General features: G+C 40.1%; 14 protein-coding genes and 2 long non-coding RNA genes across 28 annotated transcripts; 9 read left to right on the forward strand and 7 right to left on the reverse strand.

Moving 5' to 3' along the window:
• The first annotated feature begins 4,684 nt into the window (after positions 1 to 4,684).
• LOC117542381 (sterile alpha motif domain-containing protein 9) lies at positions 4,685 to 15,537 on the forward strand. Of its 5 annotated transcripts, XM_034210014.1 has the most exons (5): positions 4,685 to 4,726; positions 4,829 to 4,885; positions 9,814 to 10,548; positions 10,659 to 10,935; positions 11,877 to 12,147. In XM_034210014.1, the coding sequence occupies exons 3-4, from the start codon at positions 9,824 to 9,826 to the stop codon at positions 10,699 to 10,701; spliced, it is 768 nt and encodes a 255-aa protein (XP_034065905.1). In that variant the 5' UTR covers positions 4,685 to 4,726; positions 4,829 to 4,885; positions 9,814 to 9,823; the 3' UTR covers positions 10,702 to 10,935; positions 11,877 to 12,147. The 5 variants fall into 5 exon arrangements, with proteins under 5 accessions (XP_034065905.1, XP_034065904.1, XP_034065906.1 ...); XM_034210013.1 differs by having other exon boundaries at positions 4,711 to 4,885; XM_034210015.1 differs by lacking the exons at positions 4,685 to 4,726; positions 4,829 to 4,885 and having other exon boundaries at positions 9,726 to 10,548.
• A 596-nt stretch (positions 15,538 to 16,133) lies between these two features.
• Positions 16,134 to 19,811, forward strand: LOC117542383 (sterile alpha motif domain-containing protein 9-like). Its single transcript, XM_034210016.1, has one exon. The coding sequence runs from the start codon at positions 16,269 to 16,271 to the stop codon at positions 18,486 to 18,488; it is 2,220 nt and encodes a 739-aa protein (XP_034065907.1). The 5' UTR covers positions 16,134 to 16,268; the 3' UTR covers positions 18,489 to 19,811.
• Positions 19,812 to 41,156: 21,345 nt separating this feature from the next.
• Positions 41,157 to 97,492, forward strand: atp11b (ATPase phospholipid transporting 11B (putative)). The gene is given in 33 exon segments (XM_034209984.1): positions 41,157 to 41,527; positions 49,888 to 49,896; positions 49,898 to 50,005; positions 51,332 to 51,421; positions 53,146 to 53,226; positions 53,566 to 53,673; positions 54,162 to 54,290; positions 56,716 to 56,819; positions 57,677 to 57,724; positions 58,083 to 58,147; positions 59,069 to 59,150; positions 59,231 to 59,381; positions 60,951 to 61,148; positions 61,404 to 61,562; positions 62,228 to 62,406; positions 64,567 to 64,635; positions 64,766 to 64,839; positions 65,137 to 65,240; positions 65,881 to 66,062; positions 68,093 to 68,296; positions 68,887 to 69,040; positions 69,125 to 69,139; positions 69,141 to 69,200; positions 69,202 to 69,229; positions 69,663 to 69,808; positions 70,027 to 70,086; positions 70,647 to 70,774; positions 75,137 to 75,275; positions 78,446 to 78,511; positions 78,995 to 79,098; positions 79,252 to 79,417; positions 88,421 to 88,578; positions 93,772 to 97,492. Coding segments are annotated over 33 exon segments (3,477 nt in total). The 5' UTR covers positions 41,157 to 41,500; the 3' UTR covers positions 93,854 to 97,492.
• A 2,318-nt stretch (positions 97,493 to 99,810) lies between these two features.
• mccc1 (methylcrotonoyl-CoA carboxylase 1 (alpha)) lies at positions 99,811 to 108,811 on the reverse strand. 3 transcript variants are annotated; one of them, XM_034210002.1, is made up of 20 exons: positions 108,716 to 108,811; positions 108,501 to 108,611; positions 107,886 to 107,929; positions 107,058 to 107,197; positions 106,849 to 106,944; positions 106,581 to 106,702; positions 106,119 to 106,266; positions 105,919 to 106,040; positions 105,688 to 105,799; positions 105,073 to 105,154; positions 104,862 to 104,989; positions 104,559 to 104,742; positions 104,208 to 104,317; positions 103,295 to 103,511; positions 103,121 to 103,207; positions 102,674 to 102,723; positions 102,041 to 102,178; positions 101,470 to 101,577; positions 100,949 to 101,020; positions 99,811 to 100,844 (listed from the first exon to the last, which is right to left on the reverse strand). In XM_034210002.1, the coding sequence occupies exons 2-20, from the start codon at positions 108,554 to 108,556 to the stop codon at positions 100,713 to 100,715; spliced, it is 2,148 nt and encodes a 715-aa protein (XP_034065893.1). In that variant the 5' UTR covers positions 108,557 to 108,611; positions 108,716 to 108,811; the 3' UTR covers positions 99,811 to 100,712. The 3 variants fall into 3 exon arrangements, with proteins under 3 accessions (XP_034065893.1, XP_034065894.1, XP_034065892.1); XM_034210003.1 differs by having other exon boundaries at positions 108,698 to 108,716; XM_034210001.1 differs by having other exon boundaries at positions 108,501 to 108,776.
• Positions 108,812 to 109,027: 216 nt separating this feature from the next.
• LOC117542380 (lysosome-associated membrane glycoprotein 3) lies at positions 109,028 to 117,886 on the reverse strand. Its single transcript, XM_034210010.1, has 7 exons — positions 116,426 to 117,886; positions 114,203 to 114,301; positions 112,786 to 112,859; positions 112,324 to 112,449; positions 111,814 to 111,886; positions 110,344 to 110,514; positions 109,028 to 109,636 (listed from the first exon to the last, which is right to left on the reverse strand). The coding sequence occupies exons 1-7, from the start codon at positions 116,481 to 116,483 to the stop codon at positions 109,497 to 109,499; spliced, it is 741 nt and encodes a 246-aa protein (XP_034065901.1). The 5' UTR covers positions 116,484 to 117,886; the 3' UTR covers positions 109,028 to 109,496.
• Positions 117,887 to 118,195: 309 nt separating this feature from the next.
• kng1 (kininogen 1) lies at positions 118,196 to 124,032 on the forward strand. 2 transcript variants are annotated; one of them, XM_034210008.1, is made up of 9 exons: positions 118,196 to 118,385; positions 118,595 to 118,687; positions 118,949 to 119,092; positions 119,804 to 119,920; positions 120,660 to 120,735; positions 121,750 to 121,919; positions 122,015 to 122,125; positions 122,570 to 122,665; positions 123,079 to 124,032. In XM_034210008.1, the coding sequence occupies exons 2-9, from the start codon at positions 118,622 to 118,624 to the stop codon at positions 123,412 to 123,414; spliced, it is 1,116 nt and encodes a 371-aa protein (XP_034065899.1). In that variant the 5' UTR covers positions 118,196 to 118,385; positions 118,595 to 118,621; the 3' UTR covers positions 123,415 to 124,032. The 2 variants fall into 2 exon arrangements, with proteins under 2 accessions (XP_034065899.1, XP_034065900.1); XM_034210009.1 differs by having other exon boundaries at positions 118,220 to 118,385; positions 118,592 to 118,687.
• Positions 124,033 to 124,139: 107 nt separating this feature from the next.
• Positions 124,140 to 161,915, reverse strand: LOC117542378 (phosphatidylinositol 4,5-bisphosphate 3-kinase catalytic subunit alpha isoform-like). Of its 3 annotated transcripts, XM_034210005.1 has the most exons (26): positions 161,512 to 161,914; positions 161,024 to 161,092; positions 155,254 to 155,358; positions 154,830 to 154,998; positions 154,385 to 154,511; positions 154,011 to 154,220; positions 153,576 to 153,670; positions 153,301 to 153,456; positions 152,513 to 152,758; positions 151,460 to 151,545; positions 150,773 to 150,878; positions 145,063 to 145,215; positions 144,804 to 144,938; positions 134,757 to 134,881; positions 134,148 to 134,229; positions 133,723 to 133,887; positions 133,409 to 133,512; positions 133,120 to 133,291; positions 132,933 to 133,039; positions 132,721 to 132,842; positions 132,543 to 132,621; positions 132,229 to 132,399; positions 131,879 to 131,996; positions 130,091 to 130,242; positions 128,908 to 129,070; positions 124,140 to 128,796 (listed from the first exon to the last, which is right to left on the reverse strand). In XM_034210005.1, the coding sequence occupies exons 3-26, from the start codon at positions 155,307 to 155,309 to the stop codon at positions 128,689 to 128,691; spliced, it is 3,207 nt and encodes a 1,068-aa protein (XP_034065896.1). In that variant the 5' UTR covers positions 155,310 to 155,358; positions 161,024 to 161,092; positions 161,512 to 161,914; the 3' UTR covers positions 124,140 to 128,688. The 3 variants fall into 3 exon arrangements, with proteins under 3 accessions (XP_034065896.1, XP_034065898.1, XP_034065897.1); XM_034210007.1 differs by lacking the exon at positions 152,513 to 152,758 and having other exon boundaries at positions 161,512 to 161,915; XM_034210006.1 differs by lacking the exons at positions 161,024 to 161,092; positions 161,512 to 161,914 and adding an exon at positions 160,033 to 160,199.
• Positions 161,916 to 175,310: 13,395 nt separating this feature from the next.
• Positions 175,311 to 190,233, forward strand: zmat3 (zinc finger, matrin-type 3). Of its 2 annotated transcripts, none has more exons than XM_034209982.1 (6): positions 175,311 to 175,462; positions 179,574 to 180,289; positions 180,377 to 180,517; positions 180,988 to 181,154; positions 181,429 to 181,532; positions 184,159 to 190,233. In XM_034209982.1, the coding sequence occupies exons 1-6, from the start codon at positions 175,339 to 175,341 to the stop codon at positions 184,365 to 184,367; spliced, it is 1,461 nt and encodes a 486-aa protein (XP_034065873.1). In that variant the 5' UTR covers positions 175,311 to 175,338; the 3' UTR covers positions 184,368 to 190,233. The 2 variants fall into 2 exon arrangements, with proteins under 2 accessions (XP_034065873.1, XP_034065874.1); XM_034209983.1 differs by having other exon boundaries at positions 180,994 to 181,154.
• A 2,207-nt stretch (positions 190,234 to 192,440) lies between these two features.
• LOC117542372 (E3 ubiquitin-protein ligase RNF14-like) lies at positions 192,441 to 200,125 on the reverse strand. 2 transcript variants are annotated; one of them, XM_034209996.1, is made up of 8 exons: positions 199,710 to 200,125; positions 198,755 to 198,885; positions 197,776 to 198,618; positions 197,123 to 197,201; positions 196,494 to 196,697; positions 195,340 to 195,512; positions 194,987 to 195,162; positions 192,441 to 194,612 (listed from the first exon to the last, which is right to left on the reverse strand). In XM_034209996.1, the coding sequence occupies exons 1-7, from the start codon at positions 199,861 to 199,863 to the stop codon at positions 195,025 to 195,027; spliced, it is 1,722 nt and encodes a 573-aa protein (XP_034065887.1). In that variant the 5' UTR covers positions 199,864 to 200,125; the 3' UTR covers positions 192,441 to 194,612; positions 194,987 to 195,024. The 2 variants fall into 2 exon arrangements, with proteins under 2 accessions (XP_034065887.1, XP_034065886.1); XM_034209995.1 differs by having other exon boundaries at positions 192,441 to 195,162.
• LOC117542373 (E3 ubiquitin/ISG15 ligase TRIM25-like) lies at positions 199,812 to 203,949 on the forward strand. 2 transcript variants are annotated; one of them, XR_004568425.1, is made up of 3 exons: positions 199,812 to 200,165; positions 202,051 to 203,657; positions 203,694 to 203,949. XR_004568425.1 is itself a non-coding variant. In XM_034209998.1 (2 exons), the coding sequence occupies exon 2, from the start codon at positions 202,187 to 202,189 to the stop codon at positions 203,570 to 203,572; it is 1,386 nt and encodes a 461-aa protein (XP_034065889.1). In that variant the 5' UTR covers positions 199,812 to 200,165; positions 202,051 to 202,186; the 3' UTR covers positions 203,573 to 203,949. The 2 variants fall into 2 exon arrangements, 1 of the variants encoding a protein (XP_034065889.1); XM_034209998.1 differs by having other exon boundaries at positions 202,051 to 203,949.
• A 15-nt stretch (positions 203,950 to 203,964) lies between these two features.
• ankmy1 (ankyrin repeat and MYND domain containing 1) lies at positions 203,965 to 217,282 on the reverse strand. Its single transcript, XM_034209994.1, has 20 exons — positions 216,945 to 217,282; positions 215,779 to 215,925; positions 215,489 to 215,683; positions 215,178 to 215,219; positions 214,861 to 215,099; positions 214,176 to 214,392; positions 213,346 to 213,507; positions 213,169 to 213,242; positions 212,488 to 213,007; positions 212,230 to 212,408; positions 211,980 to 212,151; positions 210,204 to 210,344; positions 209,990 to 210,097; positions 209,270 to 209,377; positions 207,484 to 207,606; positions 206,841 to 206,942; positions 206,119 to 206,269; positions 205,939 to 206,038; positions 205,049 to 205,203; positions 203,965 to 204,824 (listed from the first exon to the last, which is right to left on the reverse strand). Exons 1-20 carry the CDS (start codon positions 217,161 to 217,163, stop codon positions 204,622 to 204,624), a joined length of 3,357 nt encoding a protein of 1,118 aa, XP_034065885.1. The 5' UTR covers positions 217,164 to 217,282; the 3' UTR covers positions 203,965 to 204,621.
• A 2,013-nt stretch (positions 217,283 to 219,295) lies between these two features.
• stxbp3 (syntaxin binding protein 3) lies at positions 219,296 to 235,616 on the reverse strand. The gene is made up of 19 exons (XM_034209991.1): positions 235,379 to 235,616; positions 233,900 to 233,949; positions 233,239 to 233,320; positions 233,042 to 233,118; positions 232,866 to 232,938; positions 232,655 to 232,755; positions 232,180 to 232,325; positions 231,684 to 231,777; positions 231,259 to 231,383; positions 228,750 to 228,848; positions 228,609 to 228,666; positions 228,450 to 228,515; positions 228,211 to 228,291; positions 227,677 to 227,812; positions 226,403 to 226,509; positions 226,135 to 226,233; positions 220,869 to 220,954; positions 220,228 to 220,376; positions 219,296 to 219,923 (listed from the first exon to the last, which is right to left on the reverse strand). Exons 1-19 carry the CDS (start codon positions 235,422 to 235,424, stop codon positions 219,808 to 219,810), a joined length of 1,791 nt encoding a protein of 596 aa, XP_034065882.1. The 5' UTR covers positions 235,425 to 235,616; the 3' UTR covers positions 219,296 to 219,807.
• On the forward strand, positions 235,558 to 237,055 carry gemin6 (gem (nuclear organelle) associated protein 6). The gene has a single exon (XM_034209992.1). The coding sequence runs from the start codon at positions 235,622 to 235,624 to the stop codon at positions 236,162 to 236,164; it is 543 nt and encodes a 180-aa protein (XP_034065883.1). The 5' UTR covers positions 235,558 to 235,621; the 3' UTR covers positions 236,165 to 237,055.
• A 21,700-nt stretch (positions 237,056 to 258,755) lies between these two features.
• Positions 258,756 to 259,417, forward strand: LOC117542375. Its single transcript, XR_004568427.1, has 3 exons — positions 258,756 to 258,875; positions 259,040 to 259,052; positions 259,206 to 259,417. It is a non-coding gene; the product is annotated as an uncharacterized LOC117542375 (long non-coding RNA).
• Positions 259,418 to 260,340: 923 nt separating this feature from the next.
• Positions 260,341 to 268,794, forward strand: LOC117542370 (fibronectin type III domain-containing protein 7-like). Its single transcript, XM_034209993.1, has 12 exons — positions 260,341 to 260,395; positions 260,956 to 261,216; positions 262,220 to 262,483; positions 263,257 to 263,520; positions 264,163 to 264,417; positions 264,490 to 264,747; positions 265,010 to 265,264; positions 265,597 to 265,851; positions 266,493 to 266,753; positions 266,990 to 267,019; positions 267,157 to 267,193; positions 268,298 to 268,794. The coding sequence occupies exons 1-11, from the start codon at positions 260,341 to 260,343 to the stop codon at positions 267,186 to 267,188; spliced, it is 2,190 nt and encodes a 729-aa protein (XP_034065884.1). The 3' UTR covers positions 267,189 to 267,193; positions 268,298 to 268,794.
• A 2,104-nt stretch (positions 268,795 to 270,898) lies between these two features.
• On the reverse strand, positions 270,899 to 271,894 carry LOC117542363. The gene is made up of 4 exons (XR_004568419.1): positions 271,821 to 271,894; positions 271,545 to 271,589; positions 271,368 to 271,429; positions 270,899 to 271,251 (listed from the first exon to the last, which is right to left on the reverse strand). It is a non-coding gene; the product is annotated as an uncharacterized LOC117542363 (long non-coding RNA).
• Positions 271,895 to 288,358: the final 16,464 nt, after the last annotated feature.

Genomic DNA, 288,358 nt, shown 5'->3' on the forward strand with positions numbered 1-288,358 from the left:
AAATCCTGTTGGAATAATATCAAGGCAGCAGGAGGAGGATTTCAGAAGTTGTATATTGCCCTCTAGGTTTTTATCATTAATCTGATGGAATTGTATCATGGTGTTTGAATTGATGTGAAGTGGACACAGAGACAACACATTTGCTGTTCCTGATGCAGAGGCACTGACTGCTTGTCTGATTTTCTGAATTTTTTCAGTGAAAAAGGAGGCAAAATCATTGCACGCCCTGGTGGATAGAAATTCAGAGGCTACTGACACTGGGGGGTTAGTTAGTCTGTCGACGGTAGCAAACAAGGCACGTGCGTTGTTTTTGTTTTTGGTAATGATGTCAGAGAAGAATGATTGTCGTGCGTTTTTCAATTCCAAATTATAAAGGCCAAGTCTCTCTTTATAGATTTCAAAGTGAACTTGGAGATTTGTTTTTCGCCACCTGCGTTCAGCTTTTCGACATTCTCTTTTTTCTGTTTTCACGCTCATGGCCTTTCTCCATGGAGATATTTTCTTGCCAGACACTTCCTTTACCTTAGTTGGAGCAATGGCATCTATAACATTTTTAATTTTTGAATTAAAATGATCTACTAGCTCATTTACTGAGATGTTAGCAGGGGCAAGTGTGGAAGAAAAATTGAGTAAGCATTTCCCTAGTATTTTCAGTTAAATATCGCTTTGTGGTTACCTCTTTTTGAACATTTTTGTGAACAAAAATAGAGCTCTCAAAGAAAACACAGGAATGGTCAGAGAGTGCAACATCAGTCACCACAACCTTAGAGATATTCAGACCCTTTGAGATAATTAAGTCCAGAGTGTGCCCCTTATTGTGCGTGGGCTCCGTCACATGCTGAGTCAGTCAATAGCTATCAAGAACACAAAACAGTTATTTTGCCCCTCTGTCCTGGGGGTTGTCAACATGGATGTTAAAATCACCAACAATGACTAGACGGTCAAAGTCAATACACACTATAGACAGCAGTTCAGTAAAGTCATCAAAAAAGCTTGCACAGTATTTGGGTGGTCTATAGATATTTAGGAACAGAGCTCGAGAGGAGCATTTTCAGCTGAAACCCTCCGTCTATTTACGAAGATGAACTGTCCCAGTGATAAGTTAATGTCCAGGAGCCGCTGCTCGAAGTTTTCAGAGAATAAGAATAGGAAAATCAGCATAAAAAGTAAGCAGAGGCAGGAGCAAGCAGAAAAGCGTCTGCACTGTAAGAAAGGTGGTGACAGAATACACACTTCTACTTGTATAAAACTGACCTTTGTACGATTAATACTCCATAAAATACTGCAGATCCTTTATCTTACCTCTTTCTAATCTACACACATACAAGTATTTAACTGACGTTATACAACAGTGTTGTTGATACAGAGTTGGAGTTTATTCACACGTCAGTGGGTAATGTTTTCAAGAAACATTGAACAGTGCTGCCACATATGACACAGGAGAAAAAGAAAATACTCTGAACCCTTTCTTTGCCATTATATAAAAATAGTGTTGCTACAAAAGTATAAATTAGGCTTACTAATAAGACAACTCAGATCTGAAGCTACACAGGAATCTGCTGCCAAAGTGCAATAAAAAAGACAAAATTAATAGAATCAAACCCTTTTTTGTAGCATTTTAGTAGAGTATAAAAAGAAATGCCTTTAAAATAGGATGCAAGCAACACTAGTTTCTTAACCTGAATTGATAATAGACTTTAATCATGTAAACAGAACAGATCTTAATGTTTGCATTCTTATACCATTTTGTACTAGAATTATCATGAATAAGTTCAAACAAACTAAAACTTACAGCTGATTAATAACGGTATCTAACTTGAGTTTTTATTATATCAAAAACCTGTTGAAATGCAGCGTTTGTGCACTGTTTTGAAATGCCGCTCCTAAATTACCCTTATTCGATAAAGCCACGCTCGCATTGCAGATGAGACAGATGGACTTTGAATTGGAATAGATACAAAAATAATCATCCTCCCACTCGGAGTGAGAATTATATATTTTGGGCTTTTTTTGCTTCTGCCGTAATTACGGTCTTGTGTGTGTGCAGACTGTCACTCCTGTTGACACGGACAACGTCAGCGAATTAGTATGGGCTCAGAACAGTCACATAATACACACATGCACACAGAAGGATTCACACTTGTATTTCATGATCCGCAAAAGGATTCACACTTGTATTTACGGATCCACACTTGTGTTTTTCAATGCACACACAAATGTGTTCCGTTTTCATATACATATACAAAAAGGTTTTACATATGTATTTTTGATCCTCACATATTTGTTTTCCGTTTAAAACCGCTGCACCTGCAAACACAAAACGCTTTCTGTGCACGGATCGCTGTGTGGGTTTTTTGAGACTCCCCTGACGGTCAGCCGATTCCTACTTGTAATTTTTTCTATCTATAGCCAATCAGATGTCTCCTCCATTCTAAGCCAATCACATGAGCGCGCCCCCACGAGGGTATGATTTCTAGCGTTCATGACGTAGCACTTAATGTACGCATTTTACAGTTACGGCCCCTACACACGGCGGCGTGCGTTTGACGCTAGGCGTAACCTTGGCGCACTGCCACTCCAACATCCAATCCCAGAGCTTGAAGATTAATCACGAGGACTGTAGTCCTAAATGATAGCTGGGGATTATGGGTAGTGTAGTGTCTTTGGTCATCCTAAACTCCTAGAGGCCTACGTCTGTTTCCGGTTATTTTTATTTTGAAATTCAGTTCCTGACGGACGCCAAAAAAGCCAGAGATTATGGAATTAAACCAATAAATAAAAGCAAGGATAATTGTGTGTTATTGGTGAGTAAATAACAGTGTGTTATTTTGAAAAGAATAACAAATTAGAAGGAAAAAAAGATTTAAAAAATACAGATTTCATTATTCTGAGGCTCTGAGCCCCATTTATTTTCCTCACAGACAGCAACAAAAGTCCGAAATTATACGATTTAAAATAAAAGCAATAATTGTGGCTTGATATTGAGTAAGAACATGTTTTTATGAACCACACAGCTTCCGGTCTTCCACGACCCGACCGGAGAAAAAGACGTGCTGCAGGCACGAAACACATTACCATACATTGCTTTTAAAATCGTGCTGTGCAACACGAAAAAAAGAAGGGGAAATCGTGTTGGTGAACACGAATCAATAGATAAAAAATCGTGTTGGTGAACACGAAATGCCATGAGAATGGGTTGTAATAATACACAATTTAAGCCCGGGGGAGAAATGCTAACGCTACATTAGCATCTGCGATCTTTTCTACTTCGCGCTTGTTGGGTTCAGAATAAGTTTAACTATTTATTGTAAAGAGAGCAAAATATATATATATTACTTGGCCAAGGACTCATCACGTCTTTGGGAATCACAGGCAGCAAAGCTGTAATCTGTAACTACCAAATCCGCCAAGAGCCTCGAACCTTGTGCGTGCATACATTCTTATTACACAGGGCGTTGCCCGTACATTTATGATTGGTCAAGACTAGCTGAAGAGATACCATGGTTTAGATTTGGTTCTCTTTGGTTGGTGCGCAGACTCAGATAGAGTCTCTTGGCAACACGATCCTCCAATCAGCATTCGGCCGGCCTGTGGAAGTCCCTCCTTACTCTGGCACCATCATACTAATTTGTTTTCTCTAACGATTCTTCAGAATAGTGGGAAACCATAATGTTGCTTCCTAGCTTTGCGGGGGAGCGCGGCTCCCATACAAAGTGAAGGCCGGTGCGATGTGCTGTTCTGACTACCTCTTTGTGTTCTCTCAGTCTCTGCACTCGACCTTGTTACTTTCAATATTGCAAGCTAAACTTTCTTCTGACTATTCCCCTCGTTGGTATCTAACCCATCAGAACCTGAGAGAGAGAGAGAGAGAGAGAGAGAGAGAGAGAGAGAGAGAGAGAGAGAGAGAGAGAGAGACCAGTAGGGACCGTGTTGTTAGCATCTGGTTAGTTTTTGAGAAACCGGCTCGAGATACACTTTTTGTTTTATTCCATGGAATGCTCTTAACATCCCGATAGCAATGAATATTTAAGTGCTTTGACAAAAAAATCTATTTATACACTGGGTTCATAATTCATACATGGAACTACAGTTGGGGGTATTGTTCCCACACGGACATGTTATGTGTTTACTATATATGTTGTGTGCCCTCCTGACTTCTCTCTCTTCTTCCCGGACTGCAACCGGACAACATGTCCTTTTCTACTCTCTAATAAAGTACCCTTTTGCACCTTCCTTGCACCACCTCTGACTCCCTATCTCTCGGCACTACACCAGCTAAAATAACTGGATGGCCTACCTGCCTGTCAGCCTTCCATCTGTGCACAAACTTATCTCGTGCCCTCATTGGTCATGTGCGCGTTTGTGTGTGTTGGAGGAGGGGCTCTGTAAGGAAGTGGCTGATTTACCTACCTACCTGACTACAAATAACTGCTTTGAAGTCATTCCTGATGCTTACCAGACACTTCAGCTTGTATTGTTTTATTTATTTTATGAGTTTGATTTCATCAGTATTTGTGGCAGTCATGTTTTCAGTTTTAACGGAGTAATGCTGTCTATGCCTGATGAATCTTTCTATTCTATAAAATAAAGGACATTAAAAGAAGGCATAGGCAAGTTTGTTCTTGTCTGAACTTGACACCTGCTTTTACAGGAAGTGATGTGACTTGGAAGGGCTGAACATTCAGGAAAAGGAGTTGTCGATTACTCAGGTGAAGACACGCAAGAGGTAGGACTTTTAGTGCGCAGTGCAGTATTAATTTCACTGGTATTTCCAGGAAACAGAAGTGCTGTTACATTTCTGTTCAGAATTACGTAAAATATCTTCCAGGAAAGAAGGCCAGCAGCCAACATCTGGTCAGATGAGCCGTTACAAGGACCTCAAAAGGTGAGAAAAATCACTGGCTGCACAAAATGAAAGTTTTGCGAGAGGGCTTTTTGTTACACGACAAATATACACGATAAGTTCTTCTGAATCAACAATGTTGTATTATAATTAAAAGTTTCAGCTAATGTTGTAAGCATTTATATATAATATCAGCAATGCCTGCTTGAATATGAGTTCTCTGTCAAAAGCTTTTGGAAGTTACTGAATGTATCAGTCAGAAAAAAAGTAACAGAGGGGAACACGACAGAACAGAGGGTGTGACAGTAAACATGTACATGGCTGTTATGCGTTGTTTGAACCACACCCTGTCATAAGGAATGGTTGTTGGCCAACAATAACGGCACTTTCACACTGCTGTACTTTTCCCACAAAGGTTCATGTGAACTTAGTTCATGTGAACTCTTTTATCGCGTTCACACCAAAAAGAGCCGGTACTAAAATTAGTTCATGTGAACCTTTTTACCCCCTCGAAAGTCCCTGCTAGAGAGCAGGGACTTTCGAACGGCTCTTTTGTGAGAAAAGAGCTATATTTCTGATTGGCTGGGCGGATTGCAAACCACGCCCCGTAAAACTCCCAAAAAGTTTTGTGAAGCCGCCATTTTATTATCCTCGCATTAGCATTATTAGCATTAGCCCAGCGCAGAAACGCAGAGAGACTAACTTATGGCAACACAAAATAAAACATGGGAGCGGTAGAGATGAGGTGTCGGCGTTCTGGCGATTTACTCGGAAGGCTTCAGTAGAAGCTGCTGGGACTCCCAGCAGCTTCTACTGAAGCCAGTCCCCAACTCCGGGGACTTCCGGCCGGAGACTTTGGGCGGCAGTATACGCCGGGAAGTGGTTTGCGGCCTGCCAGTAAACCCAAAGCAGAAGAAGAACAAGTGACGTCAGCGGCTTCATTTGCTAATCCACCCCCAGGGACTTTTTCCAGTGTGAACGCAATCTGTACTTAGTTCATGCGAACTAAATAGTTCACATGAACCTTTGTGGGAAAAGTACCGCAGTGTGAAAGCGCATTATGGAACTTTCTGGCACAACTTAACCTACTTCCCAGGTGCATGGAGAAGGTAAATAAATATAAAGAGGTCCAACTCCAGCAATGTAGTGTAAATAACATATTTATTGGAGGAACAAGGTGTCCTTATGAGCACTAAACAAACATTAAAATAGTTGTGTAAAAATCAGAAACATTTTCTTAAAATGTTTGTGGTTATTAAGCACAGACTGCAGAAAGGCATAAAATAATGTTGGCGTCTTCTGTTAGAAGAGTATACAAAGCTAACTTTGAAAGGTATAAGAATTTAACAAACACACACTAAAAAACGTGATGGTACATGAAAATGGTGTACAGATTTCTTTTTGAAAAACTCACAAAAATTGGCATAAAGTTTTTAAAAAAAACTATAATCACATCAAATAATGGTTGAAAAGAACAAGGGCTTAATGTAGCCTTATTACATTTATTGAAATGAAAATACCCTCGCATTGTACTAGGACAAACTTTAAAAGAATCCCCACAATAAACAGGGCAAAAATGGAAGAAACCTCTGGGAGAGCAACACAGGAGGATCCCTCTCCCAGGACGGACAGACGTACAGGTGTTGTGTGTAGACATCTAGAAAGATAATACATTTACAACTTAGACAGTCCAAATGTTAGAAACGATAATACGTCTATACATATGTAGCCCAGTTATTCCCTAGTTTAATCAGGGAAGGGCCCTGAGTTTGTTAACTCAATAAATCTAATTTACAATGAAGAATACATAAGGTAATGTTGTCTTATTTCTCTTAAATTATCCTGTTTATATTTTACCAATGTACCCTTTGTGTTATCTTGAGTCCCTTTAAGCACCTTTAAGTACTGTAACTTCGCTAGTATTAGATTATGTCTCTATTATTACTCTACTATAACATATACACACTGAACAATTTAGCTGAGTGACATATAAAAGAAATGTATATTTAAATGTGTTGAAAATATATATAGTTTAAATACTTCTATTGATATAAATCACCAAATATAACACTGGAATCAGTTTTAGAAATAGAGATCTCAATTATTTTACTGTATACTTGTGAACAAACAGGAAATACACAGTCAGAATGTACCTTCAATAATGTCTGATTAATAATCCCTTTAACTGGAAATTATTAATCATATCAAAATATTATAAGGTCACCTTTGAATACAATTTCACAGGGCTGTGCAATTAATCGTATTTTAATCGCGATTACGATTATGGCTTGCGACGATTATGAAAACAGCATAATTGACAAAATACGATTATTTTGCTGGGTGCGCTTTCGCCCCTCCCTAAAAGCCCACTCGGCCACGTGGGAGTTACATGTGTTGTGAGTGTTCAGCGCAAGCGAAGATGTCAGAACAAGAGCAGCAACTAGTTAAAAAGAAGGGTCGCGGGGAGATTCCCAGTCGATCGCGAGATGTGTCTAAAAATAGAACAACAATATTCTGTTTTATCGTTAATGTCCTGTAACATAATGTTCCCGTGCCAGAATAGTGCACTTGAACGCATCAAAGCTTTGTGATTGGCCGGCCTCACCCCATGTGTCCGGGCGTGGCTGGTGAGCAGTGCACTAGTTCGCTGACGTTGTCCGTGTCAACAGCATGGATGGTCAACAGGAGTGACAGTCCGCACACACACAAGACCGCAATTATGGCAGAAGCAAAAAAGCCCAAAATATATAATTTTCACTCCAAGTGGGAGGATCATTATTTTTGTATCTATTCCAATTCAAAGTCCATCTGTCTCATCTGCAATGCGAGCGTGGCTTTATCGAAGAAGGGTAATTTAGGAGCGGCATTTCAAAACAGTGCACAAACGCTACGAGACGGAATTCCCTTCTAATTCTGCCCTACGCTCCAAAAGGGGAGGGGCCTGAGAGGACAGCTAAATGCACAGCAGTCCATTTTCACCAGGCCCAACAACAAGAGCAAGGCTGCTACCAGAGCATCTTATCGTGTCAGTCACGTTCTTGCGAAACACATGAAGTCTTTCGAAGACGGCGAAGTTATGAAAGAAGCTTTCCTGGAGGCTGCGACGCGCTTTTGTGGGACAGTAAAAATAACAGCAGCATTTCAACAGGTTTTTGATATAATAAAAACTCAATTTAGATACCGTTATTAATCTGCTGTAAGTTTTAGTTTGTTTGAATTTATTCATGATAATTATTGTACAAAATTGTATAAGAATGCAAACATTAAGATCTGTTCTGTTTAAATTGATTATAGTCTATCAGTTCAGAAACTAGTGTTGCTTGCATCCTATTTTAAAGGCATTTATTTGTATACTCTAATAAAATGCAACAAAAAATGGGTTTGATTCTATTAATGTTGTCTTTTTTATTGCACTGTTGCTGCAGCAGATTACTGTGTAGCTTCAGATCTGAGTTGTCTTATTAGTAAGCCTAATTTATACTTTTGTAGCAACACTATTTTTATATAATGGCAAAGAAAGGGTTCTTCAGAGTCTTTTCTTTTTTTCCTGTGTCATATGTGGCAGCACTGCCACAAGTTCCTCTTCAGAGAGGGTCTTCAGTACAGGTGGCAATATTGTCACCTGCCTGCGCTCATCTCTGAAACCAGACCATGTAAACAGGCTGGTATTTCTTGCAAAAAATCTTTAAGAGATGACACGAGCAGCCCTACCAACATTTGCCATGGTGGCCTAAACATTTTTATTTGGTCTTAAATTGTAGTTCAACATTTATTTCCTGTTACTTCTGGACCATGACGGTTGACCAGCCTTCAACGTTTAACTGAGTGGAATATGTTGAATATGTTTTACCAAAATGTTGGCTATATGTTAAGGAGTTTTCAGTAGGTTGTGACAGTGCACTGCAACATATTTGATTTCATTTATTTTGGTCTAATTTATTTTTATTTATCATATTAATATATGTTTAGTATGGTTTTGGAAGTGCGCTCCAACACATTTATTGATCTTGTTTATTGGTAAAATATTATTTGTTTTAAAGTTCAATAAATGGTCAATGAATAATCGTCAAAATAATCGTGATATCAATTATTGACCAAATAATCGTGATTATGATTTTTGCCATAATCGCACAGCCCTAATTTCACACTTAACTCAGTGGGCCCACACTGACTCAGCACACACACACACACACAAGCCGGCAAATAAAATGAAATAAAACCCCTCACGTTGCAGGCCTGATGTGATGCTTGAGAGCGTTGAAAGTCAAAACTATTTGTCTTCTTCACTCAAATGAGCAATAAAACCAGAGCGATACCTTACATCTTCAACTCCAAACTGCAACTGTACCGATCCCTCAGTCTCAGATGGCGATCAACGGTGGCGGGAAGGTGTCCAGCGACGGCGTGTTCTCTCGTATTGTCCAAAACAAAACTTACCTTCTTATATATCGACTTTTTCCACTTCGATCAACTTTGTTTGCTCCGGCTTCAATTTGCAGCACTCTTGTTCGTTCTCTCTATGTCTGGTCAGACATCAATCTGTTCCACGTAGCGCGCCCCCTAGAGGCCTGGAGCACTTCCGGAATGTTTTTTTTTAAAATGTGTTTTGGGATTTGTATGTGCTTTGGACTTTGCATATCGTTTTGGTATTTGCAGCGTTTTTTTGTTGCGTTTGTTTTCGCGGTTTGTGTGTTGTATTTAGTTTGCATCATTTCTGTAAATGCAGCATTTTTTGGTTGTATTTGTTTTCAGGGTTTGTTTGTTTTTCATTTCAGGATTTGCAGCTGTTTCCTGCTAATGTAACAGTCACGGCCACCGTAGTAAAGCACTTTGAATCGCCACGTGCTGAAAAGTGCTATATAAATAAAATTGCCTTGCCTTAAATATGCATCTTTGTTATGTTGTTATAGCATTACTTTCTCTTAGGTATCTCTTCGTTAATTATTTGAATCTTTTACTACCATTTTTAGTTGAACCAAAATGACAACAAGGCCCTCACCACGACTCCTTGAAAAATGGACAGAGCAAGATGTCCACCTGTGGCTGATGACAGAGGTCAAAGTTCATGAGACTCTTGCAGACAAATTCTTTGAAGAGGAGGTCTCGGGATCACATTTGGATGTCTTTGGAAAGACAGACATATTGGACTTGGGAATAAAACATGGTCCTGCTGTCAAGATCACATCTTATCTAGAAAGTCTCAAGGAAGGATCACAACATAAGTCACAGTTCCCAGCGTATGTGGAAAATTGGACTAAGCAGCAAGTGACCCAGTGGTTACTACAGCATGTGAAGGTATATGACAAATATGCAGCACAGCTTCGAGAGGAAGATGTGACTGGAGATTGCCTGGTTTGCTTCAAGAAGCAGGATTTTCTGGACTTGAAAGTTAAAAGTGGTCCTGCTGTAAAGATTCTGGCAGAACTACACAAGTTGAACAACAAACCAGAACCGCAACTGCAACCTATCTCTGACATCACAGATATTACAGAAAAGCCAAACCCCACTCAACCTGAACTGAGTCTACCTCAGGCCATAACAACCAATCAACCAGAATCACAAAACAAAATTGAATCAGAAACCGACAATGTGGCTGAAGATACATCTGAAAATATTCAGCAATTCAATAAAGCTTCAGAGAAGGACGGAATTCAGCAGACAAACCAAAAAGACTTGGGGGGGAAAGGAGAAAAGAAATTATTGGGGTAAAGTGTTTTGCAGTTTTATAAGTCACAGTATATTAAATGTTTTCACTAATATAGGCTCTAATTACATTTCTAAATGTACACTTAATATCTACTTTTTCTTCCTGCAGACCACAGTCCAAGAAGAAAAACAAAACATCACTTTGGAAATAAAGAAAATTCTCGACAACCTTTCCAAAGATGGCCTGAAAGAATTTAATTTCTACGAATTCACTAAATCCACAAATCAATCAATTCCTAGAGGGAAACTAGAGGGAAAGGACACTAAGGATACTGCCAAGATAATGACTGACCACTATGGAACCTATGAGGCTGTACAAGTCACAAGAGACATTCTACTCAACATCAATCAGCGCCCACTTGCTTGTGATCTGGAGAAGAAAACTGGTAAGACAACCAATGTAAAAAAGGTTTTCAAATAGTGAAGTAGCTTGACCTTTAGATAACTTCTTGGAGGTAGTTTCTTGCTGATTTGCATTATTTTGTAATGATTTAAATCCTATTTAATACTACCTAGCACATACTGACTCACACATTACTACTTTCTACAAATCCCAAAAACAGTGAACCAATATTGAGTTACCTTTGTATTAAAAGCCTGATATACTGGTTGTGTCAGGGTTTGGCAGGAAGTTGGATCCAAGGGCAGTCAAAAAGGAAATGGCAGACAGATTTAACGAAAAGCAATCTTTCTTTGACGAAAAAGCTGATAAACAAATGTACAAACCATGGAGCACGACAATTACCCACTCTCTTGCACTTGGTGACATGCTCCTTCATTAAAATGTCATCATATTTCCAGCTGGAAAGGACAGAGGTCCTGCACTAGTAGATAGTACCAGGATCTGACCCCGTTACACAGAAAAGCAATGTCATTTATACAGATGAGACACAGGAAGGAAGGCAATCCACATTACAGTCCTAAGTTGGGTGGGGGGGCAGACAGAAGGGGAAGCGCAGCATGTTAATTACAAGCCCCAACATCCATGATAATTGCCTGACAATGGTCAGGGCGACACCCTTCTGTCTGACAACATTTTGTAGCCAGGAAACCTACATACATATTGAATCACTGTAAATTCCCATCATCATTTTCCAGTGACTACATTTTTTAAATCACTGACGCTTTCTATAAAATTCAACTAGTTACTGCATGAGTAAATTGTTTTAGGATTTACATTTTTTGAGAAAAAGCCAAGAGTATTCAGAGGCGGACTGACACATTGTTTGCTTTTTTTTATAGGATTTGATAACAATGAAAATGCTTAGTTTTGTAGGCGTGTTTTGTTTCTATATTGAATAACAGATGTATTATACTGTTCATACAGGTCAACTGAATCAGCAGAGTCATCTTTCAAAATCCCTTTTGAAGAAAGAAGCTAACCAGGGGGAGAAACTGAAGAATTTGTTAACTTGTGGTGGTAACTCACTAGACCAATATGACAGATTTGTTGTTGTTGTGAACAAGAGCAGTCCAGAACAAGTGCAGTATCTCCAGTTTCTGACTAAGTTGAAACTATTTTGTGTGCTAGACTTTGACCCCAACTCTGTTGCTCCTGGGGGACTCTGTCATTCCTACAGAGAGTCAAGGTTAGCCAATCTGCATACTCCATCACAATATCAAGGAAAGACTGACTCAGTGATAAAGGACCTTAACCTCTGCAAGCAGACAAGCTGGATCTTCTGCAATGGCAGACATGACCTTGACAGCAACTTGAACAAGGAGTTAGACTATAAGAACTGGCTGAGGAAATCTTGCAGAGACGTAGAACAGTTAGTATCATTCATCTGCAACCACGAAGTTTTTCACCATGGAAGAAGTCTCATCATATTTCTCCTACTTTCACCTGTGGTCACTGAGAAAGACCCAATCGTTGACATCTACAAATCATTCATAAAACACATCAAGGAGGAAAGCATCATCAATATTTGTGAATCTCAGAGCACATACCAGAAATGGAGGGAGCTGATACAGGAAAAGTGTGATTTCGACATTGAAGGTCTATCAATAAATGAACTAACCTTAAGTGAAATCAATGGTACTATAATGGCACTTGGGCCATTCAATCAGTCATCTGGAAGGTTACTTCCCTCTTCTGGTTCCAGTGCCATTGCCTTGAAACAGAAGGATGAAGATTTCATTACTGCTCTGGATATTTTGTGTCTGAATCAGTGTGAAAATATCTATGATGAAAACAGTGAAGAGTTCCAAGATTTTAGAAAGAAAGTTGAGGAGGAATTCTTCAGAGGAGGCAAAGTAAAATGGTGGAACTTTTACTTCTGTGACAAAAACAAAGATAAGCCATTTATCAAGCGGAACAAGTATGCCAATGTGAAGAAGATGATCAGGTCTAAATTGAAAGATTCAAAGGACATGTGTGTTCTGCTCAATCTGTTTCACCAACCGGGCTGTGGAGGTACCACCTTAGCAATGCATGTGATGTGGGATCTCCGTCATGAGTTAAGATGCGCAGTGCTAAATGACAACACAGTACCAAAGACAGAAGTAGCCACTCAAGTCAAAAGACTCATGAAACTTGAAAGTGAGAAACCATCTCCAGTATTGCTGTTAGTTGATGATTCAACAAGAACCGAAAATCTTAACGACCTTGTGAGCTGCATACGTAAAGAAGTTAGTTTGAACATTAATTTGGATGATGAACCAAATTGTAAAGTCATTATCCTTAACTGTGTTCGTTCCCATAGCCCAAAAGAGCAATTCAGAAAGCACAAACCAACCGAAAGTCAACATATAACGTCTTCATTGACACAAGAAGAACAGAAGGACTTTGAAAAGAAACTCAAAGAGCTCAAAGAAACTCATGAAAAACCAGAAAGCTTTTACAGCTTTATGATCATGAAAAGTAATTTTGATAAGAAATATATGGATGACATTGCTCATAACACACTGGAGAACTTTGATTTCAGCCAAAAGGAGGCCCGAATGTTTGCCTTCTTAGCATTACTGAATAACTATGTTGCAGAATCAGAAATATCGCTCGCTTTTGCTGAAGATTTCTTGGGGATGAAAATGATACATTGGAGAGAGGACAGTGTACTGGACAGAATGAAGCCATATTCCAACTTTCTCATTGTACACAAGGTTGAAGACTGGGGAGGATATAAAGCAATCCGAATCCTTCATCCGGCCATTGCATCTGCCTGTCTGGAAGAGTTAGAGAGAAGCTTCTCTTTAAAAGTGAGCGATATCACTATGGAGGTGCTTCACTGTGATCTCTTCTTCAGAGTTGGAGTTGCCAAACACAGATTCTCAATTAAACAAATGGTGATTGAAAGGCAGCGCAGCAAAGATGAGAGAGGACTATTTTCATCTCTCATAGACAAAGTCCACATTCAGCAAGGAAGGCAAACTGTCCAAGAAATATTTGTGAAAGCATCATCCAGGTTTGAAAAAAGTGCATCTATTCCTCAGGCCTTGGCAAGATATTTGTACATCAACGAATGTGACTTCCCAGAGGCTCTGAAATGGGCAGAAAAGGCCAAGAACATCAAAGAAAACCCATACACATTCGACACAATTGGGCAGGTTCACAAAAACAAATTAAAATCTAACAACAACAGAGAAAAGCAGGAAACATCACACAATCCAGAAGACTTAAACACAAACCTAAAAATAGCACAGAATGCCATCAGAGCGTTTAAAAGCGCTCAAGAGCTGGCAAACACAGATGATGACCCTGAAGATAAAGCTGCTGCTGATGAGTCGGGTGACTTTCCCAGAAAGTCATATAATGTTTACGGCTATGTGGGTGTGCTGGAAATTGCCTTCATAGTCTTTGAGATATTGTGCAGATTGCCGTTCTTTAAGGAAAAAGATCCAATGAAGAAGAAGTACTTCCAGAGTTACCTGCAAAAAGTAATCCCAATCACCAGCGTGCATAAGGATGACAATGACATCAACAACAGATATGTGGAGATCATCAAAGAACATGAGCAGTTTCTCCTTGGTTTGAAAACTGAAGTTAAAGAAACATTTGATCTTCTTGACTGTTACTACACATATATTAAAGCAAACAACTCCGAATTTGATTCGAAGAATCGTTGGACCGTCAGTGTTTTTTTTAAAGACTTTGTAAATCTTTTTTGCACTGCAACCGATGAAATGCGCAAAGAACGGCCAAGCAATTCTCATCTCAATTTGAAAATAGATATTGAAGAACGAAGATTGATTCTTGAAGCGAAACATGCAGATACATTCACAGGGATTCTTCAGCATTTGGACAAGCCTGCCGAAGAGATTGAGGAGATCACAGAATGCTATGCATTCTTGCAACAAAAACAGCAGTTTTTCAATAAAAAACAACAGACAAAGGAAACTATCAATTACATTATGTCGAAGATAGTTCTTTACCTTTTGAAACCAAAATCTAAGCATGTAAAGAGACTCAACCACCTCTCTGATCTGCTTTTGAAAACTCTGACGGATGTAGGACTTGGGTATCCCTTCCCAGACCCATACTATCTGGCTTTGCTGCTGTTCTGGCCAAGTCATACTCAGGAAAACCAAGAAATCGTGACATATGTGAAAGCAATTCGAAGATCATCCTGCAAGAGGTTCTCATTGCTTCGAATTAGGAGCACAGTTGCCCACCTCTTCTTAGGTAAAGAAGAGGGACTCAGTAGGCTTGTTTCCAAACCTCAACTAGATGAGAATTTTAAAGACATGCGATGTGACACCTTGGCACAACTTTGGCGAAATGGAAACATATTTAAAACACAGGCGATTATCAAACGTCTTCATCGAGTCGTTGGAACCATTGAGCAAGGAGAGGTGTTCGCCAATTACAGAAAACTGAAAATCCCTGTGCGTCCAGCTCTCATTGCTGGTACAAGAAGTGGTTGCAGCACAGAAAAGGTTTCTTTCTACCTTGGCTTTGCTATTGATGGACCCCTTGCTTATGACATTCAGTATGAAAACTAGGGTAAGGGACTGTAAATAACAAAGTGCAAATTGCACAAGTGCAGCAAAAGTGCCAAGACAATTTTTAGGTTTGAAATATAGGCGTGACAGCCAGTGAATCACTGTGATGGATTCCAAACACACCTCTTAAAAGCACATGAGCAAATTATAAACAAGACAGATTGAAAGTACACGTGCCAATCCTGTAGCTCATGCATGTTTTCTTTTGTATTCACTTTGTGACATTTAAGCTTTTAAAAACATTTGTTGTCTATTTTATGATGAGTTTTTATTATTTTGTTTTGGCTTGTTTCAGGTGTGGCAAACTGGCTCATTTTCATTCCTACTCTCTCTTAAGCGTATTTAATCTTGTACAAACAAGTGCAACACAAGCACTGATGCATACATTTTACAGCATGAAAAATACGTGTGACAGACAGTCATTCACTTTGCTGGAATTTTAAATACACCCCGTAAAGAAAACTGGTGCAACCGGTGAGACAGTTTGCAATGTAAAGAAGCAATCCTGTTGCTCTAATAGCTTATGCATATCTTTTTTTATTACCTCTTATTTTATCTTCATTTTATGTCATTTCATATTTTAAAGTGTTATCTTTGCTCTTACTAGTTATCATTACATGTGGCAGAGACAGATTTCACAGTCAAAAGGCTTTTTATGTCACATTAAGATAATATCATTACATTTTTTTAAACATTTGTTATGTAATTTATAATGAGTTTTTTTATATCTTTTAAGTCTGTTAAAGTTGTGGCAAAGTGTCTGTTGAAATGCAGTTAAATGCCTGGCCCTGCAGCTCTAGCCACAGTGCCCTTTCCCACCTATCTTGTTCAGACTGTTCAGTTTGATCAGAACCATTACAGGTGTGAAACCCACAAACAGTTGTGTAGTGGATTTGTAGTTTGTCACAATGTTTTTAAAACATTATTTTGTTTCCATAGGCAATTTTTTTCATTTTCTTTTGTAATTTGTTCTTTGAATTATTTCTGTTGTGTATTGGGTTTTGTTGTGTTTACTTTCTTAGCATTACTGAATACCTATGTTGCAGAATCCGAAATATCTCTCTCTCTTGCTGAAGAATTTTTGGGAATGAAAATGATACATTGGAGAGAGGACAGTGTACTGGACAGAATGAAGCCATATTCCAACTTTCTCATTGTACACAAGGTTGAAGACTGGGGAGGATATAAAGAAATCCGAATCCTTCATCCGGCCATTGCATCTGCCTGTCTGGAAGAGTTAGAGAGAAGCTTCTCTTTAAAAGTGAGCGATATCACTATGGAGGTTCTTCACTGTGATCTCTTCTTCAGTGTTGGAGTTGCCAAACACAGATTGTCAATTCAACAAATGGTGATTGAAAGGCAGCGCAGCAAAGATGAGAGAGGACTATTTTCATCTCTCATAGACAAAGTCCACAGTCAGCAAGGAAGGCAAACTGTCCAAGAAATATTTGTGAAAGCATCATCCAGGTTTGAAAAAAGTGCATCTATTCCTCAGGCCCTGGCAAGATATTTGTACATCAACGAATGTGACTTCCCAGAGGCTCTGAAATGGGCAGAAAAGGCCAAGAACATCAAAGAAAACCCATACACATTCGACACAATTGGGCAGGTTCACAAAAAACAATTAAAATCTAACAACAGAGAAAAGCAGGAAACATCACGCAATCCAGAAGACTTAAACACAAACATAAAAATAGCGCAGAATGCCATCAGAGCATTTCAAAGCGCTCAAAAGCTGGTATTCACAGAGGATGACCCTGAGGATAAAGCTGCTGCTGATGAGTCGGGTGACTTTCCCAGAAAGTCATATAATGTTAACGGCTGTGTGGGTGTGCTGGAAATTGCCTTCATAGTCTTTGAGATATTGTGCAGATTGCCGTTCTTTAAGGAAAAAGATCCAATGAAGAAGAAGTACTTCCAGAGTTACCTGCAAAAAGTAATCCCAATCACCAGCGTGCATAAGGATGACAATGACATCAACAACAGATATGTGGAGATCATCAAAGAACATGAGCAGTTTCTCCTTGGTTTGAAAACTGAAGTTAAAGAAACATTTGATCTTCTTGACTGTTACTTCACATATATTAAAGCAAACAACTCCGAATTTGATTCAAAGAATCGTTGGACCGTCAGTGGTTTTTTTAAAGACTTTGTAAATCTTTTTTGCACTGCAACCGATGAAATGCGCAAAGAACGGCCAAGCAATCCTAATCTCAATTTGAAAATAGATATTGAAGAACGAAGATTGATTCTTGAAGTGAAACATGCAGATACATTCACAGGGATTCTTCAGCATTTGGACAAGCCTGCCGAAGAGATTGAGGAGATCACAGAATGCTATGCATTCTTGCAACAAAAACAGCAGTTTTTCAATAAAAAACAGACAAAGGAAACTATCAATTACATTATGTCGAAGATAGTTCTTTACCTTTTGAAACCAAAATCTAAGCATGTAAAGAGACTCAACTACCTCTCTGATCTGCTTTTGAAAACTCTGACGGATGTAGGACTTGGGTATCCCTTCCCAGACCCATACTATCTGGCTTTGCTGCTGTTCTGGCCAAGTCATACTCAGGAAAACCAAGAAATCGTGACATATGTGAAAGCAATTCGAAGATCATCCTACAAGAGGTTCTCAATGCTTCGAAATAGGAGCACAGTTGCCCACCTCTACTTAGGGAAAGAAGAGGGACTCAATAGGCTTGTTTCCAAACCTCAACTAGATGAGAATTTTAAAGACATGCGACGTGACACCTTGGCACAACTTTGGCGAAATGGAAACATATTTAAAACACAGGCGATTATCAAACGTCTTCATCGAGTCGTTGGAACCATTGAGCAAGGAGAGGTGTTCGCCAATTACAGAAAACTGAAAATCCCTGTGCGTCCAGCTCTCATTGCTGGTACAAGAAGTGGTTGCAGCACAGAAAAGGTTTCTTTCTACCTTGGCTTTGCTATTGATGGACCCCTTGCTTATGACATTCAGTATGAAAACTAGGGTAAGGGACTGTAAATAACAAAGTGCAAATTGCACAAGTGCAGCAAAAGTGCCAAGACAATTTTTAGGTTTGAAATATAGGCGTGACAGCCAGTGAATCACTGTGATGGATTCCAAACACACCTCTTAAAAGCACATGAGCAAATTATAAATAAGACAGATTGAAGGTACACTTGCCAATCCTGTAGCTCGTGCATGTTTTCTTTTGTATTCACTTTATGACATTTAAGCTTTTAAAAACATTTGTTGTCTATTTTATGATGAGTTTTTATTATTTAGTTTTTGTTGTTGCTTGTTTCAGGTGTGGCAAACTGGCTCATTTTCATTCCTACTCTCTCTTAAGCGTATTTAATCTTGTACAAACAAGTGCAACACAAGCACTGATGCATACATTTTACAGCATGAAAAATACGTGTGACAGACAGTCATTCACTTTGCGAGACAGTTTGCAATGTAAAGAAGCAATCCTGTTGCTCTAATAGCTTATGCATTTACTACTTTTTTTATTACCTCTTTTATTTTATATTTTAAAGTGTTATCTTTGCTCTTACTAGTTATCATTACATGTGGCAGAGACAGATTTCACAGTCAAAAGGCTTTTTATGTCACATTAAGATAATATCATTACCTTTTTTTAAACATTTGTTATGTAATTTAATTATCTTTTAAGTCTGTTAAAGTTGTGGCAAAGTGTCTGTTGAAATGCAGAGTTAAATGCCTGGCCCTGCAGCTCTAGCTACAGTGCTTCTTGTTCAGACTGTTCAATTTGATCAGAACCATTACAGGTGTGAAACCCACAAACAGTTGTGTAGTGGATTTTTAGTTTGTCACAATGTTGTTAAAACATTATTTTGTTTCCATAGGCAATTTTTTTCATTTTCTTTTGTAATTTATACTTTGAATTATTTCTGTTGTGTATTGTGTTTGTTGTACTTTATTTTACATTTGTGTTGCCTCTTAGATTTGTAGTGATTGGTAGGTCTACCTATTTGCTTGAACAGAGTTAATATGTAATTGTTTTAATGTATATTTGTAGTGAGGCACAATCTGAAATGTTGTCATTGAATTTACTTTCTTTTGTATCCAGTCACATTTTGGAGGACATCTTTCTTTATGAAGGCTTAAAGTATCAATGATTTATATTGGTGCCACTCAATTGGTCAATTGGTTTGTGATTATAAAAATGATTCTGAATGTAATATACTGTAATGTCAGTAAGAACACATGAGTAGTTGAGAAAAATGATAAAAACGTTGTATTTGACGTGTTTGTGAATATTTACATTGTGCCATTAGTCAGAGCCACCCTAGTCAAAAAACTGGACATGCCACTGAAATGTATACAATCATATCTTGTGTATCTGTTTAATTGTTTTTTGTAGAATTAAATAATTGTAACCCTGACTTAATTGTAACCCTGTCAACAGTGTATTACTGTGGGCTGTGATCAAGTTCTAAAATATACTTTACAGATCTAAGGCCATTAATAATTCATTTCAATGTATAACCTCTATATTTATTCTTGCAGTCTTTGGAAAGTAATCAGTTGAGAGCGCGTACAGCGGTCTGCTTGTGCACGGAGCAGGAGTTTGTGAGAGGGCTTAGAGTCAATTTCTCTTCAAAATACAATTGATGTGCTTGCAAAATATATTTTTCTGTGCTCAAACTTTTTCAATTGCGCGCTCAATAACATTTTCGGCTTCTCATTTGCATCACGTGTATGCAGATCTGGAAAATGAGATGCAAGATGATATTAAATCAGACAATAATAAACAGTTACACCATCGTGAAACAAATACCGAACTAAGTAGAAGAAGATCCCTGGACAAATCACAGACTCAGCCATGGGTTATATTGAGTCTGTGACCGAACTGAGTCTCACTGGAATATAAACGTTCTGCTCTTTGTTTAGGTTATTTATATATATATATATATATTAGGGCTGTCAAGCGTCTTTACGGTAATCGCCGAGAAGCGGCGCTGACGGTAGTTCAAACCGGAGAGACGTGATGTGAGAATTACATATTTATTGTTTACACGTCATATGAATGAAATGATTGCCATGATAGTACAACAGGAGAATGTAATGGTGTTTGGCGATTAGGCCCCCGGTTTGCAGGATAATCATTCAGGAGGGAAAGCACCGCTCCGATGAAATCCCCAAAACCAGTGAAGTATGAATACTGAGATGAACTGAGTTGCTTACCTTGTGGGGTGACTGGTGATCTGGGGAGGAGAGATAATAGATTAACACGTATATGAGCGACACTGTGCCGGAATCACTGCCGGAGCTTACTGGTCATGCTGAGACTCTGACTGCCGAAATCAGTGCCGGTCTTATCTGAAAACGACCTGCGGGTCGCATGCCTGGCCAGCAGGGCTTGACTACGCCGAGGAGCGAGCGGTTTCGTTTTGTAACGGTGGGCCAACGTCCACGACACCGAAGTGTACGGTAGCCTTCCGCTACGACACCGAAGTGTACGGTGGCCTTCCGCCACGCCTGACTTCGCAGGCTATATATATATATATATATATATATATATATATTTCTCTTTATTCTTTTTCCTTTGTTTTGTAACTAACACCGAAGTGTACGGTGGCCTTCCGCCACGCCTGACTTCGCAGGTTATATATATATATATATATATATCTTTTCTTTACTCTTTCCTTTGTTTTGTAACTGACACCGAAGTGTACGGTAGCCTTCCGCTACGACACCGAAGTGTACGGTGGCCTTCCGCCACGCCTGACTTCGCAGGCTATATATATATATATATATATTTTTTTTTTTTCTTTATTTCTTTTTCCTTTGTTTTGTAACTGACACCGAAGTGTACGGTGGCCTTCCGCCACGCCTGACTTCGCAGGTTATATATATATATATATATATATATATATATGTATCTTTTTTCTTTACTCTTTGTTTTGTAACTGACACCGAAGTGTACGGTAGCCTTCCGCTACGACACCGAAGTGTACGGTGGCCTTCCGCCACGCCTGACTTCGCAGGCTATATATATATATATATATATTTTTTTCTTTACTCTTCATTTCTTTTCCTTTGTTTTGTAACTGGCACCGAAGTGTACGGTGGCCTTCCGCCACGCCTGACTTCGCAGGCTATATATATATATATATATATATATATATATATATATATCTTTACTCTTTCTTTATTTCCTTTGTTTTGTAACTGACACCGGAGTGTACGGTGGCCCGAGTCCACGCGGACTGCAGGAAATACATTTTACACTGATGCGTTTGAGCAAGGCCTGGGAATGAAATACCTGTGTGCCGGAGATGAAGCCCGTTACATGTAGTTGCGGCGTGAGACGAGACATTATTCCCTGTGGGCGGGGCCCGCGGAATTAGGACAGGAATGCAGTTTTGAATATCGGGAACCTTAGTGAGACATGTATACTTGTGAATGTGTTTGAGCCACCACCAGTTATATGTATAACTACCATAGTTAGGGTCTGAGAGATCTTTGGGAAGCCCGTACGGCGCTGATGTCCGGACGAAATGAAGGTTGTGAAGGCGGAGGAGGACCACCGTCCTAGTTGTTGTAGGGATGAGGTAGAGAGACCTTGATTAGCAGCAGAGGTGGCTGCACCTATCCTGAAGGAATGCCCGGGTATGATATGGGTGATAGGCTGGATTTAGTGAGAACTTGCTTGGGTAGAAATTGACGGGGCCATGACCCTGCGAACCGCTCTCCCTGGAAGAAACCCCCCAAAACCCATGGATGGGCGGCATCCGTGAAGACCTCATTGAGTCGGAGGAACGCACGAGGCCATCGTAAAATAAAGTAATTCCGTTCCAGTGGGCGAGCAGGAGGGACCAGAACCGAAGGTCTGAACGGCAGCCTTCGTCTAAGAAAACGCAGTCATGGAGGTTGTCGACCGCTGATGCTGCGTCCAGGAGGCGGGAGATGAACGAGCGCCCCTGGGGGATGACGTGCTTGGCGAAGTTGAGGTGTCCGAGAAGGGAGAGCAACTGTTGTTTTGTGATAACTTGTTGCTCGCAGTATGACTTGGTGATGTCCTGGATGCGCTGCGATTTGTCGGAGGGGAGAGACGCCTTCATGTCTATGGAGTCGAGGCTGATGCCTAAGAACTCTAAGCGTGTGACGGGACCTAACGTTTTCTCTTTGGAGAGAGGGACACCTCACTCCTGAAGCAGTGTTTAAGCTTGGCCAGTGAGATCCCTGAGCTGTCCTGTGGCGGGTTTATGGGGAGGAAGTCGTCCGGTAGGTGAAGGACGGAGGGGATTCTGACGATGTTCAGCAGGATCCAATAGAGCGCTTCCGAGAAGGAATTGAAGATGCAGGGGCTGCTTCTGCACCCGAAGGTCGTGCGAACGCGAAGATAGAGTTTGGACTCCCACTTAATACCGAACAAGTTCCACTGAGACGGATGAATGGGGATGATTTGAAGGCATCGGTAATGTCCGCTTTGGAGAGCCGAGCTCCGTGCCCTGTGAACTTGATCATCTTTATTGCATTATCCACTGAGGCATGGTGAAGGGAGAACTGATCTGGAGGGATGATGCTATTGACGCTGCAGAATGGGCCGGAGCAGGGAGCGGACAGATCGAAAATCAGCCTTTTATTTACGTGTGGCTATTCCGATGGGATTTGAACGGAACACTGAGAAGGGGGAGGAGCTAAAAGGACCGATTATATATCCTTTGAGAAGTTCTTTGTCGATGAGCTGGGAAACTATGTTGGGTTCTTTAGCGGCTGACTGTAAGTTTCTTGCTACGAAAGTCACTGTGGGAGATGGGAGGACCCCTACCCTGAAGCCTTGGGAGAGCCCTGACGGGAGATAGTCAACGAACACGGAATCTGTAGATAGCGCAGCTGCTAGCTGAGGGATGTTAATGGGAGTGGAGGGGTGATATTCCAGAATGTTTTTTTTTTTTTTTTTTTTAAAGTTTCTGGCGCAGAGCCACTGTGACGGCCCGTCCACACGGTGGCGTGCGTTACAGCTTCCGACGCTTCTGCCCATTCACTTTGAATGGGGTGACGTCACTTTTAGTAGAACTGTATTTTGGGAAGCGACGTGGAGCGTTTGCTGGCGTTGCTCGCTTCAAAAAGTTAAGCAATGTTCAACTTTTGGCGCCTCGGCAGAAGCGTCAGCCAATGAAATCCCGTTTATGCAAATCTGCCGGTACAAGCGCTAGCCAATCAGACCGCGTGTATGTTGGGAGAGACTACGCAGGTAATTCCTCATATTCCAAAAATGTGAGGGAAAATTCATTATAGCGGTAGTGAATCACCCGGTGCTGTATGATCAGTCTCTGTTCATCTACCGGGATACAAACCAGAGGAGCGAGGCATGGAGGAAGGAGGCAGAGACAGTGGGTGAAACTGGTAGGTTTTCGCCTGTTGGGGATTTTTTTCTTTTTTTTTCTTTCCAGTTTACTTAGTTTTAACATTGCTATTGCTTTGTGTGTCGGGGGCAAGAGATTCATGTGATTGGTTGTTGCTGCTGTGCGGACCAGTAGCGTAGGCAGAAATTTACTTTAGGGTGGGCCTGTAAAAATATAGGGTGGGCCAGATTTTCTTCTGCGCATCGGAAACTAACCACGATCCCGCCGGTACCGGTGGCAGATTACTTTTAGAATACTTCCTTTCCTCTTCTTTTTCTTCTTTCCTCCTCTTTTTATCTTTTCTCCTTTTCTTTCTATCTTTTCCTCTTCTTTTTCTTTCTTCTTTCTCTTTAGAATACTTTCTTTTCCATAACAGATGGGTATGTTTTGGTGAACGGGAGACACGTATTTTACTGTTTTAATGGCTTATGAAGAGCACGAACACAACATTTTAGTGTCATTCTGGACAGCTCTCTCATCTGCACCGCACATAAAAAGAAAAACTCACCCAGACTGCATTCTTTGTACTGTCTTAAAACCTTTCCTTGGAAAAGTTTATGCATTGTAAGGTGTCCTTGGGTGCTTTGAAAGGCGCCCCTAAATAGAATACATTATCATTATTATTTATTATCTGCAACGATGTAATCACTTTTAAAACTTTTCCCAGTTACTTGTCCCATGCATTCGGCAGCAGCAGGCCATTCAGTTAGATTTGATCCCGTTATGAATGTCATCATTCCGACAATAAATAAATGCTACATAAACGTTATCTTCCACGTTTTATCTAAACATCTCCGTTTCTACCTTCCAATATGTTTTGAAAGAGAACTCTCTCTCTCTCTCTCTCATCTGCGTGCGGGGCGGGGCCTCACGGACACGCTGCATCTCTTGCTCGCAGATACGCTGCAGCGCTGTGCACACGGTTCTGCCGGTAATGAATATTACATTGTGAGGAAACTTTCCACCAATAATTCCAATAAGTATTCACTTCAGGTTTACGAGAGTAACTGCACTCAGTTTAATCGTTTTTCAAATGTAACACCGCTGAATATACTGATTTTTTTTTTTTTTTTCTTTCTTTATTTTTCTTCTGATTACGTAACACCGTTACATGTATTCCGTTACAACCCAACCCTGTGTAAGGGTCGAGTGCAAACGTTTTCGTTAAAACTAGTACCTGAGTGCAACGGAAGTTGAAGCTCCTGTGGCGTAGTCTTCCAGAGCCTGGAGGCGAGCATCGATAGCTATCATGGAGCTAGCCAGGGATTGCAGGGAGCCGGCCGCGCTACTCTCCATAGGGGTGTGTGACGCTACCGGACTGGCGAGCCTGAGAAGGGGTGGATTTTTTGGAGGGGGACGGGATCCTGGAGGGCTCGACTTCCTGCCCTTTTTTTTTACCTCCGCGGCTGCGGCCTCGTCCTGCTCTCAGGGAAGCTGGCTGGAGCTGCTGCCCCGGACTGGGGAGCTACGCTGGAGACCTGGTCCGAGAGCTATCGCAGCTGAGAGAGAGTGAGGCCTGGGGCTGTGGGAAAGCCCTGCTGCAGGAGCCCGGCGATGAGGAAGTCTTCCTCTGTTGATAAGCCGCTGTGGGGAGCCGAACCGGGATCGGAGACTTCCAGAGAAGGTTCGTGTTCCGAATTGTCCGAGTTGGACATCTTGAGCTAGTTGTTTCTTACGGTTTTTCTCACGAGAAGCAGTATTGTATTGCAACTACCATTGCGTGTGATCATCTGCAATGACAACTGACAGGGAGGAAGAGCAGGTATTTAAGGCATTTAGCATGTGCAGCGATTGGCTGCTGAGGCGTGACGCCCTCATATTTAATGAGGGGGGAAGGGAGCCATAGAGTGACGTGTGAGTGACTCGAGTTAGGTCTTCCTTATTGAACTTGCGCTAAAGCTTTCATTACACGAGCTGATGTTATATTTGATCAATCAATCAATGATATTTGATGAGGAATAAAATGATGTTTAGCCATAAGTTCTTAATACAATTGGTACTGTTGGACTCAGTACTTGTTAGACTACTACCACAAATACAATGAAGTACTTTTACTGTGTACTATTTGAGTAATACCCTGTCAAACTCCCCTCCAGAGTACAATAATGTATGTTTTCTGCCATCTTTGATGAGAGATACAATCATTTGTTGCCATAAGTTCTCAGTGAAAGTGGTACTGCTGGACAGAGTACTACTTGGACTACTGCCACAAGTACAATCAAGTACTTTTATCGTGTACTTTTTGAGTAATACCCTGTCAAACTCCCCTCCAGAGTACAATAATGTATGTTTTATGCCATCTTTGATGAGAGATAAAATGATTTTTTGCCATAAGTTCTCAGTGAAAGTGGTACTGCTGGACAGAGTACTACTTGGACTACTGCCACAAGTACAATCAAGTACTTGTATCGTGTACTTTTTGAGTAATACCCTGTCAAACTCCCCTCCAGAGTACAATAATGTATGTTTTATGCCATCTTTGATGAGAGATCAAATGATTTTTTGCCATAAGTTCTCAGTGAAAGTGAGGGTATAGACAGGGTATTACTCAAAAAGTACACGATAGAAGTACTTGATTGTACTTGTGGCAGTAGTCCAAGTAGTACTCTGTCAAGCAGTACCAGTCTCACTGAGAACTTGCAAGAAATAATTGTATCTCTCATCAAAAACGGCAGAAAACATACATTATTGTACTTTGGAGGGGAGTTTGACAGGGTATTACTCAAAAAGTACACGATAAAAGTACTTGATTGTACTTTTGGTAGTACTCCAAGTAGTACTGAGTCCAACAGTGCCACTCTCACTGAGAACTTATGGCAAAAAATAATTGTATCTCTCATCAAAGATGGCAGAAAACATACATTGTACTCTGGAGGGGAGTTTGACAGGGTATTACTCAAAAAGTACACAGTAAAAGTACTTGATTGTACTTTTGGTAGTAGTCTAACAAGTAGGCTACTGAGTCCAACAGTATCACTTTTATTAAGAATGTATGGCTAAAAATCATTTTATCTCATCAAATATAGCAGAAGTGGCATGATTTTGTTCTCATGAGGGGAATTTGAGAGTATTACCCAGAAAAAAGACAGTAAAAGTACTTCATTTTATTGTTGGTAGCAGTCAAACAGAAACAGAAGCAGAAAAAACACGCATTGCATTAGCCTTAGTGCCGCTTCTCAGCGATTACCGTAAAGGTAAAATGAAGAACTGCTCATTTGACCAAGCAAATTTGAGAGACGGCTGAGTTGACCGCAGCAAATCACTCTCCTTTTAAACTGTATTCTTGTTTATTAATAACAACTTTTTTTTACGGTCATTTAGTATTTCATACCTGTTTACTTTATTCTCTTGTTTTTTGATAACTATAATGATCATATAAAGATGTGCCTTTACCTCACTGGTTGTAGAAAAAGCTTCTTATATTCGTTAGCATAGCTAGCTAACCAGATGCTAATAACAACAAAGTTATTGACTGTATGATCAGTATGACAGATGAACAGATCGCCACTGGGCTTTCAGCTAAAGACACAGCCACGCAAAAACTGTGGCATGTGTACGGCTCCAATTTGTGAAGTGCCGGAGCCGCGTTCTAGTGCTCTCCGGCAGAACTACACTCCTGTCAGACGAGACATATACCACGTAATGACACGTTAGGCTCGTGTTGTGTTCAAGGACCATGACCGTTGCCAGGAAAAACAGGCACTCGCTTGTTTAATTATTTTGCGGTCTAGATTTCTTTTTTTTAATTTTTTTTTAATTACCTCGAGGGCCATACCAAATGGTCTCGCGGGCCGTATACGGCCCGGGGGCCGGAGGTTCCCCACCCCTGGATTAAATGAAGGTTTTTTTTTCCGACAGCACAACATGTACACAAAATGTCACATCTTTTAGTTGCCTTGTAACCCTGTAATTCTATGAGATTACTTCTAGGTTATCAGGGAAGGATGTTCCCAGTCCCTGCAAAAGTTTATAGATGTGAGGTTTTTATTTTAACACCAACAACTAAACATGCACTTCCTTGCCAACCTATCACATCAAAGCCAGGCATACTGTATCCAATCCAGCTGTGAGGTGAGAGCAGGGCCGCCCCTCCCTACAGGCCAATCACGCAGGCTGCATGGGGCCCCGCCTTGCGCAGGGGGCCCCGCCCAGAGGGCCTCAGCTGATGTGCGCAGTTCTCCGCTCAGTTCTCCGCGCACCCCCCGCGAGAGTGAGAGTGCGGCGCACGCCGCTGTGTGGACGGGCCGTGAGAGGTGACAAGAGGAGCACGTTTGTAACCCGACACCGTTGCAATGAATCGACATCTGACCAATCACGGCTTTGATACGGCCACTAGTGCAGGTAAAGAGATGTCGGTGAAAAGACAGTTTCAGTCCGGCGCAAAAAACAAAACATGAAGAAACTAGAGCATCACTCGAAGGTGGGTTATTGTATGAGTCAAATGTACAACTTACGAATGTTGTATAAGTCAAATTGCCAATTGCCATATTAAAACATCAGCTGCAATTCACGACATGAAGAAGGCAGTCTCTGCATAGCATATAGGCTAATGGAGATGCAGTTATTTCCAGCATTCTTTATTTACCATTCATTCAAGTATGTGATGCCTTTTATCTGCTAATATACAGGAGGAAGAGAGATACACTGTCTGTCTAGTTGGCTTACATAACAGTTAAAGTTTACAGCCTAAAAAACATGGAGCATTTTTTCCCCTTTTATTCATTTTTATGTCAATTTGCACATTTCATGGTGATGCTCAGCCTCTCCCCTTAACTCCTAACAGTCATCATCATGTCAACCACAACACAGAGAAATACTGATAGAAATGTGTGTGTAGTTGTTGATACATTGCTGACAGAGGGAACTAGAATACAGATTTAAGAAATATCATTTTTTGAGCATGTCATAAGCATGTTTTGTCTTGATTATATTACAACTATATTATAATAAAACAATATAGTATTTTTATTATTGAATTGATTATGATTATTATTATCAGTAGAAGTAGTTTATTTGCATTAATTATGTTGTTATCTTTTTGAGGCTAGTATTTGGCAGGAAATGCAAAATTCACCTGTAAACCCATACTGAACGACATACATTTACCATTTACCTCACTGTATAAAAAAGTAACCGTTGATAATAATAATAAACAGGAATTATATTTGCAAAGTAGCCTACTTTGTTTCCAAAAAAAAAAAGTTCACTCCTGTCGGTTGGGGGGGGGGGGGGCCTCATCTCACAATGTCGCTTGGGGTCCCAAGTTGGCCAGGGGCGGCCCTGGGTGAGAGCTCCCAGATGTTGCTGCTGCAGTGCTGTTATGTAAATGAGTGAAACTCAGAGATTACCCTGACAGTCACATGGGCAGGGCTGTTGGGAGCATGGCTCACACTCAAATGCAGACAGATAGCGGATTACCCACAGGATTTGCAGAGTAAAGCTGTATTTTTAAAATGAGTTGGGACATTTCTGCTTTGACTGGATATAGTTGGAAAAAAAACACAAAATAGGCTTTGGCTATTGTATGTGAAAGATGAGTGGGATTTGTTGTGAGTTTTCATAGTATGTTTAATACTTAAAAACGAAAGTTAGTTATAATCAAATATAATCAATTATATTCTTGTATAACCCACAATGAAAATGCTTCATATTTTAGGTTTTCTATAGTTACAGTATAAACAAAACAAAGTGGTGTTTAGGTTGAGTTTTCTTCCTCTCCTCTGGCAGCAGTCCACAGGGAGGGGGGGGGGGCTTCACACTAAGGGGAGAAACATTAGAGGCCAAAGAGAGTTCATGTCCTTTTTACCTCATATGAAAGGGTGTCTTATCCCATAACAGCTGTGGAACATGTTGAGGCATGTTCAGCCTTGTACATTATAGGACATGCGCAGTTCTTCACAAATTACGTGTAGAGGAGGAGTTTGTTTTTTTGGGTTTAGGATCCAGTTTTTTTAGCATAAAGAGACTGGTTTTTTGAGAGAGCGCGAGAGAGGGGGGTTGACCCCTGGTAGACTCTCTCCCGGTAGGCTGTGTGCTTCAGAGCTGGGTTAATAGCTCTCGGTAAGGTCCTGCCAGACGGGGTAAATATCTCTCGAATTTATTGGTTGTTGGCTGAGTGGAATGATTTGATGAGAGATGAGTGTATGAACATTATAAATACCGCGACCTGTGGGGAAATCTTGTCCCCCGAATTTTGCGGACAGGTATGGGTTTTTGAGTGTTAATCCGCCATCTGTGTCGGAAAAAGTGTATGAACATTATAAATACCGCGACCTGTGGGGAAATCTTGTCCCCCGAATTTTTGCGGACAGGTATGGGTTTTTGAGTGTTAATCCGCCGTCTGTGTCGGAAAAAACGGTATGAAACTGATGTGAATTAATTGGTGAATGGAAAGTTGAATGCGCTTTTTATTGTCACCGGTCTTTTTACGAGGAAATACCTCTAAATTCTATCGGGAGAATTTTAAAATGTCACAACTGAAATGGGCAGTTGAAATTAAAACATTTTGGTAATAAATGTAAGACTGTGAATTAAAGTTTCATTTGAACATGATCATAGCACGGTTTTTTTTTGTTAGTATGATTATAATGTTGTGAGAAAGAAGGTAAAAACCCTGTACCAGTTTGGACCTATTTTTCTTCAAATAAACTGAATCCCACCTGTTGGATTGGGATCCTTTAAAAGACACCTGTGCCCTCCTCTCCTGCGTCAAAGGTAAGATTGCACCCTGCCACACACACTTAGGTAGGAGCACACTCCATTTACTGATATCAAAATCCTTCGGGATCGCTTAAACAGATTAAAAAAGAGTTGTCTGAATTGAAACAGCAGTTAATTGAACCTGGTTCTTCGGGGGGGTTAGGAAGAGGTGAGATCTTGCTGACGTTGGTGGATCTGAGCTAAGCAGCAAACTTACATAGACTCAATAACTTCGGAAAGGTCAATTAGGAGGTCAGAGTAATTTACCGGAATAAATTATCAGGACCACCAAAACTCTAAACATGGCGCCCAACGTGGGGCTCTGTGAAAAATAATACTTTTACAGAGTCAAAATACAAGAACCAAAACGACCTAGTGAAAAAAGTCGAGGAATACAAATCAGCGAAATACAGGCTGAAAGTCTTGTTAAAATACCTACCCCAAATCCTAGAATATATATAATTAAACCTGAAAGTGTAGTAATTTAAGTTAATACTATTGCACCGGACTGAGGGTTATATTATATCGGATATAGCTGTCTGATTAAAGAAGCTAAAGAAGGTTCATTTTCCCCTAGTCAAATTGAGAAGCCTGTGGTCCCTTTAACACAGGTTTAGGTGGCTAAAGTGAAGTCAGCCGTAGGAGCACTGCTCAGTACTTGTCCAATTACTTTGAAACTTATAGGTAGGACTTGACCAAGAGCTGCGGTTTGAACTTTTGCGTTAAAACATAACGTGGGGAAGAGTTAATGGGAGATTTAATAAAGATAAACATAGGTCAAGGTACCTATGCTGTTTAAAAAATGTGAAGCTCGGTAAATACAACTCTTAGCTGAGGTACCCGCATGTACTAACTGAATCCAGAAAGAGAACTTAGAACCAAGTGACGGTATAGTCGGACTGATCACCCGGCGAGAGTAAAGCCTAGGAACTTGCATGTGTATAAAAGAGTGAACTTGAACCCTTTAATACATTTTTGTGTTGTTTTTTAAACAAACAAACAAAAATAAATGGCGGACGAGGTTAGAACGCAGTTTTTAATGACTCGGAGCCAACCACACAGGGGGGATACACAGAAGCAAAATCCGGAGCTTCTGCCCGCCCTGGTCAGCTTAGCCCAGACCCACGGGCGTACCGCGACCAAAATACTTTCCTGTCAGACTACCGTTTGACAGAGAGCAACAAGCAGGTGGTATAATGTTTGAGACCCTATCTCCACCATACAGGGATAAAAGCTCAAAAAATGCCATTTAGGAGTATCCCATCTACTACTCCTCGAAAAAAAAAACACATTGTTAGACATGATATTCAGGAAAAAGGAATGTTGGAAATAAATAATGTCAAATATTGAAAATCTTAAACTGGATCAACAAACCATGTTAGTGAACCCTGCTAATAGGAAGCTAAAACATGCCGGAGAAATAGCAGTAGCTCTGGCAAAGAGAATAGGTCCTAGCATGCAAGCACAGTGTGATAATATGATAAGGACTATTAAACTGTCAGAAGGCAATGTGGTGATCAGATGACCCACAAATACCGGTTGTTTTGAATGTACTTTTAAGAAAAAACCTATGTGGGAACTAACAGCAGATATCAAGTACCAAAAATATCTTCAAAACTAATATGAGAAAGTTTTTGCGAAGCTAAAGCTCAAATACTTTACCAAAATCAACTAAACTATTTACTTTTGACCCCTTTTTGGGAATGGGATTTTCCGTTACACAACAGAAGACTCAATTCAAGCCTTAAAGAACGCTTTAAGGACAAGTCAATGAGAGTTAAATGTGGTGCTATTTTTCTCATGAAGGAGAATGCACTTTTGGAAAAAAGGATTCCTCTTTTCTCTGCTCCCGAGGTGCTGCAGAAAACACGCAGCACACAGGGTCAAAGACAGGCGTGACCTCTGGAGGGGAAGAAAATTTGAGCAGACCACGAAAGACCATTAAAAGTTGTATAGCCCCAGCACAAGGGAAATAGTGTTCCTCTCACCAATGAATAAATCAACTCTTAACCAAGTCGGATCTAAAATAGACATAGCTCCAGTTGTTAAGAAAAGAGGGAGATTCAAAAAATTATCTTAACACCAGAACAATAATATCAAATATCAAAAACCAAAATAGTATGTTGAGACCCATTCTCAGAAACTAACAATGTGGAGATAAGGAACCAGGGTGATAGAAAATCTGTGTTATTCATGTCCATGACTTGATCAGGAACAGAGGAAAAATTATCACCTGAAGAGAAGCATCTTGCACTTGCATTAAAAATGTATCCAGCTCTGAGGGAAATGTCTCAAGGTACCAAAATGTGCATATACACTCTTTATTTTTCAATATCTGAAGCTACTAAACAAACTGTTCAGGGAGCAAAAACAATGATGAGTAGATGAAGAAAATGGAAGATGATAATGTCTGATCCAGATGTGGGGTGCAGAGGACCTCAGGAAGTAAGCCATAAAGGGAAACATTGAAACCCTTACAGAAAACCGCTACTCCACAGATAACACTGTTTACAGATGGGAGTTTGCGAAAAGGTGACCAAGCAGCCACTTGGGCCTTTATAATGAAAACTAAATCAGGTGAAGTACTTTGCAAGCAAAAGGGTGCAATACCAGGTACAGCCTGCTGAGGAAAAGGCCATTTGTTGAGGGACTTCCTTTTGCTAAAAAAGGAAAAATAGCACACATCCGTATTGTTACTGATAGTGATTATTATTAAAAAGCGTGTAAAGAAGAGCTTAATAATTGGGAACAAAGGCAGTTCAGAAATGTGAAAGGTGAAACGCTGACACCCCATCTATTGAGGGTCTTATTGCAGAGTTAAAAGCAGGCATGTAGAATGGAATCATGTCCGTAGCCATACAGATAAGATATAATTTAACTATCAGGGTAATAGAGAAGTTTTACCTTGCTTAAAGCACGGGACAAGTTAACCACCTGACTGCCATATTCCCTAGAATATGGAAAAAGGGTGGAAGCATTCACGTACCACCTGAAGAAGCTCCTTAGGTTGTGCGTGAATTACACAGCAGTTTAGGCCATGTGGGCCTATTTCAGATGAGGAAATGTTGTCTCCACAATGAAATCCTCTTACCAAAACTGCGATTGCACCTACAACACACATGGTCAACATGTCTTCAATGTGTAGAGGTGGATGGGTTTAAGAAAGTTCATCCTGAGCATCTTAAAATAATAGAGGAAGAACCACTAACCATTTTTAGTGCTGACATAGCAGGTCTTTTTCTGACCCACACTCCCAGTGGGAATAAGTATTTCCTTGTGACCTTTGAAAAATGGAGGGAGTCATAAACATGTTTATCCTCTGACCAGAGCAACTGGAACACAGTGTCTGCTAAAAATGGTGGAACATATAAGTATTTTTCCTAAAAACTGAGAAAATAGGAATGGATAATGTCACTCACTTTAAAAATGAGAAAGTTTTGTCACCCTTGCAGGATAAAGGGAATCACACCTATCTGGTCTTTACCATAGAAGTATCAGGCGTTAGAGCAGCCAAAGAGTGGAGTATAAAAAACTGTAAAATAAATTGGGACATTCCAATCAATTTGACAAGGCTGAATATATTCCTATAAGTATGGAAAAGCTACCTATAGGGCAAAGGTCAGGTCATATCAAACTATCACACCTTTTCCGTTTAAATTCAGAAATCGTGTATGGGTGACCAGAAAGGGGCAAAGTCCAGAGAAGGGTTAGCTTAAAACTAAATCAGAAGGTTTGGATACAGTGAAGTCAATTTCTGGGAAAGTAGTTTCACTCCAGAGGAGAGGACCGGTTCACCCAAGCCAACTGAGTTTAGAATCCAGATAGGAATATGACTGCGGCCTACCCATCCACTATTGATGCTATCAGTCTCACATCACATGACATGTTTTGCACACACACGTGGCAGTTAATGTGTTTTCTTCCACAGGAGAGGATGGTTTTTTGTGGGATCTTCCCGCAATAAGTTAGAATTTGTCTTGGTAAATTCTGTGCCAAGGGATATTTTATAGAGCAAAAGAGGGAATTTAAATCTGAGTAACAAGCAATAGCTCCAATGCAAAGGATTTAGCAGTAGAACTGTTAGAATCTATAGTGAATTATGCAGAAAGATGGCAAGACGAAACTCTGTCTATTAAGCATATGGATCATTAGAGCTTGGATGGAGAATACCTCAGTATCAAAGAGGAAATGGAAAATAACCTTTATATTATTTTTCTCATTGTTTTTTTTTAACTTTACACTATTAGTTTTCTTTTCAGTTATTTTTAATTGATATACGCTTACACCCTAAAAAGAGTATTCATTTAAATTTGATTTTTTGAGCACATCTCTCCTTCTTTTTTTGCTGGTTCTCACACAGCATGAAGGTGTAGGGCTGTCAGGTCGTTAAACTGATAAGAGTAAATTATGGCCCAGTGCTTTCTGCCATTAGAGGCCAACTGAGTAAGAGGAGAAACAATCACCTTGCTGTATATAGAAATTACAGAGCAATATGGAATACACGACCCTCTTGAGAAAACCCTTGGGGAAGTTTTTATTTTAACTGAAACAACTTTTTATGGATCAGAGAAATGATTTAAACTTGATTTTAGCTATATTGTTGAGATTAATACCTCAGCAATCTACCAAGAGGATTTGAACCTGCCTAGCGGGGAAACTTCAGTCACAGTGCCTCAAGTGAAGCCAAGTAGGCTACTGGACCCAGGAAACCTGTGCAGAAGGACCGGAAGGGGCAAGCGGTGAAAAGGAGGAGACTCGTAAGAGAAAAAAGTGATCTGATTCAGAGGTCTCCCCGGGTGCCCAAGCCAAAAAGATGTCCTTGCTGTCAATAGACATTCCAGAGGAACATTGAGTACCAGACCCCTTGGAAGGATTCCTGGGGGAAATTGTTTCAATTGAAACAATTATTAATGGATCAGCGGCTGAGTCACCTATGACCCCGCCAGAGAAGGAGGATGATTCTTCCAGCTCTGTGGGACAGGCTGCATCTCTACCCGCTGAGCCACTCAGATCGCAGTGGATTTCCCAGGAAAGGATGACGACTACCTGATAACTGCATGGTCAGATATCAGACGCCAGGTAGCAGCAACCCTACCTACCCCCTGCCACTGGTCCACTTCACCATCTCCAACCCGGCGACTTCGTGCTGGTCAAGGACTTCCGGAGAAAGAGCTGGAAATCCAACAGTTGGCAAGGTCCCTACCAGGTGCTCCTCATCACCCAGACAGCGGTCAAGGTCACCGAGAGAGCCACGTGGGTCCACGCCAGCCACTGCAAGGTCGTAGTCACAGGCCAGGAGAGACGGTAGAAACAGACGACAACAAGTGATGTGTCCTAGTCACCAACGAAAGACGACAACAAGTACCACCAGCACCACACTGGCACCACATACACCTAATCTCACACTGCACACACAGGATGTCATGAGCGAGTGCCAGCTAAGCTGTTTCATATGCCTCTGGTTCCTCGTTTGTGCTATCATTGTGTGGGGACTCATTGACCTTGTCACAAAGTCATGAGCGATTATTTACGAGGTCTAAAAAATCCATAACAACTGTCGACCGAGTTATCTGGTTTTCGTTTGGAGATGTCGTCCAGCGAAAAACTGCAACCCCTCCATGGTCAGGGTCAAGGATTTACATCAGATAGCAACATGGATTTAGGAGTCTACAACAGATGGGCCCCTCGCCCAAGGACATTCCTGTACGGTACTATGTTTTCGGTGTTTTTTCACACCAGGTTCATCAAAAGGTCGTCCTGATTACACATACTGAAGAACTTTTCATGATATTGATGCGTGGAGTTTTACGGATGTAATATGTATGTGTTTTTACGATTTTATCTGTTGCCAGTTTGATAAACTTTGCGTTTGAAAAGAGGGTGTTGAGATCTTCATATGAAGTGAATACTTAAAACGAAAGTTAATTGAGATCATGGTATGAAGTGAATACTTAAAAAACGAAAGTTAATTATAAATCATACATGATCAATCATATTCTTGTATAAACCCATAATGAGAATGCTTCTTGACAGTTTTTGAATATGTATCTATGCTTACAATTTTTTCTGTTGCTATTTTGATAACTTTGCGTTTTGAAAAGAGGGTGTTGTGAGTTTTCATAGTATGTTTAATACTTAAAAACGAAAGTTAGTTATAATCAAATATAATCAATTATATTCTTGTATAACCCACAATGAAAATGCTTCATATTTTAGGTTTTCTATAGTTACAGTATAAACAAAACAAAGTGGTGTTTAGGTTGAGTTTTCTTCCTCTCCTCTGGCAGCAGTCCACAGGGAGGGGGGGGGGCTTCACACTAAGGGGAGAAACATTAGAGGCCAAAGAGAGTTCATGTCCTTTTTACCTCATATGAAAGGGTGTCTTATCCCATAACAGCTGTGGAACATGTTGAGGCATGTTCAGCCTTGTACATTATAGGACATGCGCAGTTCTTCACAAATTACGTGTAGAGGAGGAGTTTGTTTTTTTGGGTTTAGGATCCAGTTTTTTTAGCATAAAGAGACTGGTTTTTTGAGAGAGCGCGAGAGAGGGGGGTTGACCCCTGGTAGACTCTCTCCCGGTAGGCTGTGTGCTTCAGAGCTGGGTTAATAGCTCTCGGTAAGGTCCTGCCAGACGGGGTAAATATCTCTCGAATTTATTGGTTGTTGGCTGAGTGGAATGATTTGATGAGAGATGAGTGTATGAACATTATAAATACCGCGACCTGTGGGGAAATCTTGTCCCCCGAATTTTTGCGGACAGGTATGGGTTTTTGAGTGTTAATCCGCCGTCTGTGTCGGAAAAAACGGTATGAAACTGATGTGAATTAATTGGTGAATGGAAAGTTGAATGCGCTTTTTATTGTCACCGGTCTTTTTACGAGGAAATACCTCTAAATTCTATCGGGAGAATTTTAAAATGTCACAACTGAAATGGGCAGTTGAAATTAAAACATTTTGGTAATAAATGTAAGACTGTGAATTAAAGTTTAATTTGAACATGATCACAGCACGGTTTTTTTTTGTTAGTATGATTATAATGTTGTGAGAAAGAAGGTAAAAACCCTGTACCAGTTTGGACCTATTTTTCTTCAAATAAACTGAATCCCACCTGTTGGATTGGGATCCTTTAAAAGACACCTGTGCCCTCCTCTCCTTCGTCAAAGGTAAGATTGCACCCTGCCACACACACTTAGGTAGGAGCACACTCCATTTACTGATATCAAAATCCTTCGGGATCGCTTAAACAGATTAAAAAAGAGTTGTCTGAATTGAAACAGCAGTTAATTGAACCTGGTTCTTCGGGGGGGTTAGGAAGAGGTGAGATCTTGCTGACGTTGGTGGATCTGAGCCAAGCAGCAAACTTACATAGACTCAATAACTTCGGAAAGGTCAATTAGGAGGTCAGAGTAATTTACCGGAATAAATTATCAGGACCACCAAAACTCTAAACAGATTGCAACACAAGATGTTGCAAACACTGTGTGCAGAGTCAGTGCCTTACTGCGCTGACTCATAGAGTAACCTAAAGCATTTCAATCCTGGAAATAAATGTGTGTTGGTGGTGTTTGGCTTAGTTTCACTGTTTTTGCCTGTTTAAAAAATGCTTTAATAATGGGGTTGGGGTTCAAGTGGGGTTGAGTTGAGTCACTCAAGCATCGAGGCTGAGGTTCTTAATGTTTGTTTTAATATATACATTATGTATGTCTCTTGGAGCGTTTTGACATAGCATATTTTATACACTTGTAGAAATGTGTTGTGTTAAATAACAACACAAGATAAATCTATTACAAAGATAGGAGATACATTGCAACTGATATCAATTAATTTATTTGCAAAATGTACCTAAACATAATCAAAGGCGACTCGAAAGTGAAAAGGTCTGTACATTACACACACAACACACAGAAACACATATCAAGAGTAGTTTGAACTGACATGTTTCTGTTGTTGAGATGTTTAAGATAATATACAATTTGTTTAATTAGAACGCTATTTAAAAATTCTAATATTATTTATTGAACTATAGATTTATACCATAATAATTTAAAGTAATGCATTTGAAAACACACCCCACTTGGCACTGACCCAACTTTGAGATTCACTGCCTTATTGGGCAAATGAGAGGTTTGGAAATTATTCAAATACATTTGTGTGTTACTTTACTTTTTCATTCAGGAGGCTCGATAAAGAGAAAAAAACACTACTACTGGGCAGCTGCAGATATTCTGCACCAAATATAGCTGCTGAAACACACTGATTACGCACGATCATTACCATTTGCTTTTCTTGCTATTGATCACTGCAGAATCCCTTCAGTGTTTTCAATCATATACAACATAATCAATCAATTTAGAAAGCATGCAGTCTTGTCAAACCTTGCATGTTATTGAGACATGCTGACGTCATCCTCCCTTGCATGGAATTATTTATTATACATTATTGACTGATTTGGAGGAACTGCAGCTACGCCTTGGAGAAGGGAGGGGACATGAATGGATTCATCACTGGAGAGAGCCAGTTACACAAGGATGACCTCACTTTATGTGAGATGCTTTACAATAGAAATTCTGGGAAAACATGCTGAAAGTTTAAGTTTAAGGAGAAGAGTATACACATGCTTTATCCAGATAAAAAGTCATTTTTTGTAGTACCATTTTATTTTTTGTTCTACGTTTTTATAATGTTTCATCCTGAAAAGGAGCCACACAATCAATCAGAGAAAATGAGCAAGGGAATTCATGTGAAAGGAAAAGTTTGGTTGGGGCTTGCTGCAGGAGATGAAAAACGAATTCCCTCTGGCTTAAGATATCCAAAGCACATTTAGAGAGAGCAAATCCACTTTAAGTCTTCGCTCTATTGGCTTTATGTCAAATAATATTCAACAACTTGAAAAAGTGCTTAGTATACAATCTAGATATGACTCAGGGCCTTGCATTATCACTATTCGATGTATGCATTATGATGTTTCCATTGCAGTAAACACTGCAATTCATTAGTGACACTGCAATACAGTATATATATATATATATATATATATATGTATATGATGAATCTTCAGGGCATTTCAGAACAGTATGAAGGAGACAAACGTTCACTTAACATTTATACTCATGTCTGATGAGAATTTCTCATCTTCAGATGTTGTAATTACATGGCCAAACTACTTGCTTGGAGACCCACGGACAAAAAAAATGTACAGGGCTTCATTTGCGATTAGATATATCATCAATATCAGATTATATAATGACGTTTATATAACTAGATTTGTTTTGCCCCTATGCAAGACATGGCCTCGATATACCTTTATCTCAGTGCAGAAATGTCATAAGAAAAGCACAGATGTCAATAATTGACATTGACATGAGATTTCAACATGGCACATTATTATCGCACCTAATTAAGTCATTTGAGATTTATAAGTACATATTTTTATATTACAAAACAAAATTGCAATTAAATGACCCAAACTGACTTATGGGCATTTGCCTGCCTATTTAGTTATCCAGCCTAATCTTAACCTATAGATAATATATCATGTCTATGGGTCATTCTACAGAAAATGTGGAATCTGGGTGATACAAATCTGCTGAAATATATTCCTTCTAAAAACATCTAAAACCTGTTAAATAGGAATAACTAACTCTTAACTTGATGAATCCACAACAAGTAGAGCTTAAAGTATATATATATTTTTAAATTATTTGTATACTTTATACAAAGCTTATTTGTATAGGAATGTCACTGGTGTTACGTGTTACCAGGAAGAAGAGTAACACCAGTGACGGTAACACCAGTGACAATTTGGAGAAAACACTACCATTTTAACAAAATTGCTGCCATGTGTCAGATCAAATGTGGCTTCAGTCAATATCAAAATCGTTTAACTCTTCAATACAATACATTTTCCCATTCAAATGTTCACCCCTAGGGCTATGCAATGAGTAACACTAATGACAGACTTGAAAGACGCATACATTTGAAGATAAAATGACACCTTTAACAAACAAAGTAAGAAGTATCTGACTTTCCTTATGTCTTTGTCCACTGCACTGCCTCAAATGATCTCTTGTTACAGGAGGCACTTCAGAGACAGTACATTATTTTAAAAATAAAAGCGTTTTGTGTAGCAGTAACACCAATGACGTAATTTTGGGTGACTGACATTTATTTGATATTATTAATATTAATAATACTTTTTTTTTACCATTTCAGTGTTATATTTAATGTAATGTTATGTAAATATAAATTAGATTTATTTATTGAACTATAGGCTCCACTTCCATGTATGATCAAAGTGACAAGGCAGTTCCTGGAACTTGGCATTTTAAATAAATTGCAATTTACGTATAAAACCATTTTTTATTTAGTAGGTCACCATTGCAAAGACAATCTCTATTTATTTAACATATATAATGAATGTGAGTATTGGTCAACGTCATGTATTTTGGTGTCTGCAAAAGTAAGTGACAGCACTTCCACCTTTTCTGTAGAATGACCCCTATATGTTTAATTAAATTATACTTGTAGTTTTACATGAAGTATTTTCTCTCTGTCTTTCCTCTCATCCATCACCTGTGAGTGCAGACAGGCAGGGGGCGTAGAGAGGCCGCTAGAGAGCAGCCAGAGTCTGCAATGAGCTGAGAGCTGGCAGGGGGAACTGGTCGTGGCAGAGCAGAGATGTAGTGCAGCTCTCTTGGACTCCGTGGCCAGCCGTCTATCACTCTCACCGGGGAACATTTGTCCGACATTACCGCGGAATAGGAATGACCGGATTATCTTTTTTGCACACCTATACTGCATGAATGTGTCGCGTAATGCGGCCGAGGAGAGCTGACTTTGGGGGGAAATATTTATGTTTCGGGACGGTTTTGTTGGAGTAGCTAGTTGCTAGCGCTGGGCTAGCGACTGTGCTGTCTACTTCCTAACGTATTTGTTAAGATGCTTCGGTGGATACGACAACAGCTGGTAAACCTGCTCTCCTACTTTTCTTTTTAAGCTAGCCCTCATTAGCCCACAGCAGTGCTCGTCTAATGCAATTCGTAGCTCACGGAAACATGTATAAACTTTATTTGGGTAACATTTAGCAAGCTAACCTAGCGATATAGCTGTTGCCGATGTGTCCAAAACAATGTTGTGTTGGTCTCGCTGTGATGACAGCCAGGTGTAGGTAATGTTAGCTACATTCCTAGTTAGCTACGGTTAATTAGCTGACATTGTGTTACTAAACTAATGTTCATCTTAAAACGTAAACAACAAATCCACTGGGATACGCTTAAAGTGCACTTTGAGTTCATTTGAAGTTTGTTACCATTTTTAACACAGACTTATTTTAATAATAAACACAAGAGTTAAAGCTAGCTAAGTGGCTAACGATGTCAAACTTGGCAAGTTTAACGGCTAACTAACCGTCAAGTGGGTTACACTTAAATATTAACGTTTACTCACCATGAATACACTTATAATGGCTTATTATTTCTAAATAGAGCTAATAAAATAACGTTTAACAGCTGTTCACATATTAGTTTCAACTCACAGGCAAAAACAAATTAAGTTAGCGTTTCTTATATTAACTTTAACGACATCTTTGGATCGGCGGTGTGTTCTAATTAACTTCATAGTGTACATCTGTATGGACTGGAAAACATGAACAGTAACTTAACGATCTCGGGAGTATCATTTGTTTTAGAGAGCATCCTGTATTTGCTGTCATCACCTGTTGTTTGCCTACAAACATGGCTGTGTGGTGACGCCACGCCTCGATAGGCAAAGGTACAGGTAGTGCCGATAAACGTCCGAAATGATCCATGAGAGCCCTGCCTGATCAGGTTTAAAACAATACGAGCAGCACAGAGTGATTTACATGTCAATAGTAGACCGGTTTAATTTCGCTGGAGGAATGAATAATGAGTGTTTTAATCATGCTGCAATGACACCATGAACTTTATATTGTTTTAGTATGTTTGTCAGAGTAAACTTAGGATAAGAACCTGCCTTGACCTTAATGAAAGTCGTGTGACTGTTTGTTTGGGTGTGTGAGCATGTGAGCGGGCATGCCCATGTGAATGAATGAAATGGGATTAGTCATACATTGGTCCAACTGTTGATGTCCCCACAGCCAGTGAGTTTAATCAATGTTATAGTGTGTCTGAGCTCCCATCCCTTAGTCCCTGAGTTCACCCTGTACTTACATTGGGTTAGAGTGGCGCTTGCTTGGCTGCAAGTTGGTACATCTTTTCTTTCCACTAATAGAGGTTCATTTTTGTCTTTTTCGAAGAGCACCTCAGAGAGTTAAACTCCATACAAATAGTAGCCTCCTCCTAATTTGTGATAACTCTGTTCATTTGACCCATCCCATCCCACATAATTGACCTGCCTATTTAATTAAAAGTGTAATTAAAATGCAACTGACCTAATGAAAAAGTTTGTCAGGGGGCATTTGTCTGACCTTTATATCAGTTGGAAGGTACTGTAGGGTTAGCCATTCCCTTATATGCTCCTTATCAGTGCCTTGCTGGTGACATGAAGCAGAAAAGAGGAATAGAAGGGGGGCGAGTCCTAATGGGCAGTATGACAGGCTTTTAATATCCCTCTTCTCCCACCAGCAGTGCTGACATCATGCTAGTAATGCATTCATATCATATAAGACTAACTCAAATTACAGTGCAAGCCACTGTGGCAACTTAGAAGACCTTTTGACATCCTGTTCTGCAAGTATCACATATTGTTTTGACATGTTGTTCTATTCACTATTTCCTATAGGGGGTCACTATATATTATTCCTGTCCGTTGCCCAACGCAGACACAACGTTCTTTTCCTAACTTTCTTACTTTAGATTTCCCAAAGGCATACTCTAATGTAAAGCTTGTCTTTGGCATGGCTTGCGAGTGATAAGGGATTTTGGATATTGCTTCAATGCACCAAGAGAGGAGGGCTTTCAACATAGCTTGGTAATGCAGACTAATGTTTTCATGATGTTATTTTAGAGAAACAAAAGGAAACCAGCGGTTATAAAATGCTCACTGATATATCAGGTTTCAGTGTCTGCAAGTTGATATGAGTCAAATGAAAATAAACCTTATTAATGTCAGTTGGTATTTGTAACATACCATTATATACTATCATAGTATTTTATATTAAAATGTAAAAACTAATCTTCCCGGGGGGGGCATACCCCCGGACCCCCCTAGAGGATGTGATGTCCAACCACCAATTATAAAATGTTCATACAATACTGAATACATTTGAAGCCTTTAATGATGTATGTGTCTTTCTTGTGCTGGCAGACACATAGAAACACAATGGCGGGGTGCTCTTCGCACGCGCACACACACTTAAAATGTCCACACGCTCCGCGCTCACATGTTGGTGCCTTAGCACCGCTGCTATGACTCCATCCTAGGGGAAACACTGCTATGCATTTTAGCCCTTTGAGCTAACAGATTATCCAACACACTTACAGTCGTGCTCAGGATCACATTTGGACATGTTCCAGCAACCCTAATAATCTAGAATATGAAGTAGAACACATTTGAATATTTACTGGCCCATGCCACCTTTTGATACAATTATTTAGTTCCATATCATCTGTAGAGGCTATCCATGTCGTGCCACATGTTGTTCGATATCTTTCTGTCATGCCTGTGGTCGTGTTGTTTGCTCTTGTCATAAGTAATATGGTCAAAAGCAGCACCTCACCGCATCTGACTGCAAACATCCCTCTGTAGCTCTCGCTCTTCCTCTTTGTGCTGCGGCTCTTTATGCTACTTCCTCTCTCCCTCTTTACATCTCTGATTAGGCTTTTGATTAAAGGCCTCTTAATCTATGATACGGCTCAATGCTCTGCAGTGATTCTGAAGTATTAGGCTTTGCGATGCAAGAATTCCCAAAAGGCTTTTTGCAAGGTGTAATTACCCGTCTGCCTTCAAATGGATGGGGGCACGAGAGTCAGGGATACAATAAAAAGTCTGCTTTCTGATTTTAAGAGGGTTTACTAGAAAGCCACATTGAAATGATTGCTGTATTGTCAGTATTATTTATTCTTATATATATTGTCATTGCAATAAAAATGACAAAGAGGCCTGTTATTTTGTGTAAGTTTCTAGCAAAGTTGGAAAAGGTCTCATACCTTTTTTATTTAACTTCTTACTGATAATAAATATAAGCCTGGTTGCACAGTCTGTAAGCTTTCAAATCAATGTCTAACTTGTTATATCCATCTTCACTGTTTTGATTAGTATGTGTATTTGGGGGAATCAAAAATGGCTTGTACTTGGGTTCACCTCATTGCTTGTACTTGGGTTCACCTCATTGCTTGTACTTGGGTTCACCTCATTGCTTGTACTTGGGTTCACCTCATTGCTTGTACTTGGGTTCACCTCATTGCTTGTACTTGGGTTCACCTCATTGCTTGTACTTGGGTTCACCTCATTGCTTGTACTTGGGTTCACCTCATTGCTTGTACTTGATAAAACCGATAGGTTAAGTGTCCCAAATAAGTGGCAGTCATACCTATCCATCAGCCAGGTATGACCTCAGCTCTATGCAGTTTTCAGACATTTCTACTCAATCATTTCCACCTAGAGACGTTGTACCAAAGTACTGAATCTAGCACTCTAGTTCATGTTGGTTCTCTGGCTCATCATCAATGCTGCTCATTGAACATTCGATGGTGTTCAAGATCATCTGAAAGTTGAACTAAAATACATACATGTACATCCTCTGTTGATAATATACATATTATCAACAGAGGCAAACACAAAAGTAATAGCCTGCTTTGAATTTAATGAACATATAATGACCATATTGGGACCAGGTTGTCGTAGTGCATCGGAGGTTTCAAGGCTTTTATTGAGGCTGTGTGCATAGCTACAGTGTAGTTATGACAATCTTAGGTCACAGGCTCCTCCAACAGTGCAACACAATGACGTGTATATACATTGTAGATATCTGAATCTAGTGAATGCGGTTTTGTCTGTATGTATAGTGAGTCATGTTGTTGTTTTCTGAGAGTCTTGGGAATGAGCAATATGCTCAATCGATTGTCGATCGATGTTTTCCCCATTTTAAAGTCCTATGTTTTTGTGATTTCAATGCCTCTTCAAGGAAAACATTGCAGTTTACCTGTACAAGTTAAATGCAGTTTGGCAAAACGGACTGCTAAATAAAGTGTCTTGTCCGTCAGCCCAATGGCTAGTGAATGTTCAACCAGCCAATCAATAGATTATCATTGTATTTTCGTCTGGTGAGTGGTGAGTGATGGATTAGCATATTACAACAGCATTTGGCCTTCGTTATATACAGGCAATGTGAGACCTTTGCCTAATGAACCGATTCATTGTGAAGCATTATTGTATTTGATATATGCAGCCTGAGGAACATGTTGTATGGTTGTGACAGAAAGATTGTCTCTGGACTAATTAGAGTGTGTTATGGTATATGTATGGTCACACCAGGACACAAGACACTGCATGTCATTTACTGTCAGGCTGTTTGAGATCTTTCAGCGCACATCTGAAAAAAGTAGCTGCATTAGACGTTAGCCTTTTCGATCGTGCGTCTGTGTTGGTGGTGATCGAGAACAGAAGAAAAGTAGCAACGGTGAAGCTAGCCAATGGAAACAATTTGTCATCTTAACCAATTCTTGTCTTGTTTTATAGATCTATAAACTTCAATTCCCATGGATGTAATGCATCCTCTGTATGTGCACTTGCAAGTTCAACAAGATGAACCAAAAACTCAAGCTAATCGTTGTTTTCACTGTGAAGCCCCAAACTAAAGCACGGACAATAATGACTTTATTATGCATTGCAGTGTGTTCAAAACCTTTGGAAGAGGTGCTTCCCTTCATTTCAAAAGGCCACATCTTTGTTACAGTCACACCTGGCTGTTAGGTATTTACTCAGCCAGCAGTGAAGATAACCAAAGATATTGTGTGCAAAGATATTAATGATTAAGCAACACGACTGATGGTTGATTTATGTGGTGGTGTGCTAATCTCCGGCTACTGAGACTGTCTGAAAACCTGGGAGGAGAGTAAGAGAAAACGCCCTCCTGCAACCACTATCTAGGTCCTTGCTGTAGTCATGTCAAAGTTGTGTTGACTCACTGGTTTACTGATCAATGTCAGTGACTCAACAGTTACTGTGTGAGATGTAGCCATGTATGGCTTACAAAGCTCACTTCCTGTCAGTGTCTGCAATTACTGTGTCATATACTGTAGGTTGTTTTACTATTCTGTGACACTTAATATCTGTTAATTGTAAACTAAGAAAGATTAGAGTTTGCTTATTCCCCTCAAAATGTGTTAAATCCATGTTAGTGGGCAGCTTTTCTTCTGACAGGTGTGGCCTTTCAAGGTGCATATTAAACGGCAATTATATATGCAGTTTTAACACAATGTCACAACAACTGAAGCCGGAAAAAAATAAGTTTTATTTTGAGTTCAATGTGACCACCTCATGGGAAGTGCCTCGCAGCCGGTGTTAACAAACAGTGGTGTTATTTGGTAGATTTCTATTTCCCCAGCAGTGAAGCCAAGTTTTAGGGAAGCTCTAAAACGATGAATACAGTACTTTGTGGGCACCTTCATTGTGAGTCTGGATGTTCCTTTAAATGTTTTTAATAGTCACACTGAGAAGGTTAAAAAAGGGTTAATCATCTCCTAAAAATGTGAGGTTTTGTTATTCACAGTGAGTTTTCATGTCACTACACTTGTTACAGTGAGGTTTAAGTATATATGTGGTTTTACTTTGATGATGCACTGGAGGTGTGCATGTCACAAAGGACAACACAAGCTAATAGCAGCTCTTCCTCCTGAAGCTCAGTGACTGTTTCTGTGTATACCGGTTTTCCCTGCAATATTTAAAACTGATACACTGACCCAGTGAATTTATAAAATAATAAACCATATGAAACCAGCAGCAGATGGAGAGCTTGATAGAGTCGTGTGTGTGTGTGTGTGTGTGTGTGAACTACGTCATAGAGCAGTTTGCAAGTTATTGTGAGCTTTAACCTTCTTAGAATAGCGTTCGGGTGGAGTATGTGACACAGGACAATACCAGGAAATGATATAAGAACAGACAAGGAGATTGCATGTCATTGTGTTGCCCTGCAGATGAATGTAAACACATTTGTATCAATGATTTTTTTGATTTAAAAATGATGGAATTACATTGGCTAATAAAAGTAGTCTACTACGTGGCAATGGTTAGAACTGCAACCGTAACAATAGATGTTTTTAAGAGGATCTATTAGCTTTATGTCAAGTTTAGAATAATTCCAGCTCTAATTGCTGTGTGACTGAACATAGGCTATGTTCTCTCGTTGGTAGGCATTTTGTACATTTCTGCAACACTGGTTGATGTTTTCTGCCCAGTAACTCTGAATCCTCTTGACATTTATTTTTAATTAACTTAAAACACTCCGATAGCCTACACCGTGTTCTGTTCAGTTTTCACTTCACGTCTGTCTTCTTCAATTTAGCTGATTTCCCTGTCCTCCAGCTTTTTGTCGCTTTTAACCTCTGTTGCCTTTGCTCCCCTCTTGTTCTTGTCCTTCTACTTTATTGTCTTTACTGGGGACCATTCAGCCACCATGAATCCAAAGTGCATGCACCTTTCAATATAGAATAACGAATATTCAATAAATATTCCAAGGTGATGCTGATGGAGTAGTGTTGTTAAATGTACCCAACCTCTTATTGAGGATTTATATGATTGGACCTGGTCCCAAGAGTCCTATGATCAGGGTGTCCTTAGCAACAGTATGTTATACATAGCAGAACATCTGCTACATTAACATGTCAATCTGAAACTGTTTATCTAAGACATGAAATAGATATAGGGATGCATATCGTTGACTTGTTTACGATACCGATACCACTGAACGATACCGATACTCGACCGATACATATCGTGATACTTTCATGTTGCATAAGGGAAAAATGGGTTCATCCCGCAATTACGACCCATGAAGCGCTTTATGATATAGTTAACATGTGAAATGAATATTATAATTAATTGTGGGACTTCGACCTTTTAGTACTGAACAAACAATGAAAAACACGTTTGACAACATAGGCTTGAAGACTGTACATTCCTGTACTCTGATTTTATGTGACAGTAGCAAATGTTTTGAGAGGTTGGATGTGTTGCCGCCTTTCCCAGAAATAAACGTCTTGCAGTGGTTACAGACCCCACCATTCAGACTGGCAGTGGTTACAGACCCCACCATTCAGACTGGCAGTGGTTACAGACCCCACCATTCAGACTGGCAGTGGTTACAGACCCCACCATTCAGACTGGCAATCATATGCAGCCACACTTTAGATTTTCGTGCCGACATCGAGCTAATGAAAAAACGAATGCTAACCGAAGGTGAAGGGCGTTGCTTGGCAATCAAGCCAATCACCGAAGCCTTTGCAAGACACGCGATCTGATTGGCTGGTGGTTTGGGCAAGAGTTTAAGGATATTACGCCTAACTTTATTAAAAATAAATAAATAAACCGGATCTGATTTCTGTACAGTATACCGCAGCCACCAGTAAACGGTATTTCGGTAATACCGGGAACCGGTATGCACATATATATATATATATATATATATATATATATATATATATATATATATATATATATATACAATATTAATAATAATAATCCTCATAAGATTTCCAGTTTTTGATTGCAATTGTCGCATTCCTTGGTAACGTATTGGGTAATAGTGTGAGAGTGTGAATTGACTAAAACTGTGATAAATATTTTTGCCAAATTCTTTAGTGTAGTTTTGATTACCTTCACCCCATTTGAATTGTACATGTATTAGGCTATACTGTATGTATTTGAGTAGGGCTATTATTTTATTCTGGATTTAATTCATGTCATGACCTAAAAATTGTCTCGCTTTCATAAACATATATTGCATTTTTGTCTACGAATTTTTTTAATTACCAGAAACAAACTTGCTGGTCAAGCATTTTTTACCACCCTAATAATAATAATAATAATAATAATAATAATAATAATACATGAGACTTGTATAGTGCTTTTCAGGAAACTCAAAGACCCTACACATATTATCTGGCTGCTCACTAATGTGCATTTCAAAGGAAACCTAGAGAAACATGCAGTATTATTGGCACCTTTTCATTTGAGCTTGAATATGATTCCATTGATTATCACTGTATTTGTAGTCGTTTCTATCAATAAACGTACTAAGAGTTGTAAGTAACCAGCTTTCCCTCCTTTTCCCCATATTTTCCGTTTCTTCCTCTTTCCTGCCCCATCCCTCTTCCCTCTCTCTTCTCATGTGTCCTCCCGTCCCTCAGGGCTTTGACCCCCCCCCATCAAAGTGACACCAGGACGATTTATGTAGCAAACCGCTTCCCCGAGCATGGCCACTACATACCGCAACGCTTTGCTGACAACAGAATCATCTCCTCCAAGGTACCTAATGTTATTCGAGCCACTATTGGTGTTTTCCACATGTTGTTATCACACTACAGGATAATATGTTAGGCAGTCAATGATATTACCTAAAGCCAGTTGAGTAGCACTTGAAATGTTTGGCTCTATGAAACCTGATGTACTTATATGATTCTGTTTTCTTCAAGGTTGTGTCTTCCTGGTCGAATGTACTTATTGTAAGTCGCTTTGGATAAAAGCGTCAGCTAAATGCAATGTAATGTAATGTAATGTAATATTAATGTACAATTGTCTACATAAGAAAAGAAGGTAAGGATGTTGTTCTTGAAAATGTCTTCACTTCTTGAGATTTTTTCTTTATTTTCAAGTTCTGTCATAACCACAAAATGTTAGGAAGCCAAGAGTGCAAATTACACAAGTGATGGAACCACTGTTCACTTATTTATGAGGGCACTGCTTTCTTTTTTTAAGAAACATCATTTGCATGCTTGAGCAGTGACAGCAACAATGTGTGAAATAAAAAGTGTCACGTGCTTTCTGGCAGCTTGACCAGTGTTAAAAAAGAAGTATCCGGTGCTCTGGAGTGGTGTGAGAGAGATAAGAAGTGAAGCATGATTTATTGATAAGAGGATCAACTTTGATAAAAAATAAACGTTTGTATTTGTGAGGGGATTAGTAGTTCAGATGGAAAGATGAACAAAAGGATCATAATCCAAAATGGCTGCTACCATCAACATGCATGTCAGTGATAAGGCAGTTGATTAAATGGATGAAAGTAGTGTTTAATGTCTTGGGTTAGAATCAAATTCAATTTAAGTCATGCATTTTAAGTGACAGAATTTGCCCCCCCTAAAAACAAAGTTAGTGTTTCTTCTCATTTTGAACCAAAGTGATGATCTTCACCTTAATGAGGTGAAAGCAGGGTATTAAAAATACATGCAGAAAAACAACATCAGCTATTCTTAATCTAATGGTTAATTAAAATGTATATTTGAAGTCCTTCCACTTCCCACAATATCAGAAACATAATTTACTGCTGCCATGGATACAGAAGTATCAATGTACCTGTTGTTAAAGGAAGGAATATGAGAACAATGTGAAAATGTATAAATAAAAAAAGTATTTATTCAAATTCAGCATCTTCTATTGCCTGCTTATATCATATTCATAAATAGAGTAGACTAGTTGTATCTGCCTTGTGTATTTGTTTGTATATATTTAACTTGTTACTTAGCTCTTTGCATTCAAGAAGGCGGAAAAAGAGTCTCAAATATATCTTTTTGAAACCCACAGATACCCTGCCTAAATAGCATTTTACTCAAAGTTGTTTTTTTCTTTCTCTTTCAGTACACAGTTTGGAATTTCATCCCTAAGAATCTGTTCGAGCAGTTCAGAAGGATAGCCAACTTCTATTTTCTCATTATCTTCCTTGTACAGGTAATAACACTCACAAACACACCCATAACTCTTTTTTTTACAGGTACACATACTCCCCTCAGATGGTGACAAGTCAAGTGCGACCTTAGTTTCCCTGCCCTGAATTACAAATGTGTGTTTGTCTGTTTGCACACGAGTAAGCTAGTGACTCATAGACTACTAAGGACAAGTAGCAGGACAGGTCTGCCTCCTAATTAAAACATTACACCAACACATTAAGTAATATGTGTGTCTTTACATCTACCCGAGGCTTTAGGCCTTCACTCTGCATCAGTCAGCCTGTGCTGAAGTCAGATTTGGCTTTCAAATGTTCAGCCTGCTCCTGATTTATTTGGGCCTGTGTAGTGAAGCCAGAGCAATCGACTTGACTCTGTCTCAAAAGCCTCTCTTTTCACCCACTCACCCGTCAGTGAAGCTGAAGTCAGACTTGTATAAAATCGCTAAGTGGAGGACCTCATCTTGACATTGTGAACATAAAGATTTTGTTAGATTTGTTTAGATGGAGTTCTCAGCTTGGATCATAGTTTATGTAAAACACATTTTGCATAGGGTGTTAAGTTGTTAACTGACTTTTTCAACAATACATTGCACACCATTTTTCTAAGTTCAAATTTGTCTCACCTCCTACAGTCACTCAATACGAGCTCCGTATCGTTCTTTTTTATTATTATATTTTATATTATGCTTTCAGGTTTGTCGTCCCATTCTTGTAGTCGCGATATCTCGAACATATTCAGGAAATTCAAACATTTGGCACAATTGTCCACTTTTGGATAGATTTTGATGGTTGAAGGTCACTTTAACCTCTGACCTTTAAAGTGTCTGACGTTAACTCAAGCATTAATATGCTAAATATAAAATAAACACAAATGTCTAGTAGGATATAAGGGCAAAGTGATGACATTTTGTCCGGATATGGATCTAAACTGCACACCACCGTAAAGTTTTAATTCCCTGGGATACAAAGTTGAAACTGAATTTAACAGTTGTAGTTTCCCTTGAAGGAAAAAGGGTTGTACTTGTCTATAGTTGCTAAATATATATTTGTTATGAGGGAAACCATATAAGGACATTGTGCTTTATCTCCTTGTCCTGTGCCTCTCTAAACTATTATAAGCTGATGTTATTATTTTTCTACTTGTGGCCGAGTGGAACCATATAACTACATACCATAGAACCACAAAGTCCCCGGTTTGAGCACATATCCGCCTCTCTTTTCCTTACGCTCTCCTCTTATTGCATGCCTCTCTATACTATTAACTATTCAATAAAGGCCACAAAACAAATTGAAAATGTGTTTGTGAATGAATGATTTATGAGTAAAGTAGTACTTTGAGGAAGATTTGTTTAAACATTTGCAGAGAAGGATTAGGGTTAGTGTTGGGACACCTAAACTTTCTAAAATAACAGATATGCAATGATTCATGTGAGGTTGGGTAATCTGAGTGTCTGCTCGAGTAAATGTTGCCTTTGAAGCTTTTCATATCCCTTTTTTGAGTGTGAGTGTGTTTATATCTGAACCGACAGTTAACCTACGAGAACAGGAGGGAAGTTATAGGGATTTCCTGTTTCACACATCTGCCTCTACTTCTCTCTGTTGTCTTTCTAGTTCACTTGTTTTCTCTGACAGGGCACACCCATTTTAAACTAAGTCTCTCAATGTTCTACCTGCTGCTCCTCAATTATTTATCTGCAAACTTGTCTCTTTGTATTTCTCTTTCCAGCTAATGATAGACACCCCAACTTCCCCCGTCACCAGTGGCCTGCCTCTCTTCTTTGTGATCACAGTAACTGCCATAAAACAGGTGAGGAAATTAGCATATGGTTGCTTCCTCTTTGTTGGGCTGACAATGTGGAACTAACAAACAGCGCATAACATTAAAGTTAGATCAATTGTTGTTGACTTGAGATATCCAACCCATTTCAACTTAGTTTAGTATTCAGTTTAATTCAAATGCATTCCTTTTAGTGTCATTAGCCACAAAATAAAAATACATACAAATATGAAAAAGCTGTTGTTGTTGGTTAAGGATCTCTATTACCTAACCAGTACTGAATTTGGCATTGATATGAAAAGGTGTGTTTAGAATAATTGTCAGTACAGTTTATCAATAATAATAATATTCAACAAATGTATTTTCTAGGGCTACGAGGATTGGCTGAGACACAAGGCAGACAACGAAGTGAACGGGGCTCCAGTGTTTGTGGTTCGCAGTGGATGTCTCGTCCAGACAAAATCCAAGAACATCAGAGTAAGATGGCAAAAACGACACCCTAAAGGAACCTTGTTTATACTAGTCATACAAGTTCAAAGCTTTGCTCTTTGTTTAAGAACAGGACATTACATCTTGTAAAACGTGTTCTTAAAAGCACCTACAAATAGCTTTGTTCACAGCTTATAGCCAACAGACATACAGTACATACTTCAAGCCTGGCTGTTAAATCCTGATGCTCGGGGTGTCTATGTAGAGCTGGTCCATATAGAAGTAGAGGATAAGGATGTCAATAAAAACAGAACTAATTTGTATAAACTTGGATTTCCATAGTGTCTTCCTGTTTTTGGCCAGCTACACAATGAATTGTTGTCTGTGTTAATATATAAATAATAAGAAACGGTGGAATCATCACAGAAAATATTAAATTATATTATGAAAATGCAGACTCTGAATACAATTCAACACCCAGTTAAAGAAAATGTTGGACACTTAACCAATATTGACCTTGATGTGTGTCCATCCAGGTGGGGGACATTGTCCGAGTGGCTAAAGATGAGACGTTCCCAGCTGACCTGGCGCTGCTGTCTTCAGATCGTGAGGACGGCACCTGTCACATCACCACAGCCAGCCTCGATGGAGAAACAAACCTTAAGGTCTGCTGCGTGATATATTCAATTTGGGAGTATACGTGAGAGTATCAGTTTTTTATTTAAAACTTTAAATAGACAGCCTATTCCTTATACTTGTGTCAGGAACATATATTTTATTTAATGAACAAGACTGCTGCATATCGACAACCAATCCAGTGATCCAAAAATGCAAAACTCCACTAGCCTACTGCTTAGCCTTACATGTGCGCTTTCCACGTAAAACATTGCCAAAACTATTTTTAACTTGCAGCCCTCTTCCTCTCTCCCTTGCATTGCTGCGTGGAGTCTTACAAAACCAACAGTCAACATCTTGTTGATAACAGGGTTGAGTGCACGCAACCTCATGCCACTCATAAACACCTGGGTCTTTTTATTGTGATATTATAGGTCTTGAACATAATTAGAGTACTTGATTAATTCCGTGGGGAAATTAGGTTTTGTGAAAGTTGCAAAAAATGTTTGAATAAAATAAATAAATGTTTATATAAGTGTTACGTCCCAACTAGGGGAAGAGGAAAGCAACATTCACCAGTTGGAATTGGTAATAATTATAAATAGTTTTATTGTATAACAGATAGAAGAAAATGGAAGGCACGCAGCCTGAACAAACAAAAGGGCCAACATGGCGTGGGTTTCAACGGGCAACCAACAAAGGAAGGACTCTAATAATGGAGCCTACTTACATAGAAAGAAATAGGTACTAATGAACTAAATAGCAACAAAACAACCCTCACTGGTACAGTACAGACTAACAAAAGGAGACTGTAAGAAAACACAGCTAAGGTAGAGGACAACAGTCAAACTATACTAACCTAATCTAGGCACATCTAATCACAACAGTACTGATAAACACGGACCACACGAGTTAACCACGGTTAACAGATTTGTACACAATCGAGAGCAACTAGCGAGAGGCATCTGTTCACACAGCAGAGCCTCCCGACTGATCATTGTCGACCGGTTTTGTTGTCGTCTCCGGAAGGTGTGCGCTGGATATGCGCTGGGATTGGAGCGCGTTGGTCCCGTCAGCTCCAATCACAGTCTTCGGGCGGGCCAGGAGATGGGTAGCCAAGGACAGCAGGGCAACCGCACAGCTCATTTACATAACACATTCAAAACAGAGGCCGGGGAGGCGGCGGCCGTAACAATACGCATATGAAGTTATAGTAATAATGTGCAATAAAAGTCTTAGAAGAGTACCAATATGTTGTGTACCTTTGTGCTCTGAGGCAATGCATCTTCAAGACACATTTTAAAGCTGTTGGATTGGCAGACATCAGGTCACATGACCAATGCCAGTTTGTGTCTGTGCCAGATGTTTGCATCTCTTAAAAATACACCTTTAAGTTTCTCGGATAGGATGATATAGTTTCAATGTTTTGCACGTCCTAATTCAGAACATCCTCTCCTTCCCTCACCCTCACACCTACAGTCTTGCCAGAGGCCGTGTTGCTTAATTACTTCTCTAACGACATGCTGCTGCTTCTGTTATAGTTTATTTATACAGCATAGTGGGTTCTTTGTGTTGCCCTAGAAATGTGTTGGCGTAATCTTTGCCCCTTTTGATATATTTATTCATTGCTGCAACTGTTTTTATGCTGCAATGTATACAGTGATTCTGCTCTTTATTCTTCCCCAGGAGTGCTTGTCCCAAAACACTGTAGCTACAGTATTTTTGGATCAGGTTTATCCGTACAAGTATACATGACAATTTTGAACAAAAAGGGCTCAGCTGTTTTTGGTTGTGAGAATATGTGGGGTGTTAAGGAAGGTCAGATGGATAGAAAGCTAACATCGGTCCCAAATGGTGTCCGTGTTTATTTATGCCCTACTTATTATTGCTGCTCTGCACATTTACAAGTGTAAAAAGCTGGGTGTATTCAGTATTGCTTGGCTGTGTTTTGTTGCTTGCTTGCATGTCTACGTGAACTGAATAGTTGACATAGTTTACTTTAATAATGTTTTGCCTTTTTATGTTGCTCCGCCTGGCTTTGCACTGTCACGAGAGTGTTTGGTTTGTTGCTGTTTTTCAACGATCACCTAAACCTAATTCTTTTAGGAACATCTTGCCTAAGGTCTGCAGCTGGATATAAACCTGTTGGCTCACACTGGCACATTTACACACATGTATATATGTGTTCTCCTTAGGGAACTGTAGTAAAACAAATGTTGCTTGCATCTCACCATCACACTATGGTACAGATTTGACAGTAGATGCACTGTATGGTTGCCCTTCTTAAATCTTCAGTGCAACTGGCTTCATAAAACAAAGCTCCATGTTCTAACTATATATACTTTTGTCCAAGATTGCACATGTGGTCACACTCTGTCTTTAGTATAAAAATGTCCCCTTAAAACAAAAAATGTATCCAATTTTATAGAATGCTTCTCTTTGATGTATCTGTATTTGTGTGTTTCATGTGTGCAGACTCACTTCTCTGTGGCGGAGACATCAGTGTGTCAGTCGGTGACCCAACTGGAGGCTCTGCAGGCTGTGGTGGAGTGTCAACAACCAGAAGCTGACCTGTACAGGTAATCCAGTCTATGTGTGCACACACCTTCTGGATAAGAGCAGGAAAAGACCAGTGCAAAGTCACATATAGTAAACGTAGCATACGCACACTGCATTAGAACAATAACAGCCAATGTTCTGCCTTTAAAATCCTCATACAGGAAATACTCTAGCTTTATATTTGCTTTTTACTTGTAAATGTAAGTAACAACTGCAAGTATAGATTAATATTTTCAATTATTTGATATTCTGGGATCTCCAAAGACCCCTGGTTGTAAAAAGCCACAACAATTCATACATGGTAGAAATGCCCAGCCAGAGATGTGTTATTAAATGAGTGATGAAGTGAGAAGGCTTCATCACCTCTTCAACAACCCCTCTTCCTCCTGTCGGTCTCAGCTAGCTACTTTAAGATCGATCAGGGTATTTTTAGATCGGCCAGTTTGTTTCGGTGGCATTTTTCTCCCCTCCCCTCTCTCTTGGTTGCTGTGACTCTCTCTTAACCCTCACAGTGTTTAAATACACTTTACTAAATCAACTGAAAGTGAAATTCACAGGACTTCACATGTCATCTGGAAACATTCTGAATTGTGTTCATTAATCACCAATCTGTTATTCCAAATACTGCAAGAAAAAAGTCTGTGCATGCTGCAGAGGCCTCGATCTAATACATTTAGAATATGTCAGAGTGTAGGGGAGAATATGATTGCTGACCAGCTGCACATAAACACAGGAATCACGTTATTGAAGTGCATGTAAAAGCCTCTCTCAGATTTCCCACATTTACATTTATACTGTAACCGAGTTTCCTGTTTGCATTTGAATGTACTTACTGTCTCTCTCACACCTCAACTAAAATGCATTTTGTGTTTTCCAGGTTTGTCGGTCGGATTACGATTACTCAGCAAGATGAGGAGATAGTCAGGTGAGACCAGATTTATCCAGCTGCTTGTAATTCAATTAATAATAGTATGTGTGCTAGATAAGCCAAACATACAGCCCAATAAGATGAACAATACATGGTATTACATGGCTGTCAGTTGATAGGGAAGCTTTGAGCAGAGGGTTACAAATGTTAAAAAAAACTACTGGCCTAACTTAGCTGTTTGAGAAATGAAGCTCCTAAATTTGAAAAGACAACTTCAAATTGCAGATGTATAAGCCTTGTCGACTGTTGAGTGTTGAGTTGAGTTTATATGAATGTCCTACTGTTTATTTCTGTGCCAAAATCACATCCATCTTTTTCAGTATTCATGTTGTTGTTTTTGTTTGTTTTATGTCAGACCGCTGGGTCCTGAGAATTTGCTGCTACGAGGAGCCAGGTTGAAAAACACCAAAGAGATTTTTGGTGAGTCAGTACAGATACAAATCAAAAGGAAAGCTTCTGTAGATGTCAAAACCTCCACCTGAGAGGGAAGGGGGTAAATTAAATATAACAATGGATGATGAATTAAGAAAAAATGGTATACAAAATAAATCAATTAACAAAAAAAACAAAAACAGGTTGCTTCTGAAATGCTTCCAGTGGATTATAGAAGCATCAGGGAGAGGTGACACAGCCAAGGTGGAACTGACACTAAAAACAATTGTATTGGACAGTATGGTAAAAACAGGCCTCTCTTTATCATGTGACAAAAGTATGATTATCTCAACTGTGGACTTTTATAGCAATGGTTTGTCTGTCTGTCTGTCTGTCTGTCTGTCTGTGTGTCTGTCTGTCTGTCTGTCTGTCTGTCTGTCTGTCTGTCTGTCTGTCTGTCTGTCTGTCTGTCTGTCTGTCTGTCTGTCCCGTACGTACTGTGATAAGTGCTTCAAATGTAATCAAAATGTTATCGACATTTCCAGATGGACTATATTCAAATCACAAGTTGAACCATATTTATTTAAGGCTAAATATGTGTTAAAATACCACATGTGAATAAAGTGTGGTGGAGCTGCAGAGATATCTCGGGATACAAATTGATTATTACAAGCTGAACAAAACAGATTTTACACAAATCCTCTTAAAAAAATCACACCATGATCATAATAATATGAAATGTTCATTATTCTAAAAAAATATGCAGTTTCAATATCGGTGAAAACTATCGCTATTGTTATTTTTCACAAATCATGCAGCCCTGACTGTTATTGTGTGGCATGGAGAACCAGACTCAATGACCTACCATGCAAACATCGATCATTTCGGTGTCTCACGTTTTCATAACTTTATGTGAAGGGTGATTAACGGGCTAATGTCATATTATTGCTTAATCCTGTGCTGTTGCAGCTGTGGCGGTTTACACAGGGATGGAGTCCAAGATGGCGCTCAACTATAAGGGCAAGTCTCAGAAGCGCTCTGCAGTGGAGAAGTGAGTGGTCTCTCAGAGGAAGCAAATCTCCTTCTGTTTTAGGAGATAACCTTTAAATGTAACATATCCTCTCCTGTCAGGTCCATGAACACCTTCCTCCTCATCTACCTGGGCATCCTGCTGTTCGAAGCCATCCTCAGCACCATCCTGAAGTACGCCTGGCAGGCTGAGGAGAAATTGGACGAGCCTTTCTACAACCAGAAGACTGAACAAGAGAGAAACAGCAGTCCGGTAAGTGTTCTTCGTATTAAGCCCCAGAAGAAAGCATTGATTTTCTTTTTGTAAGCAGAGCAAGCTATCAGCCGCAGAGATAAGATGAGGTGAGATTTTAGTCGACATTCCACTTCTGTTCTTGTTGCTCCACTTTAATCTCCACTCCGAATAATAATGGGCTTTCTCTCTCTACACACGCACGCACGCACGCACGCACGCACGCACGCACACACACACAGATCTAGACGGGTGATGGAAGGGTGGTTTCAGTGTCTTGAGGTTTTGTAACAAGGCTTAAGTGAGGAAGTGTCTTTCATGGGGACAGTCTGCCGGCCTATCAGCCTACCTGCCAACACTGATCAGTCAGGGAGAACAGCAGCCTCCCTGTCTTGAGACTGAGGGGGGAGACATCTCTGTTCAGTGCACTCCCTTATCCCTGGAGACAAAGAGAGTAATACCTGTAACACATGAATGGCTGTGTTTTTACCATTAGTTTAAAAGCAACTCCAGCCCCCTGTCCCCTTTTTATTTTTTTGCATATCTCCCCATCACAGCTATCTCCTCTCTCCAGGGAATATATTGGTCCTTCACTCAACTGAAAACGATCTCAATACAAGGCCTACAGATTACAACAAGCCCAGGACAACATTATTACAGTTGTTTTCCCTCCCTGCTTTGTAATCAGAACTATTCAGATGTATTAGGTTCAATTCTTTATTTTGGAAAGTGGGATAGGCAGAGCTCAACTGTAGGTAGCATGTCATAAACCTGTCTCTTTAAAGCTGCTGACACTCAATCTCTCAGTATGTGGTGCTCTCTTACTCTCCTTTCCTGTCACATACAGTAATTACCTCCATAATGGGAATGAATTACCCTGCCTGCTTTGATTTACAAGGATCATTGATCACACCACCAGTCTGTGTGGGGCTGAGATGTGTATAAAGTAGAGCTGAACATGACATTTTATTTTAAATGCAATATGGATAAAATACTGTTCTGAATGAAGTATAGTGGTGCTGAAGAGATGTTCCTAACAATTGTATTCTCTTTAGAAATCCGGGTTATAGATCATTGCAAAAAAATCCACAATATTGTGAACATATTGCAATATTTGTCAAAATAATAGCAATATCTTTTTTAAATCGGTTGTCCCTAGTAATCAGCACATTTGTATTCCAATGATATTGTTTTTGTCTTCCACCAGTAAAACATAACATTAAATTGCAACATTGCCAAAGGCATTTCTCTATTTTCCATCTCAGATAAAGCACAATGTAAGCTGAGATAAATGACAAACGACTGTGATACTCTTGTATTAAACTAAACTATTTAAACTAAATGGATCAGTTTACAACATATTTCTCCAAATGCTGTTAGAGGCATTTTTTGTTATTTACAAACTTTAATTTATTCGTGTTTTGTACCAAATCATCATCCTTCTCTTTTTTCTGTTCTCTTTCCCCCACTCTCCATCTTTCTTCCAACTACTATTACAAACGGTTTCAATATCTTCCCCCAGAGTTCAGGTCACATTGGTTTATCTCCCAATCTTGTTTCACTTAGGCCCTCTGTCTTGTTCTCCTTTAGATCTTGAAGTTTATCTCAGACTTCCTGGCATTTCTGGTCCTCTATAACTTCATCATCCCCATCTCGCTCTACGTTACTGTGGAGATGCAGAAGTTTCTTGGCTCCTTTTTCATTGGCTGGGATTTGGACCTTTACCACGAGGAGACCAACCAGAAAGCTCAGGTCAACACATCTGACCTCAACGAGGAGCTGGGACAGGTAGGCCATGCAAGTGCCTGAACACATACATAAAGCATAGGAGCAAAGAGACATTGACTTGCATAGACATTTGAGTTTTTCAGTTAGATATTAAATATAATGCATATTAAACTGCAGGAAATATAACCTTTTTGACATAACATAAGGGTTTGTATTTTATTAAATAATCAACACATACATTGTCATCCTAATAATAGGAAAGGACACTCTGCCTCACATCTACTACTTGAATAATATTTTTATTTATTTTCTTAGGTGGAGTATGTGTTTACAGATAAGACGGGTACGCTAACGGAAAACGAGATGCGCTTCCGTGAGTGTTCAATCAATGGCATCAAGTACCGGGAAGTTAACGGCAAGCTGGTGCCGGAGGGAATGACTGACGATTCACCAGACGGCTCTTCACCTCACCTGGTAACTCGCATATGAATGCACTGTTCCCAATTCTGCCATTTAACGAGCACCACCGAAGAATACGATTAAAGGGGCCCTATTATGCTTTTTAGGGTTCTCCCTTTTCTGTACTGGGTAATATAGGTTTTTGTGCATGGAAATGATCTGCAAAGGCTAAAATCCCAAAGTTCCATCCAGAGAGAGTTTCTCTCCCACACACTCTTCCCCCCCCCTCCCCCCCCCCCCCCCCCCCCCCCCTACTTGAAATGGTTTCCTTTGTCTACTTATGTAACATAGTGACATCATTATGTAACACTTGTGTTTCTATTGGCTAGCGCTCGAACAAATTGTATGTGAAAGCTTAAGGGGTGGGACATCTCTAAGCTGTTGACCAATCACAACAGAGCCGGCCGGGAAAAGACAAATAAAGACTTTTTGAACAGTAAAGCATGTAAACATGTTACGGCAGAGGAACAAAATACAAGTATGAACCTGAAACTTTGCATAAAAGAGCCCCTTTAAATGACTCTATTAGACAATGATGTTATAAGGAAAGACAATTGGCCTAATGGATTTATCCCTGTTGCAGCATAAAATGCACAAAATGATTGACTTTTAATCACATCTCCCTTATGTTTACAATGACAGTTAACTTTCTAACCCCTTCCTGTTCTCTTTTCATCCAGACGGGTGAGGAATTATTATTTCTCAAGGCGGTGTCCTTGTGTCACACGGTTCAGATCAGCTACGATCAGCCAGACAGGGGCGGAGACCCATTCTCCCATTCAAATGGTTTCTCTTCCAATCACATAGAGTACTACGCCTCTTCACCCGACGAGAAAGCTTTAGTAGAGGCAACAAAGAGGTGAGGGTACATTTAAATTCAGCTAAAATAGCTGATTTGTGCATGCTGACTTTGACACCAAGAGTGTTTTCGACATTCTCAGTTTACTCGCATCACTCCAACCTTTTTCCTGCCGTAACCCTTGTTTTTGAGGGGTTTTTTGTTGCAGAAATATAGAGCAGGCCACGATTTAATGTACAGTGAAAACCCTCTAACAAATGATTGTGTAAAATGTCTCAAATACATTAATAGAAAGAGACCAGATTCTCTTATACCAGTTAGATAAAGATGGAAGCTGCAAACAACTCTTCCATTTCTAGGAAGGACGGAGCATTTATGAATGAGAAATGAGGCTGTGTACATCTAAATTGCCAACTATAAGGCTTCATTGGGCAGGAGTCAGGGATTCTTGCCTATGCCAATTCATTGCATCTAATTGAATTATGTCATGCAGTTAGGGTTGCACCCATGACCCAATGCCTTCATGCTCCATTTGGCCCCAGACAGTGCATCTGTTCTGTTTTGTTTTTGTGTTTTAATTTAAACTGAAAGCAGACACAGTTGGAAACATAACCTCAATATTCACCTGCAAACATAACACCTGTTACAACACCATTTATTTAAAAAGGAGTCACAGTTGGTCAGATTACTATTAGATATTGGTATTACATATCTTTGGACTTTATTCTGCTGTTGTTGGTATTCTGTATTGTGATTTGCCAATTCCTTAATAATGAGAATAGTGCTGTGACATGTTAAGTGTACAACCCCATCCTGGGGCCTCATTTATAAACGGTGCGTATGCTCAAAAGATGGCGTACGCCAGTTTCTAAGCAATGTTTGCGATTTATAAAAAACTTGACGGGAAAATGTGCGGTCCTCCACGCAAACTCTGACCCATGTGTACGCACTAAGCACACAAACGGGAGAGACGAGAAACTGCGACACCGTTGGCAGAAGGAAGAATGGAGAGAAATATGTGGAAATAATACCATAAATAAAATGTTACCTCTCATTTATCATATGAATATGTTGTCTTAATGTTATGACATGTTTTCTCATAAATGATGCGGTAAGCAGGACAGAATTACGTCTAAACTGACGCCGTTTTGCATTTCTATAGGTTGTAGATACGAGCATGGTTTTATACTGTCATGTTTAATCGTGTTTTATGCCGTTTGCTAAGACTTGATAAGTCGCTCATAAAACACAGGAGGTATGGAAACTAAGAACACCATGTATTTGGTAGATTTGGCAGCTAATATAACGCAACACATTAGTTTGTATTTCCTTTAACTGGTGGATATAGAGTTGCTGCAGTGGAGACGCTGCGCACAGCTGATTGATAGCTGGAACACAAACCACCAAATAAAAAAAATAAACATGAATTGACTCCACTCCGCAGGGATCCCCCGATACCTTCTTACAGTTTCTCATCATGGGGGGGTCTCCTGTCCCCGGCACAAACACACTGACACACCGTCTGGGGAAGGTTATGTGTATTTTTTTAGTCATTAACTTTTTTCGGACCACTTATTTATTTATGTTGGTGACGATCCGACCTCCATGCTGCTACTCTGGTTCAAACTGCATCCACCAAACAATATGATTTATCTCGACCTCCACAAAATAACCAAAATCTGACACGGTGTGAAATGTATTTTTTAGCTGTTCTGTCGTCATTTCCTGCGATCTTCTTCATGCAGTCAATCAAAATGAATATTAATACGGGGCGTTTCTTTGATTATTTATAGGCAAATATGGGCGTTATGTGAAGCCCGCAAAAGCTGCGCCGCATTTCGAGTTGATTGTGATTTATAAAGGGAAACGCAGTACGCAGTGTTTTATGAATCTGAAAATGTCTGTGCGTATTTATTTGCTTTGTCCTACGTAAGCAACCATCCCACGTGAATCCTACGCAAGGCTTTATAACTGAGGCCCCAGAGCTTTTGCACTTTGCCCTGCTGCAAGTACATAAGCCAAAATAGCAGGTGAACATAGAGACTGTGCACTAAATATCTACCTCTTAGCACTTGTCGCTGAAATAGAGTCCTGAGTGGCCTGAGGAGACTGCTCTAGCTAAAAGTTACATCGTTTTTCTTATAAAGACCCCGTATTTAAAGGTCAGATAGTCCATTCTCCAGAGAAGGTCACTTTAACTGCTGTCTGTTTTTTCCTCAGGCTGGGAGTGGAATTCACTCGCTGTAGTGGAGAGACCATGGAGATCAAAACATTTGGCAAGTCAGAAAAGTAAGTCTAACCCCTTAATACTATGAACAACAAATAACCATGCAATACAAACACATCTATTCGCAGGAAAGAAACTGTGTCTTCTGTCCTGCGAGTCCAAAGTGAGGTTAACCTAAGTGTGCTCCCTCAGATACAAACTGCTCCATGTGTTAGAGTTTGACGCTAACCGCAGGAGGATGAGCGTCATACTGCAGACTCCCTCAGGTAACTCCACCTGAACGTATACAGTATTTTAGCATTATTGACTATATATTTACCGCAGCAATAATAAGCACTTTACGGAAGAGCAATGGATCATGATGTCTAACAGAAGATGGAAAATAAATAAAACGCTAATTATAAAAAGTAATATAAACTGCAATTAAAAATACATTATATAGCCTTGTTGTGATGTTTATTCTAAGGGTTTTCATTAGTTCATTTTGTGTACCAAGGTAATGTTTTCCATTGCATTAAGAGTATTTTGACAACGTATCATCTTATTATGTTTTGACTTTAAAGGTGGCCAAGTGCTGTTCACCAAGGGCGCTGAGTCGGCCATCTTGCCTTTCGCTACCAGTGGTGAGATCGAAAAGACGAGACTACACGTTGATGAGTTTGCCTTGGTGAGAACATGGATGCTCTCCAGCAGCTTTCATGACTATATTACACATCTGTTTAGTGGATGGATGGCCGTGGGCCTGCCCCCTGATCCATATCATCAGAAGTGCGTGTTCATTATGTGCGCAGGCCTGGCATTTCCAGGCACTGAAGTGATTACTTTTGGCTCTGTGCTCCTATTAGACTATAAATTCTTCACCACAACCGGTCCAAACACAGACAGACTGTACACACACACACACACACACACACACACACACACACACACACACACACACACACACACACACACACACACACACACACACACACACACACACACACACACATCTGGCCCCCACATCATGTCATCGGACGTCAGTACCCGGGAGACGGGGTTCTGGACCGGGTTGATTTGTGGTCGTCTTCCCCTCTGGCTGGTTCTGTGATTTAAAGCCAAGCTCTGATCATGTGTTTTCTGTTCTTTTTCTCTGCCTTTTTTCAGCTTGCTTTCCTTCTTTTTTCTCCTTTACACATATTCTTAACTCACTCACGCTTTCCTCTATACAAAGCTCACCTCTTCCTGTCTTTATATTCTGTTCTGTCCTTTTTTTTTTTACATTTCTTATATTCTGACTGACGCCCACCTTCCTCCTCCCACTGCAGAAAGGATTGCGGACCTTGGTTGTAGCATGTCGTCACTTCAGCCCGGAGGAGTACATTGATGTGGACAGGCATCTGAACGCAGCCCGCACCGCGCTGCAGCAGAGGGAGGAGCGGCTGCAGGAGGCCTTCAGCTACATCGAGAGAGACCTGCATCTCCTTGGAGCAACGGGGGTCGAGGACAAGTATGAACACAAACAAATACATTTAAATGAATCAGTGCTGCCCCTTTAAAAAAACACATTTTCATACCTCTTATGCATATGTCGTCTTTCACATCACATACAAATCTTTACAGTCCAAACAGAAAGCAGCACCGAAATGTTAGTTTGTTAAAAGTGTTGGAATTAGGTTACCCTATTTCCTCTACCCTAATATAGTTGAGGGGGTGCTCGTGAACTGTCAACGGGGGGGGGAGGGGCTTGGGGGAGCCTCGCTGCGTGGAAACGGCCCGCTGAACGACCGGCCGTTCTGTGATTCTCCAGAACACACAGATGGCCAGTCCGCCCCTGGGTGGAGGTGAAGGGAATGAGCACTTTTACAGCCTTTTTGGCGAGTTGGGGGAGACAGCCAAAATTGTGCAAGTGACACTTTACTCATCTTTTTCTCGTTATCTTTTTCTCACGCTGCACCTCCCCTGAAGCTCTCTGGCGCCCCCCCCAGGGAGGCGCGCCTCACACTTTGAAAAGCGCTGACCTATAGTAAATGTTTAGATAAAACATATGTTTTATTTCCGCAGGGTTAGCTTTAAGAAAAATCAATGTACTGTATTGTAGCTTTAGATTGATGTTTCAGTGCCTCCTGTGCATTTAAAGCCAGTTAGCAGCACGGCTGTATAAATGATGATGTTGGTCTGAAGGTTGGTCGGCCCTTCACGTCAGGAGTGAAATATCTCCACATATATATATATATATATATATATGTATATATTCATTAATGATACCCAAAGGGCTAACCCATTGACTTTGATTATCTCCTCACTTTTTTCTAACTAATTTGACTGCAGGTTGACTTCTATGCTTTTTATTTAAATGAGACACTTAGGATTGGTTGCCTTAAACCATTAAAAACAGATTGTCAAGATTAAATAGCCAGAAGGTAACTCAAAGTAATTTAGTAGTCCACGCAGATTGTGCCAGTAAAATGTAATTTGTCCAACATTTTGGTTTTCATCAACTAATTGCATTCTCATCTGCCTTAGCTGCACTTAGAGGTTTACTGCTTATAAGTTAAAAGTAGCATGCTTAAACGCTAAACAAAGAAGGGGGACATGGGAAACCTTCCTGCAAGAATGTAATTTATGAACATCATTAGTCTTGTGAAATGTTTTGTAACTAGGAAATGTAATTGTTTCACTCAAAGATGGGACTTTTCTTGAGGTTAAGAAATATAAATAACTAACTGAAGATTGTTATGTTCCAAGAAATTAAACTGAGATAGTTTGACATCAGTGCAGATTGTACAACAGTTGGAAACACATGACTATAAACAGACAGATAAACAAAAAGAGCAGGAGAATCTTCAACAAACAAACAACGTATAGTCATCAGGGAGAAAGAAGCCTCACCCCACTGAGCCTCTCTGGAAGTGAATGTTGATGTGAGTTTGCATCAGCTCACCATCTGCTCCTCACATAAGCCTTTCTCCTTTCTCCCGTCGTTTATCTCCACTGCTCTGTTTCTGCATCTGTAATGAATTCCTCCTCAGGCACACATGGTCACAATCAAAGGATCTTCTCTATCATGGAAGGCGTTACTAGAATTCCCCTCTTGAGCCTAATAACGCTGACAGGCATGGTCATATTATCAGAGTTTTTTTTCAAAGTCTCCACCCTCCTTCAGTGTTGCTTTTGAATAAGTCTGTTTAAACTACGACTACCTATTTATCCAACCATAATGTATTGGATTGATCTTTTTTGGTTTGAAGAAGGTTTTGTATATTCGCAGACCTTGCCTGTCTGTATCCTATAAAAAGAGCTTCCTGCCAATCCCAAAATAGGTGTATTGAATCATGGCCTCTTTAGCTGCCTACCAAGCCTTTGTGGCTTGACCACATAATGACAACCGTAGTAAAACACCAGGTTTTTAATGCTGGCCTCAGCCACAACAACTCTATAATGTAATTATACAAAGGGATCACTAAAAGCTTTGAATAAACAGCGCATACAACATAAGTACATTTATTTTATACTATTTCCTACTCTTGTCTCTATCAGACTCCAAGAGAAAGTACAGGAGACCATCGAGGCTCTGCGTCTGGCAGGGATCAAAGTATGGGTGCTGACAGGGGACAAACATGAGACGGCGGTCAGCGTCAGCCTGTCCTGCGGACACTTCCACAGAACCATGAACATCCTGGAGCTCCTGCAGCAGCGCTCTGATAACGACTGTGCTGAGCAGCTCCGCAGACTGGACAGGAGGTGAGTGCGTGTCGTAAAATGCATCTTAAAGCTACATCGGAGCTCTCTTTTTATATGCATGATTTTCACTTGAATTATGTCCTGACGCTGTTGTCTGCATATGGGTTTAACAGTCAGGTTTTTTGTAAATAATAAAAACGTGAAAATACTCTTCATTTTTCAAGATGCCAGTTTTTGGAAATGTTTCTGCAGTAGGCAGGCCTACTTTGTTGCTCTAATAAAAGTCAAGGGCAGGAATTGGTACAGTGATTAAAGTGCTGTTTGTTTGTATGCTTGTGTCCCAACTGAAAACTGGACGTAAATATTTAAATACCATATTTGGGTGCTTCAACTTACTGTACACCAACAAAAACTCAAAAGTGCTTCTAAGTGCTAAATATTTCAACTAGAAACACTCTAAATAAAAATAGGATTTGTTTGTGATAAATGTGTAGAAAACAAAACATAAAGTGACAAGATTATCTGCTACTGAATGGACTAACAGTCAAATCGAATACAGCATTAGATAGATGTAGTAGTTCTTTCTATTGCTCTCCTCATCCATAACTAATCATATTGTATTCTTAAACTTGCTCTCTGATTTCTTCCAGGATCAAGGAGGACCATGTCATACAGCACGGGTTAGTCGTGGACGGGGCCAGCCTGTCTTTAGCGTTGAGGGAACACGAGAAACTCTTTATGGAAGTGTGTAAAAACTGTTCAGCTGTGCTGTGCTGCCGCATGGCCCCACTGCAGAAAGCTAAGGTACCAGTCCATAAACACACACCCACACACACCAAAACTCTTTACCATCGTGTCCATGTGTCAATGATATGTTGTTCTGTCCAGGTGGTGCGTCTATTAAAAAACCTCCCCAGAGAAACCAATCACCCTAGCTATTGGGGACGGAGCCAATGATGTCAGTAATGATACAGGAAGCTCATGTGGGCATAGGTAAACAGTCACCTCAAACACAGTGTGCTCTCTAACTTTGATATTGTATTGTCCAGTGTATCCTTCAGTGTGTGTGTGTGTGTGTGTGTGTGTGTGTGTGTGTGTGTGTGTGTGTGTGTGGTGTGTGTGTGTGTGTGTGTGTGTGTGTGTGTGTGTGTGTGTGTGTGTGTGTGTGTGTGTGTGTGTGTGTGTGTTTGTGTGTGGTGTGTGTGTGTGTGTGTGTGTGTGTGTGTGTGTGTGTGTGTGTGTTGTGTGTGTGTGTGTGTGTGTGGTGTGTGGTGTGTGTGTGTGTGTGTGGTGTGTGTGTGTGTGTGTGTGTGTGTGTGTGTGTGGTGTGTGTGTGTGTGTGTGTGTGTGTGTGTGTGTGTGTGTGTGTGTGTGGTGTGTGTGTGTGTGTTTGTGTGTGTGTGTGTGTGTGTGTGTGTGTGTGCAGGTATCATGGGCAAGGAGGGTCGTCAGGCCGTGAGAAACAGTGACTATGCAATCCCCAGGTTTAAGTTCCTGGCTAAACTTCTGCTGGTCCACGGTCACTTTTACTATATTCGAATAGCTACGCTTGTACAGTACTTTTTCTACAAGGTGAGTTACTTAAATATATCTGCATATTTTATTTGTATTACAAGCTACAGAATGATCCAGAATCCAGAGTTTTGAAAAGTGCTTTTTAAACTGGACTCGCACTACTCCATGTCTTGAGCTGAATAAGTCTGTAAGAGCTCTACAAGGCCCAGTGTTCGGCCATCTCTCCTTTCACTGCAATATTTTTTATGTTTCGTTTTTCACTGTTTCTTTTCCAGAACGTGTGTTTTATCACGCCCCAGTTTTTATACCAGTTCTTCTGTCTGTTTTCACAACAAGTAAGTCTCTTTATCTATACACCCTCCACTATTTCATGTCATTGTAGATTTGTTTAGGGTTTTAATGCCATTGGCTTCCTAGAATGCATTCTTAACTATACCTAAGTTTCTTTTTAAATACCTCCCTCGAGAGAGTTTGATATCCTGTTTGATTTGCATTTTTTATTTCAAAATTAAAATGCCCAATAAGCCAGAACATTGAGTTTGAAATGTTGTTCTGGAAGCCTGTGAAAATTGCTGTATTATTTAAACAGTGGATGTCCCACTTTGCATTTAAACTCTTCATTCTCACTCTTCACCACATCGCTTTAGAACTCGAGTTGAATTATTTATTAGACTATTATTGGCATTAAATCTAAAGTTCTGTCTGCTATTAAAGTAATTACTTCTGTCCGAGACCCTAAGAAATTACAACCATTCTTTTTTGCCTGTGTATCCAAACCTGATAAAGCTCTTGTCTTTTTTTTAAATGTTTTGTAAGTTATCTAAGATAACCGGTTTGTTTAAGTTTGGTCTAATGGGTTTGTGTTAAGTGAAATGCTGTCTCTTTTCCGTCCCAGACTCTGTATGACAGTGTTTATCTGACACTGTACAACATCTGCTTCACCTCGCTTCCCATCCTGGTGTTCAGCCTATTTGAACAGCTGGTCCATCCACACGTACTGCAGAATAAACCTGGCCTGTACAGGTAAGCTCACATGTCATCTCTGTAATATTATACAAAAGCAATAACTGTTTAAGGGTCGCTTGCATATATACAAAATGTATGTATAACTGCCATAAATGTATACGAAAAACATAGTAAATTATTTTGTGGTACACCATCTACATTCACAAATTGCTACTGTTTAACAAAGATGGCTAAAATACATTTTGTTTACATTTTGGGTAGAACAAGCACAAAATAGTATGTAGTAATAGAGAATGCAATTCCTGAAGAAATTGCTAGTGGGAATGCTTTATGCTGAAAAGCTGACGCTAAACTGCTATGCTGAAATGTAATGTGTAAGAAGAAAGTGAATAATTTAGATTGAAATTATACATGAACACTGGGGGCTTGAATGTGTGATGAGAGAAGAAAATAAAGTAAAAAGGCTTGGAAAAGCAGCAGAATATTTGAACTGCAAACTTTTTAACTAACTTGATGGCGAATGATCTGTCGCCATGCCAACAACATTTGATGACATCCCATAACACGCTTAGATGCGTTGATGGCTGCATCGTTACCAAACCTGTGAAGTTTTGGGCGGCCGTTTGGAGCATTTTCACTGAAGTTATGAGAAAACCGTGTTTCATGGCGAGCATTGTGTTGCCATGGCAACGGCATTTGAAGAAATCTCAAAACTGTCCGTAGATGTCTTCACGGCTGGACTGTTAGTGAAGTTTGAGCACTTTTTGAACATTTTCATAGGAGTTATAGCGACATCGTCTTTTATGGCGAGGGATGAGTTTCCATGGAAACGGCATATGATGAAACCCCATAATTGACGTAGAGCTGTTGAGGGCTGGACCGTTAACCATTATCTGAAGTCTGCTGCTGTTTTGACCCTTTTCATAGGCGTTACGACAACATCGTGTTTTCAATCAATCAATCAATCAATCAATGTTTATTTATATAGCCCAATATCACAAATGTTACATTTGTCTCAGTGGACTTCACAGTTTGTACAGAATATCAGTATGACAATACGACACCCTCTGTTCTTAGACCCTCACATCGTACAAGGAAAAACTTCCGGAGAAAACCCACAGTTTAAAGGGAAAAATGGGAGAAACCTCAGGGAGAGCAACAGAGGAGGGATCCCTCTCCCAGGACGGACAGACGTGCAATAGATGCCGTGTGTAAATTGAAAAGATAATACATTTGCAACATAGGTAGTCCAAATGTTTGGAAATGCATGTGTGTATAATAGGAAGATGAATCCACGAGGATATCCATCCAGGACTTATGATCCAGGACCACAACCACGACTCAAGATCCAGGGCTCGCGATCCAGGACACAGGACCGCAGCAACAGGATCATCCATGACTCCGGATCCCGGCGTATATAGACACCAAAAAGAAAGACATTTGGGGAAGCTGGGTTAATCGGAACATGAGAGTACACAGGTATAGACCGAAAGAAGGAAGAAGTAAGGTGTCCCCCGACAAACTAAGCCTATATCAGCAAAACTAGGGGCTGAATCTAATCAGCCCTAACTATAAGCTTTATCAAAAAGGAAGGTCTTAAGCGCACTCTTAAAAACGGATAGGGTGTCTGCCGCCCGAACACAAACTGGAAGCTGATTCCACAAATGTGGAGCTTGATAAGAAAAGGCTCTGGCTCCCATTGTACTTTTAGAGACTCGAGGAACAACCAACAACCCTGCATTCTTGGAACGCAATGCCCTAGTAGGACAGTAGGGTATAATGAGTTATTTAAGGTAAGATGGCGCCTGCCCATTAAGGGCTTTGTAGGCGAGAAGAAGAATTTTAAATTCTATCCTGTGTTCTATAGGGAGCCAGTGTAAGGCAAGCCAGAACAGGAGTAATGTGGTCCCTTTTCCTAACTCTGGTTAGTACACGAGCTGCAGCATTTTGAATCAGCTGAAGCGACTTGACTGACTTCTTGGTACACCCTGATAATAAGGAGTTACAATAATCCAGCCTTGAAGTAACAAATGCATGGACTAGTTTTTCTGCATCGTTTTGAGGCAAGATATGCCTGATTTTTGCAATGTTACGTAGATGGAAGTAGGCAGTCCTTGAAATTGATTTTATGTGGGCGTTAAAGGATAAATCAAATATAACACCAAGATTGCTTACAGTCTCACTGGAGGCCAAATTAATGCCATCCATAGTTAGTATATCTTTAGATAATTTGTTTCGTAGATTCTTCGGGCCAAGTACAATAACTTCAGTTTTGGTCGTGTTTAACAAAACGTTTAAGGTCATCCACGTTTTTAAGTCCTTAAGGCAGTCTTGAATTTTATTTAGATGATTAATTTCATCAGGCTTGATTGATAAATATAGTTGAGTATCATCCGCATAACAATGACAATGTACAGAATGATTCCTTATAATATTGCCCAACGGAAGCACATACAATGCGAACAAAATAGGCCCAAGCACTGAGCCCTGTGGCACTCCATGGCTAACTTTGGTTTGCGTCGAAGATTCAGAGTTTTATGGCGAGGGATTTCCATAGAAACGGCATATGGTGAGATGTCAGATTTGACATAGAGCTGTTGAGGCATGGAGAGGTGATATACAGGTGAAGATTGTGGGACGACCGGACCGTGTCCATTGGAGCTACAGTGACATCGTGTTTTATGGCGAGGGGTGCTTTTCCATGGCAACAGCCTATGGTGAGATCTCAGATTTGGCATAAAGCTGTTGAGGCATGGACCGGTGATAAACAAGCAAAGTTTGGGGGACGATCGGACCATGTCCATTGGAGTTACAGCGACATCGTGTCTTATGGCGAGGGATGCGTATCCATGGGAACGGCATATGATGACACCCCATAATTGACGTAGAGCTGTTGAGGGCAGGACCATTAACCATTATCTGAAGTCTGCTGCTCTGGGCATGTCAGTTGGAATTATGACATCATCGTGTTCCATGACACAGGTGTTTTATATTTGAGCTAACGAAGTGTCCAGAGATCAAAGGTTTCCATGGTGGTGTGTCAATCAGTGAGAGGAGAGCATTTTCATTGTTCTGAATGAGAGATAAACCTCTTACATGTGAACGTTTTGTTGAAGAACCGTAACAGATATCGGTGAAATTTCAAAGCGTGAAGCATGTCAAGGAACTTGATCACCTGAAGTGTACTTTTTGTATACTTTCGGGTTAATAATGTGGCCTTTTTGGCAGATTAACTAAAGGTGTGCGGCTGCTGTGGTGAGGAAAGGTGAGGCTGAACTTACAATGGGGTTTAATGTTGAAAGTTGTTGTCACTTCATGCCCTCAAGAGGCATTTTGTTTAATTATTTTGCTTAATTTTTTTTTTTTTTTCAAGCTACGAAATGTTTTCCTACGTTTCTCATGAAAGATTATGTCTCAGGAATGTAGGGTTTGGGAATTATGGCAGGTTTAAAAAAATATATGAAGGCAAAATTAAATCTGTCCTCCACTCTAGCTGTGACATCTCGCTATCTAAAATCAGAAGAAGGCCTCTTTACCAAGGTCTGAACAATGTTTAATATCTTTAATAGTACGAATCATATTTAAAAGTTGTGTTACACGAATAATGTCAGAAAGATGTGTAACATTTTAAAGTTGGAATGAGGTTTCTGAGTGAAAGTATGAAGGAGCAGTTAGCAGTTGAAGTTGCATGAAGATTGTTCAAGTCTGAAGAGTTTCTCCATTGACCTTCACGTTAAAATGTGATGAATTATGGGATGTATCTCTGGAATTATGAAAGTTATGAATAAGAAAAGTAATAGCCATCGATTCCCGACCGAGCTGAACGTTTTGATGTGTGAACGGAGTTTCTGCGATGTTCAATGTGGGAGAAGAAGAGGTGCAAAATAACCCGGCGGAATAATAAAGAATTTTGTGCGTAGCATAACAGATAGTTGGAATGCTGTGTCAGCATTCCCACTAAAATATGTCACAGCCTGATGTGAGCTAGTTTTTTCCAAGTCATTGACCTCTTAACATATCCCTGCATGTCACTTAGCACATGTTTTCTCGAGTTAATCTTAAATGTTTTCATTTTGTCTGAGGTTTTTATCCATTTTACTTTGTTACTTTGAATTTGTAAGAAGCGTCATGTTGGTGGAGGTGTTCTTCTGTGAGCATGTTGCTAAGCAATTATGACAACATACTAGTCAGGGTATTATTCCCAAAAGCAGAATAATACTATCCGTGGTATGCGGTTTTTATGTCACGCCCATGAACCAGAATCAGGTAGCTTGCTCTGGCCTAGTTTCTTAATAAACATGTTTCTTATATCAGTCTTTAAACGTCAAAATAATAATTTATACAGCACAGTGAAACACAACAGATATGATACAATATATTTCTTCTCAGAAAAAAAAAAAAAAATTCTGTATCCTACAGGGACATCAGCAAGAACTCCCTGCTGTCTTTCCGGACGTTCCTGTACTGGACTCTGTTGGGCTTCTGTCACGCCTTCATCTTCTTCTTCGGATCCTACATACTGATGGGAGATGACACCACGCTCATGGGCAATGGACAGGTGATCTAGTCTGTGTGTGTCTGTGTGTATGGTTGTTGAGTGTGTGTTTATAGTAAAATCCTTAGAAAATGAATTGTCCTGCTTACCTTATCAGAATGGTTGCTGTAGGAAATGATTGGTAGATTAGAAAGAAATGTGTGTATCCATGTTATGATGAGTTATTGTTATTGATGGGGCTGGTTGCCTGAAGGTATTTCTTCAGTCAATCCTTCTCTTAATCTAGTTCGTTTTTCATCTGTCTCTTCTTCATTCTGTCTTTTTTTTGTAACCACCTTGTACACTGTTTGTCTCTATATCTGTGCTAGCATGTATGTCAGTATATCTACTAATGTCACCTTTTCTTCTTTTCATATCTTCTGTGTCTCTGGTTTATCACTAAATCAATTTCCTTCCATTTTACTTTGCCGTCCGTCTCTCTCTCTAAAGTTTGGTATTTCAGAAAGCACTCACTCCTGTAGCTCTCACTCGCTTGTCTTTTTCTTCTATCTTTCGTTGATTTCTCTTTTTTCCTTCTACCTTCACGCTGTGCATGTCTTCAGATCTTGCGAGCTAACAGGCAGCTGGTAAGAGTCTGCTCTACAGTTGAATGCATGTCTTCCTGGGGGGGGTAATGAGAGGACTATCAGCATGATTCCTAAACATATTGTTGTCTTGCTAATGATGATGTAGAAAATTATGATTTTTCATACCTATACTTTGTTTTAAATATTGAAATGAGCAGTATGATGGAAGTTAGAAAACATGCAGTGGAATGTGCATTTTGCTTAAAATATAGTTGTAGTAACCTGCATGAATTTAAACTTTTACTTAAAAAAATCTACTACTACTGCATAGACAACTACATTTACATACAACAAAAGGCCAATAGATCCACACATGAATATATCATTGCCTTTAAACATACAGACCACAGGCTTCAAGTGTTTGCTTGTATAGTTATATATCCTAGAATTGTGCCGTGTACCTTTATTAATCCCCATGGGGAAATTCAGGAGTTAAAGGTCCCATGTCATGGCCATTTCTACTGATCATAATTCCATTGTTGAGGTCTACTAGAATAGATTGACATTGTTCAATGTTCCAAACTCACATTGGTTTCTCATTCAGCATCTCTATATACTATGTGTATTCACTCTCTGTCCTACACGCCTTGTTGGAGCTCCTGCCCCCCCCCCCCCCCTCCCTGTGAGCCCACTGTGCTCTGATTGGTCAGCTCGCCCACTCTGTTCTGATGAGTCCACCACCGTTACAGCGGAACATCAGTGATTATGTGTTACAATGGCGTTTGTTAGCAACCAGGAAATGACACCAGTAAGGACAAACAGATGAGAATGCTGCGTGGGGTCTGGGTGCCGTGTTGGCGGGACGTTGCGGGGCTTGCTGCTCCGCCCTTTGAGGATCGAGGAGCGGACAGTGTGAGCTGGGTTACTGGTGTCGTTTCCTGGTTGCTGCGAGACAGCGCGGAACTCAGCCTGAGCACACACACACACACACACTCACAGCCAGGCTGTTCGCCATACACTCACAGCCTGAGAAAAGACAAGGCTGAGTGAGTGTTCTCTGCGATCCCAACTCGTCTATTACCAACGTTCAGGGAGCTCTATGCAAGTCAATGGGACTCCCTGATAGTTGAAAATCGACGCTAAAGGTCCCCCCACTGCATTTGATAGTGACGCCAAGTGTGTGTGAGGAGCTCCACGGACCAATTGGTCCATTTGGTTGTCGTTACGTCACTTAGACCAGGGAGGAAAAAATGGAAAAAGAAAAATCTCCAACGAGGCGTTCTAGGGCAGCATAGACACGTCTTTTCTGTGTTAGAGTTGTACTCGCTACAGGGTGTACTTTGAGGGTTTGTGACTTTGCAGACCGTTTACATGCAGAAAAACCTTCATAACACACAAGGGGACGGGTAATAACCGGAAAAGCATGACATGGGACCTTTAAAGCAGCAACAGAGTGAGAGTGAAAAACATGACAGTACAGATTCACACAAGGATAATACAATTACAAATAACAGCATATAAGTAACTGTTAGTACCAGATATCACAACAAGGAAAACGTTGATCATTTTAATGAACATACATACATATTTTAGTTTGGATTGTTAAATATATTTTCATGTCAGTGTGCAGATGCGAGTGCAGGTCGAAGTCATTTGTACGAACAGTGCAGATTGTATGTATGTACAGTACGGCTTACTTTTAATGGGTTACATGGTTAGTCAAACAGATACGATAATTTGCATACAATAACATTTGTATGGTTTAAATATAAAAAAATCAGGGTCATTTCGTTCTTGATTATTACAAATCTAGACAAGGTGCAAAGTTTATCAAAAGTGTTACCAGTACGGTCATGAATTAAAAGCTGGTGATGGTTACAGTAAATATGTAAATAGATCATAAAACAAAAGTCATTTTATTAACAAATGTGCTCCACAGAGCCGAGTTTTTAAGGACTTTTGTAAACAATTCTGCATGTTTTTTTTTAACGATATAATGAACTAGAACAATATTCCTGTAAGGGGTCATGAATTGTGTTTGTTTGGCTGCACCTTATTCCTCTCACTATTACTTTTGAGTGTTCAGACTCCAGAGCGGTCCTGAAATGCCTGGTAACAAAACAATGCTCCCCACAGCTCTCAAAGTGGTTCTCATAGCAGGCGGTGGAGCTAGTGGCAGAGGTGACATGGTAGGAGTCCAGGCCTTTATTGAAGGCATCATAAAACCACTCAGCTTTTTAACTGAGTCTGATTTCTTCTATTCCACAACCAAAGCACAACCCTTTCACCGTCTCACCTGTCCTGACTCCCAACCTCGATCCAGATTACTGGTTTTAATACGATCAATCCAAGTAAAATAAGCGGTTAATGTCAAATACAGCCACTTGGATTTCTTGCAATGAAATGCTAACAAAATGTTATATTTTTACATTTGAATGATTGGCGAACTAGTACTTATTTAATACTGCTGAGGTAAAAAGGAACAACACACAACAGGAAGAAGAAATTGTAAAGTATAAATATTGCAGACAACAGGTCGACCATGCATATTGTTATGTTGTTATTAACTGGGTCCATGCATGTAAACATATCCAGTATTCCTCTGTTCTATTGCCAAAGTGTGATACTGTTGATAGTTTCATTAACAGTTCAGTGTTTGTTTTATAGATGTTTGGGAACTGGACATTTGGAATGTTGGTGTTCACGGTCATGGTCATCACAGTCACATTAAAGGTACATTACAGCCAATGTTATGCTCACTCTCTTTCACATTGCTATTTGTTAGTTTGTTATGATATCACATTATCATTTTACTTTATTTTCATAACCTTACTTACTATAGTTACATACTTTTTTATTTTCAGCTGTAAATATTCATGATATTTGTGTTGTATAATGACAGTGTAATATTAGTATAGCTTGTCACTCTGGGGGTTAACTGAGAGCTGTGTAGCATGTTTGGGTCCATATGGAAACACTTATATCGCCACAGTGAACAAACTACAGTATGTTTTGAAGTATAACGATGATGTCCGTGGCCATTAACAGGAAATTATTTGTCACAGGTCGGGGTCAAGGTCTTTTTTACTGCACAGAGACGGATGCTGTGGTTTAGTGATGCCTTAACTGTCCCCGTGTCAGTGTTTTACGCATTCTTTTCATTTCCTCCCCCTCCTGTATGTGCTTGTTCGTGTATGTCTATTTGTGTAATAACAGCTTGCTTTAGAGACTCAGTTCTGGACATGGATGAACCATTTTGTGACGTGGGGTTCAATTGCCTTCTACTTCATCTTCTCCCTCTTCTATGGAGGCATCATCTGGTAAGAAAAGGTTCCTTACAGAGTCTATGTTTTTCTTTCTGAAGTAGATGAACTTTCACATTCAAGCTCACAGGGTCTCTGCTCTGTGTGTACAAAAGTTTCCATCTTTTTTTCTGCACTATGTAACCATTGTGTCCCCTCCCCTCCCTCCAGGCCCTTCCTCCACACGCAGGACATGTACTTTGTATTCATGCAGCTTCTGTCCAGCGGCTCTGCCTGGTTCGCCATCATCATCATCGTCATAACTTGCCTCCTCCCCGATGTGGTGAAGAAGGTGTTCTACCGACATCTGCAGCCTACCAGCACACAGAAGAGTCAGGTAACATGGGGGGGAGGGGCAGAAAGAGGACTTTTACAGGTTGTTTTCTGGGAACCTTTGTCAAGAAGTCCAGCCAATCTGCTAAAGTGGGTTCTACTGGGTACAGAGGAAAGGTTCCATTTCTAATTGGCTGCACATTAAAGAGGCTCTTCCAGGATTGATCTGCTCATTTCCTCAGAGGTTTCCCAGTGTTTCACACGCCCTGCACCGAGCTGGCCGGACTCCAAGGAGCACCTTAGTCACTGTTAGTCACAGCAGTTCTCTCTACTCACTGTTTAAACGTTTTCTAGGGAAACTTCTTGAACTATCCTGCATTTCTTCTGTGTCTACTCCGACTCGGGGAATGGAAGATGTTGTCTTTGTTTATCTCTGCTCTCATTAGAAGTTGAGTTTTGGATATTTAGTGTGTAGGTAGACTACATTTACAAACCTGGATTATTTTTAGCTTAAAGTGGTTAAGTGATCAAGCCAAGATGACCTTTTTGTCAGGCCAAATCATGATTCAAAAGTCAAAATGAGAGAAAAAAGTCAGATATAAGATTATAATTTAAAGATAAGATATGAATTGCAATAAATGGGAACAATTTGAGGCTAGCAGGCTCAATACCACAGTAGTAAAATAATCCTAACGTTTTTTTTATTTATATCTGTAGTTATGGGCTTTTCATTTTCGCTCCACATGCTCCAAAGTAAAACTAATTCAAAGTAATGAAATGGAACAGGACAAACACATTGCAGTAGTTAAGCTGTCTTCTACTGTACGCACTGTTAGATTTAATACTCCCTCCTACTTGTATCGCCAAAAACTGAAATGATATTTCCTGTAATGTGATAAGAGCCTGAGAGGGAGAACATAAAGTAAAATGTCAAGGTAACTCAGATTGTAGACACAGAGAGGAAGTATTTTCTGTGTCACTTTGTTCCAACAGTTCATATTTTTCTCCGCCTCCGTGGTCATGAGTTACCCGTTTCTTTACAGGAACAGCATGGTGTTTGGTTGCACATGAAAACACACCGCATGATTTTAATCCAACACACACACACACACGGCGTGCATGATCACCTCTCAGCAGACCCATGCTGTTATTGTATTGATTCGTCCAGCTGGTGACTGTTTATGTTTTATATTATTCCTTCTTCCTTTCCAAACTCTTGTCTTCTTTCTCAGGAGCTGCCTATTCCAATCCTCTGTGGTGTTTCCGCTCTAACCTTTGTCCTGTTTGTCCCTAAATATATGCGTGTGTGTGATTCTGAAAGTGGTACACTCTAAACTGTGTGTTTAAATGTGTGTGTGTCTGTGAGACCTTGCTATCTAACCTCTCTGTGTGTCTGTGTGTGTGTTCTTCCTCCTATCCTCTCTGTGTGTGCTCCCGGTGAAGATGTATACCAACCGTGTGGCGATAGGTGATGACTTCATCGCTCTGCAGCCGCTCTCCAGAGCCAAGAGCCAGCTGGGCAAAATTAGGTAGAGGACACGAGACTGATTCAGACCTGGGCTTAAAATACATCCAGAAATCAATTCAAATAAAACAAGTTAAGCAGGAGTGCTTTATCAGAAGCAGTGTTTCTATACAAGACGCTTTTGGGATGCGACTGTATATCTGTTAATAGTCAGTCAGCATTAGTGGTTTGTCCATTTTCCCTGTAGAGATGCTGCTCCTTCTAAATGTGATCTCTCTTCATTAGTTTGAATATATATGATTTTCAAATATTATAGCACTTTAAGAAACTACCACAGGGCCTCTTATTTGCAACGTTTTGCTGATTAAATGTATAAAATCAGTATGATAATTGTATTAGATGACTATGATAGACACAAGAAAAAAAGCATGTTCCACACCAATCTTTGTCACCACTAATGCAAAAACTTTACATGATGTTTCTTGACATTATTTTTGTTGAGTTGCCATTAATCAAAAGTAAAGTAAAAAATATACATACAAAAAAAAGATGATTGATTGATGCAAAGCTCAACATTAGGTTCAAATTAAATGTACAGTATGAATGTATTTTGAGAAGGGGAACGACACTCTTTGTCTTGGAACCCGAAAGTGAAATGTGAAACATTGCTTTATGTAACAAGCGCTCCTGCTTTTGATCAATCAGGCCAATCAGAAATGTTCTTCCTCCCTGGTCTGGACCTGATTTAGTCCCACTGAAGCCTGTTCCTAACACAGCACATGCACTGCAGAGATGTGTGCTGATAATGTTGGAACAGTTGCTTTCTGTTATATCTGTGACTGCATGCCCTGAACAGGCCAATCAGCATTCTCCGTCATTAGGATGAGGAGGGGGTATACATATATGTAGGGGCTTTCTGGGGTAGGATTTATTGCCAAAAATGTGACATAAAGCATTTCAGCTGTTGCATGTGTTGCATTTTAGTGACAGGCTGAAATAAAGAATGTGTTCTGAGACATCCCCCACTCCTGCCCATGAAAGCATGGTCCCTGTCATTACACCCCCACTGCATGAACATACAGAGGAATGAGAGAGGGAATGAATGATGTAATTGGGTTACGTTTGACTCCGCCCTAGCACTCGATAAAGTGTAATAGCAATGTTGTTGTACAGGGACTATTTAGGGTCATTCTGAATGTGACTTCCTGCATCTGCATCAGTCCCTAATCAGAGCACCTGATCATGAGCTCCTGGTCGTGTCATACAAACACAGTATGGTACGCCACACAGTTACATATCCTAAAGTCGCATGGTGCAGCCCATCACACCTTCCCTTTAATCTACAGCATGGTCCGTCCTTTTGACAAAGTGAATAAACACCTGAGCACGGTTTCCCACTTGATACAACCTTCTCTCCAGAGAATTCAGTCCACCTGCATGTTTTCTGCAGACCACCTGCACAAACTGACCCCCCACTCCAGCTGCATGACAGACTCTTGGACTGGTCTGAGCTGACTTGGGCAGCAGCATAATGCTTTCCAATAATAAGCGTGATAAACGGCTGTGTTATTATCACAACCGTTTTAGACTCATGACTTGAAGATCTTGTGCTGTCATAGCATGCGTCCTTGGAGACCGATTGCAAAGGAAACGCTTACAATAGTGTTAGTTCTCTTTGGTGAGGAGAAAAGACCTAAAGCCCTCCAAAGAATCTTGATATTGGACAACACTGTCTGGACATAAGAAATGTATAGTTTATTTATAAGCTTGGCATCCTTTTGTTTTAGACTGCTGGTGAGATAAAACAAACATGAAATATTGGCTTTTCTGACATTTTATAGGCCAAGCATTTGATCTGAATATTTACTATTTACTGCTTGTGTTTACTATTTACTGCTTGTGTTGATAATTTATTTTGAAAGTTTATGTATTTGTTTTCATGTTTTCTGCACGCATATCTTTAGCCTTACAGCTGTGGCATGTTACCACTGATGGTTTGTAACACTAGCTTGAGAATGCTACTCTGGATTTATAACAACATAATAGCCTAGTTGTATGTTTAAAGTTGTTAACATTACATTCAGTCACCAGTGTAAAACATTGGAACACGGATGCAGTCCTGAAGATAAATCCTACCTCTGCAAAGGTGTATTTGCTGAAACTGAACTTTTGGTAGCTTCACATAAGTAATATAACTTGCAGTAGTTTAGGAGAGGTGAATCTGAAACACTGGCAAATGAGTGTATATTCCAAGTCACACCCAATATAAGCCATGCAGTCCCCTTCCGAGTCAATGAGCAGAAACAAACTGCAGACTGACTGATCATAAGTGCTCTATGGGAAGGGAGAGCACAGAGCACATTATGCAAAAGAGATCCCATTTCCTCAGTTTAAGTCATTTATTTCTTCACAAGATGCTCTTACTGGGTTCCAAATCAAAGCATGTATTTATGTGTATGTGCTGTGTAAAGCGCCTATCCAGCTCTGTAGCAATAGTACCACCATCTATCGGAGTCTTTTGTTTTTCTTAATTAGATCAGAGAGAGGTAATCGCAGTAGAACCCGGATGGCTCTCCTGGGTTCTCCGTTGTTTGCCTTCTCTGTAGCTCTGATAGATTCAGCAGCAGGTTAATTGGTTTGGATGCTAATAAATGTGCTCTTATCTCCACTCGAGGAATGCGTTTCCCTCGAGACATCTTTCTCACGCCTGCAGCTTCTCTCTGTGTTCACTTGTCTCTGCTTTTGTGAGAGTTAAAGCCCTCCTCCAGTGACTTCATCACATCCACTCAACCCTTCTGAAAGACCTTTTCTTCAGCAGTGATTTATGATAACCTCACAGTGCCAATTAGGATGAGGTCCAGGTCTGTATCAGGGGAATAAGACCCGGGGTGCTCATTGGTGTCGTGTTTCAAACCACAGGAAGCAGCGGTTCTTATTTGCCTTGTAAGGCAAAAAATGTGCTCTCAACTCTTTTACTTTAAATAGTTGGAGAGGTCACTTGTGAAGGGCTTTAACAACAGGACCAGCATTGATTTGCTCTATATATACTGTATGTGTTAGTGTATCAGAGCTCACTGTAGGACTGACTCGCCGACTGACTGTTTACCTACTGACAATTCACTGGTTGGTAAATAAGCAACACTGAAATGTATCCACAGTCATTTAGTCTCATATTAACTCAAATACATTTACAAAACTAAATGAAACATAGTAAAACACTAACCAATGGTATGAAATAATTTCCTATATTGCCCAAATTTTAAGATAAAATTCTAATAATCATATCATTTTTCCCGTTTCAATAATTGCATTTGAAAGTAGCTGCAATAAATGAATTGACTTATTGTTTAGAATGACAGAAAAATCACCATTTGAATAAATGATTAGTTGTTTAAGTTGCCAAAATGCTGTTTTTTTTCAGCCTCTAACTGAAATATAACTGAATATCGTTGGGTTTTAAATTGACAAGACATTTAAAGACATTATCTTCTTTTGCATTGGAAATATACACTATTATTTGATATATGTCACGCCAAACGATTAATTGAGAAAAAGAGTTTGACAGATACATAGAGTGGTGCAGTGACGAGTCCTAAAACCCGGAAGTGAGTTAGCATTTTACCACTAGCGGTTCCCTCGACTCAGAGTCAACGGGATTTCTCCATAGGATTTTGGAAAATAGCTGGAATTAAGGTCTGTGTTTGACACAAATTGAAGAGACGGATCACGTTTTGTTCTACGACATTAAAAACATCAGCAGTGACCCCACTGGGGATTTTTGAAGTGTTTACGTGTCAGAAAAACGATGGTTGTTACCGAGTGGCTGAATAGGACTACAGAAGTTGTCGAGGACGTTGTACGTCATTACGCCGAACACGTAAACACTCCCGCTAAGTTAGTTTGCCCTGTTCTGCTTGAAAGCAAGTACCTGCACTCATGCAAACTGTTAAAAGAAACGCTTCAACTTTTCAATTCAATTTAGAATCTGTATTTTTTAATATCGATCTTAAGTTGGCGTGGCGAAGTCGTGCGAGCCTGCTGTACTCAGCTGTAGTTCGTATAGCATAACGTTGGCCTTTTGCTTCTGGCGATTCGATTTATGATTATAAAATTATAAAAGTAGGGTAGACATGTGGAGATTATCCGGCTGAACATAACTTGCATTTATCAAACAGGTCAAAATCCCATTGACTCTGAGACGAGGGAACCGGTAGTGGTAAAATGCTAACTCACTTCCGGGTTTTAGGACTCATCACTGCACCACTCTATTGATAATCTAAAAATCAATGGTTGCAGCCCTATCTGAAGAGAGGTGTTATCCCATTACTTCAACTGAATCAAGCCTTAATATGGGACCAAATGACCTGTGGATACTATTGCAGCAGTGTGATGGTTAGTTTTGCTTTACTGGTCATGTTTCTGTGTCTGAACTACCAACAGCCCACCAGGGGGCTCACTGTAAGCATCTTGTGTCCTTCAGATGGAAGAGGGTGAGGGTTCAGTCGGCCCAGAATATGACCCTGTTAAAGCCCAGCGGAGCCCAGGGGAGGACAATTGGCACCTGCTAGCTGCTTATCCTCCCCCTGCTGCCCCCGGCCCAGACCCCTGCTCCCCTAGGTAGTACCATACTTCACTACCATTGTCCCCCTGTCACTGTCCGAGCATTATGGCTTCCCCCGAGGACCAACCAACCCCAAATGGCTGCAGTCACCACATATGTATATTATATTTGGTGAAAACTACCTGCACCTCCAGTCATTCCCCCAAAGCTGCACCTGCACTGCCCTTTATTTCATATGTCACAAATACTGTTCCTGTATATCCTTTAGTCTCACTTCCTGTATGAATGGGCCCATCCTCTCCCACACATACGCTTCCATGAATGATCTCATCCTCATCCAACCATGATTGTCCCCATCCTTCACTGTTAAGACCTCAATTCACCCCTCACTGTAGTTGATCAGATCTGGGATCAGAGTTTAAAGAGAGAGAATGCTGTTGGCATGCTTCGCTGTATATTTGTTCAACCATCTAATCCCCACATACTAATACTTCATATTGAAGCCTCAGTATATTATGTGTGCCTGTAAGTGTTTGATATCTCGTATAACCCCTTTAAGTATGATTTTTAAAGTTGCTGTTGTTCAATTTTGGACTTTTAGTGTTTTGTTTTCTCCACATCATATTTAATATTAAAACATAGATTATTACATTTGCGGTCACCAAAATGATGTTGTTTTCTCAGTTGGTTAAACAAACTCCTGTACTGTAGGGTTGTGCAAAAAGAAATGGTCAACAAACATGAACTTTAGCTGAACTCTATAGCTAATATAGTAAATCAGCCAGCGGATGACGTCACCAATATAGCTGTCACTGAGGCCTTGGCTGTTTCACAACAAAACCCTCAGTTCAAGCAGTCGGTTTACAGACACTGTTTATCAAAGGTTTGGTCGGATCTTTTACTCTAGGAATCATATTGCTGCTCCGTCTCTAGAACAAAAAATGACTTCCACCAAACAATTGCTCAGAAACATTACTTATGACCTTACATTCAACTACTTTCTTGTTTATCTCTCTCGTAAACAGCATTTTTAACATGACGACCACTCAAAACCCAATTATCTCAACTCTGCCTGCTGATGCTTCTGAGAAACAGTAGAAGCCCTTTTAAACTGATGCTACTTCAAATATAAAGTCAATTGATGGATTAATACTAGCTAAATCAGTCATTTTAGGGTTAATAAAAGTGCATTTAACCAACAGATATACTGTACACTACTCTAGGAAAGACTTTCCTCCTCGGCTGTGGCTTCGCTGCGGTTTGGACCCGATGTGTGTTTCAGAAAACCTCATTCTACAACTTTGCTCTTTGCTCAAGTGGTGGCTGTTGTGTCACAGTTATAGAAACAAATCTGTTTGCCGTTTCTCAGAGGGAGGAAAAGCAATATGTTCGGATGGAAAAACACCTGCATTTATTATCCAGGGGCACCTGACCTTGCCAGAATAAATCACATCATCCTGTTTGTGTTTTGCTATTGCCAGCCAAGAAGCAGAAGTTTGGTTTGATGCCAACACCGTCTCCAATTTCTGCTGCAGAGAGTCGCAACAATTCAAAACACAGTGGAATACAAAAGGCACTCGGCTACAAAACAGGACTTTAAACTGTATCACAGGAGACGCTCGCTCCTAGCTGAATGCTTAATGACTAAATATGTCCAGAAGATCAGAAGTTGTTTTCTACATGAGCACATTTTGGAAATAACTCCACATAGTGATTTTTTCTAAGGATTTTAACCCTCCTGTTGTCTTCGGGTCAAATCTGACCGATTTACTACTTTCATCAATCATAACTTTTTTGTTTTACATTCGATTGCATTAAGGCTATGACATCCTTCACAGTAGACATTAGAACTATACAATTGCTGATCACCACTTTCATTGCATTTTGGATGATTTAGTCAACTTTGTAACACCCATGGTGTTCCCAATCCCCCATGTGAATCACACCTGGCACACACACACACACACACACAGAACAATTTGACACATTTCCCGCTCTTATGTGCCCATCCCCCCACATGGATCACACCTGGCGCACGCAATACATGTTCAGTGTCTATTCTTTGTATATTTACTGCAGTTTTTCATGTATACCAGTAGTCTGATACAATATCTACAGTTTGAAAGGGTGTTAAAAGACATTTGGTGATGATTAATGGTTTTAGTGTTAATGTAATAGCAGTTAAAACAGGACCGGTCAAATTTGACCGTGAACACCAAAGTAAGGGGGGGGGAACGAAGACAATAGGAGGGTTAATAAAGCTGATTAATGGCACCATCTAGGTCACTTAAGTTAGTCTGAGGTTGTATAAGAGGAGTGTACAGGATGCAAACTTCAGGAGTGTAACCTCACACTCTCTGCTCTTCACTTTTTCTCTCCTCTCATCACACTGTCTGTCTCTCGGGGGCTGAGTCAGCAGAACAGAGCAGCGTGACCCTGCAGGTTCACAGGCAGCAACTTCATTCATCTTTGTCTCCCAATGCATCACTGCAACACTGATTCATAATGACTCATGTATACAGGGAGGGGTTTCTTGGAGGTGTAATTCAACATCTAAGTTAACACTGAAAATATTTTGCACTGAATTTCAAGTATATCAAGATAATCTTCTTGTATAATGCACAATGATAGGATGTGATAGCTCTGGGGCTTTTCAGAACATACAATACTTCAATTCAATGTGTTTATCAAACAATTCAGAGGACCAAAGTATTCTACTTAACCACAACTTTATAGAGCCTTGTTTTGTCTGTCTTCGCTTTTATGATTTATGTGTTTATTTGTGACATTTCAACCCCTTGTGTAGCATGCGTTCAGTGTTTCCCCCGCCCATCACTCTTCCTGTGGCAGCATGTAATATGTCATCCTACAGTCATCAATCACCCTGACCGTTGACTGTACAGTGTTGGTATTCATTTCTTCTTTTTTTCCTCCTTCCTTCCTTCTCTTTTGCTTTTCATCTTCTGTCCTCTTTACTCCTCTGTCATTTGTCTCACCCTATACCACCAACCTCCTAACCCTGCTCTTTCTCCCCCCTCCAGTCTCTATCAGCCCCCCCGGCCCTCAGCTGTGTGGAGTCCCTGTGCTGCTACCAACATGGGCAGAGCGGCTGTTCCCGCCTGGCCTCCCTCCTGGAGCAAATGACCGGGCAGTGCCAGGCCAGCGCCAGCAATTCTCACGCATCCAGCCGCAGCAACAGGTGGGGAGGACGACAACCACAAACTGTGATTATGAACCCTGATGATCAAACATTTGGGCTGGAGTCCTGAGTGTTTTAGTCCTTAATATGGCTACACCTACTGTAAGGCTTTCTTGTTCAGATCCGTTGCAGGTTAGGCGTACAACTGTGGTGGAGCAGGGTTTAAAAGAGACTGGTTTTAGGGTGTGACTTATAGGGTGGACAACGACCTAACCAGGAGAAAGGTGTGTGGATCAAGCCATCATGGACAGCTGTAATGATGTTCTTATTTACATCAAAGTCAATGTTAAGAGTGTTGAGTCACTTTTCTTTTAAAAGTCAGAACGGTGTAATGTCCACAGTGTATCATCATAAATATAACCGTTCACATTGTAACCAAAATCATAGAGACCTTACTGAAAACATTGAAAAGGCCATCCTTTCCTTGTTTGGCAGAAGCAGAATTTGGAGACCTGGTTCGATATACATGCATCCAACAGGTCTCAATAATGCACTGTAACCTGTCCTGTCTGGTTAGCCTCTACATTAGGACAGGGCAGAGATTAGCCCGTCTCTGTCATAATCATGTATACCCTGTCTGTCTGCTTTGATTCTGATCAATACTTCCTTTAAATCAGAGGTGTGGTGTCCGTATTAGCCAGTTTCTTTTTGTAGAACTGCCTACTCCTTAATGCACTTTAACAGATGACACCATTGTCTATATGTCAGTAATTAAGTTGACTTGCTTGTTTTATGTTGTTATTCATTGGAGGGCCTCACCATTTTTAGAAGAGGCCGGATAATGACTAGCTGAATCGTTTCTTATCCAAACGTCAAATGTTGCACATTTCTGTCCGTAAACTGTATAAAAAGAGATTTGGAAGAGCTGTATACAGTAAGTGGCGGGTTTTTGGACTTTCAAGCTGCGATCTTGCATTATGGGGGCCTGGCATTTCTGAGGGGTGAAAGTAATGACACATGATGTCAGTTGACTGCAAGAAGGGAGCTCTCACCAAGAGCAGATAATGTCTTTCTCTGCTGCAGCTCCACTTTGCGATGATGACACATCTATAACTTGTTGTTCTGTTCATAAAAAGCTCTTGCCTAGCGCAGCTTTAAAGACAAGTGCGCTGCGTTCACAGTCTGCCCGATCTGCAGTTTCAGTGTTATTGTCACTTTGTCTGAATCGCAGTGACTCATGGATTAATCGACCCGATCGGCCCTTTCTGCCGAGCAATCAATACTCTCCAAACAGCTGGGGACTCTGGGTATCGATCACATCAGTAATGAAGATGTAGCATTCTTCTTGTTGTTGGGGTGTGAGAGCTTTGCTGTGGCCCGCTCAGAGGCATGCATGTTTGTTGTTCATCACTGTGTGTGTGTTCAGGTTAGTGATAGCATGCAGGTCATAAAGGGGATGCACTGTTCCTCCCTTCAGCCCCTCTGGACAGCAACCTGCAGGTTCTGTGTTCTGCTTCACTTTAGCCTGGGAGATACATCTCATAGCAGAGACATGGAATGATGGGATGTGACATCTCTTTGTAATCAAAATAACGCCCTGTGAGAAATGAATTACCAACATTGATTCACCCAGTCAGGAGCATAACACAAGTCCTACATTTGAATATGTATACCCTTCTTTATTCTTCAGACAGAGGTGGGTGGGATATGCTCCGTGAAATAATCGATTTCAGTCAGGGTCACTTCGCTGAAAGAAAGGAAACGCTTCCCAATCGCTCCAGGGTCAGATTGCCACTAAATGCACGATTCAATTTAGAGGAATTTCTTCCTGTGGGAATGATTGATTTGTTTTCTGACCTTGGCACGAAGCAGCCAGTTGAATTCTTCCAACAGCAGTCAATGTGGACTCCTAGAAGGATGAACATGATCACAAGGAAAAAGCCGTGCGGTATACTGTAAACTCAGTGACAAATCAAAGACAAGTTGGATCTGAATTTGATTCCCTTTTCTCCTTCCCTCACCTCCTCACCTCCTCACCCAATCTTTGCGTTCCTCTACTTTTTCGTCTGGGTTTGAGGAAATACAACTGGAAAAGACAAGCTTGCCCAGATTTGGCCTTAATGCTAGGAAACTGCCTTAGGGGAAAGGGAACATATATACACCCAGTCCTATACAACATACTAAATGACTGGAAGGAACATATAATAAGCATATTTACAAACATATGTAAGACAAAACGTATATCTGTTATGTATTGGAAGCCAAACTGTAGCTGGCTGCTCGCTGCCTGTTGTTGCAACGCTGAATCATGGCTAGAGGCGTCAAGCACGAGCAGACGTCAGGAGTCAAAGAGCTTTTTGATAATAAAGAAGTGCTTTTTCATCGCCATGTCAAACTGATTTTACCCGTACCTTCGAATATAGAAAACAGGAGGGCTTTACGATTGGCAATTCCAGAAAGGCTTCTTAAACATCCAGGTACTTGAAATAAAGAAACGTTGTTGAAAGCATTTAAATACAATAAGCAGGCTTATATCCACAATACAACTATATACCAACAACAATAAAACATCCTACTTGGTGTTTCATACAACTTTAATTTTTTTGTATCTGTTTTGAACCAGAACTTAATGCACCATCATTTGAAACAATATATACAGATACAAACTCAGCTGCTTTCTAACATCTCTGCAGACATCTGCTTCTCCTAGAAAAGGGAGATCCTTAACCAGAGAGGCTGCTGGGAAATGTAGTCTGAGAGTCTTTTGTTCTTTGCTACTTACTGTTACTATTTGTCTTTTTCTACTGGATCCTGAAGCCTTATATGTGCTTCTGAAAAGAGGCCTTTTGGGGGTACGCTTGTGTGATACCCAGGGCTGTTCCAGGTGGGTGGAGTTTTCTTCTCCACAGGTTTAAAGACAGTATGTAACTCCACCTGTCTTGTCCACTATACTGGCTACAAAACAAGAATACCCAGACTCTGTCTTGTTGCATGGGGGTTGCTGTTGCCTTTGGTACTTTGTATACACTGTAAACCTGTATGTAACACACACCTCCTGTCTGCCTGTCCTTCTGTGTTTAAATCTGCATAATGTTGTTCGACCTTCCAGATAATTTATTCATGGCCTGTTTAACATCCCTGGTGAGCTTCGCCTTGTAAAAAATCTGCCTGTTCTGGTCTTTTCTCGGCTTCATGTTCCCACAAAAAGTGTTTTTTGTGCTTTGTTCAGCCGTAACCCGGGGAACAAAGATGCTTTCAGCCCTGAGATGTTTGAGGTTGACCTGGTAGAAAGAGAGCTGGTGATGTAGCACGTGGGGAGAGCCTCCAGTCAGAGCACTTTGAGTCATTGGCCTATTTAAAGTCCCTGGGTGGCCCCGTTTCCCAGGTCTTAAAACGCTTGTCTTCATCTCACAGAGCGGCGGTAAATGAAAGGTCATGAGAATGTATTAACGTTAAGCAGCTGACATTTAGAAATCAAGAAATATCTGAAGATGTGGATGGACAGGTGCAGTTCTCCTCTCGTTGTATGTTCAGCTACACATCTATTCAGGCGTTTCAGTCATGTGGAGATCAGGTGTAGCGGCCTGTGTTGAAGCTCCGCCTCTCTGCTGCTTTAGGGGAGACGCTCTGATCAGTGACCCCGGCCCTCTCTGATGTGAGTCAGCACGCTAGGGGTGGGTTGGCTGTGACTCGCATGTTGTATTTTCTCTTCTCGTCCAGCCCGAGGGTTCAGCGAGGGAAATGTTTTGATCGCTCTAGAAATGGATGAGTTTGTGTGCATTTTCCAAAGAAGATCCAGCTTGCTAAGCTAATAACAGAAAGTACTTTTGTCGTGTCTCTATAATACATGATATCATAGATTTTGTACTAAATGCATATTGTAGAGGAAACTTCTGTGTAGCTATGCAGTGGGAGTCACCGACTCAGGAAGGAGACACGGTAGGAGCAGTAGCTTTGATGTCAAACACATGATGGTTTATTTGGAGTTAACGGCCGGAGGATTCACATCACAAGTCCAAGAGTCAGAGGTTCTGACTTCACGGTAGAGTTGCCACGTCAATTCTGAAGAACTCTACCCCAGACCCATGTATTTAGCTAGTTCAGAGAGCATCATCAACATGCTGCATAACAAGATAGAATGATAACACCTCTATCAGCTGACGCCAACAGGCAGGAACAGGGAGACAAAACACTGAGAGCACAGCAGCCAAGGTTACAGGTGCCTGTGCTCAGTCAGGACAGTTTGAACTGATACACTGGGTCAAAGTTATGGGCCTTGGAAAATATTCCACAACACATATATGTTTAATATTGTGCGAGAGAAAGTCTGATTCGTATTTTTCTAGTCGATACCCGACTGAGCTCAGAGTATGGATGTGTCTTTTACCTGCAGAATCAGAGGTTAGCCCAGTTTATCATGAGAGTGGACATGTGAGGAAAGTATGTTGTTGATGCTTTATCTTCATTTTTTTTTTTTTATATATATATTTATGATTGGGATGATTTTTATCCATGAGTAGCTCAAGTCTCGCCTCAACAGGTTTCAAAATGCACAGTACAGAGAAATTACATGTTTCTGTACAGCAATGAACCCTAACCCTCGTTGTTTCAATTTGGAGGCATAAAGGTTATACGGGATAATTAGTTATCTCTGAACAACTTCATCAAAACTGAACTTTTGTAGTGACCTGAAATGTTTTATATGTTCCTTTATTGCTGTTTAAATGTCATAATGAACGGCATTAGCAGTGCAATGCCAACTTATCAAGGTTCCTTCCTCATAGTTCAATTAATAGCTTAAAATAACTGATGAAAATTAATAGCTATTATTCTGTCATATTACAATGGACTTGATATCTGTACGTTCTTTTGATTAAGTTATATGTTAACACACTTAATCTGATTCCAATCCTCTGCAAACCAATGAGTAAAGCGCAGCGGGACACAACAGAAATATTCCACATCACTCAAAATACATCTTTACATGTAACGATCTGAATCCGTTTGTTATCCTTAGACCTTAATAAGTGTGAGAAAATGAGGCGAGACTTAAGACACTCCTCACTAACACCATCCCACCCATTACTAACTCTCCATCCCTTTCTGCTTCTTCTCGCCTGCTTATGTAGAATAGAATCCCAAACCTTCAGGAATCAGTGTGTTATCTCCCCCCGCCCCCCGCCCCCCGCCCACCCCCCCACACACATACACACTCTCTCTCTCCTAACCCTCACTCACTGCTGCCTGTTTCAGGTCTTGGAGCGACACGGAGAACTTCTGCTCCAGCGACCGCAGCATCCTGACGCTGTCGCCCATCGAGGTCACCCACTGCTGACCCCCGGGGTGGCTGACTGTGACACACTGAGCTTGGGGGGGGCTCCTTTTTATGCGAACCCCTTACCCTGCAACCATTTCGTAAAGCTTCTCCGGTTTAAGATCAATGCTGGACGCAACGCGGTCAAACCAAAGGGCTTCAGCTTGTAGTAGTTTAATACCTGAACTCTAGAAAGGTTGAGAAGGACGTCAGATGGAAGCTTCTCCAGTAGGAAGACCATTCAGCGTTTGAGCGGCAACCGTTATCAGATTCCTGCTGTTCATAGGGTCCTTCGACATGATCTGAAACACCTTACTTAAAGTAAAGACATCTCTACTTTCAGATCAGTTACATAACTCTCATCGGGCTATTTATTCATCATTCTCAGCAGTCTTACGTACTTTGTAGACTCAAAAGATTTCTGGAGATCTGGACTTTTGCTAGCTAACGTCAGGCGGTAGCTAAGGACTTTATCCTGGTTTGGACATGCTAAATAAACCCAAGACAGGGCGTATAGAAACCAGCCGCCACAATCGTCCATGTAGCTGATGTGAGCTAGCAGCTTGTGTTGCATCAACATCAACTTCCTGTTTGAGCTGCACCTTGGACCCTCCCCCAGATGGAAAGGAAAAAAGCTTCCCAGTCGTGTAGCTTTCTGTTTTATCCAGACAGATCTCCTGTAATACTGTACGAGGAGATTCATCTCTACCAAAGACCAAAGGACTGAAGTGTGAAAGAAAAAGTGTTTATTTTTGTGCCTGATTGGACAGAAGCTTATATCGTTGTTAGGAAGACTGTTGTTATTGTGCTGCTTTCCCCCCCCCCCCCCCCCACCCGCTGCATTGCAGTGAAGCAGGCCGGCGGCTGGGGTCTGTTTAAAAAGCCATATATTTTCAAGAAGTTATATTCTAGGTAGATTCTAAAGAGGTACTGCAGATAGAAGCTGTGTTTCCAGATACGTTCCCCCAGAATGCCTTTTTCTGGCATCTCAGCGTTAAAGAACGTGATGCTCAGGGAATATTTAAGACAAAAAGGATCAATTTCTCCCTGCTAGAGTTGCCTGAAAATATTCCCTGAGCATCGGATGAGTTTTTATTTCAGCGAGACAGAAACGGCTTTAATGGAGAGATGCTTTTCCGGACCGCTGCTCGACCCAAACAGAAGAATGTCTCTACGTTTTAGAGGAATAGCTATATCAGATAAATATCATTCAGCTTCTACAGAGATGGAAAGAAAAGCAGAGCGTTTGCACGAATCACATATCAAAAATCACCTCGTGTTGTTTCTCAAATCATCGCTCATCGCTCACCATCTGGATCATTTTTTTGCCGTTACGTTGATGAAGTGTGTGAATGTGTGTGTTGGTGTGTTTCGATGCCGGGTGAAGTAAGGACGGTACGTAGCCTTGTTGTCAATCTCTATTGGACCTCAGCACATGTAGCCAGCAGGTCAAAGGTCAAAGGTTTCTCTTTGATGAATGGTTTTACCTCTTCTTCCAAAAAAAGTTGACTCCAGAAGTGAAATGTAGAAATGTTTCAAGACAACCATTTTAAACTTGACACGACCAGTACACACCTCAGTCATAGGATGTTTCTGTTGCTACGGTTACTGTTAAAAGAAAGTAAATATCATTTTTGTCCGTCAATCTTTGAATATCTTTGAAGTTTATTTCCATATGGTACACTTTGTTTGACCTGTTATATAATTTCTGACAATGAAAGTGTCTATTTATTATTATCGCGGTACTCTTTTCTTCTTCCTGTGTTTGAGTTTTTCTCTCATATCAATATGAAATGTGTGTTCTGTGCATGGCCTGAATGCAGCAACTTTCCCACAGTGTCTCACATGATCTACGTGTTGTTTGATCTGAAAGGCCATTCTGAAGTAAACAGGAAGTTAGTTATGTTCAATGATATGAAAGAGCAAAACAAAACTTGGAAACGTTAAGTTACATTACTCAGAAACCTGTTTCATTTCCTTTTCTTAAACATATCCGTTCATATCTGCTATTAAAATGTCTAACTGGATAAAACTATGATACCTGTAATCTGTGCCTGGATTAGGACAAATACATGTCTCTGCTGCAATGTCACACATAAAGGTCTGTTTCCTTATAGGAGCACTATTCTCTGAATTCTAAGAAAATACAACATGCTATTGAGTTGCATTGTGGGTATTGTTTGAACGTAGGGGCACATATAGGTTTAATTTAGATAGACACATACAAGGGATTCAAATCAGGATGTATCTTGGATCTGCTGAGTTAACCCCCATTGTTGTTTCTGTATGCGAGTCAACTAAATCCAGAAGCACCCCTTAGATGCCTTTTCAAATACATTTTCAAAAAGAAAGTAGAAAAAGGTCAAAGTTGATGCAGCAGAGACTTTGATATCCTGAGTGTGAGGGAAGACGAGTCCTGCCTGCCAGAGACAGCTCTGATGCCCCCTTGTGCTCCACTCCTAATAGAAGTTATTTTAAATATGATAGTTCAATCTATAATTCTATAAGAAATAAGCAACAATAAGTTATGAGCAAAATATGCTTCCCATAAGATTTAAAAATAGAAAAACACCAGAAATTAATGATGGATAGGGTTTTTATTAATAAACACTTTAATTACAGAATGTCCTTTCTCTAAAGTAAAATACAATGTAATAAAACCCCCTATTGTGAAAAGACCCATTATGAAGTTCAATTTAATAAACAAAATATATATTTTCATTGTGTATCCAGGTACAGATTCCTTTAAGTACATGTCATATGGATATTGGCACTAGAGATACATCTATGCTTCTGTTAATGCAGAAAAAAGAAAGTGTATTTTGTAATGATGGATTGTGACCTTAAACACAACCTGATTCTCCAAAGCGTCAAAGCACTGATGTCATCGAAGCTTCATCACAAGGAGACGCCGTGTTTGGATACGAGGCCTCCGGGGTATTTCTAAGAGCAGGGGATTACCCGGACACATAATTCAAAAGTTGTCATTTAATATTTGATGGAGTCTAACTGCAGATGGGGATCAGGTCATCCATCAGAAGCACCTTCTAGGTTTAATAAGGTATTTTATCAAGAGCGGTTAATCTTCTGTCTAAAACCAAATGCTTCAGAACACATTGGCTTTGTATCGTAGAGTAAAGAACAAATGAAAATAGAAATGTGTCTCTTCTGGTTAGTCTTATTACATCCAATCTACACAATCATGTAGAGATCCTATTGAATATATAGTCATTGTTAACATAAACAGTAGGCCCCTACAAAGGTTCTAACTTTAACGGTAATGTTCGGACATTTTGAACTAAGAAGTTGCCGTCAGTGCGGCGATGCTTTGGAAAACTCAGACTGCAGACTTAAATCAAATAATGTTTCCACAATTGGATAAGCTTAAAAGAGGAATCTAAATTAAAATGTCAATCGATCCATTCTGTGCTGCAAAAGGTCATGTGACTCAGCTTCAGGCAGAACACCATCATGTTTCCTCTGTGCTCTCATTGGTCAGCCATGCTGCGTCGGACGGTTTGATGAAGCTCCATCATCTTCATCTTCTTCTGTTTATCTGTCGCTGTGTGTCCTTCCTCCTCCTGTCTGTAAATCTGTCTTATAGCTGATGTTTATGAAGATGCGGTTCTATTTACAAAATAAATACATTTTTAAGAAACACTTCTGTGGTGTGCGACTGTTCTTTTTAAAAAAAAAAAAAAAAATTTAAAGTAATGGAATGTATGTATTTCAAATAAGGTCAGGGAGGCTGTGGTGCAGTGGACTAGTGCGTTGGTGTTCAGATCAGGGGAGCACTGGTTCAAACCCCACTGCAGTTAGCATGTCGTTGTGTCCCTGGGCAAGACACTTTGGATAAAAGCGTCTAACAACGTAGACATGTAAAGTCTGAATATAGTGCCATATACAAAATAATGAAAAGGTTATAGTATAGTATGCCATAATAAATGTATTAAAAAGATAATACCATTTCATAAATAATTTCTTAGTATTGTATGCACTAAAGTAAAAGTCAAAAATAATATTTTAGAATAGTACATCCAAAAATGTCATACTACACTGTTTTAAGAAATTCAATTATATTTCAAAGGATATAATTGGCATTCAAAAGTGATACTACAGTATTCCATAAAATGATCATTAAAAATAACATAGGAAAAAACTCAAATGTAGTAGCATGTCATAAAAACATGTCGTAAAAAGTCATAAAATAATATGGCATAAATAAATGTCATAGTATAATATGCCATAGAAATTGCTTAAAAGTTTAAAGTTATCATGTTTTTTTTATGACACAGTTGTATAGCACGTCTTACAATACATTACGTCACCCTATTTGTGTGCCTTAAAATCATACACATAGTAAAAATATCAAAATATATGTCATTAAAATGTAATTGTAATAGAATAGAATGTAATAACAAAAAGATAAGAGTATTAGTCATTATAAAAAAATATTATTTTGTATGCCATAAAAAGAATGTTGAAAATGGTGTGCCATAAAATGTTAACGTGTAGTCTGTAGGTCATGACGTCATATTAGGGTCTGCAATACAACGTCATAATATAGTTTGCCTTAATTGAGTAAGCCATCAAATGTCATATCACTTTTATGACTTGTACTCATACCATAAAGCCCCGAGCCTGTTTTTCAGGTCTCAGGCTTCTAAAAGGGTTAAATTAATAATCTTTTTTCTCAAAGCAAGGTTACACCTGTGAGTTGGATGTAGAAGTGTCAGAATCCATATAGATGTTTTTATTTTAAAGTAAATTCAGATTGAACACAGTAAAAAAATGTAAATTATTGTGTCCATCCAAAAAAAAAAATTACTTATAGTAAAAACCACCACTAAAAGCTTTAGGAATCCAAACTACAACATATAATAAGTACCCTGTATCAAGATTGATACAAAACAAGTTCATTTTGACCTTTTTAGAGAGATTTAGCAACAAAAAAAACACTTCTGGGGTCATTTGGGTGGATTTGACCTATCTCTGGCCCCCCTTGCTCGATTTTGCTGATTGACATCTCTTTCTAACCGTCAGAGCCAATGGAATCGAGGGGAACGCCCACATACTCCTTATTTGGTCATGTGTGTGAGACTGCCGCATAGCCAAGACCGGAAGCTGCGATAACTCTGGTGGCTACCATTAGCAGCTAACTTTTGGAATTATGGATTATAAATAATTTGTTCAAATCCACAGAAACATTATCAACCTATGGATTACCCGATTCAGCCGCGTTTTTTCTCGTTTTAATGCTATTGAACACGTCTTTTGATCAGATTGACAGCTACGGTGAGACGATCTCCCGTAAAAGCTACGTAAAGGTACGTGTTGTGATGTCTGTGTTTGCTTCCCCTGTCCGAGTTCGGATCACTCAGTGATGATATATATATATACCCAAATAATCTGTGGAACCTCAGCTTTAATCGGATATCTTGTATGTACAGCTACGATAAGTAATAAGGGTATCTTTTATCTTGAGTTCTGTGCCAAAGTGCGTTAGCATTTTTCGCTCAGGGGTCATTTAGATGCTTCTTATGAGACTTGTGTTTTGTTTTGGTTAAAATTGTTTGTATCGTCAGTTAGCTGAGATTCTTCCCGTTAATCTGGTGTAACACATTAATAGGTTCTTAAATATTAAGATGCCCTGAGACAGTGTCATGAAGAAAGAAAAAAAATAAGTCCCCGCCGAGTGGGGCTTAACAGGTTAAAATGTCATAGTATAGTACCGGTATATCTTTTTAAAACATTTCTTTAAAACATCATACTATAGGAGGTCATCAAAAATGTTCTAGTATGTGTAATAAAAACAGGATGTAATGGTTTGTCATAAACAACGTATTGGGGGAATTAAGCACCTGACTCAAGGCTGGTAAAGCTCAATCCATGACAAAAGGATTAAGAGGAGGGAAATGTGTCAAACTAAGCAACCCACCTTCGAACACTTCAAGAACAACAAGAATGACGATGCTGTGCATACTTTAGAAACATTTTTATTACAGTATTTTCTAGTCATCTGTCACATCTGCAAAATGAACACAAGTGATCATCAGTTTAAATCTACAAGGCCTCAGAACACAAGTTAGTAAAAAGAGAGCGATCAGCGGAAACACAGAAACTTCCTTCTGTCCGTGACACACAGATCATACTTTACAGGGCATCATCAACTAGGTCTCAGAAGATGGGAATCTTTTCATCATTTTGGAGTGTTGTTCTACCTTTCTCTTTTTGTCAGGCTACAATCTCGTCAACAACAACAACAGGGGCCGAGCAGATCCGTTTTATTTTTAATAATAATCACACTTTCAGGGGAAATTATGAAGAGGTGGGAGTCAGTCTGGAAGCACAATTGAACAGTTTGCACTAATTCTAACTAACTGATTTCACACTTTATCAGATTTGCTTACATATAAGTGTTTAATGCCGTCACCTTGTAAAGACCAAGAAGTACTCACTGTTCTGAACAAGATAACAACTTAAACTAACATCACTGACAGAAACAAAGAGAGGAGACATGGGGAAAGGGGAAAAGGCAAACAGTTGCCAGAGCTTCATTGATTCAAGAATATAAACACAAGAAAGAGAAATCAAAATAAAAGTGCTATTCTAAAGTGTGTAAGGCAGCTGAGAGACTGATGTGGTGTTTACCGAGCAGCTGACACACAAGTCAAGCCCAAAAACATTGTAGGTGACTTTACCAGCTTCTACCCTTCCCTAGGGTTTTCTGTCTAATCCAGACTCACTCCAGATCCCGTCTCATCTTCAGAACACCAACCATTTCCAGACTCCCGCCCCCTGCAGCTGTCTCACTAACTAGCTCCGCCTCCCTGCCACCTTTCAGTGTGTGTTTAGGGCGTGGTTGTTTGTCTGAGTCTGTTTACTGGCTGCTCCCTTCCTCCACCTCCTCTTCCTCCTCCAGTTCGATCAGAGGAGCGTGCCGATTGGCCTGCGAGCCCTCGCTGAAGAAGACCCTCTTGATCACACCTGCCTTAGGGGCCCGGATCGTGTGCTGCGTAAACAGAAACAACTTTAGCACAAACGCAGCAGTGTGTGTTAAATGTGAAATGGTAGAGTGTGTGTGTGTGTGTGTGTGTGTGTGTGTGTGTGTCTCACCTCCATCTTCATGGCGTTCATGACCATCAGTGCGTCTCCGACAGCCACCGTGTCCCCGGCCTTCACCATCACCTGAACACAGCACAGAGTTGTTTTGGACAGAGGACACTCACTCCAGAGGATACATGTGTTGTTGAGGAACTAATGTCCGTCTTTATTACTTCCTGCTGGAATTATCCATTAAAATGTAATGGCCAGGTCTACTTTGACTGCCATCATTTTGAACAGTCTGCTCTCTCCTTCAGTTTATTACACTGGCTGCCGGTTCATTTCAGGTAAACAACAACACTCTGAGGTGTCCCCATAAATCAAATGTAAGGATGAAGAAATTGCATTTATTTCTCAGGTTGACTTGTTTTTGATCAGAAGGAGTGCATTACAGTGCTTATACAAACAACAACAAGGTGTGTTATAATCGTCATTTATTCTATTCTGCAATTGCTATTTGAGAAAAAGCAGAAGAAGAAGAGAAGACTGAGCAGCTACAGCTTATTATTATACAATTACAAGTGTATCCTCACCTTCTCTATGGTCCCGGTCATGGGGGCCACCGCTCCGCCCTGGGCCCCCGCCCCGCTCACAGCGGCCAGGTACTTTGGGACAGGCACGGACACCTGCGAGCTGCCCTCCTGCAGAGAGGAGTTATAACATCTCTTATTTGGGGAACTGAACCTGCAGTAAATCAACTGTAAACAAGGCAAGCTATCTAATAAACAAATACACATTTTAAATCGATTTATGAGTGAGAAACAATATTACTTAAGAGAGAAGAATTATGAATTGTTTAATCTTATGTGTTGCTACATTTACTTTAAGGGTTCTGTTTAGTTATCAGGCAAATCAAACTACTTAATGATGGTTTCCAGGATAATGCGAGAACCGTTTTTCACCTTTTTCTGCATTTAATGGACAAAAAATGTCATTCCTGAACTAAATAATAGGCCGATTAATCGATATAACAAACTTGTATAAGAACAATGTGAATCAAAAACAGATAGCACATTTTAAGCATTAACAGACATGAGTAAAAATAAAAGTAGAAAAATGTGCAGCTACATTAAGGTGACTCCAGTTAGTGTTGGCAGGACGTACCGTGGAGAACAGATGCACCGTGCTGTCCAGGATCACCAGTTTGGGACGAGACTTCACGCCGTTGACAGAGCAGTGGAGGAACGACGCTCCACCTTCCAGCTCCACCTCCCCGGTCACATGGTACACCTCGTCGCCAAGCTGATGGATTAAATATGTTAACATCATATGAAGGTTGAAAAACATTACATACAGTTAATGTAAGGGATTTGCTGTTGGTTCACCCAACTCTTTTTCTTAAAAACAACCACAGTGGTTTTACGATTTAAACTCAAAAGTCCAGTTTTTTTCTGGATTTCGTAAGAGCATCTCACAGCCATCATTAGTGAGAGGAGTTCAGGTACTCCGCTTCCTGATAAAGATCACTTTCAGATTGGATTCAAAGGTCCAGAAAAAGCTAATTAGTTGCCCTTGATTCAGATGATTCTGTCCAACTGTTATTCCTGACGTCCATCAGGCATGCTCAACGTTCAAATGAAAACACGTTGAATTAAAGGAAAGTAAATTAAACTCATCACAACAGTGTGAGCTCCAGCTGTCATAATACCAAAAGGTGAACTGCCACTTTCATAAATCACTCGTTTGTTTCTCATTAAAGCACCAAGATAGTTTTTTACAGGACACACTCTAGCTCACCTGCATTGTGTAGCTGCCATCTTTGCTGTACCCAACAACCACCTCCACTTCTAAAAGACAACAAAAACAAGAAGAAAAGTTTGTAAAACAGGTTTGAGAGGAGGAAAGTCATTTAAGGGGGCCTCTAGCTAACCATCATCATCACTGATTTACATTTGGCCTTTTGCCGTGACATTTATAACAGGAACCCTGAATAATGAACATGACTTCATTACCAAACTGCCAGAGAAGATCAGCTCTGAACTTCATTATTCAAACAGCCATGAAACAGTGATGAGTCTGACTTTATTCATCTGCCTGTAAAAAAGGCACTCACAACATTTCCAACTTAAAGTTAAAGTATCTTATTTGAATCGCTTTTGTGTCTAAAGGAAATTACCGTTAGAAAATAAAGTTATAATGCAACCACTAGGGGGCAGTAAAGCCCACCATAGACCTCTGACTTACTTTTGTCTCCCAGCTGTAGCGTCATGTTTCTGTTATACTGAATGTTGCTCCTCCAGCCACTGCTGGATCCGAACGGGGAGAAGGGGTCTGAAAAAAATCCAAATCACGTCATTGCACCATTTATTTAAATGTTCAAATCAAACGTGGTAGATATGTGTGGTGTTCTCCGCCCACCATTGGAGGCCTGTACAAACTCCTGTGTGTGTCTCCTCTCCTGCAGCACCAGGCCCAGGGCCGCCTGGCAGATGGTCTCCCCAGAGGGAGCCCTGGGAGCGGGGAAGAGGTCGGCGTAGTACTGAGGGATGAAGCTGGTCGTCACGTTTCCAGCCTCAAACTCAGGGTGGCCGGAAAGACTCAGCAGAAAGTCAATGTTAGTGTTCAGTCCCACGATCTGAGGACAGAGGAGGCAGAGACAGTTAAATCACAGAGCCATGACTTATTTGTAGGCAATTTTGCATTTATTTGTTGTAACACTTTAGTTAACTGCTTTCATATATTTTATACATCTATATGTGTCCCCTCTAAAGAGATTCTGAAAGTTTCAGGAAAAAAAATTCCCTCTCTTTTTGTCCTGATCCATTTATTTAAAAGCCTGTCTGATAATGAGCTGATCAGATTTTGGCCACTTTATGATGTCATAATGATTGTTTGGCTAGTGTAACCATTAGCCAATCACCAACCAAGGTAACCCCCCCCCCCCCTTATCACCTGAATCTCCTCCTAGAGCACCATTGTGTTCTTTCTAACCAAATCTCTCTCAGAGGGGCGTGGGGAGGGGCTCCTTATTTTCATCTAAAGTAACAGACAGAGAATCAGCACTTTTGAAACAGGGCTGAAACAGAGGGGATTATGGGATGCTACAATGATCTGTTTGGTGCCAAACACTTCAGAGACATGTTTTGTATATATCTGAGACCTATAATATATTGATGAAAAACAGCATAATAGGGGAAACTTTAATACTGTATTTGTTTCACAGGTTTAGTTGCACGACATGCATAGCATCATCTGACGGTGTGTGTGTGTGTGTGTGTGTGTGTGTGTGTGTGTGTGTATGTGTGTATGTGTATGTGTGTGGGTGTCTTACATTGTATTGGCGTAAGCAGTACCGCAGCTTCTTTAAAGCAGCAGAGCGGTCTTCCCCCCACACCACCAGCTTCGCAATCATCGGGTCGTAATGTGCCGACACCTCGTCCCCTGAAAAACAAACACACGATAAAGGGGCAAAAAAACTACTTTATTTGTCACTTATTCAGAATGATTTACTCTCGCTCTTTAAACGTACAGAGAACAAAGGTCATGGTAGTTTTAGACAGTTCAGCTATTGTAATACCGTTAAATCAGGAAACGTCATAAAGGACTCTAAATCCTGTATCGTTATATAAAGAATTGAAACCCTCAGTATAAAAACAACCACAGTTAGACCTTGACTCCTCACCTTCCCTGACTCCAGTCTCTATGCGCGTGTGTTGGTCTGCTGCCGGGGTGGAGAGGTGCAGCAGAGGCCCCGCCCCTGGGAGGAAGTCGTTGTTGGGGTCCTCGGCGTAGATCCGAGCCTCAAAAGAGTGTCCCCTCAGAATGATGTCATCCTGGAGGAGAGGCAGGCGCTCCCCTGCTGCCACCTGGAGGAGATTTACACAGAGTGTTGGATTTGACTGAAAATGTAACTCCTTCAGATAAAAAGAAAATCTTTGGAGCATATATTCCTCCCTCTTTCTTTGCTCTCTCCCTCCTGTCTCACCCTGAGCTGCCACTCCACCAGGTCGGTCCCAGTGATCATCTCAGAGACGGGGTGCTCCACCTGCAGCCTGGTGTTCATCTCCATGAAGTAAAAGTTGTGCTGGGCGTCCATTATAAACTCCACCGTCCCTACACAGGAAGACAAACAATACGATGTTGACATGCCGTGTGTTGGGAGTGAGGGGCTGTGGGGAGGTGTGCAGGGGTCTCACCTGCCCCTACGTAGTTGACAGCCTTAGCCGCTTTAACTGCTGCCTCTCCAAGTTTCCTCCGAACCTCAGGACTAATGTCAGGCTGAAATCAAGGAAAACAAAATACGTCAAAACATTCAATAATTGACACAAATATATTCCCGTCAGGATATCTGTTTAAAACTATGGATAAATGTGAGAGGTTTACACTATAGCTTTTTTAAACAAGTGCAGCAGTAAACTCCATAAACCTAGCTCACTAACATATTAAAAGAAAGACATACATGTGTGCTCTACCAAGAAAGAAAGAGTAGTAGATTTCATATTTCTTGTTTTAACTTGTATATGTTTACATATGTATAGAATTTTGTTTATCTGTGTGCGTATTTAATTACGGATTTATATTTTTTTCTTTATCCTGCAACTGGATGCCTAGCGGGAGGGCTACCTCAGTATAAGCTGTGCTTTCTGCCCTCCGCTTAAAAAAAAACACTTAATTTTAACCAACATATTTAATGACTTCATACTCAAATAGCAAATCCACATTCAATCTCAAGAGAGATATGCCCGTCAGTGTTCAAATGAAATTGAATTTATGTACGAGTTCCCTCCTGAGTCAGTATTGATTTAGCTCACCCCCGGCGCCTCCTCTATGATCTTCTGATGTCTCCTCTGGACGCTGCAGTCTCTCTCAAACAGGTAGACAACGTTACCGTGCATGTCCCCGAAAACCTGCACCTCCACGTGTCTACAGGAGACATACATTCAATTGTGACTCAATGTGTAAATAAGCATGGAAAGGTGGTCAAACTAACACTAACTGATTGAGTCAAATGTATTATAGTTGTTATTAAACATAACTTTTACCTGGGATCCTCTACAAATTTCTCAACCAGCATGACATCATCGTTGAAGGATTTTCTGGCTTCTCGTCTCGCCGACTCCAACTGTTCCAAGAACACCGAGTCTGACCGTGCGATACGCATCCCCTGAACACACACACAGTTATTCTATGTTTCCTGAAGTTTCTTTGTCAAAGTTATTTAGGCTTTTTGGCATCCTCTGACCTTCCCTCCTCCTCCACGGACTGCTTTAATCATCACAGGGAATCCTATCTGGGCCGCCTCTGCTTGCAGTCTCTCATTTGATTGGTCCTCTCCATGGTAACCACCAATGATTGGCACCCCGGCAGCTGACATGATGTATTTGGATGTGCTAAAAAAGGAGAAAGCATTTAAAATGAGAAAAAGTGAACAATTATTGCTATAAGTGTCAAAGTCAATTTTACTACAGCAAATTCAAATTACATTCCTAATTTATTTATTTTCTTCGCCTAAAAGGGACTTTATAGTTTGTAGAGATAGACCCTCTGTCTTTGGACCCTCAAAGCAGATCAAAAACCTCCACCCAAAAAACTGGGGAAGAAACTTTAGCAAGAGTAAATAATGCCTCCTTTTGAAATCACAAATAATGAATCATTCTAAATAAATGTGGAAAAGATGAAAATGTACATATTTGGTGAGTGTTACCTTTTAATGCCCATGTCTCGGATGGCAGAGGAAGGTGGCCCAATAAATATGATGCCTTCCTGTTTACACGCCTCCGCAAACTCTGTGTTTTCTGACAGGAAGCCATAGCCAGGGTGGACAGCCTGCACACACAAACACGCATGTTTAACAACGTCAAAGTCCCTTGAGATCTCAACGGGAAATAAGACACGAAGGACAGGTTGATAAGACCTGAAAATAATTATCTCCCATTTTATTTTAAAAATACTTCAAGTATGGGGTTACTCACATGTGATCCAGACTTCTTTGCCACTTCCAAAACTTTCTCCATCGACAGGTAACTCTCCTGGGAGGGGGCGGGGCCGATATGATAGGCTTCATCTGCCTACAAAAAACAAAAACAAAGAAGAAATAAGAAAAAAAGACCACAAAGTCTGAGAAGCAGATGTGTACACATTCACACATCTTTTGCAAGACTTAAGTCAGCCATCATCTCACCATGGCCACGTGCATGGAGTCTCTGTCTGCGTCACTGTACACAGCCACAGAGCGGACGCCCATCTTCTTGGCCGTGCGCATCACACGACACGCAATCTCTCCTCGATTGGCAATCAGCACCTTCTCTATCCTTCCCACCTCTGCAGAAAGACAGACACTTTAACGATGAATAATGGTCTACAATTTTACTTTACAGCAGTCAACACCTCACTAACTAATTCAAAACATTGTATAGGGCTTGCAGACACCACTGTCCAAGGTCTGAAGAAAACAGATGTGCTACATGCGGATCAAACAAAACAAAACTGTGCTGTAATGTTTGATCCACAGTGCAAACCAGATACTACAAATAACACATCAGTCAGATAACTAATCGGCAACTTTTTGAATAATCAATGACTGGTTTTAGTCATTTGACAATAAAAACCCAATATCATCTATGCCATCAGCTTTTCAATGTTATCTTTCTGCTTTATAACACTACGATGATAATATCTTTGAGCTGTGAACTGTGTTCAAACAAAACAGGCAATAGCTAATTGAATTGTTGGGACTAGAATTGTTCTATTTTCTTAAGTTTAATAGACTAAATGAAATTGTTAAATAATTAAATAAGCGGCTGCAACAGTATCTTTTTTACTTTAAATAAATAAACTCCTTGCAAAATATACATAATTGTGGTATTTTAGTGCTTAACCTCAGACCATAACTCTGGCTCCCAGAGGGGAGAGCTAAAGTTTGAATACCAACAATGTAACATCTCTTAAATTGCAACACGTCCCCAACTGAGCCATGCTTGTTTATTCATGTGCATATGTCCTCACTCACCTCCTGAAACGAACCTCACGCCTCTTTTGGTCCATGACAATTTTCTGAGGAGAAAGATAACAACAACTTTAGTGCCATTCAAATCTCTGCATGGCTATAAAGTGCGGAGAAGATACTAAATAGACAAAAAACTATTTAAAAAAAAAAAGCACATACAGTTAAGAAAACTGTAGTCTTAATAAATAGGCTGAATGTGATACATATAAAAGACTAGTGTCACAGGTAGAAACACAACAGTGTGCATGGTGTACAAGCAGCAACATTAGCCATGCTAGCTGGCAGTTTGCTACCTTTATTTAACCTTGCTCGGCTCTTATCCGTTTCATTAGCTCGCATAATGGTAAAAAACCTATTCAACAACACGTTGAAGCTGACGGTAAAACAACGTCCTGTTGTCATGTCCAGCCATCACGAGCACCAGCGAATAATAAACAAAGTGATGCGTAGCAATGATAGCTGCACAAATGCATCCATGTTAGCTCAGACGTGGAATAGCATTGCAAACTTGAAAGCTAAAAAAAGGTCAAAAAGATGCTGGTTTGTGTAACACTACGTAAGAAGAGCAGACTGCTTTAGGCAACATCACAACTGACTGAATTGCTTAAATATACTCACTGTGTGAATATCCTCAGACCCTGCAGAGTTGGGAAACTCAGAATAACTGCAGCCATAGCTACCAGCTGCTGAGGTGATAGCTATCTGCTAGCTAACTCACTAAATGACCGGCTGAGGAGGAAAAGGCGAGGTGTTATATTACACAGTTCATACACAGTTTGGTGATGATTTCAAAGAAGCAAACTACTCAACCGAACCATGAATAATATTCCGACCTTTTAAATGTTACACTGGCACTTGTAAAAGCAACAATACAGGTCTAAATATCTGTAGTATTATTTTTGACCTTTTAAAGGACTCGTAGTGACGAGGAGCCAATGAGAAAGAGGGATATGGAGGTGGGGAGGACGCTGCAGGGAGCACTTAGCGCCAGCAGAGGGCAGCGTTTCTCTGTCACACAGGTAGAGAGAATCCCACTTATAATACATTTAAAACATATTAAATGATGGAACGGAAAATAGATGAAAAGTTCTCATTTTAACAAGTATTCTGGTAACACTACAATATTATGCAGTTATGTACAGTATTTCAATTGCTGTAATAACGAAATATTTGTTTATTCAAAATACATTATATTACCAACAACAACAACAACAAAATGCGATGTTCATTTTCTAGTATCTCTGACATGTAGGTTAGCAAGCGTTGTTATGATTATTTACTTAATCATTAACAAGCGTGTGTCAATAAGGGCTCATCTCTTTTATCAATTAACTCTGGAATATGCCACAAATATGAATATTACAACACACAGCTGTGAACAAAAGTTATCATTAAATACAGAATAAAAAGGAAAATAAATGTTAAACCCAATTGTGATGATTACAAATTATAATTGGAAAAAATAATTAAATAATAGTCAAAGAAATAAATGGAACAACATTGTCAAGATTTATAGGCATTAGACCGCTGTGCTTTAAATTAAGGAGAGCTAATTTGAGAACTTTTTGTGACAGTGTATGATGAACTAATATTTTAGATCCAGTTGTCAGAAGTTCAGAGCCTGTCATATCCTTCTCTGTGGTGGTCTTTGATGAGCAGGGAGGTCATCACGGCGATGAGAAAAAGACCCACCACTGTGGCCCCGAGGATGATGGGGATAACTCGCTTGGTAAAGTCAGCCCAACACTCCACCTCTGAAACAACATGGAGAGCAAAATAAAGAAACAAATGAGTACCTTCATTTAGCCATATAATCTGATCTGATGAATGACTTGCAGATATCAATCCCTTAGATCTAAAGCTGCAGTGCAGAGATTCACATTTATAACACGAACATTGTTTTCCATAATGATTAGATCAATAACACAGCAGCAATAAACCTGCTTTAGTTTCAGGATATTTACTGTTAACACAGTCCAATGGGATCTATTATCATTGTGTGTGATTCTCAAAAATCGAATGCTCAAAGTTCACACTATAGATCACATCTGTATCTGGCAAAACTCCCAGCTGTTTTCCTCGATTGAGATTAATCACAGAATGAGGGAAAACTGAAGTGCTTTCAAAGCATGAACATAATGTGATACTGTACAACAGAAAACAAGCCCAATTTGATTTTTAAATCCTTCGGCCTTTTTGAAAAAAATTGGTGCTCATGCTCATTTATCTCTCCATGTGTCTTCAAATGAGTTTGAACACAAGAGAGGAAGCAGACAATACCATATGGGTAGTCAAGCGTGTATTTACTTGTATTCAACAATGTGAGTTTGTAATTGTCTTTTCACTATGATATTAATTACGGTTTTAGGACTAAATGTTGTCATAGTTCTATATCTACCAGCGCAGATACTTTTTTATACAAAGGATATTTTCCCTTGTGCCTAATGATCAACCCATTCACCTTTTCCGTAGTGTCCTTTGAGCAGAGCGAAGGCCTGTATCTGCAGAGGAACCAGCCGGATCCTCAGCTCCGGAGACGTCAGAGGCAGATTCTCAGATTCGCACTTGAAGCTCTGTCCATCAGCTGCTGCAAACAGCTTGCCATTCGTCAACACACCTGAGTAAGTCTTATCTGTGAGGAAAGGATGTTAGACAGGGATGGTTATGTTCTCTGTGTGGGCAGGTTCAGAATCAGAAATACCAGCTAGGCAAGACAAGGCAATTTTATTTATATAGCACTTTTCAGCACGTGGCGATTCAAAGTGCTTTACAGATTAAAAGCAAAAGACATTTAAGAACAAATACAACATAAATACATTATTAAAAAGGCATTTAAAAACAGGCATAAAAAGCAAAGGTAATGAAATAAATTAAATAAACACAGCAGGTACAGAATACATGACTAAAAAGGCATACTGCAGTGTGGGCAGCTCAATTAATAGCAGCTGCAAATAGGTGCGTTTTTAGTCGGGATTTAAAAATAGGAAGTGTTTCGGCGGACGTGCATGATTTAGGCAGTTTGTTCCAAATTGTTGGGGCATAATAACTAAAAGCTGCTTTTCCATGTTTAGTGGTTATTCTCGGAACAGAGAGCAGACCCGACCCAGAAGACCTGAGACTCCTGGATGCTTCATAATGATGGAGTAGGTCGTCTATATACCTCGGTCCTAAGCCATTTAGAGATTTAAAAACTAGCAGTAGTATTTTAAAATCAATTATTTGGCAGACTGGAAGCCAGTGTAATGATCTCAGAACCGGAGTGATGTGATCCACTTTTCTAGTGTCAGTGAGTACTCGAGCAGCAGCGTTCTGAATCAGCTGCAGCTTTCTGATAGATTTTTTAGTGAGCCCTGTGAATACACTATTGCAGTAGTCGAGTCTACTGAAAATAAAAGCATGGACAAGTTTTTCTAAATCCAGTTTCTAAATCCTTGATATATTCTTCAGGTGGTAGTATGCAGACCTAACTGTTGTAATGTGACTGTTAAAATGCAGGTCTGAGTCCATCACTACACCCAGATTTCTTGCTTTGTGAGTTACTTTGTAGTCTTCCGACTGAAGCTCTGCGATTACTTTTAATCGGTCCTTCTTTGCTCCAAAAACAATGATCTCAGTTTTTTGTTTGTTCAATTGGAGAAAGTTCTGAGTCATCCAGTCAGTGATGTGCTCAATGCACTTGCTCAGTGTTCTAATCGGAGAGTAGTCTCCCGGTGTAATTTTAAAATAAATCTGGGTGTCGTCTGCATAGATGTGATAGCTTAGATCGCTCTTTTTAATAATTTCAGCCAGAGGTAGCATATAAATATTAAAAAGCAAAGGTCCTAAGATGGAGCCTTGAGGAACCCCGCATTACATATTTATCAGGGTTGATTTGTAATTGCCTAAATTCGCTAAATGTCATCTCTCTTTTTATCTCTTGATCTGGTCTTACTGGAACATCCTTGGCAGACAGGCAGAGGAGACACGTGAGCGGTCAGATTGGAGACGTAGAAAATATTCCCTTTCTGGAGACAAAAACAAAAGAGATTGAAGCTGATCCAGTAATGCATGAATTCTGACATTTTTTTTCTAATGAACATTACTTTATCTGTTGATGTGAATGTTTTGGATGTTCTATTGCTAATAGTTCCATAATCACTGCATTTATGAGGTGTTTTCTAAGGCATTAAAATTGACATGATGGTATGAAAAATTTACTAAACTAAACTTAAGTGCTCATATAGATATAACGGAGTAAGAAATACAAGTTTTGCCTCTGAGATGTAGTGGTCTAGAAGTACAAGTTGCATAAAATCAACACTCAATTACAATTACCTCAAATGTGTATAGTACTTGAGTTTAAGTATAGTCAATTTACATTCCACCATTGCCTGCATATCTCCGGACAGTGGAAGAAAATGCACACTTTGAAGGAAACAGGGATGTATGACATTTGGTGTACCTTTCTGAAGGTGAGCTGCAGACTGGCAGCATTGTCAGGCAGTGTGAGAGAGAGGACAGCAGCTTCTTCACCACAGGACCCCCCCGTCCTGACCCTGGAGGGCTCCAGGTTGTAATACCAAGCCTTCTGAATGCACACAGGAGAGAAATATGACTTAGACAGTGTCAGATTTCATTGTCTCCAATCAGTCACCAGACAAGTACTGGAGCAAAAAAGAGTTAACATTTAAATGTTAATGTATCACCTCCACCAGAGCACACACGTCTTGTTATTTGTTTTTAAATAGATTGTTACGGACATTTTTGTTTTCTTTTGTTTGTACAGTGAAACAAACACTTCACTAAGACATGCAGAAATGAACACGCACACTGGGCGAAATGTGCTGAAATACTAAAAAAAGGACAAAAATACACAGAGGAAAACACACACGCACGCATACTGTACACCCAAACACAAACTAACCTTTTTTTCAATGACAATGTACTGTACTCCCATGGTGGCTTTTATGCAGGATTTTCCCACATGCTTGTAGGTCCCTGTGCACAAACACACATAGAAATATACATTACAGTTTTTCTCGATTGCTAACACACTAAAATTCTACATAAAGCACAATTATTTTAACTGACACTCAAAGAGCAAAACATCGGCTCAAATCTCCAAAACTCTAAACACGTTTTCAGCTTTTCACACAATTTGCAAATCAACATGGCACTTTCTGCAAACCACTGCACACGTTTCTCCACGTAAGACACAGGAATCTGACATGAAGTCACGTGTTAGCAGGTTTAAAACACTGATATTCAAAATGCCTCACACATGGACCAATGATCAAGAAACACGTTCCACCTGACCAAACACCTGATAGCATAATTGTTGGCGCATCAATCAAGATGTTAGCACTATACAAAGACCACAGGTGAGTACTTTCTTACAGCAACAATGGAAGCCAACATAGAAGCAAGAGGAAGAGGAGAGGAGGAGGAAGAGTACTCTCTAATGAAATTAAATGTTATCAACCAATGGTTTGACGATGAGAGAGGCTGGACACAGGGTTCAGCCTAATCTAAGCCGATTTACTGTCGCCTCTGTAATCCGGACACTTAGACTTGAAAACAGGTTAGTTCCCAGTTTGTAGCTCTGCATAGTTCATGATATATCAGTGCTTATGTCTGTTGTGTGAAACGTATTTACTTCATTACTGTCATTGAATTGTTGGCATGTTGCATACTATAACTGTAAAACATCCTGCACAATGTACTGTGGTAAACTTACTTTCATGCAACACAGACACTGACCAACCACTACATCTTTGTTGTTTATCTGAAGGACTGAGAAACAAAGAGGTGGAAGGCTAAGGATGTTCAATGAGGCACAGGAAGCAGCAGTTACAAACTGGGTTTTGGCAAACAATGCATCACAGAGAGATCCGCAGCATAGTAGCTATGTGCTGAGATGCATGTTGCACAATGTTATTTTTGAATAAAATGTGATTTATTTCAACAACTCATTTGTATTTCTTCATTTACTGTATTTCTGTAAACTCAAGCAATCTTTCTCTGCAGAAACCTCTCTGTACAGAGCATAGCCCATAACAGAGGAAAGTGCTTTGGATGATGCTCAGCAGTGTGTAGTTGGGTGGTCAAACCATCTAGTATTAAGAATGAAGTGTGTTTTATTTGGTGCTAAAGTTTGCATTTGGAAAGTGTGTATGTAGTTATGAGTGCAGTTCTTCATTTAGCAGGAGAAATTAGGAGTTTGCACTTTGGGTGTGTGGTTTTGTGAATTGTGTTTAGTGTTCTGAGAAACTGAGCAATTTAAAAAGAAAATGTGTGTTATCAATCGAGAAAAACTGTATCTCAAAGGGATTGGTGTGTACCTATTGGAGGGGCGGTCTCAGTGGGCTGCAGCGCCGGCCTGTAGACGTGAGGCTCAGACGCAGGCTGGACAGAGCGCTCATTTTCCTGGAGCTGGACACCTGGGGGAGAAGAGACGTGTCACTATCAACATCTGGTTATCTATTTTATACATATTGCACACAGCAGACACATATTCAGTTATGTGCCAAGAAACCAGCCAGCACACAGACATGCTGGAATGCTCGGTATTTGTCCACGTTTGTTAACCTGCCTCTAACAGAATCTTGGATTGGACATTTTTGCAGAAAGTCTAAATAGAATAGGAAAACAAAAACATTTTTGCCAGGCATGTCCACTTTGCAAAAAGTACATTTTACTTGGTAAATTACTTGGTTATGAAGTAAGAATGAGGCTGTCTTGACATTGGTTTAAAGCAATAATTACAGTAATTGAACAATTACATAATAACTAGGGCTGTCAAACGATTACAATTTTTAATCAGATTAATCACAGCTTAAAAATTAATTAATCATGATTAATCACCATTCGAACTATGTCCAAAATATGCCATTTATTTATGTATATTGTTGTGGGAATGGAAAGATAAATGAAAGAAGGCGGATATATCCATTTAACATACAGTATCTATGTTTATTATAACATTTTTCTATGTGTCAAAATGAAAGACAACCCACACACCTATCAATCACCAAACCGTGGGGTTTTAATTCATTACGTGTTGATTTCTATCAACGGGGGAGTACTTCAGGAAAGTCGACAGGGGGGGGGGCGGCGGCGGCGGCTAGTGGAGTACTTCGTGACCACAGAGTGTGAACGTTGTGATCAGCTGTTTTAGCTCAGTTCTCCAGTGAAGGGGGGGAGTCTCCCTCCGCAGCCGGTTGGTGTAGTTTTAGCACAATTCCGTTGTACAGACCGACGTTAACAGCAGCCCTGTCTGTGCACACGGAGACCGACTCTGTCGTCCGGTGATCTAACCGCCTTCTGGAAAAGCTTCACAAGTACGTCGGTACGCAAATGCGCTTTGTGACACAAGTGACGGTACGCATTTCAGATTACGCACATAACCTGCGTACCAGTTATGTGCACCCCTGTACTACAGCAAAAGTATTCTCCATCGGGACTTCCTGCAACAACACCACGCCGTTATCAAAGATGTTCTATTGGGAAGACGATCACTACGTGACAAAAGTTTTCAAAACCGTGGCTACTGAAATCAATCTTACTAACTGCTGTCTGTGCAATTTACTCCGCGTGAGTTGGCAGACTTTATTTTGCTTACTTTAACATCATTTTTCATGGTGGGGCTAAGCCATTTCTTGGTATGGCTGTAGCCTACCCCAGCCATACCCTGGCGCTGCCACTGGTGGCACGTATGGGGCGGGCCATTCTGCACATGCGTTAAATGCGTTAAATATTTTAACGCAATTAATTCAACAAATTAATTACCGCCGTTAACGCGATAATTTTGACAGCACTAATAATAACACATTGCATGAAAGCTGCTGCTGCAAACCTTGTCCTCAATGTTTTTATCTCAGTTTATTTTCATACCATCTGTATGCTTTTAACTGCAGATTAAGAAAGAAAGAAACATGTGTTAAACCCTTAAATGTAGATTTCTGTGTGAGAGAGGAAACCAGAACATCCTCATTTATGACAAAGCGCATTTACAAGAACTAGGTTTTCACAGAGAAGGCAACACAGCGTTATGAAGATGACTATTGTATTTCAAATTAAGAAATATAAATTAAGAAATAATCAGTTAAAATGTCTCAATCACATGTTCACTCCTATCATTATTACTTCCTTGCATGCACAGTACAGTAATACTGAATGGGGTCCTTTGTAACTTTGTGCCAAGAGACACTTGGAGTTCAGCTCTGGTTTCAAATAACAGTTTAATTTTGTTTTGAGGACAATCCCACAAATTGATCTATAAAATCTAACAAGATTCTAAATCTCAAACCATTTGTTATACTTTAGTGGATTTGAGGTAAAAGAACATCACAACAAAAGAAAATATCCTTTAGGTTATTGTTTTTAACTTTGCATTACCTTTTTTAAGTTTTATTTGAGTTTAGTTGTGTGGGCAATATGGATGTGAAAACCCTTTCTGTTATCTGGAGGAAGTCTCCCATAAATGCTGCATTGAGTTGAGCAGTTGACCAGTCTGTGGAGAAGCGCACTATAAGGGTGTAATGAGATTAGAAAATCAAACTTACCTGCAATAATAGCCAGGATTATGAGACACCATCCACCTGTTTGAGCCTTTAGCATCATAGTCAACAGAAAACAGCAGAAAGGAGAATAATGCAGCAGTGATGTGATGGGAGCCGTGTGAGTGCTTCAGTTGTGGTTTTGCTTCTAAATGTGAAACTGTCGACCACCTTGACACCCAAAGGAGCCGTGCACAGGAAGTGCAGAGTCACAGGAGGCGGTGAGCTGACACCTCGGATGGAAACTTTATGATGGTAAAACTCTGAGTCAGAAGCATGTAGCTCTAACTTTATGTGCTAAATATGTCACCTTGACAACATGTTGCTTTTGTTAGTGTCTTAGAAGTTGGGGACTTTGAGCATTAACAACAATATGCATATTTCTAAAGTTACAACACTGCCTTTCATGTGTGACTGATGTTATATCTTAATATATCAGTTATCTAATTTAATTCATTTAACTTATTTATATTATGAACTTGTTCTTTGTTTCTAATACTTGAATGTAGGAATATAGTTGTAACATAGTATTTTTACAGTGTGGTATTGTTTTACTAAAATAAAACATTTGAGTAGGCCTACTTACTGGCTTGGTTAAGCTACACTGCTGCTGCTGCTGCTGCTGCTGCTGCTGCTGCTGCTGCTATACTGTTGGTTTACATTGAAATATTGAATCGAAACTAATTTGTTTTATTTGAATATTTTGTAAAGTAAAAATAACTAAATAATTTGAGTTTTCCTTTATCCTTTTATTAAAATGTGACTCCTCTTAGTAAAATTGTAACGATAAAATGTCTAAATAACCTATGTTAGAAATGTGTCAATAAGAGCACTTCAATATCCCACATTTTGTCAAAGAAATCCATAATTTTAACCAAGACAAGGCTCTGTTTTCTTTGGAAATTAACTCCATGTTTTCATTTATTCCCGTATTTATTTCCTTTGTCTATGTTTTACCTTATTGATATACCAGGTGATTTATCTACGGAGAACTCAGCTACCAGTCAAAACCTCCTGAATGATGAAGAATTAAGTAATCCTTGGAAGTTATGAAAGGCATACAATTCTGTCTTTTCTCATTGTTTTGATTGAGGGACCCCTAGTGGCAGTAAATAACATTCGATGCCCTAAACTTAGAAACCTCTGGAGGAGGTCTCCGTTTGCGTCCCATCGGTTGGCATGTGAACTCAGTGAACTTGGTGTATTCCTGTACAGAGGCTGCACATAGACACAGCAAACACAATGTCTGGATGATACTGTCATTTATGGAGTGTAACATCTGTGCAGCTTTCACCTCATTTCACTGAGGACCTGTGAGGAAATCAGAGTGGTAGAGGCCAAAGGTCGACAGGGACAAAGTACCAGTGAAAGCACACAGCAAGCAAACACAAACACACACACAGACGCACGCGCACACACACACACACACACACACACACACACACACACACACACACACACACACACACACACACACACACACACACACACACACACACACACACACACACACACACACACACACACACAATGGCCCCTAAACACGTACAGTTAGTTATGTTTATGTTCCAACATACATGCTTCTTTGTGTGTTAAAATGTGTGTGTGTGTGTGTGTGTGTGTATTTAGGTATTAGAGCGTTTGCTCATTTAAATTCACTAGGAAGGAAGATGTTACCTCTTTAAATACTCTCCCCTTTCTTGGATACTGACAGTCGTATTGATTTGACAAGTAGGAGGGCAAACTAGAGAGCAAACATTTACTCTCCTTTTACCGACTGAGCGTTTTGAGCATCCATGTGTGTGTGTTGGTGTGTGTGTGTGCCCTCCTGTCCCCTGTGTATGTGTCTATCAGTGTGTCATCATTTTTCCCAGGATACCCACCCACAGTTTCAGGAGAACTTCACTCATTCATTTATCTCTTCAAGCACAGCGACATCGACAGCAGGCATTCACCTTCATAAACTGTAAGTAATGCTATATTAAATATTTGCATTAAATCATTTTGAAAGCTTAAAATTGTTTTTGATTCAGCCAGAAATAAGACATTTGCGACTCACGCTGCTAGGGTAAGAAGGTCATTTCGACATGAAATACACTTTCATTACATTGGTAAACTGTGGATTGATGTGTTCACTATCTGTTGTTATATTTACTGTTATTTCCTGTGAAGCAGAGCAGAAACATCCATCAGGATCAGACGATGAGGAGCGGAGCGGGGCTTTGTGTGCTCGGCCTGCTGTGCCTCCACAGCTCAGTCTATGGCCAGGTAAGCAGAAAGAAATCAGAAACCCTACTGTAGCTACAACCTTCTTGCATTATGAGAATACACTGTGAGCAAAGTCAAATTGTTCATATAGTGAACTTGTTTAGTTTTTAAAATGTTATCTGTAAAGTAACTGGTAACTGTCAGATAAATGTTGTGGAATAAAGAACATTATATTTCACTAATGAAGGAGGAGAAAATTCAAGTCCTCACCTTCTTGTCAGAAACATCAGGATCTGATTATATATTTTCTTTTCACCGGAGGCATTGGAGGTGCAGCCTGGCGTTCTGATCTTCTGTGACGACCCGTCTGTGGACAGAGCCGTCAGCAGCGCCGTGAACAAGTTCAACGAGAGGCTGAGCACCGGACACAACTTGGCCCTGTTTCAGATACTGTCAGCCAGCAAGGTACAGGGATGGAAAAAATGATGTGTGTGACATGCTACTGTAGGTTTTTTGAGGAAAATGGTTACTCTTACAGTGTTGCATTGTTGTAGATACTGACACTGTCCTACTTGTAAGAGGGACTCAGTTAGTATTAGACATACTAACAATGAAGGGTGATCAATATAGTCAATACATTTAAAAAACAAAAGGGTGAAATGTGCAAAACTAAACATTTTGAATCTGCTCGACACCATAATGCTGCTAAAGAATATAATACACACATTGGCAATAACTAGGACAATGCAATTATTTCATGAGCTTTATTGAGGTTTTAACTGTTTCACCTATTATAAAATATAATAATAATATTAACAATAATAATAATTCATACATGTGGCGATTGTGGACTCCTGATTTTTTTTTTAAAGTATCATATTAGAGATGAAACTGGACGGTGGTGAAACAACAGGAACTAAAGCTGTGGGATGATAAGAAATGTAAAGAAAACATGTTTACACACTATGACCTCTGGTACACTGAACATGTGTGTGTGTGTGTGTGTGTGTGTGTGTGTGTGTGTGTGTGTGTGTGTGTGTGTGTGTGTGTGTGTGTGTGTGTGTGTGTGTGTGTGTGTGTGTGTGTGTGTGTGTGTGTGTGTGTGTGTGTGTGTGTGTGTGTGTGTGTGTGTGTGTGTGTGTGTGTGTGTGTGTGTGTGTGTGTGTGTGTGTCCAGTCAGAGAATGGCTCGGACTCAGTGTACTCACTGCAGTTCACCACCAGGAGGAGCGACTGTCTAGCTGGCAGCAATAAACCCTGGACTGTCTGCGACTATCTGCCCAACGGAAGAGAGGTAATAATGAGAGAGCAAAACAGCTGCAGACATCCATGGGTTTGTTAGCAGTGACACACAGTAAAAATCTACAAACAGTGCCCAATGACTTTCCAGCGTATTTAGTTTACACAGGAAATACATTCAGAGTTAAAGGTCACCTATTATGCAAAATCCACTTTTTCATGTCTTTTCTACATAAACCCCTCTGTGTCCCCTCTGTGTAAAGACATTCTGAAAGTTTCAGGAAAAAGGATTATCTCTCTTTTTCTCCTGATCCATTTATATAAAAACCTGTCTGAAAATGTGCTGATCAGATTTTGCCACTTTATGATGTCATAACGATTTTTTTGGCTCGTGTAACCATTAACCAATCACCAACCAAGGTAACACCCGCCCACCTGATCACCTGAATCTCCTCCTAGAGCCCCATTGTGTTCTTTTTAACCAAATATCTCAGAGGGGCGTGGGGAGTGACTCCTTAAAAGACAGAGAATCAGCACTTCCGAAACAGGGCCGAAACAGAGAGGATTATGGGATGCTACAATGCATGATCTGTTTGGTATTTGGAGCCAAACACTTCAGAGCCATGTTTTGTATATAACTGCGACATATAATATACTGATGAAAAACAATATAATAGGGACCTTTAAGGGAGAACAACATTTCTTAAATTGGTAGCAATATGTTATGTAAAGGCATGGATTATACAGTCCTTGATTAAAACAAATTAAATCATCCAAGCTGTTTTTCTTTTCAGAAACCAATTTCATGCAATGCCACTGTCTACATGACAGAGACAGAGGCAGACACTCGACAGGTGGATTGCCTGCTCGGTGAGTGAAAATAACCAAGTGTCATATTATTGTTTTATCAGTTATGACACAAGAATATCCAGCTTTTTTCTCAAAGAAATAAGAAAAGATGGAGAGGGTTAGTTCTATCTAATCCACCATCACCAACCAAACCTAGAACTATACTTAAAACAAATATCTAAAGTAATTAAAGTCTGGAGATAAAAGATAAAGCCTTTTCGTCTTGGGTTTCCTGCAGTGTGAAAAAAATATTGAACATTTGAGATTCAAGATTCAAGAACTGAAGCGACCCTTCAAAGCTAGTAAAACAGAGACATAAACAGGATAGTAATAAATACATCCAAAATAACTACTTTTGTTGGCATAAACCTGAACTAAATTTTAGAGAGAAATGTCTTTCAAAATGATCGAAAGTATACTTTTTAACTTAGACATATGATATTACATGCAGGCACAGTTGATCAATACTTTAATTTGTTGTCATGTGACGCTTCATATTTACATACATTTACTCAAGTACTTTATAGGAACACATTTCAGGTACCTTCATATTCTTAAAGTTTATCTTGCATGGGAAGATGAACATCTGGTGTGCTGATAACGTTCCCTATGACTCTGTTTATTAGTGGAGTGTATTTCTCATTAAGAAAACAGTGATTCATTGAGGAAAGTGTAACCTTGTGGGCGCAGGCCCAGGGCATACACAGAGAAGCTGATTGTGAAATATAATTTTCAGATACAGAGAGAGAGAGAGAGCAATATCAACTTGTGATAGTCTAGACATTAATCTTTGCCCAACCAGCCCACTGAAAGCTTCCAGTAAACAGTTGTTTTTCTATCCAGCCAACACAATGTTTTGCAACTTTTAAAGGCACAGCTTGGAAAAATAATACTGGTATTGTTTTGTAGATTACTTCAATTGGATCTGGTCTTACAGAAATTAGGTTTTGTGGTTTGAATTAACCGCATGATTAGCCCAGTCAATCTGCTGTCTTCACATTCTTTATTTCTATCCACCATCTTTCTCTTCTCCAGATGATTACGTTGTCCCAGAGAAATATATCTGTTTGGGATGCCCGACAGACATCGATGAGAACTCAGAGGATCTCAGGGTTCCTCTCTCTGTCTCCATCTCCAAGTATAACTCCATATCCGACTCTACTCACCTGTTTACCCTGCACTCTGTGGGCCCCTCCACCAGACAGGTAGAAACGGGTTGATATGAGGAGGGAGGTGAAGATCAAGAGGAGAAGAAGAAGGTTTTTCTTTACTGTCTGCATCTGTATCTGTTTCCCTGTAGGTCATCGCAGGATTCAGGTTCAAGCTGAGTTTCGATATGAGGAGGACCACCTGTCCCAAGAGTGAACACAAAGACCTCAACGAGCTGTGTGTCCCTGATAGTGAGAATGTGGTAAGCACTGACATAGTCTTTGTTTCTTTGTTGTTGTTGTTGTTGTTGTTGTTGTTGTTGTTGTATGTGGTCGTTCTGTGTCTCTATGTGGTTGTATTTTGTGTCTTTTTAGTTGTTTTGTGTCTTTCTGTCGCTGTTACGAGTCTCCTTGTTGCTGTTTTCTGTATCTTTGTGTTTGTTTTGGTTCTGAAAGTGGTCGATATGTGTCTCGTTGTGGTCATTCTGTGTGTCTTTGGGTCATTGTGTGTCCTTTTGTTGTTGTTGTGTTTCTTGATGGTGGCTTTATTTGGCTTTGTGTGATGTTGCGTTCTTTATTATTTTCTTTTTCGTCTATTGTGTCTCTCAGTGGTTGTTTTGTGTCTCTGCCCCATGACCCCTATGTTATCCATCCAATGCTCCACGTTTATTAGACTGATGTGTCTCTCTCTCTCTGTTTGTGTGTAGGAGTTTGCCAACTGTAACTCTACAGTGGATGTAGCACCATGGAGGTTTGAGGTCCCACAGGCCAATATACAGTGTGAACAAGGGGTGCTGCCCACGGTGAGACCCACTTCCACAAGATGCTCAAACATTCAGCCTGTTTTAGAAATTGAATAAAGAGCACATCGACTTAATTGAATCTATGATAAACAACTCTATTTTAATTTAAAGTAAAAGTACTATATAAAATAAGTTTTACCTGTCAGCTCTCACTGCTCAAATACTAGATAGTGATATATCTTGAAAGTGAAATGTAGACATTCGAGTTTGTATGCTGTAAATAAAAGACAACATGCAATATGCCAAATAAGATCTATCACAGTTACATACTATAAGATAAAAAGGATAGACTTTGTAAAATAGGATGTCCAATACTTTTTCATCTTTCCCATTTTACAATTCAATCACAATACTTTCATTCTAAAATGTAAAACCGTCCAGTTGCTAAGTGTCTTACTGTATTCCTTCTCCAGAAGTTTATCAGGCGTCGTCCCCCAGGCTGGTCTCCTCTCAGGAACATCCTGTTAGAAGTCCCCTCCACCACCTCGCCTCCAACCAGCCCACCCCCCACCGGCAAGGCTTCGGCCAACGAAGAGTCTTCTGAGGAGGACACCACTGCATCCAAACCCCCCTCCTCCCCGGACATGGGTGCAGAAGCTGGGAACGACAGCCCCTTCCACTGCCCGTCCAACCCCTGGAAACCTTTCAACCCCATCCCCCCCGCAGCACCCACACATGGCCTGGCAGAGGAGGCCAGCCCCCAGCCCCCAGCAAAGGGGGGCTTCAGTGATACAGACCTGCTGGGATAAATTCATCCTCAAAGGAAACACATTTGTATTCAAAATGATCTCACTTTTTACTCCCTCCAAACACAGCTTTTTGTTTATTTAGACTAGTTCTTTATTTTCTGGGATGCAGCACATTTTTCTTTAAAGAAACACAAATTTAAGATGCAAAAGGTTGATAAAATAACCAGTTCAGGTGAAAGCAACTTGTTTTTGGGACCTGTTGTTTCTTTGAAAGCACTGGAGAAAATTACTGAAATGATGAAAGAGCTCTAAACTGTTAAAGATAATCAGTGTCAGTTTCCTTTGAGTAAATCAAAGTGTCTGGTTTATTAGAGATGTGAGAAAATAGCATGTGTCTTTTCTTCAAAGGGAAAGATCTGCACGAAAATAAGACGTTGTTCTTTGTGCTGTGGTTAAATGTGAATATAAATGCAGCTAATCGATGATGTGTTTCTTTCTGTAAAATTCTCCTGTACTCACGGACTTATCCCTTTGACTTCCTATTATCATTTCATCAGCCTAAATTATCTTACTGGTCTTTTAACATTGTCAACATCCGGATGAAATCCTTTGGATACCCGGAAATCTTCTTTTCAAGCCCTGGAAATGAATAAAATAATTAAAGTTATTACATTTGAACATGTTGGCGATATAATTCATTGCATTATTCAATCCAGTAAGACTTTGTGAAGGCCTGCTGTAGAGTGAAACTGCAAGAGGGGAAAGTACGAGCAAACAGAAGCGGGTGAATGTTTAACACATTTATTTGTACATCTTCACAAACACTCAGATGACCAGTCAGTCGGTCAGGGTACAAATCTTTACCCTGCGAGCCCAAAGGAAATAGTTTTCTTTTAATAAATGCAGGTTATTGTGACTATGAAAATGTTCCTATAGGAGTAAACGTAAGGCATTCATTTCTAAACATTTGTATGGCTGCTTAGCAGGCTGAATATGAAAACTAAAACAATGAAAAAGAATATTCCTCTCATGCAGGTAGGCTGTGGGAAACATGGCTCGATGTACATTCATTCATAGTATAGATTAAGGTCCTGACAGCACGGCATGTTGAGGACATATTAGAGACACACTAGTGTAGTTTAGAGCACTGCATACAGAACTGAACATTAAGCTACAGACAATTTAGTCGATATTTCCCTTTAACATTTAGGATACTTCAAAAGCAAAATGATCACTAATGATCAATAATCTTATTGATTAGTCATACTTGCTCTTGGAAGTACAATAGTTTAAAACCCTTGACATTCATTCTGTTCAAAGCCTATTCAAAGGCTTCCTAGCAATGCAATTTGTATTAAAAACAAAAGCAGTAACAGTGGCTTTTTAACTGCTTTAAAGAAACAATACAGTTCCTACAGGTGGTGGACAAACTAACACCTGTTGATTATGTTTACAGATAGTAACAGAAACAAATTTGAATATCATAAAAAACAATAGGTTTTCACAGAGCAGTAAACACTGCATGGATATTGCATTGAATTGCATTCTTATTTCCTGTGTGTTTGTTATTATGTCCACTGGTTGTCTTCAAATCATAGCTAAAATATTGTGATTGTATTAGCAGGGGCAAACTGCAGATGAATGGAAACAGGACCTCCCTTCCCTCACTAAATCTCACAGTATTTCTCAGCACACAAGCGGGTTCAAAGATATTCAATAACTCCACATTCTGAGAAAACAGCAGGTAAATGATAATGTATCATTGTGTAGATTGTTGATTCATACCATTACACATTTCGGTGTTTTCAATGTTGCTTTAAAGTCAAAAGGGATAAAGCATGGGAGCCACCACAGCCTCCACAGGTGGAAAAACAAGTGCAATACTATTGCAGATACCCTGTACAAATTCAGTGCATACATTGAGGACAAGCAGAACTTGAGACACATAATCATGCTGTCTGTGAGAGCTATCACTTGGACCTAATTTTCATGAGTTTGAGGCTCAGGATAATGAAAGAACAATACATATATATTTGTAATACTTTGCACCTGGAATTTGGCTCTAGAACAACATTCATCACTTCAAGAAATACTTGTTTCTTCACTCATGTATAACTGTGGCATCAATAACCACATTATTAAACAAACAGCCCTGCTTTAACACACACACACACACACACACACACACACACACACACACACACACACACACACACACACACACACACACACACACACACGCTCTCACAATCAGTACTAAATAGACAATGCACAGCAACTCAACTTAAAAACAAAATACAGCTGCGGTTCTGATATGCAATATCTCAAGTAAAACATTTACAACCGTATGAAAAGTTCCCTCTCACTTATGTTTCCTAACAAACAATTAAAAAGTGTCATCTCACACATGTAAGCTACATACACACAGTGTGGGTTTTCATTGGAGCCTGCCAATGAAGCTCTGCATCCTGTACAGAGAGACAATGAGTTCACACAAACATATACATGTGAAGAGATAATAATGACAGTAACACTGCAGGTTGTCATATATGAGCTCAGGATAGAAAACAAAGCAGTCTGACTGCAACTCTACATACATACGGCTAATGCTGCTTCAAAATATACAAACTGGTTATCCTGACATGCACACTAGGCTAATGTTCTTCTCACAGAGTCCTTCTGGACAAAAAGGCTATTTTAAGGTGCATACACCAACCTCTTCTTTTATATTTTAAGATCAACTGATATGCCTACTTCCTTCCAGCATTATCTTCCACAGGCCTCAGTGAACCTGTGTTTGGCACATTGAGAGAAAGAAGAGAAGAGCTCTCTGCCGATCACCTCTTGTATGTTTAGTGGCACTGCATTTGACACTTTAGAGAGAAACCATAAATGACGCAAAAACCAGAAAAAGAGTGCACATATTTGACGGCTCAATACATTCTAGCCACTAATGTTGCAGTAATATGACAACACACAGGTGTGCCATACCAGAACAGACACCATTTAGGCTTTTCCATACAATCAACAGTTGGGAAAAGTGCATACTTCCTTTTTCACTGGCAGATCTACTTTCAAACAGAAGATGATCATTTAGCCATGAGCACATCCAAATATATTTCTAGGTACACCTTAGAGGTGTCAGGGGCTCATGATGCTGCTCTGAGCTACTTTTGTTAAATAATACTCTCTCCTCAACAAAGCTCATCATTTGACACGTTCTCAACTGGCTAAGCTTACAGTCAATCAGGGCTTTCTGTTTACAAAAACACATTTTATAACTAATACCAATCTCAAAAGACAAGGTGACTTTGGTCAATGGAACAAAATCAAAATCCCTGTCTTTCAATGAAATGTGATTGTGACGATCACTATAGAACTTAAGAGTGGCTTAATCGAGCTACCAGATAAAAAAGCATGTTGATATCAGTTGATAAAACGATGTTAACATGTCCAAAGAATGGCGCTAACGTCTAATTCAGAAATGTCCCCTCGTCCTCTGCCTAAACACACCACAGCTGAAGGAGGTAGAGACTATGCTTCCTCTACAGCTATATATCACTCTATCTGCTTACTATTGAGCGATCCAATGGAATTTGTAAAGGCTATTTTGTTTTGACTTAAAAATGTTGAAAAACCTACACGCTCATATGTTTCCGTTGGGGAGGATATGTAAAAAGTTTGGAAAATAAAGAGCAAGGATTTAGGGCGGCTGTGGCTCAGTGGATAGAGTGCTGGACTTCAAATCAGGGGGTACCAAGTTCGAATCCCACTGCAGTCAGCATGTCGTCGTGTCCCTAGGCAAGACACTTTGCTGTGTGTGGGGATTGTCCACAGTATTGAATGTATGGAAGTCGCTTTGGATAAAAGCGTCTAACAAGTGACATGTCATTTAGAGAGCATTGTTCAAATACTGCCAGGTTTATTACATGCTCAGTGAAAGATGTTATTCAAATAAAAACGGATAAACATATATAAATGAAATGTGTATGACGAACTATGTCCATCAGTTGACATTTATAGAGATTAAATATCACATAGTTAGAAATAATAAAAAAAATATTGGTTTTCATGTTACTAAAACCAAAAATCTAGCTTTTCATGTAAATAGTGGTGGTTTGTTTAATACAAATATTTAGGCTGTCGGGCTTAGCAATGTGAATCAGGTTCTGTGACGCCAAGGCATTTTATCATCAGGAAGACGTGACATTCCCCTGGGCTTCTGCTCGCCAACTAAATAGACAGCCAGAGGCTTTAAATAGATCACATTATTCAAAGCGTGAGACTGGCACTTTCCTTCATTACCAAATGTGCATCCCCAAACACATTCATTATCACAAATTCCAAGCTGCAAACTAGCGTTACTAACAAACTGATGTTTAACTTAGAAGTGCAGGAGGCGAAAAGGGCATTAGTAGTCTTCATTTGCAGAACTCATGGTAGTCAGATAAAGGAAGCACAAATACAAAAAGACTCCAAATATATATTAAAACAAACAAGTGTGTTTCTGGAGAGTTGAGTGTTGCATGTGTAAAAAAAGGACAAACTAGATACATAAATAAATTAAAAAAGTCATAATAAACCTGTATAGTATTCTACTACTTTTTAAGTGCTGTTTTTTGATGGAGAGGCATCATCACCCTGAAGTTTATGAGTCTAAAGCAGCACCACCAACAAATGTTCCCAAGGGTGGAGTGCTTTTTCTTTGAGGCCGAGGGAGACTCTAGAGCTGTGCAAAACAACCGACAGGCTCTTATGCAGTTTTTTTCACAGAGGGTTAAAGGTGGCGAAGCTGACACCAAATCAGCTCAGGAGGGAACAGTGGTAAGTCATACTTACGTCATACTTCTTTAATCTTGCGATGTGCAACATATTTGCGTAACAAATACTAGGTATGACATGTTCTTTTGTGCACGCTATCTTCTCAGCAGAGATACAAGCATCTCTTTCTGGGATGGAGCCGCAGTGCAGAGCTAACACAGTGGAACGGCAGCAAGTTGGTTTTACTTTGTGGATTCAGACGATTTTCTTTAAGCTGTTTTGTCCAATTTGTGTTTTCCCAACAAGAGCAGCAGGGTGAGAGGTAACATGTTCTTTGTTTCCCAGTTTGTTCCCGTTTGTGGATGCATTGGCCAGGAAGGGAATATCTTCACAAGGACATGGAGACAACAATCTCTTGTAGAACCGATTGTTGAGAAGAAAGCATATGATTATGGCCAAAGAAAAACAGGAACCTTGTTTAGATGAACAGAAATGGTATGGGTGTAAACTTCCTTCATCACTGAGGTGTTACTTCATGGCGGGACTGGTGTTGTGTTGTTTGTGTGCAGGAGATCAGTTCAGTGCATGCTGTCTGATTGTGTGGAATATCCAGTCCATCTTGGTGGTCCACCCTCCATGGTGAGCATCGTTCATCTGTTTCATAAAGTAGTCCAACGCCTCCTGCACAAAGCAGAATCAAATAAAGAAGATGATGACATTTTAATGTGAGATACACGACAATAACAATATCAGATCGGAGTGGATATGAGTTCAGGGGAAAAGTCTTATTACCTGTTCGCTTTTCTCCAAGGCCAGCGTCTTCCTGATGTAGGCAATGTCATCAAATGACTGCAGCTCAGGCATGCCGGAGCCCAGCATCATGGAGAACAGGTTGATGAACAGGTTCGCATGCTGCCGGATGGCCAGGTAGGCTTTATAACACATCTCCTGGAACCTGGAGGGAGATGGAATGTAATGTGAGGAATATCAACAAAACAGGTTGAAGCAAAGACAACAAGAATACAAAAATAAATAATAAACTCAGTATTGTGCAGTAACCAGTGTTGGAGTAGTTGCTCCAAAAAAGTTATGCATTACACATTAGATGTTACTTTTTTTTTTTTAAAGTAATGCCTTACTTAGTTACTCACTGCTGAAAGTAATTAGTTACACTACAAGTTACATTACTTTTGGATCCCTCTGTAACATCAGACGCCAATACTGTACACAAGACCTCGGTTTTCTGCTCTTTGTTTGAAATTCAGCTGTGGTTTCCTGTATGATGGCGGCAGCCCCGTTACCTGTATCTTGCTCAATATAAATATTGCAATTCCACCGTTGAAACGGGCAACATTTCCTCAACGATGTTTGCTGAGACATGCCTGTTTATCTCTGCTATGCAACTCTGTCATTTCTGCTCCGTTTCCTCATCCATGAACTTGCGTGTGTAGCACTAGTGAAACAGGCCGTTTTATTACCTTAAAGTAACGCAAGTAACAAGATCATTTTGTCCTGTAACCGAGACCAACAGTAACGCATTACACTACTGAATTAGAGACAAATGTAATCTGATTACTGTAACACGTTACCCCCAACACTGGCAGTAACAACCACCTAATTCCACGAGAGACGGTCTGTTTAACTTGCAGTCGGGTGCCATATGAAGAAGATTTGGGGGCTGTTCCCTCCCAAGTTCCCTAATCCTCAAAATATAAAAACATAAAATCAAACCTGCATCACAATATAAAATAAAAAACAGACAAAACCAGCTTCAATACAGTGGCAACAATGTAACTCTTTAAACCTAGTTTAAGATGAACGCACCTACAGTATAGCAAACCTTTTTTATGGCAGCATTTCAGGATAGCACATTAAGAGACACATTTTGGAATTCTACAACCTCAAACAACCAATCAACAGACTGACTTATTAGTTGCATGTAGAAGACTAGTACATCGTTTAAATGCTGCAGTACCTCTCAAACTCTTTGGTCTTGGCACACTCTTGGGATCCCTTGCTGATGACGATGAGGAAGTCTTGTGTCAGCACAAAGGGCACACGCTCTCTCTTGTAGCCAAACTTCTTCTTCTTATGGTCAAGGAAATGGCCAAAATCTATGTGAAACAACTAGGGAAAAGAAGAAAGCACAAAGTCAAAAAGCAGTTTCTCTATAACAAGTTACCTACTCTTAAGTGAAATCTATTTACTGCTGATACCAATTTATTTCAATAAAATGTGCCATTCAGTCTGCTGAGTATTCGCTCATATATAAGAAAAAAACAACAGTGCAGTATCTCTTTCAGCATTGGCTCACTCTCTCATTAAGACCCCCTGCTCTGCTTACACTAAAAATGTAATTGTCAAAGCAACCTTGAACATTTGGAAAAAGTTCAGACGTTTCTTTGATCTCCAAACATACTCTACACTAGCCCCTTTAACTGCAAACCATGTTTTTCCTCCATCCTTAGTAGATGGTGCATTTACTATTTGGTTTAACCAAGGCATTAAAACATTCAAAGACCTTTATATTCACAACACATTTGCCTCTTTCCAACAGCTATCTGATACATTTGCACTACCTAGGCAACATTTCTTCAGGTACTATTTACAGATTCGCAGTTTTGTTAATAATAGATTTCCTCAGTTTCCTAATCACCCAACTGATTCGCCGCTAGACACACTCCTTAGGCCGTTACCTACTCTGAAGGGAATGATGACGTGTATTTACGCTCAGATTTATTCTCTTCGTTTGGTTACCCTGAACTCCATTAAATCTCTTTGGGAAACAGATCTTGGGGAGGAGATTTCTGAAGAACTTTGGGAAAAAGCCCTTGCTAATGTACACAAATCTTCTATTTGTGCTAGACATGGACTGATTCAGTGCAAAGTGCATCACACACACTTTACTAAGCTCAGGCTCTCTAAAATATATAAGGAGGTGGACCCATCTGTGACAGATGTAGCCAAACACCGGCGAGTCACGCACACATGTTCTGGTCTTGTCCGGTCTTACACTCTTATTGGACTGACATCTTTAGATCACTGTCAGAAATCACTGGAAAACCGATTGCTCCTAATGCCATGGCCGCACTGTTTGGTGTAACCCCACCCACATGGCCACTCTCTTCTCTGGAGACAGCCTTCATAGCCTTTGTTACCTTACTAGCCAGACACCTGATATTGCTCATGTGGAAATCTCCAACATCCCCTTCACACACCTTGTGGTTAAAAGAAGTCCTAAATTCAGCCAAACTCGAGAAAATAAGGTGCATACTGAGGGGCTCCCTGGGGAAACTCCACAAGATGTGGAACCCCTTCTACAAGTATATACGGGAGCTGGACATGCCGGATGTCTCTGTACAATAGGGTTGAACTGTGATTACTGGGCGGCTGACTGACCAACAAGTGCTATGTTTTTTATTTTTGATATATTTGGCCTTTTTGTTCCATTTATACACATTGTTTGATCTCTCCTTTTGCATCATGCTATTAATAATGGACTTAGACTCAGAGCCTTTAGATTTTGAATTTGTTTTTTGATGTTGATTTTTGTCCTGTCGCAGTCCAACTGCTATTGCGCAGTCCGTCTGGCTGTTTGTTTATAAAAAACTAAAAAAGAAAGAATAAAAAAAAACAGAGGCTTGGCTAGACAGATTAGGATTGAAACATTGTGCAGGTTGTTCACTATGTGTCTGTTAGGGAAAACTGTAACGTGTCCTACTGTGCCTTTAATAAAAGTGTCTGGTGTTCCTACACAAGTTACCTGTCCATCATCTTTGACCATAATGTTGCTGTTGTGTCTGTCTCCTATCCCGAGGATAAATGTAGCTACACAGTAGCCAGCACAGGACCTCGTGAACAGATCCACAGCCAGGTCATACCTGCAAAAACACACACACAAATTAGCAGTGACACAATTAATTTAGCATTTAAAAGCAATTGGAAATGTGAAAATTATTTTAAAAAACGAATGTGGATTTTGAAACTTATGTAGGCAGGAAATAGGCTGCAACTCTTAGCAACAGCAGATTTCTTTAAGGGTCACACTAAAGTCCTCTTATGTTCTTCCCTGTCTAATGATGTGAACAATAATCTCAGGAGAGAGGAGCTCACATCTCGCCCTTGTTCTTGTCCTTGAGCCACTGGTGCAGAGTGTTTGAGTTGAACTGCAGGGCTCCTTTCAAGCCTCCTTTACACTGAATCTGCATGATGGTGTGGGAGCTGCGAACCACCTCAATGAGCCCCACACAGTCTCCCAACGACAGACAGCCGTACGGAAGCATCCTGGAGACACACACCAACAGATTTGTTTAGCCATATGCACTGAGGCAGGAGAAAGTTAGAGAATGTATCAATTGAAGCAGAAAAAACGGTGCAAGAAAAATATGGGAGGAAAAGGGATCGAGAAAATAGAATAGGGAGAGTACCGTAGGTCCAGCCCCTGATTCTGCCAAATGTTCTCCATGATTTTAATAATCTGCAACGTCAGCATGTCCTGCCGCAGGTCTATAACACAAACATAAACAATGAATTTGGTTAGAGGGTTCCTACAGACTAAGTCAATTAAAGTGTAATGTGGGTTGTTTGTGTCCGTGTGTGTGTTACCATCTCCATTTTTGAAGATGATCTCATTGTTCTGAAAGAGCAGCTCGGACATGATGTCAGGATTCTCCCAGTTCAGCCACAACGGTCTCTTCGCTGACGACATGATCCTGCATTCATCCAACCTGTGCACAAATGCATTCAAGGTATTATACAATGCCCTCTTTTTACAACAGCACACATGCACACACAGGCTCAGTCACGCTGCTCCCTGCCTCAGGTTTCCCAGTTGGTGTGCAGGGTTGAGAGGAGACGTGTAGTTCTGCAGAGCATCCATGTAGTCAGGCCTCTTCATCTGGTCCACAAGGAACCGCATCTGGACCTGAACCAGACAAAAGCATAATGTTTTGTTGTGCAAATGTATAATACGTGTGTGTAAGTGTGTGCTGCTGCTCTCCTTACCTTCTGCGTCTCATCCTTCTTCTCCTGTTTGAGGATGTCAGTGAGGTTAATGAGCTTCTCCATGGCCTCCACTTGCCTGCTCAGGTGTTTGAGGTACATCCCACAGGCCCGGCAGTACGCCTCCAGCAGCAGCCCAAACCTCTGGCTCACTGTTTTGTTGTGCATTTCTGACCTGTGAAGAAGCCACAAAGAGAAGGGAGTGGGAAGCAGGAAGGAAAGATAATAATAGCTCACAGAGAAAGGATGCTGCATAAACATTAGGGAAAAAGCAATCTGGATGGTGACTCACTTTAGATGCCAGAAGAAGAAATGACCTATCCTTTGATTGGTCAGAGCCTTTTTGAGGAGGAAACGGGCCAGGGGATTGTCGAGATACTGCTCATATTTTAATACCTAGAACAGGAGGAGAGAAATGATCGAGATGCATAACGGGGGCTCAGGTTAGTCATTTCGGATTCAATACTGTTTTTCACCATGGAGCCTCAGTACACAAAGCAACCAATACAGCTTAAGGCAGACTTTTAGAGTCTTCAATACAGCTGCTTTCCTACAGATATAACCATACAAAGGCACCCCATAGTCTACTTATAGTATCAGACCCACCTGTACAAGTTGAATGAGGTACTGGGACAGTTTGTCGTCGGTCAGGTATTTTTCGAGGCAGCGCACAGCAAAGTGTCTGACCATGGGGTCTGGGTAGTTACAGTCCAACAGCTCCATGGCCTGCTCAGGGCGGGTGGACGGCCATTCCTTCAACAGACAGTACATCTGGGAGACAAACAAGAAATATGATGTAATACTCATTATAAACTATCTGCGGCGGTAAATATATGAACTCAAGTATACACTCAAGCTTAAAAAGGAGTTATTTCCTAACAAGTTGATTTAAGTGGTCCAACATGGAGTTTTTCTACATGTATTTGTATTTTTCACAATCCCCCAAAACATCTTTCCTTTACTCATTGATCAAGTTTATTTCGAGTATGAGTGTTTATGTAATGAGCAGATATGAAATGGCATGACATTACCTGTGCTACTTCATCCCTGGAGTTCCATTTGACAGAGAGCAGGATCTTGGGAAGGATCTCAGGGATGTTCATGCAGTAGTGTCTGGTAGAAAATAAGAAAGGAGATAACTACATTTCCACTTTTTAATTCACGTTTTAATCTGTTGTTTTTGCACATCTACATCCTGCATACAAAGTTAAAACAAAATCTGATAAGTGATATTGATTTACATGAGTGTTCAGCGTACACAATTTGGCTCTGGTTATTCTTTAAAATGTTATTTAACTTTCTTTTTTTTTAACGTATTATTAAATAGACAGTTCACACCAAAAGTTATTTAAAAGATCAACAGCAATGTCTCTTCCAGAAATCATACCCTTTACTTAAGATGACACAGAACTATTTTCTTTCCACTGTACCAACCAGTCCCTTTCAGAATAACAGCTGAATAAAACCCAAAACAATATCACCTTTAACTACCAACCAAAAATAACAAGCCCGAATTGAATCTATTTTCACTTACAGCTACATAGAATCTGTTCAATTCATGCCACTTTCTTCAATCCAAGTAGTACTTTATGTGTGATATATGGTAGTTATAGTGTTATACTTGCTGGTTGTGTGGTTACCTGTGTCTCCAGAGGAAGTCTTTCTCCTGCTCAGTGATTTCTGAGAGAGCGTCTCTGTTACTCAGCTGTCTCATCTGCTCAGTGTCACTATCCGTCAGGGCGTGATCTCTGGCCGACCGGTTGCTCTAAAACAGAACAAAAAAGTACAAATAAAAACATTATTATTGCCAACAGTACCATAATAAATCTATTGGTACCATTTGTTACTTTTTAATTTGTTGGCATCACAGTATCTTTATCTAATAAATATGTGCCTCTCTGGATAATCAATGCAGTTACTATGAGGAGCCAATAAAGCTTGGAACGATACCAACTGTTTCCATTACTGTTGCGGTGCTTGTCAAACATATCAAGTTACAGATTAAGGAATAACTTTATACGACACATTACGCTATCATCATAAATAAATCCACATTGAACAGCCCTAATAGATCACACCTGGGGCCTGTACTACGAAGCTGGTTCAACCTAACCTGGATATGTTTGAGTTAGCCAGTTGGCCTAATCCAAAACATATGCGCTCTCGCTAAACGGTACTACAACGCTGGTTATCAAGTGGATCGCTCAAGCCAGCCGTGTCCTATCTAGTTAGGTGCGTGTTCACATGAAAGGGGTGGTATTTGGAGCATTCGACCAATCACAAACATGGAGAAGCATACTGACAGCGCAGCGTCATACTTCCTGAATGAAAAGTCAACTATAATATTAGACATATGAAGAAGTTAAACATCCATGACTTAAACACTTTATCCAGGATAAAAGCCACATAGCTGCACCTGCAAGGTGAATACAGCTGGCAAAAGAAAAAAGTGTTTGAATGCGTACATTAACAGGTTTATGATATCACTGCCCCGTCTAAGACACGATCTGGCTTTCATTACATTTGACTCGAGTGTTTCGTCAACTTAATGTGTTGTTTAAAATAATACTTCTGCATACCAAGAACGTATTCATGGAGTCAACATTGGGGGGGACCAAAAATTAAATCAAAATTTGAATACAAATTTCCTGCCATTCTAAAGGAAAATATATACAAATTCACTAACAAATGGGATACTTTAAGTAAGGGATAATGTGCAGCAACGCGGTCATTATGGGGAAAAGAACACCGACAGGCTGATCAGGAGCCCGACGCGAAGCGGAGGGATCTAGATCGGCATGATGACCAAGTTGCTGCACATTATCCCACTTATTACATGGCCACATTCTCAACAAAGTAACGTTATGAATCCCAATATTAATTGAAATGCTTTTATGGATTTAGAAAATTATTTTATTGATTTAAAAAATAGTTGTATTGATTTAAATTGACATGCATCCGCTAAGAAAAAGAGTCCGTTGTTACCGTTTGAACTAACGTGGCAACGGCAGGAACTGTTTCGATAGTGTTTTTGAGGAGCTTTTTGATGACAGATTTGAAAACATCGCTGCTTGCTTTAAAAGTAGCACAATTCATGATGTCAAACCTTGGAAAATATCTAGATATCTCTGCCCCTAATGCCAAAGGAACTGCACACTGAATATGTGTCGCCGCTGCCATGTAATAAAACCTGTTATTACATGGCTTAGTTGAATACTCGATTCTGATTGGTCAATTCAGAACACGTGACACGTTGTTAATACCGAACAGACAGACCGCTGTCAAGGACTTATTGACCGTTGTTAAGGACGCTCACATATTCAGAAAGAAGTCCGGTCGATTTAACTGTATACCGTTGGGCCGAAAAGCAAACTGCATGCAGTTTGCTTTTCGAACTGGGACATGAAAAACAGCAGCAGAAGTAACGGGGCAGAAACCCTCCTTTTTACGCAGCGGTCCAGACATAGACATCAAACGGCGACACATATTCAGTTGCCAGTTACTTTGGCATTAGGGCAGGGATATCTAGATACTTTCCAAGGTTTGACATAATGAATTGTGCTACTTTTAAAGCAAGGAGCGATGTTTTCAAATCTGTCATCAAAAAGCTCCTCAAAAACGCAAGCAGTTCCTACCGTTGGCTTTTCAAACTGACAAGAGACGCTCTAACTCAGGGGTGGCCAACCAGTCAGAGGTTAAGAGCCACATTTTTTCTATGTTACTTCAAAGAGCCACATCAAACACACAGTCACTGATATCGCTTGTTTCAGTTTTTTGTTTTCTGGAGACAAGATTTCAACCACGTCACTGATGCATTTTTGTGGCATTGGGATATATATTTTTTAAATCCTCTGGAGCAGAGAGAGGAGCTGTGGATTATTGTTATTGATTAATGCATCAGTGTTTCTTAGGGTCAAAAACACTAAACTCACAACTTAAAATGAAAGCGTTTAGTTTATTTAATAAAAGAGCACATGTTCAATGTGAAAAGTGACAGTAGTTATAGATTATTTGCAATTTGGTGTTATATATATATTTTTAAAAAAAATTATATATATATATTTTTTTTAAACACCTTGAATTTCAGGGGGGGCGCGGGGCTCCGTTGGCGGGGCGCAGCGCCCCTCCAAGACAATGGTAGGGGAAACACTGGATAATGTTTAATCAACGATAGGTTTCCCCCCCCCCCCCCCCCTCAAAGGTGATTGGTTCACTGCATCGCAGGTATTATTGTGATTGGCTCTTGGGCCACATCAAAATTATACGCGCTGTCATCCTCTCATACTGACACACAACATACATAACACGGGACGAAAGTAACGGAGCGATTTTATCCGAGCCCAAACAACTTTGACCGGCCAAATTACGTCAGAATTATCAGCATTCAATACTTAACAGACCTACTAAATATCAGGTTTAACTGTCAGGAGTAGCTAGTGTTGTCACGATACCAACATTTTGGTTTCGATACCAAGTCAAGAATTGCGATTCCGATTATTTTTCGATATTTTCTTAAAAAAAGGGAAACGGTCTTAAATGTAATTATTGTACTTTATTTCACACCAGAACCATAACACAAACTTTTAAACAATGGGAACAATAAATAAAATAAATGACAAGAATTCGTATTAAATACAATTAATAAATGTCTTACAGATGTGGTGTCCGTAGGCTTGCCCTCACTGCCCTCACTGTCAGAGATATAGCTAAAATACTTCCAAATTTCGCTTCTGGCGTCTTTTGTCAACAAGCCGAGGCGCAGCGGCAGCTGCACTCCCACTTGCAGCCATGCTTCTCGTTTTCTCACATGCTCTGGCAGCTAGCGCGTGCACGAGAGAGGGGAGGCACTTAGAGCGTGCTTGAGAGGGGCGGGACTGCAGGCACGGCTGCAGTGCAGGGAGTGGAAGCAGAGCGCTGAACACACACGGCTCTTATTAAAACGGCGCTTTCTCACCGGAGTACTTTTCCCCGTCATTCTTAAAGTACCGATACTAATGAAACGGAGGAATCGTAACGTTTTTAACGGCAGGGTATCGCGGTACCTTTCAAGTATCGGTACACCGTGCAACACTAGTCAGGAGTCAGTGTCTCTCCCCCAAACTCACACATAAAATTCGATATGAACTGAAGAGCCGCATGAAACTAGGCAAAGAGCCGCATGCGGCTCGAGAGCCGCGGGTTGGCCACCCCTGCTCTCGAGCCGCATGCGGCTCGAGAGCCGCGGGTTGGCCACCCCTGCTCTAACTGTTTTTCAAATTTAACAGTTTGAAAAGCAAGCAAACTGTCTGATTGTCTTTAGTTTTCCGCTGTCGTGTGATAGCATCATGGAGGATTTTAACATTAATTTGAATATATTTGGAGAGCACAGTAATTTGGAGTAATGGTTAGTGGCTGATGAGTCCCCAGTGAAGAAAAGAAAAAGACAAGAGGGACAAGAAAACAGCGGAGAAGTAACGGGCAGAAACCCTCCTTTTTACGCAGCGGTCCAGACATAGACATCAAACGGCGACACATATTCAGTGTGCAGTTCCTTTGGCATTAGGGCAGGGATATCTAGATATTTTCCAAGGTTTGACTTAATGAATTGTGCTACTTTTAAAGCAAGCAGCGATGTTTTCAAATCTGTAATCAAAAAGCTCCTCAAAAACGCTATCGAAGCACTTCCTGCCGTTGCTACGTTAGTTCAAACAGTAACAACGGACTATTTTTCTTAGCGGATGCATGTCAATTTAAATCAATACAACTATTTTTTAAATCAATAAAATAATTTTCTAAATCCATAAAAGCATTTCAATTAATATTGGGATTCATAATGTTACTTTGTTGAGAATGTGGCCATGTAATAAGTGGGATAATGTGCAGCAACTTGGTCATCATGCCGATCTAGATCCCTCCGCTTCGCGTCGGGCTCCTGATCAGCCTGTCGGTGTTCTTTTCCCCATAATGACCGCGTTGCTGCACATTATCCCTTACTTACACCCCATGCCCCTGCCTGTGGGGGAAAAAAACAACAATATTAACAAAACTGTGTCTCAGGCATGGGCGTAGGAAGCATCCTCAATGTGTGTGGGACAATTTGACGGGGGGTGTGGGCAGGTGGTGGACCTAACCTCCTCTAGGGGGGTCCGGGGACATTTTTTTTTTAAATGTTGAAGTTAAATGCATCAATCTGATGCACTTTGAGAGCAAAATTAGGGACTAAATCTATGGATACATCTCTCAAAACCATATGAAACAGAACTGAACAGATTTACTTTTTCTTTATGCATATTTTACAAAACACTCCCCTTTTAAACTGTAGTATGAGTTGGAATTATTTCATACCTGTTATTATCTTATTTTGTATAATTATAATGATCATATAAAGGTGTGCCTTGGAAATACTTGTTTTGCATCAATGTTGATACAGGGTACTTATATGTTATAGTTTGGATTCCTACAGCTTTTAGTCTACTATCCCATCATTCAAGGGTGGTTTTCACTATAAGTAATGGTTTATTTTTTGGACGGACACTATAATTTACACTTTTTTACCATGTTCAATCTGAATTTACTTTAAAAACATCTATATTGACTCTGACTTTTTCTACATCCAACTATTATCTATACTATTATTATCATTGCTTTGAGAACAATTATTATTCATTTACCCCGTTTAGAAGTGAAGATATAGTCAATTGTTCTGGGAATGTCATTTTCGAGCCTGAGACCTGACAAACAGGCTTGGGGCTTAACTGGTTAAAATGTTTTACCATAATGTCTAATTGTGCATTGTATTACATCACCCTATTTTATCTAGTTTAGCTTTTCTTGTTTCGTTGTTTGTAATGGCAGAGATTAGGGATGAATAAAGTACATCATAATCATATTAAAGCATTTAAATCCATAGAAAGGTATGTGCCACGCAATTTCAGTAGAAATAGGAACACTTTATTGCCCTTTTGTTTTGTTGAAATACTATTTCATAATAATTGTAGAGTATTTATTTAATTAATTCTGGCACCTTTGGTATTCCATAGATGTCACACAGTTTTAAATCTTTCCACACTCTACAAATGACAAAAATAAAATAGAAATAATCCACATGAATAAATATGTATTGCCCACCAAACCCTGGCTAGCAACTGAAACCAGCTAGCCCACAGCTAGTTAGCTACTATTCCTGAAAAGTTTGGTTTTAACATCAGAACTACAAGTTACTTACACAAAGAAGCTAAACCGCAGGGTTCATTAACATTACCATTACGAAATAAAAATAATTACTTAGATTACTTTAGGGCTAACTAGAAAAGATACCAGAACTGATGGAGGGCAAATTAAAACATGACTGACCTGCTTGGAGCATCAAGCTAACTGAAGCTGGACTCAGACGTGCGACAGCAAAATACACCCCCGGGTACAAAATAAAGGTATGCCTAAACAAACAAGGCGGAACCAATTTACATATGAAAATAATATATCATTTTGGTGAAGTTCACAATAACAGAAAATAAAGATTTTCAACTATACAAATAGCCAAAATAAAAAAGTCATAGAATAGCAATTTTATTTTAATAAAAAAAAAAAAAAAAAAGTTTTTGCTATTTATTGGGGGGGGGGGGGACATTTTGAGTGTATCTGAATATTGGGGGGGATGTGTCCCCCCCCAATGTATATGGTGAATTCGGCCCTGCTGCATACAGTATGTGACACTGTGAGTGTTGCAGGCCAGATACGGCTCAGCTGACTCAGATAAGAAAATATATGATACATTATGATGTGATATGCCGCAGACTTTACTTAATGTTACTCTGATCCGGTTACTTATGTTGTGGCAGATATTTAAGTAAGCTTTCTTAACGCTAATGTTATAATAGTCAGATTGCTCTGAAGATGGGAGGTGATATTCTATTAATGTTCACGTTCACACAGTCGGTGATTTTTGCCGGCCGTCTTTCCTGCAACGGCAGCTTTTCTGTATTTCCTTTCTCCTGTAATATGACTTGATCGCTTTAAACTCCGCACACTGAGCTCTGATTGGTCAGCAGGCAGTGCTTTCACTGAGTTGAGCTCTTAGCCTGCAACCTAACCTGGGGGGTATACTACGAATCTAGTTCAACCTATCCTAGATATGTTTTGAGTTATCCGGTTGACTTAATCCAAAACGAAGCCGCTCTCGCTAAACTGTCCTACAACGCTGGCTATCAACTCGTTCGCTCAAACCAGCCGTGTCCTATCTAGTTAGGTGCTCGTTCACATAAAAGGGGTGGTATCTGGAGCATTCGACCAATCACAAACATGGAGAAGCGTACTGACAGCGCAGCGTCATACTTCCTGAATGAAAAGTCAACTATAATATTAGTCAAATATGAAGAAGTTAAACTTTAAACATCCATGACTTAAACACTTTATCCAGGATAAAAGCCACATAGCTACACCTGCAAGGTGAATACAGTTGGTAAAAGAAAAAGTGTTTGAATGCGTACATTAACAGGTTTATGATATCACTGCCCCGTCTAAAACACGAGTGGATCTGACTTTAATTACATTTGACTCGAGTGTTTCGTCAACTTAATGTGTTGCTTAAAATAATACTTCTGCATACAGTATGTGACACTGTGACGGCCCCTACACACGACGGCATGCGTTGCCGCTTGGCGGTGGGCGTATCTTGAGCTTGGGGAGTCAACGCGAGCAACAACCAATCACATGAATGTCCCGCCCCGGACATACAAAGCAAAGCATTCATGCTACATCCATGCTGGCTAAATATACATATGCTTGCTAGCTGTCCATTCAAACGAAGTACACTGGATATAAACTCCCCAAACAGGCGAAAACCTACCAGTTTCACCCACTGTCTCTGCCACCTCCCCCCATGCCTGGCTCCTCCGGTTTGTATCCCTGTATGTAAAGAGGGACTGGTCATATACAGGGTGATTCCCTACCGCCACGATAATTTTCTCCTCAATTTTTTGACATATGGGAAATAACTGCGGTCTGGCTCTCCCAACATACACACGGTTTGATTGGCCAGCGCTTGAACTGTCAGATTTGCATATGCGGGATTTGATTCGCTGACGCCTCCGTCGAGGCGGCAAAAGTAGAACATTGCTCTACTTTTGCAGCGAGCACCGCGAGAGAAGCTACGCTTTGCTCCCACAATGCAGTTCGGCGAATCGTGACGTCACCCCATTCAAAGTGAATGGGCAGAAGCGTTGAAGCGGCAACGCATGCCGCCGTGTGTAGGGGCCGTGAGTGTTGCACGGCCAGATACGGCTCAGCTGACTCAGATAAGGAAATATATGATACATTATGATGTGATATGAATGATAATGGGACACATCGACGTCTGCACTCACAGTGCCGCGGACTGTAGGCAACGTAATGTTACTTTGATCCGGTTACTTATGTTGTGGCAGATATTTAATTAAGCTTTCTTAACATAATAGTATAGTTATAATAGTCAGATTGCTTTGAAGATGGGAGGTGATGTTCTATTCATTTTCACGTTCACACAGTCGGTGATTTTGGCCGGCCGTCTTTCCTGCAACGGCAGTTTAAACTGTATTTCCTCCGCATACTGAGCTCTGATTGGTCAGCAGGCGTGGTGCTTTCGCTGAGTTGAGCTCTTATCCTGGAACCTATCCTGCTTCGGAGCACAGACTAGGTTCCAGGATAAGTCACCGAGATCTAGACCGCTAAAAAGTGAACCAGCTTCGTAGTACCGGAAATCCCAGAAGTTATCTTGCTAAACGAAAATCCTGCTTCGTAGTATACCCCCCAGGTTAGCCGCTAAGCATAAGTTACCATGGAGATCTAGCCTGCTAAAAAGAGAACCAGCTTTGTTGGACCGGAAAGCCGGAGTTTTCCCTGAATTTAGCCGGCTAAGCGAAAATCCTGCTTCGTAGTATACCCCCCTGAAACCACACACCACAAAAGATAAAAGTCTGTAATTCATACCATTTTAACTTTTGCACTATATATTTTGTTTTATTCAACCATTTCCGTCAGCTTTCAAAGTTTACATTTCTAAATCACTGCACATTGTATACTGATCTGAGATAACCACAGCCTTCATTTACACCAACAATCACTTATTATTTATATGCACACATTAGAGTATCAGATCATGGTAGTGGTTGGCAAAATTAGAAACTGTATTAAAATCACCATCTGGGTCTGTTTTTACAGGAGCAGCTTGCTCATGAGAAGCGGGAAATGAACTTTGAATTTTTACTTGCTTGTAAGCGCTTTGAGCACCAGGAAAAGCACTTTATAAATGTAATGTATTATTATTATTTAAATGCCAGTATTCTTCTGGCTTTTACTTGATATGTATTCATTCTAATGATGCAAATCCTGACTTTATCTTATCAGATACAGGATAAACCTAGTGTTTGTAGAAAAATAGGAGACAAAAACTGGGGTAGGTAGACAGCATGTTAAACCTTCATATCTACAGTAAAATAAAATATAGCATGTATTTATGCTTTTGATACACACAAATGTTAGCAAAACAAGCTAAATGGATATATTTGTCCGCAGAATAACAGACGTTTCACTTCCATATCTATTGACACTGTGACCCAGACAGAATGCAGTTGGTATGACATGCAGCCAGATACTGTTTAAACTTTACGGCGTAAGTCTTAGTCTTAGTCTTACTTTGCCAAAAATAAATCTGTATATACATTCAACTGTCCCTTGCCCAATCAAACACCTTTATGAAACCAAGTGCCAAAATCTTTAATATTCTGGTAACATTTGATGTTAATTTAGATTTAAATTGTAGGCTACCTAAGATAAAATAAAACAATGTTCTGCTCAGAAGTGAGCCGGATGATATCCTCACGCTTATTGAGTTGGACATTCACCACATTTGACACAGACATCATGAATAAGTTAACACATTGTCTCACACTGTTCACATCCTCTCACATGGCAGAGTAACTCCAACCTCACACAAGTCATGGCTCTCATGCCACACATCATCTAGAAACCTGATAAGACTGCATCAGCTGCACCATCATGAATAACTGAATACAACAGCTAACTGCACGACTCAGTTACAGGAAAAGTGTTGGGGCGACTCGAGTCAGGAGATTTTATATTTCATGGTTGGGTGGAAAATGCACCTTACTATAATTAAATGTGGTGTCTTACACAACACGCTTTCTGTTCACATTACTTACTCACCTGCATGACTTTTAATTGGGCAGATGTTGTCATTGCAAGAAATGCCTTCAACAAGGACACACCTCACACTAGGGACTCATAAATCAATGCCACACTACAAAGGGGTGTAATGAGCAGTGAAACTCAAACACCTTCATTAATAACTTACTTATTCTATTCTCAGTAACTCTGTACATGTTATATTTTATTTATTAAGTGTGTATTTGAGCACTGTAACTTACATGTCAACAAATGAACATGGAGCTTAAGTTGTGTTTCTTAATGCTGTAATTGCTGTACTTGTCTTCAGGGATGGATTTCACACTTGACATTTATGTAATCAGTTCAATATTGTTACATTTTGGTCCAGCCCTCTTACAGATGCAACATTAAACATGTGAGGCCCCTCATGGTCTTAAGCTATAACTGACATTTATTTCCTTGTGTTTGAGGTTCAAAACATTTACAATATACACTGTGTTATTGTACTCTTCTAGCCCACTGATAGGCAGCTTGTTAGCAGGTAATACCTGTCCAGAAAGGTTGTAGTTAAACCCCAGTTCCCTTGAGATGGTCCAGTTTGCATGATCCTCTACTGCATTCATTTCTGGGTATTTGACCAAACTACTGAAGTGGTCAAATTCCAGCTCCAGGCATGGGGTTTCCTGTAAAGTAGAAATGAATATCAACACATTGTGTGAATAACCAAAATGGTACATTTGTAAATTTGTTATGAAATGAAGCAACAGTGCAAAACAATGTGATTGAAAGATTGCTTGATTCAAATACCTTATTAGGGTTGGATCCAGTGACTCCGATGGGATTGAGGAGGTCTTCAAGGCCGTGAGGGACAGGCCAAAGATTCAGAGCCATCTTGTTGGCCACTAGAGTGTGAGTGTAGTCAAACATGTTGATATTACCCCAAGCTAGTGGACAGTGCTCCTAAAGGGAGACAGATGAACGAGAGAGAGAGAGAGAGAGAGAGAGAGAGAGAGAGAGAGAGAGAGAGAGAGAGAGAGAGAGAGAGAGAGAGAGAGAGAGAGAGAGAGAGAGAGAGAGAGAGAGAGAAGGACCCATTGAGTGGAAATTGAATTAATTGCAATGTGTGAAGCTCATGGGAAGAAAACAAACACAAACACAGATGGTGAATCATTTAGAATATCAAAGAGGCTTTTAACACCAACATATTCTGGGACTCGCACTGTGAAAGAATATAGTCTCATTAAGGTTTCCTTTTGCTGAGAACACATTAAAAACACTTACTCAGAAAGCAGATCAAGAGCTGCTGTGTGTTTGCCTTTAACGTGTTAGTTTACAATGGGGTGATACCCTGACAAAAATGTTTTTTTAAAACTTAAAGAGTTTAAAGAGTCTTACAAGGTTTAAGTAGGTTATAGTATGCAGGTAAAGTGATTTTAAAGGGTTTTTATATTTGCTAGATATTCATTCAGTTCATCCTAAATGTTTTTTCTGGTGCTGTATATGACAACACGTCTGTTGTTACCTCCTAGGAGGTTATGTTTTTGTTTGGATTGTTGGTCTGTCAGCAGGATTACAGAAAAACTACTGGCCTGACTTTCATGGAACTAGTTGGAATGATCTAGCATAGGCCACACAACAACCAATTACATGTTGGAGTAAATACAAATAAAAACATCGATAAATAACTTTTGTTAACATTGAGCGGAAGGGGATTCGTGCTGCCTATAAGTGGTGTCTGAATGATCTGGAAAATTAGTTCCAGACTGGGGAAATTCACGTTGAAGCCCCCTTTAGTAGGATCACCAACTGGTAAAATGATATCAGCGTGTTATAGAAAGGCTCTGAGCAATAAAATATACAACCCAGTATCATGGCATTTCGTGTTCACCAACACGATTTTTAATCTATTGATTCGTGTTCACCAACACGATGTTCCCCTTTTTTTCGTGTTGCACAGCACGATTTTAAAAGCAATGTATTTCTACTGGTAATGTGTAATGTGTCTTTTTCTCCGGTCGGGTCGTGGAAGACCGGAAGCTGTGTGGTTCATAAAAACATGTTCTTACTCAATATCAAGCCACAATTATTGCTTTTATTTTAAATCGTATAATTTCTAACTTTTGTTGCCGTCTGTGAGGAAAATAAATGGGGCTCAGAGCCTCGGGATACTGAAATCTGTATTTTTAAATCTTTTTTTCCTTCTAATTTGTTATTCTTTTCAAAATAACACACTGTTATTTACTCACCAATAACACACAAATATCCTTGCTTTTATTTATTGGTTTAATTCCATAATCTCTGGCTTTTTTGGCGTCCGTCAGGAACTAAATTTCAAAATAAAAATAACCGGAAACAGACGTAGGCATTTTGAGCGATTACCCAAGATCCTCAGCTATGGTTTAAGCTCGCTGATTGGATGTTTTAGCCGCAATGCATGCTGGGATTTGGTGTTTATATGATATGAAATCCGGAAAACATTTTAAAATAATAAAATAATACTTAATTCCGAGTGCTCTTGCTGTTCTCTTTTTTTTCTCTTTGATCACATAACGGCATTGTAATACACGGTTCGGCTGCATTACATATTACAGATCTGCCGTAGTTCTTTATTTATAGAGCCCTGATGAGAAGACCTTTGGAAAAACTTGAAGTAATGCTGCCGAAACTGAATACTTGACGTGGATCATAAATATATCAACAATTAAACAACATCTTCAATTTCTCTTCACACAATACGTCTCCTTGCAGTATCAACACTAATTCTGCTGACTTTTACATTTGATCTAATTCATAGATAGGTTATATTTACACCATAACGGTGCACAGCTGATATAAAAGGACTGTAGTTTTTAAAGATATTACTGATTTTCTTTGAATGTAAGAATGTAAATACTGAGTCTGAAATAGTATAGCAATATGCTGTAAAATTATGTGAAAGCATGAATAAAACTACACAGCTTCAGATGTTGTACATACATAAGTGTCCTACACTAATAATACAAAGTTATTATGGCTGTGTGTACCTTGTGTGCACCTCCTAGTGGTTAAAGCACGTTATTGAATTATTGTTTTTATGTGTTATATTTGATTAAAAAAATATTAAGAGTACATACTTTCATAGGGGGAAAGTATAAATATAGAATATAAAAAATCAAGAAGATACTATAAGTGATCTCTACAATAAAACAGTTTAGTGCAGGATGTACAAAGATATTAATAGGAGGAGGTGCAAAACAGAAAAACGAATTAACCTTTATTTAAACATTAAATAATACTTTAGATTAAGGTCTTCTTTTAAATAAGAAAAAAACTTTGGGGGTATCTATCTACAGATAAATATTAAGCCTCACAAAGTACTTAACGTCTAATATATTGCTTTCCTGCAATGTTAACTATGTTGAAGCACTTATTTTAACTGATATTATACATATGAATTATACTCTTATGTATGTAGATACTAGATAGTATAAGAAATGTGCAGAATATGACAGTTTAATGGTGGAGGTACACACATATTGATAGATGTCTTGTAATGCACTGTTGAGGAACCTGTGACATTGCATAACTACACCGTAGTTGTGTATATGATATGTCAATAAACCTTTGAAAATCTTGAAATCTTGAAATCTTGAAAGGGATGTACAAAATATCCATAATATACAGTCTTTAATTAACTATTAGTAGAGAATAACGAGTAATGAATATACTTTATTACTCGTTTCCATTCATGTCAATTGCAGATAAATGTTTAGTCTTCTCAAGCACCAACTATCAAATATCTCTCCTGATTGTTGGCACTTGACAATCACCTTACCTGAATTTTACTCAGGTGTAACTAAAGTCTGATTTAAGGGTTGTTTATATTTCACATCATTAATCAGAATCTGCAAAGTAACTCAAATAAGTGTAGTGGAGTAAAAATACCAGGTTATCCTCTGAATTGTAGTGGAGTAGAATTACAAAGTAACAATGAGCTGTCATGTGGGTATATTAATGCTGCACATTATGGACACAAGCGATTTTCACCCATTTATTAATTATATGTTTTACATTTGACAACACCAATGTGTTTAATACTGGCAACTTCTAATTGTGGGAAAAACGAAAACGTTCAGTAGAGATGTCCCATAGAACATTTTAGCCAGCATGTGTAGTTCTGGGGGGGCGTTCAATTCCAGTTTTGGATAGTCTGGCGTGGTTTCGTTCCATTTCAAACAGCTGTTTGACGCTTGGCGTAACCTTGGTGCATTGCCACTTCAACATCCAATCCCAGAGTTTGAAGATTAATCACGGGGACTGTAGTCCTAAACGATAGCTGGGGATTATGGGTAGTGTAGTGTCTTTGGCCATCCTAAACTCAGAAATGTTGACAATCGCAATGATGCTCGAAATGTCCCTTATAGGCCTACGTCTGTTTCCGGTTATTTTTATTTTGAAATTCAGTTCCTGACGGACGCCAAAAAAAGCCAGAGATTATGGAATTAAACCAATAAATAAAAGCAAGGATAATTGTGTGTTATTGGTGAGTAAATAACAGTGTGTTATTTTGAAAAGAATAACGAATTAGATTAAATTAAATTTTAAAGATTTAAAAATACAGATTTCAGTATTCTGAGGCTCTGAGCCCCATTTATTTTCCTCACAGACGGCAACAAAAGTCCAAAAGTATACGATTTAAAATAAAAGCAATAATTTTGGCTTGATATTGAGTAAGAACATGTTTTTATGAACCACACAGCTTCCGGTCTTCCACGACCCGACCGGAGAAAAAGACGTGCTGCAGGCACGAAACACATTACCAGTTGAAATACTTTCCCCTTTTTTTCGTGCTGTGCGACACGAAAAAAAAGGGGAAAATCGTGTTGGTGAACACGAATCAATAGATTAAAAATCGTGTTGGTGAACACGAAATACCATGAGACTGGGTTGAAATATAACACTACTTATTTCTAGCGCTCATGACTGGCTGAGTTCTGCCCTCCTCTAGTCCCTTTTTTAGTTTGCAATAGAGAATTGCTGGCAAAATGATCAATTCAACTCTAAATTCAACCTTTCTATGAGAAATTGATTATGGATTAACAGACGGTAAAATGATGGGTCTTGGCAATATCTAATATAATATATAAATTGTATCGAACAATCCTTAAACTGCAGTACTCCTTCTACCAGAGCCACTAAGCTAGCCTCCACAAAAGCAGAGGAAATGTTTAAGATAACATCTTGATCTTCAGAGTGATCCTTCACTTGGGGGAAGCGATGGAACCAGAGGACAAAGGGCAACATGGGGAGCCAGACAGAGTTACATGCAGACAGCCAGTCAAAATGCACCTATTAATAGTAAGTGCTGGAACAAAAGGCTGCTGTAAAGCAGTGTTTATCAGGTTGGGCCTGAAAGAGCATCCGTTAACCTGACCTCAGCCTCTGCGCTGTACAGGATAGGGCTTACCCCGGGTGTCTGTTACAATATCCATGTCTGCCATCCATTGATACTCTCTCTCTCACACACATACACCCGCTTCTCTTTCTTTCAGCTTTTGTACCAAAGAGAGACGGAAGAAGAATCAATCCGTGTGGGCGTCTGCTACGACTTTTTGACCTAATGCACAAAACCTCAGACACACTTCAAACTGTTTTACAACACATGGTTTCCAAACAGAATACATACCATTATTATTTGTGTTGTACGTTTGATATTAATATTATGCACCTAAAATAAGCATAACGTTTTAAGTTTTAAATCACAAGATATTAAACAGCTAACATCTCAGCCCTAATTTAAAATGTTCCACAATTAAAGTATACATTTGTCTATTTTCGAAGTATTTAATTAAAATACTGAGTATGAGTATTAAGTGAGAATAAAAGTCTGTTACAAAACATGCCATCAGCACGGCTTGCACAAGCGAAACATATTGAAGCATGAATGGAAAAGTCTCTCCCGCTGATTGTGTTTCTGTGGATGTATTCTGCCACCACAGTGCCCATGGCAGATTAGTAATTAAACAGAGCCAAAGACGATACCACAGCTCCCGTTCACCTCGGACACATATACTGAGAGAGACTGACACATGATGTAAGGTAGCTTCATATAGTAATACCAGCACACAATACACACACAAGAGGCATTTATACACATATAGGACCCTTCAGGATGGCTAGGTATGCCAGTGTTGAATAAAGGATTGAGACACATGGAGGTCATCTGCTCTCTGCAGTATATGGCATATACTGCTGATGGTATTTGTATGATCAGCTATTTTTATCCTTTGGATAACATTGGTTTATGTTTTGTTTGTGTTGCCCGGTTATGGATGTTTTGGTGTTTTTTTATCCAAAGATATTGCATTCCCCTATAAAACTGTAGGTTTTCTTTTCCATAACTGTTCCTAACTGTTGAAAACAATTCAACAGTAGTATCAAAATAGCCTAGCAAGACACTTCCTGTTTTTTGCATGTCCACTTCCTGTCCAGTTAAGTTGCATTGTGTGGTCATTTCCTTCACTGCTCTATATCCTACCTCCTTGGCTCCCTTCCTGCCTTTGACAGAGCAGATGGAGAGGCAGAGTCTGGCGGCTCGAGGTATGTCAGGGATGTACATATCATAGGTGAGCCATTCATTCCACCTGTAGTCAAACAAAAGAAAGAGATACAGAGAAAATGTATGAGACAAGGCCAAAAAAGTACAACAAGAACACATCTCAAATATATAATCCTTCAGGGAAAGTAATGACCTAAAGAAACCTGTGCCCCCTTTCACTGCTATCACACAGGGATTGTTCTTACAGGCCTATACAGTGCATACAATAGATTAGACTTGGGTTCACCAGTAATGTAATACAGCAGTTTAGTGTTACTATAGTCAGCACTTACAGTAACTGTTACCATTCCCTTCCTGCACTAGACTACTTAAGGTGAATTTGAAGTGTCAATTGTCACTTTCTAAGTCAAACAAAGAGAAAGTTAAATTGAAGTAGAAGTTATTTATATTATTGGATACTAATAATTGATTCATTTCATTGTATTTAAATATCTTTATCTTATTCCTTCTTATTTGTTTAACTTGTCTCTGACTAATCATGTGGTTTAAGCATTTTGTCACTATATAATGAAGAGGTCATTACAAATAAAATCATGATAAAAAAGTCCTGCAGGAATGGGCTGCTTTAGTAATTTAAAAGGTATTTTATGAAGAGTTGTCAATTACCTCGGGTTAGAACAAGGTACTCTCTGCGTGTTGACATTGTCACACATCTGTTCACCTCCATGGTAAATGCCTGTTCTCACATAAATCTGTAAATATAAAAGAGAAGCAAAACAGAACGAGAAAGGGAAACATCAATAAGAGTTGTTGGCATAGCTGCACTATAACATTGTAAAATAGTTAACTGTTGGACACCATTGGCAACTTGTAACAGCTGTCACATTAAATGAGCTTTACCTTTATGGAGCAGTCTGGCATTTATGAAAACACAACATTTGTGCAAATGATTCCTGACAGCACATCAACATGAGCTACCAGAGCTGCTTTCCCTTCAAGGTCTCTGTGCACAGGAGACGTGGACAATGACTGTTTGTTTCCACAGGAAGTGAGGGAGTTGGAAGATGGGACACTTTGCACAACTGAAATAACAGTCAACGGATTTAGCTTAAAAACAAATATCCATTTATGAATCTAAAAAAATAGAATGAATACAAAATGTTACTACTAGTGCAGGAAGGGAATGGTAACGAGTCAGAACTAAACATGGTAAAGCAGCGTTCAGTTATTATGCTCCAAACATCTGGAACAAACTCCCAGAAACCTGCAGGTTGCAACTCTTACTACTTTTAAATCCAGGCTGAAGACTTATCTTTTTGTCGCTACTTTTAATTGAAACTGAGCCGTTGTGTTCATCAGTAAAGTGGAACTTCTGTGTGAACTATTCATATCTTAAACTGCACTGTAACTTTTTATTCATGTACTTTTTATTCATGTATTTTTTCTTTTAATGTTTCTTTTATTATCTTTTACTGTTTTTAAATGCCTTTGTCTGAATGTCTTTCATTTTTGTAAAGCACCTTGAATTGCCTTGTGTTGAAAGGGGCTATATAAATAAACTTGCCTTGCCTTGCCTTACAAAAAAAATCTCTTAATCTACATTTGAATCTTCTCCTACAATCTATGAAGGGATATGGTATTAGAGTCGATGATCTGTTGTTTAATTTGACTGAGAAGCACAAACACTGGTATATTCATGTAATGTCTGCGCGCCCCCACCTTGTCTATGTCCCGTATATTGACGTTAACATAGGTGGCACACAGGATTCGTATCCGCAGGGTCCCGTTGATGGTCCACAGCGACTTGGCAGATGCCTCGCCATTCATATAGGATGTTGCCGTGGAGATACGTCGAGAGTACGACGGCATGACAAAGTTGTCTGTAGGCAACTGAGAGTATAAGCTGTCTTTGGCCATTAGCATCAGGTTAGGCAGCCTGCCCAGCATGATGCAACTTCGGATATACTAGAGGGAGGGAAGGAGAGAGGGAGTGACGCAGAGATGGACGGTTAGAGTCCACAGAGCTGCTAGAGTTACAGCATGCGTAAGTGTGACATTGATATCAATTTGTCATTTTCCAGCAGCCACGAAGTGACTGTAGAGGAAACACTGATACTTTGTGCACCTTCTGCTTTGATTTGGCTCACACGGACATTGTGTGTGGGATCACATTGCTGTGCTTGATGAGGGAATGGTTCCAGTGTTTTAATAGGCAATGTTGTTTTGACATATACTCAATGTTTACAATAAATAAAAGATCTCAATTGGATGAGACATTGTCTATATCCTGACTTTGACGGGATTTATTTAAAATCTCGGATTAGCTTCATCCATCTAAGAGCATCCTTTGATGGTTTGATTGTTTTTTTGTGTGAGACATTCCAACTCTTCATTCTGCAGAATTTCTCGGGAAATATTTACTTTTTATCATTCAAGTCATTTGAGGTCAAATTTTCCAAATACATTTGTTCTTCTTGTATGTCTTTATCATCTGGGGACGCCCTTACCTTATACTGGCTGATGGGGTACTTTTCCAGCAGGTACTCATCACAGCCACACACTTTGAGGATGTATTTACCCTGATATTCCTGCACACACATCTTCAGCTGCTCTGGGGACAGCAGCATGCTGCGTGTCTTCTTACGAATGGCCTCTGCAATCACCTTTAGGACAAGATACGCGCCTATATTAGACACCCTTTAAATCCCACGTGTTATATTCAAAGAGTGACAGGTCCATAACTAATCAATCGTCTTTTCCTTTTAGTCCATGTTCATCCTACCTGTTCAGGCACACAGTCGTGGTTGATCTTCAGTGTATACTTTTGTTTGTCATTGTTTGGAGAAACAATCACCCAAATCACAACGATAATCTGACCTACAAAACATGACAGAGAGACAAAAAGAAAGGTGAGAAAATGAATCAAATGTTACTCTAGCAGCAACCCAGAAAAACAATAACCACCCACCTTAAATTCTGGTATGTATTTAGCTTGACAGTAGTAGTACCTCAATCAGTCATTGATTGACCTGCCCATTACTGCAGTTCATATCCATTGTAGTAGCTGGCTAGTAGTCATTACGTATTGATGGGAGGCTAAAACCTACCTCCTGCTCCCTGTTGTCTTTAAGTGCTTTTCGTGTTCTGTTTTCTATTTAATAATAATAATTAGTATTTTTTTTGTTTTACTTGAAAAAAGTCTTAAGCTGTTGCCTACCTTTGTCCAGCTTGCTTTCGATGTGTTTTGGAAGTTCCTGTGTGGATTCTATATTGGGAGGATAAACATAGAGCGCTCTGCTGTGGGGCCCGCTGGCATCTCTCATCTCCACAGAGTCTTTACAAACATTCAGGATGTTTCTCCTGAAGTCCTGAACCTCCGGGTCCTTCACAAGGTCAAACTCACACACAGGCATGCCAATGGCAAAACCTGAAAAATACAAAGCAGAGTCAGTGTTCTTTTCAACATTGGTAGGTAGTAGGTTAGAGATAGTTTTTCTTTCTGAACAAGCATGTTTCAAACTTTATTTCGTCCACATTTTTTCACAAAGGATCCAATAGAACAAGTGCTATTAGAGGACAAAAACCTCTCACCAATCTCTCTGTTGAGGATCTTTTCCTCTCTATTGCCAACTGGTTCAATGACCTTGAGGAAAGGCTGGAAGAGTCGGAGATCACATAACCTCCGGGTCTCGTCGTAGAACTCCTCCCGCTCTGCTTCCTGCAGGCAGGCAAAACAAATGTTTTTCACGAAACCATTGGGAATTTCTGAAATAACTACATCTTCCTGTAGGTGAAGGATGGATGTTTTTTTACAGGTGAAACAGTTTGTTTTTAAACACAAGTTCTAGAGACCTATTTCTTTCTTACTTTTTTACCAGCACCTAAAGCAGCTCCAGAAACATTTATTTTCTTCATTATTAACTGATTTTCTGGGGTTAGTCCATCAAACTTGTAATAATGGATTTCCCTTGTGTTTATGTATTTAGGTGGAAACTTATGTGTAAGAGATATTCAAATTGAGATGATTAACTCTTACTTGTGTTACACTGACAAAGATGTAGGAGGTCTCCTCCTGCAGGAGGTGATGAAGAGGATATTTCCTGGCCTCTTTGAACAGCTCATGTTTGATGGTGATGAGCGTGGCCTCACGGAGACACTCCAGGGTCAGAATCATCCCATTGGGCAGCAGGCAGTCCACCAGGATCCTGCAGAAACTCTTAGCATTACTATAATATGTTGATGAATCATTAATCATTAACATTACTTTTCACTAATAAGCCTACTAGTCCCTCGTTAGGCATTTCAGTGTGTTAATAAGGAACATACCATATCAAACTAACATTCTAAAAACGATCACTAAAGGCTTAAACCTAATAAAAGAACAGGCATGTGTACTTTTTGAGGCTATTCTTTACGATCAATAAAACATTTTTATTCACAATTTGTTCTAGTGTGCGTACCTGGGAGGCATCAAGTGGATGCCCCATAGCTCCCCTGAGGACGGCCTGGGAGGCATCTTCCTCTCTGTCTCCCAGCTCAGTCAGAGTGAAGCTGCAGAGCACAACCTGAAAAATAACAACAAATATTTTGACAGTCATAATGTAAAGAAACAGGCTTTAATTCGAATGCAACGAAAGCCCCTCTGTGGTAATACTTAACATACAAATAGGAATATGCAATTTGACTGTTTAATACATTTTACTTTGTGTTTATTTTTTCTGACTATAATGTTGTTTAGTATACATAACTGGGTGGACCAAATGAGCAACTGTTTATTTGCCTTGTGGCTTAAAAGAATGTATCAAAAACTGTCATTTAAAAAAGCATTGATTTAGTAACCCAATTACGCAATAATAAACTAAATGGCATCCTTATATAAAGAAAGTTTATATAAGGATGACTTCAAATCTGGTGACTTTTTGAGCTCATTTCAGTTGAAAACTCGCCAGTACAGCTCTGTGAATCTGCAGTCCTGCATGTTGCCGAGGCTTAGCAGTGCTCACTGAGTTAAAGAGAACAAGCATGTTCAGTCAACCACAAAACAGCAAGTACAGTGACTGACAGCAGAGCATGCAAGTCAGGTGAAGAACTGGCATAGTTTACCCTGTCTTGTCACTCAAGTGTATCTAACCAAGACACTTACAGCCCATTTACTTTTAAATACTTTTACTCTCGACCGACATTAGCAAAAACCTACAATGCATGAAGACAAATTCTGCCACTGCGAAAGTTAACATTTCGGTATGGCTCAAGTTGTTAATTTTTTATTCTGGCCCATCAACTGGCACAATGGCTTTTACTCCATTCACCTATATTGAGAGCATCTTGTAAAATCTCTAATCCATTTGTCAGCAAATCAAACTTCAGTCTGGGATAGCATTTGTTTATGAACTCAGCACCACCACATGCAACAATCCTGAGAGAAACACGCTTATCTTTCTGTTTGGATCCAGTCCCTGGTCTACAATGGATGCCTTCGCTGAACATTTATTGACAGTACTCGACACTTGAGACTAAATGCAAAGACAAAAGAAGTGGAAATTCAGCCAGGTCAAGTGTCTCATCTGATACTCTAACTGTGCGGACAAATCCAACAAAAGACTTTCATCACAAGCTCTCCAAGCCCAGCTCACATCTGTGCATCAGAAGTCCCGTTTGTAGGTGTTCAGCAGTTTCAAAAAGTCGTAGCACTCTGAATCAATATTGAATGAAATTCTAACCTACTATATAACCTATCCTACCACTTAGAAACATACTGGATGTTAACCGAATGAACATGTGTTCTTCTAAATGTGATTTAAGCAGCTCTATCCAAAATATATTCTTTAGAATTTTTTTTTAACATTTATATTTTATTAGACATTTTCAAAGACAAAAATATATATATATATACATGGCTCACACACATCACAAACAGGACAGGACAATAACATGAAGGGTGGGGAGGTAGGGGGATTACATTGTCAGTTACATTTTATGTATGCATATGGCGTTGTATTTATACATGTTTTGCTTCATAATATAGATTCATTGTTTCCTCATTATTATTATAAAACAAAAACATTAATAATAGATAAATAGTCAAATAAATAAGTGTTTATATATACACACATCTGGCCCTTCCTACATCCAGGACATGGTTAAACTGTACACCCCAGCGCGTGCACTACGCTCTGCATCAGCCAAACGACTCGCTGCACCCTCGCTGCGAGGGGGACCCAAGTTCCCATCAGCAAAAACACGTGGGTTTGCTATCCAGGCTCTAAAATGGTGGAATGAGCTCCCCATTGACATCAGGACAGCAGAAAGCTTACACATCTTCCGGCGCAGACTGAAAACTCATCTCTTTCGACTCCACCTTGAGCGATAGAATTACTAACAAATAACTGCTAACACAGCACTTATATACTAATAAAGGACTGGCTTATCTATAGCCAGTTGAGTAGCACTTGAAATGTTTGGCTCTATGAAACCTGATGTACTTATATGATTCTGTTTTCTTCAAGGTTGTGTCTTCCTGGTCGAATGTACTTATTGTAAGTCGCTTTGGATAAAAGCGTCAGCTAAATGCAATGTAATGTAATCTCTTCCTTTTCTGATTAATTCACCTCTTCATCCATTTCCCATTTAATTTAACTTCTTTCATTATTATTACCATTATTTTTCTGTTTCTTCATAGTTTATTTGTCTTTATTTATATTTATGTATTAATATTATGGTTTGAGTCCAGGAAAGCCCTTATCTTATCCCAAAGCCTGTTGTCTGGCTTAACCAAATATAACAGGGAGAAAGCAGCTTCTTCCATACTTAAGATGTTTAGGAAGTCCTCCAGCCATTTAAATTGAAGCAATTGGGCTTTCTGACTTTCCAGTTCATAAGAACGAGGCGTTTAGCTGGAAGGCATGCTAGGGCTATGAGTTTACTTGCACATTTTGATTTTATGCCATTGAGCAGGGATCCCAGCAAGCATGTAGCTGGAGTTAAGAGTATCTCTATGTTCAGGATCTCAGCGAGTGTATCTCCAACTACGTCCCAAAGACATTTTACAGCCGCACAGACAGGACCAAAGACAATGTAAAAGGGTACCCACTTCTGCACAACCATGCCAGCATAGGCCCGAGAGTGTTTGATCCATCTTTTTGAGTCTACAGGGTGTGATGTATGCTCTGTGAAGGATTTGTAACTGTATTACTCTAAACCGGACATACTTGGAGATTGATGTTGAGTTCGACCAGATTCTGTCCCACTCAACTGGGGTAAGGGTGATGCCTAATTCCTGCTCCCATCTTTTCTGTGTCTGCAGATTAGTATTGGCGGTGGAGGTGAGGAGAAGTTTATATATACCTGAAATCATTCCTTTCTCATTTGCAAGTCTTTATAGGTTCATATCAACCTATCTTTATACCTTTTGATGTTAAGTTTTTACATTTTGATTTTATTCTTTTGAAATTGATATCAGTATAGCGGATAAGCACATGAAGCATGAAAAAGCATGATTTATTTATACTGAGCATGGTACCAGGGTATTGTAAAACAAATGTGAAAAAGGGAGATGGAATAAAAGTAAACCCAATTCCTCTAAAATATTTGCTTCTTATTTTCATTGAAAGAAGAGGAATACTAATGTAGCCTTTAAACCTTTAAAAGATAATACTATGACCCATTTCACAACATTTAGTATAATTTTTAATATATAAGTCTTTACACCGCTGCTGGTCCAAAATAGTTCATATGCAACAATTATGAAATAATTACACTTTTTAAAAACATTTGTTTTATTCTAACATTAAAATGAAATGTTTATTAAGGGATGCACACCCAGGAAACAAAAAAACATGTCACAAGGTACAGTGCTGTATCCATAACCAATATTGGTTTTCTCTTAAACCAGTGATGAACAAAATAACATGTCTTTTGAAAGTGCTTACTAGCAGTAGCTGTAATTTTCCCAGTAATAATGTGCTCATTTAATTCTCTCTTATTGAGTACTGGAAATGCAGCATCTTGTGGGACCTTAGACAGACTGCTCATGTCTAACACTCAAACACAAAAACAACACAGTGACTCAACGGCAACAGATTGTGACACAAGCAGTGGGAAATATGTGTTTGTGTGGGCTCTTTGGAAATTACAACATCACTATTCTACAATTTAGGATTTTCCAGAGAGGGTTATTTATGAATATACGACCCTCCGGAGCGTTTGCAATTGCCGCAAATTGTTGTTTCTTACACGACCACTAGAGGTGCTAAACTTTCAAACGTGACTATAGGTCGTAATAAGCTGCTGAACAATCGACCTATTTGGTCGTTTTTTGGAGGAGGACAGGCTGGTCACCTCACTTCTCCTGTGCCTTGGCCAAACAGTCGCACTGGAACACACCGCAAAGACTTCTGCCGACGGCCAAGTAGCACGTACGAACTGCGCATGCGTGAGTGACAATAACTCTCCTTACCAGCAGGTCGTAGTAGTGTGTATTCGTCATTCAAAAGAGGCAACCAGAAGACTGCGTGATATATACAAACAACAAATAGCTACATGCTCCAGCTCGAGCCAAGCAGCACAGGGATGAACTATGCCAATATTTTTAACAGTATCGGTGCAGTGCCTTTTCAGTGGGGCAAGATATAGCAAATATGTGTGCCTATCCTGCTATTTGTGTTTATTCTTTTAATCACACAGCGTTGAGAAAAGAAAAAAAATTGCCTACATAACTGTCAGTTGCAGCCGTAGCATTATTATTGGTTTAACTAGCCTACTAACAGTATATATTTAAAACATTTTAAAATCTTGAACAGCTGCAACATTAAAATACTTCTAGGCAGATTGTGGACAGTAACAAAGTACATTTACTTAAAGGTGGGGTATGTAATTTTGGAGAAACCGGCTCGAGTGCGCTAGAATTTGAAACTACGCAGCAGAAAAAAATCTGCCTCTTCCTTCAGACTTCCTTACAGAGCCCCTCCTCCAACACACACGAACGCGCACATGACCAATGAGGGCACGAGATAAGTTTGTGCACGAGATGGAAGGCTGACAGGCAGGTAGGCCATCCAGTTATTTTAGCCGGGCTGGCTAAAATTATTGGTCGTGCTTTTTACAGCGCTACGGCTTCCACAGATGACATTTTTTAATGTATTTATTGTCAAAGCATTTAATATATTCATTGCTATCGGGATGTTAAGAGCATTCCATGGAATATAACAAAAAGTGTTTCTGAAATAAATTACATACCCCACCTTTAAGTACTGTACTGCTCCACTCCCATTCAGGCAAATAGTGTTTCGCTAAGCTGAACAGCCAATCAGAGTGATTTATTTTGCCGACAGCCTCCGATTCAACATGTCGAATCGGCCGCGGAAGGTGTCGGCACGGCCGAAAAGACACGACGGTGCGGGACACACCAATCTGAATAGGGATACATTCAGACATCTATCAACATCTATCGACGGCCGAAATCGGCTTGGTGTGTCCGTGCCTTAAAACTGACAAGGTTAAACGGATAAATGGATGGATGACTAAATCATGTACAAGTAATAATATATTAAAAAAAGAGTGGATAGCAAACTAAATACATCAATCCTTCAACTCACAGAAAAGTATCCACCCACATGAAGTTATGACTGATACAAAAATTGAGGAAATTGATAGTTAACCAGAAAGATAACAGCAACCTTCTGTGACAAAGAAAGGTATAGCATTGAACATACACAAAAACAAGCTAAAACGGAAAACTCTGAGTTAAAACAAAGCACCCATTGAGAGCAGTTGTGCGATCTGTGACCCTGATCAGGATGCAGCTAAGCACTTTAGGACAAAAGAGGAAGCTTCCTCAAAACACAGGATGTGGGGAATGGGGAAACATTGGCCAGGACACAAGTTTGCTGAGAATACTGAAACACAACCGCACACGTAGTTGTGTAGGCTAGAAGTGGCCAATGGTCAAGATCCAACTGGCTACAACACATAAGATAAGATAAGATATACATTATTGATCCCAAATTGGGAAATGTTTTAGTTACAGCAGCATAAAAAACAAGGCATTGCACATAATTAGCAGATGGTTTGCCGGTACCAACAAATTATGCACAACAAAGTGGGTTCAAGAAACAATTGTGTAACCATGATCAGTCAGTTTCCTCATTACCTTATTATTGAAGAAATAATTCAACATTATATTTCAAAGGTTAACTAGAGTGTGAACAAAGAAGAGGAATTTGTGAACCATACCTAAAAGAGACACCCTCTTATTTGGGTAATGGGACAGTTCCACCCTTCATGTTTCAGTCCATCTTCACACTGTCACAGAAATATGTGTTGGGAGGAGAGGAAATTAAAACACAAACATCACACACTGTGCATAAAAACCACATTCACTTCACATTAAGGCTGGGTGTTTGGGAATGACAGCTCAGAGATGACAGCACTGCACTGAGCTCTCGATATTGCATAATGATATGGACACATACTGTTTATATACAGTAAATAAAAACGAAAATAGTTGACAATGTCAACCACTGTATCCACTGTCCACGTTAGCTTACTATATGTTTTAGTTATGTCCAGTTTGGGAATGTTTAGCTAGCTCTCTTGTTCACTAGCTCACAGCTAACGGTGAGCCTGTCATCCCCTTGTTTTTAAATATATTCCCACCATTAATCGCAAGCCATTTGTCTATTAACATTCACAAATGTGACTCATTTAGCACGATAGCTCACCCTTTTAAGTTGACGTCAAGGCAGCAAAGTGTGTGAGGATATTGGTCAGAGAGGATCTCCTCGGCTAATGACAGTTAGCTAGCCTTCCAGCTAGCCGATCCCACCGGCCGGGTTGGTGGCTCCCGGCGCCGGGGAAAGCAGGCTGCTTTCTACGGTCTGTCACTGTCAGCCTCTCGGCCAGATATCCGTGACAGTGGGCGTTACTCCACACACGCTTATGCTCCCTCAAAAAAAATAAACCCACTCGCGTGTTGGGTTGTAAGGCACACAGTTACATAAAATGTGTCCAAAATGTCCATTCAAAAGGACTCAAGCTGAGGATGTTATTAGCAGCTTGACTGCTGGTCGACTGGACCAGTTGTATTTCTGCGGCACTGCAGCCACGCTGTCGGTCCAGCTCCCCTCCCTTCCTCTACACACACAGACACTAAGTGTGGACCGAACTGGGTGTGATTTATCACTATAATGTACTAGTATTTATTAGTAGTATATATTTCTTATGCTATTACAGTGCCACATCATTCCACGAGGGTGCAAAAATATGAAGATAATAAGGCATGTTTCTTTGTTTATGGGCGTGGCACATTGCTTGCAGTTGCCCAGAATTTCGTAAAATAAGATGACGTTATGAATCTCTATGGAGGGATATTACACACACAAAGACAGTCTTAAAAGGAAACAATATAAAAATTGAATGAATACAAAGAAATAACTTTTAAACTTTACAATCCTCACTGCAGTGACTTCTAAGAGTTCTGTGTAGCTACATCATAGTGGATGCAACCCAAATATTATGAATAATTAAAAAGAATATAAAGTATAATAACATAACAGCGTTCAATAATGAATTTACCTATATCATAAAGGGATAGGGAAAAAATATAAAATATTCACAAACAAATGTTAAAAAACATTTACAAATATGCAAACTGTTAAACACACAGGTGGGAAACGTTTTTTATATCTAAGACCCCATACAGGCTATTTTCTGTGGTCCTTTCAACTGAATGCTATGGCATCACAGGACACACACAATTAAGAAATTTCAAATATTGCTAAATACGTAATAATATAATATAAATTAAATAATACATTTAGTGTAGCATGTTATAGGCTTAATCAAATAATTGTTCTGTACCAGATAGTTAAGGGAGATTCAGATTTTGAGCTCTCAGATGATGAGAGAGATGAGGATTTCACACCTGGGATAGAAGAGGGTCAAGAAGGCGGGGGGGAAAGATGCAGGAGGCTCCATGAGCGCACATATACAGACATAGAGACAGAGGGACGAGCTTGAAAGAAATGGCCCTCTGTGGGCCAAGAGTAGCACGTATGTCTTATTGTTGTTTTTATTTGAAGTGGAGCCATAAACAATTAGAATTGCCTCAGGAATGCCAAGTTTGTTTATATGAGCATGGTCAAATGGAGACCACATCCATAAAACTAATCAAGATGACCCATACAGCCTGTGCCGACTGGAGTCAATTAGGTACTTTTCCCAGTACATTGACCACAAAGTCTTTGAAGATCTGGAAAGATTCACCAAAAACCAAACTAGTTTTTTAGTGACCAAATAAACAGCAATGTTCAGATCAATTACTTATTTATGTTTTAAATAAAGGTGAATGTATTATTGTATTAATATCACATAACCATAATACGTTACAGTCCATCTGTTAATTTTGGATGTCTTTTCAAACTAAAATGGTCCTGACGTGGACATACTGTAACGTTTAAAAATTAAATTTAAAAAGTCTAAATTGCAAGATGTTTTTTTAACCCTAAATGGGTAGGAAATAAAAAATAAAGAAGATTGGAAAACATTGTTTTTCCTCGGTTCCCAGGAGGATACAATGGCCCTTTCTCGTTTAATCAAATCCCCCTCCTCGACTCCTCGACTCCTCGGTCCTCCGGTAGTGACCCGGAAATGAATTTTAGCGCGCCATGTTGAAGGACATCTCATTTCTCTAAATGCACTTCGAGGACCGAGGATCGAGCATCGAGGAGGCTCTCTGGAGGAGCTATAACCGAGGATACACTGATGGGTCCTCCACGGTCCTCCACGGCTCCTTCGTGGATGCATTTCCGGGAACAGAGATGTTTCAAAGAGTCGTGACGTACGGCCGGACTTATCTCAGCCAATGACAGCTATGCATGCATCCCCTGGATATTATTTGTATTAACTGCTCTCATCGCAACGCGATGTTTACAGAGAGAACAGCTGTGAGGTCCGTGCAGAAAGCAGAACAGTGTGTATAATATCACTCAGTATAACAGGCCTACAAGCTGTATTTGCTGTAGTTTAGTAGATAGGCTATCTACAAAGAGTCGATATTTTTCTAAAACCATTTAGTGCTTCACATAATAAAATACACAACGGCTGTAGCCTGATTATATGCTTTAGGAGCTGTAGGTGCGTGTGGTACAGTGTGTGTGTGTGTGTGTGTGTGTGTGTGTGTGTGTGTGTGTGTGTGTGTGTGTGTGTGTGTGTGTGTGTGTGTGTGTGTGTGTGTGTGTGTGTGTGTGTGTGTGTGTGTGTGTGTGTGTGTGTGTGTGTGTGTGTGTGTGTGTGTGTGTTGTACAGTGTGTAAGTGTGTGTGTTGTACAGTGCGTAGATGCAGCGGACAGACAGGTCTCAGTTGGTTTGGTGTCCTCTGCTTACTTTTAATACTTGTAAATAAAACGTTTGGCCCGTAATTTATTTCCCTCATTGTAGCGACCAGAGAGGGGGGGGGGGTATATCCAGTCTCTGGTAGTGTTACGTTATTATGAGAGTGCTCTGTTTGATTCTGAAATGGTATATTTATATAAATATATTCAAAGTAAATATATAAGTGGTCATGAACACATCTGTCCATCAGACAGAGGGCTGCTGTGCCTCCTGTCATCATTAATGGACGTATTTTTCAAATGACCGCTCAGATGAGAGGAGTTCTCATTTCTCTAACCGCCTGCTGCTTCCCCTCCTCTTTCCTCGGTTCCCCTCCTCGGCTCCTCGGCTCACATCTCCTGTGGGCGGGACTAAAGAGGCTTCTCAATACTCAAATTTCCCCTCCTCGACTCCCCTCCTCGGTTCCCCTCCTCGAGACTTAGACCCGCCCACAGGAGATGCGAGCGGAGGACCGAGGAGGGGAACCGAGGAGAGAGGAGGGGAAGCAGCAGACGTTTAAAGAAATGAGAACTCCTCTCCTCTGAGCGGTCATATTAAAGCGACGTCCGTTCATTATTACGTGGCAACAGCTGCATCAGCTGTCGAGTGTTTTGTCATAGCGCTGTATTTTATAATCTCTGTTAGATCAGCTGAACATTGTTCCCCCACATATTTACTTTGAATTAATTGAGAGTGCGGTATAATGAGACAATAACAGGCTACAGATGCGGACACACACACACAAATATATGTATATAAATATATACAATTTAAAGTATGAGAGCACTCTCATAATAACGTAACACAATCAGAGACTGGATATATCCCCCCTCTCTCTGGTCGCTGAAATGGGGAATTTAAATTACGGGCCAAAAGTTGTATTTACAAGTATTAACTTGTAATAATAATAAGCCACTTACAATTTTCCGTGAGATCAGGGAGCGGATATAAGATGGAAGTTTCCCTAACATACAAAGCCATGTTAGGGAAACTTCCATCTTATAACTGCTCCCTGATCTCACGGAAAATTGTAAGTGGCTACTGCCTGAGATCGAATGCTGTAGTTTTATTAAATGTGCCAACTGCTAGGACTGTCTTAGGGAAGACAGCTTTTAGATGCGCAGCTCCTCTGTCTTGGAATAGTATGCAAATTAAATGGAAACTGAACAATCTAGTGCCACTAAATGTTTTTAAAGCTCGGTTGGATGCTAGTCAATCGGAAGCTATTGGTACCTGTTTATGTGGATAATTATGTAAATGATGCTGTATGATGTCCTTTTGTTGTTCTATTTATGTTTTTATGTTTCATGTGGAACTACTTGAGCAGGTCTCCCTTGAAAAAGATATCAATGATCTCAATGGGATTTATCTGTATAAATAAAGATTTGAAATTAAATTAAAAGTAAGCAGAGGACACCAAACCAACTGAGACCCGTCTGTCCGCCGCATCTACGCACTGTACAACACACACCTACATACCGTACCACACACACACATACACACACTGCCTACAACACACACTTACAGCTCCTAAAGCATAATCAGGCTACAGCCGTTGTGTATTTTATTATGTGAAGCACTAAATGGTCTTAGAAAAATATCGACTCTTTGTACTACAGCAAATAAAGAGAGTAATGTAGGCCTGTTATACTGAGTGATATTGTACACTGCTCTGCTTTCTGCACGGACCTCACAGCTGTTCTCACTGTAAACATCGCAACGCGATGAAAGCAGTTTCTAAAATAATATCCAGAGGATGCATGCAGAGCTGTCATTGGCTGAGATAAGTCCGGCCGTGCGTCACGCCTCCACCGTTCCCGGAAATGCATCCGCGGAGGAGCCGTGGAGGAACCATCACTGTATCCTCGGTTATAGCTCCTCCAGAGAGCCTCCTCGACACTCGATGCTCGGTCCTCGGTGTGCATTTAGAGAAATGAGACGTCCTTCAAAATGGCGCGCTGAAATTCATTTCCGGGTCACTACCGGAGGACCGAGGACCGAGGAGTCGAGGAGGGGAAATTTGAGTATTGAGAAGCCTCTTAAGTCTCGAGGATAGGAGTCGAGGAGGGGAGTCGAGGAGGGGAGTCGAGGAGGGGAGTTAGAGAAATGAGAAAGGGCCAATGTGTCATGCCACCAATCATCGGCGTTATCATCGGGCATGGACTGTACCAAGAAGCAGGGACGCCCGAGGATCCCCTGCAGGTTATACCGATATGTCTTAAAAAAAATAGATATAATTTGTGATGACACCATATTTGCTTTAATGTGAAATAACAACTGCAAAGTGTTAAGCCGCTGTGCATTTAACTTGTATTATTGCTTGCTGATGCTTTCTGTATTTGCTCAAGTCACGGTTTCACCCCTCCGGTGAAAGCAGTGTCAGCTTGAAGTAGGAACTGTCCATTATGGAAAGCCAACAGTGCCACAAACGCCAGCATTTCAAAATCCCCCCACCCTATCTATTTATCACCAGCTTATGTTAGTATTAAATATACAATGTATTCTGGTAACTATTAAAATAAAGACATTGTATAGTGTTCACAGTATTTTTATTTTATAAATTATACATTAACAATAATATTACAAAAAAACCTACATCTAAATAAATATATAATCTAAAATATATGCATTTGATTTAAAAATAAAAATAAAATTCTAAATTGAAATAGCAACAAAGAAATGATTAAAAAAAACGTTAAAGTATTTTTTTTTCTTTTTCTTGTTAATATCCATTATCTTCTCTGTTATGTATCTTGGTCCTCCACGTCTTTCTCGTACAGCCACTGCTTGAAGCAAATTGAAAATAAATTAAAAGATCCGAGTATCAAATATCGTCTAAACATGTACGGTACTACTACTTTTATCGATACCGCTTATCGATCCGGTCCTTTAACGGTACTCTTATCGGTTTTTTTGAAGAAAAAAAGGTAAATTAAATTAAATTAACATATTGTTTAAATTAAATTCAATGATTCTCTCTTCTAAACCATCAACGTGTATGTTAGACCCAATTCCAACTAAGCTGTTGAAGGAAGTTTTTCCATTAATTAGCACTTATTTATTAAATATTATGAATATGTCTTTATTATCAGGCTATGTTCCACAATCATTCAAAGTAGCAGTGATAAAACCGCTTCTTAAAAAGCACAACCTCGATCCAGAGGTTTTAGCCAATTATAGACCTATTTCCAATCTTCCGTTCCTCTCAAAAATTCTTGAGAAAGCGGTCGCAAAACAGTTGTGTGATTACTTAAAAAACAATGATTTATTTGAAGATTTTCAGTCTGGCTTTAGAATACATCATAGCACAGAGACAGCTCTGGTTAAAGTCACAAATGACATTCTAATAGCCTCTGACAAGGGACGTGTCTCTATTCTTGTTTGCTCGATCTCAGTGCTGCATTTGATACTATCGACCATGATATCTTATTGCAAAGACTAGAGCACTTAGTTGGCATACAGGGAACTGCTTTAGACTGGTTTAGGTCCTATCTATCTGAACGCTCTCAGTTTGTACGTGTCAATGATGAATCTTCCACGCAAACCAAAGTTAGCCATGGAGTGCCACAGGGCTCAGTGCTCGGACCTATTTGTTCACATTATATATGCTTCCGTTAGGCAATATTATAAGGAATCATTCTGTACATTTTCATTGTTATGTGGATGATACTCAACTATATTTATCAATCAAGCCTGATGAAATTAATCATCTAAATAAAATTCAAGACTGCCTTAAGGACTTAAAAACGTGGATGACCTTAAACTTTTTGATGTTAAACACGACCAAAACTGAAGTTATTGTACTTGGCCCGAAGAATATACGAAACAAGTTATCTAAGGATATACTAACTATGGATGGCATTAATTTGGCCTCCAGTGAGACTGTAAGGAATCTTGGTGTTATATTTGATCAGGATTTATCCTTTAACGCCCACATAAAATCAATTTCAAGGACCGCCTACTTCCATCTACGTAACATTGCAAAAATCAGGCATATCTTGCCTCAAAACGATGCAGAGAAACTAGTCCATGCATTTGTTACTTCAAGGCTGGATTATTGTAACTCTTTATTATCAGGGAGTACCAAGAAGTCAGTCAAGTCGCTTCAGCTGATTCAAAATGCTGCAGCTCGTGTACTAACCAGAGTTAGGAAAAGGGACCACATTACTCCTGTTCTGGCTGCCTTACACTGGCTCCCTATAGAACACAGGATATAATTTAAAATTCTTCTTCTCGCCTACAAAGCCCTTAATGGGCAGGCGCCATCTTACCTTAAATAACTCATTATACCCTACTGTCCTACTAGGGCATTGCGTTCCAAGAATGCAGGGTTGTTGGTTGTTCCTAGAGTCTCTAAAAGTACAATGGGAGCCAGAGCCTTTCTTATCAAGCTCCACATTTGTGGAATCAGCTTCCAGTTTGTGTTCGGGCGGCAGACACCCTATCCGTTTTTAAGAGTGCGCTTAAGACCTTCCTTTTTGATAAAGCTTATAGTTAGGGCTGATTAGATTCAGCCCTAGTTTTGCTGATATAGGCTTAGTTTGTCGGGGGGACATCTTACTTCTTCCTTCTCTCTGTCTATACCTGTGTACTCTCATGTTCCGATTAACCCAGCTTCCCCAAATGTCTTTCTTTTTGGTGTCTATATACGCCGGGATCCGGAGTCATGGATGATCCTGCGCTCCTCTGTCCTGGATCGCGAGCCCTGGATCGCGAGTCGTGGCTGTGGTCCTGGATCATAGGTCCTGGATGGATATCCTTGTGGATTCATCTTCCTATTATACACACATGCATTTCCAAACATTTGGACTACCTATGTTGCAAATGTATTATCTTTTCAATTTACACACGGCATCTATTGCACGTCTGTCCGTCCTGGGAGAGGGATCCCTCCTCTGTTGCTCTCCCTGAGGTTTCTCCCATTTTTCCCTTTAAACTGTGGGTTTTCTCCGGAAGTTTTTCCTTGTACGATGTGAGGGTCTAAGGACAGAGGGTGTCGTATTGTCATACTGATATTTTGTACAAACTGTAAAGTCCACTGAGACAAATGTAACATTTGTGATATTGGGCTATATAAATAAACATTGATTGATTGATTGATTGTGAACAAAATTAATATTGCTTTTTATTTAGTTTAAATAAATAATATTTCACATCAAAAGAAACAACAATGTTTTAACAAATCGTATTAAATTACGTGATGACAGAACTGTAAACAGAATAGATGAAACTTTAACAAAATAAATAACTCAGTTACCTCTAATCATTAACCCATGTTTGTATGATTTAGTTAACTCTGTGTGTTGCTGCTAGCATACATAATATATACCTGACGTGAAAACTTTCCTTGTGGATGGGGCTATAGAGTTACTAGAAAGACAGTCGAACCCGGTGCATTTCTCCGTCTGAATGTGGTGCACTTTTGCTAAATGCTTAGACAAATTGCTCGTGTTAACGCCCCTTACATGCTAAATTATTATTGCACTTTTTTCAATGAGCATTTTCCACCTCAAGACCAAGATAACATATTTGTTGTGTCCAAACGGCGGTACTACAATTTCAGTCTGTGACGTTGGCCAGTCCAGAAATACTTTTTCCCATTGACTAACATGGGACGTCTGTAAATCGGTGGATAATTTTTTTGAAACTAAATAAACTACCCAGTATGAACTATTTTATAGCCCTTATTAGAATAATTTGGTCCTTAAAGTTGTAAAATGCACTAAAAGCCGAATCTCGATTTATTTTCTCTCCCCATTCATTCTAGTGAGCCGAGAGTGGGTGCTCGGAGGCGGGGCTTAGTGACAGGAGGCGGGGCTTAAGGGGGGCATGCTCTTCTGCTCTGACAGCCAGGCATGACGGGTAATCTGTGACGTTTCGCTCTCTCAAAACTTGGCCATTTTGACTTCATGCGCCAATGAGCATCTCTCTTAAGAAAGACGCATTTTGTAGTCTTATTGCATATTAGAAACAGAGTTGGCGACAGTAAGACTGCGATATGTTTATGTTGCAATAATACATATGACATCTATTTTTTAAATGTCTCCAGTACCGATAAAAAGATCGATAACGTTGGACCTTAACGGTACCACGGTCTTTAATAATTCAGCCCTGGGGCTCGGTACCCATCCCTAGTTTTAATTATTACATAATCAATATTATATTTCGAATAACCAAGTACTTGGTATCTCACAAAGAGCAAGTGGCTAGTGCTGCAAATAACATACCTTTCAAAACCGATAGCTTCTGCGGGGTTAGAGGCTGCCTGGTGGTCTTGGTGGTGGGGCATTCCTTTCCAGTCAGGCTCCTTTCCCCTAAGGTGTCGGTGCCCCAAAACGCCACAGCCAACTCCTTCACAAACATGGAGTCCCTTGTGTTGTTTTTCTATTTTTGCCCAGACCTCTGGACACACTGGAATCTCCCCTTGCAAGTGAATCTGACAAAAATCCGAAACATAAAATGTGTAGAGTCTACATAAAAGGTAGACACTAATATGTGACTGAGGAGCAAAAATAAAAGGCTCCACTATGGAAATAATATAAACCTTCCCATGCGGCTCGCTCTTTGAAGGGGGATTATTGGGGTGTGTGGGTGTCCAGCAGTGGTTGCGTTAGACTTTTTCGTTGTCCGTCATTTTGACGGACTGGATCGTAAAATTTCCGTCATAATCCATTATTATCCGTCATTTTATTTTTCATGTTTTAATGATGAGATGATACCTATTTAATATGTATGTTTGGGTACTGAGCAGCAAATGTTCATTCATGTTTTAATGATTCATACAGAACTTTTAAGGGCATGGAGAAAAAAAAAAGATGAAGAGAGACACCGACCATGTGGTCACTTTTCATGTCAACACGAACATGAATGATTTATTTTTTTCCTGCACTGACAGCACAGCAGAGGGGGGCAGAGGCCTAAACAGGCAAATATGAACAATGCCATCGCTTTAAATGAGACAATTACAATCAGAATATGAACAAAATATGTACAAGAACAACTCAATTGACCTGCTGTAGCCAAGCCTGAACGCTGATTTCTGCATCGTCGTGCACGCTCGGACAAATCCGTTACTCATATGGGGCGAAGCCTGCGAGCTAGTTCAGGCAGTCAACTCCAGCACTTATGCTGCATTCATACATAACGCCCCCTTGCCACTCTACAACCAACCAAACAGAGTCTCCTTAATATGCCGCTCTATTTAACCTGCCAGATCTCTCTCCGTGCATTGCTTGCTGCTGTTATTGCTGCAGCTACCTCTACGTCGCTGCTGCTTGCTTGCCCCACCACCACCCCAGCTTCCACCTGTAGGCTCGGGGGTTAGTTATTTAATCATCACTCATCGTGCTATGTATATCTATGGAGTGATGATGCCCGAGCCTAGTCGCCAAACTCAACTATATGCTGCTTCTAATAAACATGTTAAAGGAACATGTGAGTTGTCTGACTGAACTTAGCTTTTCTACAGATGTCGCAGAACATTTTTGCCATCTTCCCTCCTTAGCAACTCTTGCTCCCACTGAACCCGGTACTCCCGCTTGAGCTCCTTGCCACTTGCTTGCCCCTCTGCCGCTGGCTGAACGTTGTCAGTTTTAGTCTTACTGGCTTGTCCTTCATCCTCCACCGCATCAATCCCTCTTTTCACCTCGTTTATCCACACCATTACTGGGCTTATTAAAAAAGCTTCGGACGATCAGCTGCCGTGACATTAGTGATTGCTAAAGCCGGTTAAACAACGAGGTAATCAACGAGGTCAAAAACAAGACTAGACAATAGCTACTGTTAGTGTATTCTAGAACCCCGAAGGCAGGAGAGACTGAAAAGAGTCAAGGGAAGCTTATAAAAGTTAACAGCATTTAATTACACAAAAGATGCGGTGGTGTACAACATAAAATGTGCGATTGGAGGCGCTCTCCTCATCCGACCGGTCAGTCCAGGTCAGCAGGTAGAAGAGGTCTTGGCTTGATCTTCCTGTTGTCATCTGAGATCTTCTCCTATTGGCCGGCGTCGTCGGGGGGCGGGTCCAATGCAATTCCTGCCTTTTTCTGTTGTTAAATTATATCATTCTGGTGTCTGTGGTTATTTAAACATTCCCTAATAAACGTTATTCAGCGGTAATAAATGAGTGCTAAACCCAGTGTGCTCAGTGTACAACATCACATGTCATTTCACCTTTGATTTGCGGTTTGAAAATGCAGCATTTCGCCAAATGCTAATGCTAACCGGAAGTTAATAATTTTCAGAATAAACGTATTAAGTTAATAGTTAGTGAACTTCCGGTTTTTCAGAATAAAACTGATTTAAATTAAATAGTGTATTTAATTCAAATTACGCCATATCAACATTGATTTTAATTTCTAACACTACTTAATATACACACACTCGCCACCAACTGGACAGGGGTGTGAATGACTAAATAATAGTTACAGACTACAGTAGAGTACAGTAGATCACCCTCAGTCTACCTGGTCACTAAGGATGTAATATAATGTGGGCCGCTGGTGGACATGTTGCCGCTGTTCCGAGTTGTGTTCTAATCTGTCAAAATGACGGACTGCTTTCAGATTTTTCCGTCATTGTTAGAAAAAATCCGTCATTGACGGAAAATATTCGGTTAACGTGACCTCTGGTGTCCAGGGTGCCGGCTCACACTGTTCAGGTGTCTCAGATTGTTCTTCTACAGAATGTGTATGAGACACAAAGAAAGGTTAGCAAAAACATTTCAACAATAGTATAAATTCACATGCGTATATCTTGATGGGCTGATTGTTTACACATTTCACTGCCATCTTGTCTGTTTCTTTTGTTGCAGTTGCTGATGAAAGTTAAAATGCAAAATCAATGAAAGACTGACATTATTATTTGCATGCAATTTAAAAACAAATGTACTTACTTTGTGAACATACCTGGTTTAATAGTTTATCCAAACGATTTTTTAGATTGAATGTCCTGTAGATGGCGACTTCCCCTTCCAGCTCAGCTTTGGAATCCTCTAATTTAGCAGATCTTTATAATATAATGAACAATTAAATTATCAACGAAACAGCCTTTTAGCCTATACCACCAGTCAAATCTGTTAAATGTTACCTTCCGTATTAACCGTCTAAAGATGTTTCAGTGTCATACAAATTAGTTCCTGTTGTAATTGTGCAGCTGTATTATCTGGGAAATAGAATAATCGGATCAGGATTCGGTATTGGCAGACAATCAATATCAAATGACTCGGATCGTTATTAACATCAGCATTTGATCACCTTTGTCGACTTGCAGCCTAATTACAGAAGATAACTCCACTCCTCTACTACCACTATTGCTGCTTTCACACCAGCCCTTTCTAGCTCCGAGTGGGAGCGTTTCTGGTTCAGCTCCGGTTTCCCTTTTCTGCTCCCGCTCTGTTCACACCACCCAGAGCTGCCGCTGCTGCGTCATGACGTCACCGTTTACGTGCCTGCTTCATAAAATCCAAACCGCGCGGAAATCCCTCACATTGACAACAACAACAACAATTGCAGATTGTATTGAAGCGCTGTTCGCGTTGGTTATCCTTTTACGAAACGAAATGGAAGGCATCGGACGACTTTACAAGTGTTACGGCTGCTGTTTCTGCCTGCTCGGTAACCTGTTTGGGACTGTCTGCAGCTGTGTGTGATTATGTAAATGAGCTGTGTGGTTGCTCCAACATCATTGGCTGTCATCTCCTGGTCCACTTCCGAGGACACTGATTGGAGCACACCGGGCCCGACGTCCTCCAATCCCTGCGCAAGCCCAGCGCACACCTGCTGGAGAGGACTACAAAGCTGGGGACAATCATCGCTCTGTTGAGTGAACAGATGCCTCTCGCTATTTGCTCTTCATTCTGGGGGTTAACTGGTGTGGGCCGTGTTATTGTGATTAGATGTGCTTAGATTAGTTTGATTAGATGTGCTTAGATTAGTTTAGTATTGTGTGACTGTAGTCCTAGCTGTGTTTCCTTACAGCCTTCCGTTACTAGTTGTACCACTTTTACAGTGAGGTTTTCTTTCCTTCTTTATTTAGTGTGTGAGTATTTAGTTTCCCTGTATGCGTTTAGACTCACTTTTTAGAGTCCTCCCTTAGTTTGGTTGCCCCTTTAAAATTGCGCCCTTGTGGCCTCTATTGTTTGTTATTTAAACCAGTGTTTGTGGCAATTTGAGTGTTTCAGGCTGCTGGCCCGCCATTTTGTTCACCGGTTGTGCAATAAAACAGCTTATAACTTTTACCAATCCCATTCTGGTTGTGTTGCTTGCTTCCCGTTGATTCCCCTAGCGCAGAAGGGAACGTAATAACAAGGGACGACTTTACTTGGAACTTTACAAACATCACATGCGAAATGCAAGACTTCTTTGTGGTCTTCAGCATCTACTTCAACGACGAATCTGCCCCTGCCTTGACGTAAGAGAGACGTAAGCGACGCCGCCTCTTAGCTCCGAAGCTCTTGCCTCTAGACCGAAACAGCAGAGTGGCGAGTGAGAGCTGTCATCTTCCCTTTACAAGCTTAACAAAATTATTTTTAGTGTGACTTTGGAAGTTTCATATTCTGAAAGCCAAGACTTTGTTTAAAATTTTAAAAAACACCCGAACCCCGAAAAACTATTTTTTTACACAAATCCACGTTTATTTTGAAATGAGCCGTTGCGACTTCCGACTGATTTCGATAGAGCGGGTCACATATTTACTCTTTAGTTCCTGAAATTATAGTATTGAATTTCTATGCTAGCAGTCAGCAGCCTCCAGCCACCAGGATACCAGAGGAAAGGTCAGCCCGTTTAATCATTATGGATAGTTATTGAAGGCTTTATTCCAAAGTTGTTTGGGGAATTCTATTTCGTGACATTGTTTTTTTTCTGTTCAAGTGTAGTTAGGGTTATTAACCCTTAGTTACAAAATGTAGGCTACTGTATTAATGTTTTGCTTAAAAAAAGAGCTAGAAGTAGACTTTTGTTATTGGCTCTTCATTTGTATTGTTTACTATTTTTTCAATATGAAACATTTGAGCTACGCTGAGATATTCCAAATTGGGAAGGTTTAAACCTCTCGCGGAAAAAAGTATATTCGTGTTCAGAGAGTGGCATATTTTGGCACTGTTGGCTTTCCATAGCCTCCTGCCTGGTCGCCCGGTTTTTTGGTTGAGTAGAAGTTGGCAGAGGGATGTCACTGCGATGATGGCGCTGCAGCTGAAGAACGGGGATGCAGCGTACTACCAGAGTGCGGAATATTGCAGACATTACACTTCGCCTCCCGTAAACTACGGTGACAGCAGGCATTATCTTGCCCGTTTGCCAGGTAAGGAGAAGCTTGCAATACAGTAGCTTCCCTCTGACTGTCGGCAATCTGATGCGCTGTAATGTGCAGGGAAAGAGACATTTGCAGATGTTTAACCGGTTGCCCTGGTGCTGCTGTCAGCCTGTCATCACCATAATGTCCTCTAAACGAGTGAACTAGTCATCTCACTGAATAGCCTATCGAGCATAGATGCTGCGATGCAAAATCCCAGATTGTCGGGACTCTAATGATCCCTCGTACTGTAGGAGAGCTCCAGAGAGACTCCAGGTTTTAGCTGACTGTTATCTGAAACAGTGAATAGAGTGTAATGGTCACTTTCATCCCTCAGGTATGGTTGTCAATCAAGCGGTGGTCAGAGCAGGTGAAGAAATGGAAACTGTAATCGTTGCTGCTGCTTTCACTGCACTGCTTGATCTGCAGTCAGATGATGGTGACATGTGGCAATTACACAGCAAGTGTTTCTTCATTGCACCTGCACAGTTGCTGTCAACAGCGGCCAGCATCATGGTCATGTAACTCAAATGTTCCAGATTTATAGACATGGTAGGCAAATATTCCTGCCATTAAATCGTCTTCATTGCTTATACTACATGTCTCAGATTGAAGTTAGTGAAAGTTGTTGCAATTGATTGGTAATCAAAAATAAGGCAGAAACAATATGTGTCACCAAGATGGACGTTTTTGGCAAATCTGGTAAACCATAATTTGTATTACATCATAAGTTATTATCATATACGTTTGCTTGACGTAAATTATGAACATTTAGCATTTGGTTGACTTTTTCTATTTTTGATATTATTGTTAATTGAATACAAAGTTTGGTTCCAATGCCAACTTCTTGTCAGACAAAATAATGAATAAAGTAAATGTGTGACTCTACATGTCATGTGCTAAAATAGGTGTTGCTTTATATAAGGGGTATAAGGGGTAATGGACGATTACTAATCGATATAGTATTTATAGCCTAATGCATAGGCTAGGTGACTGGTAATAAGAGTCTTGAGCATACAGTACCACACAATTTATGTTAACTATTATGACATTCATTCAAACATAAAGTGCTACTGAGATCTAAAAGTAAAGACTATAGACATTACCCTAATGGTACATAAAGTAAATTGCAAACTTTAATAAGACATTCACTGTCTTTGCTGCATTTGCGGTTGTCCAATGCCCAGTGAAGCAGATTGAATAAGTGCAGGAGGCATGTGATTGTCATTGCTCCATAATTGATGTGGCACAAGATAGTAAGGCAAGAGAAACTCTAGAGAAAATGCAAACTTGGCCCATTTAGAGATTCTCAGTGGAGGCCATCAGACTTGGACAGTAGTTGTTTTCTGGCGTGGTTCTTTCTACAAGCAAGCAATCTTTAGTCAAATTCAAGAAATCATGAACTAATAAATAAGTAATGAGTCTAAAAGAAAACTGTGGTTTCTTCTTCTGAAACTTTTAGAACAAAGTCTCTCCACAACAATGATGAACAATACTGTCTGATAAAAACAAATGTTGACCACTTGCTGCTGGCTGTTTCAGAGCAACAACACATGACACTGACTTTGACTTACAAAGTTTATTGTGTCCTGTCCAAAAACTAAAAAGAAAAAAAGAAAAGCAAAATGAACAGACAAAACCATGGTTATCTATTCAGTGGCTGTTCAAATGTGTGCTCTGTAGACTGCAATTTTTGAGGACCTGCATCTGGATCTGAGACACAACTGGCATTGGTTTATCTTTTTATCTAGTATGGTAATTGCTACATGACATCATAATGCAAAGCAATTTCATACAAGTTAGTAACACAAGGAGTTAAAGAAGTTGGGAGGAAGTGTTGGTTAAAGGATTCACAGCAACATCCTCATGCATACTTTACATTACTACTGATATACAGTAAATGTATGTTCGTCATGTAATCTGTTTTGTGGTGGCACATTGCACACTCTGAATTGCTTAACGGATGATATCAAGCAAAAAGGGTCAGCCGCCCTTTGTGTGTGTAATTGCTTCTGCAGTGAGGTTTCTAGACTGCTGTGCAGGCGGGCTCAATCAGGGTGGAAGGGTTCTCATGAGGCTGCTGCTGATTAGGTTGATGATGTGCAGTATGTGGAACTTAATTGGCTCTCGATGGCAATCATGAGCATTGAGGGGGTGTCTAATTCAACAACATACTGTATGGGTCTCATTCAATGAATACTGCGAACATAAATGAATATGATAAGCGCACATGTCTTAAAACCTGTACTATTGTATACTCTATATTGCCTATTGCATTCTTTTGACATTTTCTATGGCTATAATAGATATTCAAATTATTAGAATTTAACATTAAAGTAACATTTAAACCAATTTTGCATCCGAGCTGTCATTGCTGTGATGCTCCTGCAATCTACTTTAGGTGTGTCACATCTTCTTCTGTTTAGATAAATCAGCTTTCAACTCCCTGTGGTAGCAGATAGTGTCTACTAAGATGACACTTCCAAAAATAGCAAATGTAAAAGCTTTTTTAAGCAGGATATTGTAAGACAATACTTACAATACCAATGAGTAGTGAAACATGTATATATTTATATGCAGCTGCTGCATAGTATGACTTTACTAATGTATAGGCCACTCATCTCGCCCTGCTGAATCTGCCACAGTGTCATCTAGCAGTTCACAGGACTGTAGTAGGGTCAGTGCTTGTCCAGCATACCTTTCTCTTGAAGCCAGGCCAGGTGACAGACAGACTGGACAGGCAGACTGACAGTGAACAGCAGTTCGGAAACACAAACACCTCAGGATGTTATTTTGAGTCCATGAATCACCACCATTGAGCTTCCAGCACTGTGAGTTTTGACACAGCTGTTGGCCCTTTTACTGACAATATATGTGGCCAAAGAGAAACACACACACACACACACACACACACACACACACACACACACACACACACACACACACACACACACAATGGCACACTCGAGCAACCCAACAAACACACAAAATCAGCTCATTGCCATTCTTAATATAATGTGTTGTCTTAGTTTTCCATACACAACCATGCATGCCATGCTTTGATGTACACTCACACAGACAGAGACAGACCTACTTTAGTTTATCGAGCAGTCACACTTCAGGCTGAGATCTCTTCAGATCAGAGCAGCTTGGGGATTTTTATGTCACTGTCTCCGTTTGTTGTGTGTGCAAATGCATGTGTACGTAACGTCCCATATGCATGACTGCAGGCGCTGCAGGCTTAGCCTATTCTTTCTGATGCTTACTGGAGTGTGAAGCTCCTCTGTCCGGGAATGTGTTTCCATTCGCCCATCTCTTTACATCTCTCCTGCTCCGGGCTCCAAGAAAGAAAATGCTCCTTCTATTAGTGTCACTGTACATTGGTCACTGGATTTGAACCAAGTTCAACAGGCAGTATCCACTTTATATTTTGGTATGAAAGTGATAATGTCTTCAACTTGGACATTTAAAGAATATATTTATAGAGTTGAATGTATTTTGGTGTAAAGATGAGACCGGTGTCTAGCTTGTTAACCATGCTTATCATTACAGTTTAGACTGTAAGCACGCTAACATTTCTGATTTAACACTAAACACATGAGACTCATGATAATGGTTTTACCTTTGCAGGAATTTGGCAATAAACCAATGAAAAGGAACATTTCTGGATGAAAAGTCAGTGCAGAACCAAAGTTATTTTAATTCACTATGATGAAAATATGAATGTCTGGAACACATTTTTATAGTAATCCACCCTATAGTTACTTAGAGGTTTCACTCAAAAGCAAAATGTCAACTTCATGGTGCCAGAGGAAGGGCCAGTAGGTTAACAGAGACATTTGAATAGTATTATCTGAAAATGTCTGTGGCAATCTTTCATTTAGGGTTTCTCAACTGGATTTTGAGGTGGCGGTGGCACTAGATTATTTTGGATTAATCCTCTGTAAAAATAAATAGAAAATGTAATAGTTGTTGAGATGTGTTAGATCAACCGACTGACATGGCATAATAAAAAACGTTCTTAGTGCTGTTAATTAATCATCAAGGTTACTAAATTCCCTTTTGAGAAGTGTATTTGATTTGTGTTCCCCTGTGTAAAATAATGTGTTGTTGTCCACAGGACCAGAGACCATGTTGAAGCCCCCTATGAGTCTCTTCAGCCTCCCCCAGCAGCCTTTTCACCACATGGACTCTCTGCACCAGCTGAGACCCCCACCAATGGTGCCTACACAGACTCTTGGCCTGCCACCCCTTGTCCCTGCTCAGGCACTTGGACCTCCTACTATGCTACCTACCCAGACTCTTGGGCCCCCGCCTCCTCACGTGTTAAGACATCCCCTTATTGCCCCCCCACACAGCTTAGGCCCCCCTCCAATGGCCCCAACACAGCCAATGGGGCCTCCACCAATGGCACACACCTTGGGTCCCCCACCTGTAGATCATACACACGCAATAGTGCCTCCAAACATGGACCTTATACAACCGTTGGGGCCTCCACCTTTAAACCTTGCACAGGCCCTGGTGCCTCCACCTGTAGTGGGACCCGGAGCCGGAAGATTTCCCCTCCCTCCAAGCCCCATGTGCTCCCCTCCTCCAATGGGCCCAGACCCTTCACACCTGCCCCCAATGCCCCCACGACCAGCCCAGATGTCCTGTCTCCTCCCTGGCCCTCTCCTGGGTCAGGCAGCCCCAGCCAGCGAGCTGCCCCGGGATGAGGGTTCTCTGCTGGGGATGGAGGAGCAGAACGACTCACTGGGGGAACTCTGCAAACCACTGTACTGTAAACTCTGCAACGTGACACTCAACTCTGCTCAGCAGGCGCAGGCGCACTACCAGGTCTGTTAAAATAACAATGTACAAACCAAATCAATATTAAGATACATAAATAAACAAACACAGCATTCTCCTTATCGTTTCGTCTAGGGAAAGAACCACAATAAGAAGTTGAGGAATTTCTATGCTAGCAGTCAGCAGCCTCCAGCCACCAGGATACCAGAGGTCCTCGAGGCGGCTGGCCAGACATCCCTCAGCTCAGGACCAAACGACAGTGACGCAGGCAGACAGGTTAGAGCCAACCTACCTAAATGTTACAGTGTTATGAGATGGATGACATTTTGGCAACCAGAAAAACAACTCCAATAAACGTTGCTTTACTGCTGGAGACGGGGAAAAGCATCTGTTTTCTTACCACTTTGCAATATTAGCTTGAAAAGTGACGACATGCAATTTGTGATCCCAACAGGTTTCTTCTCTCAAGTTTCCAAAATAAAGTAGTTATTGTTGTTTATGGATTTACCATGTAGTTGAACCAATTAACCAACATAACATGCAAGTACATTATCTTCATTAACTAATAATTATACAATTTTGACTTTAAATTAGTATTATTGCTTTCATAGATTTAACAACAGAAATCAGTTACATTGAAAATATTAAGAGGTTTTGCTTGAAATTCTTCTCTTCTTCCAACCTGTCCGAAAAATGTATTTCTTCTCTTTCTCCCTCGTCACATACACTGCACTGCTTTGTCCAAGGCACAGTATAAAGGAGCGACCCGGGTCATCTTGGCCACAGAGAATGACTATTGTAAGCTGTGTGACGCCTCCTTCAGTTCACTGGCAGTTGCACAGGCCCACTACCAGGGCAAGAACCACGCCAAGAAACTACGACTCGCTGAGGCCCAACAAATCTCCAGTAACCTGTAGGTTCAAATGTAGAAACCTTATGCAGTATACAGACGCCTTGTCCTTATTTCGTTTTGTGTTAGATTAGCATTTGTGTTGCAGATCTCCTGAAAGCCATGACTGAAATTAAATATATATGTATTTGAATAAGAAACATTACTTAACTAAAGTTAAACACATAACTGGTTTTGGCTTTGATACCAAAGCAGCCAAGCTGAACATGTGGAAACAGATCGCCAGACAGTGTTTCCAAACAATAACAACAATTATTTTGACTCTTGCCTTTTTCAGGGAGAGCAGCAATGAGGCGGCCCCAAGAAGGAACAGGAAAGATGGCAGTGAGTACAGACTGGTGAAGAACCGCCGCAGCCCACAGCTACCTGCTTCTATGCCAGGTAAAATATTAAACATTTATGAATAAGAGTCTTAATAATAAAAACACTAGATGCACATTTCTGCTTATATTTCCATTGGGACTGTCAAACAATGTACTCACACACACGCACACACGCACACACGCACACACGCACACACGCACACAGCACACACGCACACACGCACACACGCACACACGCACACACGCACACACGCACACACGCACACACGCACACACGCACACACGCACACACACACACACACACACACACACACACACACCACACACACACACACACACCACACACACACACACACACACACACACACACCACACACACACACACACACACACACACACACACACGTTATATTCCATAGACACATATTGCTATAGAAGTCCATAATGTCATTAAAAACCATTTGTAACTTTATTGGCTTATTTAAACGTGCCAACAGTTCTTTTTAAGGGCCTTTGAAGGCAGCATTAATAGAAGAAGAAAAATGCAAGGATCAATGTTCTTTTTTACCCAAAGTGTTTGTCATTTTCTTTATTTGTTACCCATTTCAGGGCACCCAGATTTACTTAGTTTTAGGAAAGCTGACACAAAGCAGCCCCCACTCTATATCACTATAGTTCAATCAGGAGAGACGGTTTTGATTTGATGATACATATTTAATGCGCAGGTACACAAATGAATGTGACAGTAGTTTTGGCGATTAGGCCCCGTTGTGCAGGAAGTATCATTCGGGAGGGTAGAACCGATCCGATGAAAACCCCCCGGGGTCTAGACAGTGGTGGTGGTGAATGGATAGTTGGGTCGGTCTGAGGAGGAGTGGTTTTAGCTTGACCCTGGATTCGGAGGGGACGGGAGGTGAAAAGGGTGGAGGAGGGTTGCGTTGAGTCACCTGAAATGACAGCTGTCGGAGGGGAAAGAGCAGAGTTTAAAGGGTTTGACGGCACGCTATGATGGCTCTTGGGAATAGAGCGAAGTGATTGGCTAAGCTGAAGAGTGACGCCCCTGGTCACTTATTGAGAGGAGAGAGAGTAGAAACATGGAGATAGAAATACATGAATGAGTAAAGACGGTCTTCCTGGTTGAACTTGCGCTAAGCTTCATTTGCTTGTGTGAGTGTCTGCTTTCGCCTTTCACACGCACACATACTGGCGCTCTGTGTGTGGGTGGGTGTGTGTGTTTGTGTAAACAGATACAGAGTAGAAAAGGTCAGACTTTCTGCTGACGTCAAACAACTCTTGCTTTCTTGCCGTAGTTCACTATGTCTCTGTATCTTTCCGGGGACAAAAACAGTAGCACTCAGCTCAAAATAAAGCAAACACACGCACACACACACACACACACACCACACACATAAACCACGACATTCTGATGGTTTAATACGTTTTTCTTGATGGATAAATCTCAAAATAGCTGCACTCACTCCCGCTTTCTCTATCTGCTTCTCGTTTTTCTGCTGTGTAACAAACACGCAAATCAACACACGTTGTAGTCCCAGTTGTATCTTTATCACACATTGGTGATATATCAGGTTATAAATAAATCTATGATGCTGGTCTTTACATGCAAAATCAATTGTGGCTTATTTTTGGGTAACCAGCGTATTATTTAATGTGGAAAACATCTAATTTGTACTTAAAACTGTTAGTGGATAAATCAACTGTAACATGAATTTAATTGTCGTTTGATTGTCTTTCATTACGTAATGTCTCTTATTATGCAACATTACTAAAAGTATACAGCCATGGGAGCGGCTCAGTGAGGCTGTACATACGCCCAGCGGGGGTTTGTGCTAAATGCTAACATCAGCAGGCTCGCATTATAACAGTAACATGCTGAGGTGAAGCAGGCATCACTTTGAGCATGTTTGCCAACTCAGTACTCTATCATTTGCACTAAACACAAAGCTGATGGAAATGTCATTCGTTTTGAAGATATTTTATCATAAAATCTGAATTTCATGTTAAATCATCCAATAGTTGTGAAGAGATTTCCACTCAAAGCAGAGTCCTTTGGATTCATTGTCTGGGAACCATGGAAGTCTGTTCCACGTTGTATGGCATCCCATCCAACAGTTGTTGATTTAACATCAAAGCATCTGGATCAAAGTGGTGGACTTACTGGCTGACTATCTCCGTTGTGTAAGACTTAAGATTCTAGTCAAGTCATATTTAAATGTTTCAAAATGTTCTGACATTCTTTCTTAACTAATGAATTAATGGATTAATAAGATCACAAAGATAACTGATATCTTCCAGCTGCCATGATAAGAAGATACATCGGAATAAGCCACTTAATGTGTACATAATCTACTTATTCATATTTATATAAATAGTTATCACCACAATACACCGTATTTAACTTTGTCTTAATGTACATTATTTAATTTCATATTCTGTTCTTGTACATATCATATTCTATTTACATGTATATAGACTTCTTGCATTATTTTGTATTGCTTATTTTTGTAATTTATGATATATGTTGCATTGTTGGAGGAGCTCAGTTCAGAATAATTTCATTACCATTTATACACTGTAGTTTATGTGCATATGACAATAAAAACCTTTGAATTTGAACATACTGTACAATTACTGTACTTATTGTCCGTCTCTGTTTTTACCTCCAGGGCCGTACTACAACCCGAGACCGAGGCAGCGCATCCCCAGGGACTTGGCAATGTGCGTGACTCCCAGCGGACAGTTCTACTGCTCCATGTGTAACTGCGGAGCCGAGCAGGAGCCCGACTTCAGGCAGCATCTTGAGAGCAAGCAGCACAAAGCAAAAGTGTCGGAGCTAAGATACCGCCACGAGATGGAGAACCTCGGCTACAGCTAAGAGACACAAGAGGAGAGTGGTCGGGGAGATAACAGAAAGAGAGTAGATTGACAGAGAATAAGTGGGAGACAAAAAGAGAAGACCAAAGTGCTGGAGGGCAAATACTTCCCTCTGTTAAAGGGGAACATTCAGAGAAGAGATTAGCACACATGGCCTCAAGACCTTGTTGCAATTCATTTGATACGCTAAAATCCTCATATTTAGCATAATGCTCCACAATATGAAGCTTCAATGAGATTTGATGGATTTATTTGATCCAGGTATTACTCTTGAAATGATGTCTGTATATTGAGGCTTGTAACATGTTTGCAGATAACAGACATGTAAAAAAACGAATACAGATTTTCGATGTACAAGTTCTTTATTTAGAGTTAGATACAGTTTGAGACACTCCACTCTGTCTCAGTCTCCTCTGAGGCTTTGAGTGGGTTGCATTGTGACTCAGGATGCAGGTAAATGCAAATGGATTGCAAGTACATCTTGAGCTTGATCAGGCTGCAGGAAAAGGACTAGTGGTGCACAGAAAGCCAACATCCCAGGAGAGGAGGCACATTTGGTACATGCACAGGGCTAAAGCATTTACAAGGAATGCAAAATGTGGAAAATAGCAAGAAGACTGGTAGACTGTTTTGGTACTTGAAGAATTGAAAAAAACACACACGTGGTCAGACAAGTGTCCTCGTTGGGATAACAATCAACGCTGAGGACAAAGTTTGAGTCCTACAGGTATTTTTTACAGGCCCTACAGAAGGGTCTTCAGGGCCACTTATAGTGACAACTATAAGCCACAAATTCAACATCTTTTTAACCTGACACAGGTTATAAATCCAAAGCTAATTCATAAAAAAACAAAGCACAACATCCTCTGTTATAAACAGTGTTACATTACATTACATTGCATTTAGCTGACGCTTTTATCCAAAGCGACTTACAATAAGTACATTCGACCAGGAAGACACAACCTTGAAGAAAACAGAATCATATAAGTACATCAGGTTTCATAGAGCCAAACATTTCAAGTGCTACTCAACTGGCTTTAGGTAAGCCAGTCCTTTATTAGTATAAAAGTGCTTCGTTAATAGTTCTAACGCTCGAAGTGGAGTCGAAAGAGATGAGTTTTCAGTGTGACATGAATCTATAAGCCTTAGCCGACTTGTTAGCGGTTTTCTGGCGTGTTTCAGGCTGGAGGCTACATCCTGGCTAGCCTTGTTTGTGCCTTTAGTGAGAATGAGGCTAAACTTAAAGAGTAAACTTTGGCTAGCCATTTTGACATATAGTGGAAACCAATCAATGCAACTGATTGGATTGTTCTATTATCTGTGTCGCCTCTTTTATTATGATAAATCCACATTATGTAAATATTCTCAAATGACATTAAAGATGTACATTTAGGATAATATACATGAATATTATTTAATCCTTTGGTTAATGTTAGCCTAGAATACATTGTAAATACTCATCTATCTCATTTAACTATGATCAGGATCTTATGTGCACTGACTGAATGTCTCAGCACTGTTTGTGTGTGGATGTTACTGTAGGCCCTTTATAGCACTTTGGGTGATGCCCTTGTTCATTGTTAAAGTACCATCTGTCTCGTTAAAAGCTGCTAGTCTCATCATTGTGACTGTGCCGGAGGACGGCACAGTGAGAGGAGAAGCTGTCTCTGAAGCTTCTTTTGAGGCAGGGTTCAAGCTTTATCTCTTTCTATTCAAGTCAGCCAAACTGGCATTGTGATAGGAAGAAATGTGACAATAGATCGGGAGTGATGCAGAGAGCTGAAAGCATTTGACTTAACTTTTAATTAGATTGCAAATGAACATGTTGAAGAGCTCATGGATGTTTTGGGTTGTAAGACACTCCATTTAATTCTCCTAACCAATCGCAATTCCCACAGGGGACATTAACAGATTTGAATGCAGTGTGACGTGGCTGCAGACAACTCACGTAATGTTTTCTGTTGTTTTTATAACTGACCCAGGTAGAGATGCTTTTTTCAGTATTCAACCCATCCTGAAAACATCAATTGTGTAATCGGAATCAAATTAGATTTTCTCTTTCTGTTTATTCGATTATCTGTTCCAGCTCAGTAGTGCTGAGCTGAACACAGCGCTGTCACAAAGTATTTGGAGCAACTCTATTAAGTAGTCAATGTAAACAAAAATCTACATTTTTATTGTTTGAAACACTCAATGTGACTTTTAAATTGTTATTTATATATTGATCATTAGTTCTTTAATTCTTTAAATAGAAATAATGAGTGTATTTATGGCTCAAGTAATCATTTACAGTATCACCAGTAGATTTTTGGATTGCAACATGTGTCACACATATTGTATACAAGAATAGATTACTGTAGTTCAAAGGTGAAACAGCTTCCCTTTAAATGTGCTTTTCTAACTTTCCACGCACACATGCACACCCAGTCAAAGCCTGATCGGGTCACATCAGCAGTGGTATAATGTGAAAGGAAAGCAATATCCTGGTTTGGTTATTTGCAGGGAGAGGCAGCTGTTCACATCTTTCATTTGACTCTTGGGCACAGAAACACCTGATCACACAGATGAGGACGCTCAGGAGAAAAGCACTGTGAGGATATTAACATGTGAGAGAGTTGGAGTGACTAACAGAGCATAGAAAACTAAATATGAGGCTGTTTTCACTGTGCCGTGTAGTTTAATAAGAAAAAGAACAAGGGTGAGCTGATGAAAGCAGAGCTGAAGTGAAAGCTGTGGGCGAGACACAGGGAGTCGAGGAGTTCTTCAGTTGCAGTCTGTTAATAGCTCTCCTCCTAGAAATAACATGCTTTGTCTTACATGAAGGAATGGATGGCACAACCTTTTATTATGTTGACAGGCTCACACTCCAATGCAGATGATGAACACTTTCAGCAAAAGCATAGAGACATGGGGAAAGTGTAGAAAGCTATCAAACTAAAGAGCCTTAAGATCCTATGAGATAACACAGTAGTAAATGGTTTCATGTATTTTGACTCTCTAAACCAGTGGTTCCCTAACCTTTTGGCTCAGGACCCCTTTAAATATCTACTTGATATTCACAGGTAATGGCCTTAGTGTGGACAAAGCTGGAATTATTCCCATCAGATTGTTTCTGTGAACAAGACATTGAAAATGTTAGGAGAGTTTTCACAGCTGAAAGCAAGTTTTGCATTATAAGATAAACTTGTCCATCTTGTAGACGGAACACTGTTTAAAATCTTTATTGTACTCACATGTCGGATATTTCTTTATAAAATAAAGTTTTGATTCATCAAATTATCTAATGGATACAAGGTCCCAGGAACAACACCGGGTTCTGGCCAACATTTGATAATGATAGCATGATACCATTGGCCCCAAAACATATATTTTCCATCATTGGGAAAAAGACATCTGTAAATCAGTATAATAAGATTTTCTTGCGGGAAATGCATTTCGACCTGAATTATATTCCTTCTTTTGCTCATGTGAATGAACCCAACTGGAGCGGATAAAAGATCTATTGTCCTCCAATATATTAGTTAGAACACTAAAGGAAGCCACAACAGGATTGACCCGAAAATAAAGGAGTTATGACAATTAACACAATACTCGACTATTTTCAGTTAAATTCCATTCTACCTTTATTGTTTTTTTTTGGTTGCACAAAGTAAAACCTTTGTGCAACCAAAAAAAAACAAAAGCCAATTAAATCAATAAATTACTGTGGCAAATGAAGTCATCTTCATTGACCTTGATATGTTAACAGGTTTAATATTTTGGCAATCGGTTCTTTTATATGCTCACTGTTACTGAAATAGATTAGATTTGCATTCATGCTTCTAGAAAGATTATTTGGTTGTTGTTTGAACTGGTAATACGCTAAAATATTGAGGTTAGTGTTTCTGTTTTGTTTTGTTCCAACTGTGTTTGCTTTTTAGAGACTGTAAGAGCTGGTTAATATAATATTAAGAACATAATTAGTTTTACTCTTCAACTATCAAAATCCTGGTGTATTTCAGCACCATAGGCTGAATTCCAGTCCTCTGTTGTGAAACACAGCGGTAATACATATCGCAGAGTATACATTGTATCTGGTTTATTTTGTGCATGAGTAAATTCATACTTAATAACTGTTGAGATGTTTTTTACTGGAGAGGGATGCTGTTCAATAATGACCGGCTAGAAATATCTGCGTTGTGCTTAATCTACAAAAGGGCAATGGAAAGATGATTTTTGCACTGAATTTAAAAGACATTTATAAAGATGATATATTGTTGTTAGTTCAAGTGAATATTTGCTACCATTGTCATAATTTGCCTCTCAACAATTTGTATCCTAATGTTTTACAAGATGAGAATTTGAAACTGTAAATGGATGTGTATCATATTTGTAATTGTGTGTGTTTATCCATTGGTTGCACTGATCATACTAAGGCAGATGGGCCACTGTGAGGTTATATCGGGAAAAAGAAGGTTACTATAATCTGTCATTTACAACCTAGTTTGGTACAAATTGTTATATAAAAAGATATATCGCTCAACGAAATTAGACACCACTGGTCTGGTGTTGACTTAACAAAGGGATGGTGATGGACCTGAGTTGTATATAGACTATAACTGTGAGCCTGTAGGGTTATACAGTAAAGCCCATAATAAGCTTAATGTGTATGACATGTATTGGGCAGTAGTTTCCAACACTTTGTAATTACAGTGACAAACAGTTGTCTGGAGAAGGTTGAATCCAAATGATTTGGTCATCACTTTTCCGTTGATCTGAAAGGCTTCTTCAGTCCATCTGTTGTGGATAATAGTGGTATCAGGTAACTATGCTAACCATGAGCCGCAGGACAATCCACTTTTACAATGAGGGAATGGTAAGAGTCCTCGGCCACTATCACTCTTCAGCAACAATTAAGCTGAAGAGGCTCTTTGGATGAACAGTGAAGGTGTCTTCAATCAAAACTCTCGTCCAGTGTTTTGCATTTTCTCCAGCCACCGGAGGCATCAGGATTAGAACCATTGTTGAGAACAACTTGTGATAAAACAAAATGTGTTTTGATAGCAAGATTTGCAAAGGCACAGTTTCAAATTTTGTGAAATACCTTTTGTCACTTTCTTGCTTTGAGTTTGATGAGGATTGACACCACTGCCATGTCTGCAAATTGTGAAAGTATGGAGCTAAATCCAGGGGGTGGTTAGCTTAGCTTAGCTTAGCATACTGGCTGAAACAGGTTCAAATTACTACCGTTTCAAATTTGCCCAGTGGTCAATTTCGGTTTGGCAACAAATAATTGTGTTGCATCCTAAAAGGCATTTTCCATATGGTCACAATTATAAAAGAGACGTCTGTATAACTGTTGACATAACCAGGAAGTACAACCTGAAGTTAGGAAAGCTTTTGGGCTCCAGCTCCATACATGCCTTCAGAGGGTGGGAGTGGTCTCTATCTCCTGCTCTACCGCTCCAAGAAAGTCAAAAGAACATTTCCCAAAACTACTCTGTATATGTTGAATCTGCCTATTCACTTCTGCTGTAATAATTTCTAATGTTGTAACTCAATCACAACATATAGAGAATGTCATGCTTGCCTCACATGAAGCCAATGTTTCCTGGTCTTGTACATACATACATAGAATTCTACTGTCAGGGGCCCCAACACATCCTTCAAAGCGCCCACTGCAGGACACCATATGTTCCTGTACTCCTGTGAAAACCTCAGCACACTTTCAGTGCCTCTAAACAATGTTGCCAATATACCACTGACAGACTCGATGGATGCCTGGACGACTGATACTCTGATTTCTGCGGCTGTGTATGCGTGTGTGTTTTCTGAAGGATGAATAAACGAGCAGATGATAATAACACCCAAGCTGAGTTGATGATCATTACGGTGAATGTGTGTCTCGTGTGTTCTCTTCCATGGCTCAGATCTTACCGCTCCGGGGGAAATAACCACTCTGTTAGCGGATGCTGTTATTGGCTCACAGTGAGGAGACGCTCTCCATAGCCTAGTTTCCACTACACTGATAGCCAGGCTGCTCTCGTTATTATGGATATTACTGACACTAAGAAAGCTGTTCCTGTGCCCCTAGTTTGTTTGTTCGCCTGTCAGCAGGATATTGCACAAACATTATAAACAGATTGCCTGCAATGTGGTGTACTGGCCTCAGGTTTTTTTTTGGACTTCCAGGATGGTTATTTATTTTGCAACCATAAAAATCAATACTTAAATTGGGCTAGTAGTCACACATTAAATATATTACCTACAGTAAACAGTGTTAGGGAAAACAAGTCTTTTCCAACAAAAATGCGCTGCCTGCCTGTTCATTCAGTGTACATTTTGAAAATCCTTCACGCCACATGAATTACTATTAATACTTCATGGGGTATTTGCACTTTGATATTTATAAGTCATATGCCACGATTCTCGTTCCTGAAACACTGCAGGTGTATTGTTGAGGGTTCAGAATAAGGGTTTCCCACACATAGACTATACTTGGGGGGGCCGCCCAGGGTATATTTCACGACCCATTTAGGTTTGTTGTTTTTTTTATAATTTTTTTTTTTTATTCGTCCCGTGACCCCGACGCCATCTGCGATCGATTACTTGTAGACAATGATCCCTCGCTCCCTTGCTCTGATCTCGCTCCTTCTGGCCTGTTTAAGTGGCATCTGCCTCACACAGGGTGACTGGCTGTCCACATGAGTGTGCCTGCCGACATGGCTACTGTCATACAGATTCATAAATCAAAGCCCTTGATTGGTCTCTGTGTGTCATTCAAGCTCGGGATAACCTCAGCTCAGGTGAGGTAAAGGACTCTCTGAGTGTTTAGATAGTTAACTTAGTCTAAGTTCTCAGTGGGTCTCAAACGGTGTGGTCACCATTTATGTAAACACATATTTCTATTTGAGAGGGTGATTGGTCTAATGGATAGTGAGGTGGGCTGAAGATCGGAAGGCTGTGAGTTCAAATCCCGCCAGGAACACCACCACTAGTGTGCCCTTGAGAAAGGCACTTAGCCCTTAGTTACTCCAGGGAGAATGTCCCTGTAATCGGTCATTATAAGTCGCTTTGGATAAAAGCGTCAGCTAAATGAAATGTAATGTGATTAGTAAAATATGCATGAATAAATAAATAAAAAGTTAACTAGGTGAAAAAAGGTAAGATACACTTTTAAAACTTGTTGAGAGAAAACTAGTCTTTGCTGCTGCCTCAAAGAGGAGCAGGGGGGAGAGACAGGAGAGGCTGATTCCAAAAATAAATTAATAAACAAGTTTCAGTGTTTTTTTCATATTGGAAATGGTATGTTATTGGTTATGGCCATGATTTTATGATTATTGAAATGTATACCGTTCTGTTTAATATAGGTGTTTCCATAGATCTAGTCTCTTTATTTTCCCCTCAAAATGCACCAGATTGATGCATTTAACTCCAAAATAAAAAATAAAATCTTACCGGGGGGGCATGCCCCTGGACCCCCCTAGAGGATTTGAGGTCGACCCCCACTAAAAATCACATGGATAGGTTCCTAAATACATTTATAAATACATTTTTTTTTAAAAATAGTAATCCATTTCCATATGTTCATGTGTGGGTAGTAGATTTAAACTATAGGGCTATCATTATGGGCCCTGCCTGTACCTGTTCGCTCTGCCATCGCGTGAAGGGTCTGCTAACAAGCGACCAACAGAAAGGTTAATGTTAATGTTGTTGCACGTCACCTTCTATAAAGCGGCATGTAACTGTATAATTATATTCTTTGCAAGCTCTTGCAGGCCAGATAAAATGAAGTCGCAGCGGGCCTTGAGTTTGACACCCCTGGTCTAATGGATTTGTGTTCCTGAATCATTACTTAATCATCACCATCACTTATCATATCCTCTATTTGTCTAACAGAAGATTTAAAGTTGTTGAGTCATCACAACTGTTAAAAACTATACAAATTTCTCCCAGGGTTGTGAAAATGTAAAGCAGAAAGATTTTAATGTGTTTAAAATACAATCGTTGTTAGCGGCACAAAACTCCCTATGCGTTATGCCGCTAAGTGCCTAATATGTGCTCTTTGCTGTGACGCGTTCCATATAAGAGTCCAAAGTCATTTATAGTCCAGTGTTTAATAAAACGAAAACAAACAATATACAACTCCCGACCTAACGGTCATCAGAGCGCCATTCACCCTCTTCCTACATCATATCCTCCAAACCGGCATCCAACAGGTGACTAAAATACCAATAAACCACACCCACGTGACCATTTCCGGAAGTGATAAACAATAAGAATTAAACGTGATGCAAACAGAAATGAAGATAATAATAATAGAAGTAATAAGTAATGGCAAAAAAGGCATTTTGGCTCATAAAATCGTAATTGTCATCATCACCATCATTATCAAGGCTGTCAATGCCAGACGATGGTTCTGTGTTGACACTGGATTGCTCTATAGATTATGGCCATATAGTTGCCCTGGCAAGGCCTTGAGCCTCATAGCCAGTCTTTGCTGCAACATTAAATGCTTTTGATAAATTCTTGAACAAATCAGACTATTAGAGTATCAATATAATGAATATGTATTATGTATTAACTCCCGTTTTTGACTTCCACATATCGTCACCTTACAAGTTTATATTTCAGAACTTGTTAGCAAACAGTTATTCACACATCCAGCAGATACAGTTTCACATAATGTTTCATTCATAATTGTGTTTCTCTTCGCCTGGTGAATACGAATCCAATATTCACTCTCCTTTTAGCTATGTTGTAGTCTCTACCAACTCAAACTTATTGGCTATTATGTAACACAAATGTACATAAAGCAACAGGTGCTTTGTATAATGCACTAAGCACACAATACAATTCTTTCAATCCCTTTTTAACTTGTCATCTTTTGTTCTGGAGAGTGCCCCTTTCTATTTAAGAGTGTTATAATTGATGTGCGCTGTTCTTCGATATCATTCTTTTTGTGAATGCCTTTTTCTTTTCTGTTATGAGCTTTTCTGTTATGTTGTATTTTATATCTCATATGAACAACACAAGAAACCACTTAATAATGACAAACACATGTCCACTCAGTTCCACTGTTATGACAGAACAGTGGAGGAAGGGAGGGAGATGTTTAATAAACAGGAAATCAATCAGTGAGTAGTTGTAAAATGCCCAATAATGACCTGCTCTGTGCCCTCTGTAGGTCATTGAAATGGTATAAACTGTACATTTCTGAAAAATAGAGGCTAAATATGTACCTATATAACGTTGCAAGTAGAGGATAAAAGATTTCCAAGCAGAACTTGCAACTAATGTTTTTGTTTAATGCAACAAGTGTGTTGATTCTGTGATGAAAAGTTACTATATAACAGTATTTACTACATCATTCCATTTTATTGATCCTGGTTGAGAAGTTTGCATGTCACATTGGCAGTACATCAATAAACCACATTGTCATAATAATGCTAAATCAAACCTCAAGTACTACCATGGAATAATAGAGTATTTCCTATCAAGCAGATCCATGCATACAAAGTGCAAAGGTGCATTATAATTTTGTGTGCAGCTATTGACAGGCACATCTATGGAAAATAACAAACAAACTTTTGTCTCTTCATTACATTATAGCAGTAATGTAAATGCATGGCTTCACCCTTGTAGAACAATTCATTACATAAGAAGTAAGATGTATACAATAATTGATACAAAAAAATCCAGCTCTAATACTTGCTTAATTAATAGTTAATTCAGAGAAAAGTAAACTGCAACAATTCCAATACTTCATGGTCAAAGTATTTATTTGAAGCCGTTAAATGTGAAAGTATACTTTCTTAGTGTGATATGATAGCAGAGAGAATATGTTTGGATTTTGAACTGTTGTTCCAAAACAAGGCATTCAAAAGCGTCACCACAGGCTCAGGAAACACATAATCAGTTATTGAAGAAAATATTTGGTAGAAAGATGAAAAATGTTGCATAACCACTAAGTTCAATAATTATAACTGGGGAAGAAATTATGCTTTTGAATGAACTCTGATTTTCTTTTTAAAAAGCCCACTAACCGATTTCCTTTCTTAGAATATTCATATTTGATTTCAGAGCTGCAAACATGCATGCAGCAATGTAATGTTGGTTTATTATTAAATGCATAATGATTAAGCATGTTTTTAAGAAAGCTGCATTTTACAGATTAAACAATAGGAATATTGTGTAGAGCAAAGTTAAAATGTGCCCAAGCTGCTGTTGATGTTGTTGCTGTTGCATTGTGGTTATTTAGCATCCTCTGTTGGTCAGACACAGAAAGACAGAGGTCTGATTTTGTATTAATTATAAGAGAAATCTTTCACTTTTTTGTATGAATTAACAATCAATTAATGTGTTGGCCGATATAGCCTATATTGTTTTTTTATACAGATAATAGTACATTTGATCAAGAATTTCATCTGAATTGGGCTATTCTGCGCAATAGGTACTTCTGCGTAATTTTAACAACATGATTCTTGAGTAATTTTTCCAATACTAACAGATTCACAATTTTTTTTCTGGCCACACACATTTTTGTAATTGTTTGCCCTATTTGAAAATCATCATGTATGTGAATTATCAACTATTTATTAAAGTACACATAAAAAGCAAAATGATTTAAACACAGCGTACCATGGGTTGCATCCCTCTGGCAGTGAAGGAGCACTGGGTCAGAACTCTCTGTAGTCAGCGGCGCAGCGACTGTCCACAAAGTGTTGGTTTGCACCTGTTTGCAGTCTGTCGAGGCAGGCCCAGCAGAATCTATTCAAGCACTTTGAGCACGTCATCATATTACATCCTCTGTTCTTCTACAACACAGAACACAATAAGATATGTGTTAACACATACAGTAGTACACAGTCAGAAATGTACACTGTAATAAAATGATTATCTGTAAACAATTGATCGTCTGCACACATGAGTTCACGTGCAATCAAAGCCAGACAGCAGGACTTCTGTAATAGGTGAACACAGTATCTGGATACCTGTATTCTGCAGAAGCAGTGAGGACAGTTCTTGCTGTTAACGACTATCCAGTCTTCACTCAGACAGTCCTCCACAGTTTCCCTCATTATTTTGCGGCCGTATCTGTTCTCCAGGAGGCGCTGTCTCTGCTTACTGCCGCTGGCATAGTCGTCCCACAGAGCCATCAGCCCCTCTGCAGACACACAGAAACACATCCAGACACAACACAATACACACAAATCAGAGGTGGAATTTGTCTAAGTACGTCTACTCAATTACTGTACTAATTACACATTTGAGCTTGTAAAGGTAAATAAAATAATAACTATATTTAGTTAGCATTTTAGATGCTTCTTCTTTTCTTCTAAAAACTGTACAGAATAACATACCATTTAAAACATAAAAAAAGTGATTTAAACCCCCCTGTATGACATACATAATTAGGAACATGAGAGAACATCATATGAAGCAACATGATATTATATATTATAAGTGGCAAGTGCAAATAAAAAACAAGTTCTTGTATAATAAGAAAAATTATCTCATAAGGCATATTTCAGTCACGAAATACCACATAATAAGGTGAAAATATAATACAGAAATGGTCTTATAAAAGGCAGACATATTTGAATAGAATAACCTTAAAACATTTGGAGGTGCTTATCCAAATACTTAAATGATGATACTAAAACAATACACATGAGATGACAAGAAAGTGAAAATAATAAATATAACACTTTAAAATAGTTTGAATAGTAATATAAAGTGATGCGATAATGGAAAGAGAAAACATTCTAGGTCGTCTTAGGATAATGAGTTTGAAGGAATCACATACTATACAGAGAAGCTGAATGAGAAACCAATGTGAGTTTGGAAAATTGCACAATGTAAATCTATTCTAGTAGACCTCAACAATGGAATTATGATCAGTAGAAATGGCCATGACATGGGACCTTTAATGTAAACGTAAAAATGTTTTTGATCAGCTGATATTGCTTTTCCTTGTATTTAAAGTATTTCCTTTTCATGCCACTAAAAACATCTACTGCATTACATTTTAAAGGAAAAAAAAAACATTTTACTTCAATAGATATTATATTATTTAAAAGATTTAGGTTTTCAGTTACTTTACAAATTATAAGCTAACATGTTACACATACGTCTGCTTGTGTACCTTGTGACTGTGGCAGGTTTGCAATGCCCAGCTGTATTTCCTGTGTTTTCGTGCTCTTCTTCGCCCGGCACTCTTCTGTTCCATGGTAGGTCTTCCTGCAGCTGACGCAGAAGGCAAAGCCGCACACAGAGCACTGGGCGGCACGGCTGGACTTCTCCACAATGACGGCCGAACCACAGGAAGTCCGAGGGCAGTACACCACATCTACGTGAAGAGGAGGAGGAAAAAAGCACTAATCCATGAACCCACAGATTTTTTTTATGTATATTAAGGTGCTGAAAATATTATTTCTGTTTGGATATTCATGTGTCTCGTTTAACAACTGGCTCGAGAATAGCAGCTGAACATCCCATGCTTACCCTTAAATGGTTTCTGTATAATGGGGGATAGTCATTTGACAGGCTGACTCATATGACTATATATATTGGTGTTACATGAGTATATTAGGGGTGTTATAAAAGTGTAATTATGGTGTAATGTGGGAGCCATAATGATGTAATAGGGGTGTATTATTGTGTAATATGGGTGTTATAACAGTGCAATAGGGGGAGTAATGTAGAATATAGCAATCAAGAAATGTTCATTTTTCTCAATGAGATTGCCCATTTAAGTGTTATAATGGTACACACCACCCATGCAGTCCAGCGTTGACTGTAGAAGGAGATGATCGTAGCGGTCGAACAGCTCCTCCCCTACCAGACTCCTCACCTACAGCACAAGGACAGTAGAAGGAGAAAAACTGTGTGTCAGAGAAGTCCGTAAATCTGAATCAAAATGCAAACTAATAAATATTAGTGTATTTTTGTTGACCTGTACCAATTATTAGCTGATATAAGCTTATTCAGGATAATTCGATTGTTGGTTGGTATATCTGCATAAACTGTATTTTTTTTACTTTTTTTACTATTTTTTACTTTTTTTTAACCCTTTTAGTAAGCTACTCTTCAGCCCAAACATCTACAGTATTAAAGGTTACTTACATATTGATCAATAATAGTATAACGTAATATAACCAAAAATTAAGTTATTATATAAATTATATATCTATATAAATCAAGGAGAATTTAAGTAATATTCCTGTACTTTTACTTAGATTCAGTAACATATTGAATGCTTGATTTTCACTCATAACAGAGTATGAACATTGTAGTATTGCTACCTTTACTCAGGTAAAATATCCAAATATTTTTGCTCAGTTTGAGCATAGGTCTTAGCTTCCAGAAGAAGCTAAACAGAAGAAAGCGCTGAGGTTGGCAGAAGGGACAGATGGACAGATCTGTACCAGTGCAGGTGTGGGGGTGGCAGGGCAGTCAGCGTCAGGACAGATGACCCCTCGGACGTTCCCCTCTTTTATCTGGAGCTTGCAGAATTTGCAGAGACAGGCCCGGCAGAAAATATGGCCACATTCCGGCAGCTGCACACAGTCCGAACCAAGCCAGCCCTCAAAACACACACCACAGTCAAACACGGTGGTGGCAAACATTTTCTGTTTCTGAGCCGCATTATGGATCAAGAGCTGGGAGAGGAGAGTTTGTGACGGAGTAAGCGAGAGACCAGAGAGCGTTTGGTCTTCATTCTGAGAGGATTCTGAGGAGTGGGGCAAAGAAGCAGCTCCTTGTTCACTTTGATCCAGTGGGTCTGAGGAGCTGGGAGGAAGTAGTAATGAGGCTGAAACATCCCCTTCATTTAAGAACTCTTCCTGGCCATGTTTCAACTTGCCTGCGGCTGAGGACAGATTATTCTGGTGGTCAGCCGTAAACTCTGAGATCTGTTTAGCCTCACTAGCATCTGAAGATATTTGGTTAGAGTGGTCATGGCCATCTGTAAGGAATACTCTTGGATTCTCCTCTTCTAAGGATCGTGCAGAAAGGTCTGGATTACATAAATCTGACACATTACAAACTGTGGGTTCTGACTTTGGATTGGAGTGATTGTTCTTTGGTTCCAAGAGTGCAGCATTTGATGGTTCCTGCAGGCTGTGTTCTTCAGAGGGGAGCTCCAGCAGAGTATGGATGTCCAGGAACTTGAGAGCATCTTCTTTAAGAAACTGTAACCAGGAGAAGAGCACCACAGCGCCTCCAGTGGCCTGGTAGAGGTCAGTCAGCTGATCAGAGACTGCAGAGAGCTGTGGGAGATGAGGGCAAATTGATTGATGTAATCTTTGTTGACACTTTGCAATATGCAGTCATCTATTTCTGTCTGGCAGGTTGTAAATGTGATCAATAACGTTTTAATTGACCCACATGGCTTGTACTGATTACCTGAGTGTGTGTCAGCCAGCTGCAAGAGAGGGTGAAGTAGGGGGGGCAGCAGGATGGGTAGTCCTCAGGGAGTTCAAAGGTCAGCAGCACAGGTGGAAGGAACGATATCTCATACTGCCTCAGTGTATCTCCTTTGGAAAAAACAATAAGATCACATGACCAAAGTGCATTACATACTTTAAACAATTCAGTAAATGTGTGGTCCAAGTTAGTAAGTACATTTAATGAAGCACTGTACTTAAGTAACATTTAAAGATACTTGTACTTTACTTGAGTATTTATATTTATTTTTGCTACTCTGTACTTCTACCCCCACTACAATTCAGAGGTTAATTGTGTACTTTTAATCCACTACATCTACACTGCCTTTAGTTACTTTACAGATTTAGATTAATAATGTGAAATATAAAAACTTAAATAAGACTTTAGTGACACCTGGAGTAAATTCACAAGCTACCCTGCCGTATACAAAGTAATTAAAACTAGCTGCACCTTTACAAGCTTTGATAACAGATTAATGCATCAATAATTATAATCAAAACACATGATATATATTATTCTGAAATGGACCAATCTGCATAATAAGTACTTTTGCTTTTGGCACAGTATATTTTGATGACAATACTTTAGTACTTTTACTTGAGGAACATATCGAATACACAACTTTGACTTGTAACAGAGTATTCTTACATTCTGGTACTTATACTTTTACTCAAGATCTGAGTATTTCTTCCACCTCTGCTTATAAGTAACATTGCTTGGATGATATAATACAAATGGTAAAATATACTATAGCCAACTGTAAGATATAGTATTTTTCAATTATAACGTGTCTCACGTATTTCCAATTTAAAGCTAATTGACGGATCTAATTTTTTACAAAATGTTCATTTTATAACCCACACACCCTTCTATTATATCAACAACATCACATTTTTCAAGCTGGTGTATTTACCTTCTTTCAAAAGCACGTTGAAGCCTGCAGGCAGCTCAACACACGCTCGGATTTCTCCGGCAAACTTCGACTCATTTCGGACAAACTCCTCCGAATCAAAAATACTCTCCAGGGCGAGCAGTTCGTCTTCCTGCTCCTCGATGTCCGCATTCATATCTCCAGTCCCAACAAACCTCACCTTCTGCTCAGTGCTCCTCGCTCTGTTTGTTTCTGAAGCTGCCTGTTTGGGAAATAAGTATTTGACTTAGCTTGTCAAATCCTTCCGGTTAAGTGCATGGATTGCTAGTTGTTTCGGCGACCTTTAAAACAATTCTTGATAGTGTGTGAACTTCTCGGTGTACAGTAGACTGTGCCAGCCTGCTCCCGTTGACTCATCTGTGTATGATGCAGCACAAAGCAGCAACCTCACCCCATGCTGATGACTCTGCAAAACAGGCCAACATTATGTAATTTACGGTAATTATGTTCACAAACTTTGCACACACTATAGGTAGCCTACTTGTGGGTTGTCTGTCGCCACTTTTGTTCAGACTCTAAATACGCACTGTTTTGTTTTGTTTAGAATCTCTAAAAGTCTAAATAACCCTAACCTTAGGATTAATGTTTGTTATTTAGAGAAATTAAGGTAACACTTTATTTTGATAGTCCACATTTAACACTCTATAAGTCATCAGTTGACATTTAGTAGCATGTCAACAGCGTATTAACCAATATTCAACCTTACTATCTGTATATTGTGTCAACATCTTCAAAATTGACAATCAACTACTCAAAATCAATCTGTCAGTTGAAAGTCAACAGGGTCATGTTGACTTTCTGTTGATAATCTGTTGAGAGTCAAGATGTCAACTAAAGATTACATTAAGCATTAGTTGATGATCAACAGATAAGCAACTTTAGAGTTTAGTTGACTATCTGTTGATCGTCAACTAATCTAGAGTTAACTATCAGTATACTTTTAGTAGGCATTCTCCACTAAGCGTTTGTAGGCATGTGTTAGGACTATCCAATTAAAGTGAAACACAGTTGAGAACAGTAGAAAGTCTATAACCTATCAACAGAACACATACATTCATCCACTAATTATATGCAACAGACATGGGAATAAAGCGAAATGTTTTGCACAACTGATCACAAACTTTATTTATTCATTATGTATGTAATGTTTGAGTTAGAAACACCTGTTCCTGTTTTATTTGACTAATATATAAGATAAACACAGAAGCCTAATGCATTCACTTGAGAACAAAAGGTTTTTCACAAGAACTCACAATCTACAGATAGTAAGGTTGAATATCGGTTAATAACCTGTTGCAAAAAACATGTTGACAGTCAACAGACACTTTTTGTAAAATCTATAGATCAACACTTGAGATGGACATTATATTCTACTGGCAGTTAGTTAAATGCATGTTACTTGTCTGTTGAAACAGTGTTGTTGAATGTCAACTGATGACTTGTAGAGTGTTAACTATGGACTATCAAAATAAAGTGTTACCGAAATTAAAAAGTTCATGTTGAGGATCCAGCTACCCGCCATTAAAAAGTGGCGACAGATAACCCACAAGTACCCGATATTGGTATGAAGGTATGGGGTTCATATCCAAACATATTTTGAGTTGCATACATTTTCCGGGAATCAAAGACATGTTGATATACAGTATACATAGATATATACTATACTGCAAATGAGTGTATAACGTGGTGGAATATAGCGTAGTGTACTTTATATACTGCTTTATTTTTACCTTTTGCTACACTACATAATATACAGATTAAGATTTGCCCTAGAAAACAGAGACATAATAACCCTTTTTAGCACAAATAAAGTTCCCAAACAAGACTAAAATCATTTGAAACAACAGGACATGGTGATGGTGACAAGTTGACAACCATGTATGTCTGTAATACAACATGCATTGTTACCATACACAATAACCTAGTCAAAAAACTAAGTAAAGGGAAATAAATGGAAGGTTAGCCCTTTGAGGGTCTATATTATGAAGAGTTATACTTAGTATAACTGATGATTTGTATGTTGGATTACATCTGAAGCACATATTTGAGTTTAATTTAATAAACAGAAAGGTTTGAACTGGATTACAGAATCAATCAGTTACATTTCAAACTGGGGAGCCATCTATTTGCCGTCTGATTTGAAGAGTTTGTCATCTTAAAGCTAAAGTGACCAGTGTTTCAAATGACAAATGAGCTCTATTGTAAACAAGTGTTGAACACACAGTATCGCTCTTGAACTGCTCCTCTTCCTGGAATGAATCATGGCTTGATAACCCCTCCCTGTTCTTCCTGCTCATATATTTCCCTGTTCCCTCCCCTTTAGATCTACAGTTTGAAGATGGATGTAACCAACAGAGTGATGGGCAAAAGCTGCAGACACACAAGTTATTCAGATCAACGCTGAATCTAGTTCAGTTTCTCAGGAATTGAAACTGAGTCAGTTGTCGCTGAGAGGTGAAATGGCGCAGAAAGGGTTTGAGCTGGACCGTGAAACCTTCTCTTGTTCGATCTGTTTGGATCTACTAAAGGACCCAGTGGCTATTCCCTGTGGACACAGCTACTGCATGAACTGTATTCAAAGCTATTGGGATGAAGAGGATGGAAAGAAACCCCACAGCTGCCCTCAGTGTAGGCAGGCCTTCACACCAAGGCCAGTCCTGGGGAAAAACACCATGTTAGCAGCTTTAGTGGAGGAGCTGAAGAAGACTGGACCCCCACCTGCTTCTGCTGATCTCTGCTTTGCTGGACCTGAAGACGAAGCATGTGATTTCTGCTCCGGGAGAAAACTGAAAGCTCTCAAGTCCTGTCTGGTGTGTCTGGCCTCTTACTGTGAGAAACACCTCCAGCCTCATTATGATTCACCCAAATTTGCGAAACACAAGCTGGTGGAGCCCTCCAGGAGTCTTCAGGAGAACATCTGCTCTCGTCACGACGAGGTGATGAAGCTGTTCTGCCGCACCGATCAGCAGTGTATCTGTTATCTCTGCTCTGTGGACGAACACAAAGGCCACGACGCGGTGTCGGCTGCAGCAGAGAGGACTGAGAAACACAAAGAACTCGAGGAGAGTCGACAAAACATCCAGCAGAGAATCCAGGACAGAGAGAAGGAGGTGAAGCTGCTTCAGCAGGAGGCGGAGGCCATCAATCGCTCTGCTGATAAAGCAGTGGAGGACAGTGAGGAGATGTTCTCTGAGCTGATCCGTGTCATGGAGAAGAGAAGCTCTGATGTGAAGCAGCAGGTCAGATCCCAGCAGGAATCTGAGGCGAGTCGAGTCAAAGAGCTTCAGGAGAAGCTAGAGCATGAGATCGCTGAGCTGCAGAGGAAAGACGCTGACCTGAATCGGCTCTCACACACAGAGGATCACATTGAGTTTCTTCACAAATACCCTTCACTGTCACAACCCACTGAATCTGCAGACTCATCCAGCATCAACATCCGCCCTCTGCGTTACTTTGAAGATGGGACAGCGGCTGTGGCAGCAGTCAGAGATAAACTTCAAGACGTTCTGAGAAAGAAATGGGCCGACGTCTTACTGACAGTGAGTAGGGTAGATGTTTTACTGACAAAACCTCAGCCAAAGACCAGAACTGATTTCTTGGTGTGTTCAAGGGAAATTGCAATGGATTCAAACACAGCAAACACACGCCTGTTATTATCTGAGGGTAAAAAAATAAAGGAAATAAGAAAGAAAAGAAAAAAACATTTTGTTATCACCCAGCCAGATCCACTTCCTGTTTTGAATTCCCAAGTAGAGGGGGTTGACTGGATGCCGTCACTGCGACGTGGAGTTGAGAGGGAAAGAAATGTCTCACAAATGCTGGATTTGTTTTTGTCTAGTGACTGAAGACACACTCTCTTAAATAGACAAGTCATTTAAGAGAGTGTGTGTCATTCTGGGTCATAAGAAAGAAAGCACCAGAACTTCCTTTATTGTACATATTTTGATCTTTGTAAAGGAATCCTTAATTGCTTTAACATTTACTGTATTTTCAGGTAGATCAATGGTGTTGTAGTCTTTGTTATAAGGTATTAAAAACTGTAATAATCATAAAGAGATTGTTCATTATTGTCTTTTACAATGCTGGGGATCTGGTGAATTGCTTGTGTGGATAAAGGGAAAATGTACATTAAATCAGTGAACGACGGTCATTTAAGAGACTTTACCGATGGGATGTGTACAAACTGAATGTTTCCATAATGAATAAACAAACAGGAAGAAAGCATGTTCCTCTTGTCTTTATTCCTGGGTATCACACAAAGCTGATAGAGCATACAATATAAGAGTATAACTGATATAGTTTAGCTCCTGATGCACCACAAGGTACTTTTTTCGTCATTAAAACAGGTGTTATTAATATTTAGTCAGGCTTGTTTTTGCCACTTTAGCATATTGACTAAGCTGCTGTTGTTGAATGTGAGAGTTGCCACTGTCTGTCATAATTAAAGTACAATCTTAGTACTTCTGTTCTTCTAAATAAATGAAATGGCTTATGAAGACCACAACATTCTTATCTTATTCATTCAAAATAAATCCGAGGATATGATTGAAATAAAAATCAACAGTAATAGCTTTAGTCACAAAGTTTAATCATGATAAAAAGTTATTATATTAAAGTTACTGGTACTGGTTTTAATATGCAAATGCAATCATTCTGTGACGATAGCACCTATCTGTGCGATAGGTGCACCAATCATTACATTATTTAATAATACAATAACAGATGCAAAACTACAAGTGTAAAAATGCCAAAGGAAGATGATTATGGCACAAAATATTTTTAAATATATTCATTCCATTCAGCTAAATAAATAATAATAAGGCTCAAAATCTGAAAAATGCATTTCAATGTTCGGTAGAAAAGCTGTTATTAAGTATTACACTTTTAGTATCCTTCAGTTGCAGCTGTAGTTTTCGTTCAGGTTGACCTGGCTCTCCAAGACCTTCTCTGCCATGCCCAGAGGCTTGGAGACTCTGTGGGATTTCAACTTGAGACTCAGGGGCCGGGGGACTGTTTTGGATTTCAACATGGCAGTCAAGGGCCTGGGGCCCCTTGGGGATTTTAACACAACACTCTTCTGGAAGCCATTAGCAGATGCTGGATTGAGAGAGACAAATAGACAAGGTATTTACATGCTCTGTTCATCCAAAAGATAAATTAAACATATTCAACATTATCCTACAGATTCTATAGTTTCAAACACTATGACGAAGGCTGCACATTGTCATTTTATTAAAATGTGGAGTCTTGGTTTGGTTAGTGGCTAGTGTTGTTTGGTTAGCAGGGATGCTACTGTTGTATGGAGAGGCCCTGATTCCCACCTGACACCCGGATACACTCTTCCTTGTGTCTTTCATCCCAAGCTTTCAGTTTGCAGTTCCTGGAGCAGTAGAAGACGTTGTGGCAGCGGCTACACGCGGTCAGCTTCACGGACACAGAGCGACCGCAGTGATAGCAGAAGTTAAAGGCAGGATTCCTGAGAAAAGATTCACACAGGTAGAGTTCCAAACAGGCTTTCCTTAAAGGTCTCCTATTATGCAAAATCCACTTTGCATGTCTGTTATACATAAAGATTGTGTCCGCTCTGTGTAAAGAGATTCTGAAAGTTTCAGGAAAAAAGATTTGCTCTCTTTTTGTCCTGATCCATTTATATTATATTACATTACATGTCACTTGTTAGACACTTTTATCCAAAGCGACTTACATACTCAATACTGTGGGCAATCCCCACAGGAGCAATTTGGGGTGAAGTGTCTTGCCCAGGGACACAACGACATGCTACTTTGTGATGTCATAATGTTTTTTTGGGTTGTGTAACCGTTAGCCAAAAATCAACCAAGTTAACCTTATCACCTGAATCTCCTCCTAGAGCACAATGTATATGTGTATTTTAACCAAATCTCTCTCAGAGGGGCGTGGGGAGGGGCTCCTTATTTTCATCTAAAGTAACAGACAGAGAATCAGCACTTTTGAAACAGGGCTGAAACAGAGGGGATTATGGGATGCTGCAATGATCTGTTGGGTATTTGGAGCCAAACACTTCAGAGACATGTTTTGTATATAACTGAGACTTATATTATATTGATGAAAAACAGTATAATAGGGGACCTTTAAGTAACATTGTATTCAAGGACGGACAAAGTACATGTTCAAATGACATTAGAATAAAATAAATAGGACAGAATGGAAATGAATGTATGTAAACAGGTACCTGTGTGTTACTGTTGTGGGTGGTATACTTTCACAGCTGGGGAGGGGCTGGTTTGATGGACCTGCCCCTGTGTGCACACACCTCTCTGTGCTACTGGTAACTGTAACAAATACAGTACACATACATTATAATTTAATAAAAAACAAAACACAAAATAGTTTCAAAAAACATTGTACTGACTATTCGTTGTATGGTGTTGTTCTATCTCTCTCTGGGCAGCAGTCTGTCTCAGCAGATCTCCCATCATGCTCAGCAGCTGGCGCCGTGCTTTGAATGTTTCTCTCTCCCGCATGCTCAGAGCGTGGAAGGGAGTGTTGGCAATATGCGAGTCCTAAATGGTAACAACATTGGGTTAAAACGACTTAAAAATAACTTGATTTTAATCTTTCTGTGTCCATTGAAATACATTAGTGGGGCAAAAATATTAAAACACCTATCTATGTAATAAGATCCACTACAAGTAACACTGCGGCTTCAAAGAGACCCAGAAAGTTACAGTTATGCATTTCCCTGATAGTCTTAGCAAAACAAATCCTTAAATTGATATAAATGTAATTTATTACAAGCTTTGGTATCAGAATCAGAAATGGGTTTATTACAAGATAGGTTAACACATACGAGGAATTTGACTTTGTGTTGTGCATACATAAAAGTGAAACTAAAACACAGATAGAAAACTATTTAGAGAAAACTATAATAACATTAAAACATATACAAAAATATAGTAAAATATAGCAGTATTTACGTTGAATATGGTTGAAGTAGAATTGGTATACAATATGTGTAGTAATGACAAGACAAGATATTGTATACATTGTGTGCAATAATGTTGCATTAAGTCTATGATGTGGCTGAGTAGTTATTTGACTAAATTCAACTAAAATGCTTAAAGTTGGTGTCACCTGGTTGAAGGAGTAGTGTGCAAAGTCCACTGCGGTTCCAACAACATCCCCCACCATAACGGGCATCAAGATGTCGGCACCTGCCTGAGCTAACATCTCCAGCTTCATCAAAACATAGACACACACACAAATTACCTACAGTATATATACTTTTAAATGACTCAGCATGGCGGTTTCTTTTACCCCATAAATAAAACTTAGAATAAGAGATAGAAGAAGATCCTATTTATTTTCTAAATGTCTTGAAAATGTAATATTGAGGGATATAACTACTATCAATAACGGTTTTTGAGTTAAAGTAATGTCACTTATTTTAAGCGCCAAGAACCAACAGTGACCCGTGTTTTTTTAGTCACAAATACTGTAATTGGAAGATTAATCTGGATCTGGGTGTTTTAAAGTCATAGTCATATACAAACAAATGCATACATAAACAAGTCAACATGGTCACTATACAGTATTTAGGCACCTTCTTTTGGAAATGTATGAATGCCTGACAAATGTCCATGCTCTAAAAGACAGCTGCTAAAATAAATGGAGTGTAAGTGCTGAAAGCCTGCAGGAGCTTCTTTTCTTACCTATCTGAGACGTGTTGATCTACATATATAACTATGTGTGTGTGTATCTGTGCTTGTGTGTGTACCAGTTTGGCTCTGTTGCCACCTAAGTGGTACTTGATGTTGGCGAGGGCACAGAGGGCGCTGCCCACCCTGCGGCCCAGCGGGATGTTGGGATCTGCACCTCCTTTCAACAGCTCCTCCACTGCCTGGGCAGGGAAAAGGAACAGGCTCAAGACAAAGTGAGGTTTTGAAGGAATGTGAAATACAGTATAGGCAGGGGTTACATTTGGCCGGGGCTGTCCGGGGTTTTACAAAAAATTATATGTTAAAACTTTTCTCGTTCTTAATATAGACTATATTTAGGGTCGATATGTGTTGATTTTACTTTAAAATAGCAGATCTCTGTGACCGGATATCGTTTTTTCGGCTTAGTGAACGTGTGTCTCTGCATCGTCCCGGACTCCGCTGTATGTCAGCATAAAGCGGAGTTATGATCGGTCATAATAACACCGAATTTGGTGATGATTAAATAGTTTACAGTGATATTTACTCCCATACCTTTGGCCATACAAATTAAATGAGATTTCCAAAAAAAAAATCTTTAGCAAGTCTGCAGAGTGATGTGTATTTAAAATAGCAATTTGAAGGTTGGATATTTGAAAACCTTTTTTTGTGTATATTAATAATTTAAGATGTAAATTAATTTCAGTTTATTTGTAGTACTTTCTATTTTTATTGTGTCATTTGGTGTTACCAATGTGTGCATTTGATAAAGATAATGGAGCAGTTGCTTTAGGGCCTTATATACAGTATAACCTTTAAAGGTCACCTATCATGCTATTTTTAGGCAATAGCATAGGTCTCAGATATATACAAATATATAGAAAACATGTCTATGAAGTGTTTTGCTCAAAATACCAAACAGATCACCCATTCTAGCCATGCCTCATATCCCTCTATTTCACTTCCTGTTTCAAAAGTGCTGATTTTGAAATAAGCTCCGCCCCTCTTAAAAAAATAGGGGCGGAGCTTATGCCTGCTCATGCGGGAGGTTCTACCGGCAGACACTGCCTTGATGAAATGCCATATCATGGATTATCAAGGATTATTTCTGAAACAGTATGGAGCTCAAAGGCTTTCTCTCTTGCCGGTTATACCACAAGGTGAGTTCCTTTTTATTTCCTGCTTCTTCACTCACATGCTCTATCCAGTACAGGTTAGCTCTGAGTGTTAGCGATGCTAATGTAAACACCGGTCATATTACGTCCAAAACAGTCGGGCATTGTTTCTGATAGCAACGTTTCTGATAGTGCTGTGGGTCTGCATTGCCGATATGACGTGATATCGGACGCAAATCTGGATCAGCTCCGTTGTACCCCTGTTTTTAGAGATTTGGGTACGGAGGAAAAGAGAGGGTTTTATTTTCTGACGCTGCGTGAGTTCCCTTATACACCGGGGACACATATTTATGTATAAAAGACATAAAAAAGTGCATTTTGCATGATAGGTCCCCTTTAAGGTCAAATAATGAGATCCTCGACCCACCCCCCCCCCCCAATTTAACCCCTGAGAATAGGTTGGTGTGTGTGTGTGTGTGTGTGTGTGTGTGTGTGTGTGTGTGGTGTGTGTGTGTGTGTGTGTGTGTGTGTGTGTGTGTGTGTGTGTGTGTGTGTGTGTGTGTGTGTTGTGTGTGTGTGTGTGTGTGTGTGTGTGTGTGTGTGTGTGTGTGTGTGTGTGTGTGTGTGTGTGTCTTTGGGATCTAGACACTTCACCCCAAATTGCTCCTGTGGGGATTGTCCACAGTACTGAATGACTATATAAGTCGCTTTGGATAAAAGCGTCTAAAAAATGTAATGTAATGTAATCTACCAGGTCATTGCCACTTGCTATAGCCAGGGAGAGAGGGGAGTGTCCGCTCCAGAGGAGGTCAGTGCTGGCTCTGTGGGACAGCAGGAGGGCTACCACTTTACTGGCATTCTGCAACAACAACAAATACAAAGGTCCTTTAAATGTAACCTGATATCATTGTGAGCTGTCGTAGCAACTTAGAATCAGTTTCTGTCTAGAGATGGTTGAACAAGGAAACAAATGCACAAAACACAGTATTAGTTTATTAACTTTCCTATGATATTTTAATGCTTGCATGAATAGTGTTCCACAACTTTTTTTAAGAGTTAAAAGAAAGCAACTTTAAAACTTAATACATGTAAATAGCCCCCCCTGGACCAGGAACCCGCTATAAATCACTAAAAAACCAAGATGGATACACTGAAGGGGATTTCCACAAATAGGTGACCTAATAACCCCGGGTCGGCGATCTTGCAGTCTATAAAACACTTCACCCGATACCTCAAAACATCTGCTTATCAAGGATAAAAATACTTAATTACAGGATTACTTTTCTTAAAGATTACATTTTAAACGCCTTTAATAGCACAATTTTCATTACAGAGCAAATGTGAAAGTTGTTATATCCTGAACTTCTTAACTTTTTAGAAACATATTAAACTGTCTTGAACCGTCTGAATTTTTCCAGTAACATTGAAAGTCGTTCTGTTGAAATAGGTGTGAGCAGGTGTATGTACTGACCCGATAGTCAGCGTCTCTCTGGCAGGCCACGTGCAGGGCCGTACGGCCTCCTTCTTTGAGATGTGGACCCTCACTGCTGCTCAGTGCCTCCTTCGCTTTCTGGAAGATCTGTAAAAACAACCTCAGTCTGAAACTCTTTTCTCACCAGTTTAACTATCACCATAAACATTTAACAATGTAAGGACTTGAATAGGCTGAAAAGACAAAAACACACCTTATCTGGTTCATAGATCTCGCTCTGGTCGCATGCCTGTGCGTCTGGGTCAGTGATGGCATGGAGCAGCAGCTCTGTGATTATGGGACCTGCTGGACCCGGCAGGGCAGCAGCTACATGCAGGGGATACAGACCCTTCTTCTACAGAAGGATGACCAGAATATAATGCTTAATTGAAACCATGTATAAAGGGTTAAAGGAGGGAAGAGTGCAACAAAAACGCTCTCATTTTATGTTTTGCAATTTGTTTGAGATTTGAGATATCACTCATTTGTTTTCTCTGTGGCGCAACAATTGGTATTATATGACTTGGATATGTTTGTAAATAGAAAATAACAGGGGTTATCGACATTGAGTTTTCAGCAGATGTTAATAACCGAAAAACAACATGCTTCTCAACGCCAATACTGATAAGATAAGTTTGTATTTTATTATTAAGTTCATAACTTGTAGTTTATACCACCCTTTTTCGTCAGTTTTGCCAATACTGACTCTTATATTCTGAAATGCCCACACTGGTGCAAACAACATTCTTGGCTCTCGAGTAATTGTTCTTCTCTGTTTTTATTTGCAGATCCCATACCAACTATTTAGGTGCTTCCTGCTATCAGAAAGTGTAGATACTGAGCTAACTCAATAAAAGCCATTTCTTGGCCATAATTTCATTGTCGGAATATGACTGATAATATTAATTTCCTAGTATTTGCCGATAATTTATCAGCCCAATATATATCATGCATCACTAATATGATATGTTCCTACTAGTGCTGTCAAAATTATCGCGTTAACGGCGGTAATTAATTTTTTGAATTAATTGCGTTAAAATATTTAACGCATTTAACGCATGTGCAGAATGGCCCGCCCCATACGTGCCACCAGTGGCAGCGCCAGGGTATGGCTGGGGTAGGCTACACCCATACCAAGAAATGGCTTAGCCCCACCATGAAAAATGATGTTAAAGTAAGCAAAATAAAGTCTGCCAACTCGCGCGGAGTAAATTGCACAGACAGCAGTTAGTAAGATTGATTTCAGTAGCCACGGTTTTGAAAACTTTTGTCACGTAGTGATCGTCTTCCCAATAGAACATCTTTGATAACGGCGTGGTGTTGTTGCAGGAAGTCCCGACGGAGAATACTTTTGCTGTAGTACAGGGGTGCACATAACTGGTACGCAGGTTATGTGCGTAATCTGAAATGCGTATCGTCACTTGTGTCACAAAGCGCATTTGCGTACCGACGTACTTGTGAAGCTTTTCCAGAAGGCGGTTAGATCACCGGACGACAGAGTCGGTCTCCGTGTGCACAGACAGGGCTGCTGTTAACGTCGGCCTGTACAACGGAATTGTGCCAAAACTACGCCAACCGGCTGCGGAGGGAGACTCCCCCCCCTTCACTGGAGAACTGCGCTAAAACAGCTGATCACAACGTTCACACTCTGTGGTCAAGAAGTACTCCACGAGCCGCCGCCCCCCCTCTGTCGACTTTCCTGAAGTACTCCCCCGTTGATAGAAATCAACACAATTAAGACCCCACGGTTTGATGATTGATAGGTGTGTGGGTTGTCTTTCATTTTGATACGCAGAAAATGTTATAATAAACATAGATACTGTATGTTAAATGGATATATCCGCCTTCTTTCCATTCCCACAACAATATACATAAATAAATGGCATATTTTGGAAAATAGTTCGAATGGTGATTAATCATGATTAATTAATTTTTAAGCGGTGATTAATCTGATTACAATTTTTAATCGTTTGACAGCCCTAGTTCCTACCTTTGGTGGTAGGGGAATGTCCGTGCGAGCTCCACACAGCAGCAGTCTCCTGACGGCCTCAGTGTCAGACGCCATAATGGCTAAAAAGAGGACAGGCATGGGAACCCTGGATGTGTTAGGGTCAGCTCCACGCTCCAATAACAGCTTCAGGATGTTCAGACGAACACGGTGTCTGTTTAGATAGACATAAACAGTGTTAAACAGAACAAACAGCATGGGAAGAAGAAGACGGAGTGGAAACAGAACTGACTCAGTTTTCATGGCGGCCATTTTGCGTACAGTCTCCTGAGTGTCAGAGCTCTGAGGGACCCCTGTGCGACTCAGCGCCTCTGCTGAGTGCTGCATCGCTTCCTCCGTCACCTGGATTCTAAAGCTGCTGACGGAGCAGGCCGAGTCAAAGGTCGGGGTCACTTCTCTGTCTTTGCCCTGCTGCAGCCAGAGAATTAAGCAAACATAAATTAAACATATTATCAAACCAATTACACTATGGGATTTGTGTGCTTCATACCTGAACTCTTCCTGCTCGATGTTCTGTCCACTGCACGCTGCCCAGTGCGATGCCACCATCCATCACCTGAATGGAGCGCTCCACACCAGCCACATCCTCACTTCCTCTCTCCCCTTCCTCCTTTATATCCTCATCATGATTACTCCTTACTCCCTCTTCCAGGTCTTCCTCAATATTCTCCTCTCCTGCCTCTGTTTCTCTGCTCTCAACAAGTCCAACATCTTCCTCTCTCTTCTTAAATTCTCTTTCCTTACCCTCTAACTCGCTTTCTTCAATTTCCCAAGTTTGACCACAGCTGCTCTCTATCTCTCTTTCCTCCCCTTTGCTCTCATTCTCATCCTCTCTGTGGCTCATTTCTTCTCTTTCTCTTTCCTCTCCCTCTTTTTCTTTCCTCTCCTCCTTTAGGTGTTCAGTGTCTGTCTTAGGTTCATCTAGGCCAGGCCAGCGCTCAGTGATGAGCTCACTGCTGTTAGACACGTTACTGCTGTGGTGTAAAATGTGCTCTGTTAGTTCTTCTGTCCTGAAAGAGATCAAAACATAAAGGAACACATTATTTTGTATTTGAGACACAACGGCCAATCAAAAAACGTCCATTATTTTTCTTCAAATTAATTAGATTATTGCAGTGCTTTCTTGTTGGCCTCTGGAAAGAGTTAAAGGTTTGTTTGTTTGTTGTTAAACCTTGGTGTGTCAGTAAGGAAGTCCACTTGGCTGATCTGGGGACTGCTCCCACATGCAGAAGCAGACCTCGAAACCTGATGAAAAATGACAGTGCATGATCTTTTTTACTTGTCTGGACAAAAACGCGGTTCCAGAAGTTAAGAGGTAAAACAAAAACAACATTATGTTAAATATTACTTGGGTTTTGGCGGGTGGTTCAACCAAAGTGTTGTGAAGAGACTGGAAGGGGTAGTAGAGGACATGACACACAGCCAGGGCAGACATTCCTTGACAGTTTATCTTGTCAATGTCAGCACCCATATCCAACAACAGCTGGATGACATCATTATGGCAGTTTACCTGACGAGTAACACAATGAAACAGTCAGAGAGACATTAATAAACCTTAACATCTGTATTTGTAATTGATGGACAGATTTGCTACCATGGGTTTTAAAGGTCTCCTATTATTTTTAGGCATATATTATAGGTGTCAGATGTTCCAAACCACATCAAGAATTATTTCTGAAACAGTATGGAGCTCAAATGCTTTTTCTCTTGCAGGTTTACCACAAGGTGAGTACTTTTTTATATCCTGCTTTTTGTACACATATCCTCTCCAGTACAGCGTTAGCTCTGAGTGTTAGCGATGCTTGCTAATGTAAACAAAGACCATATTACTTCCAAAGCACGTCGCGCGTTGTTTCTGATACAGCAACGTTTCTGATAGGGCCGTGGATGTAAAGCCAGCCCACATTTTAGTAATGTCGTCATGACAGCAGCAAATCTGGATCAGCTCTGTTGAACCCCCGCTTTTAGAGATGTGGGTACGGAGGAAAAGAGAGAGTTTTATTTTCTGACACTTTGTGAGTTCCCTGAAACACCGGGGACACATATTTATGTATAAAAGACATCAAAAGTGCATTTTGCATAATAGGTGACCTTTAAAGGTAAAGTATAACATTTAAAGAGCAAATGAGTGAAAAATAAATAAAAAGTTTGTCAGATAAAATGTCAGTAATGTCTTACTGTGGCAGCGATCAGTGCAGTGTGTCCCTGTGAATCTGCCACATCAGGGTGGACCAAACCAGTCTGGAGGACCTGTGACACGGCCTGCAGGTCTCCTCGGGAGGAGTGCTGGATCAACAGCTCTGAACTGACTTCCAAAGGTCCTTTATGACCAGAACTGTCTCTGTTCAGGGAGAGAACAGCTGCCACGTCCCAGTCCACATTTTCAGCCTGTAGCCTGAGAGACCCGCACAAAAATACATAAGAATTAACATATTGTTTTAGTATTCTTACAGTTAAAAACTGACATTTTCAAATATTCTTTGAGAGATAAATGGTATATTTATAAGAAAAAACAACAACATTTTAGAGAGAAGACTTAAATATGATATGGTATTATCACATGTTTACAGAAAAACTATTCAGAAACGTTTTATTGTTTGTCTTGGAACCACATGGCTTTACATTGCAGGATTTGATCAACCTAATGTATTTTTATTTTTATATATATATATATATATATATATATAATACCCCTCTGTCCCTGCTGCGTATTTATCATTTTAACCTTCAATGGCCCTAATACGCGGCCATACATACATATGCATGATTATATACAGTATGTGTTTTTCTTTAACTCAATACTGATGCCAGGATTATGTGCTTTGATTCCAATTATCAGACAGACCTTTGATTGATGTCTGACCTGTGTTTGTGTATGTGAGCCTGCATGCGGGCCTGTAATGGCAGGCTGGAGAGAGGGTCTCGCTCATAGCCGTGGTGCGGATAAGAGTCTGGCTCCCACAGCTCGCCGTAGAAGTGCTGGTCCAGCTCTCTTCTTCGGCTAGGGGGCAGCGGCAAGTGATCACCATCTGTTGAGTAACTCTCCATGCCGGGGGGGAGGATAAAATTCTCGTCTGACTGCAGATCCCTTTCTCTATCCACCTGAGGAGAATGGGGAATTATTTGATATGTTAAGAGAGCGATCACAAAGCTAATAATGTTCTTTTCTCAGTACCTCACCTTAGAGTCCATTGTGGCTTCTTTCTGTGGACTAGGTGGACGCTGGTAAGAAAGGGGAGACCAATTTTGCGAATGTATTTAAATTTAGTGACATAATTTACTATATTTTATTTTTGTCAATACCACCATTTCAAACAAGTGACAATATCAATGATTCAGTTGGTTACAGAGAAGTGTTATGCAGCCTGGTAGGTACATATGTTTTATATTTTGATATGATCATTGTAAAGCAGATTAAGTAAAAAAAAAAGTTTCAGCCTGGCATACCTACAGTTTATTCACCTGTGAGTGAGACAGTGGTCAGCATTTACCTGAGTCATAGAATCTGTGATTGCAGGTGAGTCCATGTAGGCAGCATATTCCAGAAACTTCTCCAGGCTGAAGCCCTCTTTCACTGAGGTACAGAGCCTTAGCAGGCGTTCCCCAAGCCACAGACCCACATCTTTACGCCCATCTGGATAGGTAACCACACCTGGACCGAACCTCTGGTCAGCGTGGTACAAACCCTGAGAGGAGGGGAGAGGCTCATTGCTTTATACTGTTATTAAAAGACAAAAAAAAACATTGAAATGCCTGTTATCCATCCTTTCATACATTTTACCTGAAAGCTGGCTCCGTCAGGGAACTGTTGCTGTCCGTATCCTTCCTTTCTGTTAAGGTAGAACTTGCCAGTGAACCTGTGGCCTGTGGGCCAGCAGTACACTCCATCTCCATGCCTGTAGTCTTTGTAGAAAGAGCCCTCATAGAACTACACGAAGGAGCAGACCGGGTTAACATCTATTTAACTTGAGGAAAAAATGACAGTAAAAACTTCATTTTGTTTTAGCCCACATAATATTTCTGACCTACAATACAGAATGACACTACTCTTATGGAAAAATGTTGCCTATTTGTGAAACAATGGCTAATTCCTCAAATGAACTGAGCTTAGCTCAAGTTCATTTAAACTAGAAACTAGTGGTGTAAAGTAACTAAGTCATGCTGGTCTCCCTTGAAAAAGAGATCATTGATCTCAATGGGATTTTACCTGGATAAATAAAGGTTTTGAATTGAATTGAAAGTACATTTACTCAAGTACAATTTTGAGGTACTTGTACTTTACTTGAGTATTTAAATGTTTTGCTACTTCTAGCCCCACTACAATTCATAGGTAAATAGTCTACTTTTACTCCAATGCATTTATTTAATACCTTTAGTTACTTTGCAAATTTGGATTAATAATGTGAAATACAAACAACACTTAAAAACCTGTTAAGCCTGTTATTTACTTGAAAATACAAACAATTCTATATTGATTCTGACTTTTCTACAGCCAACTCACAGGTTTATAATTGCTTTGAGAAAAAAGATAATTAATTTACCCTTTTAGAAGTGAAGTTATGGTAATTTGTTCTGGGAATGTCATTTTCGAGCTTAACAGGTTAAATAAGACTTGATACAGTTTGAGTAAATTCACAAGCTACTCTGCAGTATACAAAGTCATTCAAACTAGCTGCACCTTTTCCAGCTTTGATAACATTATTATAACCAAAACATATTATATATATTATTCTAAAAAAAATGGCCAATTTGCAGTGAGAACTTTCAAAGTGAGGTAAGCCTACTTTATGTTGATGTCAGCTTATACTTGTGTGCTTTTACTTGAGTAACATTTTTGAATGCAGGACTTTCTCTTGTAACAGAGTATTCATACACGTCTCCCACCACTGCTAAAAAGGGCTCATATTTGCCTGGTTCGTTAACAGATTAATTTGACGTTAAACCTACCTCTCCATTTCTCCAGGTGTACTTCCCGTTGCCGTGTTTGAACCCGTTCACAAACTCTCCCTCAAATCTGGATCCATCGGGCCACTCCTGAACACCGAGGCCTTGTTGTCTCTCTTCCCCACTTTGAGCTCCTCTGAGGCCGTCACTTTGTTTGCTTTCCCCCGGCTCCACGACTCCTCGCCCCGGGACTGCAGCAACACCTTTGCAGGTCGACAGCATTCTAACCGGAACGTATCCTCTCTGAAAATAACTCACCCGAATCCATTGGTGCCAAACAACGAGTTAGGAGAAAACTTTAGCTGTCAGAAGTCAGATTTTAGCTTTGACTTTCCTGTAAACGCCGGTTGTCACGACAACAGCAGAAGCCTCTGCGGGTGGAGGTGGGAGCTCGCACGCATGCGCAGAAGAAAGACACACTTTAGGAAACTGACATTGATTAAACTTAAAGTCCTCTTTGTTTACCAATTAAATATCTGTATAATATAATAATATAAGAAACAATTGTTAGAGAATTGAACACATTTCTGAATTTAATACGCTAAATAATCAAAAGCTTTACAAAGTAAGATCAAATGGATGGATTTACAGTAATATTTTCATGGGTTGATTCGTGAAATATCGAAGGATTTTAGGGTAACTGTATCCAACCTCCTTTACAATAGCCTCTACTTGTCGATCTCACCTTTATTATTTTAATCCTTCTCAATTTACTAGATTAAGTTAGAATCTGTTCCTTCTTAAACATAACAGGTTTTGAGATTACAGTAGCAGTTTTGCTGACTTTTTCCACATTACAAACTCACAGATTAAAATATTTTGGTTGGGGTCCCAATTTAAACGTGCAAATTGGGACTATTTGAAGATCCCTGGAAGAAAAAGGGAAGCACCCAAGACTGACGGCAGAATAAGACAATTAAATATAAATAGTTGTGACAAATGAAAGTAGGTCATTGTTAGAGAGCATGGATCATTGTCAAGGGTAAGTGTCCCTCTATATAGGGTCAATGAAGCATGACCACCCTGTGAGTGTGTTTAAATGTCACCACCTGACACTTTTTCCTGTAACTGACACTGCGAAAGTTGGTCTCAGCCTGCATGCTCCATACATCAGTCAAATGTATCATATAAGAGCTGTTTTAAGATCATATGTTTTAAATCTTCTAATATGCCCTTCCTCAGATGTGTATTTTTCAAGTTCAAAGAAAGCTATAAACATGCATCAGTGAAGTATTACATATTGAAATTACCTGAATGTTGTTGTTTGCGAAAAATGTGATCTTTTCCTCGTGATAAATTGATAACAATTGTTGCGAGGATGCTCATGCTCACAGTTCGTTAGTATAGGAATATTAAACTAGCCAAGATAGGTCATATAAAACAGGTCAGTTTTCTCCTATATGTATAGTTAGTAGATTACAGTACAGAACTGTTTTACTGAATACAACATATTACTGAGGCACAACCTCAATGATCGCTATATTTATACAATATGTAATCATTCTGCGATAAATAAAATCCATAAATTCAACCAAAAAATTAAGCAGTTTTTTGGTTGACGGATTGAAGTCCCAATGTACAATTTAACACATATCTGCATTCCACTTTCTTTTTAGGATAGTAATTATTAGTTATGTATATTAACTGACTGCTGTAGAGATGTTTGCCAGCTTACAATTCTTTACCTTATGCAAACATATTTTTAGCATATGTAACACTAGGGTGGTCCTTAGTGCCATGAACATTTTCAAATTCATTTATTTTAAGCTCGAACCACCGGAATTCGTTATGATAGTCAAGAAAACTCTCCTGGTGAATTGTATTCAAATTCCAACAACATTTACCCCTCCCTCATCAACCTTGAAGTTTAGCCTCACGTACAGTAGGGTGGTCCTGAAAATTGAAAGTCGGTAAGTCTAAGCTCCAACCCCCAGAATTCATTCTATTAGTCAAGAAAACTCTCCTGGTGAATTTTTTCCTCAATCTGACAACATTTACCCCTCCCTCATCGACCTGGGCTGCCACACTGAGGCTAAACTTTAAGGTTGATGAGGGAGGGGTAAATGTTGACAGATTGAGGAAATTCTGGGGGTTGTAGCTTAGACTTTCCGACTTTCAATTGTAAGGACCACCCTAATGTAATACAACAACATGGTTGCTTTTTCTTTTAAAATTAAGTGACGTCAATTATCTAGTTTCATTATCTAAAATTAGGTTTAATTAGTTAATCAAAGGTAATCAAGTAATTTCTCTTAGTATTGTTTAATGCAATTTCCCGTAACGATTTTTTTTTGTGCTGCATCCTAATCAACAAACACTACAAAATGAACTGTAAATATGATCAGGACTCAGACCATTTTTTAACCACCTCATCCATTTATTAGTCAGTTGTTCAATTAAAGAAAAACGTAAATACTCTGTTAAAAACACTCTTCAAAATTACATAACGTGTGACTGAAAAAGTCAGGACTCATTGCGTACATACAGTATATACATTAGCTTTGTGCTGCTTACCATCTCAATGATGTCTCTGAAAGTTCCTCAGAGGTCTTTCAACATGTAACATAACCAGAACACAAAAAGGCAGATGACACATAATTACTTAAATGTTTATAGTAGGATTAGGGCGATTCCATTTGAATATGATTGATCTAATCAAATAACAACAAATAAAAACAATTATTTGCCCTCATGCCTAATATAAATGTGCACCAGGGTTGAAAAGAGTATTAAAACATAAGAATACGAATAAGTATAAGGCAAATTCCCTTCAGTTTTCCACACAGGAAGTTGAGTTGAGTGCACTGTGCTGAGTAATGTGAGATTTAGGGAGGCAGGGGGACGTTTTAGAGTTAGGGGAAACCTCTCAGGCGTTGCTCCTTTCCTCTATTGTTAACGTTTCCATGGGGGCTTTGCTCGGGGCTTTGCTCAGAGCCTTGATGTCATTCAGGAGACCGGTTGGGGTCAAAATGTGAGAAGACCCTGAAAACAAAGTCAAAATAACTGTAACATCCCAATTTAAGTGTACACATTTTACAGTTCTTATTAGCTCCACTAAGTGGTGTCAAACAGCTGGAAATAAAAACAGACAGTGGCCTCTAGCGTCCAAGTTAGTTGGTGTTTATACTGTAAACCCATCTATATATTTAGTTGAATGGAGACAACACAACAAAGGCATCATTTGGATATATTCAGCACTACAAAAATGGTCCTTGCATAGTCAGTGAACACAATCTGTCCAGAAAAGTAGTTCATTTGATCTATGTAATCTTGTTTGACTTCTCACCTATGATGACCTCGCAGGATTTGACCGTCTGGGTCACCTCGTAGGCACAGCGCATTTCAGAGTAGCTCATCCCTCCCACAACAAACACGATGAGGCGCGACCCGGTCCGGCGTTCATCCTGAGAGCTGGCTTTGTGCTTCTGACGGGCGCTGTGGGGCAGAGGGGGACAGTGAAATACTTTGACAAAACGTCCATGTGAAAGGTGGAACTAACACAGCAAAATCAACCTTACGGCAAGGAAGACATATTTCTATGAAGATTCCAGAAAACAACAGAGCCAGATAAGTCATTTTACTAAACTTGGTGGCAGGAAAACTTCAAAATAAAAACCCCATATCAAGAGCAGAAGCGGCGTAGCAATACAAATCCTCACTAGAGGGCGCTAATTCATCCTCTCATTTGTGTGTAAAATCAAATTGTGACTTTCTGTGACCCTTTTGAGAAGCTGCCAGTATTACAAAATAAACATATTCAAACGAAGAAAAGGGTTTGCTTGGCTTTTGATATTAAGTTGGTTAATTAGATCATTGCTCCAAAAAATTCAAGAGCAGGAGCATCTCCTCTAGCATTTATATGTATTTCAAGAAACAATTGACGCAGGTTAAGCATGATACAACATCAAATGTAAATAACAACTGTACCTGACGGCCCCGGAGCCATTCCAGGCAGCAGGACTCTCAGACAGGTGCGGCCACTCTTTGGTGTCCAGTTTGTTCTCCACGGCATCCTGAAGGTAATAGGATTTTAATTAAGCAGTCATATTTAAAAGCAAAGACCAAAACCAAACCTTTTGGGGCCAGCCATAACATATATTTCAGTATTGCCTCTTGCTTCTGCATATACAAGGTATCCTAGTTGTTGGGGAATAATTTGCCCTGCATGTCGTCCTTCGCCCTCTGACGCAGCTGACCAACCTTGAGCAGCCGTTATCTCCCATAAGGAGGGAGGGGCTGCCCTAGGCTAGCATATTGTTGATGTTGCCAGTTTATGACCGGGCAACTCTGTCAGAGATAGTTATTGTTGTTGTGGGACACCTGGAACACATCCTTCCTGAGCCATAAGTGACAACAAATGTGATTCAGTGTCCTCAGCTGTTTAGTCTATCTATTGAAGAATGTTGATTATTACACTCTGAACTAGTTCAAACCTGGAGCTACAGGAGGGTTCTTCAGAATTGATTGTGGCATCTCTACCGTGTGGTCAAACCGTGGCCCGTGACTTGTCTTGTGAATTCTCCGGCCAAAGCTTCAAATAAACCGTCAGTGTTTGCCATCAAAGCTCCAGCTCTCCTCGTGTCTCTCTGAGTCCTGACTCCAATTGATTCAGAAGTTTCCCCCACACTAGTTTCATTCATATGCAGTTCATCTAGAACCCCTAAGCAATATTAAGGCATTCATAGAAGGCTACAATCCGTTTTTGGCTTTAACTACTCAGTTGTCAACTTACTAATGTTTAAGAAGGTGAGAATCATATTGATTAAAGTTTAGCAAATACTTTCCCTGACCAACAAGCGACCACTTTTTCTCAGGTTTCACAAAGGGGCTTTGGTTTCAGGTGGTAGTGCTACCTTCTGTTCACATTTGGAACCCAATGTGTGTTTTTTAGAATGATGTGAAAACGTATAGTCTGTGAGACAGCTTTCAACGATTTCTGACCCCTCTGTGACCATCTAGGTATCATCATCCACAACATGTTTGTTTTGTGCTGTGAGGGGAAACTGTTCAGAGTTCACAGGAAACCAGGTGCTCTTGTGGTGAGATTGCTCAGAAATGGCTTTTCACGTGATAACGGAAAGGAAAAGGAAGTCAAAATGAGGAGAAGACATAAAAGAACAGATTGTGTTACAGGTGAGACAAAGTTATTGCTATTCTTTATCAAATAAAACAGTTTAACCATAAAATGATAGATTCAAAGCCTATCTGCAAACAATGGAACAATGAGCTCTCCCAACTGGTTAACCACGTATATTGCTCGTAAATTGACAATCTCAACTTTCTTTTAGAGTTTAAGTTTCCTTTATCAGGCTTTACTCACAACCCAGTCTCACGGCATTTCGTGTTCACCAACACGATTTTTAATCTATTGATTCGTGTTCCCCAACACGATTTGCCCCTTTTTTTCGTGTTGCACAGCACGATTTTAAAAGCAATGTATTTCTACTGCTTGCAGCCATAGCTTGCAGCACGTCTTTTTCTCCGGTCGGGTCGTGGAAGACCGGAAGCTGTGTGGTTCATAAAAACATGTTCTTACTCAATATCAAGCCACAATTATTGCTTTTATTTTAAATCGTATAATTTCGGACTTTTGTTGCCATCTGTGAGGAAAATAAATGGGGCTCAGAGCCTCAGAATACTGATATCTGTATTTTTTAAATATTTGTTTCCTTCTAATTTGTTATTCTTTTCAAAATAACACACTTTTATTTACTCACCAATAACACACAATTATGCTTGATTTTATTTATTGGTTTAATTCCATAATCTCGGGCTTTTTTGGCCTCCGTCAGAGACTGAATTTCAAAATAAAAATAACCGGACATAGGCATTACCCAAGATCCTCAGCTATGGTTTTAAGCTCGTTTATTGGATGTTTTAGCCGCAATGCATGCTGGGATTTGGTATTTATAGGATATGAAATCCGGAAAACATTTGTGTACCTTGTGTGCATCTAGTGGTTAAAGCACGTTATTGAATTATTGTGTTTGATTAAAAAAATATTAAGAGTACATACTTTCATAGGTTGAAAGTATAAATATAGAAATATAGAATATAAAAAATCAAGAAGATACTATAAAGTGATCTCTACAATAAAACAGTTTAGTGCAGCATGTACAAAGATATTAATAGGAGGAGGTGCAAAACAGAAAAACGAATTAACCTTTATTTAAACATTAAATAATACTTTAGATTAAGGTCTTCTTTTAAATAAGAAAAAAACTTTGGGGGTATCTATCTACAGATAAATATTAAGCCTCACAAAGTACTTAATGTCTAATATATTGCTTTCCTGCAATGTTAACTATGTTGAAGCACTTATTTTAACTGATATTATACATATGAATTATACTCTTATGTATGTAGATAGAATAAGAAATGTGCAGAATATGACAGTTTAATGTTGGAGGTACACACACATATTGATAGATGTCTTGAATGCACTGTTGAGGAACCTGTGACCCAAGTGTTTCATTCATTGCATAACTACACCATAGTTGTGTATATGATATGTCAATAAACCTTTGAAAATCTTGAAATCTTGAAAGGGATGTGCAAAATAGTCATTATATACAGTCTTTAATTAACTATTAGTAGAGAATAACGAGTAATGAATATACTTTATTACTCGTTTCCATTCATGTCAATTGCAGATACATGTTTAGTCTTCTCAAGCACCAACTATCAAATATCTCTCCTGATTGTTGGCACTTGACAATCACCTTACCTGAATTGTACTCAAGTGTAACTAAAGTCTGCTTTAAGGGTTGTTTATATTTCACATCATTAATCAGAATCTGCAAAGTAACTCAAATAAGTGTAGTGGAGTAAAAATACCAGGTTATCCTCTGAATTGTAGTGGAGTAGAATTACAAAGTAACAATGAGCTGTCATGTGGGTATATATAGCGATTTTCACCTATTTATTAAATTATAATAAATAATATATAATAGTTTTACACTTGATAACGCCAATGTGTTTAATACTGGCAACTTCTAATTGTGGGAAAAACGAAAACGTTCAGTAGAGACGTCCCATAGAACATTTGGCGAAACACAATAGCCAGCATCCAGCATGTGTAGTTCTGGGGGGGGGCGTTCGATTCCAGTTTTGGATAGTCTGGCGTGGTTTCGTTCCATTTCACACAGCTGCTTGACGCTCTGCGTAACCTTACGGGGGACTGTAGTCCTAAACGATAGCTGGGGATTATGGGTAGTGTAGTGTCTTCGGCCATCCTAAACTCAGAAAGGTTGACAATCGCAATGACGCTCGAAATGTCCCTTATAGGCCTACGTCTGTTTCCGGATATTTTATTTTGAAATTCAGTTCCTGACGGACGCCAAAAAAGCCCGAGATTATGGAATTAAACCAATAAATAAAAGCAAGGATAATTGTGTGTTATTGGTGAGTAAATAACAGTGTGTTATTTTGAAAAGAATAACAAATTAGAAGGAAAAAAAGATTTAAAAATACAGATTTCCGTATTCTGAGGCTCTGAGCTCCATTTATTTTCCTCACAGACGGCAACAAAAGTCAGAAATTATACGATTTAAAATAAAAGCAATAACTGTGGCTTGATATTGAGTAAGAACATGTTTTTATGAACCACACAGCTTCAGGTCTTCCTCGACCCGACCGGAGAAAAAGACGTGCTGCAGGCAGTAGAAATACATTGCTTTTAAAATCGTGCTGTGCAACACGAAAAAAAAAGGGGCAAATCGTGTTGGGGAACACGAATCAATAGATTAAAAATCGTGTTGGTGAACACGAAATGCCGTGAGACTGGGTTGTTACTCAATATCAACATGTGGAAATCAGTTCTGTGAAATTACAGAACTGAAATGTTGTTATTAGATTTCTGAATAACAACCTTATATCATGAGCAAAGGGGAAACAGGAAACGGTGCCTCTCAGTTCCCCATCTAGTTCTCAGAATTCGACTCAATAGCCGAGATTATAAGAGAAACATTAAAAAAAGGTGAACTCCTGTGAGCATGAATCTTAAAGAAGGCAGACAGCTGACAGTGACATCAAACCTCAGTTTAAAGGTGGGGTTGGTAAGTTTGAGAAACCGGCTCGAGATACACTTTTTGTTATATTCCATGGAATGCTCTTAACATCCCGATAGCAATGAATATCTGAAGTGCTTTGACAAAAAATCCATTAAAAAATGTCATCTGTGGAAGCCGTAGTACTGTAAAAAGCCCGGCTAAAATAACTGGATGGCCTACCTTCCTGTCAGCCTTCCATCTGTGCACAAACTTGTCTCATGCCCTCATTGGTCATGTAGCGACAGCAGGAAACAAACTAAGTCGCTGAGAGGCTGAGGCCGGGCCTATTTGCTGTTGTATGACACGCTAAAACAGTACTTGCTGATATCCAAAGCTCTGTTTCGTAGTATGGTAGTTTAATGAAAAAACTCTGTTCTCAGACATATACATTGTTATAATCGAAGCAATTGTAATCTTGCGGTCAACAAAAAAGTACAACGGCCCCGTGTCACCCTCTCTTCCACACACTCACTTCACACAAGTGAACAGGATTATAATGAGTGCCACCCATACCCATGTGACCCAAGCCAACCAATCAACAGCGATCATGGCTCCTACAGGTGATGTGCGCGTTCGTGTGTGTTGGAGGAGGGGCTCTGTAAGGAAGTGGCAGATTTGTTCCGGCTGTATTTTCAAATTCTAGCGCACTCGAGCTAGTTTCTCCAAAATGACCTACCCCACCTTTAACACAAAACATTTTCCATTATGGGAAAGAGGATTGGAACAGAGGGATGTTGCTGGAAAAGGATCATCCCCGGGGATCAACTCAGAAGTTGTGAATTATTAGGCAAGGCAATTCAAAGTGCTTTATTAGATGCTGATAATGATGTCTTTTAGAAATCGATGTAGCCATAAAGAAAAACACAATCGATCAGATTACCTGATACTGATACCTCTCTTGATTTCACGTGTCTTTTCATCATTTATTTTTTAGAAAATTCCTTTCAGTGGGGGCGGGGACTGGGGAAGCGCTTAGATCGACCTAGATGTAGAAATGTGGAAGACGTAACTAACGGTAACACCGGGAGTTTTTTCTTTCCTATAATTGCTTCCTAGCTGCACCCACATCTCCTGGATTTATGCTTCATAATTCATCATGACATAATAATGGTATTGTAACGTGTCAATATAATCTCACTGACCTCCATCACATCTTTTATGACAGGAGTCCATCTGGAAAGCTTGTAAGTGTCCTCCTGGGAACGATCGCGTCTGGTTGGTTTACGGGAGAAGAAACTAGGCTAGAAAGAAAAGTACAAGAAGAGAGTAAGCAGGATTCAAGAAGATGTCACAAACTAAAGAAACTCAGAGTGAACAACTAGCATTATGTATCATTGCGGAAGGTTTTAAAGAACTCATCTACAATCAACTGCCATCAAAAGCAGTTTTGTTTTCCTCCTCTGTACATACCGAGGTGATGATGGGGACTCCCAGTGCTTTCCAGTTCAAGATGAACTCTTGTTGGTCCTCGATCTTTACATGCTGGATGAGTTTGTTTAAGTTCTCGGTCGTTGTTCCTGTTTACACACACACCAAGTAAATACAAATAAAAGAACCGATTATAGGTTATAAGTAGGGATGGGTACCGAGCCCCGGTATTAAACGGGCCCCGGGGCTGAATTATTAAAGACCGTGGTACCGTTAAGCTCTGACGTTAGCGGTATTTTTATCTGTACTGGAGACATGTAAAAAATATGTCATAATGTATTATTGCTACACAAACATTATATTGCAGTTTTAGTGTCGCCAACTCCGTTTCTAATACGCAAAAAGACTGCAAAATGTGTCCATGATTATTTTTAGTATTTTCGATCTCTCTCCCCCGCCTGCTTGCGAGGGGGCGGGGCAGTTTGCACACACGCGGCTGTTACATGCAACAACACACACACGGAGGAGATGGCGGAGAGAACGCGCTCCGAGGTTTGGTTAAACTACCCGTCTCGATGTGGACAATGCTTGTTACCAAATGTGCAATAAGAGTTTAGCATGTGAGGGCGGTAACACGAGCAATTTGTCTAAACATCTTGCAAAAGTGCACCACATTCAGACGGAGAAATGCACTGGGTTCGACTGTCTTTCTAGTAGCTCTGTAGCCCCATCCACGAGTAACGTTTCCACGTCAGGTGTTATGTATGCTAGCAGCAACACACGGAGTTAACTCAATGATTCAAACATGGGTTAATGATTAGAGTTATTTAGTTTGTTAAAGTTTCAGCTATTCTGTTTACAGTTCTGTCATCACATTATTTAATACGATTTGTTAAAACGTTGTTTCTTTTGATGTGAAATAATATTATGTTAGTTTTGTTCACAATTTGTTTAGTTAGTTTACCTTATTTTTCTCTCCAAAAGAACCGATAAAAGTACCGTTAAAAGACCGGACCGATAAGCGATATCGTTAAAACCTTAACGATACCCATCCCTAGTTATAAGGGCTGCATCCTTTTGGTCAAATAATCAACGACGGAAGTTTTGATACACAAGGAAAGGCTTTAAGTTTTAATGGTTTCATTATTCCTTTTTTTACTTTTTATTAAATCATTGAATGCATACAAATGTAGGATTAGTACTCAACTGAGAATGTATTTTGGGGATAACAGTTTATACCATGACAGATTCTTATTGTCTGCTCTTGTTAACTCTGAAGCATGGAGCATTCATGGAGCTGTGACAACGTGTCTTACCGCTGAGGCTGAAGATGTAGAGCAGCACAGCTCTGATCTTGTCGGGGGGGTTGTATGGGTGGAGCAGCACAGGTAGCAGGGTCCTCATGGCGTCTTTCACCTTCACCCCCTCCACGTCTGACCCCACTGCAAGGTCCTACACAGAGACAAACCTTTACCTTTTGATGTTCCATTCAGGCTGGAGAGTGGGAAGTACACTAACACACATTCACAAAGTCTCTCCTTAGGAGGCCCAGTCTCTTTGACCCACGCATTACCAGATGGGTTTTAAATTCATTTTAACAGAGCTGCAAAACTAACCTAAACTTTTACTTGCCACAAAATGACTGCTAAGGAGAATTAAGTTCATTCAAATGACTAAGCCTTAAATTGCATTAACTTTTATGTTTTATCCCATAGATAGAACATTTAATAGCAAATAATTAAATAATGTTGTATACAACATAAACCTGTTTTTCTCAATGGATTATACCAGAAGAAAATGTGTGTCACCAAAAATGCAATTTAATCCAGAAGATCACGGGGCAAACGGACCTGTTCAGCTTTGCAGAGCTTCTCCACGTCGTTTGAGTAATGTTTCATGCAGTCTTCAGCCAAATGCAGATGAGCCTTTTTCTAAAGTTGAGAAAAATGTGAACATTTCAATGTAAGTATTGTTACTGGAGATGATGAACTTCCTTTTATGGAAAACAAAGATATTTATAGAAGCCAGAAATGATTGGCCTATATGAATATGTCAACCTCACATGATAATTGATACTGGTACCACATACCTCAGTCATTTGTTTACGGAAGGCTGGCATCTTCTTCATCATCTGGGACAAATTGGCAATTGTGATCTAAAAAACAAAGGATGCAATGTTTGCTCAAGATATGCGTTTTAAGTATGAACTACACAGCTCAATAAATCAGGAGAAATCTCAGCTCTGTACCTTTCCATCTGGCTTCTTCTTGCTAGCAGCTATTTCCTTTACCAGCTTGGGGATTTGTCTATTGGGAGATACAATGAGGTTAGGGTCTGGTTAAAGAAGTGTTCGGGAGACACCTTCATGCTTCAGATCTTGCACACTTACTCTGCTACTTCAGCGATGTGCTTGTGCCTCAGCTTAATCCAGAGCTGGTCGTCCTCACTCAGCTGGGCCTCCTTCTCTGGGCCATCTTCAGCTTTGTATCTAGCAACACAAATATAAAGACAGGGTTTATAGCTAAAAATGTATTGCCTATATTTGATCTAATACAGGGGTGCCCAACCAGTCGATCGCGATCGACCGGGGGGAGATTCCCAGTCGATCGCGAGATGTGTCTAAAAATAGAACAACAATATTCTGTGTTATCGTTAATGTCCTGTAACATAATCTTCCTGTGCCAGAATAATGCCTTGAACGCATAAAAGCTTTGTGATTGGCCGGCGTGACCCCATGTGTCGGGGCGTGGCTAGTGGGCAGTGCACTAATTCGCTAACGTTGTCCGCGTCAACAGGAGTGACAGTCCGCACACAAACAAGAGCGCAATTATGGCAGAAGCAAAACATATATATAATTTTCACTCCGAGTGGGAGGATGATTATTTTTGTATCTATTCCAATTCAAAGTCCATCTGTCTCATCTGCAATGCGAGCGTGGCTTTATCGAAGAAGGGTAATTTAGGAGCGGCATTTCAAAACAGTGCACAAACGCTACGAGACGGAATTCCCTCCTAATTCTGCCCTACGCTCCCAAAAGGGGAGGGGCCTGAAAGGACAGCTAAATGCACAGCAGTCCATTTTCACCAGGTCAACAACAAGAGCAAGGCTGCTACCAGAGCATCTTATCGTGTCCGTCACGTTCTTGAGAAACACATGAAGTCTTTCAAAGACGGCGAAGTTGTGAAAGAAACATTCCTGGAGGCTGCGACGCACTTTTTGGGGACAGTAAAAATAACAGTAGCATTTCAACAGGTTTTTGATATGATAAAAACTCAAGTTAGATACCGTTATTAATCAGCTGTAAGTTTTAGTTTGTTTGAACTTATTCATTATAATTATTGTACAAAATGGTATAAGAATGCAAACTTAAATTGATTATAGTCTATTATCAATTCAGGTTAAGAAGCTAGTGTTGCTTGCATCCTATTTTAAAAGGCATTTATTTTTATAATCTACTAAAATGCAACAAAAAAAGGGTTTGATTAATTTTGTCTTTTTTATTGCACTTCGGCAGCAGATTCCTGTGTAGCTTCAGATCTGAGTTGTCTTATTAGCCTAATTTATACTTTTGTAGCAACACTATTTTTATATAATGGCAAAGAAAGGGTTCAGAGTCTTTTCTTTTTTTCCTGTGTCATATGTGGCAGCACTGTTCAATGTTTCTTGAAAACATTACTGTAGTATGTGACGTGTGAATAAACTCCAACTCTGTATCAACAACGCTGTTGTGTAACTTCAGTTAAATACTTGTATGTGTGTAGATTAGAAAGAGGTAAGATAAAGGATCTGCAGTATTTTATGGAGTATTAATCGTACAAAGGTCAGTTTTATACAAGTAGAAGTGTGTATTTACCTGGTAGTAGGCTGTCAGTAATGGCTACGTCTCTCTAATTGGACTGGTAGATCTCGGCAGACTGGCAACTTTAAAAGTAGCTCTCGGTTCAAAAAAGGTTGGGCACCCCTGATCTAATACAACATCTAGTGGATGTATGCCTTCGCTAACCAGTCAAGATGCAGTTTACATCAATCTGTCCAAAATGTCATCACTTCATCATCTATTCTATAAGAGATTTGGGTTACATTTTTGTTATTAGCATATGTAGTCTTAAATTGCGCCAACTGGTGAGGGTGCTGTGACCTTTGACAACCAAATCAGTTCAGCCTTGAATCCAAGTGGATGTTTGTGCTCATGCGATAGGGCTGAACGATTAATCGATTTTAAATCGAAATTGCGATTTTAAATGATGCGATTATCAAATCGCAAAGCCTGCGATTTAAAAAAAAAATGTTCTTCTTGTGTGTCAGTCATCCACACCAATCAGAAGTGCTGTACTCCACATGTACCAGCCATTGTTAATCAATCAGAAGTAGCCCATGATAGAAGGTGATAGACAGATTGATCCAATCACCTGCCAAGTGCTTTTGAAAGTGCCTGCCCTTTCCAAATGGCTTCCAATGGAGCTTTCCTAGATGGTTTCTGAGTCAGGTTAGTAATGCTCCATCACATGTTTCTATTACAGGGTGAATCTTAAACTGAAGCTTGACTTTAAAGCAACCCAACGGAAGTTTCATGTAAGTTTAGTTCTTTCACTCGTAGCTCGGGCTGCGGGGGTGCTAGAGACGGGAGCACCTTGATGCGACCTTCCTAGCCGGAGTTATGGCCACATTTTACAATAAACTTACGTTGGGTCGCTTAAAAACAAATATCGCGATTCGAATCGCAATATTTGTCAGAAAAATCGCAATTGGATTTTTTTCCCCCAAAATCATGCAGCCCTATGCGATATTGCGCTCACAACAATGGGAAATGCAGACAAACAACCAAAAAACGAAACCCTCCTGGCTTATGACTTGCCGACATAGTGCACTAAGCATATTATATAGGTGCGATTCATTACTTGTAGGTGTCTTCCTGGATATCAATGAGGTCGTAAGCCATGGCCTGGTAGGTCAGCTCATGCAGGATGGGGCTGACGGGGTCAAAACCTCTCTCCACTATCAGCAGCTGGGCCTGGGTCTTTCCCTTTTGAAGGAGGGAAATACACAGAAACAGTTTTAAAATAATAATGCATTTTTTGTATTATTAAAACACTGGTTGCTGTCTTTCGTTTGGCCCTTTCTCTCTCTCTCTTTCTTTTATACTGCTTTTTCCCTCCTCAAATGTATTATGAAGAGCAACCATTTTCAAATCTGCTCAAGGCAAAGGAGGGAGTTTTATTTCCAAGCAGTCAGTGAAAAATAATACCTTATTTTCAGGTTCACATTCACTCCCAAGGCTAGGATTGTGTTTCACTCTTCACTCTTTTATCAGAAGGGGTATCACCTTTTTCTTGCCGCTGTCATCCAGCTCGTAGTGTTTGGCCAGTTTGTCGTCCACCAGCTCTGCGAGGGTCTTGGCGTTCTCCATGTTGGCGTCTCTGGTTAAATGATACATTTATTGACATGAGTTATCACAGATAGGTTAGTACACACCAATGTTGCACTGATACGAATATGAATGAGAATACTAGTTAAAGCAACGTATGCAGGGTCACCCTTTTTTTTTCTAGTTTGTTTTCTTTGGTCTGACTATCGCATTTACATATATGTTTGGTTTTAAAGTTGGAATAATAAAGTGGTTTCAAAAACACAAAGTGCTTCTGTTTGGATTTACATTTAATTTGTGCTAAAATAGGGCAAATGAAGGTGACGTTTGCCGTGTTATTTAGTTCCGTAACGTATTCTATAACTCGATTCCAGCTTTTCTCATAAAAGGTCTCAGTCGGCTCGGGGCTGAGGTGTGTTATCAAGGCTGAGAAACCGAATCTTCTCTGGCTTACTTCTTGTATCGGACTCCTGGGTATTCGTCCAGCGTGGCACACAGCGAGACGAGCTGGTCTGCCATGGTCTCCAGTGTGTTCATTTTGTCCTGGCTGTTGGGACTGTAGATGCTTTGGAAAGCCCCTGGATTATCACATGTGAACACCTGCAAAGCATTTAACACGACAGAGTTCAAACTAAATATTGTTTAGACTGAATTGGGACCGTTTCAACACAACTTGAATATGCATTGTAAAAATAGAAATCAATTGAGGACAAGTTAAGACCTTTTTGCAAAACCATTTCCCAAGTCAGTGACGTAACAGTTTGTGCAATAATTACATCATATCTGAAAGCAGCCAACATCCACTGGGTTCACACTAAACACGGCAAACAAACTCAGTTTTTCTACTGTCAGCAAGTTACCGTCTATAAAAGAGGAAATAGAGCACTGCGGAATAAAAAGCTTAAGGAATACACCCAGCAATGACTCACTTGGGCCTCCTGTGGCATGAAAGACATGTTTATCTCCTTACACACTCGTATGTACTTTGCACAGTACAGCTTCATGTTGTTGAACAGCTCATCGGGACAATCTGTTGGAAAACATTTGAAGTATACGTTATCTGTTTAAAAAAAGAAAATCAAAACATTGTGTCTGGTTTTTCAATTGTATATTGTGAAAGTGGTGATTCAGTTTACTTACAATCGGTGAAATAAACATATGCGGCTTTATATTTAGGTTTGGTCTTGAAGTCAGCAATGAAGGCATCAACACACTATAAAAGGAAATAAAATGTTAAGATTTAACAAAATATACCAAAATGAAAACGTGATTTGAATTGCAATGTTAACAGGGGTTGCAGGGTTATGATGGCAAACCTTAGCGGTTGGTGAAATGAAGTAGATGGCCTTCATTTCTGGAACAGGCTCTCTGCTCTTGAACAGGTCTTCCACAACTAAAGAAACACAATGTTTATTTCAACAGAGTAGCTACAGACATCCAGGTAGAAACTGCAGGTAGATTGGTCTATAACTGATATGATATGAAAATCAGTGTTTAACTGTTAAGTACCTACTTGTTATTTTCTCTGACATCAGATCGGACATTTTGCAGCATGATGAGAGCAGCTTGGTGGTGAAGGGGTCCAGAATCAATATCTGTGAGGAACAAAGATTCATAGTGGTAGGTCAAATTATTTCTCATAATGTTAAATGTTGCTGGAAATTATAATTAAATGTAATTAAGTGGAGTCAATACAAATCTTAATCAGAATACCTTTATTAGTCCCACGGAGGGGAAATGTGCGTAGTTACAGCAGGAAAAAGAGCCACAGACAGCTTAATGTTACATATGTTAAATATGTGACATGCATTAAAAAAAGTGCTAAGTTATGATATTAGCAGCCAGGTATGTATTACAGTTATTAACGGCATCTATAAAGGACTGGCTTATCTAAAGCCAGTTGAGTAGCACTTGAAATGTTTTGGCTCTATGAAACCTGATGTACTTATATGATTCTGTTTTCTTCAAGGTTGTATCTTCTTGGTCGAACGCACTTATTGTAAGTCGCTTTGGATAAAAGCGTCAGCTAAATGTAATGTAATGTATATATATTGCACATCTAGCACATAGGTGGTTGGTATTTAACAGCAGCAAGTTACACAATTTACAAAATACACACGTTGTAACAGTTCTAAGGATTAATATTGTATTGAGCACATGGAGGCTTGTCCTACCTTCCATACTTCAGAATTCCTGCAGTCTGTAATAATTGTGTCTTTTATTTCTGTAAGAACATGAAAAACAACAAAGAATATGACTGAATGTACAGATTGACAAGAACATTTGTATTACACTCTCTGGCGTATGAAATAAAATAAAGACATTTTAAGTGTATGTCTGTTAATTTAACTACACATTAAAAAAAATCAAATTAAACTATAAAAAACTAAACTATACTGCATTACCCTAATTTAGTCTCAAATGTTCTGTTTTTGCTCAATCCTTTTTGGTTAAAGATTTTAGTTCTGGAGGAAGTGTGGGAAAACCGAAAACCAACCACAAACTCATCTTTTGGGATTGTGTTTTCCAAATAATTAAAATACCCTCTTAGATTCATTGCCGTTATCGCTAGGGATCTGTTCCTGAATAATAAATACTTGGCAAAGATCAGAGGTACTGCACTTTTTTCTTTTTGCAAAATAAGTACTAGCTGCAAACTGAAGGATGGTAAACCACCAACACTACTCAGTGGCTGCAGAGACTGACGCTGGTTTACATAATGGAACAGATGCCTGCAAGGCTGCACCTGGAAACAGAGGTAGACTCGAGTTACACTGGAGAGTAGGCGTTTTCCAAGAGATGAGTTGTTGTGATTAAACTGTGGTACCTGCCAAATCTATATGGAAAACGTTATGATGATAAACATTTAGTCAGTCGTACTTAACTGTAGAAATGTGGGACATATGTATCATGCATCCTTAATCGGTGACTATTGTTAAACTTTAAAATAATATTTATTAAGAAAAGGAAGAAAAACACATCTGCCATGGTGGCAGGTGGGCTCAATTTGTAAACATTTATTTCAATGTTCCATGTCAGGAAATGACCTGTTATGTTGAAAATAAGAGGAAAGATATGTAGCTAGGTCCTTTTTATATTGGAGTGAATACGGTTTAGCTAAATGTAACTGTGAGCAGCCTAAATTAATGTTACGTTATGGTTTCCCTTGGTTAATTTCCACACAATGGCTGCCCGGCAGGAAACAAAAACGTTTTTTTTGCAGGAATGAAAACATACTTCTTCGACACAAGAAATGTTTGACAAATTAACGTTTAGGATGTCCAAGTTAAGCTTAGCTAAACGTATTTCAGCTACTTGTGTTGACGTTGGTTAGCCTGTTGAGGTGGGGCTCAGCCACAGAAAGTGACCTCACACCGACTGCACTCTCCAAAAGGGGGATACATGAGTCGATGTCAGGCATGACAAACACATGAGCCAAGCGTTAACCCAAGTGAAGTCTGATGTTATTAAAAATGCAAGTTGTACGTTGAACTTCCGTAGCGATAAACAGCAGGATGAAGTTTCAGAGTCACAACGGAAGAAACAGTGAGTAAAAACAGAACATATGTAGTAGTCCTTTGAGTTGTGAAAACGAATGGTTACTCTGTTTCAAATATAGCACAATAAACAACTTCCAGTTGGGGTGCACTTACTTTTCCAAACTATTCTTTTCAGCCCGTGATCTGAGCCCGATGCCATCTTGTTTCTTTTTTATTCCTCTGCGCCTCTTCCTGCCTATCTTCCTGTCCTCGTACTCTGACGTCATACGCGTCGTTAAGTGTGCGACGGGGCGCAGCTGTAGTTTGACAGGAAGAAGCGTGGATAGAAGAGGGGATTTTAAAGCCCTAAAATAGAGGAATATATCCGTATATCGATTCGTGAGGTGGACCGCAGTGATGCAGTGCGACTGGCCTCTGTTGGGTCCGCTGCAGTGGATGCGTTACGTCAACAAACAGGTGAAGGTGAAGGCGGGAAAAGATGAGGAGCGCCGCGGCTGGCTGCTCACCGTGGACCCGGTGTCCGCCAGTCTGGTCCTGGTGGACTTCAAGGAGGATGGGGGTGCTTCTGTGCAGGTGGTGATGGGCCATGCTGTGGAGGAGGTGGAGGTGCTGCAGGAGGCCGATGAGGAGACCACACAGCGCCTCCAGAGCTCCTTCCTCCCCGCGAAGACCCGCAGGCTGGATCCGGAGGAGCAGAGGAAGAGAAGAGCTGGCGTCCGGAGCTGGCTGGAGAAGAACCGGATCCCGGTGGAGGAGGAGGGGGATGAGCTGAGGGTGGCCGGGGTCCTGACCATCACGCCCCCGTACGGACCTGAAGATTGCTGCAGCTCCAACCAGATCATCCTAGACCGCATCCAGAAACTGATCCAGAGTGTGTTTCAGATACAGCCAGATCACACAGAAACTGATCCAGACTGTCCCTCAACTATGGAAGTATAAAGAAACCCCTGAACAACAGACAGACACAAACCAGAACTGGAAACTTAATTTAAAACTGTCAGAAAGGTTACATATTGTATATGTACAATCTATGATTAACACTACCAATCAGATTCCTGCTCTCTGTCTCTCTACCAATCAGAGGGAGCAGCAGATGTGACTGACAGTTGGTCTGAATCCAGTTTGAGTTCAGATTACATTTTTGTTCACATTAAATTATTTTATTAGTTGGGATTACGTTTTTTTTGTTTAGGTTAAGTTATTTTCTCTTGTTTTCAGTTTAAGTTTTGTGTTCTCATTTTGGTTTGTGTTACAAAATAAAAGTATTTCCTTTGTATGATACAGGAGACCGTTTGAAATGTTTTATACCAAATTAATATTCATGTTTACTATACTTTGATCATTTTTCTTCTTTCATTAGATCTATTCAATCTGATATCAGATGTCAGATATCCAGTCCTTGATAAAACAGATAAAAACATCTGCTCAGTTTCCAAGAGTCACACAGGTTTTCAGGTAATTTAAAATTAAAATATTGATATAAAATTGGAAACAATGAATCCATATCCAAGTTGACTAATTGATAGATTAACTAATTGCTTGAGCTCTATTTGACAGTTTGTAATACTGTTTACATGTCTCCTTAAGTCTGGAAGAGGTGTGAAAATGTGTTTATAATAACTGAACATATACAATTTCTTTTTTGACAATAGCAGTAGGCCAATGGAGCTTTGGCAATGCAGTTACAAGTTGTGTCCATTGATTCTTGATTTTAAACTTGTTTATTCAAACTCATACCTTTTTAGAATTATTGGTATGGAGGAGTATTAGGGCCAGAACAACTAGAGTAGAACGTTTTTTAATTTTAAAAATAAAGTTTAAATGTCTGTATTCTCGATATTCTTACTTTATTATTAACATTTCCACTAAAAGTGCAAAATATATTTAAAGCTGCAGCAGCAATGTGATTTGTTTACCATGTCTGTTAATTATGTTTGGAAACAATGTTTGGCTCCGCAAACGCAATTCTTTAGAATTTTTTTTTATTATTTTGTTTTCTAAAGAATAAGGTGCCTTGGATGTTGTTGTGACTGGACCCTAAACATCTTCTTTATCATTTTCCCCCTCTATGTATCGAACTAAAACTCTTCTGTGGGACTCACATTTTATAAAAAATAATTTTTTTATTGAATGTTACAAAACAAAAATGACCATGTTCACGTCTTAAAGTCATCCTGAGGCCTTAGTTTTGGTTTAAAATTACACAACATCATGTATGTGCATGCCCGGCGCCGTGGGAGGGCCAGGCCCTCCCATTTGACATTCCTGCCCTCCCCCAATAAACACGTTTTTTATTATTTATAAAAATTAAAAAATATATATATTTTATTTTTTTAATTATAAATAAACTGTGAACTTTTATGCTACGATGTATGTGATGTCAGAACAAAAACAAAAAATCGCAGGCTACGTCAAATAAATGCATGTGTCTGTTGTGATTTGTGATTCGTCCCCATTTAGACCAATCACAGCGTCCCACTCTGCCGCCTATTCTGGATTTGTTTATTGTGCATTCTGTAGACTCCCATTTCTGTTTGAATTACAAAATGGACATCATAAATTGGCTTAAAAGGTCTAAGGATTTATTAAAACGAAATAGCGATGAAAGAACTGCAGCCGATGGTGCTGCTGGCGACCCTGTACCTGCCGTTGCAGCAGCACGCCTTAATGTCACAAGCTTGACCTCGGCAAACCCCGGGGCTGAGTTAGCGATGATCTTGGGGTTAATAAACCCAACCAGGTGAAACTGGATCATTATCCAGGGAGATTGTTTTCAGGAAAGAAGCGCACTTTTGCCGCTGCATGGTACACAACAGACCATGGCTTGAATATTCGTTCAAAGCAGACGCAGCCTTTTGTTTCCCCTGTAGACAGTTTAAAGTCAAAACGTCTTCATCTGATGCGGCTTTTACTGTCAAAGGTTTTGGCGACTGGAAACACGTATTACAGACTGATAAACGACTGCTAAGGCATGCCGCATCAAAAGAACACATTTCATGTGAGTTTGTGGAGAGAGAGACAGATACGCGAGGAAACAAATAAGGAAATTAGTACTTTGGTGCAGATCAGCTGGCACGGAGCCGTTATTACGTGTCAGCTGTCGTTGATATTATAGCTTTTTTAGCTGTCAACCAACTCCCTCTCAGAGGTGACTCGATTCACTCCACAGCATGTCCGAGGGCAGTGCATACATAAACCATGCCCAAGGCGGGCTAAACAGTTCATCGTCTCCGTCTCTACTATTTCTCTCCGAGTGCAGCGATGAGGAAGCTGCCATCCGTAACCAGTGTGCCTTGCTCATGATTTACCAGTGTCTGTGCTGCCACGCACACAATGTTTCAAAGTGGTTGCTATGTTGCCCTTTATTTGTGTATGTTTGCGATAAGTGTGCGTCTTTACGCAATGCTGTTGGCCTTGCTGTTTGATATATATTGTGCCGCAGTGTAAGAGAATATTTTAATCTGATCTGTTTATAGAGTTTCCTATAGTTTCTTAGATTCTGTGATACTGCAAACATGTGTTTGACTTATCAGTCAAAGACTCCTCTGTAAGTTGAGGTCACAGGTCAAACGCTTCTCCCATATCCTGTGGGGGGAAGGTTTCAGGCTTGTCTGCGTTTCCTTGAGACAAATAGTTTATTGTCTCCCATTTGCTATTGATTAGGTAAACGCGGGCTTCTGTGAGCCCGCCTCTCCTCATGTTGATGCGTGTTGGGTCTATTCTGGGGCAGAGATCATGATGGTGGAGCACGGGACGGTGTGAAACTAAGTGATCTCCCCGGCCGTATTAATGTACTGTGTTCAATAAAACTCTCAGTGCTTTGGCTAATGACGTTCCAGATTCCTTCATTCTACCTCAACATTGCAACAACAGAAGTTTATCTTCACAATTTGCGTCACGAACAGGATACCGAGATTTCTTCAGAAGACTGGTAAGTGCTTTTTTTCAAATCTATTTGAACAACTGCCTTACCAGACTCTGTGATTGACGGTATCAAAATTACCTGTGAAACTGCGCGAGTGCAATTTGTTTTGGTTTCTCCACTCTGTACATTTGAAGGCTTAATCATAACCTGAGAAATCGGTGTCTAGGGGATTCTATCCTGGCCGGTTTTTCCTGTGATTGCTGCTGGGGCAAGTGCCAACAAAAGCAAGCACAGCTCATGTATAAAACAATAAGAATATTTGGGGCTAATAAATAACCTCGGAATATCGACTTTTAACGATTTCCGCTGTGTGTGGTTTCTAGAATTAAATTACTGGACAATCACACACTGCAAATATTCGGAGAGACCTTAAGGAAAGCATCAGCAAGGTGGAACCTCTGTTTCAAAAAGCAATGTGAGGATTTGTAATTGAAACAAATTGCCGAATTCTGGAGATTTTCAACGGGTTAAATCAGACCAATCCGTTTTCGGGTGTCTGCTCAGTCTGCAGGAGGGAGGGCGAATTCCCCTCCCCCCTGTGGTGAACGGCACACGAGTAATGTTTAAGAACACAGACTTGTATTTTTGCTAATCACACCATGAGCTCAAGAACTAAATTTAGCTATTAAATGGGAAGGGTGGTGGCAGAATATTACATTCACACTGTTTAATAAACTAACGGATTATTTAATTGGATGTTGTTTAAAAAAACAAAACAAAAAATAAAAAAAGTACTGAATTAATTAAAAATCTCTGCTCTCGGTCGGTTGAGCAGTTTTACCACTACATTTGCATAGTGGTTTTGATTGAGAATAAGGTAGTTTATTGCTCATCAACAGATTACTAGTAAATATGGCTGAGAAGAGCCCATATTAAACAGATATTTCAGTGCTCCCGTTGAGGTTTCCGTAATTTCGGACTAAATTAAACTGGATGATTTTTTGGCCAGGGCGCTGATTTGTTGCGGGTTCATGTTTGTTTGTATAATTGTTTCGTGTTTGTTTGTCTACCCGCCGTCTTGTGCATGCTTTGTAACAACTAATAATGAATCAGTCCACAGCCAAGGTAAAATGAACTAAACTTTAGTTATCTCACCAAAAGTAAATTACTTGAGAAAAAATGCATGATGTAGGGATGTAGAGCAAAATTATACATTGTAATCTAAATTTCGGCAAAAGGAAAATAAATAGCAAAAGGCGTCTTACACCCGGGAACCTCAGAGGCATCACTGCGGGTCATCTGTCTGCTCAAATAGGTCAATGTTGTATTATTTGTTTAATTTATTATTAATCTATGTATTGTATGGTAATAATGAAAATAAAAAAACCTAATGTATTGAACACATTCCGAAACAAAGCAGATAAGACAAGACTCAGACATAATGGTGATTGAACTTTTTTTGCACGGTTGCTGCAAAATGAAAACTTTGTCATTATCTGTTTCCAACTGGCCACTGGAATTGGAAAATTGATATAAGTTGAAGTTCAATTACAGTTTTAAATATAGTTCAACATTCTTTATTAAACTGTTTCAAATTATTTCTAGTCAAAATCCCCTCCCTTTTCTTTACTCTGCTTGGTGCTGCAGAAGAAAAAAATAAAATAAAACGCAAGACACGGGGTCAGAGACAGGCGTGACCTCTGGAAGGAAAAGATCATCTGAAGCAGACCACAGCACGGTGCGTTGGGGGTTTTATGAGCCTGAGCACAAAGGAATATCTAATTTCTGACCTCTGGAAGGAAAAGATCATCTGAAGCAGACCACAGCACGGTGCGTTGGGGGTTTTATGAGCCTGAGCACAAAGGAATATCTAATTTCAGCACTCTTTCTATCTGTATAGCCACTGGTGTAAAGAAACTAAGTTCATAAACTCAACAAGTACTATACTTGGGCACAATTTTGAGATACTGGTACTTTATTTGAGTATTTAAATGTTTTGCTACTTTATTCTTCTGCTCCACTACAGTTCAGTGGTACATGGTGTATTTCTGCTCCACTACATGTATTTAATACCTTTTAGTTACTTTCAGATGTGGATGAATGATGTGAAATCTAAGTGTTGAATCAGACTTTAGTTCCACCTGGAGTAAATCCACCAGCTACCCTGCAGTATACAAAGTCATTCAAACTAGCTGCACCTTTACCAGCTTTGAGAACACTTTCATGATCAATCATTATAAAACATATCATATATATTATTCTGAAATAAACCAATCTGCACAGTGACTACTTTTACTGTCGCTATTTTCACTATATTTTGATGACAATACTTTTATACTTTTACTTGAGTAACATTTTGAATGCAGTACTTTTACTGTAACTTAGTATTCCTACACTCTGGTACTTCTACTTGTACTCAAGAACAAGATCTGAGTACCTAAGCTAACGTTAGCCAGAAACCTTCCATTTTGACACACATAACAATGGGGTAATGTAAAGTAATTCACACAGCCTCTTCCCGAGGAGCAGCAGGTTCAGCTTCATTTAAATATGTCGTGTAGTAATAGATGGATTTATTTTTTCCTCTAAAGAGAGAATGTGTATTTTATGTTAGTATTTCAAAAAATCTCCTGGGGGAGAATCCCCCCAGACCCCAAGCGGCGGTTGGGTTTTCAGCATGTCAACACTTTCACTTGTGAGGAAATGGCAGGATTGGCTCCAGGTCGCCCTTTTTATTTACTACAAGACAAATGTTTTTATTTTTATTTTTATTTCATACAGTTCAATTTGGATTGAGACAGGGAAATAATCTAAACCTCACGCGTGGCGTTTCACTCTCCAGGGGCGATATAGCGTGTATGTAATTACATTTCAAATACTGATTTGAGCCCCACCACTGTATGGGTTAGCCCTACCATAGATTATCCAACACAAATACTCGGGAGCCGATAAGTCAATTAGTTGCTTATCGCGACAGGCACACAATAAAACAGTGGAAACAAACATGTGTTTGACTTTCATTAGTGAATTAAACTGTGTGCCCTTTATAGTCTGTGTCCAATATTGTGTATTTGTATATATATATTATATATATATATCCTAAATATATGCTAAGGTCCCGCTACTGACACGATAGCAGTCACTTCGTGCGCATGTGTGTAATTAAACCCATGATATCAAAATCTCACTCCAGCCAGGTACCCAAAGTTAGCAACCCTGTCCATACCCCAATAATATTTTATTGCAGATCAACATGAATCACACAAACGACCTATTTTGGATTCAAAACGGCAAATTTCCCCAAAAGATGACAAGTTTGCATCCCTGCTTGTTATCGTTTTCATCACAGAGCTGGGAAAATGGTGTATTGATTACTGATCTGTGCAAGTCCAATTTGTTAACTGACTTTAGTTCTAATGTTAATGTTAATTTGATTTCAACCCATAACTAATTATTTACATTAACTCAACATTCCACATGATGGATTAGTGTTCCACATTTTTCCCACTAATTTGTTTATGATTAGGCCAATGGTAAAGAGAGACATTGATGACCCTGTGTCTTTTTTGTTAGCACGTGGTTCCATTTTGTCTAATGGCGTTGGACAGCTTCACTAAGAGTCACCCAGCTCTACCCTGCTACAGTTCGGCTGAGTGCAGTCACAGAGATGCTATGGCTGCTCTACATGACATTAATGGTTTGGTCCGAGAATGGGCACCATTTCCTGCACCCAGAGAGAATGACGCTCCTCACACTGAACATTACAGCCTTGATACTGTCTCACGTGGGTCTGCTCCCCCCCACCGAGCCATGAACTGAAAGCTTGACGTCTGCTCTGAACACTTGGAACTGTCACACCAGCACCAACCCTTGGGTCAGTTAGATGAGACTAACGGCTTCACTTAGGGCATATGGGTCAGAAATATGACTCTCGTTACCACGGAGCGGGTTGTATGTTTTTTAAGGCTATTCATACTGCTATGCAGAGTGAAGAGCCCCTACTATTTTTAAAAAATAGGCCTAATGTCAGGGGCCTCTTACTGTCTACTTCTGCATGTATTCACATTATATGGACCATGTTTCCACCTGTTGAAACTAGAGGCTACATGGAACTCAGGCTACAATACAACCATTTTGTTCTGCTCTAACGATTCAATTTATAGATTCTACATCAAAATAGTTCGGTTTTATTGTTTCCAATGATAACGTCACCTTAAGTGGAGGAATGCAAACCTGTTTTAAAATGTAAGGTTTTGAATTTCTTTGACATTTCTCAGTAATGACACCCTCAGACGCCCTCTATCATTTATGCCAGTGGTTCCCAAACTTTTTTTGTGCCCAAGGCACACCAAAGGACAAGTAAAAAATCTCAAGGCACACCTATTGTAAAAAAAAATAGCCCTTATAACACGTGTTATCACTCATATCATGTAAAGTATCTGTAAATGTGCATAATTATTTACTAATGCCAAATAAAATGTGACAAAGACAACTATATTACGAAATATTTCTGAAATTAATTTGAAACTTTATCAAATTAGGCTTCATCAAAGCAGCAACACACTCATTTACACCAGACAGGTCACAAAATAGAAAATGAGGCAAAGGAAACTCAGCAGAAATTCAGCACAGACAACTGTCAATGCAAGGAAGCTGAATTGTCCATGGTCCTGAACTACAAATTACAAATTAGAAATGTATTACTTTAAAAAAAGTAATATATTACACTACTTCGTTATTATCTACATAAAGTAACTCGTTACTTTACTCGTTACTTTACTCGTTACTTTACTCGCCGAGCACGTACAAACTGCGCATGCGTGAGTGGCAATAACTTTCCTTACCAGCAGGCGGCGGTAGTCAAGCCCCCAAGAAGTGCGCCGGACTCCGATGAAACTATTCGTGCTGGCCAAACGGCGGTACTACACTTCCGTTTGGATGCCAGGCCCGGAAACACTTTTTCCCATTGACTTACATGGGGAAAGAGTGGTCTGTAACTCATTGGATAATTTTTGTAACTAAATAAACTACCCAGTATGAACACTTGTATAGCCCTTATTAAAAAACATCCGTTCCTCAAGTTGTAAAAAAATTGCTAATAACGTTATTCTGAGTTATTTCCCTCTGCATTATGAACGTGCATCTAATCCACGGGACCGCGCAGCCCGGCACGTTCATGTTACGTGTCCCGACCAATCAGAGCACACTGTGCTCACAGGGAGGGTGGGGCTGGAGCTATTGGAGCTACAACGAGTAGTTAAAGGCAGAGAGTGAAATTCAGTGAATACACGTAGTTTACAGAGATGCTGTATGAGGAACCAATGTGAGTTGCGTTTATCTTTACCCATGGATGCACAATGGGAACGGATCCATATCGTCTTACTGCCATCCCACGGAGCTGTAATAATGGATATATTGCACATGTTTGCTGTAATTCATTGTCATACTACATGGGCTGTATGATTAAATCTTGTACCGTAAATGTTGTATTAAATAGAGTTAATATTACCGATATCACTAGATCATTACTAGCTAGCCGCTAGCTGCTAACTGCCGCCTCGTTCATATCAAATCCATGATAACAACACCCATTACCATGCTGTCATGAACGCGCGGTGCTGTTACGTGTACACAAATTGACGTGCTTGATGTGAACGAGCATTTTGGTTAAAGTTGCGCATGCTCTATGAGTGCACATACGGGTACTTCTCAGGCATGCTGGGTAATCTGTGACGTTTCACTCTCTCAAAAGTTGGGCCATTTTATCATCATGCGCTAATGAGCAGCTCTCATAGGAATGAATGAGGCCCCGCCTCCCACGCTGTATCTAGTTCTTATTGTACATCCATGGCGGTAGTGTGTATTTGTCATTCAAAACAGGCAACAACCAGAAGACAGAGAAGAAGAACAGACTGCGTGATATAAACAAACAACTAATAGCTGTGCGTTAGCTTCACCTTAGCATGTGTTCTTTGCAGGTGTTTGTTGAGGTTTGACCACGTGGTGTTTACAGCAGTGGATAACAGCTTCTGGGCTGGACACAGTTTGCACCTCACCGTCACATTCCTGTCTATTCTTTGGACAAACTCAAAATAATGGGCATACCTCCACCCCTCGAGAGTTATCGCTGACTCAGCCATGTTTATGCAGCACCGTACGTGGAGATGTGGATGCGCAAGTCGCGCAGGTTACGTACATATAAACCTACAAAGCACTGATATAGTAAATTAAAAAAATAATTATTTTTGTGTAGTTGTATATTGCAATAATAACGTATGGTTGTCACAAAATCCCACGGCACACCCGGACTTGCCTCACGGCACACCAGTGTGCCGCGGCACACCGTTTGGTAACCACTGATTTATGCCATGCTTTCAGTGGTAACTCAGATGCTTACATGGACTTGTGTGTTTTTACTTCATATCTAACAGAAGTAAGAGAGAAAGAGATGGGGAAGTGAGTAAAGAAAGAGATGAAGAAGAGAGAGGGATGAGAAAGAGATGGGGAAGTGAGTATGAGAGGGAGATGTGGAAGAGAGGGATAGGAAGGAGGAGAGATATTTGCGAGTTGCATACTGACTCTGAGTTTTCTCGATTAATAGCTTATATAGACAATACCATGCTTAAATAGACTCCTAAGTTATTATTTCATATGTGACAATATGTAAGAAAAGAGAGGGAAGAGTCAAATTATATTGAGAAATTGAGCAATTGATTTCATATTGGAACATTCATTTCTCAAACCTATGTTTTATGGAAGAGGAAATGTACTTCTGATAAACTAATCCTTGATCAAACGGTAAATGGTGAATTAATATAACATTTAGAATCATTGAGAAAGGGTTATTCCACAGGGACTAGCTCACATTTAACTTAAAATAACATTTCTCTGCTTTGGACTGATGAGTATATGATTCTTGCATGTTAAATGACTAACACAAACCTTACATTTATAATGTGCATGTGTTAGGAAGGCTCCCAAATCATTCTGAGGGGGCCTATCCTATTTTTGTAATTGAATGATAATGTGCTAATCCATTACTTTGAGTTGTCTGCACTCAGGAAAACATCCCTATCAAGTGTTAACCCAATAACTAGGACAGCTCTGAAGGCCAAGGGTCAGAGAGAGAGGATCACACTCTCCGGCTGCAGAGAGCAACTTATCCATGGGCAAGGAGGTCGTTCGAGATGAGAGGATTCTAATCTTCAACTTTCTGAGGAGATGGGATGCTTCTTCATCTTTCTGCTCGGTGGGCTCAGGCAGACAACTCTGCAGGACGAGCGATGGCTTCAGAGGCTTCATACAAGGTTCCATGTTTCTTGGAGGAGCAGATGTTTTCATAACCTCTCCCATCACGGGGGGGGCATCTGGATGTGCCACTTGGAATAGGCAGGTGCACTGCTCTCAAGCAGATAGCAGAAGGAATACAGGCAGATGCGCCTCTGTTTCACTGGGAGATCATAAAGTGCTCACTGAATTGAGCCACAAAAGCAGAGCAATTGGGGGGGATTGAATTATGGCGCTCTGATGAAGAAGAGTTTTGAGCCAATCAGCACCTCAGTGCTAATCTACAGATAATTGAGTTATGGCGCTCTGATGAAGAAGAGTTTTGAGCCAATCAGCACCTCAGTGCTAATCTACAGTATCAGGATGCCTTTACACACCAGACATTCTGTGTCATAAAGAGAGGAGGAAAACATGTTCTTCTAGCTCTGATACAAAGATAACATTTGAATTGAATGACCAGATGATTACAGATGTACAATTAATGATTGTTTTTGTATTCCCAATGAACAGATATGTGTTAAATAGTGGTGATAAATATATTTTGTCAGATCAGATTACACTTTCACACTAAACAAATTAATTAATTGATATTTTCAGATTTATAAGGTATTGAACAATAAGATATTTCTAATATTGATTACAGTTGATACGCTGAATAAAGAACAGATGTTTTGATATTGATTACAGTTGACACTCTGAATAAAGAACAGATGTTTTGATTTTTTCCTTTTCAGGTTGTTATACAATAAAATGTTTGATTCTTCCTTTTCAGATTGTTAAACATTTTGAGAATTGTTTAGTTTTCCCTTCAGATTTTGAAATGACATAATGATTGATAGTTGAAGTAATGTAATTAATTAAATATCATGCCTTACTCTTGAATAAAGCGTAATGAAGTAAACGTAAAGTCATGTTAAAGATTGAGGACACTGTAATTTTATAGATTACAGATTGATCGATTCATCACTGTGAATGTATACCTTAACTGGGAATCGTAGCTGGATTTCTCATAATCCTAAATTATACCTCAATTGATTTCTTATAATCCTAAATTCTAATTGTGTTTTTAATAAGTAATTGCCTTAAAGTAAATCTTTAAGATGTAAGCTGATTTAGAATTTGTGTTTGATGAATGAGATTAACTGAGTGATAAATGATAAAAGATCTTATTTTTGAAACATATATTTTGCTATAATATTTTGTATCCCATGTGTTTATTATTGTGCCTTTTGACAAAAGATGCCAAGCACTGAAGAGAGATTATTTTTATTATGATTGACTGTGTTCAATCATGGTGATTGAAGTGTTTTCAATCTTGTTCTACTTTTAATGTAATGAATGTATCTGAGCCCACCCAACTCTGAAGACGCCTATTGATTTTAAGTATTGACTGAAATATTCTTAGACTAATGTTAATTGGTTATCAATAGATTGATAAAAAGAGTGAATCTGTAAGAGAATATTTTAATCTGATCTGTTTATAGAGTTTCCTATAGTTTCTTAGATTCTGTGATACTGCAAACATATGTTTGACTTATCAGTCAAAGACTCCTCTGTAAATTGAGGTCACAGGTCAAACGCTTCTCCCATATCCTGTGGGGGGAAGGTTTCAGGCTTGTCTGCGTTTCCTTGAGACAAATAGTTTATTGTCTCCCATTTGCTATTGATTAGGTAAACGCGGGCTTCTGTGAGCCCGCCTCTCCTCATGTTGATGCGTGTTGGGTCTATTCTGGGGCAGAGATCATGATGGTGGAGCACGGGACGGTGTGAAACTAAGTGATCTCCCCGGCCGTATTAATGTACTGTGTTCAATAAAACTCTCAGTGCTTTGGCTAATGACGTTCCAGATTCCTTCATTCTACCTCAACATTGCAACAACAGAAGTTTATCTTCACACGCAGCACGTGACGGTTTTGTGTGCCCTCCCATGAAAATCATATGCCCTCCCTTTAGATTTGTTCTGGCGCCGGGTCTGTGTATGTGTTGCTTCTTTTGGGCTTGTTTTCATAGACCCGGGGGGTATACTACGAAGCAGGATTTTCGCTTAGCCGGCTAAATTCAGGGAAAACTCCGGCTTTCCGGTCCTACGAAGCTGGTTCTCTTTTTAGCAGGCTAGATCTCCATGGTAATTTATGCTTAGCGGCTAACCTGGTCGGGACCAGGTTAGGTTGCAGGCTAAGAGCTCAACTCAGTGAAAGCACTGCCTGCTGACCAATCAGAGCTCAGTGTGCGGAGTTTAAAGCGATCAAGTCATATTACAGGAGAAAGGAAATACAGAAAAGCTGCCGTTGCAGGAAAGACGGCCGGCAAAAATCACCGACTGTGTGAACGTGAACATTAATAGAATATCACCTCCATCTTCAGAGCAATCTGACTATTATAACATTAGCGTTAAGAAAGCTTACTTAAATATCTGCCACAACATAAGTAACCGGATCAGAGTAACATTAAGTACAGTCCGCGGCATATCACTTCATAATGTATCATATATCTCCTTATCTGAGTCAGCTGAGCCGTATCTGGCCGTGCAACACTCACAGTGTCACATACTGTATGCAGAAGTATTATTTTAAGCAACACATTAAGTTGACGAAACACTCGAGTCAAATGTAATTAAAGTCAGATCGTGTCTTGGACGGGGCAGTGATATCATAAACCTGTTAATGTACGCATTCAAACACTTTTTCTTTTGCCAGCTGTATTCACCTTGCAGGTGCAGCTCTGTGGCTTTTATCCTGGATAAAGTGTTTAAGTCATGGATGTTTAAAGTTTAACTTCTTCATTTTTGACTAGTATTAAAGTTCACTTTTCATTCAGGAAGTATGACGCTGCGCTGTCAGTGCGCTTCTCCATGTTTGTGATTGGTCGAATGCTCCAAATACCACCCCTTTCATGTGAACGCGCACCTAACTAGATAGGAAACGGCTGGCTTAAGCGATCCACTTGATAACCAGCGTCGTAGTACAGTTTAGCGAGAGCGCGTATGTTTTGGATTAGGCCAACCGGCTAACTCAAACATATCCAGGTTAGGTTGAACCAGCTTCGTAGTATAGGCCCCTGGTTGCTTATTTCTCTCAAATCTGGCAACAGAGTGGGCGCAGTGTCTAATAGTAGCAGTAAGCTAGCGAGAGGCTACGTTCAGCTGGTGACTCGGGACAGAGAAAATGTCAGGAATTTGGAAGCATTATAAAATTGAAAGCGAAGGCAGTGTAACAGCCAGATGCAATGTTTGCAAGGCGGAGGTTCCGCGTGGTGGAAAGAACAGAGCTACGTTCAACACGACCAATCTAATACGCCACCTGAGAAACAAACAACAACACGACGAGTAGGCTACACAGCGGCCACTCAGGTACGGGCACTGAAACAACCAACACTTTCAGAGACTTTTAAAAGGAAAGAGAAACTGCCCCAGAACAGTGAAAAGGCCAAACAAATAACAGCCAAGATAGCTGAATTCATCGCGTTGGATGACCAGCCGTTATCTGTTACCTTTTTTTCTCACATGTCATGGCCATTTCCACTGATCAAAATTCCATTGTTGAGGTCTACTAGAATAGATTTATACTGTGCAATTTTCCAAACTCACATTGGTTTCGCATACAGCATCTCTGTAAACTACGTGTATTCACTCTCTTCCACTAAACGGCTTGTTGCAGCCTGAGCCATATAATAGAAGAGTTACGACATCTCCGTTCACTCCAATGGACCACTTTTTTACAGCAATGGCGGATCGTGGAGCCTCTCATTCGTTCCCCGGAATTAGCGCCAAGGCTAGCAGAGCTGTAGTGTTGCAGCATAATAGACCGTTCGTGACGGACTTTTAAAGGTAAGAAGAAGTTTAAAGATTTATATTGCGGATATTATCAGTACATCTGATTCAAATTAACATGTGTATTAATGGATGTCAGTGGATTATCCCTAAATTAGTAGATTTAGGGAACGTTTACAGATAACAGATTAAGCTAGGATACCGAAGCAAGTTAGCAACAGACGTTGAACAGCCTTTTAATTGTAAATTCCGTTCTCTTAATGTCATTTCGTCCAACGTTGTTGAATTAGAGAAGAGGGGCTTCTAAACGGGATTGTATGCGGGGGTGGAGGGAGTTAAATATTAGATAAATATAACTTTGGTGCGTGTAAGAGTGAGTGTTTTTAGCAGAGCCATATTGGGCCCTTGTGATTATGTTGATTATTACCCGTCTGTATAATGTTGCAGCTCAGCTGATTTTGGATTGATGGCAAAGGGAGAGGGACTTAAGTGAGAGTGAAAACACAAGGTAAGTTTAATACTACTGTTTTATATAAGTAAGCATACTAAACATGTATTCTATCACTGTATTATATAAGTAATCTTGTTAGTAACCTACTGTATGGCAGGTGGAGGGGCAGTGATGTTACAGGTGGAGGAGCAAAACTGCAAGACTGCAAACTCACAAGACAGAGAAATCGAAGTTTGTTCTCCAGAGAAGAGGTTGATTTCACTTCAATTTTTTATTTCATATTTTCTAAAGATGTGGAAATGGCAACAAAAAAAACTTGAGAGCTGTAACCAAGACAACTGTAACAACATGAGTAGAGAGCCACCAAGGTTTTTCAAATCCCTCTCTTACTCCATTTTGCCAACCCAAACTTCCAGGTACATGACGGGACACCTTGCTTGTTTTTGTTGTTTGCGCTCCTCTGGCTGGGTGCTGGCAGGTGGAGGGGCAGTGATGTTACGGGTGGAGGGGCAGTGATGTTAGCTAGGTGCTGGCAGGTGGAAGAGCAATGTTTAGTCCAAATATTTCCATTGCAACAGCTAATGGAAATGATTGCAGCTGTGGATCTGTTTGGGGGTTGCTGGATGTGGTAGCTTGGCTGCTGTTGTTCCTTTTCACCTTTTTGGATTGGCTCTTGCTTCCAAAATGGCCATCTTTTAATTTGATTTTTTTTCTGTCATTTCTGATTTGTTTGGCCTCAATTCTCAGCCTCAGCCGTATGAATCTTTTTACGAGTTTTTGTTGTACTCCACAGCATGACGGAAGCCTGCTGGAGAGGGCCTGAGCTTCTTTCTCCAAGACACCCACTGCGTTGGGGAGCTGCATGAGGGAGGAACCAGTCTTGGTCCTAAATAGTTCCTCAATTTGGTGAATGAAGTCAAAGGCTTCTTGGGAGGGACGACAAAGAGCACCTGCCTTGAAGTCTTTCAAGTCCACTAACAAGCTGTTGTCACCAGAAGGACTCTCATCATGGTGCTCTGTTGCAATTTTGCATTTTTCACAGATGCTGGCAAACTTGATGATTTTGTGGACGATGTAGCCTGCAAGATGGAAGAGAATACATTTCTCAGTTTTTGTGAGGTCAGGTGCTGCTGCTCTGTTCACCGCCATCAGCTGTTCCACTCTGACTGATGGAGTGATTTTTGGCTCCCCTGTGTCCAGGAAGTCTGCCAAAAAGCTACTGTGGTCTTCCTGGTAGCTCCCAGAGCTGATGGTGGTGAGGAACTGCCCCACAGATATGATTCTCAGTGCATGATGGAATTCCACTGGAGTTGGGACAGGATTTTTAGACCTCACACAGTTGAATGTATTTTCAAGGCAGTCTTGTGTGAACCTTGACGTTAACACAAACCTGTGTCCTTGTGTAAGCATCTCCTCTTGTATGGCCAAAATTGATGTTGTTGCCATTATCACCCCTGTTTGAACAGGCTTCCAACCTCCCTTTTGACCTATCTTTATCCCACGAAATAGATGGACGATGTTCTGGAGGAAGGTGATGGCCTTTTGGTACTCCTCCATCTTGAGCCTGCTCAGGGCTGTAATTGGATGGCGAGATGACATCAGATCAAACCAACGATCAACCTGCTCCAGGAACCACACTGTCGTCAGGTATGACAGAAGGCGGTTTTCTTGCTGCACCATGTATTTCAGCCCAGCACTTGTAGCCTTACTGAACACATTTAGAGCAAGACCAACCTTCATCTTATCAAAGTGACTTGGCTCGATGGCTGCAGCTGAAAGATGGGGAGCTATTTTTAAGGCCATCCCTTCCTGAAAGGTCAATAAGTCTTTAATGGGGACCACAGAAACCTCGTTAGAGGGGAGGTTCTTTCTGTTAACAACATCCTCAGGAATTATGAAGACCTGCCCACGGACAAGGGCACTTTTTAAATTTTTTACCAGATGTGGGACATCATGCATGAAATAGAGCTGCCTGTCTGGTTTTGCTGGATGTGGCACCGATGTTTTATTTTGGTCCACCCCAAAGGATTTCCACATGGCTCGGTTAGGGCTACCCATGTCGGTGGTGACATCAAGCACATGTAGTCCTATGGATGCTGCCCTCTGTATTATATCAATAATGATTGGCCTGTACTCTGCTCCATTGGTAGAATTGCCAGTGTAATGATATGCCACTACTTGCTTCCACCGTGTTGTGTTTCCAGCCAACATAAACACACAAGCATGTGTTGCCACCCCTGTGTGACCTGGTAAAGTCACATCACCGTACAGTTTGCCTGTAATCATGTCTAACTCCACACTTGGTGTGATTGCCATTTCATCCAAGGTCAACACACACTCCCTTTCAAGGTCTGTCAATCTATCTGCCTTCAATTTTAGGAAATCAAAGACCTCTGTCAACACACCAGGCTCAAACTTAACACATTGCATCCTTCTTTGCAGTGTCCTTATTCCTGGAAGGGGAATCTTCAATTCCTGCAGAGTTTTGTAACCCATTGGTCCGCTCGCAAAGCAAATTTTTAAAGCCTTCTTAATTGTCTCATTGCTCAATTTCATCCCCTTTGTGGTGAGTCTGCCTAATGCCTTCAGTTGGTCTTTTGAAAACGTTTTCTTATATTTCTTGTCCCTAATTTTCATTGTTTTCTTGAGAGCTGCATTTTCCTTCCTGATTTTTCTTAGTGCAGCCTTTGCTTTTTTGGTGATTCCTTCTTGGCTCTTTAATTTTCTCTTTAATTGTTGTAATAGATCTGTTTGACTGGCTGCTGGTTCCCTCGTATGCTGACTGGCTGCTGGTTCCCTCGTATGCTGACTGGCTGCTGGCTGAGTGGGTGGTGTCCGCCCTCCCTCTCTCTCCTCACTAGCCATGTCCTCTCTTTCTTCACCCTCACTTTCCTTTCTCTCAGTCTCCTCATCCCTTCTTCCCTAAGAGTTCATACTTATTATACATGTGTCACCTTTCACACTATAGCTGTGATCATGAGCTATGGGCTTTGTAGATACAGGTCCCGGGGTGAATCGTGGTGCAGGGGCCCTTCTCTTTTTGACCACAGGGCGATGCACGAAGATGGTGGGTATAGCCTCTGCTCTCAGCCTAGTCTTGCCCTTTTTTGTCTTGACAAACTGGTCTGCATCAAAATGTGCCTGCGGAGTGACTTGAGGTTACTTCACACACAGAACAACTGTGTCTGAATCTTGTCTGCCCACATACATATTCCATAGTGGTTGAATACACAGTATTAGGAAACACTTTATACTTACTGGACATGTTATACTCATTACATACTGTATATAAAATATGACCAAGAATGTGAGACAACTTTATAGAAATTCATATCACATCTGTTACTGATGCCATTTGTCATACTTTGTTAAACTCACAAATAATAAAGTTCCATAACTTCAGTTGGGAACAAAGACCACACCTTATCTCCCCAAGGCAATTTCCCATCCAATAGGTGTGCTATATAGGTGTGTATAACCCTTTCTCCTGTCTGTTTATCCCTCTTTCAGCACAAGAACCAGAGGGGGATTCAATGGAGCCTGAATACCTGCACTGAGACCCTCACCCTGCACCCTGAGTCTCAACTCTGTGTTTTTCAAGCCTTTCCCTGTTTTTTTTGTATTAAACAAAACATTAAGCTTTCCCAATGGTGTGGTTTTCGTTTTGTGAAAAAGTGCAAATGCAGTGTTTGTATATAATTACCTCACATATGTTTTTGCTGTTGGTCGTGAAATTGCTCCTGCTGACTTGAGCCAGCCATTTTTTCCTCCGCTCTGTGTCAGTGGGGAAGCCGTACATTCGTACTCCTTTCTCGGAGCGATTTGAGCATCCCCAGGCAGCACAGCAAACCATGGTGGCGACTAGGAGGCAGCACAGCAAACCAGGACAACACGGAGGAAAAGGCACAGACAAACTGCATGATATGCTATTCAATGTTTATTGAATTCCATGTATTTGCAATGGATGTTCCTAAAACAACACATTTAACATCATCATCATGCTGCTGCTGCTAGTCCTTTGATAGTCACCTGTCGGTCTCCTGTCCTTTCTGAAAGCCATAAAGATGACATTAGTCATTTAGATAACTTGTGTCCTCAATTACCATGGGATTACTGAAACTACCATGAATTTAAGAAAATGGTAGACATTAATCTAATCTGAATTTTAAAGCATTACTTTAGATCCCCTCCCTCTAAATATATCAATAAACATTAGAAAGTGATGCTCCTGACTACCATACAAGTTTAAGAAGATAATATTGGTTTTAAAGAATTCAAAGCTATAAATAAACAGCAACAGGCTCTTTAACCAAGGCACTATTAGCCTAACATGTAAACTAGTTGTTCACACTAATCCTAATATTATCACTTATTATTAGCAAATTATATTTTATTTTTTAAAACATATTGATGTAAATACATACACATATCGATTTGTTGTATAAAATATTGCAAATCAAAACCTCACTAATAATTATCAAAAATCGTAGTTCTATCTCCTGTTATCAATGCATTCACATTGCCCGCCATGAACTTCCGGGGAACGATCCTCGTCTACATGAACCACGTGACGATAACCGTTTTTGGACTTCCGTTGTCGTAACTCTTCTATTATATGGCTCTGGTTGCAGCTCTCCCCCCCCCCCCCCCCCCCACTAACGGCTCGGCGGTGTCGTCAGAGTCTAACTCCCGCCTTCTCCAAATAAGGGCAAAGAGGCGGAGCCGAGGCGGGACAGAGCGGGACCTGCTGCCAACGATAGGGGTGGGCGATACCACAAAATCTAGATTCGATCCGATACCAAGTATTTCAGGGCCAGTATCGCCGATACCGATATCGATACCGATACTTTTTTTAATGAAAAGCGTCTTATGTACTTTCATATAGGGGAGAGCTGCATGACATGATTTTTTAGCTGAAATCATCATAAATAGACTAAATCTGAATTCATTTTCATGAATAAAGACAGGACAGTTTTTATAGACAAATACACGTTTTACTTTTGCAAATTTAAAGTGCAAACATGAAAAATAACAATACAAAGTGGCCAAAGTAGCGAACTGTCTTCTTGCACACATCACAGTTCGCTAAGTTTTAATGGCCAGTTGTGAAATTGCTCCACACAACGCTGCTCTTTCTCTCAGCCATCATGCGCGTGTGTGTGTTGCACTCGCGAGTCGCTGGCTGCTGCTGTCCTGCCCTGCTGGCTGCTGTCAGTCAGCTTGATAATCGGCGTTCAGGCACGGAGCCTCGAGGAGAAGAGGACAGCAGTGGAGAGAGAAGAAAAGAGCATATACTTGTGTTCGTCTGCACATAGTTTTTTGAAGAAATTGACGAGTAGAGGAGACGAGAAAAAAAGTATAACAGTATCGATCCTATTGGCTCTAGTATCGATATTTTGAAACGTAACGTAATATCGGAGGTATCGATATTTTGGGATCGATCCGCCCACCCCTAGCCAACGAGCGTGACGTTCGAGTCCTAGCTCAGGCTAAGAAGCTAAGCTAACATGCTCTCAATATCAATCGAATGTAAAACATGATTGATGAAAGTAGTAAATCGGTCAGATTTGACCCGAAGACAACAGGAGGGTTAATGCCATATTCACTTAGTAACGCATGAACAACTTTTACAAATATTTCTATATAGTCTGTGTTGGTAAATGTCATCTAGGTTGCACATTTCCTGCTGAAATACATGCATACCAAGTCACTGCGTGGCACTTTGGTTTTGATAAAACAGTGTAGTTCCACTATATAAACGTTACATTCATAATCAAACGAGACAATCTGCAAGATAATTAGCTATTTGGTATTATTCTTAATGCTTGTCATTCACACGTTAATAAAATAAAATAAGTACCGATACATAGCAGAATAATTGTGGCGGTGTTCAGCTTAATAAGCCTTGCTCAACATCATTTATTTAGCTAATAATACAGCGGGCTGCAGGCGAACCAAGTCCGCGTTACGATGCATTCCTTGATCTCCAGTTATAACGCCGGACTCCACCGCTGGCCGAAGCTAACGGAGCCCCAGGGTGCTAGCTACAGCCGCCGGGACGCGCTAGCGAGCTAGCACCCTGCAGCCCCGTTAGCTTCGGCGGCGTGGACTCCGGCGGCCCACCCGTTTTAACATTTGCTCCCGTTTAGCATTATGGGCGTCATAGCCATATAGTATAAAAGTCTTACCCAAGGCTGAATCATAAACTAAACTGTATATATGTATAAAGGGTTACGTCCTTAGCTGGCTAATAAGCTACATAACAGGCTAAGCTAACAAGCACACAAACACCTGCTAACGGGGTTAACATGTATAATATTATCATTTTACTCACCGAAAAAAGCTTAAAGTAGACTTCTTGGAAGATCTGTTAGTACATTCAAGCGCACAGCACGACATTTTAATTATCTGGTATTTGTAACAATATTCCCTAACAGGCACGATCACCACGAATACAGCTAAAGGATCAAGTACAGTAACAAACGTTGTAGCCTCTATGGTTGTAGCCTAGCAGATTGGACAAGTTGCTGTTAGCTGACAGTGAGGCATGTATCTGTCAATCAAAGTGACCACGCCCTAATGTATGCAAAAACTTTAAGACCTAATATAACAGTGACGTATCTCCAACGAGGCGTTTTGGGGAGGTATTTTCTGTTTTAGAGTTTTACTCCCTACATGGTGTACTTTGAGGGTTTTGACTGCACACCGTTTACATGCATAAAAACCTTCATAACACACAAGGGGACGGGTACTAACCGGAAAAGCATGACATGTCACCTTTAATGCATTGCATAAAGATCGGATCGGGAAAAATCGGTATCGGCAGATTGTCAAAATCAAATGATCGGATCGGGAGCACAAAAAGGTAATCGGGACATCCCTACTCGCTACCTCATAATGTTATTTGTCTTTACTCCAAATATTTCTTCTTTTTTACATTCCTGGCAGAAATAGCTTTTCTACAATGAAAGCTCATCAACAGTAGCCTATAGAGTATTTTTTTACATCTCAATGTGAATGGAAATGCTTTGAGGCCTTAAGGTAGAGGAAGTCCAATTCCTTTTTCAGACCCATACAGTGGCGGCTCCAGGGTATGGCTGGGGTATACAGCCATACCAAGTAATGGCTTAGCCCCACCATGAAAGATTATGTTAAAGTAAGCAAAAAAAAGTCCGCCGAGTAAATTGCACAGACAGCAGCGAGATTGATTTCAGTAGCCACTTGTATAATTTTCTAATCATAAATCTATCGAGTAGATCATAAATCTAATCGATAGATTTATAATTACAAAATTATAAAAATAGGGACATGTGGATATTATCCGGCTGAACAAAACGTGCATTTATCTAACAGGTTCGTTTTCCACAGACCTTATTTAGAACTATTTTCCAAAATCCTATGGAGAAATCCCATTTATTTTTGTCGAGGGAACCTTATTATATATCCATGGAGGGAACCGGTGGGAACCTTATACATCCATAGAGGGAACCCATGCGCAGCTTACTTCCGGGTTTTAGGATGCGTCACTGCACCACTCGAAGTCCCGCCCTTCTACTAGTCAACTAGAAAGACTACAAATCCCAGAGTCGCGTAAGTGATGTCATTAACATTACATATTACACTTGTGTTACTCACCGAAACCTTGTAAAGCCGGACCCGCATGCTGGCTCTTACGGAACCGACTAACTCCCCTTTTTTGTATGTACAGCTCTCAACATGCTCAGACTTGTAGTGATTTTCACCTCTTTTAATACTTTTCGCCTTCTGAAAGAAAGAGGTGAAATGTGCTAACGTGACGGCCATCTTGGTGTTGGTGAAGTGTGCGAGACCATAGTTCATTGAGCGTTTCACACAAATAAATGTGTTACTTCACAGTTTTACAACACATTTTTATTTGTTTTACTTGCAAAATTATCTTTTAAATTGAACAGCATCATATGTGTAATTTGTGGCACAATTCAAACGGGATCGAAAGATAATCTTTCTCTCGCCATTGACTTCAATACATAATTTTTCCGAAATAAGGTCCCCTGGAGGGGAGGGACTTCGCCTCTCTATTACGCTACTTCACTGTGACTGGTCAATTGCTTCAGTGGGAGGGACCAAATGCAGCTATTTAGACCAGCACAGACACAGTATGTTTAGAAAAAGGTGAAACCTTGAAGAGAGAAGCATTTGAATCCAACAGAAGCTGCATAGTATGAGGAGAGAAGTCATTTTACTTCAAGAAAATATGAAGTGGCCAGCGATTTTTGTCTTGCTGAGCATATGCTCACAGGTAAAGTAACAGACTAAAATGTGTTATAGTCATTTTGCTTATTTCATTTCAGGCTCAGAAATCCTGTTTTTAAAAAGGAACGATACAATGTTACAGTCAAGTAGTAGGAACTTGAATGTCATATAAAGCCATAACCGTTTTTATTTTCTTATCTACATTTGCAGGCTGCAGCACAAGGTATGTATTTTACCATAACTACACTGCAGATGGTAATATCATTTTCATATGAGAATGAAAGGGCACACAATATTGATGGTATATGTATCTGTAAATGAATCAATTTCTCAGGGTGTAAAAAAGTAGGCTACTTTAAAGATGCTCTCTCATCAGATATCGAAGTATCCGTGTTCTCTGCAACATCGAAGAGCGCGATTCTCAGATGGACCAGGGTCTACGGAGCCAGCTCATACAAGGTCATCGCCGCCCCCCAGAACTCCCCAGGCAACCCCGTTGGTTATGCCTTGTTTGGTCCAAACACAGTGATGGGCACCATCAACTCTCTGTCCCCAAACATCATGTATACATTCACAGTTGCAGCTCTGGATAATGCTCAAGAGATACTAAACATTGGAACTATCGATTCTTCCTCAGGTGAGGTAACCTTGTGATGTTAAAGCACTTAACTGAGTGTTTTATTCTTGTTTAGTTTCATCACACAAAAAAAACGTTCTGGTGCATGTGTTTTTAGTTAAGTTAGTACAGTAGGCCTATGGTTTTATTCTGATATTCGGGCAAACTAATTATATACATATCGTGTGTGTATATACAAAAGTATTGGGACACTCCTCAATCATTGAATACAGGTGTTTCATTCAGTTCCATTGCCACAGGTGTATCAAATCAAGCACCTAGCCCTGCAGTCTGCCTTTACAAACATTTGTGAAAGAATGGGTCGTTCTAAAGCACTTTGAGCACCAGGAAAAGCGCTTTATAAATGTAATTTATTATTATTATTAAAGAGCTCACTGAATTTGAACGTACTGTAATATTCCACCGTTGCAACAAGTCAGTTCGTGAAATGTTTTCTTTCGTAGATATTCCACGATCAACTGTAAGTGTTATTATTGCAAAGTCTAAGCGTTTAGGAACCACAGCAACTCACGTAAAGACCACGTAAAGTTACAGAGCGGGGTCGCCGAGTGCTTAAAAGTCGCCAAAGCTCTGCTGACTCAATAACTGCAGAGTGCTGCCACTGGAGTGCTGCCATGCAGAGCAGTGGAAACGTGTTCTGTGGAGTGACGAAACACGCTTCTCTATCAGGCAGTCTGATGGACGAGTCTGGGTTTGGCGAATGCCAGGAGGACGTTACCTGCCGGACTGCATTGTGCCAACTGTAAAGTTTGAGGGATAATGCTGGTTGTTTTTCTGGGGATTCTTAATGCTTCATCTTACCAAGTCATTTTGGACAATTCTATGGTTCCAACTTTGTGGAAACAGTTTGGGGAAGGCCCTTTTCTGTTCCAGCATGACTGTGCCAGTGCACAAAGCATGGTCCATAAAGGCCTGGTTGGATGAGTTTGGTGTGGAAGAATTTGACTGGCCCACACAGAGCCCTGACTTGAACACCTTTGGGATGAACTAGAACGGAGATTCCCCAAAATCTTGTAGAAAGCCTTTCCAGACATTAATATAGCTGCAAAGGGGGAACCAACTTCATATTAATGCCCAAGAATTTGGAATGGGATGTCATAAAAGCTCCTGTAGGTGGCCCAATACTTTTGTCTATATAGTGTATGTGTGTATATATGTATATACTGTATACACATTACAGTCAGAATGTTTTTTAAACATTTGTTTTCTGAATAACTAATGTAACGTGTACAACATTTTAAACACTTAAATGGTACTTTTGATGAGGAGCACAGAAGAGTCACTGTTAGTGCCTCATGATTTAAATAAGCCTTTCTTTAAGCAAATAGTTTTATTTTTATTACATTCAGCATTCAAATTGACGTACTGTTGCGGACACAAAATAAATTGTTTGCCCTGAAATCTGGTGGTAAAAAGATGGCTTGCATTGCCAACTACCGCTGAGAAGGTGTAGTATCTCGTCAAACTGTATTTCTTGTGAATCTTTTAGCTCCTGAGGTGATGGATCCCCTCCTGACAGTGAAGTCGAAGGACAGCAAGACTTTTATCGTGTCTTTCAGCTTGAAGACCGGGGCGACATCTTACATCATACGATTGCAGAATCCCAACCGCTTCATCAGAGAAAACATCGTGTCCTCCTCCCCCGCTGAGATTGAGTCCCTCGACCCGTACACAGAGTACTCACTCGGCATCATGTCTGTGAACAGTGGAGGCCAGAGCCAGCCATCTTCCTCTGTGACTGCAAAGACAGGTACTGTTGTAGCATTTGTGTCCATAATTCAAGATTGAGAAACAAAACCTCAAATGTATTCAGTGGGTAAACAATTAACCCCCAAGGGCTGGATTATAGCAATGAGTCACATATTCAGTAAGAAACAATATGCGCTGTTCTTCTCAGTCTCCATACCCTGTAGAAGTCACTTGATCTCCTTAATTGTCTCTTAGCAGAGTATACAGTCCTGTCATGGAATTTATACACACATTATCTTCAGTTTTTGTGCAAAAAGAATCCAGGGTTTTTCTTACCGCTCAATGGCTTGGGGTCTTTCCAGTAAAGACGGTAAGTATACCTGACCCTTCTATGTTGAACACAATAGGAGGACCTGATCGTGAGAACATGGCTGGCACCTCTCTACTCCATCCCAAGGGGACTATCTGATCCAAAAATCTGAGTAAAAAATAACATGCTGCAGGCAGTCATCGTTTTTGTTCGCCGTTTGCCATTATTCACCTCTGATTTTGCTTCCTTGAATGTAGGTTTCTGTAAATGTAAGATTGAGAATAACTACACTATAGGTGGATTTATTTATACATCCACCATTTTTTGAAATTATAACGGAAGCTTTCCACTCACATGTTTGAAACTAAAAACAACTTTTTTACATCTAAATTCAAGATTGATTGCTCACTTATTCAGAAACAACATGAAAACTTTTTCTTTTTCTTTTTTTTTTAAGTAGGTACAAGTCTGTGAAGTGGCTGATACTTGGGTGCAGCCCACATTCTGACATCACTGCTTGGATCTGTGACTACTGAAAATACAAAAATTTGATTCACAAAAAAAGCAAGGGCTTGACTAGGACTGCTGTAAAACATACCAGAAACATGACTCAAGATATTTATTCCCTTAAGACTTGGCTTCAAAAGCATACATCTTAAATTACTAAGTAACAATCAAAGTCAAGAGAAACATATTTACTCAAAGTACAGTCGCCCTAATCGCTTCATAATGTTAAACTTTGTCCCCTCCACAGTGTTGCCCCCTCCTCAGCTCTCCGCCTCCTCTCCCAGCAACAACAGCATCACTGTGTCCTGGGCTCCTGTTGCCAACGCTGTCCAGTACAGCCTGTCTCTGTACAAGTTTGCCTGGAACACCACCATCATCACGCACAACACTTCCAACACCAATTGGATCGTCTCCGGCCTGGATATGGGCTCAGTCTACGTCATAAAGGGTTTCGCCTGGGACCCCGAGGGCCGCCAGGGAGAGGACAGTCTGTACATCGACCAGATGACAAGTAAGCGTGCACCGAGACTCTTTTCTGTGTGTGGGAAATACCCATGATTGCTCCTATAAGTATATAGAGTCCATGTGTCTTTCTTTTTGATCATGTAAGAAATATTATACGTGTAGTGATAAGAGAAAATATTAACTAGGCTTGACATTTTAAATAAACTTGCCACAGTCACAGAACTTTTTTTAGTGTGTAAAAACATATATCTTCAAATGATTATCATGAGATGTAGCCTCTATAGAGTCTATAAGCTACATAAAACATGACTGAAGTTGTTTTGAAATGGTATTAAAACCCTTTGTTTCATAAAGGCAACTACTCCATACAAGAAAAAGTTCTACATTTGAACTTGGGCGACTCCTAGTGGTAGTTCAAAAAGACACATAGGTAGCACTGGTCTTCTCTGGGGTGTCTTATTTGTCCACAAAGACTTATGCCATCACAAGAATACAAAAACTGTACAAATAGAACTAGTTATAAAGCCATGTTCCAATAACTAAACAAGTGTTGACATGTAAACAGTCATTTGATGCTGAAATAGTGGGTCTCTGTGTTGGTTTGAACTATATAAAATATTTTCAACCTCAGGCTGTGAAATCTATATCTAAGAACGGCAACCATCTGATGAATACAGTCTTATTAGTAATAACATTTTCCTCACGAAACATTACTGGTAAGAGTAATTTAGAAACTATTACTCTAACTATACTACTCCTCTTATTAGTGTGTTTTTATGTGTACTTTTATTTAATGCATCATTGGGCATGTTTTCACAGGACCTGCTGTGCCATCTATTGCCAATGTCTCCATGGTGATGAATAACGGTTTGGCCGGTATCTCAGTGTCCTGGGAACGGGATGAGGGGGTCTTTGGGTCCCTCCAGTACCATGTGATGAGCGACCAGAACCTCACCTGTAACTCCACATCCAGCTCCTGCACCCTGTCTCCAGTGGGCTGCGGAGAGGTACACACCGTCCGGGTCAGCACCTCCGACGAGGCCGGGCCCAGCGACCAATCCGGCCCCGTGGTGTTCATCACCTGTGAGTATTAGACTACATTTATTTCCGATCACACTTGTGAACTATCTGTTTGTAATAGGGCACCGTAGACATATAATGAGCAAGCCATAATAATGCAAGGAGTATTGGATTAATCACAAGATACTGTATAAGTGTTGGTTGGAAGTTATTTAGTTCATTACATCTTATTTAGCATCACTTTTATCCAAAGTTCCTTACACTTCGATGCCATAAATGTGACTACAGGATCAATTTGAACCTCTGATCCTTCCATTAATGGATTATCAAAATGGTTTACTTTGAAAGTTGACTAGAAATCTATTTGTCTTTGCATATTTATGATCTGTTTACGAGACAGCTATAAGATGATTCAATCTTCACATTCTCTTCAAACATAAACAGCTTTTTCTTCCCTTCAGAAGAATTCTTAATTTTCTCATGAATTTAATAGATTAAATCTAATATACAATGACATAAAACAGATACTTTGAACATACACTTCGCTACAAGAGTTATGATGAGAAAAACATTATGTTATACGTAGAATTCTAACATTAACACATTAGTGCTAGATATGGATAAAAAAATGATGGCAGCACTAGTTTGCTCTGAAACCCTCTGTCATTAAAATATGACTAAACTCCCTGCTGTCCTGTCCGTCAGTCCCCTGCCCCACACAGTCTCTGGCTGTTGTGGAGTCGACAGAAGGAAGCTGCATGCTGACCTGGGACACGGTGACTCACGTCAACAGCTACACAGCCTTCATCAAGAGTGGAGACGGTGCAGAGGAGAGCTGCAACACCACCAGCAGGAGCTGCACCTACAACTGCACATGTGGCCACACATACCTGATGTCTGTGATGGCCTTCAACCAGGCTGGCAGCAGTCCTGAAGGACAGGTTCTCAACTACACCACCTGTAAGTAGCCACTGAGGGGACATATTTGAATTCATGATTTTCTGTGTATCACACCCCCTGTGTGTCTTTCAGTGCCCTGTTGTCCAGAGGGTGTATCCATCTCCGCCGTGAGCACTGACACGTTTGAGATCACGTGGACGGTCTCTCGGGGGGCAGAGCTGTACCAGACTCGAGCTGCAGACAGTTCAGAGGTCATCCTGTGTAACGACACGGCTCCGGTGTGCGCCCTCTCTGACCTCAGCTGCGACAGTTCCTACAGCGTGGTGGTGACACCCTGCAACGACATCAGCGGATGCAACCGGGCATGCAAAGCTCACACACAAATCACAGGTAGGAAACGTGTGCCCACATGTATCCAGCAAATATCCAGTTACATTTTGAAGTCGTAAAGTTTTGCAGTAGTTTAAAAAAAAAGTTTTGAATGACTTCAAATGCTTGATATCTAATATTATTAACTAGACTGGTCATCAGAGAGCTATACAGTATCTTTTAAAACTACACATAGGCCTACAGCCATTCCTCATGTACTGTATGTGGAGTAGTCTCAAAGGTTTGATCATGCTCTTAATTCCTCTTTTCCTCCACCCGTCAGCTCCATGCATGCCGATGAATCTGATGTTGACTCAGAGAAACTCCTCCTGCTTCAGTGTCAGCTGGACTCCAAACAACAGGCTTGCTAATTACACCGTGACAGCGTCGGGAGATGACGGCACACGCGCCTGCAACACAGACGGAAACAGCTGCGACATCACTGACCTTCCTTGTGGCTCTAACTTTGAAGTCAGCGTCATAGCAACCAGCCCCGCAGGCTTGAGTTTACCCAGCTACTCTGAATTGTTGGAAACAGGTGAGTGGTCAAAAGTTGTGATTGAACCATTTTATTATAAAGCACGGGAAGGACTTAAAAACAACAATATAATAGCATGCTAGTGATGTGTAGCGCCACCTACAGCCTCAAGAACACCTTCAGGGTTCCTCAGCATGGAATACGAACACAGATATATTTGTAGGCTAATAAAAACGGATTTCTTAGTTAATATCAAGCTGTCTTTTGCTCTTTTCTGCTGTAACGAATGTAAATGTCCCCTCTGTGGGACGAATATAGGGATTCTGATTTTGATACAGATGGTAGTTTTGTGTTCCACTCCTCAACACCACATTTATCATCCTCTTCTACAGGACCGTGCTGCCCGGTGGATCTGACGGTGGATCAGGTGACTCAGGCAATGAGCAATGTGTCATGGTCTCCCGCTAAAGGGGTGCATACATTCATCACTTCCCTAACATCAACGCGTGGTCACGCCCGCTGCCACACCATGGACTCCCACTGCCTCATGGGATGCATCACCTGTGGGACCAACTACACCGTCACCATGGAGGCGATCAGCCACAGCGGGCGCCGGTCAAACTGCTCCTATGAGGGCTTCTCGTCCAGTGAGTGATTGGGTTTTCTTCCAATGAAAAGAAAATACATTGCAACTGTAGTGTATCTTCCAGAAAGCACTGACATGACACTTTTATTATAAAAAAAGAAGCAATACATATCAAAGACGATTGTTTATGGTATGTATCTATATAAAAGTAGGAATTTGTTAATCATTTTCAATAAAATTGGATTTGAAATGCTTTTTATATTTATTTGTACAAAAGGGGTTCTCACATTTTTGTAGTTCTTTTTAAGATTAAAAAAAAATCTGAGGACAAGCCTCCAAAGTAAAAACATAACTAAATGTTTAAAAAATGTAGCTGCTATAAAAAAACTATAAATAGTTTTGTAAATTACTGACTAATGTAAGCCTACTTCTATTAATCTAACCATTTAGCATTATCTTCGTGGCCCAATAGATGGCGCTCTGACACCCACACAAAACAGTAGAGTGCATACCCTTTTTGTAAAACAACAAAATACACTTTAAATTCAAAGCCATTTCTTGATTAACATTTGACAGATCGGTGAAATATATGTTCCGAAAAAAATAAAAATAATTATCATGCTCTCTTTGAAAGGGCTGGTTATCTTTCAGACATTAAAGCCACTGCAGAAACCTCACTTCATGTCTCTCTCACTCCCTCAGGTGCCTGCTGTCCATCAGGCGTCCGGCTCTATGGGATGGCCCACAGCTCTCTGCGGGTGCACTGGCGCGGTGCTGGCAGCACCCACAGCTATGTCACAGAGCTGGTGAGCAGCAGGAACAACTACACCTGCACCGCCTCCCCCTGGGAGAGCAGCTGTGATGTTCCCAACATCCAGTGTGGGGATGTCTACACTGTGGTGGTGGCTCCGCTCTCACCAGAGGGCAGCAAAGTCCTCTTCTGCGCCCAGAGGATCTACTCAGGTAAGATTGTGACATCTCTCTGTTGTTTATGATGATAAATAATATAGGAATTTAGTTTAGAGCTAATGTGTCCTTTTGTTTGTTATATTAAAAGTTAACCCTCTGTTTATGCTCTTAACGGAAGAGTTTTAGCACTAGTGATTTTATGTCTTTCTGTATTCGGGAGCACAACAGCAGTAATGTGATTGACAGCATTTTGACAGAATTTCAACCTTTTTTTCCCCCTGCCCTCTCAGTCTCTTGCGCAGGCAGCAACCTTGGTACAGGTGAGTGTTATAATATGCAAAAATATATTTATAACTCTATTTTAAGTTCCACCGAAACCACCCAAACAATTATTTAACTTGAGAAGTAAAATTATTTTTATTTTTCTCTAATGTCATTTCAACCTGTTGTTCTGCAGTGATATACAGAGGAAAGAGAAGCGTGGACTAGATATGGTAAGTAAAAATACGACAATTATACAGAAATATATTACGCCTCACCTGTAGTGGAAGCTGTACATAGCAGCAACTGCTATAGTGGTTGACTAAAGACGCAAGCATAAAGTTATGTGAAGCCAGTGAGCTTGCGTCTTTGAGACCAGCTTTTAAACTTCACAATATAAGTGACAATAAAACAAGCTAAAAGATGACCTTTTATGAAAACATCAATATTAAAGCAACACAGGCACGACATGAAACGAGAACAGAAAGAAAACTCTGATATTGATATTTCTTACAGTAAGACATAATAATTAAGTATATTATACATGTTCAGGTATGTGAAGGACCAGGGTACAGAAAAAACAGGAGTGCAGGTTGAGGTGCAAAAATACTAATTTTATTGACCCAATATATGTACAGTTTTAAGATGGGTAATAAAATCAATTAGGTTTAAACAAAAAGGTGTAGATATCAACAGACACAATCTAGCATGTAAACGCATAAGCAGAACGTCACAAAAATGGGTGACATCCTGTGTGCTCTTCTGTCTAAGAGCAACTCACATACCCCCCCTCATCTCCACACTGCAGGAATTTATAGCACTACTGGTCAGTCCATTATTGCATGCAGGGAAAAGAGGCTCTAAAAAGGGGTGGCTTAAATGGAGTGGCCTCTTCAAACACCCCTCAGGGTTTGAGAGGAATGGTGTAGTCCAATTAGCTGACACATCTACAGTATAAAGGCAGGTGGTTTCCATCAGCTCAGCCTTTTGCCAGGAGCAAGGTGAGCTGTAAGACACTGACAATAGGATTACACACAACACAAATCACAATAGATATTTTAAACAAGATTGCGTGCACTCAATCTAGCAAAAATAAAGCTGTTTTAATCAATGTGTCTGTGTAATGTAAACAAAATCATAACCTTTACGATGTGTGTTCGTTTGAGGCTTGTAGCCCTCACAAGGTATAATGATTCCCTCTGCTGGTCACAATAAAACATTATTTTGCTCAAGATCTGAAAACTTTGACTTGACACTCTGCTGTTATAAGATGTCACAATTTACTTAATGAATATACATTTCTTCAAACTGAATGTGACTGAATCTCTTCTCCACAGACGCAACACCTCCATCTTCCTTTTTCTGCTCTTCCTCCTTCATCAGTCCCGCACCACTGCAATAACGCTAACTCATGGATGAATAGAAGAAGGACTTGCCTGCACTGACAACATGCCTGTGTGTTATCCAGTGGTGATAGTGAAATCATTTTAATAATACATTTGTATGTGTTTTTATGTCTGTATCACTGATAAAATAATACCCCTGTATTCCCTAAACTATCTTGATCAAGCACTCTAAGAGAGTGCATACGTTTGCTGCTCATAATAATTATCATGAGGCAACATGTACAATGTGGACATGAACATTTTTAAAAGTACCTCATGAACAAATCACCATATTGGCAAAAGAGTAACCGTGCCCAAGCAGACCTTGAAGAATATGTTGCCCCTTCATTTTCTGAATAATTGATTGGTTGGCCAAAAAGTAAATAATAATTGTAGGTCCGCCCCCAAGTAGGAAGCCTCCTGGTGATCTGTGTCACCTCATCATGTGTTCTCAGGATGAATTCAACTGTTTGTGATATGTCTCTGTTGTTGTGACCATAGATCAGTAAATAAATAATTCCTTGCATCATTTTTGTGATGTGTGGTTTATTTTGCCCAAAGATTTGTGCTTCAAAATCTTGTTTGTATGCTGTTTGGTGCCAAATTGTGGCGGACCATAACTAAGTTTACCTACTCCAATACTTTGACTCCACTATAATCCAAAGGCTAATGCTTTTAACATCCCTCAGTTTGTTTGATAACTTTTGAATATACATTTTTAACTGCAAGGTATTATTTATATTTAATAAGATCAGCTTCAGATCTATCCATCAGATTCAATTATAATACAATATATATTATACCGAAAACGGGCCTTTATATAATGAGGTATTTTACTTATCTTGTTTGTCAGTAGTGTTCACATTTACTTTCTATCTTTCTTAGCTAAAAGAATAGTGAACTAAATTGTTCCCCGGCCACACTTTGGACATTTTCTTTTCCTGCTACAGAGAAAGTTGTCCGGCAGGAAGTGCTTTTGGCAAGTTTTAATAACTGGTGTAAATGCTCAGACACCTTGGTGAAAATGAATCCTAGTTGTGAAACTAAGGTAAATCAGGCACATTTGCTTCAGTGTGTTGTTCAGGGCAATTTACTAACAAAAGTTAAACAAGTACAAACCACAGACTGTCTGTGTCATGGAGAATACAGTCGCTGGTTTATTTATGTCTGTATAGGCCGTTGTTGTGAGTGTGAACGGTCGGAGCATATATAACGTTAGCTTAGCCAAGCTCCATTCAGAAAACAAGCATTCTAAAAGGTTTTTCGCCTGCCGTCTGTCTGCAGACTTGTCAAAGCATTGGTTTTTACTAACCGGTATCAGTAGGCTATGTTGTTACGTCGGCATCATTTAGAAACGTGTATTACAATTTAATCACGGTAAAATATGTTCATCTTGTTGTAGTTGTAGCTCCCGACCCAGCGCGTCTTGTTTGAATGATGCGAGTAAACACAGCTGGCAGCCGCGGTGAAACTCGAGCGACTAGAGCGATGCGATAGGAGCGTTTAGAGCGAAGCGAATATTCGCATCGCGTCCGGTCTGAACGCACCATTAAAGCGAGCTCCGCGCTGCACTGGAAACGCGCCATTACATCACCAGAAGTCCTAATTTAAGGGATCATTTCTCCCAAAAAAAAACGTTTTACTCACTATATCAACAGCCCCACCAAAAATATTTTCCACCAGCCGCCACTGCTTAGGAACCTTCCTAACGGAGTGAAATGACCCGGAAGTCCCTCAGCGGCAGCCATGATAAGTGCCGTTCGAATTCTCTACAGATGATAGGAAAGGAGGTTTCAAACTTCCTTTATAACCTCCTTTAGCTTAGGAACCACTGGACCTCCCTAACCGAAAGGAGAGGAGAAAATGCATAGTACCCCTCACTGCAGTGCGCAGTACCTCAAGATGGGCGGGAGCTCAACATGGGCGGAGCCTCAACGCCCCTCCTTCTCAACCTTTGAGGCACGTGACTGACGGCCCCTCCTTCTCAACCTTTGAGACATGTGACGAGCTTCACAGATGACACGTTGCATCCTGTTACCGGCGTAGCAGTTATGTTCTGTTAATCATAGCGTCAGAGTATTAACTATTTTAACATATTATATCTTATATTATTAATATATATATATATATAATGATACCGGTAATATAATGATACCTTGAGGTCTGTGATGATGGCGAGTGATCTGTCGCCATGGCAACAGCATTTAAAAATGTAAAACTCAAATTAAACACATTAACAGCCTTCAAAGCATATTTTAATCTCTATTTGCATGTTAATTGCATCAATTATTTCAGTTATGACTTCAAGAAAGGGCCTTCATTTGTTTTTTAACGTACACCTTTTTAAGCAATATTGTATATTTACTCACTTTTTACTGAAAAACATGTGATATAAATGAAATCATATCACATTATTTCCTAAAAAAGTGCCATCGTATTGACAAATTGATAGAATTGACAGGATAATATCAATGGCATGTACTTCTACTTTTGATACTTCGAGTACATTTAGCTGATAATACTTATACTCTTTTACTTAAGAAACACTTTGAATTCAGGACTTTCAATTTTATTGAACACAGAAAGCAACAGACAAGACAGGACAAAATAATACACAGACAGATCGTGACAACTAATACATTTTGAGGCATTAGTGAACCTAATACAGCTGATTGTAACAGCTCCCCCCCAGCAGCGGTCACTCATGACCCCATCTCAAATGATGGCCTGCTTCTTTTGTGGAACCTCACAACCTCTTCATCCTGAAATATATTTGACAAAGAGAGGTTAAATGTTTAACACTCACACTGGTTCAAGACTTTATCATTTGTGATTCAACAACTTCTACCTGCATTGCCTTTTCCTCCCGTCACCTCTTGCAGTCTTGCGACCTCTCTTGTTCAGACCTTGGTGAATGAAAGATAAACATTAAAAACATTCATTAAAAATGATATAGTCAGGTTACAGTGTAACAAATAGTCTCAAGAATGCAAATGTAAATTGTAAAATTAAAGAAACATACGGCATGGGAACGTTTTTGAGGAGAACTAGGCACCACCAGTGCCTAATTTGCTGCATGTTTGTCTTGGAATATAAAAAGCACACAACCAGATGGGTCAACAACACATGTCCTGAAAGTCTTGTATCCACAAGTGATATCAATGAAAAACTGAAATATGAAACCCTTATTTATACATACCTCATTGAAATCAAATTGGGCTCTTGCCACAATGTAAAATGTGTACTGTAAATAAAGAAATAGTATATTATGTTAGGTTGTTGTGAATCTATGGTGTTCATTGACAAATAATATTCCTCAGTGAATGTTGTTTTGGATATAAATAAATCACAGCATGTCTCAAACTATGAGCAATAATGGAGTGCATAGCATGCTGAAAGCATTATACATTTGTATACATTATTATAAACAGAAAAATAGGACTACTATATGTTTACTGTATATCCAGTATCTTACCATCAAAACAAACACCCCACAGTTGTTCGAGAACCCTTGTCTTGGTAGGCCATGTAGTGTGAAAAGTGTCAAAAATGACAATTTTATCATACTCTTCAGTAGAATAATTTTAACAAATACAATGTATCCCATGTTAGTTCAAATAAAACAGAGCCATAGATTAAAAAAAGATAGACAAGTGGTCTAAAACAGAACTACCACTGTCCGGATGTGATGGAACTGTGCGTCAAAAAACCTGAATGGTTTTGTGCGACTATCATCTCTCCGGCCAGAGCCACGGAGGGGATCTAGAAAGAAAATCTCCCTAGCTTGTGGCCTCAGTATCTGTTAATATCACATGTTCCAATATCAACAGGTATACTTTGACATACAAACGTTATATTATAAAGTTGTAGGATCTGTATTATACAACTAAATGAAGCATTGAATTTAAAGATATAAACACTATTTACGGCATGGCAAACTGCATTGTACAGTAAACAAACAATAGCAAAGACTGAACTACATGTACTTACACAGAGTGTCCAGTGTCCAGGTTCCCACACTGGAAGGATAAGCCGTTGGAGATTTTCTGCATTTTCTTGGAAAAAACAGTTGTGTTGATGTGACTTCAGTAATGAGTTGGTACAAGAATATGGAGCAGTAACATGGATAATCATGATCAAAATACCGGCAGGTGTTGCATCGGATTGATGGTGGAAGATGGTGGAAACCAGGCAGCTATAACATGGCTGTTGGCAGCAAACACGCCATCTACTCTCTGTAACAGATGTAGTTTCATAATGTAATATCTTATAATTGTTTGATATAATATAGTATGTTTTATACATATATTTACATATTTTAGAACAGCTTCAATACCTTCTCAATAACTGTAAGACAGCTGTTCAGGATCTGGCAGAATACAAACACACAGTCAGTCAAATACAGAGTACATGAAACATGCCAACAATTAATACAAAATCAGTTAGAAAGAGTACAAGAAACAAAGAGCGTGATCACTCTGATTACCATCCCATCCATGTCATTAGCCAAACCCAAACTCCAAAAATCTGACCGCGTGAGAGCCATCTTGCTCACAAAGGCAAGATGTGTGTTTGGACTTTGGGTCTTGTCCAGAACCTGTGCCAGCTAAAGGAAGAAAAAAGAAAATGAAAACTGGCATTTTAAGTAATATTTAGCATACATACAATTCAATTCAATTCAAAACCTTTATTTGTCCAGGTAAAATCCCATTGAGATCAATGATCTCTTTTTCAAGGGAGACCTGCAGCAGTAGATTCCACAAGAAGACATAAAAACATAAACAACAGAACAACAAAAGGACATCATACAGCAAAATGTACAGGGATTACAATTTACACATTTAACCACAAGTACAGGTACCAACAGCATCTGATTTTGAAGCATCCAACCGAGCTTTAAAAACATGTAGTGGTACTAGCTTGGTAATTTTCCATTCTTTTTGCAGACAATATTTTGAACTGCTGACTAGTTCACTTTACTTGTTTGTTTTGAACCTCCTGAAGCTCCTGTCCCCAGCAACCTTTGCTTGCCATAACTGTGTTGATACTAGTAAAGTCTCCCTGGTCCTTGGCATCATTCACTTGATAACAAATCAACAACACAAAATGTATGTCTTTATACAGTACAACTTGTATGAATACAAGTTGTCAATATCAAGCAGATAACTTACACTCCTGTTGCTCCTGACCATCTCTGTGGTGTTCTGAAAATGCAGTGGCCATCCCAACTTGTGAAGGAGGAGCTGTTGAAATTAAATAATATTAGTTCTCCAGATAACCACATAAAAGAACAAGAACATAATGATTCTAAGAAATGCTTCACCTAATGATATCCTCCCATTGACATCAAGCTGTATTTCCATATCTGCTGGGATGATACTTTTCAGATGATCTGTATTGCTCTTTAGCTTTGTTGTTTGTTGTCACATTGTAGTGGTGTAGTATTCAATTCAATTCAAAACCTTTATTTATCCAGGTAAAATCCCATTGAGATCAATGATCTCTTTTTCAAGGGAGACCTGCAGCAGTAGGTTCCACAAGAAGACATAAAAACATAAACAACAGAACAACAAAAGGACATCATACAGCAAAATGTACAGGGATTACAATTTACATATTTAACCACATGTATAAGTAACAACAGCATCTGATTTTGTAGCATCCAACCGAGCTTTAAAAACATGTAGTGGTACTAGCTTGGTAATTTTACATTATTTTGGCAGACTGTTCCATGTTAGTGGAGCTGCACATCTAAAAGCTTTCTTCCCTAAAACAGTCCTAGCACTTGGCACATTTAATAAAACCACAGCATGCGATCTCAGGCAATAAGTACTTTCAATTTGCAGAGAGATCAGGGAGCAGATATAAGATGGTAGTTTATCCAACATGGCTTTGTAAATGAAAAAGTACCAGTGACTGAGCCTCCGTACAGTAAGTGATGGCATAACTGCCTTGGTATACAGGGTACAGTGATGCGTAAGTGCTTTACAATTTGTCAAAAAATCTCAGTGCACTGTGATACGCAGCATCTAACTTGCTCAGGTAATTGGCAGGTGCATTCATATATAGCAAATCACCATAATCCAGCACAGGTAAAAAGGTCACAGTGACTAGCCTTTTCCTGGCCTCAAGCGAGAAACAGGACTTATTTCTGTAAAAGAAACCTAGCCTAACCCTCAGCTTTTTAAGTAGGTTATTGACATGAAGTTTAAAAGTGAGACAGTCATCAAGCCAGATACCCAAGTATTTGTAACAGGTAACCACTTCAAGTTGTATTCCTTGCGTAGTTACAATATCCAAAGCAGTCTCTGGTGTATTTTTAGCTTTAGCTTTCGAAAAGCGCATTACCTTGGTTTTATCCACATTTAAAAGAAGCTTAAGCTCAGAGAGCTGAGCCTGAATAATGTTAAAAACAGCCTGTCATTTAACAACAGCCTCGTTAATCGAGGGACCTGCACAGTACATAACGGTATCGTCCGCATAAAAATGTAAGGTTGCTCCTTCGACATTTTCACCTAAACTATTAATATAGATAGAGAATAATAGCGGACCTAAAACTGAACCTTGTGGTACACCATTAGTGATGTTTAACCACTCAGAAGACAGCCCATCAAACTGAACACATTGGGACCTTTCAGAGAGGTAGTTTACAAACCACCCTACTGCATGGCTGGACATGCCAATACTGACCAGCCTCTGCTTCAAAATGTGATGATCGACAGTATCAAAAGCTTTGGATAGGTCAACAAATAGAGCTGCACAACTCTGCTTATTATCTAAAATACTCGTAATATCATTTACCACTTTCATTGTGGCAGTGATGGTGCTATGTTGCTTTCTGAAGCCTGACTGATGTTTAGACAGGATTAGGGATGGGTATCGTTTGAAATGTATCGATTCCGATTTCGATTCCGGTTCTGCTTATCGATTCCGGTTCTTATCGTTCCCCCGTTTCGATTCCAAAATTGTAAAATAAAGAGGTCAAACGTTTAGATAACAAAAATATATTTATTCTTAAAAGCTTTAACTGAAATTGTTACTAAAAAATATACATGCAATACAAATGTATTGCACAATAGCTGTGCTTTATTTTAACTGAGCTATGCCTGTGGCAAGCTATTAACAGGCATTACACTTTGCCTTTTCTTTTTCTTTTTTAGTGTAGTGGAGCCTCACTTCAGAGTGTTTACCGCGACCTATCTTTGGTGTTATGAAGTGACTGAGCTCGTGAAATGTCTACGGGAGGGCGGGGGAGCATCGCTGTGGGGCAACTGTGGACCTCTGTCGCCTGTCAGCGCAATTGATATGATGCCGTTTAAAAAAATGAAGGGCGGTGCCGGAAGTCAGCGCACCGAGCCGGCCGTCAACGGCCCGCTGACGACCGGCCGTTCTGTGATTCTCCAGGTCCGCCCTGTATTCCACCGGGTCACCGCAGCACCGCGGTGCAGACGGACCCGCTGGAATACAGGGTCTACCGCGTTTAGGAACCGTTAAGCAGAACCGAAATTGTGTATTTTGTATGGGTACCCGGTACCCGGCATTTTCTTATCGGTTCTCATCTGGAACCGAGTTTCGGTTCCCAACCCTAGACAGGATGTCATTGTTACATAAAAACACCTTTACCTGTTCACTCACTAGGCGTTCAAGAACCTTGTCCAGAACTGACAATTTAGAGATGGGTCTATAATTGTTTAATAAGGTGGCCTCCCCTCCTTTTACTAGTGGCAGGACAAAAGCTGACTTCCATACTTTTGGGATTTTGTTCGTGCTGAGAGAGAGGTTAAAAAGAGTAGTAAGAGGTGGAGCAATACAATCTGCAGTTATCTTTAAAAAGAAAGGTTCTACGTTGTCCGGACCAACCGGCTTTTTAGGATCTAGCTTGGTTAAGACTTCACGAACAACATCAACAGTAAAAGGAGTAAAACTGAAAGGGTTTTCCAGACGACATTGTTCTGAGTCACCGACTGTGGTGTTCACAGAAGCAGAATTAGAAACAGAATGAAACAGAGAGCCACAGGACACAAAATGCTCATTAAAACAATTTAGTATGGTGGCCCTATCCGATATAGTGCCAGATACTGTGGTAAGGCACGGAGGTAGCTCATTACTGATATCACCGGTGGATATCGATTTTATGGCTTTCCAAAATGTTCTAGGGTTGTTCAGGTTCTTTGTGGTAACTGACAGATAATACTTAGATTTAGCACTTTTGACATGTGAAGTGAAGCTATTTCTTAGCTGCCTAAAACGCAACCATTCTACCTCTGAGCCTGAATTCCTAGCCTTTGCCCAGGCCTTGTTTCTCTCATGTAGGAGAATAGATAATTCAGCAGAAAACCAAGGATTGTCTCGTCCCTTCACTCTAAATTTACGCAGGGGTGCATGTCTATCTATAATTTCCATAAAACCAAGATAAAAATAAGACCATGCAGTCTCAACATCAGCACACAAATCGATTTTTCCCCAATCAAACCCAAACAGATCATGTACAAAACCCTGCTCCACAAAATGTTTTATGTCTCTCTTGATGATAATACGAGGTTTAACCTTTTGGACCTTAGTGTCCCTAATTGTGGCTACAACACAGTGGTCACTCAGATCATTCGCAAATACTCCCACAGCTGAGTATTTATAGGGAACATTAGTTAAAATGAGATCAATTAGGGAGGATTTATTTGGGGACTTAATATTAGGGCGAGTAGGACTGTCAACAATCTGAGTAACATTCAAAGAGATACAAAGGTTTTTAAAATCCTCTGACACTGCAGTTAACCAGTCCCAGTTAAAATCTCCAAGTAGCACTATTTCCTTGTAGTCTAGTTGCAATAAAAGATTTGCTAGCGAAGACAAGGAGTCTTTGAGCTGAGGGGGGTCTGTAACAGCCCACGACCATGACCTGTTGACCCTTTGCCACTTCTATATTTAAGGCTAAAAATTCAAATTGCTTACTGATAGATTTGGAAACTACAGCGGTTACACTGAACTTATTCTTAACATAAATGGCCACGCCACCACCTTTATTAGGCCGGTCGGTACGATACACATTAAAACCATTTAAGGCAATGTCAGAGGCCAAAATAGATTTGTTTAGCCATGTTTCTGATAAAACAATGACGTCAGCGTCAGTTGAGCTCGCCCAGATACGGACAAAATCTAGTTTACCTAACAGACTGCGCACATTCAAGTGGATGAAACCCAACCCAGACCTAGCTTTAAAATCAGCAGGAGTAGCGATCTGACTACTACTACTGGGCGGACCAGGGTTAGGTTGTACATTTCCTGACAGTAATAACAACAAAAAAAAACAGGCATCTTTTCCTCTTAAGCGACACACATACATTGTCATCTACTTTAGAATCACCGGAAAAGTCTCCGAGAGTGTGATTAGAGCTTAAGAAGCAGTCCTGAAGAACCATCATCGCAGGAAAACAAAAAAGAAAAACATATTTTGTCGAGCAGATTGACTGTGACAAGGCAACCAGGAATTGTTTGTGTAACACATCCGAACCTTTGCAGAGGATGCCCACTGCGGGTGGCAGAACAGACCTGAATCCAGCAGACTCCTCAGAATGACTAGAGATCTTCTCATAGTCCAAAATAGTTAACAGGCACAGCAGAATCCCGATATGGGCCATTTTCCCAGACCAGGGAACCGCGATGTTCCTGGAGCAAAATCAGCACAGCAGCAAAGGACAGGCTAAAGCAGCAGCGTGGTATCCCCAGGGTGAAAGCAGGCCTCTGCGACAGCAGAACCAGGACAGGTGGAAAGCAGGCCCCAGCCGTGGTAAAATCCTCCTCCGTACAGCAGCACACGCCCGGTGGAAGCAGGCCAAGCGAAGCGTGGATCCACTCCGTCTCTCCGCGACGACTAAAAACCTCTCCAGTGCAGCCGTACTCTACAGGTGGGAGCAGGCTTCCGTAGATCGCAGATCGCAGGCAGCAAACAGGTGGAGCCGCTCCGTCTCTTCGCGACGAGCAGGCCTCCGTAGATCGCAGATCGCAGGCAGCAACAGAGCTGCTCCGTCTCTCCGCGACGTCTCCGGTGTAAAAACCTCTCCAGTACAGCCGTACTCTACAGGTGGGAGCAGGCCTCCGTAGATCGCAGATCGCAGATCGCAGGCAGCAACAGGTGGAGCCACTCCGTCTCTTCGCGACGAGCAGGCCTCTGTAAATCGCAGATCGCATGCAGCAACAGGTGGAGCCGCTCCGTCTCTTCGCGACGTCTCCGGAGGAAAAACACCTCAGTACAGCCGTACTCACAGGTGGGGGTAGGCCTCCGCAGATCGCAGACAACTAAAAATACTACTTGTATAAGCAGGGATGGCTAAAAGTTTGTAAGCAGGAGAGCTAGATGCTAACAGATGCCAGATGCTAACAGGTAGTGTGAGCCTGTAGAAATTGCGACTGCCTCCGATAAGGGCAGGCTGCAGAAAGGATTCTGCATATTTATTTGCAGAAATATGTGTGTTAAGGATTTTGTCATGTTCAAAAAGTAATGAAGCTGAGCGCAAGTTCAAGAAGGAAGACCATACCCCTGGTGTTACACGTCACTGCAAGCTCCTCTCCCATTAAGTAATCAGGGGCGGTACTCCCCAGCTAGCAATCATTGCACCTGCTAAACCCTTTAAATCTGCTCTTCCCTCTCTGTCAGTTGTCATTTCAGGTGTCAACGCACAAGTGTATGCGTCACGGTGTTCATGGTTAAGCCAAGCAGCAGCAGGGCTTTGGCCCAGCTGAGGGCTTCGTCCAGCTCCAGGAATTTATTCATCAGCTCCGCAGTATCGCGGATTAAGACAAGGAAATCTGGCTCCATGGAAGTTCCTCCGGCCTAATGGGAATGGCTACTTCACGCAAACAACTGACGTACGCTTCAGTCTCTTGAGAAGGCATCACTGGCATCAGGGCCGCCTAATGCAGCGCTTCCGGCTTCACGCGGAACGGGTCCTCATCACATGCGGAGTTTTACCCATTCTGGCTTCAACTACAACCCCTCCTGCAGGCAGGCAGGCAGGGCTTAAGCTATCCCATTGAAGCTATTCCTCCTGCGCTCACTTCAACAGGCGCCAGGGTAACGTTGGCAAAGGCAGTTGCAACAAATTCACGAGATGTTTCGTATATTGTTACGACATTTGGGTCATGCAGAGTGAGATCGCTACCCCTTAAGAGAGGGGTGTGGCGTGTGCATGTGTGCGTGGGCATGGTATGAGCGAGCGGGATACATGTTTTTTAGAAATAAACGAGGCAGCAGAAAAAAGGAAGGTCTGCGATCTTGCGAAATCTATCTTGCGAAACAGGAGAGCTAAATAATGCAACGACCTCCCAAGAAGAGCTCGCCTCTCTCCAGTCTTTCCGATAAAATGGGTTATTGAACCAGAAGCGTGTTGCTTCTGCCTGGGAGACGACAGAGAGTCACCCCCCCCCCCGTTTCCTCGACTACGGTCTGGGAGCCGACAGGAAGTTCAACACTATGCATTGCTACCTCTAGTCAGGGTTAAGGTGAGCTTCAGGCAGTGTTGGGGGTAACGTGCTACAGTATGGAGTTTCAGTAACGTATTACTTGCATTACTAATGCAGTCGGGTAATTACTCATTACAATGCTCAGTAACTAAACGCAGGTTCAAGCTTCAACACAGCGTTTCCTGAAATGAATGGCGTTCGTAGGGCTTCTTTTCCACAATGGACAAGTCGCTGCACATTATCCTGTTTATGACACGACCAGATACTAAATAAATTAGGATTCACTCCCAATATTAATTTAATGATTATTGACTAAATGATCGGTTTTCTCTTTTTCTTCTCCACTAAGAATATTCCGTTTCTTGGTGCACCAACGGCTAGATCTGCGACAACAACATCTCCTTGGCAGCAAGGCAAGTTTATTTATATAGCACTTTTCAATACAAGGCAATTCAAATTGCTTTAAAAAATGAAAGACATTAAATAATGGTATTTAAAATCAGTCACTTAAAAGGAAGCTAATAAAATAAACATTAAAAGAAAAAGTACATGGATCAAAGTTACAGTGCAGTCTAAGATATGAATAGTTCAATTAAAAGCAGCGACAAAAGAAAAGTCTTCAGCCTGGATTTAAAAGTAGTCAGAGTTGCAGTGACTAAGGGTGCAACAACTAAATCGACTAATCGATCAAATCGATTACCAAATTAGTGGCAATTAATTCAGTCGTCGATTCATTGTGACGTCAGCAGCGTGTTTACGTGCGTAAGCTCCAACGTTATTGGTCTTCTTATCAGTACCGGAGACATTTATAAATATACGTCATGTTTATTGCTACAAAAACATTATATCGCGGTCTAGTGTCTCAACTCGTTCTAATATGCAAAGGACAAACAAATGCGCCTATGATGTATTTTCGATCAGATGAGATCTCTCTCCCCCATCGCGAGGGGGCGGGGCAGTTTACACACACAGCTGCTACATGCAGCGGAACACACTGCGGAGGTGGCGGAGAGAACGCGCTCCGAGGCGTGATTAAACTTCACCCTCTTCGATGCGGAGAATGCTCGTTGCCAAAGTGCAATAAGAGTTTATCATGTAAGGGCGTAACACGAGCACTTTGTCTAAACATTTAGCAAAAGTGCTCCACATCCAGACGGAGGAATGCACCGGGTTCCACTGTCTTTCTAGCAGCTCCGTAGCTCCATTCACGAGTGACGTTCCCACGTCAGATGTTAAGTATGCTAGCAGCAACACACAGAGTAACTACATTATACAAACTGGGTTCATGATTAGAGGTAACTGAATATTTATTAGTTTCAATTTCAGCTTTTCTGTTTACAGCCTGTCGACAGATTATTTAATACGATTCGGTAAATGCTCAGGGCAATCTCGATGACAAGGTCAATGTTCCCCCCTTTCTACGCACGGAGATAATGTAATCTAATAGCGTGCAGGCCAAGGCTGGCTCTTCAAAGCAGATATTACGACGCGCTTTAATGTTCCCATCATCGTTCAGCGGAACTCTTTCAGCCTTAAGTCAGGTAGGATAAACTACGCGTGCACCGGCTATTCAGGTAATAATATTAATAGCGTCTCTCCCCAGTTCAAATCACCCACTGCTCAGGGAGATCTCCTAATGCGTTGCCTTCACGCATCTAGCGTTCAAATACAACATTACTAAACTACAACTCCGCTCAACTGGGAAAAGAGAAGAAGAAACAAGAAGAAACAGAAGATACTCCTCCAGGAGCACAGTGTTCCTAATCATGAGGAACTACAGGCCCAGTCTCACACCGGAGTTCCTAGCCATCACATCAAGCTCATGGTATTATCGTTCCTCTAACCAACTGCGTGCATCCACATAAACGTCTTCAACGACAGTTGCTCTTCCTCACCGGGCAACCGTACTTTGCATGCGGATTCTTCGGCACGCATCATCTCCCGTTTCCTGGACGTGGCATCCGCCGGCCTCACGATGACCGTGTTTTCCCCGACTTAAGGACGTGCACTGCACATCCTCCGTTTTGGGGGGGATATCTGCATGAGATCATTCGCATAGCGGCACACTCAGATTTCCACTATTTCTACACATTTATTATCACACTTGCTGGATCTAACACTAGCGTCCCTCCATCATCCTCACTTCAGATGATAGAAGACAGTCTTAATCACTCAATCAGCTCATCAGCATCTATGACTCATCCCGGCACACTTAACGCTAATTAAGATATACTATATCATGGGTCATGTCTCAGTATTTAACTAAGTGTACGTCTTTTCTGCGTGCATCCTGCACTTCATTCATATTCTCGGGTTCATGCTCACTTGGCTCGTGGTAAACCAGGTTACGATATTCATGCATCACCGTACTCAAGCTAACAGCTCGGGCATTATATCGTCTACATCTCCCTCTTCACTGGACATCGGCTCGTGCCGCCAATCAAGATCTCTTCAGTTTACCTATGGTAAATATGCATATAACTGGTGGTGGCGTCTAATAGCATATCAGGGCTTTCGTTCAGACAGGTGCAGCCATTCAAGGCATATCTCCCTCCTCCCTGCCAACTCGGACGGTGGTCCTCCTCCGCCTTCATATCCCACATTCGCCCGGACATCCGTGCGTGCTGGCTATCCAAGGTCCGAACACTAAACGGTATTTATACATACAACTGGTGGTGGTCTTAGCAAGTCAGCACATTTACGTGTCACCGTGTTCATGTTTAAACACTTCATATCGTCGTGACCTTCAGGTTCGCTCGTATTGAATCCTGCCGCGCAGGTTGCGGCCAGTGGGTCCGCATTATGTTTAAACCCTGCACGTGCAGGGCGAGTAGGTCAGTGTCATGTTTAACCCTGTGTGTACAGGTTGCGGCCTATGGGTCAGCATTTGTTTAACCCTGTGTGTGCAGGTTGCGGCCTATGGGTCAGCATTTGTTTAACCCTGTGTGTACAGGTTGCGGCCTATGGGTCAGCATTTGTTTAACCCTGTGTGTGCAGGTTGCGGCCTATGGGTCAGCATTTGTTTAACCCTGGGTGTACAGGTTGCGGCCTATGGGTCAGCATTTCATTTAACCCTGTGTGTACAGGTTGCGGCCTATGGGTCAGCATTTTGTTTAATCCTGCGCGTGCAGGTTGCGGCCGGTGGGTCAGCGTCATGTTTAACCCTGCGCGTGCAGGTTGTGGCCAGTGGGTCAGCATCGTCTAATCCAACATGCAGGCGCTAAGCATGTTGGCGTTCACATTAACCCAGTGGTTCTCAAACTTTTTCTGTCAGGCCCCCCCTTTGGAGAAAAAAAAAAAGTCGGGCCCCCCCAACACACATAGTCAGGCTCAGTGGCGGCGCCAGAGACTTCTTTTGGGGGTGCTGTGGGGTAGCTTGACGTTTCATAGAGGGTGCTCAAACATTTAGGGTTTCCCATTAATGTACCGGTCGCTACAGTGGAATTTTCTACTGCAACACTCTCCACACGCACATACACAGTGTTCCCGCAACTGTTACAACGAAGGCTCGATAATCAGCTCACGGCATATAGGTGTAAGCAGGGGTAAAGTGCTATTTTTATAGGTGGTGTGTGGACACATTGAGAGCAAAATGAAGAGATTTATGGATACCTCTCAACACCCAGATGAAACGGAACTGTAAACAGATGTACTTTTTCTTTATGGATATTTTACAAATCACCCTTTTAAACTTTATTCTTTTTTTAATATCATATAGTATTTCATACCTGTTTTTCATTTATTCTCTTATTTTTGTATAACTATAATGATCATATAAATGTGTGCCTCGAAAATAATTGTTTACATTAATGGTGACCAAAACGTTTGAGACCCACTGAGATAACACTGAGAGAGTCCTTTAGCTCACTGAGCCTCTCAGTCTGACAGGAGAGGACTCTCCTCCACTTTGTTGTTGAAAAAACTCCTTATATCCGTTAGCGTAGCTCGCTAGCACCAGAAGCTAAGAACAACTATCTCCGGTACCGGTGCGCTCTCTCTCTCGCGCGCACACAAAATGGCTCGTTCCACACACACAGAGACCCAGACGTAATAGTACTGTACTGTATCATATTATTTTTGAATCAATTATTTTTCAAATTATGATTTTTTTTTTTTTTTTTTTTTTTTTTTAATCTTTTTATTTTTTTTATATAACCATTTTTCCTCCTGGTCTTTCGCGCCCCCCCTGGCATGCCTCTGCGCCCCCCAGGGGGGGAGCGCCCCACACTTTGAGAACCACTGCATTAACCCTACAGTTATTCCGACATTCTCATCATGTCCCCGTGTTATCTCGTTTCATCCACAGATCTCCTCAATCAGCCAGCAAGGTAAGAAATGCTTCACATCTCAGCACTTCTCACTTCTCTTCTCTTTGGGGGTTCATCGGAGCGGTTTTCCCCTCCCGAATGATTATCCTACAAACAGGGCCTAATCTCCAAACATCAGTTGATTCATTGTTGTAATCTGTCATCATAATTTTCTATACCACGTGTCCGGTATTAAACATGTATTTCATACATCACGTCTCTCATGGTTGAAATGAAGCTTAGCGCAAGTTCAAGAAGGAAGACCATACCCCTGGTGTTACACGTCACTGCAAGCTCCTCTCCCATTAAGTAATCAGGGGCGGTACTCCCCAGCTAGCAATCATTGCACATGCTAAACCCTTTAAATCTGCTCTTCCCTCTCTGTCAGTTGTCATTTCAGGTGTCAACGCACAACCCGCCTCCACCCCTTCGCCTCCTGTCTCCTAATTCAGGGCCAAGCTAATTCTTCTTCCTCCAGACCAGACCGAACCATTAACACCACCACCAGTGTCTAGACCCCGGGGGGTTCATCGGAGCGGTTTTCCCCTCCCGAATGATTATCCTACAAACCGGGGCCTAATCTCCAAACATCAGTTGATTCATTGTTGTAATCTGTCATCATAATTTTCTATACCACGTGTCCGGTATTAAACATGTATTTCATACATCACGTCTCTCATGATTGAAATTGTTTTTCCTCATTCCTGAGAACAGTTGTTCCGCACATTGACTGTTTATGCGCCCCGCCAGCTCTGGCACAAGCTCTATCCTTCTGAGAACATCCCTTTCATCAGTGTGTGATGTGTTTCTGGTCAAAGAAAATAAACACCAACAAAATAGTTAGGCAATAAGCAGGAATAAAATAAGCTGCATATACATTTATTTTGTAAAAATCGAATTGAAATATAGGTTAGTATAGTTATTAGTATTTCTCAAGTAGTGCAAAAATAATATTAAAACTTTCCTAGTTTTCAGGACTTTGCTTATACAGCAATCCTACTATTTTGAAGCAACACAAATGTAGTTTGTAGTTATAATTAATAGTTATTAAATGTAGTTAGTTTCTGCATCACTAGGACATGCACGTCCTAGTAGCGACAGCGCACATTTGACAGCAAATAAGTGAGACTTAAAATCAACACATTTTAAACCGCAGAAAAAACAAATAGTTAATTTATTCAGGGATTAGTTACCTCCATTTTACTCTGACGCTATGATTAACAGAACATAACTGCTACCCCGGAAACAGGATGCAACGCGTCATCTGTGAAGCTCGTCACGTGCCTCAAAGGTTGAGAAGGAGGGGCGTTGAGGCTCCGCCCATGTTGAGCTCCCGCCCATCTTGAGGTACTGCGCACTGCAGTGAGGGGCTTCTCGAAAATGCTGCCCCACAATGCCTTGCAGCCGCAGCATTTGCGTCACACAACAGTCGGCCGATCACGGAAACAAACTATTATGACGGAGAAATTATATCATGAAAGTTAAGGTGCTTATTAAGCATTTTAAAACGTATGTGGTAAGTTGCCAAAGTGCTTTGTTTTGAACGTTCATCAGTATTATAATCAAAAAGAGAAATATGAACGTTAGTTTTTACTGAAATTATCAAATAAAGTCAACATTTCACTGAGCTGTGTGGGCTTTGTTCAACTTTTAAAAGATGTTTGAATGGTGATGTACACAGTGATAGGTGTTAAGGACTAACGTTTATAATACATACATTTGTATTGATTTTAAGATATTTTCATGGTTCATACAATCATACGTATTGGGATCATTTGTATTAATGTGGACCGGAGGGAGAGGGTGACGAGCATAAGTTTCACTTTCATTTTTTATTTCAATTCCAACTTTGGTCATGAAGAATATGTTTCTCTGTTGTCCACGTTCATAAAGCAAAGCAACAGCATCAGAGCACGGTGCTGAGTCTCTAGATGGGTCCGTCGTTCTTATTAAACATCCATGTTGTAGTCCGCTGTATAGAAAACTGTAGTTTCCATAGTTTCCCCACAGCAGCAGCAGACGCACAAAATGACGTCCGCTGGCGCATCATAAACACGTCGGATAGTGAAAGTGCATTCGGATTCTCTAAAGTACCGCAGTCTCTTCTCCTAAGTCCTTTTGAATTATCCTATCCACTATCCCTTAACCCCGTGACGTTTCACTCAGAGGTCAAGGAATAGGAGATAGGGTTAGAATTTAGGAGCTGATTTTTAAACTATCCGACCGCAACCATAGCGTCAGAGTCAAGCGGCAAACTCTGTGGAAGAGCCGGGACGCCAATACGGAAGTGCCACACACTGCAGTTCATCTAGTGGCCAGTAGGAGCAGACTGCAGAAGGGAGCAATTTCCATAGACCCCCATGTTAAAATGCCCAACTTTACAGCAGAAATAAACATGTTTACATCGTGGTTAAAAAAAACATATTCTCTGTATAGTTAGATCCCCCCTTCATGAATATGGATTGGGGGGGGTGAATTTTTTCTCAACTCATCAGTTTAATTAATATTAAGCCTTAAAGTTATGCATATATTAGGGCGTGGTTACATTGAGTGACAGCTCTGTCGAGGAGGGTCTAGCTCATGGATGTATAATAAGAACTGGGTTGCATTCCAATAGTCCATTTAGCTTAGGAACCTTCCTAACGGAGTGAAATGACCCGGAAGTCCCTCACTGGCAGCCATGATAAGTGCCGTTCCAATTCTCCAAATGAAAGGAAAGGAGGTTTCAAACTTCCTTTATAACCTCCTTTAGCTTAGGAACCACTGGACCTCTCTAACCGAAAGGAGAGGAGAAAATGCTGCCCCACAATGCATTGCAGCCGCAGCATTTGCCGTCACTCAACAGTCGGCCGTTCACGGAAACAACCGATTATGACGGAGAAATGATATCATGAAAGTTACGGTGCTTATTAAGCATTTTAAAACGTATGTGGTAAGTTGCCAAAGTGCTTTTTTCTGAACGTTCATCAGTATTATAATCAAAAAGAGAAATATGAACGTTAGTTTTTACTGAAATGATCAAATAAAGTCAACATTTCACAGTCTTTACTGAGCTGTGTGGAGTTTTTTCCACTTTTAAAAGATGTTTGAATGGTGATATACACAGTGATAGATGTTAAGGACTAACGTTTATAATAAATACATCTGTATTGATTTTAAGATATTTTCATCAATCATAAGTATCGGGATCATTTGTATTAATGTGGACCGGAGGGAGAGGGTGACGAGCATAAGTTTCACTTTCCTTTTTTATTTCAATTCCAACTTTGGTCATGAAGAATATGTTTCTCTGTTGTCCACGTTCATAAAGCATAAAGCAACAGCATCAGAGCACGGTGCAGAGTCTCTAGATGAGTTTACAGTTAGTTTTTTACTGAAAACACAACAAATTCTTACTGATATGTGCTGGTTCCAGGCTCAAGGGCGTATGGCACTCTCAACTCTTTCCAGGACATGCCGGGGCCCTGCCTGCCAGTAGCTTTGCCGATATCTGTGTTGATAGGTAATAGATTAAGAGCGGTGAATCATCTTAGAAACAGGAAGCGCTCAAACGTTTGTGTGAGTTTATCTAATTTAGCATTGATTCCATGTCAGCCACAGCTTGTTACAAAAAACATGACTGATAGTGTGTTTAACAAACTTAAACTAGCTTTATTAAATGTCAGGTCTTTGGCAGGAAAAACATTTTTAATCAATGATTTTATCCCTGAGCACAATCTCGATTTTATGTTTTTAACAGAAACTTGGATTGAACAAAATAGCAGTGCAGCTGTTCTTATCGAATCAACCCCTCCCAACTTTAGTTTTATGAGTCAGGAAAGAATGCATAAGAAAGGGGGTGGAGTTGCTATTCTGTTCAATGATTCCATTCAATGCAGGAAGACATCTTATGGAAACTTTAATTATTTTGAATATGTGGCCCTTCAGCTGAAATGCTCCTCTCGAGCTCTGTTCCTAAATATCTATAGACCACCCAAATACTGTGCAAGCTTTTTTGATGACTTTACTGAACTGCTGTCTATAGTGTGTATTGACTTTGACCGTCTAGTCATTGTTGGTGATTTTAACATCCACGTTGACAACCCCCAGGACAGAGGGGCTAAAGAACTGTTTTGTGTTCTTGATAGCTATGGACTGACTCAGCATGTGACGGAGCCCACGCACAATAAGGGGCACACTCTGGACTTAATTATCTCAAAGGGTCTGAATATCTCTAAGGTTGTGGTGACTGATGTTGCACTCTCTGACC

Source organism: Gymnodraco acuticeps, unplaced genomic scaffold (genome assembly GCF_902827175.1).
Source record: "Gymnodraco acuticeps unplaced genomic scaffold, fGymAcu1.1, whole genome shotgun sequence".
NCBI classification, from domain to species: domain Eukaryota; kingdom Metazoa; phylum Chordata; class Actinopteri; order Perciformes; family Bathydraconidae; genus Gymnodraco; species Gymnodraco acuticeps.

Coding starts and splice junctions, on each gene's coding strand:
- mccc1 (XM_034210002.1), bottom strand. CDS start 108,556: ATGGCTGCAGTTATTCTGAGTTTCCCAACTCTGCAGGGTCTGAGGATA. Junction 106,945..107,057: donor ACTCCATGCACGTGGCCATG/GTGAGATGATGG, acceptor TGTTTTTTGTAG/GCAGATGAAGCCTATCATAT. Junction 100,845..100,948: donor TGAACGCCATGAAGATGGAG/GTGAGACACACA, acceptor CTGTTTACGCAG/CACACGATCCGGGCCCCTAA.
- gemin6 (XM_034209992.1), top strand. CDS start 235,622: ATGCAGTGCGACTGGCCTCTGTTGGGTCCGCTGCAGTGGATGCGTTAC.
- LOC117542373 (XM_034209998.1), top strand. CDS start 202,187: ATGGCGCAGAAAGGGTTTGAGCTGGACCGTGAAACCTTCTCTTGTTCG.
- LOC117542381 (XM_034210011.1), top strand. CDS start 10,431: ATGTGGCTGAAGATACATCTGAAAATATTCAGCAATTCAATAAAGCTT. Junction 10,936..11,876: donor TGATCTGGAGAAGAAAACTG/GTAAGACAACCA, acceptor CTGTTCATACAG/GTCAACTGAATCAGCAGAGT.
- ankmy1 (XM_034209994.1), bottom strand. CDS start 217,163: ATGCTGTCGACCTGCAAAGGTGTTGCTGCAGTCCCGGGGCGAGGAGTC. Junction 209,378..209,989: donor AGAGAGACGCTGACTATCGG/GTCAGTACATAC, acceptor TTGTTGTTGCAG/AATGCCAGTAAAGTGGTAGC. Junction 206,943..207,483: donor GTGGCAACAGAGCCAAACTG/GTACACACACAA, acceptor GTTTTGATGAAG/CTGGAGATGTTAGCTCAGGC.
- LOC117542380 (XM_034210010.1), bottom strand. CDS start 116,483: ATGATGCTAAAGGCTCAAACAGGTGGATGGTGTCTCATAATCCTGGCT. Junction 110,515..111,813: donor TGTCTGCCAAGGATGTTCCA/GTAAGACCAGAT, acceptor CTTTCCTCACAG/ATAAGACTTACTCAGGTGTG. Junction 109,637..110,343: donor CAAAGGACACTACGGAAAAG/GTGAATGGGTTG, acceptor ATGTTGTTTCAG/AGGTGGAGTGTTGGGCTGAC.
- stxbp3 (XM_034209991.1), bottom strand. CDS start 235,424: ATGGCATCGGGCTCAGATCACGGGCTGAAAAGAATAGTTTGGAAAA. Junction 228,292..228,449: donor TCCGTAAACAAATGACTGAG/GTATGTGGTACC, acceptor TCTCAACTTTAG/AAAAAGGCTCATCTGCATTT. Junction 227,813..228,210: donor AGCTCTGCAAAGCTGAACAG/GTCCGTTTGCCC, acceptor GTCTCTGTGTAG/GACCTTGCAGTGGGGTCAGA.
- kng1 (XM_034210008.1), top strand. CDS start 118,622: ATGAGGAGCGGAGCGGGGCTTTGTGTGCTCGGCCTGCTGTGCCTCCAC. Junction 120,736..121,749: donor ACAGGTGGATTGCCTGCTCG/GTGAGTGAAAAT, acceptor TCTCTTCTCCAG/ATGATTACGTTGTCCCAGAG. Junction 122,126..122,569: donor TCCCTGATAGTGAGAATGTG/GTAAGCACTGAC, acceptor GTTTGTGTGTAG/GAGTTTGCCAACTGTAACTC.
- LOC117542372 (XM_034209996.1), bottom strand. CDS start 199,863: ATGAATGCGGACATCGAGGAGCAGGAAGACGAACTGCTCGCCCTGGAG. Junction 198,619..198,754: donor GCTGGCTGACACACACTCAG/GTAATCAGTACA, acceptor CATCTCCCACAG/CTCTCTGCAGTCTCTGATCA. Junction 195,513..196,493: donor AAACCTGCCACAGTCACAAG/GTACACAAGCAG, acceptor GTGTGTCTGCAG/AGGGGCTGATGGCTCTGTGG.
- LOC117542378 (XM_034210005.1), bottom strand. CDS start 155,309: ATGCCTCCCAGGCCGTCCTCAGGGGAGCTATGGGGCATCCACTTGATG. Junction 154,999..155,253: donor ATCCACTTGATGCCTCCCAG/GTACGCACACTA, acceptor GAGTTTCTGCAG/GATCCTGGTGGACTGCCTGC. Junction 154,512..154,829: donor TCTTTGTCAGTGTAACACAA/GTAAGAGTTAAT, acceptor GCCTGCCTGCAG/GAAGCAGAGCGGGAGGAGTT.
- LOC117542383 (XM_034210016.1), top strand. CDS start 16,269: ATGCCTGGCCCTGCAGCTCTAGCCACAGTGCCCTTTCCCACCTATCTT.
- LOC117542370 (XM_034209993.1), top strand. CDS start 260,341: ATGACTGTGCCAGTGCACAAAGCATGGTCCATAAAGGCCTGGTTGGAT. Junction 260,396..260,955: donor GGCCTGGTTGGATGAGTTTG/GTGTGGAAGAAT, acceptor TGAATCTTTTAG/CTCCTGAGGTGATGGATCCC. Junction 265,852..266,492: donor CTATGAGGGCTTCTCGTCCA/GTGAGTGATTGG, acceptor TCACTCCCTCAG/GTGCCTGCTGTCCATCAGGC.
- zmat3 (XM_034209982.1), top strand. CDS start 175,339: ATGATGGCGCTGCAGCTGAAGAACGGGGATGCAGCGTACTACCAGAGT. Junction 180,290..180,376: donor AGGCGCAGGCGCACTACCAG/GTCTGTTAAAAT, acceptor CGTTTCGTCTAG/GGAAAGAACCACAATAAGAA. Junction 181,533..184,158: donor GCTACCTGCTTCTATGCCAG/GTAAAATATTAA, acceptor TTTTACCTCCAG/GGCCGTACTACAACCCGAGA.